The sequence below is a fragment of the Manacus candei genome, unplaced genomic scaffold (assembly GCF_025592945.1).
Source record: "Manacus candei isolate 608988 ecotype Guabito, Panama unplaced genomic scaffold, ASM2559294v1 h1tg000113l, whole genome shotgun sequence".
In the NCBI taxonomy this organism is placed as follows: Eukaryota; Metazoa; Chordata; class Aves; order Passeriformes; family Pipridae; genus Manacus; species Manacus candei.
In genome coordinates this window covers 1-206,925 of record NW_026138161.1, presented here as the reverse complement: position 1 = coordinate 206,925, position 206,925 = coordinate 1, and the positions used below count along the sequence as shown (strand labels likewise).

Here is a 206,925-nt window from a genome sequence, read left to right as displayed (position 1 = left end):
TGCAAGGCCTTAGATAGTCTTATCACAAGTACATGGTGCATGTCATTCTTTATGGCATGTATATTACTATTGCTAATGAATGGATAGGCAGGGATTCATTTTACCAAACATGGAACCATAGAATGGTTTGGGTCAGAAGGGACCTTCAAAATCATCCAGTTCCACCCCCCCACACCCCCCCTGCCATGGACAGGGACATCTTTTTTCTATCCCAGGTTGCTCCAAGCCCCATCCAACCTGGCCTTGAGCACTTCCAGGGATGGGGCAGCCACAGCTTCTCTGGGCAGCCTTACCACCCTCACAGGCAAGAATTTCTTCCTAAAATCTAATTTAAACCTATTCTCTGTCAGCTTAAGGCCATTCCCCCTTGTACTATCTCTACATGCACTACATGCTTCCAGACTTTAAACCTGAGTTAATTCTGCAGTGAGGGTCCCTTAAATGGCAGATTTCTTAGGTTATTTTTTTAACATCTCTTTTCATTACCAAGCTGCATTGATTATTTTTTTAAACTCTTTTAGTGATTACATACAGTAAATACAGCCTTAACCGCTGTTCCTCCATATTCTTTCTTTGTAGACTGTAGTTATTGTCATTTTTATAATTTTAACTGTGAAATCTCAGAGAGGCTAGAAAATGATAGTCTCATGCAGATGTTATGAAATCTTAAAAAATACCAAAACACCAGTGGCAGTAAAGGGATTCATTATCTGCTGTTTTGGAAATTTCATTTGTTTTGACATAGCCTGTTTCATTTTTATAGGCTAAATAAATTGTACCTTGGTGGTACTTCTGCTATGGCACAGAGATTCTTCTCTCTGTTGTCTGAGATAAAAGGCATTAAAAATTACGTGAACAAACAAAATAATCCAGATATCCTGTGGGCTTGTCTATGTTACACTCATGGTATTCTGTGTGGAGGTCCTCAATTTAGCATTATCCAGGCTGGCTCCATAGTTGCTTGTGTCCTGATCTGCCATAGGCCTTCTGGAGGATTCTATGACCAAAGTGAAGGGGGAAAAATGTGAGACTCCTCCCAGTGACTCAAACTTCGTGTTTCAACCCATTCCCCTGTACAATCTGATCCCCACTAAGAAGAAAACACAAGTTCCTGGAAACTTGGGTGAAATCATTGCTCCGAACTCCGCTATTTTTCTTGATGGCAGAACTAATTCATTAATGTCCTCATGACATTAATTAACAATGTAATTACTGTAAAAAATGAGCTGCAGCCAGCATCCGGCCATGGCCCTTGATCTTGTAGGCAGTTATAAATGTCTTATCTTTACTCTTCTGAGCCTTAACTTCAGTAGAAACATTTTTCCTGGGGAAGCTGACCATACACATGTTTCAAGGGTCCAGTTATGATCTGGTGATGACCAGAGAGCTGTAGGCCATGCATTTCATAGCCTGAGTGTAACAGAAGCATTGTCTTTCTGTTCTTTTTTTTTTTTTTCTCCATTTTTATAGCTGCTCAGTTGAGTTGAGTTAAAGAAAGTATCTGGTCAATTTTTTTCCTTCATGGTGCTTGCCACATGCTCCCAAAGCCTGGTCAGTATGGATTTCTGGTTCTGTATTTTCTTGCTATAAGACTACTACCTGGGGCTTTTTACTCCTCTTTTTCTCTTTGATATCTTCTCCTCCTCTGTATCAGATTTTGTTCTTCAAACACTTCTTCAGGTAGGCTCATGCTTCTTGCCTGACTCCTGTTTTGTGTGGGAGATAAAAGAAGAAAGCAAGTGTGGCTTATCTGAGTGCATCCTGTAAAACACACAAATGCACCAGGTTCATCCAAGAAAGAAGTATAAATCTGTGCTTAAACTTCCCCATTTTGTCCTGTAGAGCTGCTGCTGGGAGGACTTACCTACCTAAAAGCCTGTCTGCTTTCTCCTCATGTATTTTAATATCAATTTGTCTATAGAAAATATTACCTCTCCTCACAAGCCTTCCTTGGTTTGTAATTTAAGATCTTGTAGTAGAAATCATACTAATTCTGTGTGTCCTTGCCTTCTTTGCAAGCTTTATTCTCATCAGATATATTAGAGGGAATTAATAAATGGAACAGAACTCAAATGCATGTAAACATAGCTTACATTCACATGAGGGACCTGAGAATAGGAATGCATAACTTTTTATTTTTTTTTTTGTTAATACCCTCTTAAATATGTCTGCGTTGGCTTAAATTAATTTAAATTCAGCTTAATTCTGAGTTACTGCTTTTACAATCAAAAATTACCCAAGAAAAGGAGAATTTCTGTAAGGAACTTGGAAAAGTAAGAGAGATATTTTTATTCTGTCTCAGAGTTTTTACTACCACAGGCCACAGGTTGATGTTGAAAGACTTAAAGGGGCACTGGGAGGTGGGATGAGCTTGAGGGTGTTGTTTTGTGTGCTGGGATGTGAGGGAATAGAAGGAATGAGATTAGGATATTGATTGAGAGGGAGTATACGTGCAGTAAGAGAATGGGGCAGACAGATGGATGTGGGAGGACTGTGGGGAGATTTGTCAACAAGGATGAGGTTGGATTCCTGGTCTGGAAAACCGAGTGTGCAGTTTTCACAGTCGTTCTTGCTGACTTGCTCTGAGCTTTTTGGACATTAACTTTCATTGCATGTGGGGAAAATCTAACTAGTGGTGGCTCTACTCACATCTGCCCAAGGGTGGTTTCCTGGTTGTGTCCGTAACTTCTCCTCCAGAGGTGTAAATATGAAACAAGAGGTTGGTCCATTAAAAACTCTGATGAACTGGTGTTGGGCAGCTCTAGGTGGAAGCCACATTCTCCCCATCCCATGGCCGCTCCACCTGCTCTTATACAGCATTCCTACCATCAAAAGTCCTGACTCCAGTCATCATCTTCCTATTTCCTTTTTAATCTTCCTGCACTTGCCTCCCTCAGCCTGGACCAATGACTCCTGCTTCCCTCCACTGATACTGCATTCCCACCATCCCAGGGACTCCTTCATCATCAAGCCTTCCACATTTTAGGCACTGGTCGAAGTTTCCTCTGAGTTACTGTTGCTGTAAATCTATTGGAGGGAGTGATGGTGGTCAAGACATGACCCAAGGCTACTTAGTGTCAATGTTCCCTAAAATAACAGTGAGCTTTCTTTCCCAAAGAAAGTAGGGCACTGAAATGCTGAATATGAACTGTGCAGCTTTCAAAGATTCCGAGTGCTCCTTTAGCCTATAGCACATACTCTATCCCCAGGGAAACTGTCTGACTCCAGGTCAATAGTTTGATTTGAGAGAGGATAAATAAATCAGGTGCCAGGAGTGCAGGAAATATCCTCTTTGTATGTCTGACCTTAGAAAGCTGGATTTACAGCGGGCCCTGAGGATAGTTCTCATTTTGCTGGTGGAGAGGTTGTGCTCCCACATCACACAGGACAGCTGTGGTCATGTAACTCCTCAAGCTTCCCTAAAAACCAAGGATGAGATTGTCATTGCTAAATAAACTACCCTGCTGGACTCATTCTGCTGTTCTTTGTGGCACCTGAGCTTTGCAGAACACACAAAAGAGATGCTAAATATACCTTGGTATTCTCTCTGTTTTTTCCTTAAAATGATCCATTTTACTCTCATCTAATGCAGTGCTGATGAGCCTGTTATCAGAGGATTGGCCTTTCCTTTGTAGCATGGACAGAACCAGTTTGAAAAAGCAACTGTATATTGTTTAGTTTTATTTGGTGACACATTCTAATATTTTCTCCTTTATTAACTGTTTTCCTCCTTTGCTTTCATTTTCTCCCATGTTTGACAAAAAAATTTAAGCTGCTTTTTCTTCCTCCTTTTTTTTAAGAGGGGGAGGGCAACTTTCAGTATTTTCTTGCACTTGCCCTCTACTATTTTCATCTACAAAATGATTCTGGCTGAATGCTATCTCATGAAGGTGATCAGTGTGAGGGGAATAAATTCCTTTGCAGGAGTCTGATCAAGCTCATTCTGCTCTGGAGCATTACAATGATGCACAATATCAAAGTAGTTCATACAAATGAGACTCACCTTTCTCTGCCTGCTTCACATACCTGTTTCTGCCAAGGGAGCCATTTCATCTGTTCTCCATATTTTACATTTTTAAAATTCTTTTTACTCACTCTTCTGCAACAGTCCTTAAAAAAAAATTTTAAAAAGCAAGCTCATGAGAATATCCAAACATCTATACTTTATACTTTGAGGTTTTCTGATGTTTCTAGTCTTTGATCACAGGAGTGGATCTGACAGGTTTACCCGACTTCAGAGTCTCAGAGGGAACAAAAACATGTAGTGCAGCATATTTGACATTAAAGTCCTGTACAGAAGTGAGCTCAGAGTCCTGGTGTTACTTCACATCCTGAGCCCAGTTTTGTTCCTTTGTATGACTTTATTTCCTTGGTATCATCTTGTCTCTCTGTTGTTCAAGTCTCCCAGTCTATACAGATTGTTCCTGTTCTCCCTTTCTGTGTTTTTACCCACTGCAGCAAAACAGAACAGATGTATTTTTCCAGTGAAAAGTCATTAAATTTGTGACTTGTGTTTCCTTGGCCCTAACCAAGGTGAGATTCCACTATGCTGAGAGATGCACATACATCAAATTAGACTTTTTTTTGGCCACTCAGAGCTATTCATCATTATATTTAAGTGTACATCAGGAATAGGTGAGCGAAGCTCAAATCAGCTTCAGTTCCCAAAATAGCCATACTGGGTAAGATTCAATGCTGGTCCTACCAGTGGTCAATAATCCTGCTTGGAGAAGTAATGTAAGAACAGTCAAATATAGAATGACCCTTCTACTGTATAATCTCCATGAGAAATGGAGTGTCAGGAGCTTCTCTGGATGGAGATGATATCTGCATTTAAATAGCTTTTGATGGAATTTTATGCTATGCTGGATCTTCAGTGCAATAATTCTCCTATCACTGATTGATTCTTTTGGCTCACATATACATTCATCCTCCCTAACAATTTATATATAACATATAACTTATTTAATAAGGACAAGAATTCTCTTTTGTTTCAAACCTCCTGTCCTGAAAGTTTATTGGCATCCTGCAGTTTTTATATTATGAGAAACAGTGTTATCTTCTCATCTTCTCCTGCAAAGGTGTGTGTGATTTTTAGACACCTTTACTGTATGTTCCTTCAGTTGTCTCTTTTTCAGGCTGAACAAAATCAGTTGGAAAAATCATCCTAGATAATTGTTACCCATGCTTTACTGACTAAATAAAATAATGGCCCCTGTTAGGTTGTGAGAGGTCTGTTCTCATACTGGAATTAATCTGTATTTTCCTTAAGGAATCAGATGATGGGATAGAGCAAATGCTTATCATATCTGCAGATGACAAACATGATAAGAGTGGGAGCACCCTCTGCAGGGCAGAAGTAGAATTCAGAATTATTTTAGCAAGTGTGAGATTTAATTTGAGGGAAGATAAGCTAATAATAATAATAATAATAATAATTTTTAAAAATCCATATCTTTTCATGTAGGTTATTTGTACAAATCCACCATGAGGGAGATATTTAGGGTGATAAATAGAATTAAAGCTGAAAATTTGAAAACACAACTGTCAGACTGCTCTATATGAAAAGGCAGGTAGCCTGGCAAGGCTTAAGGTGTATGTTCTCACCTCTATCTGGCTTTGATATAAGACACAGCTGGAATGTCTGGTATTGATCATCTCTTTTAAAGGACGATGTAGATTATTTTGAGATCCAGGAGGAGTTCAGTAAAAGTTATCAAAAAAAGGAAGGATTGAAAAAATGGGCAGCTTTTCCATTTAAAATACCTAAAGGTAAGAGAAAACATGGTAGTAACTACCAAAGAAATAAATATTCATAGCAAGACAATCAGCTTTTCTCCTTGAACACTTGTGGAGACAAATAACAGGGAACAGGACAGATTTAACGTAAGAAAAAGGCCTTAAGAAAGCACTGACAGCTCACACAGTAAATCCCTGGCATCAGTTGCCTGAGCATTGTAGAGGCAGAGTATTTCTACCACTAGGGTTTTTAAGGACAAATCAAACATCTGTCAGGGGTACTTAGGTCTAATTGATTCTGCTGTGGAGCAGAGATGGACTAAGATGACCTCTTGAGATTACTTTCAGTATTCTTTTCTCTGTGTTTGTTTTTTTTTTCTTTCCTCTGGATCTGTTAAATTATAAATGCATTAAATGCTGCTTGGATAGATTATTGATTAATATTTAGTTTCATTAAAGAAAGACGTAGAAACTGCAACTGAAAATCTAGTTAAAAAAGAAGAAAAATTGAACATAAGCAGGCTAACCTTGGAAGAAAGCCAGAGAGAAATAAAAGAGAAGTATACAAGATTAAAAAAAATAAATAAATAAAAAAAAGCCAGACCAGTTAAACAAGTCACTTACTGATAGACCTTGGTTTAATATATAACAACCCAACTCTACTGTTCAGTCACTGCACTGTCTAAAAACTCTTCCTCTGCTTTGTAGAAAAGAAAGATGACCAGGTCAAAAGAGCCCATTCAGCAGCCAATCAAAACTACTGGGAAGCTCAAGGAGGATGTGGTAATAACTTATAACTTGACTGTGCAGCTTCTGCAAAGTTTCCACCCCTGCCTTTAGACAGAAAAGGGATGCTCCTGTCATTGGGTGGCCCTGCAGCAGGAAGGTCACTTCGTGTCAGAGCTGGTTCCTTTCTTGGGGACCATAAGGAATTGCTTCCCCACTCTGTATTTCTCCCTCCTCGTTGGTAAGAGGGCAAAGATACCTGTCTCAGATGGATGTTTGAAGTTTTCAAATGAAAGCTGCCAGGTAACAGAAACTCTTCACACTTTATTTTAAAAAATCCTGTATAAAGCTCTGTTAGCAGCAAAGAGTTTATTACTAACAGGAATGAAACGTGGACCAAACATGATGCTGCAATTGGCCAGTTGAAAAATCATCCAGAGACTATAAAGCTGCTGGAATGAGACAAATAGGAGATCAACAGGAAACCTGGCATTGTGAATGCCAAGAGCTGCAGATGCAAATTAGTGACTGCATTGAAGCTTGACAGTGTTCCTGCTCAGTGTGAAATTCTGTGCTCATTTTTTGTTACACAAAGTGCTAGTCATGGAAGATGATGAAACGTAAACATCACAGAGCAAACCTGGCCTTTTAAATGAGTGTGTGGGGCTGTGTTTAATTTGGAAGGAAACAAAGAGGAATATCCAAGGGCCAGGCACCTGCCTGAGGCATAATCAATATGATGTGTCTGCTGCATTCAGTCGGGGATTGTAGGAAAAGGCTTCCCTGCCACATGAAGGGGGGCTGAAATGCAGGTGAGATGTGGGATAGGCTTGTGAATGTGGAAGAGATGCTTTTGAAAATATTCTGTGCACCTCTCAGGCCCTCGGCTATCAGCTCTATCTGATCATATCTGTCTGGAATCAAAGGCTTCCCTCAGGAAAAGAATTTATCTGAGTACTGGTAGAGCTGATCCATCATGAATGAGTCCACCCAATTTTGTGGGAGTGAGGGAGAAAGAGTTTCTCTGCTTGTGCATGACCTGTGCTGCCCTGGCTGTTCTCAGCACCCTCATCCATTTTATTTGATAGCATAGACACAGGTGGCTTGTGTTGATTTTGGCATCTGTTAAAATTTGTTCAACAAAGTGAAATGGATGATGTTGTTGAAAGAAAAGGTGTCTTTTTAATGTCAGAGGAAATGTCCAGAGGAATACATTAACCTTTATATTTCAATAAGCTGAAACTCATTTTATTCTTCCTGATCTCTCTAGAAACACTGAAACTCTTTGGAAAATATTTAGAAAACTGTGATAATATTCAGTTGTAATTATTTTATTTTTTTTCACAGAACAATGTGCAGATAAAAGAAGATATTTTTGCAGTGAACTCTGAAGCAGAAAACCACAAGTCAGCATAGGCTGATGGTGTTTCACAGCAACATGTTAATAACTACTTCAAAAGAAAAAAGGTGACATTTTTAAAGAATATCTTTCAGTTCTAATGTCTTTTTTTTTTTTGGCACAGCAATTTATCCCATTTTAACGCTTAACTCTTTGTAGATCTTCTGAAGAAGGGATGGTCAGAGGAGAGCCTTATTCAAAAGATGAATTTCAATTTTCTGTTGTACTTGATTGCATAAATATAGTTCCGTTACCATGTAAAAAATAAAACTGCATTTTGCAAAAAAGACATCTTTGAAGTCACGAGGGGCAAAGAATTAAACCTATGTTTTCCAGCTATAAAAAAAATTGGCTATAAACCCAAATTCTTCCGATATTGTTCCTTTTGCTGGTCTGATAGTTAAACTTCTCTTAAGTTTAACTTCTGTACCTTATAATGTTCTTGATGTTCTACATTCAGCTCATCAGCCTTGTAATATTTTTCTAGTTGGGGGTTGCCTTCATTTTGAACAGGAATTAAGCCAAACTATAATGTAAAAAAGTTTTTCACCAATTATTCTGTTAGAAAGGCAAACTTTGGGGTTTTTTTTATGCAAGGATTAGGTACTTGAAAAAGTTGGGTACTTGAAAAAGTACCTGCAGAGCTACAGGTCTAGTGGCCAGTCAAGTTGTGAGAAAACTAGATAAGCAAATCAAGTTTCTTAACAGATTGTGAGGGTTTGGTTTTTTTTATTATAAGAAAAAATAAATTGTACTCTGTGTCATTACAGGAGTTTCTGGAAAATGAGCAGGAAATACTGAACATGGTGACAGCTCTAAAAAAAAAAATCCACAATGAGAGGAAAAGATCAGTGATGGTAATAGCAGGGTACAAAACAAGTTGGAGGGGCTGGATTCTCTGGTTGTCAAAAAAGATAAGCTAAATATTTTATTTTTCACTCATTTTTCTCCTCATCTAAATCTGTTCATTCACAGCAGGAATTGTAGTGAAGGGACAAAGGGGAATGGCTTCAAACTGAAAGAGAATAGAATTAGATGTTAGATTAGATTAGATTAGATACCTGAGGGTGGTGAGGCCCTGGCACAGCCTGCCCAGAGAAGCTGTGGATGCCCCTTCCCTGGAAGTGTCCAAGGCCAGGTTGGATGGGGCTTGGAGCAACATGGGATAGTGGAAGGTGTCCCTGCCCATGGCAGAGGGCTGGAATTAGAGGTACATTTATTAGAAGAACCAGGAATACTTTATAACACAGCCTGGATATGATCATCTTTAATTTCCACTTTCTGAAGAGCTGTGATAATAACAGTGAGGGGGCTGTAAAATAGTCTGAGCATCACTGATCTTTCCAGAACTGTGTGTTTGCTTTTCCACAAAGGATAAATAAAACTAACAGACCTCAGCTCCTGCAGCTTGTGGTTTCGCAGTTATCACTCCAGGACTATATGGTTAATTAATGCTTATGTGCTTTAGAATTTTAGTATAAGCAATTTTTACTTCTATTTCCATTTAAATGAACAATATTGTATGTTATCGTCTTGGGAAGGGGTGATATCACACAGGGTACATACAAATTGCTTGCTTCAGAGCCTATTTGACTCAAATCCTGTAGATATCACTGAATCACAGAATGGTTTGGGTTGGAAAGGACCTCAAAGATCATCCAGTTCCAAACCCCTGCCTTGGGCAGGGATACCTTCCATTAGACCAGGGTGCTCAAAGCCATCCAACCTGGCCTGGAACACTTCCAGGGATGTGAACAGTTGCCAGATATCTGCTTTACTTTTTGAGTCAGAGGTCTCATCTGTAATGAGTCACAGGTTTGGTCACTGTATGACCATCATCTGATTACAGAATGTGTTTTTTTATAAGCTGAAAGGCAATGGCTTACAGGTTACTTTGGAATCATTGAGTCTGGATAATGTGATCAGGAACCAGGGAGAGAAATGATGGATTTATAGAAGAAGAGAATGTCAGAGGAGTCAGGCAGAGAAGAGAAAGATGGTGAACATACAGCAGAAGAGAATCCTACTCCATCTGAAAGCCAGAGCCAGTGTTTTCTGTGTGAAATGTTCAGGGCAGGTTTCTTCACAAGGAACCACCATAAAAACATTGCTTGGTCATTCCAAACTGTGTGTATTTCTCTCTTTGGTTGCCATTATATATATAAATTTTTTTTAATGCTACTGAGAAAAGGTGATAAAAAGACTTTATTAATTTGTATTTCACATTCCAAGTTTGGCTAAAGCACTGGAGCCAAGCTGTAAGGTCAGTGGTTGGGGATTTCAGGCAAGGTCCACGAGGTGCACTGTCTTCCTGTAAGCTCTGCTTTTAATAGAATCCCTCATTCTGCTTTCAAAAGGAACAGATGACTCTCTAGAACTAGCAAAAAATGTACTCTTTACTACACCTGATGTTACCTGGGAGCTGTTGTTATCTTTTCAAAAACAAGACACAGCCCAACATTTAAAACCAATGCATATAGTCCATACACAGAAATGCCCATGAAAGAGGAACAGTCCTTAGGTGTGGTGTTCTAACATGAGTTTTAATCCCTTACCTTTAGAACTGTCCTCTAGATCAGAGTGTCTGCAAATTATATATTGTACATGGCAGAAAAGACAGCATTTGATTTCCTTATGATGCTCAGTTACTTCCTTAATCCCTAAATGCAACACAGAGAGAAAACTAAGTCTGTCAGTGGAGATTTGACTCAGCAAGGCCAAACACTCACCTCTGAGCAGCCTCAGGAGTTTTAACAATATTTACCAAGGTGTTCACTTTAGGATTTCAAGGAATGTAAAGCAGAGATAATGGCATTTCATTAAGGAGACAAAGAATCTCCAATTATTTTTATTAACCAAACTACCAAGAAAAGAAAACCTTTAATCTGATCTATTTAATGCTCTCCCTACATGAACAGGTCTCCCTACACGAAGCTCACAGAGCATAAACTATACTTTATAGTGAACTTTACAATGCATTTCTTCTCCTTTTACCCAGCAGTCAGACCCAAACATCATGAGGAATCATGCACAACATGTTTCATCTTTTGATGGAAGGAAGAAGACAGTCTGTTTCCACTGGTGGGGGATAGAAACTAGAGTATGTGATGAGAAACAACAAGCTCTCTGGCATATTCAAGCTCTATTTTTTTTTAATTTAAAGTCTATTGAAAACCAAGTTCTGTTGTTTTATTCAAATATTGTATTAGGAAATGAACATACACAAGCAAACCGCTGTACTAGAACGTGTCACAAGCTTTTTATACAGATTCACAGTGATAAATAGAGACAAAGACATTCCCTTTGATCTATACCAGATACTTATGAGGAATACAAAGTGCAGCTTTCTGATATTATACAGTCTCAACCAGAGGTGTTTCACCAGAAGTCTGGCACATGAACAACTTCCTTTAAAACAGGAGTTTCCAAAGCATGACTAAATTGCTTGATCCAGATCACTGGGATGGCGTTGTTGGCACAGGCTCCTTTTAATGTCCATTTCCCCCTTCCGAGAGGATGCGTGATGGCTCCGTGTACTTTGCTGTCATCAGGTAAAAGAGGGCAGGGGCAGGAACCAGGGCAAGCAATGGCAGGTCCTGCTCAAGCTTATCCAGTTTGGAAATGGAGATGATTCCATAGGCATGAAGCAACCAGTGGCTGAAGAGGACAACGAGCCTTTTCTTCCTCACCAGAAGATCCTTGAAAGACTTGTAAAATAAACACAGTATCCTGTTAGCATTCAGCCTGTTCCCCAGTTCCTGACATTTAAGAGATGTTACAGGCAGAACACAGGGACTGTATGAAGGCTCCTGTGTTTGAGCCCTTCCAGCAGCAGTGCACCATGAGAGGGAAGTCTCACAGGAGCTTCCTCCAGCCAAGAGGAGAATGCATAAAGGAAGAGGCTTAAATGCAAAATACACTGCTGAGAAAAGGCAAGAGACAAAGTAGTCTCTGCTCACTCAGGTCTTTTATAATCTGAGTTTTAACATAGGAAACATGTTTACCCACCTCCACTTCAGAAGCAGACATGTAAACAGCCAGAGTAACCAAAGACAACACCAGTATGATGTATGGGAAGGCATAATCTAAAGGCAAACATGGAAGACATTAGCAGGAAAAAGGCATGATTTACAGTTCAGAGAAAGTTTTTCCACATATAACCACAGGTATGAAGTAAACTCCAGCCCATCTTTCATCAGCACATCACACGTGCACAGCAATAGGGGTCAGCCAAGCACAACTCCACAACAGCTCTCACTGAGCTTTTCAAACTTCTACTGTTTCTTGGTGGAGTTATTGTACACTTAAACCACAAACTGAAAGGGCAGATAATAAGAAAAGTAGTCAGGCTGAGAGATGATTTTGTGGCACCTCTCCACATGTGACAAGGATGCTGGAAGCTAAACCAAAAATACCCTATCTTCACAAACCTATACTGTAATCCATCTCCAAAATCAAACTCTGCCTTAGCAGAAAGTGGAATTAACTCCCTCTGAAGTAATTTCCTCTCATAACGCACTCTATTCCTTTTTTTGGGAAAGGGACAGTCTCTAGCAGCATTGGCTGAGGCAAAGCAGTGGGTCAGGAGCCTAGTGAGGTCAGGGCTACTAATGAGCAACCTTTTCAGGTCAGAGTCCTCACAATAAACAATGTCCTTATTCCCAAAGCAAAAAGTGTCCCTTCCCTCCCTCCCATAAATCACTTCTTAGTGTGCATTTACAGGTATGTTTATGACTGTTATTAAGAGAGAACTCACAGAGCAGGCCTCCTCCCACAGCCTGCAGCACAGTGAGGATGGGGAAGAAGTACAGTGCTGCATAAATGCTTTTGAATCGATCAGACTTTCCCAAGCCACAGGCAATTTTCTTAACCAGGAGAGGCCGAAGGAGCATCATTAACACAAGACAGAATGCATAATATATAAACACAATGGTGTACCTGAGGAGAAAAAAAAACAGAAATTCCTTCAAATGTGCAGTTTTCTCATGGAGACTCAAGTCACAACCAGGGAATTTGGGGTTAGTCAGTGAAGTCTAAGGAATTTATAACCAAAGGATGTAAACGCGGAATGATGGGCTCACTTTTCCAAGGGGGAAATGGTCAAGATGTAGCAAAGGAAAAGAAAAAGAAAAAAAAAGCAGCTTTGAGCTTCATAGCTAAATAGTGAGAGGATGAGAGGACATAGTCCCAGGCTGTGTCAGGGGAGGTTCAGGTTGGACATCAGGAGGAATTTCTTCATAGAAAGGGTGATTAAACATTGGAAGGGGCTGCCCAAGGAGGTGGTGGAGTCTCAGTCCCTGGAGGTGTTTAAGGAAAGACTGGACATGGCATTCAGTGCCCTGGTCTAGCTGACAGGGTGGTTACAGGTTGGACTCAATGATCTCAGAGGTCTTTTCCAGCCCAGTTGATTCTGTGATTCTGTTTGACAGCCTGGACTGTGCCACCTTCTCTGGTTACTCAGAAAGTCATTAAGTGGTGGGAAATGTTTCTCATATAAAACAGCTCAGTGCATCAAAGACTTCAGGGTATTGATACTCATTGATCTGAGCTGCATCTGAACACTTTCTGCAGTGTTGAGAAGAGGCACAGACACAAACACAGCTGTATAAAAGAGAGGGACACACAGGAGCACAAAAGCCTTCACACTCACAGGGGGTAGACAGCCTCGTGGGTGCAGTGCACTGTGGTGATGTAGTCGGGGCTGGGGTTGTAGAGCATCGTGTACCAGTCCGAGAGCTTCTTCACCCTGCAGGAGCGGATGTGCAGGGACCCCACGGGGTCACTGACCAGCAGGGTGACCACTGCTGCAATGCTGCACTCCAGCAGGGCTGTGATGTGCTGCAGCAACGCGCTGGAGCTGAGGGGCAACACAGAGAGTTACTGGTTTTCTAACTCTACAGGAAATCTAAACGCCGACTGAAAAGCAGAGGCCTGTGCAGGACAGAACCTCCTGCAGAGTTAATATTCGCTGTGACCAAGGTTGGGGCAGCTCTGCCTCGATAAATTCAGTATTTGAAGCTGAGTGTGAAAACTCATTTACAATCTCAGATGGTTTGGTGTGTAAAATGGGCAAAGAAAGCAGCAGTGAGGATAACACACCACATGTCTCAGAAGGGGTAATGCTGTTACATATGATATAAGAAACATTTTCAAAGATGCAAGTCCTTTTTAAAGACTGTCCCTGGAGGTGTTTAAGGAAAGACTGGATGTGGCACTTAGTGCCATGGTCTAGGTGACAAGGTGGTGTTGGGTCATGGGTTGGACTTGATGATCTCAGAAGTCTTTTCCAACCTAACTGATTCCATGATTCTGTATATACTCATATATTAAACTCTCCCAGTCCCCTATGTTTTCAGTGTTTATAGAATCACAGAATGGTTTGGGTTGGAAGGGACCTTAAAGATCATCTTGTTCCAACCCCCTGCCATGGGCAGGGACAGTTTAGTACACTCCAGTCACTACTTCTTAGAAGTTCTAGTCTAGCACCCAACATCTCCAAGTTCTAGTCTAGCACCCAATGGCCACATGGTAGCTGTGGGTTTAAACCCCTTTTTAACAGAAATTCCTTGATGTACCATGCCCAGAATACATAATCCTAAAGAGAGAACTCAGATCCATTCTCTGGCACTGACCAGGGCCTCTGTGGGTGAGAGGTCTGACCCAGGATTGAGAGGATGACACAACCCACTACTCCTGCCTGCTGGGAAACCCAATCCAGCCCAAACTGGCAGATGGAGTGGGCATCATTAAACAGATACAGACCATGCCCCGAGGACACTGACTGGCAAAAAGGATCTGCAGGACCCTTACATTAGCAAATAAATCCCCCTCCAGCTGCTCAAAGCTTATGTGCTACCATATCAGCTTGACCAACAGCCAGCCTGGAGAGGGCTTGGAGCAACCTTGTCTAGTGGAAGATGTCCCTGCCCATGACTGGAGGTGTGGAAACAGATGGCCTTTAAGGTCCCTCCCAACCCAAACCATGCTGGAACTCTAAGAACTGCTGGACAGTTAAATTCATCATCTCTGACTGATCACTCGTGGATACAAGATTTCCATTTTTAAACAACATATCTACAGAAGGGCCACACAAACCTCTTCTTTCCAGAATACCACTCAATAAAGAACCAGTGTAAGACCAGGGGCAGCATGGCCATGAAGCCGAGGTAGAGCCAGTCATAGCGGTCTGGAGATCCTGTACATTCCCTGCAGATCTTGTTGTCATCAGTCCTCTGACCTCTGGGACACACCTGCAGAGAGCAGAGATGGGATTTACAACCCGAGGAACAACAGCACATCATTGCAGTTCCTGGACAAACAGCGTGAGGCAGCACTGGGGCAAGAAACTGATCAAATGTTTAAAGAGATGAAACAAAAACATCAGTAATGTCTCAGCTTACACTGGCCTTGCTCTGTCTGGCTCCTGCTTCTTAATAGAAACAAGGGTGAAGCATGATTCAATTTACCCACCAAGCTGCTCACAACCACTGTCCCCCAGTTTCTTACTCCCCTCCCTGGATCTTGCTCTCCCTCAAAAATAAAATCCAATTAAATCCGAGTGATTTCAGCACAGCTCTCCACCTCATCCCGTCCTGTTCCAGTTTTTCCAGCCCCTCCGCTCAGCTCTGGTTTGGGATCGAGTTTCCAGCACCTCCTTCCAGGGGACGTTCACGGAGCAGTTCCTGTTTAGCTCAGGGACCTCTCCCCGCCCTCGGCGACCCCAGCGCCCCGATCTCGAGGGGATCGATCCCATCTCACGGCGGGACCCGCCCCAGCCCGAGCTCGGGGCCACCCCGTGCCCAGGCCGAGCCCCGCACTTACCCCGCAGTCCCCGTAGGTCTCCACGGAGCCGTTCACCGACAGGACGGTCCTGCCGCAGTACAGCCCGAGGCAGGCGGGCTGGATGTCCACGGCTGCGGAGAGATCGCGGCAGACAGGGGCTGTTATCGAGAGGCGCACCGAGCCCACTCCAACCTCATCCCCATCGTTACCCCCACTCTCTTTCCCATCCCCATCCCCAACCCCATCACCATCCCCAACCCCATCACCTTCCCCATCCCCATTCCCAATCCCGGCCCGTCCTACCGGCGCGGAACATCGCTGTTACCCGGCAACCGCCCCGCCACCACACTTCCGCCTCGGCGCTTCCGCTTCCGCCACGGGACGGGCCCTGCGTGAGAATGTGGGCGGGGCACCCACAAGGGGCAGGGCCAGACATGGGGGCGTGGTAGAGAGGGGGGCGTGGCTTTGGGTTTGGCAGCCGCCGCTGTCGTGGGCGTGGCTCCGGGCGGGGGTGGGCGCGGCCTCAAACGGGGCGCGGCTTCTGACAGTGGCTCTGTCACTGTCGTGGGCGTGGCCTCTGGTGTGTGGGCGTGGCCTCGGTGCGGGCGCGGCCTCGGTGCGGGCGCGTCCCCGCGGTGCGATGGCGGCGCGGGGCGGCGGTGACAGTGTCGGTGTCGGTGTCGGAGCCGGAGCGGGGCGGGCGCTGCCGCCGCACTCGCCCTCGGGCCCGGTGCTGCAGACGGTGGAGATGCACACGGGTGGCGAGCCGCTGCGCATCATCCCGCGGCTGGAGGTGGCGGAGCGGGCGGCGGCGGCGGGCGGGCTGTCGCTGCTGTCGCTGCGGCGGGAGGTGGCGGCCGCGCAGGACCACCTGCGGCGGGCGCTGGTGCACGAGCCGCGCGGGCACGCCGGCATGTACGGGGCCGTGGTGGTGCGCGGCGGCGCGGCCGCGGAGGGCGCGCACCTGGCGGCGCTGTTCCTGCACGGCGCCGGCTACAGCGCCATGTGCGGACACGCCGTGATGGCCCTCGGGCGGTTCGCGCTCGACTACGGGCTGGTGCCGGAGACCGCCCGCCCGGAGACCGCCGTCCGCCTGCGCTGCCCCTGCGGGCCCGTCACCGCCTTCGTGCCCTGGGACGGCCGGCGCAGCGGCAACCCCGTGCGCTTCCACAGCGTGCCCGCCTTCGCCGCCGCTACCGGTGGGAGCCCGGCCCGCTGCAGTGGGCTTTGGGGGGGCTGGGGGCTGGTGGCCTGGCTGAGGGGCATGTGGCAGATCCGTCCCTGATTCTGATGCTCTTCAGAGGTTGTCGGGGTGGCATAAGGCATCACATGTATGGGAGCACCTACACATCGTCCCAACCACTGCCCTTGCGTGAAGTGAGGTTCCTTCACTCCGTATGCAAGCAAGCCCATGGCTCAGCACGGTTGGCCCTGCTCACCTCCCTCCCTTTCTCTGCTCAGACTTGGCCATTGACGTCCCTGGCCATGGGAAGGTGGTGGTTGACATCGGCTACGGCGGCACTTTCTACGCCTTCCTCAGCGCCGAGCAGCTGGGCCTCGATGTGTGCTCCTCAAAGACCAGAGACCTTGTCAGTGCAGCGAGCGCAGTGACAGAAGCGGTGAAGAAACAGGTATGGGGGAGCACTGTGGCACCCCAGCACATTCCCTTCGAGGTGACTGCACCAGACTGAGACACTCAGGAGGGGGGGAGTCCCATCCTTCCAGCCTCATGGTGAATCTCAGAGTCCTTACAAGGACGTAAGAAGGAGCTGCTGCTGCGTCCATCTCTGTTACTGCAGAAGCAGAGGTGGAAACGCAGCAGTGTGGCCTTGTCCCCTTCCTCTGGTCTCTCATGGAAGCTGTACTGCACATGCTGCTGCTGTGTGTGACCCTCTCTGTGCTGTTCCCAGTTCAAACTTCATCACCCTGAAAGTGAAGACCTGGCTTTCCTCTACGGCACCATCCTGACAGATGGGAAAGATGCCTTTAGTGAGGAGCCCACCACCAACATCTGTGTGTTTGCAGATGAGCAGGTACAGAAATGGGCTCTCCTCAGGCACATGAGGCACCACCTTTGTCCCCTCTTACGTCCTCTGCAGAGAAGAGGGACAGTTCTGCTGCTCAGTTTGGGCAGTGATTACTTTTTGCTAGTCATGTCTCTGAAGAGCCAACTGTCATTTCACATGTCCTGTTTTAATTCATAATGGCAGAAATACTTCTGTGCATCTTAGGTGGTGACCTTTTAGAAAGGTTTATACCTACAAACCCTTTGATAGGAATGTCCCAGGGGCAGGGTGGCCTTAGCCCCTCTGAGTCCTTTTGTTGTGATGCTGGTAAGCTTTCGAGTGCTCCCTAAATAGCCTCAATATTTATTAGATCATCCATCCCTATAAGTGTGCCAAAGCTAATCGCAATCCAGAAGTACCCCAAACCTCCCGCTGTGATATATCCAGGTTCTGCACAAAACCCTGGGCTAGAGGGATTTCCCCCAAGCACAGTATCAAGGTGCCAGAGAGATCTGAGGGGAGCCATACTGTTTTCTATGAAACTCCAGAATAGTAGAGCTGGTTCATCATCTCCTCTGCATGTAGGTTGACCGAAGTCCGACAGGTTCGGGTGTGACAGCTCGCATTGCCCTGCAGTACCATAAGGGACTCATCCAGCTGAATCAGACCAGAACCTTCCGGAGCAGCACCACAGGCTCCTTGTTCACTGGGAAGGCAGTGAAGGCAAGTGGTTTGTGCTGGTCTTTCCCCCTGTCTCAAGGACTGCTGGAAAATTGCTGTTGCCTTGGCTCAGTGGGGAAGCAGAAAAGCCCTTCTGTTGCCTGGGGAAGAGCATGTGGAAAGGGGGAGGTGCCTGAGGGTCTTGCCCTCCCATAAACCTCATGCTTCAAGGATTTTAATTAGAAAAGCAAGTGACAGTAAGTCCTTGTTGTGTTGCGTGGCTGCTGCACACTTTGGGATGCACTTGGGCAGAGCACAGTGCTCCAAGAGGGGTGTCTGCATAAGTACCAGGTAGCACTGGCATTTTCTGGGGTTGGGAGTGTGGAAACCTGCTGTCGCCTCTGTCCTGATCCTGATCCCTCTGCAGGAAGCCAAGTTTGGCGACTACAACGCTGTCGTTGTGGAAGTCTCAGGAGAAGCCTTTTACACTGGCACAGCCACCTTCACTGTCGAGGAGGAGGACCCACTCAAATACGGCTTCTTGTTCAAGTGACCCGAGCCACGGGTGATGGCAAAGTCTCGCTGGTGGTGCTGTGCTTCTCCTGCCTGTGAATTTCTGTTCTTGCTGCGATATGCCAGAGCAACGGGAACAGCTTTGGGTGGTGTGACAGCATCTGCCGTGTTTCAAGATAACAAGCTGTGTTGCCCTGTTGTGATGAGCATATTGGGTGCACTGTGATTAGCATAAACGGGCTGCTCTGAGAAGCCATAATATTTTTCTTCTTTTTTTTTCTTTTTTCCCCAGTAATTACTCACAGAAAACAGAACTGATCTTGGAGAGCTGTCTTCAAAGTTATGTGCCTTCTCTATATCTGAAAATTATGAATTTTAAAACCAGATTCGTATTAAATGCCAGCTGAAAACACTTCCTTTCTCCTCTTATTTTCCCTCCCAGAGCACATTTCCAGGATTCTACTGTGTGTGTCATGGCTGTTGGTTTGAATCCTTGTTGTGTCCTGCGCAGCCAGCCATGCTGCTCTGTCTCATGCCCTGTCTTCCCTTCTTAGGCCTGTCCAGATACCTCCTTCCTCCATTACACCTGCTTCACTCCACCAGATCTCTCCTGCATCCCAGAGCTGGGGATGAATTTCCCACTGTCCCCACTGCGTGAGCGTGCCATGCTGCTTCCCTAAACCTTCCTCTCTGGCTTATCTCAGACCACTGGCTGCAAATACCCCATGGTTAACTTTCAACAGGAGCAGCTGTATTCAAAGGTCTGAGCTATTATGACCTTAGGTAATTATTTACTGATGATTTTGTCTCAGTCCAGGGGCAGCTTGTGCAGTGGAGTGCAATCAGTGTTTGCTTTGCCAGAGTCCTTCCAAGGGAGGATTGCCAATGGAAAAACCAAACCAAGCATTTGCAGTGGCAGGAGCAGAGCTTCAGACCACTCATGGCCTGTCATTTCCACTGTGTCTCTGGACAAAGTGGTGCTTGTTTACTGAAGACACTTGTGGGAGTGTCTGGGTGCACTTGTTAAAATGAGACATGAAAATGAAAATGATCATCTCCCAGGAGCTCTTGCAGCAGAAGGGAGAAAGTCATACTGGTGAGCTTGGAAAACAGTGGCATCAAAACGCCTGGGAGGAATTTCTTCTGCCAAGTTGAAAATTATAACTTTGGAATGGGAATGAACAAAAATCCCCTCATTCAGAGAATGCCTGTGCTGCCAAGAGAGTTTTTATAGGACAGTGTTTGGAGCTCTTGCTCACAGCTTTCCTGTAACCCCTCAGTAAATCCTGTACAGCTTCTGGTCCTGAGGAGCAACAAGTGACATGCACACCCTCCATGCTTGCAGGACCAAACTCCTCCATGTGTTTTCAGCTTCTGGGCTTCTCCCTTGTGATCAGCCCCCCAGCCTTGCTCGCAGGAAAGAGCTGGGACAGCAAGTCACAAAGCCCAGCACAGAATGTTTTTAAGCTCTTCAGCCATTAATTGGGATGCAGCATTCATTAGCTATTCACTAGCCCCATCCCTAGGAAACTTTTCAGGTAGAGGCAGGCAGCTCCAGCATGGCTGAAAGAAGGGGGACAGGGTCCTGTGCCCATGTGGGGGTCCCTGACTGGATTCCTCAACCCTACAGCTGGTGACATCTCAACCCCCAGCGTGGAGAGTGGGAAGGGGAGCCCTCATCTCTCTCTACAACTACCTGAAAGGAGGGTGTAGCCAGGTGGGGGTTGGTCTCTTTTCCCAGGCAACTGTCAACAAGACAAGAGGGCATGGTCTTAAGCTGTGCCAGGGGAGGTTTAGGTTAGATATTAGAAAGAATTTCTTTACAGAGAGGGTAATCAGCCATTGGAATGGGCTGCCCAGGGAAGTAGTGGATTCTCCGTCCCTGGAGGTTTTTAAGATGAGATTGGATGTGGCACTTAGTGCCATGGTCTAGCAACTGCAGCGGTAGTGGATCAAGGGTTGGACTTGATCTCAGAGGTCCCTTCCAACCCAGCTGGTTCTATGATTCTATGAAGGGGGGTGGTCCCAGCCTCTGCCAGTGTCTGGGGGTAGCTGGTCCTTCATGATGGAGAGGGGGACAGGAGGGGAGAGGGATGTGAGGGGAGAGGGATGTGAGGGGAGAGGGATATGAGCAGAGGGGGGGTGACAGGATCTGCGAGTAGAAAAAGGTCTATGGGGACCCATCCCCGACTCTGGGATGGGAATGACGCCAGTGTGGGGTGAGGTGGTCCTGGCCTCTGCCAAAGCGTCTGGGGGTTGCTGGTCCTTCGTGATGGGCTGCAGGGCTGTACGGGGAGAGCAGCCAGGAGGGGAGAGGAGTTGACAGCGTCTGGGGGGGTCCCATCCCGGACTCTGGGATGGCGATGACGCTGGTTTGGGGTGAGGGGGGATCCCCGTCCGCAGCCCAGCCGCGATGCCCGGCATCCCTCGGCCCCCGTGCCCGGCTGTGGGGGCCCGGCCGGGCCGGGCGGGTTCCCCGGGCAACGGCGGCCGAGCGACGTCAGCGGCCGGCGGGGCCGGGAGCGGCGGGCGGGCGGCAGCGCCTCTGCAGCCGCGGCGGGGCCGGGGCACGAGGTGCGCATGGAGCCGGGAAACCTCTCCCGGGGCAGCGGCGGCGGCAACGAGAGCGGCGGGGCGGCGGCGGCGGCGGGGCCGGCCGGGTGGTCGGCGGCGGCGCTGGCCTCGCAGGCGGCCGCGCTGCTGCTCATCTTCGCCCTGTCGGCGCTGGGCAACGGGGCGGTGCTGCTGGTGATCGCCCGGCACCGGCAGCTCCGCACGGTCACCAACGCCTTCGTGCTGTCGCTGTCGCTGTCGGAGCTGCTGGGCGCCCTGCTCTGCCTGCCCCTGGCCTTCCTCAGCCTGCTCAGCCGCCCGCCCGGCGCTTGGCTCTTCGGGCAGCGCCTGTGCCTGGCCAGCGCCGCCCTGCACGCCGGGCTGGGCATCGCCGCCACGCTCACCATGGCCCTGCTCTCCTTCGACCGCTACTGTGCCATCGTGCGCCAGCCCCGGCACAAGATGGGCCGCCGCCGCGCTGCCCAGCTGCTGGCGGCCGTCTGGCTGTGCGCCCTGGCGCTGGCCGGGCCCTGGTACGGGCTGGCGGGCGAGGGGCATCGCGAAGCCCGTCCCGGCGCCTACCGCTGCGTCTACGTGCTGCCCTGGGGCTCCTCGCGGCTGGGGCCGCCCTACGGCGCGGCCCTCATCGTGCTCTGCTACCTCCTGCCCTTCGCCGTCATGTGCTTCTGCCACTTCAACATCTGCCGGGCGGTGCGCCTGGCCGAGAGCCGCGTGCGGCCCCTCACCACCTACGGGCACCTGCTGCGCGCCTACGGGGAGATGCGCACGGCCACCACCGTCCTCATCATGATCGTCTCCATCATCTGCTGCTGGGGACCCTACTGCATCCTGGGGCTCGCCGCCGCCGCCGGCCACCTGCCCTTCTCGCCCACCATGGACGCCGTGGCCAGCGGGATGGCCTGGGCCAACGGCGCCATCAACCCCCTCATCTACGCCGCCCGCAACCCCAACATCTCTGTGCTGCTGCGGCGCAGCCGGGAGGGGGGCTACAGGACTCGCAACAACATGGTCGCCTACCTGTCGGTCCCAGGCCCCCAGCTGGAGCCCCGCAGCCGGGCTGACCGTGTCCGGGAACGCTACATCAATCAGCACAGAGGCCCCCCTGGCAGCGCCCTGTCCTCCTCTAGCCCGGCGAGCGGGGGAGAGGTGGCCATGTGGGCCTGCAAGACTCCTGCTGTGCTCTTCTGTAGGGATGGGCAGCCGGACACCATTTCTGAGACCACCTTGAAGACCAAAGCAGGCGCCATCGACACCAGCCTCTGAAAGGACAGGGGTCCGGGATGGAGGCATTGGGTCCCGGGGCTGTCTCCTTGAGGAAAGGCGGGGAGAGTCCCAGTGCTTGGAGCCCTTTGCAGCCAGACTACCAGGAAACTGGAGAGATGGGACTGCGCACGAGCCATAGTGTGGTTTCTTCTCCATTGTGTGAGCGAGCTCTGGTTTGGTGGCCCAGACTGCGAGCAGCGAGAGCTCCACAGGGAAAGGAAGCCCTTTCCTTTCAGCAGGCCTGATGCACTGGTGACAGCCTCCGAGCCCAGCCTACACAAGAGCTCGACTGCAAGAACAAAACAGTGTTTGCTCCAGTCCTGCAGAAAGTGCCACAGTGAAGCTCAGAGGCCAACACACCACTGCAGCCCAAACTGACTGACTGACTGTGTGAACTGTTTGTTAAGTGCCAAAAAAGCTGTTGAAAGCTGAGCACTGGCAGCTGGAAGGCACTCTGAAAATATCACACTGTGAAAAATGCATCATGGCAGGATAATGTTGCTTTAACCCATTATATGTGGAAGTGCCAATAGTTATAAAGTCATATAAGACTGTAAGACAGGCTAAAAAAGGGATCTATTAAGGTTATTTTTTTTTTTAATTTAAACTCTGAAGCGTAAAAAACCAGTAATTTTGAAAGGGAAGATGTATGATACTGGGAGGGAGGGAAAGGAAGATGAAACCTCAGTTGTCAAATTTCAGTGGCCTTTTCTGGTTTTTTTGCAGATATTTTTTTTAAATACTGTGAATATGAGAAACATGAGTTCCTCAGACAGACTGAGGAAAAGTGTGTGACCACAGACTGTGGTGTCACTGAGGTGTGTGTTTTCTTTTTGAACTCACCTGAAGTGTCTCTTGTCTCTAAGTGTTTAACTGTGTTTAGAGAAGCTGTGTGGGAGAGGTATCTGAAAGGAGAGGTAAAGCAATACCATGTGCTCCCTGTGTGCTCTTCAGCATGTGAAAAATCTGTATATGCAGAGAACAGGTATTATTGTATTGATGGCAGCAATCCATTGGAGTATAATGTATAAAAACCACCTCTGTTTGGTGTTGAAAAGGAAGGAAAATAACACAATAGAAGTGTGATTGTATGGCATAAATTTGTATTAATTTATCAGTGTAATCTTTTTGTTCGAAGGCCTAAAGCCTTAAACTAGTATTTTGAATCAGAAACTAAGATTGGGCCTTCCTTTGTTTTTGCCACAGTTAAGTGTAAGAAGTGGGCAGTGTTTTTCCGTGTACAGGCTTTAAAAATACAATGTTTCAGTTTTACCGGATTTTTCAACTGTTTGTGACGCAAGTAAACACACTGTCATTATTCTGTGAGACAAGAAATAAATTGTCTTTTATGCAGGACATGAAAGTGTCTCAGCCTGTCATGATTCTCAGGCCAACCTTGAGAAGGGAACTCCTCTGAAAAATTGCCAGATGAATGATAGTAGAGAGACATAATTGTTTGTGAAATTTTAGTGCAGCTGGTTTCCATGGTCTAAGCATTACTGTAACTTTCTTCTGTGATGCTCCTGAAGTCCACTAGGAAAAGATTTGACCTTTGACTACTCAGCACTGCTGCTTTGCCCTGCAGCTACTGGATTTTGCAAGTTGAGCAGTGTTTTCTTGCTGTTTCAGAGAGGAGCTGTGCAGAAGAGCCACAGCTTTTCACAGGAGCTGTTTGACAGCAAGTGAACACTGGTGGCTTGTTGGAAGGGTGGGACAGGAATTTCTGGCATACCTGCCCTTCCTTCCACATGGCTAGTGTAAATGGAAAAAGGTGGTTGTGAATGGCAAGGTTAGATTTAACTCCTACCTAGGTAGTTGCAGGGGGTAACAAGGAGATAGGTGTGGGATAATTTGCCATAGAGACCATGTGGCTAAAAGCCCCTGGAAAGGGGATTCCCTCAGTGCTTGGCTCTGGCCACCTTTCTTGTCCCTTCTGTCCCCACCACGCCAGCTGACTCTTGCTAACTAGCCCAGACACTAAACAACCATTGACTCCCTCTTTTTCATGCTGGTTTAGTTTTCTACTGATTTGATGCCCTGACCAGTGCACCACAGGCCAGGTAAACATCTCTGTGGCCTTTCCTTCTGGCAAGGGCAGGATTGGGGATGTCAGGACTGAGGTCGACCACAAGGTTTCAGAGGAGCTGCTCCAGGAGTGGAACTATCACAGCTAAAAGGTGGTAGTGAAGCTGGAAGTAATATTTTAAAACGTTTTTAACAAGCATTGGTCAGTGCCCATATGTTAGTCTTGTATGTGAGGAGTTGAATGAGGACAGCAGGCTGTGGTCTTTGAGCCATCACAGATTAGCACATTTCTGTGAAACACTAAATCAGGCTGCATTCTTGACTAGATCCTTTTTGACATGGACCTGCTGCAGCTCCAGTAGAGAGCCAGCTTGTGTTTTAAAGCTGTGCCTGGCCCGTACTTCTCATAATCTTAGAATCATAGAATCATTTTAGTTGAAAAAGACCTCTTAGGTCATTGAGTCCAACTATTACCCCAGCACTGCCAAGTCCACCACTAACCCAGGTCCCCAGGTGCCACTGCTACACATCTTTTAAATCCCTCCAGGGATGGTGACTCCACCACTTCCCCCGGCAGCCTGTGCCAGTGCTTGATAACCCTTTCCATGAAGAAATTTTCCATAGTAAACAGTTTAAACCTCTTCTGGTGCAATTTGAGGCATTTTCCTCTTGTCCTGTCACTTATTACCTGGAAGAAGAGACCAATGCCCACCTGGCTCCACCCTCCTGTCAGGGAGTTGTAGGGAGTGAGAAGGTCCCCACTGAGCCTCCTTCTTCCCAGGCTGAATCCCACCAGCTCCCTCAGCTGCTGTTGAACTAGTGAGGTACACCGGTCTCTACAGCCACATTTTTAAAAGTTTTAAATGTTTTAAAAAACCCCAACCAAAGGGTGAGGGGTCTTAAATAAACCACAACCAGCAGAGAGAGACACAAACCATGCTAAAGGCTGCAGGTTGCCTGCCAAAATGGTACTTTAAATGCTGCTGTGTCCCAGCTGTGCTGAAGGTTTCTGCCTCTCAGGCAGCACTACAGAGTGGGTGAGGAGGCCTTTACCATGCTAGCACACAAACTAGTGTGTCAGTCTGTCCCTGTACCTAAAAATAGCTCCACGTATTCATCTGTGAGAAAGAAAGCAGAGGATTAATTCACTGTTTAGCTCTGAAAACTCTGCCCGTGGTCACAGCTGCTTGTTCCCAGGTGAGAAAACATTGCAGGGTGTGGCTCCTGGCCCAACCACTGTGGGACATCACCCCCACATCTCTCACATGCCCATGTTGGTGTCACCCTGCTTAGAGAGCCCCTTTCTTTGGGCTGAAGAATTCAGAAGACAGCAAGACACTGAGGTTTTAGACACTGTAAAGCTAGCTCTGAGGCTCCAACCCTCCAGCCATGGCTCTTTCCTTTTCTCTCCCTTGAGATGAGCCTGGACAAGGTGCATTGCAATCTCATTTCCACAAGGATACTGGGACACTTTTTTAGTTCAAAATTCATGTTAGTTTGTCAGTGCAGGATGTTTGGCATAAGAGACATAGCAGTTAACATGATTTGAAGACCAGTTCAACCCTGAATAACAGTGACAACATTAGTCAAAGACAAATTAAAAATGAGTCCTTGGGCTCTTAGTCCCTTGTTGACTTTCCAGCATACTGACCATCAGTTTAAGAGTGCCCTATTATTTGGCAGTGTTACACATGCCACTGATTTAACTAATGCATTATATTTTAGAAGAAAAATATGGTCTTGATGAATGACAAGCATTTTAGAAGGTACTGCTCCAACTGCAGGCAAGTGGTAGTTTTCCTTCTGATTTAATCATTAGATTCTTCTAAGTAGTTATTTTCCACTCCTTTCCTAGTCTCTGGATGAAGTCTCTGTTCAAAACAAATGCTGTGTGCATAATTTGTGAACTGTGAACAATTAGCAGCCCGATTAGCAGTATTTATAAGTGACAATCTGATGAGCTGTAATACCTGTCATCAATCAGCAGAACCGGGATAGCTTGGGTGTAAGATCCCCAATTGCTGCTTCCCTTTCAGCACTTGGTGTTGGTTTGTGTATCCAGTAGATGCCAGCAGAGACCTAAGCACAGCTTTTCCACTAATGATTCTAAGAAAAACCTCTTTCTGTTAAATGAGATCAGCCACTCTGCCTTCAGGACTGCTGCATCCCAAATACAAGCATTCAGAGCAAAGGTTGCAGCTGATGCGGTGAAAGCCCTAAGGGCACTCTCCAAAACCCGGTTTGAAGGACAGATTCCACACGTGCTGCTCTTTGCAAGGTTTGTTGTAGAGTCTGAAATGAATAATTTGGAATGCACATCAGAAAAGTTTGATTTTGTGCAACGCTAGCTAATTAACGGCCGTGCTGCACGTGCCCCAGAGCTGCAAAACCTGCAGCTGGAGGCCTGGTGAGATCAGTCCTGATGCTGACAGGGTGCTTAGTTCAGCAGAAGAACTGCCTCTTCACTCCAGCTGCTTTTGTGTTTTTATATAGTGACTCTGGCTGTTCACGATAAATAGTGGGTGCACATCTAGACCTGCTAAATAACTGTAACTCTGCAAAGAGTTACAGAGCCACAAGGTAGTAACTAAGCACCAGAAGAATAAAATGGTCCCAAATCCTGCAGGAGGAGTAACCCGCAGTGGGATCTAGGATTAGGTGACCCCATGCTCAGCTGTGCTATGCTGGCTGGATGTGGGAGGACAAGGCTCTATCCATACCATGGCCAGCCCTCTTGTTGTTCCCAATTTGCAAAGGAGCAGTGGTTTCTCACACCGTGCTGCTGGCAGCACACTGCCTGGGTCTCGAAGCATCTACAATCAGCCCAGCTGAACTGCTTAGGGAACAGCTCTGCATCTCTGGATATTTTTTCCTAGGATATCACCACTGCAAGAAGCAGGAGGAAAAATGACGTGGAGAGGCAGACTGTAAATCCCCCTCAGTGGCATGAAATGGATGAGTCACTGAGGAAATCAAAGTGAAAGTAGCGGGAACCCCAGGGTGCAACACCAAGGCCTGCATTAGTCTAGCTGGGGAGTGATGGATGATCTCAGCCAAGAAGACCCCAGGAGGCTGTGACCAGAGCCAGAGGAGATTTGACAAGGGGGACTCAACAGCAAAAGGAATTCCCACACAGCATGATGTGTGCTGAGAGTCAGATCTAGCACGGGATTCACTCGCAAAGACCTCCTCCTCTCCAGGCAGCTGTGCCAGAAGGAGGGCAGGTGGTGACACCCTCCAGCACTTCTCTGTCAGGGAATCAAGCCCTGAAGCCTTGCTGGGGCTGTTTGTGCTGGGTGACACAGCACATCGGTGTGCCCACAGGCTTCTGGGGTGATCATGGAAGATGAGCAGGATACAGCCATGATTGACTAGAGGAAGCACATGCACTCTGAGAGGAACCACTTGTTATTTGTGTTATTTCTTGTCTTGCTGGCACTGAGATCCTCCAGGTTCCTCTGCAAAGCCAAGCACTTCCAGAAGCCCACAAAACTGATTGGAGAATATATATATGATACTTGGGATCCTTAATTTTATGCACCTGTTAGTCCTCCCTTTATAAACTATTTTTAGTCTTATCTCTTGCATAGTCAGATCAGAAGCTAATAAACAAGGGGAACATCTAAAGGGATTCACAAACAGAACGAAGATTTCATTTTTTTTTTTAAAGCTTTGCTCAGAACAGAGGATTGCACCTTTCCTTGGTGGGGGGGGGGGTATTTTTGTGTGCACTGAAGAGTTAAAGGTGTTTGCAAAACTCAGTTTGCTCCAGATGTCTGCTTTCCCTTCAGACATGGGGATGCCCTCTTCTTCTTGAGGAGAAGCAGAAAGTTGCAGCAGGGGTGACTTTGGGGAGGTCACTTGGGAAAATTATATTCCGCAGTTCCTGGTAGTTCAGGAATGGAAATACTCAGTGCTGATCAGGCTTCCACATCCGGAGGAACATCTCTCTTTCTCCCAGGGGGCAGAGCAAGTCTGGCTGAAGGTGGTAGGACTATCTCCACCAACTTCTGCCAGCAGTTCTGATGCACAGGGTGAAACACTTTGCTTACACCTGGGGCTTGACCAGAGGGATTCACTGAGATGTGCACTCTCAGAGCTGCAGGTGAAAATTTTCCCCAGGTTGGAGCTGCACATGGATGCTAGGCTGGCTCCCAGGGGAAGCTGGTGGCCAGCACCAGGCTAGCCCATCCCACCACAGTGCAGGGCAGCTGGGAGGATGCTGGTGCTGCATCTGGTGAGGAACCAAACCCCCTGGATGGGTCCTACAAATTAAAATCCCTCAGGGTCATAGATGTGGACAAAAGCACCAAGATAAATCTCTCTTTAAACTCATCTTGCTCTCCCAGCAATTCCCTGCGACCACGTAAATGTAATTTGCTTACCTGATTTAACAACACACTCTGAATTAATCTCAGCATCAGGGATAAAAAATGCTCTGAGTAACCAGGTCACTTATTTTTTTCCTGTGAAATCTAATGTGCTGTGCAGCACTTGTGCTTCTCCCTGACCTGCGCCTGTGGCTTCTGTGCTCAGTCTGGTGCATTTTACAGAACATTTGGTAATATACCATCCCTGAGGTCATGTCAAGTTCTGAATACAGCGTCTGAATTGTGGATTCTTTCCAGAAAATATAACTCAAATGGTGATCGCCTCCTGCTATTAAATTGGAAAGATTTGCCATAGAAACTAGGTCTTGCCTGAGTGCTTCTCACTGATTTCACAGTAAAAATGGGTTTTAGGTAGAGATCGGGAGCTGGGAGAAGCACAAAACTGGGACTTCCTCACCTTTCCTTGAACCCAGGGGATGCTCTGCACAGAGCTTGGCAAAGTAAAGCTGTGTGAAGGTACACAGGCAAAAATTCAAGTAGATGGAAAAGCTCCCAGTAGTCCTCAGCACCCAAAGCCCGGGTAAAGTCATGGGCACAGTCCCAGCCCTTCTTAGAGCAGTGTCCTGGAAGGCCAAAGGGGTGGGTTAGGCAGCAGGAACAAAGCTATGTCCTCCAGACTTGCTGTGCCCGGGATAGCCCTGGTTTAGGGCAGCTGTACTTGCTGTTGCCCAAATACACAGTGTGTGTGTCCTACCCCTGCACAGCCATGTCTGAACTGAGAGCTCAAATGCCAGAATATGGGCAAGAAAGTAATGGAAAAATGGCAATTCAATGACTTACCTTTAGAGATTTTGTCCTGGGAACTGGGAAACTCCATCTTAATTTCAAGTTCATGCAAGGTGACAACAGAGTGCAAAGCTGGGTTTTAGCAAGGGGAGCCTGCACAAAACAGGCTCCCAACACAGACCCTGGCATTGGCACAAGCCCTGGGGAGGCACTCTAGTGGAGTGGGGCACTCTGTGATAATTTCAAAAGCCATGGAAGTAAGTTCAAATTACCCATGAAACTGTTTTGAGTTAGTTTGTCTTATACAAACGTGTATTTGTGTTGCCTGCACGTGCACACATAGTGCACCAGCCTGAAGGTCAGGCATTGTCAGAAGTCACAGAGAAGCCACGTGCTGTGACCTTTGGCTATTTGACTTGAACTATGAGGGACAGAATTAAAATTAGCCCTCTTCAACCATGCTGGGGGAAACTTATAAAGAAAATTTAGCATTTATCTGGAGAACTTTTCAGACCACAGTAGAGATCACAGAGGAATACAAGAAGCATAATTGATTTTGCACTTGACAGCTCTAAAATGGTGAAATTGGAACGTGCCAGCAGATGGTGGTGCTGCCTTTGCTGAGGCTCTGCTGGGGCCCAGCAGCACAGGATTTCTCCCTGGCTCACCTGCACACTCTCATCAAGCCTGGTTTAAAGGCTAAAAATAATATGAAATGCTCAGGGGTTTCAGATCGGAGCACTTCTGATTCAAACAGAGAACTCTCCTTTCTACATGCATCTATTGGAGAACCACAAGCAATGCCAGGGAGAAAGATCACAGGAGAGATATCTGGCAGGATTTGCTGCACAAGACAGGATGGAGATGGGGCTCATCACCTCCTTCCTGCATCCATTGCCTTTGTGTCAGCTTGACCTCTCCTGTCCCCCCACAGAAGCAAAGTTTGAAGGGCATGTTCACCCACAGCACAGGTTGGTACAGAAATAATCAGCTTTTATGGGGTTTGAGAATCAGAATCACAGAATTGTTTAGAATCACGGAATCATTTCGGTTGGAAAAGATATCTAAGATCATTGAGTCCAACTGTTAGCCCAGCACTGCCAAGCCCAAGTGCCACATTCACATGTCTTTTAAATACCTCCAGGGTTGATGACTCCACCACTTCCCTGGGCAGCCTGTGCCAGGGCTTGACCACTCTTACCATGAAGAAATATTTCCTAATATCCTAAAACCTCCTCTGGTGCAACTTGAAGTCACTTCCTCCTGTCCTGTCTCTTGTTCCCTGGAAGCAGAGCCCGACCCCCACTTGGCTACAATCTCCTTTCAGGGAGTTGCAGAGAGTCAGAAGGTCCCCCCTTGAGCCCCCTTTGCTCCAGGCTGAGCCCCTCCAGCTCCCTCAGATGCTCCTCATCAAACTTGTGCTCCAGAAGGGATATTGAAGTCTGACAGGAGTAAATAAGTATTTTTGGACATGAAATCCAGCCAGCTCCTGCTGTCCCGGCACCCTGCAACTCCTTGCTGGTGGCACAAAGTGGCAGTGCTGCCAGTGGGATTGGGAGCCATGCCTGTCCAACTTGCTCAGCTGAGCTTTGCATGCAGTGCTGTGTCTGCATCAGGCCATTGCCTCAACCTCTTGACTCATCTTTTCCAAGCTGGGGTGTGATGCCACGGATAACAGGTTGAGTGCGGGAGATGACACCTGCCACTCCTCACTCCTGCAGGACTCCCAGTCACCCCAGCCTTGGGCAACAGGGAAAGCCACTGGGCTGGAGAGGAGCACAGCCGAGGCTGGCTCAGCAGGTTTGGTGCCACCAACTCGGGTGGCCCCATGGGGCAATTCCTCCAGGAGTGCCATGCCCGGCAGCTCCCCTGGCACCGGCGGGTCTGGGCAGGTTTGGCTCATCCAGCACACAAGGGTGTGCTGGCTCATGGCTGTAACTGGAGGGAACAGCCAGGATTTGGGACACAGAAGCCTTTTTTCAGGTGAAACCGCCCCCAGCCAGGACATCAGTGGACATAGGCTCACACAGCACAGCTGTGCCAGTCTAGCACAGCACCCACCCTGGTCCCCTTTCCTCATGGATGACAAGCATTGTATCTCACATTTATATTCTTAAGCCATAGATGCTTCTAATCCAGCCCTGAGGAAGGGTTTGAAGGCTATGAAGCTTGCAAGTTACTATGATTTTTTTCTTCCCTCAAATATCTTGGTTGAATAAAAAGCTATGCCCTGACATTGCTTACATCTCCCACTGCCACCCCCCACCCTGGGGACCATCCCTTGTCACAGAGTGGTGTGACCCAGGAAACCTGCCATTAACCAGAATTTCAGGTCCTCATCAGGTTGTGGCTGGCTTGTTCACATCCATTTATGGATGAACCCCCATCAGCCCTATGCTGGGGACACGGGGATTTATAACGGAAAGAGCAGCTGAAGCCATTCTCCCCTTCTCCTTGGGCCCTTTCACCACAGCCCAGGGCTGCTTTCCCATGGCATCACCAGCCCACATGACTGCTGGGTGCTGTGATGGAAGCCATGCTCTTCACTGTATCCCTGTGCTCCCCACCAGCCTAAATCTGGCCAAAACTGGGGCATAAATACGCTTTGTGGTAGGAAAACACCAGCAATGGGATATAAATAGAAAAAAGCTGCAGTGTCTGCCAGTCCCAGTGCTGGGTGGGATCGCACCAGAGGAATCCCCAAGAAGCCCAGGGATGTGTTAGATGCCCCATCTGTGCTGGCTCAGTGCCAGCTTACTGGTTATTCTGGAAAAGCCCTGATCAAACGGGAAAGCATATGGGTCTGAGCATGGTGCAGATGCTCCCACTGCTACAGACAGCAGAGTCATGAGTGCTGCAAAGATCACCCATGCAAAGAGCATTGGGAAAAGAAGAAAACAGCACAGAGCATGGATGGGAAGGTGTGTGGGAAAGGCAGCAGTGAGCGGGAATAGGCCAGGAGGCGTCTGGGCTACTGCCAAGAAAACATCTCTGCTGTGTCTAGATAGGCTTGCTAGAGGCACACCAGCCAGCCCAGCCAGCACTGTCTCCTGCAGAAAGGGAGATGATTCAATCCCATGATGCAAAACTGGCAGCTGCCTCGATGCAGGATCCTTGAAAAGCCCAGGTGGGCTTTTGGAAAAGTTCCCACCAAGGTGGGAACAGCCATTAGAAACAATGCAGTAGGGAGAAATGAATGAGGCTGTTAACTGGGAGGCGTTTCAGAGCCCACAGCTGGGTGAGGACAAGGATGCTGCAAGCCTGGAGGGTGGAAAAAACCCTCATTGCCTAAAATCCAGCAGGGTGGAAAACACCTCAACCACCTAAAACCCAGCATGCAGGGAAGGGGTGAAGTGGGGTTATCAGCCAACCCCAGAAAAGCCCGCAAACACACCCGAAAAAGAGCAACCCTCAAAGAGCCTTTTCTTCAACACCTCTCTCAATCCCCAATTATCCCATTATTTTCCCCTAGAAAATAAGTCATGCCTCTGCCATGTACACTCACCGAAATCGTTTTTCTTTATTGCATATTGCCATCTTAGAAAATGTACAGTCTCATAACATTACACAGCATTTCCCACTAGCTAAGACTACTAACATCCTTGCACCTAACAGACTACCTTGGTCACTATGAAGCTAATAAGGTCCAAGACATATACTTTAGTTTACAAATTATTATGGATTTTTTTTTGTTTGTTTGTTTTTGGCATTATTAAAAAAAAAAAATCATCTTTAAAATACACACCCAAGAGAAAAGAGTGGCTACTTACACCAGCACCAATCTAAAAGTAGTTTTCGACAATGGCACATGGAATTACCTGCACACAGCCTTTGTATTTATTTTTACAGATATAATATTTTTTTCTTTTTTCCTTTTTTTTTTTCTGGAAAGAAAACAAAGAAATGGTAAAGTCAGCCTAATAACCAGGCTGTTGTAAAACAATTAAAAAAAACCAACAACCCAACAGGTTTGGAAGGGCAAGAGGAAATCTGTCAGGAAAGGTCCTGATGTGGCACTGGGGTTGTGGAAGCAGGAGCTGGGGTGGGTGCTGGCACCCAGGGACCCCAGGAGGGGATCACCCTTTCCAACTCCCACTGCCTTTCGAATTAAACACGTGTGACCAACCATTCCTTAAACCATCAGAGGCCAGACTTTTCTTTTTTTAACCTTTTTTTTTTTTCCTTCTTATTTTTACATATTTTCAATTCCCCCCATAGTCCATTCCCTCAATTGTATCAGCCCCATTTTTTTTCAGCCATAAATAAAAAATATAAATAGAGGCACTTTAGTTAAGGAATAGTATTATCATTACCTTTTGTCCTTATTTCCCCCTCCTTCTTAAAGCAAAGTGCTTAACTCCACCTTTGAACACAATCTGCAGGTTTTGCAGCTGCTTGGATACGAGGTGCTGGACTTTTATTTTTGCGCTTACCTGCTTTATTTATTACTGCTTTAAATGCTACTCAGAAAGTCTTTTTTTTTTTTCTTTTTTTTTTTTTTAATCTACAGTGCGTTAAAAGTTGCAATGAAGAAAAGAACAAAATGGTAAAACCACAGCTCTTGACAACTCTGCTTCGAGAGAGATTTCACAGCTTTCACTCAGCACACAGACCCCGCGGCCTTCAGGTGCTTAGAACCATATTTTTTTATACAAATTAGTTTAAACAGCACTTTTGCTATACAGTACATATAGTTAACTGACATCCCATACCCCACCAGTAATACCGATTATCTGACAAAAAAAAAGAACAACCAACCTTATTTCAAATAGTGTTAATATCTAGTGCAACAGGGACAAACTCATCTCTCCACAGGAAAAAGAACAAACAAACAAAAAAAAGAAAAGGATTACAAAAGTATTGGTGGTATAAAAAGATTTTGTTTTGCTTTCTTAAAAAACATACCACAAATAAATAAAAGTAAAAAGTAACAGTCCTCTATATACTCAGCATAATTTAAGAATAGAAATGTTAATATGTTAATGGTGGTTACTTTTTATTCTCCAATTCTTAATTTTCTAAACCTTTAAATTATTACTCCCTGAGAGCTCTGAATTATTTTTATTATTGTTTTTTCTTTTTTTTGTCTTTTTTTTTTTTGGACTGACATTTGACAGGTAGTTCTGCTTACAAATTTGCAATGACAATGAACAGCAAACCAGTCGAAAAAGGACCTGGCTAAGAGACAAGTGTTTCTTGGCATCGCTGCTTCTGTGTGTCCGAGAAAAAAAAAGAAAAGAAGGTGGGTGAAAGCTGGCGGGTTTTACCCCAACCCCTTTGTATTTCAGAGACCTTCGGTCCCGCCCCACCTTGACAGAGGATACAGTTTGTCCCATTGAACAGAAAGCAAGAATAAAAATTACAAAGCAAAAGTTTATGCTCTTCGTCTCCTCCGAGAACCGACCTTTCCCACCGTCTTGGGCCAGAAAACGTTGCAACAGTATAAATACATCTGTGTGGCGTTACAGCGATAAGCACTTTGGGGTAAAGTTTGTCCTTTAGCAAGGTGGTGGCAAGAGGAAAAAGAGCGTTCCCCGAGGCTGACGGGAAGAGCATCGCTGGGAACGCCCAGGGCGCTGAGCTCGGGAACCAGCGCGAACGCACGGATCTGCGACTTTTTGGGAATAACTGCGACAATGAGGAAAAAAACCCAAACAAACCATGGATTAAAGTTCAGTCAACTTTGCTCTTTTTTTTCTTTTCTTCTTTAAACTGCTCGGCTTGTGTGCAAGGCGTCCCCTGCAAGTGGCCCCGGGGGGAAACCGAGCAGGAGAGCAGCAGGGAAGCGGCTTCCCGTTGGTTTTGGGGCCACGGGGACCGCCGGCGGCTCTGGGTTGGGTCCTCTCTTGCTCCGCGGACGCGGCATTGTGCTTGTGCATGGGGAGAACTACTTTTTTGGAGCGGGGAGGAGGCGGTGCTGGCGCTCGCCAGCGCAAGAGCCGCCCCACGTACCTCCACCCGCGCCCCCCGACCCGACTATATACACAGTATATACACACACACACACTCGCCCGCAGGGAGAAAGAGCGTGCCACTGTTTCGCTTTAAATCGCAAGGCAGTGTAATGGAAATAAAAAGGAAACCTCAGCCACTTCAGAAAGACCAACCCGCGGGGTTTTTTTTTGTTTTTGTTTTTTTTTTTTTTTTTGCTGTCTGTTTTTCAGAAGTTGAGCTTGGTGACGGGCCTCTCCCGGCCGCTGTCAGCCAGCTGGTTGGTGATGCGCTTGCGGTTGCGCTTCAGTTTGGTGAGGTCCTTGTCGAAGACTTCGCCCGAGCGCAGGGCCGAGACGAGGTCGTCGAACTCGCCGCTCTCCTCCCCGGTCTCCTTCGCCTTCCTCGCCTTGCGCTCCCGCTCCCGCTGCTCCTTCAGCTACAGGTCGTGGAGGGGCAGGGAAAGAAGACACCTCACTCCCATGCAGGTGGTTGTGGAGTGCCCAACACATGCACGGGGACCCCCAAACTCATGGAACAAGAGCCGTTTCCCACCCCAGTGCACAGTGCATGAGAGCTGGTCAGGGTTATTGATATACCCCCTCCTCAGAAGTGTTCAAGGCCACATTGGGTAGCGTTTGGAGCAACCTGGTCTAGTGGAAAGTGTCCCTGCCCATGGCACAGGGGTTGGAACTAGAACTAGGCCCCTTCCCACCCAAACCATTCTGTGATCCTGAGATTCTATGATTCTGTGATACAACCCATGGGCTGAGGGTCACAGTCCCATGGCTGCTGCTTGTGGGTCACAGCAGCCCACAGGCAGCAGCAGCTCTGCTGCATGTTTCAGCTCTAAGACCTCGCCAGCATAGCTGGTCACGAGTTAATCAGGCAATCAACAGTGAAAAGTGAGTGGATCTAAGAGCAGAGAAGCTCCCTGCCCAGTCTTCAGTGCTCCCTGCGCCACCATGGCCAGCATGGGGACAGCATGACATGGCTGCCATCCTCAGGTGCCCCAAGGATGCTGCCGGACTCGCCGGTGTCCGCTCACCTGCGCCTCCATGCGTGCCCGGCGCTCCTCCTCCTCCTTCCTCCTCCTCATGTTCTCGTTCTCCTGTTTGGCCTCGGTCACGGCTTGAAGGAACTGGTCAAAGATGCCGAAGAATTCGTCAGGCTGAATTTTGTCCGTGTCTTCTCCAAAGTGCTTCACAGCCTTGGAAAACTGGAAGAGAGAAGACAGGGGTGCGTCAGTGTTGGATATACCCACTGCACTGGTGAAACCCCCATGGGAAACCTTCGACCTGATGGAGCAGAGAGAAACACTTCCAGCAGCCACGGCAGATAGCAGGGCCTTGCTTCATCAAGTCTTGCTTTAAACATGTAATAAATCATCTGATGTTTTACCTGCTGCCCTGTAAGTGCCAACCTGGTTTACTCTCAAGCCCCCTCTCCCCATCTTGCCTCTGGCTCTGCTAAGCCTCTCCTGCCCCAGCTCCACTTTGTTAACTAAGCAGCAGTAAAAACAAGGAAGCAAAATACTGTGGGACCAAAGACATAAAACTAATAGTAAACACGGCAGGGGAAGGGAAACTCGCACTTTTAAGTTTTTCTTTGAAGTATTTTTGGGGTATTATTTATCATTGCCACATGCTCTGCTATTGAAACCAAATGTGTTGGTGAAACTTCTAAAAGAGATTTCTGCCCAGGCTCAGGCACAGCCCTGGGCAGGGAAAGAGGGAGTTTTCCGGCCTTTTGTGCTGTTTGCACACCATTAATACAAGGGAGTCAAATGAGGCCTTAGCAAAGGTCAGGACAGGACATCCATGATCTGGTGATGCACCCCAGTCCCCAAGCAGCCCGTGACTTGTCCTTGGGACTGACACTCTTTGTTCTCACTTCCAGTTTGAAGGAGACTCTTTGTGCATAGAAAGTTTGTTAAAATTGTGATGGCACGTCCTGGAGATAAGCAATCTTAAAAGAAAGGAAAAACAAAATCAAAGCACAAACAGATTTATTAGTTGCTTTGATTTTTCAGGGTAGACCAAGAGGAACATTTTTAAAGCCTGCTTGTATGATTTAATTTTATTTGCAGGGGTGCCCCACGCTCTTCAAAAGACACTTAGGGCATTTTTATTTCTTTGTTTACTTAAGAGACTTAACACTTCAAGATGCAGGGGGGAATCGGAGAGGTGTCACTATATAAGTCAATATAATTGAGGTTATTCTTGTTGATTTTAATCAAGATACTAAATTCTCTGCCACGTTACAAGAGATTCTGGTGGGGGAGGGAAGCCTGAAAATGTTATCCTCGTAGGATATAAAGTTTACAAAACAGGGATGTTTCTGTTTCTGATTTCCTAAGAGAAAGCAGTAACACACTTTGAATCTCCACATGTGTTTAAAAAGCGAAGAGCTGGTGAGCTCCCCACAGCCCAGCCCATCCAGTAACCATGACAACAGCTGCAAATGTCTTCAGAGTGGACTTCCATGGACACTGGGGACCATGACCAGATCCACCCAAGTGAGCAGAAGATGATATAGTTTGGAAAGCATTTGTCACCATTTCCACAGTCCTAACTCACTGCAGGGAAGATCTGCCAGGTTACTGTCAACAGTCCAAAAGGGTGGCCTGGTTTAGGCATAGCCTCAGGAAGGCAATGGTCCATCATAATATGCCCAAGCATGGGTGGATGGTCAGAAGGACAGTGCCAACTGGACACTGGTACAGCCAGGGAGAAGGAGATGACAAATGGACACATACTATCTTTGGAGATGTAGCTGATGCAGTGGGACAAGGATAGGACATCTAAAATGGCCTTTGCTGGATTATCTCCCTGCCACTCCCATCAAGGTGAAGGCCAGGCCAGGGAGGAGATACTGGAGGATTTAGGCGAATGGAAATCAGCTGTGTGTCCCTTTGCTGAAAGAGGGGAAGCAAAAGGTGCTTGGGAATCATGGGTGTCAGCCAGTGGCCACCCCTTTGCTGTGAGTTAAACCAGGCTTTGCTGTGAGTTAAATCAGGCTGGTGGGGAGAAAAGGACAATGTTGGCAGGAGGTCACTGCATGTGGCTGCAAAGCTCTCACCAAGGCACTACTCTGGGAACAGAAAAACTTTTGAGTAGCTTCTCTAACCAGGTCTGAGTTTGGTCTCAATTCATGTCACTGAGCTCCTCTCTTCTCTGGAGAGAAGAGCTGGGCAGGTCCTAGATCAGTTACCCCTATGGAAGTGGGGTTGGTCAGGCAGCCTCAGTTGTCTCCAGTATCAAACTCTGGGTGACCTCATGTCCAGCTGAAGACCTGATTGCATTTTTCCTCCTCTTCCAGATGAGGATTTTCCTCCTCTTCATCCCCAGATGGAACAGCCTGCTTTCTTGCCACCTTCAGTCTTCACTGGCCAAGATGCCCCAGCAGCCACGCTTTTAACTCCAATGCCCCCAAAATTGGGATATTTCCATTTTAAGACACAGAAAGCAAAGCAAGCCCTTTAGGCTTGCGTGAAAGCTCTTCACCAAAAGCAAGACCCTCATAAATGACCTAATATCTCCTTCCCTGATGGACATCACTCTCCCATGCCTAGCCCTTGCCTTGCACTTCCAAAAGATAGACAGGTATCTCACGGCTTTCTACAGCACATCCTGTGTCCCAGAAGCTGTCTGTTAGCTGGACCTGCAATCCCCTGCCATGATGGGTTGTGAAGCAGGAAGAAGGCCCTGGGGACAGACAGGGATGTACCCACCCACCCACTCCAAACAAAACATGAAGAGCAGCCCAGCACCCTTCTCACATGAGAGTCTCAGCAGGACACTCACATGACTTCATGGGGGAAGCACTAGAGATGTTCACACACAGTTGAATGTGCTCTGGGAAGGCTGAAACACTACCCAGATCTCAAGGATGTTGGTGGCCTTACCAGCTCTTTTGCTTCCATCAGAAGATCTTCGACATCTGAGAAGCTGAAGCTGGCTAATGTGATGAACTGGCTGACGACAGACACAAACTTGTCACCTGTTTGCTGAACCTGAGACTTCTGGAAGTCCAGCTCCTTTGGGAAAAAAAAAAAAAAAGAAATCTGGTCAGGTCCTGGCTGATGAAGGACACAAATACCATCAGCCTCTGGTAATGGGGAGTGTGCCTGCATCAGTGCCCAGGGTACTGCCTGCACCACCACTGCTGCTCCCCCCTGCCATACATGACACCCTGGATTAACCCGTTTTACAATGCCTGCAGTAAGCTTTTAAGCCAAATCCTGCAGGAAAGCTTGTGGGAAGCAGGATAATTTAACAAGACGGTGAGTCCTTTGGGATACTCCACCATTTCATCACCATTCCAGCTGGGTTGCAGAAGTGCTCTCCAGCCCTCTGCGGTTTTACAGCCGAGGGGAGCCCCCTCTGCACATCACAGGTCCTCCATGGGCATCATCACGAGCCTTACTCACCCTCCCTTGATGTATTAAGATATAAACCATGCACGTGCCTAAACACACATGGTAACTTCAGTGCCAAAACAGCCCTGAGAGGACAGGAGCACGTGCAGGGCAGGAAGGAAAGGCAAACAGATCTCCAGGATGTGAGATAAAAGCAGCTTTGCTGGGAGCTCCCTTGCCTGCCTCCCCAAGGAGGGATGCCGTCCTGCTTGGAGCCAGGCTGGACTGTATTTTATTTAAGTAATACTCACAGTCTCCACCGCTCTCAGGCCGCTCCTCAGAGTGTTTATTTCTTTCTCCAGCTCAGTCATGCTGTTGGAAATAGCAGGATGTTAATTTTCAGCCTTCCCCAGAAAATTTTACAGCTCTCTGACCAACTCGACTGTGTTTTTCCACTGAAAAGACCCCAACACTGCACACTTTGCCTCTTTTTTGCAGATCAGCATGTCTCGAGCTGCAAGTCAAGCTGACAGCCTCTAAGCTGGGGCTATCTCAAAGAGGCTGCAGTTGCTTATTGTAAAGCAAAGCACTTTTCTGTATTTTTAATCAAGGGGACTGTGCAGGTTTAGCAAGCTCAGCAGCCTCCAGCCTTCTCCAAGCAAAAGAACAGCTCAGGAAAGGGCTTTGCTGGGCACAGATTCCTCTCCAGTGCCAGCAGCAGATGGGCTCATTGTCCCAGTGCACAGAGGACAGTTTTACAGGGTGCCAGAGCTGGGTGAACACCAGGCAAAGCATCTTTCCTAGCGGCGAGGCTTTCACAAAAGGAGACAGCCCAAATATAGAGAAATAAAAATAAATCATCACGTCTGGCGCTGACTTTGTTTACACAAGGCTCAAGCCCCCGATGAGCTTCGAATTCAAGTGCTTACGGGTTCCTACCACTACATCTGAGGGGGAGCTTTCTCACAAAGGCTCGATGACCACAGGCTTGATGCCTTTCCAGGGGTGCCTGTGCGAGGGCTGGGGTCCCTGGAATTGCTGACGCCGGGTCATGGGGCAAGCATTCCTGGCAGGTTTAGTCTGGGAAAATGCAGTTTTGGGAGCCCTGTGCTCCAGCAGTTCATTACTAGCGGTGGGGATTGACAGAGGCGGCAGTTTTTTGCTTCACAGCTGCAGGGCTGGGGGGAATTCAGGGTTTTCCAGAACTTTTTGGTTTCGCTCTGGATTGGACCAAACCCAAATGTTACATATGGTGTCCAGTTTAGAGCAAAATGATAAAGTTTAGGGGGGTAAAAAAAAAAACCCTCTATGCAGACGTTTTCTTTCCCACACGTGTGTCTGTACAACAGCTGCAGATACATGGGCATGAGAAAGCAGGAGTCTCCATGGGAGAGGAGCATCTCCTGCTCAGCTGTGTTCTCAGATGATGATGCCTACAAACTGAGCACCACACACTCATGGAATATCCTGAGTTAGAAGGGACCCACAAGGATCCTTGACTCCAGCTCCTGTCCCTGCACAGAACCACCCCAAGAATCCCACCATGTGCCTGAGAGTGTTGTCCAAAAGCTCCTTGAGCTCTGGCACGCTTGGTGCTGTGACCACTTCCCTATGGGGCCTGTTCCAGTGCACAACCACCCTCTGGGTGAAGAATACTCTTCCTCTCACACCAGGATTTGTCCTGTCATGGGTTTAATCCTGATGGCTGATGATTATTTTACATTTTAAACGTGAGGATGCTTGTTTTGTGCATTACACATCTTCCTTGGGAACCCACCACCACTACAAGAGATCTTTGAAACTAGAAATACCCTCAAGCCACTGTAAACTCCATTTGTATTTCATGGAATCACAGAATGTTTTGGGTTGGAAGGGACTTCAAAGCCCATCTAGTTCCAACCCCCTGCCATGGAGAGGGACACCTTCCACTAGACCAGGTTGCTCCAAGCCGTGTCCAACCTATCCTGGGACACTTCCAGGGATGGGGCATCCACGGCTTCTCAGGGTAACCTGTTCCAACTGCATCTTCTCTAAAAAGGGGCAGTTTCAGGCCCTTTTCCTGTCCATGGCTAACAAGAATATGGGTTGGCTGCAGAAACGTGTGATCTGTGCTGCTCACATCCCTGGAGCAGCAAAGCCCATAAGCTCCTGCTGAACTTTAAAACCAAAACAGAGCCTCATTGATTTCAGAGGTACTTCAGCACATACTTGAGGGCTTTGCAGGGCAACAGCAGATTCCTCTTGCACTTAAAGGTTCATCATGTGCTTAAGGGCTTTGCTGAGCAGGGGCAGCCTGCTCCCAGCAGGTCACCAGGAAGGATTTAAAAGCTGGTTGCACACACCAGAAGCTCCACGTTGGTGGTAAAACAAGGAGCAGGCAGGACCTGGAGGCAGGTGAACCCCTTGGAGGGCTGCCTGGTCCTGCCCATGCTGCAGGCAGAGCCTCCCTGCCACAGGAAGATAAATAGCTGCCCTTTATCTGCAGCCACACCGCAACCGCTTCCTCCCGGATTACTTAACGTACCATTAGAAATTAATTAAATGCCTCTGCGGTGAGATAACAACAGGAAACGGTTGCTCCAAGCAGCTCTCCTCCCTCAGACTCAGAGGTTTAGAGCCTTTGCTGCAAGGGCTGTGATTTAAAGCCACCAGGTGATGTTTGCTTCTGTGTCCTTGGGCATGCTCTGGTATGGCCACAGCAGGGGGTACAGCCCAGCAGCCAGGATCTGGCCAGGAGCATGAACTAGGGTGGGGTGACATGGAAAGGCAGTCTGAAATGAGGGGAGAGGTGCTCCCAGAGCTCCCTAAGTGCCACCTAAATCTCTGCTTACTTGACTTTGGCTGCCTGTGGAATGTCTCGCAGCTCCTCGTGCAGGCGGAGGACTTTGGGATATTTCTTTTCAACGACAGTGATGAGATAGTGCAGAAGGGTGATGTTCCTAGGAGAGAGGAGCAGTGAGGTCAGTGTGGCAGCACCAGGGGAGCCGAGTGCTCAGCCAAAAACCCTGGTTAAATCCCAACCCTGGCAGTGAACTATTTGAGAACTTCTGCAAGGATGCTGCTTGCTGCCTGTCTGGGGACATGGGATGAGTCTGTCCCATGCACAAGCGCAGTGCAGAGCAGCCTGGTCCCTGCAAGCAAGGATCCTCCACAGGAGGAACTCAGGGCAGGTGACTTGAGCATCACTGTTCCTGTTCTCCACTGTCTTTACTGATGGATGAGACCAGGCAGGTTTGAGCTCCTCTCCCTCTGAAGGTTTGAGACCCTCCCAGCTCTTCTCTTGCATGGAGCTTGGAAGGAGACAGCAAACCAGGCAATGGCTCTGTGGCAGCTTGCAGGGGTGGCAGAGGCAGTTCCCATGGAGAAAAGCCCCTGGGAACCCTTTCTCTGGCTCTTGGCTTCTCAAAGGGGTTAAAAAGCATTTGGAAGATGATCCTCCTAATCAGCCTTGGCTGAAGTTTAGCCAGACCAGGAAGGAAAGTCCCCATCAATCCCTGTAATGATCTGCAGCTCAGCTTCCCTCGAAAGCTGTTGTGCTCAAAAAATGGACACTCACCTCACTGGATATGCCAAATTGGGCAGGAGAAGGAGGGACTGCTCCCACCCACCCACTTCCCAGAGGCAATGCTAATGACCCCTCCATTCCCCCAGCATCCCTGGGGCCTGCAGATCCCACCAAGCATAAGGGCAGGGGCTGCTCACTTGTCAATGCTGGACTTGGTGTCCGCGATCTTGTTGAGGCTGGAGATCTTGAAGCCGAAGGCGTTGCCCCTCTGGCCCTTGTTCATGTAGTTCCCAAAGGCCAGGACCACCTCCAGCAGCTGCTGGAGGCTGCTGCTCTGCAGCACTGCCTTGGAGCCGGCACGGATGGCTGAAAGCAGAGAGGGGTGGGACATTACCCCCTGCCACAACAGCACACCAGTCCCTTTTTCTTGCAGCAACCCCTTCAGTACCCCCAAAGAGAGACCACCAACTCCCTTCCCCTGTGTCACTGTGTCACTTCCCCTGTGTCCCCTCCATGCAGACCAGGCTTGTCCTGGCACGGAGGGATGCTCTTCCTACAAGTGCTCCCTTGTGCTGGCACAGAGTCCCTGAGCAGGTCTGGTCACTTGCCTTCCACCTTGGGTTTGACTTCTGCAACTCTCTCTGCAAATTTCTTCTTGAAGTAGAGGGATTGCAGCCTTTGCTGATAATGGTTTATCCTGGAAATAAAAAAAAAGAGATGCAAGTTGAGCTTTGCTTGCTCCAGGGCAGAGCTCTGCTGCTCTGCTGCTCACAGCTGTGCTTACAAAGCACGCTTGAGCCACAGTGATTAAAAAATAATGACCCCTTTTCTCCCTGAAACTGTGCTGGATGGGAAAAAATGACAACTGAAGCTACAGCTGTCCTGGATCCAGGTGGGTTCTTAACCACATGCTTAAGCCTATCCTTAACTCAGCAGGTTTAACAAGTGGATTTTTACACCCTATTGATATGAACAAACCGTTCTTTTACAGCCACTCCTTAGTAAACATGCTGATGAGGTCTGGGCTCCCCATGGCTTTGTGATGAGCTGCAGCTGGACAGAGGTTTGCCAACGACCACCACTAATGAAACCAGACCTTCAGATCCTCAAAATGATGGCCTGGGCTGGAAAGCCCCTTTCCTGGGCAAGTCAGGGATGGCTCTGCTCATGTCATCTGTGTTTAAGCTAAACAAGATCTCACTTGTATGCACATGGCAATCTGATTTGAGTCATTTGGACCAAGGACCCATGGGAGACGTGCTCAAACACAAGGCCATGGGCTACACTGTCATTGCACTAATCAGAGGTGACAAAGACATCACACTCAGTTACAGACCACAAGGCAAATTAAAAAGCCGTGCTGGAAATCAAGGAAAATATTTGCATCAGCACGTTGTGCCTTCCAAAGGATGAAGGCATGGGAGCAACACTTGGGCGAGAGACTGTGAAGAAGAAAGGTGACTTGCGACAGGAAAGCTAATTCTGAGCATCATTCAGCCCCGAGGGCTCAGGTCTGAACTTCACAGCTCCATCCTGCCTGCCTTTGACACTCAGCAACCACACGGCACATCACCCCGGTGTTCATCGGCGCGTTGCTCAGGGAGGACGGGAGCATTTCTATTTTTGATCTCCCAGTGCGAACTCAAATTGTAAAACTCGCTGACCTTGCCAACAAGTGACTTGCTTGAAGTTCAGTTAAGAGATTCAAAGAGCTCAGTGCTCACTTTGATTTAAATAAGGAGCTTCAAGATTTTAAACCGGCACCTCTAGAGGATGTGCATGCAATAGATAAGGTTATTCATCCCTGAAGACTTCTAAGTCTTAAATGATTGCTACCAGGAGCAGGAAGAAATGACATTTCCTTTCCATCTCTCACATTCTCAGGAGCCCCAGGGATGAGTCAATTCTGAGGTGAGGACTGGGATTCATCTACACAGCAGGGCAAAATGTACATACATCAGGCTCAAGTACTCATTAGGATGTCATCATGTGAAGGGGAAAAGGAGCATCATGTTATCACTCAAACAGCACTGCTCACCTGGGCCATGATGCAGATCACAGAGTCATAGAATCACAGAATGATTTGAGTTGGAGAGACCTTAAAGATCATCTAGTTCCAACCCCTCTGCACTGTGAGGACACCCTCCACTAGACCAGGTGGAAAGGAATCACAGAATCATCAAGGTCAGAAGAGACCTTCAAGATCATCTAGTCCAACCATCAACCCAGCACCACCACAGAGGCCCCTAAACCATCTTCCCCAAATGAGAGGGGAAATGTGTCGAGACATGACCTGGGAAGCCAACACCTCACTCCAGAGGATCCATCTCTCTATCCCTTTACCCTCCTCTGTCCAGCTGCTGCTTGTCTGGGATGCACACCCTGATTCCAGGAGCACAGCATCACAAGTGATCCTTATGAGTGGGAGAGAGCACCTTGCTTGCCCTCCCATCCATCTGGCTCATGCATTTCTTGATGGGAAAAGAAGAAGGGCTTATTTCCCAAGCAGGTTTTCCATGAAATAGCCACCTCCCAACCAGCCTGTGCAGCCACTGGCCAAAACACGTGTCCCCTGAGGCACCAACCTGCTCATTTCGAAGAGGAACCGGTCAGCCTTGGCCATGCGGTCCAGCTCGTGCTTGTGCTCTTCCAGCAGGTCAATGTCACCCTTTTCAGGAACAAACTTCAGGAGCTAAACAAGAGAAAGCACAGTGGTGGGTGTGAGGTCCATGCACAGTTTTTCAGGAGCCAAATGGTGATTTATTTCCTTGAATTTTCTACCTTTACAGCATGTACAGACAGTGACCCCAAGGCACCTGTGAAATAAGTGTGATCGCCGTCCCTGTGACCTTCCTCCCTTTACTCTCACATTAGTGTCTCTTGCCTCTGCCCTGCCATCACTCTGGTTTTACAACAGATGTACTACGTCTGCTCCAAGGTTTCAACATCAGCTCTGCCAGAGGAGATGTCAGTCAGGGACTCTCACTTGCTGCAACTCTACTTATTTGCAGATGGAAATTCTGTGCAATGAATCCTCCCACGTGCAATTGCCAGCTCAGCTTTAAGGACAGGTGAATAATGTGTTCCAAAGGGATTCAGAGGGGGTGAAAAATGGGATTCCCTTTTTGACCACTGCACAAACACTGAACAAGCTTTCAAAAATAAAACTCCACGGAGCACAAACTTCAAGCTGCAGTCACAAAACACAGAACTTGTGCAGCCTAGAGGTTCTCAGGGCAGACCTGAGTACAGGAATGGCACGTGGAGGCCATGCTGCTCCCAACACTGATGCTGCCACTGAGCTGCTTTCCTGCTGCCCTGACCCACCTGGGTGGTTTTTCAACATGTGGTTGTTAAATAATTTGGGGCCTGACACTCTCGAAGTCACACTTTGGTCCTGAGCACCTTGCACAGCATCATCTCAGCATGAGGCAACCCCAAAGAAGCATGAGACATGCTGCCCACCTGCTCCAGCATGTCTTTTGGGAGGTCCTCCTGCTCGTCCATCGTCAAAATTGCTCGTTTGATCTCCTCGTTTGAGAGTTTCAGCCTGGGAAGTGGAGGGGTAGGAGAGTTATTCCCAGCCCAGCAATCAGGGAAGGTTTCCTTACACACCCATGCAACATGAACAGCTTAACTCCCAGCCAGCAGCAGCATCACCACAAATAACTCCATACAGTGTGTTATGAAGAAGGATAAGAAGGATGTGTGAGAAATGTGGTAGGACTGTGCTCTGCCAAGGTCCTCCTTGGAGGACAGCATAGCACAGAGCAGCAGCCCTGGCCCTGCTGCAAATGGGGCCCAACCCCCTGCAGCCAATTCCCTCACCCCATTTTATGTAAGTGTTGTAAGTACTATACTGTACACATATTGAAAACATCCAACTTTCATATGTAGCTCTTGCCTGCAGCAATGCTGCTCCTGCAGTGCCAGCACCCCTAAATGCCATGGGGCCAGTGAGGGTCATGGTCCCACTGGCAGCACAGCCCAGACCAGGCTCAGCAGTGCAGCTCAGCACTGCTCCTGAACCCGCTGCCACAACCCTTCAGGAAAATTTGGCCAATTTCTACTGCTGTTCTTGGATTTAAGCATTGCCCCTCCCACCACCTTTGGTTGGAGTCTTCCTCTAGGAAAAAATGAGAAAGAAATCCAGAATTCAGAGAAGCAGATGCTTAGCATCCCAGGAAACCCATCAGTTTGGGCTTTTTTGGAGGGGTGGGGATTTGGTGTGCTTCGAAGTGTAAGAAGCTGGAAACCAGCCTGCCCTCCACCTTTTTCTTCCTTTGCTTCACACAACAGGAATTGAACACGTAGTCTCAAACTGGAGATTTCTAAAACCACAGACCACTGTATCACAGTGAGCACCACCAGGCTGGGCTTCCCTGGCAGTAGTTCATCCACCAGCAGTCTGCACTGAGCTGAGGGAACAAATAGATTGAAAGACACCCTCAGCTCCTCCTGGGCTACAGAGCCATTAATTACAGTTTAATTCGTCTGCAGCACTCCCCGTAACCGCTCCCTGCAAGGACTTTGATTGCAAAACCACACATATTCTTCTTCTTTGCATTGTGGTCGATAAAATAATTTAAATTCAAAAGAGGGAAAGCCCAGAAACTCCTGCAACTCCGTTTGCCAACATCCTCTCCCTCGCCCAGAGCACGGTGGTGCTTAAAACCATTGCAATATTTAGTTTTAAAAGAAATTAATCCCCTGTACTTCCACAAAGGGAAAAGTCAAAGAGTTGAAAAGACCTGTTCATGGGCTTTAGGGAAACCCATGGGCCCAGTCTTGGCGATCAGTGCTGTTGAGGGATGCTGAAACACTGGATGTGGTTCAAAGGAATGAGCTGAAACCAGAAACACACTCTATGGCGGGATGTGAGACCCTGGAAATCAACCTGATCAGCAGATCAAAAAGAAGATCAGGAGCTGACTTGATCACTCTGAGTAATTAAATGAGGAGGATGTTTTTCATCCTATATCTCTTCAGGGAACAGACAGACTGTGGAGCTGGCTTTTGGAAGCTGAAGCTAAAGCAGGAAGGGTCCTGGTCTCTAAGACCAGTGTAGCAAGGGCTTGGTTTAGCTTGAAATCTTTTGCTCAAGACTGAAAGCGAAGGATTAGCTTTATCGAGGCAGGTGGATCTTACAGACCTGGTAAGTAAATACTCATTCCTTATGAGCCCAAGTTTCTCATCCTGCACTCAGTCCTCTCTCACCTCCTGCTCAAGGGAGCACCCTAGAGAGGGTTTGCTAATTAAGGAGTGAGTTAAAAATCTACCCCAGCCAGAGGAGGAAGCTCAAAGATTGTGCTGAGCAGCAACCAGGACAATTGTTGGGGTTGTCATACAAGGAGCAAACCCAGGAAACATGGAAAATGTCTCCTCTGCTTCTTGCAGTGACGAGCAGACCCATCCTAGGGTCACCCAACCTGTCCCATATGAGGGCAGTGGCTGGGATGGAACATGACCCAGGGTAGGATATGAACTGCAGGACTCCCTTTTCACCCAAGCAGCAACAGGAATGTGCAGACCACCAACATCGCTCTCCATTCCAGTGAAAAGCAGACACTGGCTAAGTTTGGACATTTAGAGGGATCCCTGGGAAGCAAAAATGCTCCTGGGAGAAGGGTGTGGGCAGGCAGCTGCCCCCATCCATAGCTAACACCTACATCACACACTTTTACCATGATCGTCTCCAGGACGGTGGTGAAATCGAGGGTGACTTTTTTAAGCCCTGCTCATTGAAAGCAAAGCCAACAATCAAATACATTTAAAAAGAAAAGAGGTTGAAAAAAACCCCCCACTTTTCTCAGGAATCATCACAACCCAGTGCCAAGAACAAGAGCCTGCCCCAGCATCGGCAGAGAGCAAGCGCGGGGCGCCAGAAGAAAACAGCTTCTCAGACAATTCGATGGGAAAGGGGCCAGTGAAAGCTAGAAGCTTATCTATAACCACAATAATTATCATTGTTGGCAGCAGCTGTCGAACGCGAGCCGTCTGAGAGGAACGGGGTCACAGGACTTGCTGTCACAGGGATTTAGAGCCGGCAGCCCGACGATGCGAAGTGACAGCTCGCCAGCCCGGCGAGAGCGGGGCTGTTCTGCGTGGCTTTTGTCGAGCCCCGCAGAGGACGTAATAAGTGTGAAGGGGGGGGAAAAAACCCGAATTCCACCGGGAAAGGGGACGCGCCCTCCTGAAAAGCCACATTCATTTGAGAAAAATGCTTCGTGTCGCCTCGCAGGGAGAGGGGAATCAAACGAGCCATTCACCGCCAGCGCGAGGCGGAAAGCGATGGAGCAAGGGGTGGATTTGCATCTGGCACAACGCAGGGCTAAAAATACACACCCATGCACGGGGAGCAAAAAGCAAGGACGTGGTGAGTTCACAGAGGAAGACACGACAAGGCACTGACATCGGCAAAGCATTCTCCGAAAAACAGAAGAAAAAAAAGCAAGCGTTAAAAATATTCTTGTGCTGCATTACAAGCCGGAGGAAAATCCAGTGATCTCACTGCGCAGTAATTTCTCCCAAAGCAAGGGAAACAGGCAAAAAAATAAATCTACAGAGAGAGATAAAGTATCTCACTGGCCGTAATCTTTCCACGCTGTGAGCCAGACAATGCCTGGTGAGCTCACAAATGTCTGGGCTAAATCAGGGGCCAAGCCTGCAGGTCCTTTCGCATGTGAAAGTCTGCTTGGCCCTGTGGTGGCCATGAGAGCAAGGCGGGAGGGCAACAGCCCAGCTGCCAGACCAGTCCCTTTGGAACACTGGGACCAGGGAACCGCTGGTCTGCCCAGCTTTGGGATGGGCAGCTGGGGTGGGCAGAGATGAAAGGATTTGCCCAAGGATGCACAGAATCTGCTGGAGATGCAGGGGCTGGACCTGAGTAAACTAGAAGGATATTTGAGCTTTATCCCTACACCGCCGTTCCTTTTAGCCACTTGGCATCAAGAGAAAATCACCCAAAAGGATTTGGGGAGAGAAACTCGATTGTGGTCCTGGGAGCACCATGGGAAGAACCCCAAAGCACTTCCAAAGCAGTGCCTGGTACAAGTCAGTGCAACCTCAGAGCCACCTGTCCCTGCAGGGCCCTCATGCTGCGGGACAGGCCTGGGAACAGCCATGTAAGAGGCCTGGGGACCACCCTGCAGAGCAAGTCTGATCCTGCTTCTCCCCTAGGAAACGACCCACAGGGGAGGGCAGGCAGGCAGCAGCCTCTGCCATGCCCTTTTTGTGGAATTAATTACTGGCGATTCGTTTCCAGCCATTGCTTTCTTGGAAGAGAAGGGTTTGCTGGTGAGATGAAATTGAGACCTTTACTCAGTAAGACGTGCAAGATGCCTTTGAAGTTAAGTGCTCGGGTCTTTCCCCTTCCCACCAAAGGAGCTATTTGTGTGCTTAACTTTCAATTACACACTTAAAACCTCTGGCTGAATCACACCTAAACCCACTCAGACTACGCTCAGCCTACGTATGCCGGGAGCACCCCAGCCAGTGCCCCGAATCCCATCGTTTTACTTGCTAATAGCTGGCTGCCACAGACATACTCATTTGCCTGCTGTTTTTAAACTCTGCTTTCATCGTCATCCCTTTTTATTTGGACTGCTAGGAAGCACGAAAATCCCCAGAAGCAGCCCGGAGCAGAGCCAGCCATAAACATGGCAATTTTACCCCCGAAACGCTGCGGCACACGGCTCACTGCACTCATCGCTCCCGCTGCCCACGGGGCTGCCAACCACCCCTGGGAGAGCTGGAAGGAGCACCAGGGACTGTGAGTTATCCACCCAGAGGTTTTTTGGTTTTTTTGCAGACATCAGCCTCTCCGTGCTTTCTAGGGAAGGAAACCAGCTGGGCTGCCCAGACAAGGCACCATCTCCACCAACCCGTGGTCTGGGAAAACACAGAATTTGGGCGCCGCGGCTGCAAGCCCAACCTGCCAGCAAGGCTGCTCCATCCTGGCCAGCCCTGGGTGGCACAAAAGCTTTCGTGCTTCCAGGCAGCACCATGAATATTTCTGAATGAAGCTAAATTTTGCTCCTGTTGGGATCTTTTTTCTTATTGTGTGAGTTAGAAACAAGTTGCATTTTCTGCTGCTATTTGGGTGGTTTTTTTCGAGTAGCTACACTGATAGTTCATCCTTTCAGACCACTGCAGCCTGGCTTCCCTTTTCTCAGGAGTCAGTCTTATTGGTGTAGTTTATCTTGCTAAAAAAAGGTCCTTTTTATCCTCTTGGCAGCAATCTGGGGATTGGATTAAATTGCTGGTAGCAGTGCTGAGCCCGCCTGGCAAGGAGTGTGAGGGAATCTGTCATCCCAGTGGGGCTGGGCAGATTAGGAGGGGCACATCCCCTTCCTAAAATCTGGATGTGAAACAGGGCACTGTGTGGGCAGCAAAAGGTCATGGCTGAACTACTGCTGCTCCCTACACCTTGCTGATACCCAGTGCCTTACCCATCTCAACAGAGACCCTCTTCAACTGCCAGCAAAGAGTAAACAAAACCCAGGCTGAGGAAGATAAGAGATGAAATCAACTCTCTTCGGCCCCCTGTGAAGGCTCATGGGGTACCCCAGCCCCTCGGGGGCTTTTCATGGACACTAAATTGCCATGTACTCCGTTAATGGCATTGCCCCTCTATGTCACCATGCCATGAACGATGTAAGGCTATAGCAGGGTTCAGGTGTCACTGGCTCTCCTCCTGTCCTGGTTCCTGTCATTAACCTCTTGCCAGGTATCAGGAGCACCCCCAGCCCAGGGCAGGGTATCGAGCACCCCTCCACCCCCCCAGAGGGCAAGAAGGCATTAACCATACCTGGAGAGGAGGATATTGCAATTCTGAGCTCTCCGGCCGTCTATGACCGAAAGCTCCTTGACTTTATGCCGGGAACTCAAAGTGTCATCGATAGCATCTTCCTTCTACAAAAAAAAAAGAGAGGAAAAAAAAGAAAAGCCTGGAGAAGAGCCACGGAGCAGCAAAGACATTTAGTACTCTCAGCACATAGCAGTGTGATACACAACGGGCCCCCATTAATCAGGAGTGTCACCACGGGTTACGGGTAAGACCCACTGCCTGTAAACGAAACACAGTAAGTCATTTCATAAACCAGAGCTGGCTTTGAAGCCACTGGTTAGAAATGTAAATATTTTCTCAGACAGGGAAGATTTAAAAATCTGCAAACACACAGGCGCTGCTGAATAAATAAAGCCGGGCTTTCTTAGCATACATACTTGTGATACTTCATTAAACCCTCGCATGAAATATCTCATTACGGGCTGCTGCACACACTCAGCATCACTCTTGTTCCTCACCCCTGCTCCAAACATCTGTAATCGCCCTTCACACATCAGTCCTCCAGAGCCAGCTAACCAATACATGCTACCAGACTTGCAAAAGCAATCTGCAGCTTTTTCAGTGAAATCCTCCCCAAATAAGGGATTTGAAAGCAGGAATCGGCAGAGCATAAGCACCTACATCTCCTAAGCAGCTTAAACACGTTACCTCCAAATGAATAACAATATTGTGGTTGTGGGCAAATGGGCAGATCTACACAACAGCAGTTTTGCAGGGTTGCCCAGGGGGTTCATGTTGCCCCAGGTTTTAATTTACCATATTGCATATTTTAGTAAGGTTAATCAATTAAAAGCTGGCTATTCAATCCCTCTGGAAGGAACACAACCTGGAGCTGCAAGGTCCTGTGTGTTACAGATCTGCACTAAACATCCATGAGTGTAGGAGACCTGGCACGTGGCCACTGCACGGGTTGAGAGTGGGCACAGAAATTCCCATTTTTTTATGGTTTTTTCTTGTTTGAATGAAAAATAACCCACAGCTATGGGAATTGCAAAGCTGCTGGGACAGGCAGCACAGAGGCAGGTGATGGAAGGTGAGCCCCAAGTCACCCAGCACCAGCTGCCCCTCTCCCATGCCTTGCCTGCCCTGATCACAACCAAGCAGAGAGCTTCAACCCGTGAATTTATTTCCATCTTTTGTAAAGCAAAAATGCCCATGGGTAGGAGCTTCTCTGTGTTCAGCTGCAACTAAAAATTCAACCTGTGGACTCAGTCACTGACTTTTGACCTCAGGCCAGACAGCAAAGAGGGTGTCTTCTGACTTACCAGCCTCCCCAGCATCAACTTTCAAGCTGCTCCTCCTGTTGCTCTTTGTACCTCTCTGATTCAACCCCGTCTGCCACACATTAACCCCCCTCAGGAGTGCCCACGTGCCCCGGTGTCCCCAGCCCCGCTCTTGCCCTGCCCTCGCCACTCGCACGCGTCGGGGTCCTGGAGGTGCTCTCTTACCTGTCTGGGGTTACCATTCAGAAAGAAGTCCTACAGCCATAGCAGAAGCATGGAAAAAGGCAGTAAAAACACATGCAGTTCAGTGATCTCGGTGAAACCAAAAGGAATCAAAGCACAGAGAAGTGGAGAGTGCAACGTGGGGGAGGCTTGGGAGCACAAGGGAGGCACTTGGGGGTGCCAGTCCCAAAACAGGGGGGATGCAGGTGAAAATGTGGATTAGAGGATGCACAGAAGGGGAGAGCTGATGGGAGAGGCGGTTCCATGAATGGCTCAGGCCAAGGTGCTGGTGTGCACAGAGGTGAGGAGGGGACACGGGATGAGGTGGGAGGACACTGGCCAAGCCCTGCCACTGGCCCAGAGGCACAGAACTGCTCAGCCTGCCGTGCAGAGGAGGAAAATTGCTGGTTCTTGCACATCTGAGGGACTGAAATGCCAATGCGACTGCCAGGAAAAACAGGGCTTTCAAGTGGAAATAACAAGAGGCTCATCCCGGAGCGAATCTGGCCACAGCAAAACTTTACTGTTTGCCATGGCAACACGTTTCGCCTTGACTTCTCCTCCGACAGGGACATCCCCCCTTCTCCAGCCTGGACAAGTGCCATCCTGATGCCACATTGGCACTGTGTTCCTCAAAGACCTGGCTGTCCTGCTGGGCTGCCCCCGCCAGACTGGAAGCACGTGCAGTAGAGTTGGCATCACACACGTGCACACACACACATGAAGGTCTTCCCTCCTCATTCCCTCAGCTGAGCTGTGCCTATCAGGAGCCTTGTGGTTAAAAGTCTCTGGTTCAGCTAAGGTTAAGGATTGGTATTTCATAAATTAACCTCTTCCCAGCAGTCTCCTTTGTGGGACAGGCACAAAGCACACCCACGAGCTGCAGTGGGTATCTTCTTCTTTGTTTAACTGGTCCCTAATTAGGAAGCCTTCCTTCCATTCTGATGCTCAGACTTGTCCCTGGCTGCTGGAGAGAAGGACATGGTGGCCTCCTATATTCCCCTGTTCTAGGAGAGGGAGGGCTCCTCATGTATTAAGGCAGAGAAAAAGCTCACTACAAAACCCCTCCGTCTCTTCCTCAAACCAGCCTCATCCCTGCCCCTTTTTTTTGCAGGGATCGTTATCCAGCCTCTGCTGCAGGATGGTATAAGACAGAGCAGCTTTAAACATGCAGTCACCATCCCCACAAACATTTCCCAGCCCTGCTGTCCCTGGCCCCTGTGCAGGTCACTCTCCCTTGCACAGAGGAGCTGGAGGCTTTCCTTCCTTCATCCTTTTTTGGGAGATGAATTCTTTCCCAGCTCACTGCTAAGCCCCCGGTTCAACAACACGTATTTTTTCCACTTGGCCCTGACTCTTTTACATCACTCACCGCTGCAGGACCTGCCAGGACTGCCCTGGCTGTGTCACTGTTACTTATCAGCATCACTCCCAGCCTCTACCCCCTTGCAGGCTCTCAAGACATCCCTGACAGAGGCACAAGCCCCTGTGTAGTACATATAAGCCCCAATGGCCCTGGACTTGCTTTTCTCCATCAATGCATTTACATCCTTACAGAGCTCCCCCCAGTCCCACGCCACGGCCTGAAACTCATAGCTCCTGTTGGTTTTTCTATTATATCTATCAAAACTGGTAAATGCTGGTATGGTGCACAGCTGCAGGGCTGAGCCCTTCTCTGGGGACAGGGACATCAGCAGAGCCTCAGCAGGGAGAAGAGGGAGGATACAAGGCTCTCCTGAGAGAGGAGATGAGACAGGGATGCTCCCAGGCTGAGCCCCAGGAAGCCCAGAGGGTTCCTGTCCTCCCCACATGGAAAGGGCCTTTCCAGAAAACTGCAGAGCTCACTTTATAGCCTGCATTTACATCCCAGCCTGTGATGTGGGAAAAGCATTTAAAGAGATGCTTAAAATTAAGTACATCATTAAGTCCCGGGTCTGTGCAGTACTTAGGGATTCCCAGGTGCTACGTGGCAATAAAACCAGCCAAATCCCAGCACCAGCAGCCCCATAACAGCCATCTGGGGGTGGTCAGAGAGCTCTCTGCACTGCACACACCTCTGCCCACTGTCCCCAAAGCCTGCTGGGGCACTGGACATAGGGATGCACCACTTCTGCAGCCCTGGTTTGCTTGGGGCATGGACAGACAGGCAGCCCCATGTCCCGAGGATATCATGTCTCAGGACAAGTGAGAGGCATGATCACTGAGCAAGTGGCTCAACACAGAGAATAGGCAGGAGAAACCCCTGCTCCTCCCCTGCTTGTTCAGGACAGAAACCAACTTCTGCTAGAGCTTGGTAATGCTGTGAGTTATTAAGGAATTAGTTCATTGTCCTTCATGGACAGCCTGTTCACTCCCCGAGCCCCCCACCATGTATAAAGTGCCCCGTGGTTTGCCTTGTTACAGAATTACAGAATGATTTGGATTGAAAGAACCTTAAAGACCATCTAGTTCCAACTCCCCTGCCATGGGCAGGGAATGTTCCACTAGACCAGGTTGCTCAGAGCCCCATCCAACCCAACCTGGAACACTTCCACTTTATCTCATGGAGCACATCTAACCCTGCGTGCTGGTGTGTGCACTGCGGCTGCCTGCAGAGCTGTGCTGCCAGCAATGTTGGGGCACGCAGCCAGGCACCCCCTGCCCACGCTGGGACTGCCAGTGGGAGCACTCTGGGGACTTCAGGTAGGCAACCACGTCCCTCAGTCCCAGGGACATGTGTCCCATGGCTCCACTCACACAAAACAGTGCTACCACGAAGCCAGGGTGAGCCTCAAAGAACTTGTGCATCACATTCCCAAGGGTGGCTCCAGCCCCAGCAGCATCTCACAGGTGGGACTTCACCTTGTCTTTCCCATATGCCTTCCAGATACTCTCATAGCATCTTTTGCCAGTCCTAACCCAGATCCTGGTTCCTGTGTTCAGCTTCCTTTTGGTCCTTATCCCACCCAGGGCATAAGCCCATGTCACAGCTCTCCTTTGCAGCATCTCCCTGTTCCTGCTGGTCCCAAACCTAACCAGACGCTTCACCCAGCAGGACCTCAGCCAAGCCAAATTATTTTTAAATTCCTGCCTGGCAATAATCCACATCACACCAGGTGACTCATGGACTCGGGCAGGCAAGCCGGAGGGCAAACCGTCCCGCTGACACACAGGTTTCTATTCTTGCTCCTCTTCCATTTCCATTTCTTGTCCTCAGACGTGCCCTCCAGTAGACATGAGTCAAGCTCCAAAAATGCCGAGGGAAAGACAATGCTGTGGTCACCTATTCCCAAAACACTGGGGCAGCACGTACTCCTGGTGGGCTACTCTTGGTATTTGCCCTGCTCTGATCCACCCTGATCTTTCCCTCAGTTAGCCTCTGGAAGAGATTAAACTCTTGCACTGCTTAATGAGCTTATGGGTCAGGTCCACTCCTTCCCAGCCCCGTCCTTCCGCCTGAGCCTGGCACGAATGAGACAAGCTGGTCTCTTCTCCCAGTAATACAGCCAGGTGTTCAGCAACTGAACATCCTTTTTCAGCGTCTCTCCTTGTTTTTCCTCCTGCCTTCTTGAAAAAGTCATTGCTTTTGCCCATTTTCATCCTGCCTGAGGTGAAATAAGTGTCTAATTTTCTCTGTGTGCTTTGATGCCTTCCAAACTGGGGCTATACTGCTTGAACAGGAGATTAAAAAGCAGAGACTTTTGCCTGCAATGACACTATTTTGGTTTGGGATTTTTGTTCAAAGCTCACATTTTGCTCTTGGCTCACTACAAAAATAAAAGAAGAGATCCACCCATGGTAGATGTGGGCAAAACTTAGTCCTTCTTGGCCAGAGAGGGATAGAAATTTTCCACCCAATACAGAGACATGGAGCAATTGCTGTTAAGAGCAATCCAAAAATATTACCCAACTGTGGCCACATCTGGGGGTTATTTTCATACATTCCCTGTCTGGGTTTTTTGTGTTTTTTTGGTGATCCATCTTCACGACACAGATGGTCAGGTGTGTGGGCAGGGGTGAAATCAGGCACACCGAGCTGTGAACAGCCACCTCGCCACAAAAGGCTCTGGCATGTGGATGAGAGGATAAAGTAGATCGAGCTCATCTGGCAAACACGGTGTCGGTATGAAATAATGGTGGGAGATGTGTTTTGAGACTACAGGTGAAAGCACATGATCCCATAATGGTGGCACCTTGCCCAGGTCCTCACGTTGCCCACCCCGGGCCAGCCATTACCTGCTGTCTTTGGTAAGCGGAGAACGTCCTTTCCAGGTCTTCGAGGTCCAGGATTTTGAACACTTTTGTGTCATCTATGTTGGTCCAGACGGTGCCTGCCAGCTTGTTCTGCAAGACAGTGGGAGCACTGCAGGCTGGGAGTCCCCTGCCCACCTGCCCTTACATCACCAGGTGGCCATCCGGCACTCCCAGTTTCACTGACGGAATTATTGCCCAGCTTACCTCTGGCAGCTTGGACCAGTTGAAGGATTTGAGGGCATTTGTCGGCTGAGGGATGCTCTTCTTCTTGAAGGCCATAGGTGCTCCGAGGGAAGGCATCATCCCACCCAGGGGTGGGGGTCCAGGGGGAGGTGGGGGACCACCTGGAGGGGGCGGTGGGGGAGGCGGTGGGGGACATCCCCCTGGGAGTGGTGGGGGGGGTGGAGGGGGAAGAAGAGATCCAGGAGTTGGAGAAGGTGCAGGGCCACCAGGAGCTCCTGGTGGCATGGGAGGTCCTCCAGGGCTGGCAGCACAGATCGCCCTCTAAGAGAGAAAGAGGAGGGGGAACAGGTCAGATGGGGCTAGGGGACACCACCTAAGAAACACCCCCACGCTGATTTTTAATCCTTTTGGCTAGAATTTAACCAATAGAGGAAGCACTCAAAGGCTTCAGCACTCCTGACTGAGGTTCAACACATCTGGAGAGGCAAAATCACCCCAAGAGCAGAGACAGACATCTTGGTGGCTCTCCTAGCAAGCATTTTTCTCAGTTCCCCCATGTAGCTCAGCCTTCTGGAATGACCCCATAGCATTTGCAGGGGGTTTGGGACTGAGCCCACAACAGGGAGTAGGTCTGAGGTCTCACCCTGCTCATCTCGTGGAGCTGTGCTGTGAGATCTGCCACTTGCTGCTTGACCTGCTTGTGCTCGCTGGACTCCTTCTCCAGCTTCTCCTTCATCTTGTTCAGTGTCTGCATCATCTCTTCCTTCTCCTGGGCCTTGGCATCACACTCCCGCTCCTTCTTCTCCAGCTTCTGCTGAAGCTCAGTGTGCTCTGAAACAGCCCCATGAGACCACTTTATGGTGACTAACACTCCTTTTTGCTAACAGCAGCCTGCAGGGGACTAAACCCCACACTGCCCTGCAGAGAAGCTGCACAACTGAGAAAAGGGAGCCTTAATAAACCATTTAAGGTCTCTTCATGAAAAAATTGTTATTTGCTTTGCCCATTTCCCCAGTCAGCCCCATGGCATGGTATTATCTCAGCCCCTCAATAAAGCCTGCAGACACATGCTAAGGTTAAAGTTGACACCATATATGTCTCCATCACTCACCTTTTCTCATTTTCTCTGCTTGCTCTTTCCACTGTTTCACTTCATTTTCATTGACTAACCTAAAAGGAAAAGACATGTAGCACATGAGACGATCCTACTGCAGCAAACAAGTGACCATCATCAGCAAGAAACACGACTGAGCTTCCAAACTGATATATCTTAACACCTCTGCTCTGCCTCCTCCCCAGTAGGGTTTTGCAGTCTGGAATGCAAAATTTAGCAGTGAACATGTCAAAACTCCTAAATCTCAAGTATTGCTTGCAAGTGCTACCTATCAAAATGGATGTGCTTCTTCTATAAGGTGGGGTTGTAGTGAAGTCAACTGGGAAGTCAACAGCTCCAAGGATGTTGGCTTGTCCAGCCGAGGAGCAGGAACATCACTGTGTGACAGTCAGTGGTGAGTAAGGAACAGTGGCACTTGAGCACTTACATTCGGACAACATTTTTAATGTTGAAGTTCTCCAGGGGAGTGGCGTCGGGGTCCTGCCCTTTGTCACTCTGGATGACGATCTGCTGCACGATCCTGTCGAGCAGCAGCCAGTACTGGACAGTGTTGCCGCTTCTTTTATCTGCAGGGGGGAAGATGGGGAGAGACTGAGGTGAGCAGCAGGGAGGCCGTGGTGCCCCTGGGTAGAACGTGTGGGTAGGACATGTGGGCTGCCAGGTGGGTTTCCTCGCCTCTCCCGGGACTCACAAGGCATCTGGAGACAGTGGTGCAGGATGGACATAAAGTGCGGGTACGCCTCGCTGTGCGTCAGCCTCTTCCTCGTCAGCTCGAACATCTGAGTCGCACTTTTGGTGTCAATGTGGACCTGTGGAGAGGAGCAAAGAGAGGTCAGGCCATCAGACCGACAACAGCATCGCCTGTTTCCCAAGTCTCAGCTCCAAACCCCATGAGCCACCCCCACTCCACGCTGGATGGACAGACAAGCCCCACTGCCCAGCGAGGGGCAAAAACACTGGTTGGCAGCCAGAGGAGAAGAGGGATGAAGCAGGCTCTAGGACAGAGGTTGGAAAAGGAGACAGATTTCTAATTTCCAAATTTTATCCAGAAGTTTGCCCTTCATCCCAGGCCGTGTGGGCGACTTTAAAAGGCAGAGTGATGCCGTGTGCCAGCGTCTGCAACAACTGGTACTCACCAGCTCAAATCTTTTGGCAAACTCCAGTTCGTCTTCATTTCTAAGCATTTCAAAAAAATCTAAGTGTCTGAGGAAAGAAAGGGAAAAAAAATAGACTGTTAAAAGCAGATACAAGTGTGACAAATAATAAATTTCAGGCAGTCTGTCAGCAGCCCAGAGACAAACACTGCTTGAACCATCAACATGGATCTTCAGTCTCGAGTGCCCAGTCACTACAGCCTGTCCAAGAAGCCTTTTGGGATGAGAAGGAGAAGGGCATCCTCCAGGTCCCTGATGGCACATCCTTCCCAGCTCAACCCCATGTCAGAGCAAAGCAAAACCATGCTGGGATTTTCCCCTCCCTCTCTGGTGACAGCAAAGAATTTTCATAAGAGAGGTGAGTTAGAGCCATGTGCTTTCCCCAGAGACCAAGTCCAAGAACCAGAGAGCAAGGCCACAAGGCAAAAATCACAAGTGGGCTGGGGGTCACTACTCACCGGTCAAGGGTTGAATTTTCATGCTGTCTTAGTTTATCAATGACTGGCTGGATCCCAAGCATCAGGAATTCATATCTCAGATGGAGTCTGAAATCCAGGCTTTCCTGCAAGGGACAGTTGTGGGGTTAACACAGCAAGGTGTACTCAGAAAGACTATTGAAATAAAAGCACCCCAAACCCACCTAAAACCCATCCTCCTCTCCAAGAGTCCCAGCACTCACCACGCCTGCCCCCTGGCTCAGGACTGCGTTGATGAAGGACATGATGGCTGTCTTGAGGCTCACTTCATCTCGATACCGTCCTGTGCTCTTGTCCAAGTCATTGATCAGCGTCTGCCAAACACACAATACCAATTAAATGCCCCTGACAGCCCCAACGCTGCACAACCAGGGGACACACACAGGAACAACTCCTTGTGATGCTCCTACAGCCCCTGTAGCTAGTGATGAACCATCAGCTGTAGCCCACCCCAGCACCCATTTGGGCTAACATCAGCCCATCCAGATGTGCTCCAGCCTTGCAGAGCCCTGATCTCAGTGACCCTGCACAAGCAAGCATTTTTTTTTTTGGTGGGGGGGGTGTTGCCTTAAATAACTGCTTCCTCCCTCTCTGCCCAGCTGCAGATCTCATCAGACACGGTTCTGTGGTAATTCCCAGATTTTTTTTAAGTTGCAAATGGCCATAACAAAACATCTGCAAGCGGCATTTAGATATCCAGGAGGAGGAAAGGACAAGAATGCTGAATTTCAGGAGCCATGGGAGAGGTAAGCCAAGACCCACCTACCTGAAAACGAGTCCGTTCGCTGGCATATTTCTGGTAGTGCAGCATCGCCTCCAGTACCTTTTTGTGGCCCCCGGGAACCAGGCACACAGCGCCCATGATTTCCAGCACTGCCACCTTTGTCTTAATATTCTCCGTGCTCAGACTCTGAGCGATTACGTTAATACTCTCCAGGTGGGCCAGGACGTGGGCCCGGCCCAGGGAGTTGTTCATTAGTGCTTTTATACATCCAATGAGCGAGGTATGTATTCGAGACTCTGCTGTCTCATAGTCCATGCTTTTGAGAAAGTTCAGAATACACGTTAAGCCATCCAGGTCGATGAACCGGGTTACGAACCTGTCAGAAAGAGGAGTTGTAACGTTAAAACAAAACAGTAAAGGACCATTTTATCCTCAAACAGGGCCAACTTGTTGGTTGATGTAAACCCAGAACCTTCCTATGTACTTTTTCTTGGATACCAGAAATCCTGAAGGAGTCCTGTGGCCCAGATACAGGGATGGGGTTGCAAAAATCAATTTAATTGGTGTTCATAGTGTAGGCAACTAAGCATCATCTGCAGAAGGTGGTCCAGAGTGTGGATATTTGGAAGAGGACCAGCTAACCCAGCCATCAGCACAAGTCTCAGGGTGGAGAATGAGAGTTTGCAGCTACACTGCTGCAAAATCTTCCCAGTCTTCAACCTGTGTCTTAAAACCCACTCACTCAGGACCAGTTTTGCACAGGACAGGAAGAAGCTCCCAAGTCCTAAAGTCACCTCCTCATCAGCTGCAGACATCCCAGTGTCAGCCCTTCTGCCTTCTGCTACCTCTCCTGCTTCACCATCCACATCCTTCTCTTCCCTTAGGCACATTTCACCAGTTTTAAGGGATTTCTGATTTTTATGATGACTTATAACACCAATGAACACAAAACAGACAGCAAATGTATGGCAGTGCCCCAGGCAGTTTCACTAGAGCAGGCAGACACAACATTTCATGCTGCTCAGGCATTTTAGGACCTCCCTGCCCAGTGCCATCCAGGCTGGGTGTCTTCTGGTTTGGCAAAAGGCACAGGCTCAGAAAGCAAATGAGCCAAGAACATCCCAGCACTGGGATGATTTTAATTCGAAACAAGCCATGCTGATGCGCAGCAACAAAAGGGGTAATTGCAGGCTTGGGAAAAACTGATTCCTCTGCTTCAAAGCCTGCTCTTCTTCCAGCCAAAGTCAATAGGAAAGCTGATGTTCACTTCCCTGGGTGCAAAAGCAGGTCCAACATGTAAGATTTTCTATAGAGCCTGCTGCATCACTCAAGAAAACACTCAAAACCCACTTTCAAGAGCTTGAAAAGTTTCATGCCCGGGTACCAGCCCTGCTCACTGCAGGGGCCAGCACCCACGAGGTCCAGGTGCCACAGAAATCAGGTGCTCACCCTCCACCTTGGGAATTTCTTACCAAGTACCATCACCAGAACCATCAAAAGAGAAATGGAAGAGGGGAATGTATTTTCAAGCATAAGAAAATTTGTCAGGCATTTCCTAATGAAACATATTCCTATCAGAATGTGTCAACCTGGGGCATCTTAAAGATTTTGCAAATGTGCATGCAGACTCCAGAGAAAACAAAATTAGGGAAAACTACAGACATTCAGAAAGAGTCCCACCCTTCCTTTATCCTCCCCATCAAAACCTCCAAGCAACAGTTTTATTTTTGCATTTCACAAGAGCCTGAAGACTCATGTGATTTTACTCCTTTAAAAAGTACAAGAGAAACTGAAGTTGAAACAGAAGGCCTGGTTGACCAACAAAAATTGCTGTGTTTTTTTTTTAATTCAATCTGGAAGGAATTCTTGCATTCTCTTGCAGTAAGAAAAAAGGAAAATTTGGGGGGAGAAAAAAAAAAAAAGAAGTTGCTTGATTTGCCTGAACAGACAAGAAGGTCCTGGTGTCTCTTGGTCATGAAAAGGACCTCGAAAAAGGAACAAAATGACAAAAGGTGAATCAAAAAGAGCAATTAGTGCCTCAGGGTCCTCGACTCCCTCATCCTGTGCAGCTTCCATTTATATTTCTATTTAACCCCCTGCTCTGCCAGACAACTCAAATCCAAAGCCACAACCGCAGCGACAAAGCCAGGAAAGGGAAGGGAATTGCCTCATTGGTTTCGTCCGCAGTGCAGTCTTCAAACTTTCGATTGTTTTATTTCTCTCCTCTTCATCTTCTTTTTCCAAGGCGATCAGTGATTTCCTCTGTGGAAGGAGGAAGACAGACATTAGAAAAACCCGTTCCCGAGGCCTGGGGGGCAGTTTTGGGCACCACCATATAAAAGAGACATTAAGCTATTAGAGAGTGTCCAAAGGAGGCCAGAAGGATGGTGAAGGGTCTGGAGGGGGAGTGTATGAGAACTGGCTGAGGGCACTTGGCCTGTTCAGCCTGGAGAAGAGGAGACTGAGGGGAGACCTCAGGGCAGTTACAACTTCCTCGTGAGGGGAAGCAGAGGGGCAAGTAGAGATCTCTTCACTCTCATGACCAATGACAGGATTTAAGGAATGGCATGATCACTAAGATCATTAAGAGTTAACACCCTGCAGGTAGGAGTGTTGTTACTCCAAGTCACTGGCCTACAACTCATCCAGACAAGCCCATGTTGGAGGATGCTGGCGACTGTCCCGCTGGAGCCCTCAGACTCAGATAAGAGAGAGAGAGAAAGGCTGCAATTCAGGCAGGGGTCATCCCAACTCATGGGCTCTGGATGCAAATCCTGTCATGTCCCCTACAGCCCAAAACCCTCCAGGAAACACGCTTTGTAAAGGAAAGAAGTAAATACATGCATCACAGTGTCCTGAGGTGTCTGGCTGAACCCTGCTCAGAGGTGTTGTGGGTGACATCTGGGTGACGTGAATCTTGATGTGTTTCCAGGGGGCTGTGAGGGTGCAAGGGGCTAAGCCCATGCTGATTATGGGCCCACACAGGGAAGGTGCTAAATTTGGGCAAGTGAGAAGGAGGGGCCCTTTAGCCTCTCTCATGCAGCCCAATAGGTACCCATGTGCCTCTGCAGAGGAGGCAGGGGCCTTAGGGGACACTCCACAGCCTGGAGGGGATGGAATGCTGCATCCACACTTGGGGTCAGCCAGGTGGGTGCTGCCAACCCTGTCACTCCCACGTCTCCCAGTGCAACCCACCAGTGTGTATCTGGGTTGGGGACAGTGGTTGTATGCACAGGAGGCATCTCCCACACTGGATTCTGCTCTCCAGATGGTGCTGGAGGCTGGGATTTTGACTCCTGCACCTGGGTAGCATGGCTGCCTGCAGCGCTGGGCATGCATGGGCTCACTCCAACTCATGCAACCAAGGCCACAGCTAAAGTAACATCCTGGGTGCTTCCTGCACCACCGGACAGCACTGGGCCCTCAGAGGTGTCAGGGTGAGCCCTGCCAGAACCAGCTGAGGCTAATCCAAAGCAGAGAGAAAGGGTCCCAGCAGATATAAGGAGCTGTGCTGACCCCTGCCTTTAACCCAGCTCTTCTTCAGCAGCGCACTGGGGAGATCAAAGCCACCCTCCAGGCATCTGGCAGGCTTTGATCACAAGCCCAGCCCGGCTCAGGGCTTTGCCTGGCTGGCAGCCCATGGCCAGCACTGCATGTTCCTGCCTTCCTGGAGGGGAGCAGTACATTCCCTCCTGCCTCACAGCCCCCTGCTCACCCCTCTGCCCCATCCCTGGAAGTGTTCTAGGCCAGGCTTGATGGGGCTTGGAGCAACTCGATCTAGTAGAAGGTGTCCCTGCTCACGGCAGGGGAGTTGGAACTGGATGATCTCCTAGGTTCCTTCCAACCCAAACCATCCTATGATTCTGTGATTATATGAAAAGCCCTGTGTGCTGTAGGAGCATCTCCACTTTGCAGCTGCACCTGTTGGTCTATCAGGTGATGTTGCCTCTACAAACACTGGTCACCCTCTCAGACACAGCACTGACAGATTGTCACCACTGTGTTGCTGCCCTGTGTGGGGTTCACAAGCACCAGAGCATTGGGGAAATACTTACAGCAGCCATTGAATTCAGCTGATCAATATAGAACTCTGGCCAGCTGGTGGCTCCTTTGTTTTCTTCCTGGTCCTGGTGGGGGATAAAAAAGTGAAACAAAACCAGAATATTAGTAGAATAGTGTTAACGTTCCTTGCCCTTCATGATCAACCACCTCTAAAGAGCCCCTTGGCTCTTGCAATACTTTATATGTGTGACTTTCTACATTCTGAGCTCGCCCCTGACAGCTCCAGCTATGGGAACATTATCTGATTTATTGAACTAGCAAACTTTATATATGATTACACCATCTGCCTGTGACCAAACATTGCCCCAATGATACTGCATCGGTCTTGTGACCATCAGCTTCAGAGAAACCACACTGAAATTTTATATCCAAACGTCTCATTTCAACTCTACAGTGCCCCTGAAGCTTCGGCTGCCAAGCCTTGATGAATATGCTTTGAGGGGGGAAAAAAAGTCTTTTACAAGCAATGGAGAGTGTTTAAACAAGACATGAACTAGGCTCCACTCTTATCAACATCCTAAGAGAGAGACTCCAGGCACAACAGACAATTCCTCTGGGGGCTTCATAAGTCACTAGGAGGGAACACACACCTGGTAATATTCCCTGTTAAAGGATGTCATCTCTGGGCCTGTAATCTTTGTCACTGAATGATGCAGCTCTGCATTTGATCATCCTGGTCTACAATGCCCTGAATCTGTCGTTACTCATGAGGGGTTTACAGGTTCTACCTTGTTCTTGTAGGATATGGCTGAAGGACCTCTGAGCCCAGCTCAGATAACTAATGCAGCATGTCCCCGGGAACTGCATGAAGCAGGCAGAATTTGAGGGACTATTTCAAAATCAACTCTTTTCCCCCCTTTATTTTCCTAAAAAATGTATATCAAAAGAAGAGGGTTTCACAGCAGAAATGCCACACAGGTCTAGGCTGGAGTCAACAAATACTACACAAATCCCAGACATCTTCCATCGGTAACCCTCTTCAGTTCTGAGCCTGACTCTTCCCTAACTTAGGAGATGTTTGCAAAGCTCATCCTACACCATGATTGCCTACGATGGTGGGAGCTGGATGACCTTCTCATCTGCCCCCACGTGTGTGCATGCAGACAGCTCCCGATTCCCTGGCTGATCTCAGTGAGCCCGAGGAGCAGAGTCCCAAATATTTACCACAGCTCAAGAGGTATATGCTGGAAATGTTTGTGCATCCAAACTTCCCAAGGTGCAGTTTGCCAGGAAAAGGACACACGGAGTCAAGGATAGGTAATTCAGATGAGACTCAACTCACCCCCGGGCAGCACAGCCTGTGCCCACAGATCTGACCTTTGGCTTTCACTGTGCCTGGCTCCAGGGTAGGGACAAAAGGAGTTTGAGAGCAACAAGGGGCCTGCAAACCTCTGCCCTTTGCTTTCATACTTCTCCTGACCCCCACAGTGCCTCAGAGGTGCCAAAGGGTTGGGGTGAGGCTCAGGCCACCTGTCAGCTCAGCATCGATCCTGTCTGACACGGGCAGCCAGGTCTTTCCAGTTCTTCGGCTGAGCCCTGTGCACATGTGCCAGCCCACCCCTCCGAGCTGTCCTATGCTCCAGATCCATGAGATCCCATGCCATGGGAAGGCTCTGCACAGAGCTTGTGAGTGTTTTGATTTTCCCAGCTTTTCTGCCATGCTTTAGAGACTGGCATGCAAATGGTACTCCAGGGGACAGCGGAGGTGGGACACCCACATGGGCCTTGAACATGGTCCTGTCACCTCCCGGAGATGTCAGTGGAGGTCCTCCCCATCACCCCAGGATACCATCAGCATCTCTTGTAAGGAGCAGTGGTCCCAACAGAGGCACCAACTGGGAAAGGTCCTCACCACACCACAGTATCAAGAGGTGTCCAGATGCACCCAGCCAGGAGATTGGCGCAGGGAGAGAGATCCATGCTGAGGAATGGCGAGGGAAGGCAGGAGGGATGGGTCATCCCACATCCCCGGACCTTCCCACGTGCTGTGAACACCTGTGAGGCAGGCAGGGATCCGGACCTGCTGCTCCTTTAGGGTTGAAAAGAAGCAGTGGAGCAAATAAAGGTCTCCGGGGGGCGGGGGGGAGGCTGAACAACAAAATTGGCTAAACTGCTCATTTATAATTAACGTGCTGCATTATAAATATTTCCCTTTGCTCGGCTCCCTCGGGCTCTTGCATTTCCTCCCTGAAACCCCCAATTTAGAAAGTGCTCTCAATTAAGTGCAGCAGAACCTCATTAATTCCGATGAGCAGCTGGGCAGGCTCGTCGGAAAGCAGCTTCCCAGCAAAGGGGGACTGAACAATAAAGCAGGCAAAGATCAGGGCACGGGCTTCCCTCCCCTCCGCTCGCTGCAGGACGTTGCTCAGTGGTAATTACTGGGGCTAATGGTCTACAGCACACTGATAAGTGTCCTTTGGTGTATTCCTGGTGGCAAAGAAATCTCCTGACAAAACGACAGCCTGGAGGGAAGTGAGTCACAAGGCTCTGGTCAGCGCCAGGAGGAGGGAGGAACCTCTCCAGGCATCAGGGTTTGAAAGGGTGAATTTTTAAGATGGTTTCCCAGCACCCACGGTGGGTTTTGGGGATGTGAGTTTTGCAGCCTGCTTTTGGTGAGGGATGCCCAGGCACACACAGCTGAGCACCTCCAAGGTCAGCTTTCCAGGATGCTCCACCACATCCTGCCCAGCTAGCACTGGGGAAATGAACATCTCCCAGTTCCTTATTCGCTGGGCTGGGTTAAGGTCTTTGCTGCGTTTGCTCTCAAGCAGCACAGAAGTGAGGGCTGATCCAAGACCCCCTGGCAGCCAAGTGTGAGCTGCTCTTTTAGAGGCAGGCTGATGGCTGTAATTGCACAGTGCAGGGACAGGTATCCCCTCTCTTTTGTAACATTTGCATCAACATCCCTCACTGTCCACTGGGAAGTAGCTCTAACTGCCACCACACACGTGCTCTGCTGCAAAAATTAGGAAATGCCAAAGTTGTGCCACCAAGGGCAATCCTTGCTCTGTCCCCTACTTTGTTCCCACCTGGTACCCCCACCTACTTCTTCTTTCCAGGGCCTGAATAAAAAAATACAAATCCCATCAGCTGCAGCCCCGGTGTCACCATGCCCTCTCCTCACCTCTGCTGTCCCTTCCTCCATGTGTGGGGCTGACAATGCTGTCACTTGACTGTTTTGTGCCAGGGTGGCAGTGGCAGGGGGCCGTTGTGATGTGAGCCCAATAAACAAGCTCCATCCCCTCTGTCAGGGCCGGGGTGCCACCGGAAAGCAGCGCCCAGTGAAGATGCCTCATTAGCAGGAGATTTTCCAAGCAAAGGTCATGGATCTGCCAGCTCCAGACATCCCTTTGCTATTCCTGGGGAGGAGATTCCATGCTCCCCAGCCCTGTCATGTCTTGGTTACATGCCTGACACTTTCACAGCCTACGTGCCTTCCCCTCAGTGTGTCGGCAGCTTCCACAGCCAGACTGTCCTTCTCTTCCCAGTGACCAGCCATGGGACAGAGGAGGTGGTGGCTCAGCCAGTAGTAGCTCAAAGCAATTTTCAGGCTGGTCTCAGGCATGTTTGGGCACTGTTATTGACACCTGGAAGGTGCATTTCCACAACCTCCTGCCACTCTGACCTGTAGGAATGCAGCTGCGGGGAGCAATGCACCCTCCTCCTCTCAGTGTGTCCCCACGATTGTGGGGAGAAAAACACTTGTGACGCTCCTCAGTGCTTTGTCACACCTGCTTTGCTTCCAAATCAAGCTTCTGGTGATATCTTTCAGATGCCCAGTCTGCAGGTGACACCTCCATCTGATCCAGCAGCCTCCTTCCCACACTCACAGCTCGTGTGGTGGTGATGGATCTGGAGCTGCTTTGGGATCACTGAAACTCAGACGGTGGCTGGCTGATTTCCCCACCCACATGATGTCCAACACACTCAGATCCCACAAGGTGAAACCACTCAGAAGGAAAGGGCTGGCTCAGAGCAGCCAGCTCCAAGCAAACCCCGAGAGCCCTTCAGTGGCTTTTCTCCCAGGTGGCTTTTCTCCCAGGTATCAACTGATATCAAGGACAAGAGGAAATGGCCTCAAGTTGTGCCAGGAGAGGCCTATACTAGGAAAATTTTCTTCACTGACAATGTGGTCAGGCACTGGAACAGGCTGTTCAGGGAAAGTGGTGGAATCACCATCCCTGAAGTGTTCAAAGAATGTGTGGATGTGGCACTCGTAGCCATGGTTTAGTGGTGGACCTGGCAGTCCAACCTGGGATAAGGCTGGACTCGATGATCTTAGAGGTCTTTCCAACCTTAATGATTCTGTGATTCTATGACTTTGATGGTTCACCTCCCTCTTGGCACAACCTGCACGGCTGATCTGCCCCAGGAGAACTTCATTCCAGGAAAGTCACAGCAAGGGGTTAAAAAAAATCCTCTTCAGTTGACACCTGCTGCAAAACCAGAAACAACACCCTTCATTTTTCCACATTGTCCTGACATAATTTTTATTTTGCAGTGTTCCCCACCCCTCCTTGCTGCTACGTAAGGGCAGAGCAAGGCAAAGCTGGCAGCAGCTGGCAGCCCACCACATTTTGTCAACCCCTCCCTGCCTGCCAGTGGTGGATGATCCACCTGGACACTGTCTGCAATGCCAAAAAGGAAGTAAGCAGTGGCAAGGATGGGTTTTAATGACAACTGGTTTGCAGCGTGCACAAGACATTTAAATCCAACCCAGCTCCATCAACACAACCAAACCTTGGCCAGGCATGTGCTGGTGGAGGTTTGGGCCCACAACAGCCCTTCAGGGCTCCCTCATCCCTCCAACTGCTCGGGTCACCCACCTAAATGGTTCAACTGAAGCTGCTTCCCTGTGGAGCCAAGCTGCAAAGGGCTGGAATTTCATCAGACTCTCCCCAAGTTGGGATCTCAGGGTCTGAACCAGCCCAGCCCAGCCCACTCCAGTTTTCCATATGCTAACACTTCCTATACCCTCTCCTCTAAAAATACACACATGCCCTCATACGCTTTTCCCAGGGTTTAAAAATTATGCTCCCCATAAGCAAATACAGCATGACCAGATGCCTTTCGTAGTCAGCTGGTTCATTGTTTGAAAAGCTTTGCTTTAAAATCCAAAAAGATTGCTAACAGATGCATTTTTTGGCTGGAGAGGGAGAAAAACCTTGCTTAAACAAAAGTGTGTTGTGATTGGAACTAAAAAGGGAATTACCTTGAAAGACAAAAACTATAAACATTTCCTAGTGAATACCCCCAGCCATGCAAACAGCCAGTTTCTCTCGGTCAGCCCGAGAAAGTGACACCAGAGATGGTATTTCAACCTGCTGCTGCAATAACAGCAGGTATATCTGGATGCTTGGAGGCCATGAAATCCTTCTCATCCATCCCAGGTGACCCAGGAGCACGGCAAAATGCCAAGCTATTTTATTCTCCTCCCTCTGCATGCCACCTTAGCCAGCTTTTGCTCTTAGTTCTGCTACTGCAGCAAAAATATATAGAACTGATGATTTTTAGATGATGGAAATAGGAACACAAGCCCCACGAACGAGCTGCAGGACTGAGCAGGACAAGTGGAAGAGTGAACTGGAAAGAGAAGCTCTCTGGGGGGAGTGGGTGGAAGGCGCAGTTGGAGGGGAAAGAGACTGCCTGGCTGGGAAATAGAGGATTACTGGAGAGCCATCATTCATTTCCCTATTTATCACATTTTTCCCCATCCTCCCCTAAAAAAGCACCACTGCTGCCTTTTCCTGCTGCAAAGGGATCTTGGTTTTATAACTGATGTCTGAGGAAATTTTAGAAGCAAGTTCTGCTTGCAGGGGACAGTTTAACACTGCTGAGAGCAACGCACCCAGTGTTAGTGATGCCAACGGGTTTTCAACACAAGCTTAAAGAGCACAGCATCACTTGGCATCCCTGCAGGTCATTTTTCCTCTACCCTGGCCTTAGAGATGCTCAGCTGGATCCGAAGGGAGAGAGGCAGAGCCAGATTTTGTATTTGCATGAGCTGGTTTTCACTACTGATACCTTCCACCTGGTTATTTATGCTGAGCTTCTGCCTGAACACCCTGTATCTGCCCAAATTTCCAGGTCCATAAAAACCATTCATCAGGCTGCTATAACAGCTTGACATGACATACACGGGCTGGCAGGAGCCAAGCCTCCTGCAGACAAGAGGTGCTGCAGACTAAGCACAAAGGGTTAATCATTAACTCCCTTTGGAGCGTGGCCTCTGGAAAAAGGCCATCCAGAGTAACCCTCTTCCACCGAGGCAAACCCACAGCCAAAGAAACAGTAAATCTGGAAGCCCTCCTGCTTCCTCCCTGCGCTTCCGAGCAATATCCTCTCCCGGAGAGCGGGGCCAGCAGGGAGCGAAGTATTTTGGGATGAGGTATGAAACGAGTCATCGTCCAGAAATACCACTTCTAAAAGCAGATTTCATCCCGCTGTTAATGCATCTCCGCCTTTGCATTTCCCTGCTTTATTCCAGGCGTAGAGGGGGCTGACGACTTCAAAGAAGGTCTCTCCAATAATCTTTAAATCTCTCTCCTGACCCGAGCACTGCACGGCTGCTGGATTTAGTGCAGGCTTCAGTTCCTGCCTGGGTTGCTGCCGACAGACTCACCAGCCCTCATCACGAGATGCTTTTCATCTCTAAGCCCCCCTGAGCATCACAGGGGGATGCAGGTGGCATGGGACCATGAGGAGTTCATCAGAGCAACCTCCGGCTCTGAGCACGGTCAGGGCTGGGATCAGCCCCAGTGTCTCCATGGATGGAGAATCAGGGAGGACAAAGCCTCCACCCTGCCAAGCCAGTACTGTGGGCTGGGATAAAAACAGCTGCTAGCAGGGCAGAGAAACCAGGATAGAGGGCTGCAGGCCAGGGGGGAATATTCCAGGGAAAGAAATACGCCTGGGGAATAGCTGGTTTTCCCCTATTTCCTCTCAACAGACACTGCCAAGGCCAGGTGCTGTCAGGTCCCTTTCCAGGACAACCCAGCAAAACAAAATGTCTCATTTTCTCAATGATCCTGCCTATCATGGGAATATATAAAAACATGCAACATCTGGGATGCACTCTGGAGTGCTGAGTGTGGTGGATGACACTGACAGCAAAGCAGAAGCATCAGCCAAAATTGGCAGCAGAGGAAAGAGCAAAAACTGCTCAGGGGACAATTCTGGAGTGTTGGTAAGTCAGGCAGCTGCCTGTGACTGATGTCCGCCTTTGCCAGCCTGCTGGGTCTTACCAGGTGAAACTGGGTGTTACCAGCATCTCAAGCAACAACTTCCTGCTAAACACAGGCGGGCCAAAGGGCTTGGGAGCATCCTGGCCATCCCAAATTGCCATCACTCAGACTGCAGCCAAGCCAGGGATATAGGACCACTGTCTTGCCCCCAGCTCCACTCCCCTGGCCAAAATGCAGACACTGCTCTCTGCTAGAGAAGTCCAGCCCTCTCCTCAATGCCAGGCTACTACGTAGGTGATTTGTCCCCACAGAAACACAAGAACAAGAGTAAGATTTACCACAAGATGCCAGGATAGCAACTGGTGTTCCTACTGCTCATCAGTTCTCATCACAGAGGGGCAGGACTGCTTAGAGCCTGCCGTGCACAGACACATGTTCTTCAGCCCATGTAATTCCTGGTTTCCTCCACTGCTGGAGCCTTCATTGATATGGTCTTGCTCATTTTTAATTAAAAAGTAGGACAAATGAATTTGCCTCCACCAGCACATCTCCATCAAAGCAAGCAATGGCATGTATGCTCTGGAGATCATGGAGAAGGAATCACTAGTAGGGAAGGAGCAGCTGAGAGCAGTCAGAGGAATGAGGACCAGAGCAGAACTGCAGCCAGAATCCAGCCTCAGATGGGTGCCCAATCTGAGGACCTCTGAGAATGCCACAGGGTGCTCCTTCCTTCGACTCCTCCCCATGAGCAGGGAGTTTCACAGCTCAGTTTTCAAAAAAAACACGAGCGCAAGGAGGTTCTGAAACAGGAAAGAGCCACCATCAGCTCCATCTAAACCCTCGCTCAGGAGATTAGATAGAAGGTAATCTCCACTCACAATAATAATTACAGGGCTTTGCTTGATTTAAGTCTGTGTTGTCTCCCATTATCCAGACACACCAGAGCACGGCTCTGCTCATCCGCCAGGCAGTGACGAGCGAGCATCCCCTGCCCATTTTCTTGTTGATCCAGAGCAGTGCCTGTAATTTGTTAACATCCCTTCTCCCCTCCGATTTAAATTGCGGGCATGGCAGGCCTGTGTCTAACAATAATACAGGGATTTCAGGGGTATTTATGAGAGGCTTAAAACTTAATCCTACATGAGCAAGGTAAGCCTGCTCTTGGCCTGAAACACGGCTGGAAAATCTGGTGCCATCGCTACAGCGGGAGAAAAGAGACATTAATGGCAGCGAGAGCCCTTCGAGTGAACCAGCACTGCCCAGACACCTCCTGCAGCCAAGTTAGGGGCACAGCATCAAATCTGGGAACTGAACCACAGAATCCCAGAATGATTTGGGTTGGCAGGGACCTTGAAGATCAATTAGTTCCAACCCCCCTGCCACTGGGGCACCTTCCACCAGACCAGGTTGCTTCAATCCCCATCCAACTTGGCCTGGAACACTCCCAGGTATGGGGCAGCCACAGCTTCTCTGGGCAACCTGTGCCAGAGCCTCACCACCCTCACAGTCAATAATTTCTTCCCTTTATCTACTCTAAATAAAGTTCCAGGTTAAAACTTCTATCCCTTGTTCTATCCTACTGCCCTACTATAAAGTCTTTTTACAATCCCCCTTTAGGCACTGGAAGGAGCTCTAAGGTCTCCCCAGAGCCTTTTCTTCTCCAAGCTGGACAACCTAAACTCTCTCAGCCTGTCCTCATAGGACAGGTACTCCAGTCCTTGGATCATCCTCGTGGCCCCCTCTGGACCTGCTCCAATTGGTCCACGCCTACAACTGGGGGCATTTCCCTCGCAGGCCTCAGCATCCTTCCTTGAGGATTTTTGACATATTTCTCCCCACAGTGTCATGTCCTGCAAGATCTCTGCTTTGGCCAAGGCTGGGAGGTAATGCAGTTCCCAACAGAGATATCTGGAGGTAATTCCTGCGCCAGCATACAGGAGCAAAAATGTTCAGGTTACCAAAGAAAAACAGAGTGATTTTGGCCACCTTGCAAGTGGGCAGCCTGTGGTACCAAGAGCTAAGTAGACAGATCCGTGACTCTTGAATCAGCACAGTCTCAGTTACACTGAGGAGCCCTGCATTGCCCCAGGGCTGACACAGCTGTACCCTAAAAGCAATCCTCGTGCCCCTAGGCCGAATCCCTCGCAGGCTGTGCTGCACAACTTCCCCAACAGCATTTTCCACTTGTGCAATCCTCTGAGAAGAGCCAGTGAGAGGACAAAAAGTCATACCCAAGCCTGTTTCATGGCAGCAAACAGGAAGCCCAGGGGAGGGGTAGGCTTTTGGGCAGGCTGTGACTGGGCTCCCAGACATCAGCAGAGAAGAGCAGGGCCATGACAAATGGTGACTGGAGCAGCACCTTGCCCCTGCAGTGCCAACCTGAGAGCCCACAGAGCTCCATGTGGCTCTGCTTGTGCTGGCAGGGATGAGCATGGGGTGGAGGACACTGGTGCAGTGTGTGGTGACACCTCCTCCAGCCTGAATGGGCTGGGGAGGAAGGGCTCTGCATTCTGGAGACCAAAGACATTCCTTTCCCAGAGTCACCCCGTGGAACAGATAGACTTCTGTGACACCCCAAATACCACTTGGCATCCCAAGAGAGGTGTGTCCCTCCCCACACATCCTCCCCACCCTGCACGAGAGGGAAGAGGCTCAGGACCCAGTGAGTCTCTTACTTTTTTCTTGCTGCAGTAGATCTGCCACTTCTTCTCCGCTGGCAGCGCAAACATGGCCTCTCTGTGCTTGTCCGTGAGGTCAAGTTCATCCTGGAAAGGGGGGGAAAAAAACCACAAAACATGCAACATGAGCACACAAAGGGGTCATGGCACAGACACAATCCCCCAGATAAGCAGTGTAAATCAATTTGGGTCCACACCATAGTCCAACAGTGATCCCACAGGATCGCTCCATGACTCCCGATTTGTCAGGGAAATGATGCTAATTCCCATCCTGCTGTTGCTGACCTTCCCCTGACTATGGGCTGTTGGGAGGACGGGGCTGCAAATTCTCTTCCCTTGTTCCTCCCAGGCAGTACCTTCATTGCTTTTAAAGGCTGCAAGTGTTTGGGAAAGGACATCCACGAAGCCATCACAGCTGCCCACAAGACTGCCTCACACAGAGGACTGAGACTCCAGGTGACTGACCCCATCTAAGACACGTACAGCAAAGAAAAATTCAAACCAGACCTTTCTATTTTAACATCACTGCTTCACTGAGCACCTCACCCTGAGTGGTCCAGCCCATTTCCATCACTCATATCATCAAAAACTGCAGGTGTTTTGGCTTTTGCTTTGTTTTCCCATAACTAAAAATAGAAAGCTTTTTTCCTAATACCTACAGTTCATAAAGAGGTACATCCTCTCCATCAAAAGTGGATCACGTACTGCCTGGCAGAGATAAAGCTGTTTACTGACTGAAGCCTTTATTGGTTTATCTGATGTTGTTTTAAAGGACACATCCATTTGCAACTTGGAGGCTTGGTTAGCAGCGTGCCCTCCACTGGGATGCCCGAGTATTATCAAAGCCTCATCGCTTCCTGGTGCTAGATGTAGGTCAAAGCTTTTATCAGGGAACTAAATAAAACATTCAGGCAGGGCTGAGAGGCTCGTTGCTAAAGCCAACATTGATCTTTCAGCCATGGATGTCTCTTAAAATCACCACCATTGATGACAAACCTCATGCTGGAGTGGTTTTGGGGTCGCAGTGAGATGCTGGAGATGCTGCAGATGCTGCAGAAGGACTGAGGAGAGCCCTGACATGCCCTCCAGCCAACTCATCCCACCCAGACAGTAGATTTAAGTAAGGGGATCCCCATTAAAAATTACACCCTTCATGCCAGCAACTAAAAAGAGACCTGTTAAAGTTTCCATGCCTGAACACTAACACTTATCAACTAAAGCTGGTAGCTCCTGTACCCCCATCAGAGTCCCATTTGGGGAAGGCTGAGCAAGACACCTCTGGGAGAAGATGGGTCCCTGCATCAGCAAGTCTGCAGGCCACCAAGAAATTCAGCTGATCTAATAGAAGCTCATATTGCACCCAGTAGCCAGAGCAGGGAACCTTCAGCTACCTTGTAACCCAAACCCAGGGCCCTCCAGCACAACACCCAGTGACGGAGAGCTGCAACACCTCGGAAAGGCTTATATATCCACTGCAGGTATTGATTGCACTTCTTGATGAAATTACTCCTCAAAAGGAAGGGTATTGTGGAGCTTTTTCCATTGTATATGCATGGAGAAGCTCTGCTTTTTCCTTGACATTTTCCCCCTCATACTGACTGATTCTTCAAAACCACTGTGCTGCACAGAGCTGATGCTGGTGGAGCTCTGGAGGCAGACTTGGAAGACAACCTTAGAACAGAACTAAACATGCTGCTGTGACAGCGACTGGGAAAAAAAGCAAGGACTGGGAAAGCCTGAGTCCAATGCGAGATACACCTCATTCTCCTGGACCCAGGGAGGAGAACCTGTGCTAGGGACTCCTCCAAAGAGTGCCATTGCCAAATCTCTCCGTGTTGTTACAATCTGGGAGGTCAGAGATTCATATCAAGCAACCAACCTCCGCCCCAGCCTAGGGCAAGTTTGAGCGAGTGCAGAAAACTGCTTCCATTGTGACCCCACTTTCTGGCCACGTGAATCTGATAATCAGGCATGAAAGCACCAGGCACACACATCTGTATGTGGCTCCTTAGGAAAATATTTTTTTTAAACTTTCAAAATACCCATACCCTAAAAAGACATCTTGAGCAAACGCAAAGATTTATCAACCAAGGGAAAAAAAACCACCAAACTGAGCTGAAGCCTAAGCGGGAGCAAGAAGGGACAAAGCAGAAGAACATATTAGGTATCGGTACATGACAACGTGCAAACACATCCAAAAAAGGTGCAGAAATGCTTCTGAGTCTCACACAGTACATTTCATTGTGCCCCAGCTCTAACATGTTCAGTCACCACAGCCCCTCATCACTCAACGACACCTACCTAAATGATATCTTGCAGGATGCTTGGGAGAGCTGTTTAAATAAATACTGTGTGGCACCCAGCGAACACAAAAATCCTCATAATCAAACAGTGACTAACGACTGCTATCCTGAGTCCTAACAGTGACTCAGCCGTGAAGAGTCAGGTCTTTGCTGGTTTTACGGGCATGGGGATTCCTGCAAACACCTCCAGCCCTCTGCTTATGCTCACTGATACGATCTCAGTGCTCCTTCGCCCCAGGAAGGCTGCTCAGAAACTGCCCTTCAAACTCCAAGGAAGGAGAGGACAGGAACATCAGCAGTTTTCCAGGGGCTCACAACCCAACATACAAATGCAGCTCCGATAAAGGCTTTAAAAACTGCACAGTGGAATTGTTGCATAGCATAGAAGCTGTGCAGAACCTCAAAGCCATACCTGCCTTCAATTAATAATCACAAGCTCGATAGTTAAGGTGATTTTAACTGGCAATTCATTTTATGGGCCATTTGCAGTCCAAGGACTCCTGCTACAGTGTGCGATGTTGGCTGCTGAAGGGTGAGAAGATAAACAGTGGGTCAGTGTCCATCACCCTCACAGCCTTTACTTCAGCCTCCCCTTTCACAGCTCTGCCCCTTCCACCTGGCTGCCTCCCATGTCAGAATCTGCCAACTTCACTATTTTTAGTATTTTTTTGGAATCGGGTCAAAGGCACGTAAAATAACAGCCTCATTTTGCTACCAAAAGGAAGTCTCTGCCCAGAGTGTTTTTACTGGAAGGAGATACACTACTCTTAAATATTCATCCCATACAGTTAAACTATTCACCTTTACATCAGGAAACATGTTTCCACATTAAATCTTCATTTGAATATGGTTTTCAAAAAATCCCATAGGGGAGCTTTGAGTCTCTGTGTGTAGCTTCTATTTCTAGGAGGTACAACAGTTCTTTACAGTTTGCTTTGCTGATGGCCCTCTGTTCTAGCCAAGAAAACCTCCCCCTCTCTCTGAGTACAGAACGAGCTCCACTGAAGGTGATCCCACACTGTCCTCCTAAAGCTACCTCAGAAATGTGCACACTGTGAGCACAATCCCATGGGCCAAACAAGTTCTTATCAAGTGGTCTATACCTTTCCCTTGGAGGACACACAGTGCCACTCAGGGGCAGATATTGCAATGGTCTGTACCTCCCTGAGCTGGCAACTGGGAGCCTGGGGTCATCAGGAGTCCCCTGGTCCAAGTACCTGATCAAGCAAGGTCACCAGAGCTGTTGCCCAGGACAATGTACAGATGGCTTTTGAGTATCTCCAAGGAGGGAGACGCCACAACCTCTCTGGTTTGCAGCCACTGCAGTCTCCCACCACCTCCTGGCAATGCCAGATCAAGCCAAAAAGTGAGGCACAGCCACCAGAAGTGTTTGGCCCTCCAAGCAGGAAAAGCATCAAGTCCAGCCTCAGACTCACAGCATGGTCCTCAGTGCAAGCTTCTGTCCCTGTCACTTCACTCACACCATGGTGGATGTTTTAATGTGCATCTCCCATGGGCTGACTTTAATGAGGGCAACAGCAGGAAGGCAGCAGGATGCTGCAAATCTCTTGACTTCAGAAACGACTCCCTAAGACTTCAGAAACAACCTCTAGGATGGGCTCTTGGAGTTGGGTGAGTCCAAGTGCTGTCCAGCCATGTCCACAACACCCTAGAAAGACCCATCGTGGGGTTTTCCCCTACATCCCACAGGTCCTTCAGGTCACCAAACATTCTGAAAGAAGCAGCTGGAGAGCAGAGATTAAATACAGGACAATTCCCTATACGTGCATCTGCAATCCCAAAATATCCTTAGAGGTTGTAGGAAAAAAGATGAAAAACCTTTAAATCTAATGGATTTTTCTGGCTGACAAATTGTGTAACTGTAGAACATGGAGGAGATGGGGGGGGTCATCCACTGCCATAATTGGAATCATGATTAATTAAAATTTGCTGGTTTGTTCTGGGTTTATATATACATACATATATATGTATATAGAATCACAGAAAGGCTTGTGTTGAAAGGGACCTTAAAGATCAGGCAGTTTCAACCCACCCACTAGACCAGGTTGCTCCAAGCCCATCCAACATGGCTTTGAACACTCCCAGGAATGGGTCATCCACAACTTCTCTCTCTCTCTGGGTTTACATATACATACATATGTGCATATGTATGGAAAGACATCACTGGATCAACAAATGATCAACATAACAAAGAGCAAGTGAATTTACTCCTGATGGATGGATGCAGAGAGTTTAGAAACTTCTGTAAGACTACAGCACGTAAAGGCCAAATCTTCTGCATCCTCAATTAAATAAAGCCTGAGAGCTCCGAGACTGTTTTAAAAAAGAAAAAAATGGCAAGAAAAAAAAACAAGCGGGAACTTTTTGGCAACATTTGGCATTAGCTGGTCTAGCATGGGAATTAAAAAGTCAACAAATAATGGCCTTCTGAAGCCTGCATCGGCTTCCTTTCTCAGGGGTCATATCACTTTTTCACTCTCTTCCAGGCATTCTTCTCCAAGTTCATCAGTTTGATTTATCCCAGAACGCTGTGGTGTCAAGGGAAATGGCAATCAGCATTTTCTCCCCCGTTCCACATCTAATCTTCTTCCTCCGCGGGACGGCACTGCCCGCACGGCCGGTGGAGCAGCTGCCTTCCTGCCCCTGCCAGCCCTGCAACTGGCACACAGCAAACCTCAGAAGCTTGTTCTGTTATTTTTAAGCTGTTTTCTTGAAAAGTAAGACATATTAATCAGTGGTTGTTACAATGCGAACAAGCAGCCGCCTTCACACGCATCCTGTGCCGCAGGAGGAGCTCCTCTAGCTGCAGCTTTATTTAGGCAATTAGAATTCTCAGTGTATGCAGATTTAGATCAGGGTTTTTTTAAAAAAGTCTTTTACTTTTAGTATAAGTAATAAAAACGCCTCCTCCCTAGTACTGGAGCTTAGAAACAACCCCTCAGACAAACCAACCTCTGCTAATATTATCACTGTGTATTTTTAATTCACCCACGAGAACCTGCAGCTGCAATTACAGAACATGAACAAAAATCAACTATTCATATTTCTTAATGAATAAGCATAACAGATAGAAGATTATTATTCATTTTGCCTTTATCATGTAATGAATTTCCTGAATAAAGGAAATTGCTTACAGCAAGGGAATGAGTAGAAGCAACAAGGAATAATGTGGAAGCACTTCAAAGTGCTTATGCCTACTCAACCTCTTCCCACATTCAATTTTTAGTCTCAGATTGGAGAAGACCATAATCCACCCTGCTCAGTTATTGACCTGAAAGCATTGGACAGACATAAATAAAAAATGTATTCCCTTCTTCTTCTGCAGAAAGATTATGGCCATCAATAGCTGATTTAGCTCTTCAATAAACTCCAGCTGCAGCTGGTTCATGCTCCCATCAGTTCAAACACCTAACTGAGGCAGACAGCATGTAATTCTTTAATATTATTTAATTCAATTAATTATTTTAATAGGCTAAAGGTTTTAAAGGTGTTTATATTTTAATACTAGTGTATTCTAAGAGAAGTATCTACTTAGGTTTCTCATTCTTTTTTGTTTTGATATATATCTATAACGTCATATATACTTTTTTTTTCACTTTATTTATTGAGCTTGGCCTCCTGTGACCTTTACACTGACCTCATCTGGAAAACCTTTCTCCCATTTTAATTAACCCAGGATACTTCTCCAGCCTGAGTTATTGATCCACACCGTTTTACCCTGCAGAGCACTCTCAGATCTAGAAGCCCTGCAGGTGCATCACCAGTGCACTTTTTCCAAACAGTCGTACATAAACCCTGAAAACAACAACAACAAAAAGTGTATCAGCCCATTATTTACTACTGTGATAGCTAAAATGGATTAAATCAAATCAACCAGACCCGGGGACAACTGTCCTTTGGTGGATGCATCTCCTATCAATAAAGCACAGAGCTGGCAAACAAATAATATTTCAGATGTGAGTTTCTCACCTATTTAGAGAACCAAGGCAGCAGCTCCCTTTTCAGTCAGATTTTAGATACTGCCTCTGCTGTTGGCACTTCGGAGAGCTACTGAAGCTGGCAGTGAAGTCAACAGGTCAAGTGTGGCTTCGGATGTGCCTGACAGGGATATCTCATGTAAGGAAACTGTGTATGGTTGGTCTGGGGCTAAACCATGCCAAGGTTTCCCCAGATAATGCCCTGGGAAGGGCTTCAGAAGGGTGCTGGATGGGAATTAGAGGCTGCAAAGCCCCAACCAACTTGACCCTGAAAGTTTCCCACGATGTACCACTGTGTGTGTGGATGCAGCCACGGGAAGCAGAAGGCAGCTACAGCCTGATGCTGATGAGCAGTGGAAGATGGAAATGGACTCCTTGCACACACATGGCCTGGGTGGGACACAAGTGATCCTTATTCCCCCACAGCCCTGGCTTTAGTCACACCTGGCGTCCTAAAGACATTTTAAAGACACTACTCAGGTGCAAAACAGAGTCCCCCTGAGAGGAGCTGACTTCTGACAGAGGAGGGATGAGACTTGGAGCAACCTGGTCTAGCGGAAGGTGTCCCTGCATGGCAGGGGTGTTGGAATGAGATCATCTTTTAAGGTCCCTTCCAACCCAAGTCGTCATTCTGTGATTTCTATGATTTCAAGGTCTGACATCCAGCAGGATGCCTAGTGCAAAGCAGGCGTCAGACTGGCTTAGAGATGTTGAGTGTTGCAGGGAAAGGGAAGCTGATCGCTGTAAACAACAGTGTGGACTTGAACACTGGAGCTGATGGGAATTAGGTCCACTGGGGGGCTCAGCAAGATCCTGCCTGCAGGGCTGTGGAAAGCCTCGGCTGCCAAAGCTGACCTCGGTGATGTTCCCACGCTGAGGAACACCCAGACTCTGCCAGCAACAGATACTACAGTGGTAGGAACAGCTTCCATTTGTACCTGCAAATGGATACAAGGCAGGCACAGACTATTCCCAGCAGGAACACTTCCAGCTGAGGTTGATGATAAATCACAACTTACGTGCTGCTCAATCCTGCTCATAATCCTCCAACAACACCACCCAACCATTGAGCAGTCAGGAAGAAGACTGCTGCTGGAGCAAATTCCCCATCCAAAGGGCCTGAGACTCCATGGTGACCTGTGCCAGAAACACTGAGCAAGTGCCAGCCAAAAAATCTTAATGCCCCAATTAAGGTCACCAGTGAGTTACCAAACGAGCTGCCCAGGCACCTCCCAGGGATGTGGCCTCCTCTTTTACGAAGTGCAAAGTGGAAAGCATTTAGCAGGTAGACCATATAATTTTTCCACTTCAGTTGTACTTCTCCTGGAAACAAAGGGGTTCCTTATGTTCTCTCTGCCTTCAGCTGGGGTTGACATTGTGCTGTAACACGGCTCCTTTGTAAAGTTACGAGTTGGGAACAACATGGTTTTTGGGCAAACCCCCACACTAGTTTGCAGCTGTAACAGATACTGCAATTACAGGAGTGTTTCAGCTGAAATATAGCGTTCTCGGTGGATTGCTTCATTCAGGGCCGGGGAATCCGTGTAGGCAGAAAACCCTTATTTTCTCACCAAGTAGGTGTGCAACTTCTCTATCAAACGCTTACCCATCAAAACACACATTTAAGAGATTATCTCTGAGGGTGTTAACTCCACGGGGTGATGAAAACCAGCGCCGCGAGCAGCGGGCTGGGACAGGAGCGTGGCAGGTCCAGGCTGTTCACATCCAAAGAGCAGAACCTGGGCAGCCCAGTGAAGAGTGAATTTAAAAGCAGGCATTACTCAATCATTTAGTTTTCCTCCTTAAAAGTGATTCATAAGCCAAGGGAGCTTGGTCTTGGGTGACAGCAGTGGGATGGGATCAGGAACCTCACACTGAGTGTCTGGCCCTGGACAGACTCTGCAGAAAGGGGTAGTTTGCCCAGGACTCAAGGGCAAGTTGTAATTTTTTTTTCTGGGTACCAACCACATGCTTTTATTTGCAGATATAGGGGAAATGGTTTTGGTCACCATTAAATGGCTCTCAAAATCCTCAAGTCCTTAATGCTGCAAGGACCAGGCAGCAAAATAGACAGCTGACCTGCAAGCATGAAATGCAAAGCTTGGCTTTGCAGCTGATCCCTCAGCTGCTACTTAAAAGCCGTGTTGTTTTGCAAGGCCCAAAACCTCATACTTTCTCCTTATTGGATTAGATACCGGGGAAAAAGCACATTACTGAAGTTCCTAAGTACAACTGGATATCACTAGCAACGAGCTCCCAACCTGGTGCTGTTACTGACACACAGCACTCACACTGACTGCACCACCAATTTCTCCTGGGACTGTTCTCTGCTCCCTGTTCAAGCAGCATATAAAATAGCACTCATCCTGGCACGGTGAGAGGAAGGGATGGCATGGCTCCACGGGACAGTTACACATGGAGCATTCTACCCCAAGCACTGGTGAGCCACAGACCCGCTGCCCATCATGAAGCTTTCCAAAGGCAATAGAATTAATGTCTCTGACAGGGGATGCTGTCTCCTATCTCCCAACTCACGGCATCCAGAGAGCGGCGAGGATGAAATGCATCAGTTGCCCCAAGTATAGCAAAAACAAATGCTGTAATAAATCTTATAAGCTGCCAGAGACCTTTTTATTGTTCCTCAGGCTCCCAAGTTTCCACTACTTCATAAAGCAGCAGGGAAGGATACAGCAGCCTTCCACATCGCGGGAGGGGAAGGCATAAAGCCCAGCACTTTGGAGACCATGTGTGAGTAAGGGGCAATGGTCTGCTCCCATCCTGAGCCTGGGGGGCTGAAGACACTGCACAGCCAATTAACTCCTGAAGCCACCTCCCCAGGTCTCTGAAAACTTGTCAGCTGCTGGAGTCTGCGTGGAGGGACACAGGGAAGGTTACCTGCTCTGGTTGCATAGGTTAAAAATGGGCTGCTGCATATCACAGGGAGGATACAGGGCTAGGGCTGAATGGAGACTGCTCTAATTTCTTCTGTGTCACTAAGTCAGAGCTGAAAAGTCTAAGAAGCCCCATCGGGAGCAGTAAATGTAACTTCCTCAAAGGCTGGAGAGGACAAGCATTGAGGAGCGTCTGGGGCAGCATCTCCTCTGAGCCCATTCCCCTGCCCGCAGGGATTCAGGCTGGGAGCAAGGTGTGGGACCAGGGAGAGGCAGCACCTTGTGCTCCAAGGGCAAGCAAAGCCACAGCAGGCTCAGCAGCTCTTCTGAGCATTCAAGCTATCTGAGGAGTCACCAGAGCATCTCTCCCATACCGCTGGGATGGAGATGCTGCTGTGACCCAACCTTACTGTGAAGACAGTGAGGGGCTCCTGTACCCTCTCCAAATCAAGCCATTCCACCCCCCCTGCCCAGTGCACGTCCCACGGGGCCGATGCACAGCACCACACACAGAGCGTTTCATTACAAACCTCAGGGTGACAAGGAGTGTTAAGCAGATATAAAGGACATCAGTCATTTACCCATCTGGTGGAAAGTCTAGTTGCTGGCGGAAAATAGAGAGGATTGTTACAGCAAGATCTACCATATGGCACCATTATGTGGAGCTTTGCAAGTGCTTTCTCTGAGCGTGCAAGCAAGATTTCAGCCTTTGAAGAAATGCTGTATTGTTAGCCTGGATACGCAGGAGCCTCTTGAAAGAAGCTGTGGCAGATGGCACAGCTTTGTTCCCTTGGTTCGCAGGCAGGTCGTGTAACCCCAGATTTCCTCATCACCAGGGCTGAGCAGCCTCACAGCACAGCGATCCTCCTGATGTGTCCTATGGGAGGACTGATGGCTCCTGAAACTCCTTAAATCCAATGGATGTGCCTGGCAGGTACCTCACCCCTGCACAAGGAAGCAAACACCGCCGACCCGAGCCGGCAGGACACGCCGGTGTCGATGCAAGGAAAGCTGCACAAAATCATAAAGCCCTGTCCCAGCCAAAGGAGCTGCAAATCAGTAAATCTCGTTGAAATACCCCGCTTTTGTTTGTGCCTCTCTGCCAGCACCTGCTCCTCCCTGGGTGGCTGAGCCTGGCCGGAGCCCCGGCAGGACAGCGGACAAAGAAAAGCCTTTCAGGCAGGGCCGGTGCCCGCTTGAGCGACATCCCAACAATACTCCAACAAAAACCATTCAGCCCAGGCGAGGGGAAAGGAAGGGAAAGGGAAAAGGGTCCTCCGGGAGGAAGCGGTGATCAGTCATTGACCACAGCAACAACATCTGCATCTGACCTGAGCCAGGGAAAAGCCCCAAACTGCTGCATATGGACGGCTGGGACAGGGAGCATCATCCCTGCAGCCTGGGATGAATAGCAGGCATTTCTTACAGGCTAATTGCTACACTTTGTACCTAGGCAAAAAAAAAAAAAAAAATCCCAGTTTGTTTCCCTGTTGTTCCTCCTGAAAAACCCTTCCACAGCCACAGAATAACCCCCTCAACTATTTAACGATTCTATTTACCTATTCTAATTAAAATCCAAAGTGTCCATCTAACATAAAGCAGGCCAAAAAACAGACATCAGGAGAGCAGCCCAAGCCTTTAGCTGACCTTGGGAGTCACAGCTGCTCCATGTCCCTCTCCAGCTCAGGCCCTCATCCTCTGCCGCTGGCACGGGACAATCAATGATTTCTCATGCTACGGATGTTTCCTGCCTCAGACAAACAGGCACATTTAAAAACACACGAAGCCCAGAGAATATTCTGCAGGATGGCTCTAAAAAGAAAGAGATTTTGCCCTCTGATTTAAGCAGCAGGCTGGGATTTGCAAAGCAAGGATCCTGCTTGGTTGTTGATGTCTGCGGAAGGACTGTCCATCCAGGTGACCAAACCCTCTGCTGCAATGTCCCAAAAGATACTCTCCATCTCAGGCCTGATAGCCTCCATCCCTGCCACTCTGAGTCCCTAAAGGGAACAAATGGGGCAGAAAAGTCACTATTAAGCTGCAAGAGAAGAGCTGGCCAAGGACCAACTCCAACTGGGAAAGCCTCCGGATTCCCTCCGACCCTTTTGACTTCCCTCAACCCGATTGACTGAGACAACCAAGGACTTTGGAGGGAGCCTTAGTCCCACAGAGCAGGCACAAGCCATCCCACCCTGGATGGCCAAGCATGACAGGCCGGGTGGCACCGAGTTCCCGCAGGCGTAAAGATCAGCCCAGCACCTCTGAGTGTTTTCTCTGTCTCTCTTCCAAATGTTACACAGTGGGTTTATACAGGAACAGTGGGATGCCTTCCAAACCATTTAACTAATGCTGAAATTTAATACCCGACACCAACAGGTTACTGAGAGCAAGAAGGAGCTGTTGTAAGGAGGGGGGATTTGCAGCTTCCCTCCCCTGAATGGGAATCTGCCCTTCTGTGCCCATGGGGCAGTTTGGCTTCACCCTCCCTCCCACCTGGTGCTGGCTTGGGTCAAAATCTGCCTGTTCTGGGGGAGCCAGGGGTTGCAGCTGCTTGCACAGGAGCATGGTGGGCACCCGTTGTCCCCCTCCCTAAATGACCTCAGTCCCCAGGGAGCCAGCATGGATCCTGCTGCCAGCATGCCCTGGAGCAGCAGCTGCCTCCGAGCCTTTTTCTCACCCTTGGCTGGGGGGAAAAAAGTAAAAATCTCGGCAGCATAGAGCAAGGGCTGGAGAGCAGAGGGGCCATACCAGGGCATGCCCCGGGCTGGATTGGTTTCTGCTGGGACTGCTGGGCTCCTGCCTCGCTGCACTCACACTGGTTCCCTGTGGCACTGCCACTGAACGAAGCATCTGGATGAATTTAGGGGAGACACTTTGACAATCCTGGGCTGAGATGAGGGTGCCACAGGCTTGGTGGAGCTCCAGCACATGACCCTCCTGCACAGATGCCTGCTTCAGCCTGGCTGGTGACACCGAGCCGCAGCGCAACAGGCCTTTGGCTGGGGCATGAGGAGAGTGATCCATGGGAAAGAATTTCCCCAGGAAAACCTGATTTGGCCAAGTTACCAGTGGACAATAACATGCGACAGAGGCAGTCACTCCACCTGAACAAACCCAACCTGACCAGTGGCATTTTGCAGGACTGCTGCAAGAAGAGTCCTCCTTCATCCCCACTGTGCTGTGCTGGTGTTCCAGTCTGCCAGACATCTCATCCTGCCCATGGAGAAGGATGTCTGGGCAAAACGAGCCTTTATAATACAACCTGGAGCTCTCCTATACCAAGAGGCATGGCTCACCAGAGCCATGCTGCCTGGCATCTAATGGGATATGCTATACCACCAGGTGTGACCAACCAGCATCAAGACTCCCAGCTCCCTCTATGCATCCAAGCACTGTAGGGAAACCCCATTTCCCAGCTGAATCAACTCAAAGTAGAACACTATCCATCATATCACACCAAAATGTTTTAAATTAGAGAAAACTAAAGTTTTTTTGGCTTTCAATTTTTTTCTTAATCCGTGTTTTTCCAAGTTTTGGAACTGAGGGATAAAGAAACAATATCCTGACTTTACAAATCTCAATTTAGCCCACACCTGAGGATTTCTGTGAGGCTGAGTGCTCAGCAAGTAAAGTCTCTTTGCACCTAGGGGGGATAACCTGCTTTACCAGCTTGGGACTCCCCTCATTAGAGCCTCAACCCCTGCTCTAAGAAATTAAGGCTTTCTAATGAGAAAGAGAAACCACCCCAAACTGGCAGGACTTCAGGGAGGAGCAGAGCTCAGCGCTCAGCACAACACCACTTGCAACAGCATCGCCTGACGCTCCCTTCACGCCCAAGTTTGCCCAAAAACTCCAAACCAAGGCTGGGGAGGCTGCAAAGAGTGAGCAAAAACTAAAACTAAAAAGCATCCTACTTACCACCAGCTCGGTGAACATGGCATCCAGCTCCTCCACCGGCGGCATGGGCAGCGAGGGCTCCATGGTCTGCAGGGCGAAGCTGCTGTCATTGCGCAGCCGGTACGTGATCTCGGGGTGGTCGCTGCTGCGGAAGCAGCAGAAGATGAAGGAGATCCCCCGACCGCTCCTCTTCCTCGGGGCCATGGCCAAGATCCTCTGCGTCCCTCCCTCCCGGGCACTAGATCCTGCAGGGAAGAGAAGAGAAGAGAGGAGGCTCGAGCGGCCGCCCCGCAGCGCTGCGCTCCCGTCCCGCGGAGGGGAGGAGGAATCGAGCCACCCACGCGCTCAGCACGGAGGGGAAGAGCGGAGACAGTTTTCGTGCCAAATATTTCTGCTCAGATTTGACGTTTACAGTCCTGGCAACCTTGACGACCACGCGAATTAAAAAGATGCATTTGCTTCGCCTTGTGCCAGAGCTGGCAGCGGCAGGGGGGTCACGCCACCGCTCCCGTGGGATGAGGAGTCCTGGGCTGAACCACTGCTGCCAATCCCAGCAAGTCTGCGCCAACCTCCCCGTGCCACGGCAGCCAGGCCAGTCCCTGTCCCATACCCCCACCTCATACTCCCTCATTCCACGGGTATGGCACATTTCGGAGGCTGCTGCCAGGAACAGCTGGATGTGCTTGGGGCCACCAGGTTCCCACCACGGGTGACTCAGTCCTTGAAGACCTCATGTGGCACATGATGCCCCGAGCCAGAGACAGCAGCAGAGCTGAGAAAATATCCTGCACGCAGCTCTTAAACGTGCCCCTAAACATCCACCAGCAACCGCCGGTAGGGCGGCTCTTCTTCATGGAAAGTTTTACTTGGCCTTAATTAGATAAACCCTACTTGAAATTCCAGTAAATATTTACAAGACGCGACTTCAGCTGATAAAAATCACACGGTGCCGGTAGCTCAGATTTTCCTATGCAGTGCTGACGTCGGGCACCGCTCGCGCCGGTGCTCAGCTTGGGTTTTGCTGATTTCTGAAACCCAGGTTGGGAGCAAAGCTCAGGGCAGGAGTCACGTGTCTTGACTGATTGATAACAGCAAGGACCAGGCAAATACTGCCTCAAAACTGAGACTCAAGAGGAGGGCCACCTACGAGGAATGAGGACGGAGGAGAAACACTCTAACGCGACAAATCAACCAGCAAAGTAGGGAATTTTTGAAAAGCCTAAACATTTGTCTTACAAAGCTACACACCCACATATTTTATCCCTGCGAAACAAGACGCTGAGATGCTAAGAGACGGGACAAACAGCCAAGGTTAACGCAGAAGGCTGAAATATGGATGACTCAGATTTATTAACAAAGCTATGAAGAGACTCAGGGAAAAAGAGGTCAGCATTTGGAGAAGAGTGTCTGATCTCCCTGGAGCTAACCATTCCCTCTAACTACGGATTTATACACTCAAGTAAACAGTTGCTGTGCCCTGTGGATAGCCAGGGCTGGGGACAGACTAGGGGTCAGACATTGCACCACCACAGCATGGCAAACACGGCCCTCTCAAAATAGGGACCTTGCAGAAAATTCAGGCTCTACCCACAGTACTTTAACAGAGAGGATACAACCCTTGAAATTATCTCCATGGCATGTTTTTAGCACATGGTGTAATCATCTGCTGAGCCACGAATGATGGGAAACAGCTACTGGGTTTTCACGCAGGATAATCCCAGGCTGTGCAACTGCTCTGTGCCCAGTCCAGTGGGTCCCCCTTCCTGAAGGGCCCCAAATCTCATGTCACATTTTTGCATCTCGGATGTAGAAATACGCAGCCACTGGAGGAATTTCAGCTGCCATGAAAGCTCTCTCATCACGGCCCCCCGGCTGCCAACACCGCAGCAAATCCATTAGCAGCCTGCTGGCATCCCTTCGGTGTCAGGAGGGTTCTGGGACCTGCTGGGGAGTTTCTTTCCTAAAGAGGGGAGGGAAACAAAAAGCCAAAGGCACACAGACCTTTTTCGCTCCAACGTGGAGGAAAACACTGAAGGTTTGGGTTTTAAAAGCCACAGGGGGCAGGGCACAAAGGAGGATGCTGGCGGCTGCCCAGCGTTTTGTGCCTGGCACAGGTGCTCTGTCCCAACCCACGTGTCCTCAGCTGTGCAAAGTTTGGTTACCTGGTGATTGCAAGTCCATGGGTACAGCCACACTCTTCCCAAAGCAGGGCCTGATCCTGCTCCTGCAGCTGGTCTGGAGCAAACAGACCCATTTCTCCTCTTCCAGTGAGCATTTTCCATCTCCTTTTCAACACCACGTCAGCCTCGTCCTTGAAACCTGCTGCTACAATACAAGCTCTGACTTGGGCTTACAGAAATATATGGAAAGCTTTTATGAGAACAACACCTGCTCTTCAGAGATACACGCTCCTGACAATGTTCTACGAGGAGTTTGAATGACAGACCAAAAGGCAAGGTTTTATTTTGGGTTTTAAAGCAGACAGTCATGTAGCAATGAAGACAAGGTATTTTTGAGCTGCTTCCAGTTCTGGAGCTATTGAGGTTCCTCATTTTCATCTATAAACAATTTAAAAAACCAAATCACCCTATAATATAGGCTGAGTGGGCTGTAAATTATTAGCAACCAAGGCTAAAAAAAGGTTAGAGAGGGAATATGTTAGCTACCAGGCAAATAGCATTAAACCTTCAAAAGTCTGATGAATATTCATTGACATGATGGATCAAAATCAAAACACAGCACACTGGCAGGTCGTTGGGAGCTGCAGACAGCACAGATTGCATCGTCAGAACAAAGTCCAGCTACACAGCCTCCTCCTTCCCTGCAAATCCTACAGAAATTGGTTATTCAAGGAGAAAAAGCAGCAGCCCCTGGCAATCTGGAGGCTTGCGTTAAGGAGAACAGAAGGGACAAGTTCTACACAGCATCATATGTTAAGTGTCCTGCCCCCACCTCCTGCTTGTACCTTTGACCGCTAATTAGATCAATAAATTTAAGTCAGATTGTGATCTAATGGTGCCTTCTGGCCTCTTCTATTGAACGGGCCAGAATAAATTAAGTTTAATTGCCCCTGTATGTACAGAGCCAGGGAAGATAGGATGGGAAGAGTCATTGAGGGAACTTGTAGCCAAGTCCCAAATCCCAAGGCAGGAGTGGTGGGGCTGAATCACTCCCAAACAACTTTGCTTTCACAGAAGCAAGGGTGGAAATGTGTGTGCGATGGGCTCAGCCTGGAAACTCAGGGAGAAGAGGATGAGGAGCCCACGTATACAACCAGAATGGACTGAGGTCTCCATGCAAGACAGAGGCTATGGGCTCAGTGATGCACAGAGATACAAGTTTAGCTTTCCCTAGCCCTAAAAAAAAAAAAAAAAAAGGCATCAAGCCTACATTGCCCTGAGCAGTGTTTAAATGAAATCAGTCATTAAAAGAAAATTGGACCCCGGTGTCGCTTCCGCCTTTGCTTCAAGGAAAGGAGAGCAGCAATTACCACTTGCATATTCAACAGCCTCCTCAGCAAGCTAAATTAAACTGCGTGGAGCAACGTGCTGCCAAAGCCTGTCTGTGACCGATGCCCCAACAAGCTGGTTTGAAGCCAGCACTGGTATTGCAGCATTGCGGTCTGCAGCCTAAAAATACCCAACAAGGGTACAAACACATGCAAAGGAGAGCGCACGCTCCCCTTCACACCCGCCTCCTCCAAACCCACCCAGGAGCCAGGAGCTAAATCCTCAAATATGAATATTAGCGTGTTGTTTTTCTGGCTCCCCTCCCATCCCCTCCCAAAATGAGGATGCAAGGTCCTGAGCGAGCTCTCTCTCGACAGGGAGCTTTATTCCAGTGCACTGCACTTGTTTTTGTGCAAGTACAACAGCAGTCACTGACCATCTCTGCAGAGCCCCAACTGATTTTGGCATCTTGGGCCATGCCAAGCTTTGTCTCCCTCCACCCCATAGAGGTTTGGCACAGCCTGGGATGCTCCTGACTGATGGAAATATCCCAACTTTCTTCCATCTTTGCAAAGTGGTCCCCTTGGCTGGTGATGGTTGGGAGGTGATTTGCCTCAGCAAGCACTTCTGGAAGACACTGTCACCCCCAACAAGTGCCCGTGCCAGGTCTCCTGGACCCCTTTTTACAGCATGCAGAAGGCAGCATTTTGGCATCCCATACATTGTAGCCTGTGCTTGTCACATCCCACCACTGAGCAACGCTGCATCCTTCATCGGTGGTTCTCCCCATGAATATAACACCTGGCCCAGGGCATGTCAAACCCACTAAATAAGTTTTTTAAATAAAACAATTCTAGGTGATTTTCCTCCCACTGTTAGTCGTGTCCAGACCTCCACTGCAATAACAACTGGATGCTCCCACAGCATTTTTCAGAACGGCTGTGCGTTTGTGGCATCCCCTGAGAACCATCAAAGCCTTTCCCAGGCACATTTTGGTTTTTCACCTTATAGACCATAGACAGCCAGCACCCTCCTTGGCTTTGCTCAGTAACCTGACCTCTTCTTGGATTTGGTCCTGACTGTGAGCCCTCAAAAGTGTGTGCATGGTGCTCTGCCCATCTGATGAGGCAGCAGCATTTGGGCTCATCCCTCTCAAGAGTGAGAAGTGCTGCCCCATTTCATGTTTGCACCAAATCTGGTGTAAAGGAACACTTTTTAATGAAGAGGGTCTAAGCATTATTCAATTTTAAAAATAACAGGTTTGACATTGAGCCCTTGCATGGATGAAATGCTCAGAAACAGGATTGCCTTCCCCTAAGCAGGAACCACCTTCCCTCCAACACAGAAGCTCATAGGACCTGAGCCCATCACCAGCACCTCCAGCAGGACCTCGTGCTGAGCATGGTGCTGACATCCCAACACAGCTGTTCCCGTTTAAAGAAACCAGGATAAATTTTTGGCCAGAAACTCCCATGCTGATTTCCAAAACCCCCTTTCTCCAGTGTTTTCAGGCACAGACTGTACAGGAGGGGAGTGCTTATGTTTGGTGGAAATCTGTGCATATCGACAGAGGGGGGCAAAAACCCCAAAACACTTGGTTAAAAGGCTTTAAACTATTTGATGATTGTCTTTTCTCCATTCACCTACTCTCAACACAGCAACTATAAAAGGGGATGGGGACAGGACCCCTCCTGTGATGCAGCTGCCAGGAGGATCCTGAGTCATCACTACTACATCACAAGAGCCGTAATTCTCAGCGTAAGCAAATCTCAAAGATTTGGGTTCCATGGATTTATAAATACATCCACCAAATCCTGAATTACCCCAGGTCCTCCTTCCTTTTCCCAGAAGCTATACTCTCCAAACCCAACAAAGAGAGTTCTGCATCTCCAAACTTTGCTCAGGTTCCCTGGAACCCAAAAGCCACCAGCACACTACCCCTGATGCCGACCGGAGCTGGCTGCAGCCACAGGCTCTCAGCTTGCTTCCAGAAAGCCCCATCTGCCAAAAACCCAATGCTCACCTAAAATGTGTCACCTCTTTCTATTCTTTCCCTTTATTGTGGCATTTGTCACATCCTGAAGCAGACATCTGGGCCTGCTGTCTGGCAAGAAAACATTTTGCTCTGCTCAAGGGCAGACGAGCTTCGGGGGCTCGATGGTGACATTTAGAGCGCAGGAAGAAAAATCAGACCAGTTTATTCACAGAGCCAGCAAACACTGATGTGCTCACCAGGGCAGGAAAAAACATAGTTTAATGAATTTGTAACACGCAAGGAAAGCCCTCCTTTTTCCACTTAAAACTTACACCTATCAAAAGCAGAAAAAGTGTTGGTAGAGACTTTTTTTTTTGTATGTCTGCACGGGGCTCCCACCTTGGAGGTGTTGATGATGCTATTCAGGGAAAAGAGCAACAACCTCCATGGCGCTGCAAGAGTATCCCCGCCCAGCTTGCCAGTCACCTCTCCAGCACACGAGCGAGCTCCCTGCCAAGGGAAGCACACAGGCTGTTGCCTCTGTAATCCAGTTTTAAGGGGTAAGAGTGTGGCGCACAGCAGGGTGAGACGGGATCTGTCTTAACGCTCTCCAAGTGAAATCAATCCTCGGAGCAGCGCCGCTCGCTTTGGCAAGCCAGCAAAAAAAATCTGGAGCAGGGGATGGTTGATGGTGTGCTGCAGGACCACGTCTGTCCCACGGCATGGAGATAAGCTTGGATGCAAGGAAAAGGTGCTAAGGGCTTGCAGCATCTATCCTCCCACATCAGGAGCTGGCCCAGGGATCCCCACACAGCCCAGTACCCCCTGTGGTGCACAGCTCAGTGCACATATCCAGGGAACATGCTGCTGGAGAAAAATGTTTGGCTTTTGAGGATTAAAAACCAAACCTTGCTGGAAGTTTCCCAGTCATACAGACCGTGAGTAACACCAAAGGAGGTCATGAGTTCTCCACTAAAAGGGTAAATTTGATCAGGGACGAGCTGAGCACTGGCACTGGATCCTTCAAACCACTCCAGATTGCTTCTTACAGGAGCTCCAGCAGATCAGCTCAGGCTAATGCCATTTATTTCAGGAACAAGGGCAACAAGCATGGAACCACAGACAAGACCCAGTTTGGGAACCTATATAAAAATATACATATTTCTTAATACTCACCAGGGTCCTAAATGACCCAGTTCTACAGACACACATATGCCTGTTTTTCCAGCAGCCGGGAGGATTTGTGGTCCTTTCTTTTTCAGAAGCAAAACAAAAAAACAGGGTGGGTGGGCATTGGCAGGAAGAAAGAGTTTTCAAGTCACATATTGCTCCCTTTAAGATACTGAATGATTTGCATCCTGTAACCCAGGCCCAACACTTGTTCAAAGTCCAAGAGACTTCCCAGGAAGGCAGGGGGCTCTCCAGGAAGGATGCTGGGGCAGTTCCCTGCCCTCCCCTTGCCCCTGCTCGGCTTCAAAAGGCAGAAGAGAAAAACCTAACAGAAAGGAAACGCAGTGGGAGGGGCTGTTCCTCCCAGTGCTGCCCCCACCCCCTCTTGTTTTGGGGCGGCAGCTGTCAGGGCTGCATTGTGGAGGGGCTCAAAGGGGCAGAGAAGGCCCTTTCAGAGCCGAGGTTACACGCAGGAATGGATTAGCACCGACCCGGGACTCTCCTGAAAGCCTGATGCCTTGCAGAGAAGAGCCTCACAGATTTTCTCCTTTGCCATTTGAACCTGCTCTCTCAGGGATCCTTTGAGGGTGTCTGGGCTGAGTGATGACAAGCCTTGTCGAGGCAGCCCTCAAGGACAACACCAGACAAGAGGGAGGGATGCAAGACCCCCTGGGCAGCTCAGAGGGCTCCTACAGCCCTGCTGAGCATTCAGGGAGGAGCATCCTCTTCCACCCAAGCTCCATTCCTATCACCCAATGCAAACACAAGCACCATCCAGCCCCACTCCATTTCCATCGCTGGTTTTGGCCCCAGCTGAGGGAAAACGCTCATTCAAAGCACAACACACCTCCAGAAGGTGATAATACCAACTGAGAAGCCCAGCCCTGATATCACAAGTTTTTTTAACGATGCAAATGCTATTAATATAAACTCACCAGCCTGGCAAGCGAGGAGAGAGGAACTGTATTTCCCACTGGAGGAGGATATTTGTTTGCCAATTAGCCTTTTCCTGGAGAACAATAGTTCAATCAACCTTCCTTTATTTTAATTCCTCCTTTTTTTCATTCCCCCAGCCTCAAGCCCTGCTCCTCCAATGAATATTTGGGCTGTGACTATGATTTATCGTATGCAAAGCCTCACTGCTGAGCTTTCCATTTCACTGCTCCCCATTTCAGCAGTAGTTCCCAGGGTGAGAAGGGCTCTCCGAGTATAAAAATGAGGGGGGAAGGCAGACAGGTTTTTCCTCTCTTGAAGCCTCTTAATTTGGCTTCGCAAACTGGAGTTTCCAAGTTGCTCAGCAGCAAATGCTTCCAGTCCATCAGCACAGCAACATCTGCCATGGGGCCACCACCACAACAAGGCTACAAGGAGCTACTGGCTGAGTCCTGTAAGGCTCGTTTTGGGTTGTGTTTGGAGATTTTTAGCACTACCCATGCTGAAGGTGAGGCTACTGAAACCACAGGTGTTCGTGTATTTTGTGGTGAGTGGCAAGCTGGTTTCTTTCTCTTTCAAGATGGAAACTGGGTGGAGGCTGCTGTAAACAGGAGTCCTTCCCAGCAGGGACCCCTGATGGGTAAATATCATTAAACTTCAAGATATCATTAAACTTCAAGACATCATTAAACTTGTAGTCTGGAAGGTGCCCAAAGCAAACAAAACACACTTGTCAGATCCCTCAGATTGCCTACCCATCTGCAATGCTGATTTCCTTTTAAAGGTTTTAAATCCTGATGTTAATCCAGAGTGATTTTTTCCCCCTGAAGTACAAACCTGGGGTTGAGAATTCTTTGATAAATATGTCTAATGGCAGAAAAGGCCCACTGGCTGCTTTCCTTCCAGTATGACACTGATACCTCCCCGTGCTTCAGCAGATGAACACAGAAAAACAATGTGAGTTCACATCAAGCACAACACGATCCCAACAGCTCCAACGTGATGCTCCCACCCCGCCTGGGAAAAAAACAGCAACTTTTATCACATTTCACTGAAGGACTGTTTGCATTTAAACATAATAAAGAAAAGCAGGCGTGCACAGCAAGTGAGATTAATTGGAAGGCTTGATTATGTTTTTTTTAATGTGGATACAACACAATGTAGCTGATGGCACAAGCCCTGCTCTGACCACAAGCTCTGCTGCACCACCCTGTGCCACGAGTTTCCAAGACAGCTGCTCAAATCCACCACCTGCAATTCAGAGACCTGTCTTAATAGAGGCACATGGTTTTAACTGCCTAATTATCCGGCCTCCTACAGAGGGCAGGGAGCAAGGAAGGGCTCACATTGAAGTCACCTGACACATCACTGCCAGGGGTGGACCAAAAGAAGGTCCCTCTTTCCCAGCTGGAGCATCCAGAGGGGAATGTCAATCCAGTGGAGATCCCAAGGGGATGCATTTAAAAATCAATAGAGGCTATTTTAATGCTTAATCCGGGAAAGTATCAGCATCAGCAACATCAATACAAACCAAATTTAAACACACTGAGTACATGCACAGGATTGTCACTTTTTCCTTTGTGCATTGATTTAACCAAATCTGGTTTTCCCCAGACAGTGTGAACTCTAAATAGGGCATACATAGCACCCCTAGTGCTTCAGACAACTTGCCAACCTCCATCTCTATATACTGTTTATAAAATAAGCCTCTGCACCCCACTGGAGCTAATGTTTCAGTGAGGAAACCCCCTCAAAATGGCAATATCACAGCAACAGTGGCCACCTCCCTGCCAGGGCTATATACAGAGTGGATTTCTCATCTTGCAGGTTTTCACACTGCACCCATTTTGCAATACAAGCTTCCCATTCCTGCAGATATTTATACAGTCATCTCCCTTTTCATTAAAAAAAAAGAAGCCTTGCAATTGCAAAGAACTGCTTTGAAAAAGTGACCCAAGGGGATCCTGAGAGGCTCAGACACCCTGAGAGAAGATAACTGTGTTTGATTTTTTAAAATTGAATCTCATCTGCAGCAGGAGGGCAGACTGGATGTTTACATATCTGGCACTAACCACACTTCAGATGCATCCACGAGCACAGATGTACCTTCCCAGAGGCCAACACGGGCATGACATGGGCTCAGACAGCCACAATGTCACCCCCTCCTGCTGGTGTGCAGCACCACACTCTCTAACCCACCAGCACTCTCTGTGTACCCACTGCTCTCTGCAGTGGTGCTTCATGGCTCAACACCACCACTTTGCCCACCTTCCAGAGCCCTCAAACCAGTTCTGCCCCTTCCCAAGCTCTGCTGGTTTTGGCTGGAGTAAATTTTCTTCACTGTATCTGGTATGGGGCTGTGTTTTAGATTTGTGTCGCTAATTCAGAGATGTTTTAGTCCTTGCTGAGCAGCACTGACACAGCCAAGGCCTTTTCTGCTCCTCAGCCCACTCCACCAGCCAGGAGGCTGGGGATGCACAAGGAGTTGGGAGGGAACAGAGCCAGAACAGCTGACCCCACCTGACCAAAGGGATATTCCAGACCATCTGGTGTCATGCTCAGCATTTAAAGCTGGAGGGCACGTTTGCAGTGATGGAATTTGTCTTCCCAATTCACCATTACACGTGATGGAGCCCTACTTTCCTGGGGATGGCTGAACACCTGCCTGCCCATGGGAAGTGGTGAATGAATTCCTCATTTTTCTTTGCTTGTACGTGCAGCTTTTGCTTTCCCTGTTAAAATGTCTTTATCTCAACTCATGGGTTTTCTCACTTTGAGTCTTCTGATTCTCTCCCCCATCCCACCAGGGGAGAGTGACAAAGATCCTGTGTAGGGCTGAGTTGCCAGCTGGACCAAAACCACGACACAAGCTCACAACTCCTTGCAGGTGGCCTCTTGCTCGGGGTTGGCGTTTACCACTCCAGACAGCAAAGTGAAAATACTTCTCCCCATCGACACCAGTCCAGTCTACTCACAGTCCAAAGTGATGAAGAACCTCTTTGAGTTTCCTGAGTCCTGGGGCTGGTGGCATCTCACAGAGCTCTTCATATCTGCCACCTCGGAAAGACCGCTGGTGATCAGTGCTTTGTGACATTCCTTCAAAGCTCACCTCCTTTCCTGGCTCCAGGGTGATGTATCTGACTGACACAGCTCTGCCAGCTCTCCAGTGAGAAAGTGCATCCCCAACACTCAGAAACACACTCCCATTCCTTCAGCAGCTTTGAAGCTGAAACACCTCTATGAGCAAAGGTGGCAACTGAGTCGGCTGATAGAGGCGGCTCAGGGCTGCAGCTTTCCGTTCATCAGATGGTGAGATCGTACAACACAGCCCAGACAACACCACTGATAACAAAGTGGGGCCCAGCAGGTCTAACCAAGCTTGAAACCCAGTGCCATGATCCCTGTTCCTCAATTCTTGCTTCCTCATGCTCATGCTAACAAGAGACACAAGCAAAGGCTTCAAGCGGGGCGAGCCACGTTCACTGGGCTCCCGAGGTAGCTAAAGCAGAGCCCTGACAACAAAAAAGCAAAGCCAAGCCACTGGCTCAGGGACTGCAACAACATCAGAGCAGCTCTGCTGAGACATCCAAAGGTACCATTGCTCTACACTTTGTCACAAGTCAGAGGTCACCTCTAGACAGGCCAGGTGAGGCTGTTTTCTGCTTAGCTCTTCCCACAAACACATCCATCTCATATCCTGAGATGGATGATACAAGAACATCCAGAACCTTCAGCATCCAGAATCTCCAGCATTCAGAACCTCCATCTCAACACAGAGCCTGCAGGGTTGCTGCCTAGCCACTGCCCTAAACCTTGAAAAACATTTTCCCCTGAGTCTGACCTCTGTATCCCATTGCCCCAGATTAACACTGCAGTTTGGGTGCCCTAAACACATGGTAATGAAATAACTCAGAGAGAGACTGACCCTGAGATCACCCACAGTCTTATGCTGTCCACAGGGGAAGGAAATTAAATGGCTTTTGGATAACAGATCTTTGCAGCATTTTCCAGCATAAGACCTTGTAACATTGCAGAGAAAGCTTGAAAAAGCTGCAAATTGGATTTAGGTACCTGAAAATTCCAGGTTCACTCCACCACTGCCAGAGTTGTAACAGGAAGAGAAAACACCCTGAAATAATTGCCTCTCCAGGCAAAAACTTTCAAACCCCCATTAATGCAGATTTTTAGAGCTGGCACGAGCTACCCATCCTTATCGACTGCAACATGAGCCGTGAGAGCAGGCAGAGAGGAGAAAAAGCATCTTCCAGGCAATCACAGGCATTTTTTTCCCAGTTGAGTGCCCAGTGAGGAGAGCAAGCCATGCATCAACAGGAGCACTTGACGCCTGCCAGCGCTTTCTAAATTCACTTTCAGTAGATTTACCAACACAAGGAATGTGTGCTATGCAAATCCAGCCTCAGACTGCTCCCTGCCTAATCTAGCTTTGGATTCAAATGCTTATTACCATGGCGCCTAATCGGGTCATGTGTAATGGACAGGTTTAGTTTGGGCTCCCAGTGCTTCAACGTGTTCTTACTAAGGAACCAAAGAAAAAAAGAAACAAAGAGGGAAAACCCCCCAACACTGCAAAGAATTCAAGCTCTGGTGGAAACCCAGCGTGGAAAGAAGTATTGACACCTACCAGTGAAAGCCAGGCTGATATGCAAACATTTGGCAGCTCACCAAGAACACACTGAATGTCAAGTCCTGTTTGCACCCCATCATACCCCTGCAGGGAAGTCAGTGGCTTGTCTTTCAGTGTCTCTCCCTTCCCCCCAAGACATAAGGTGATGAAATGATCTCACACCCATGCAGGACCCATCTACCAGCAGCACCAAGCCCAGCTGGTCACACCATAACCTCCAGACAACCTTACAGATGCTCTGAGCACCCATGCCAGCACTTCCAGAGCCTCGGTAACACATGCCAGCCAGGAGCTGTTGCTGGTGTGGGGATTAAGGGGGTCCATTACTGCATCAGGGTCTGCAGCAGGACACAGGGACCATGGGAATGTCATTCCTGGAGGCCACCACATCTCTGTTTGCTGGCACCAGCCACACAGCAAGGCTCACGCCACAGCCAAGGTAATCTCTGTTCTAACCTGCACCAGACAAGGTGATTCATTTCACCTTGAGTTTGTCAAATACAGTTGGTCTGTCCAAGCCATACATCACCCCTGGTACCTCCAATATACCTCCACTATGCAGCTACAACTCAGCCCACCGTGCACCAGAAATAACCCAGGTGCAGGGACCCACCACTCAGGCTTGACAGGTTCTCCTCTCCCTCAGCTGCTCATCTGCTACACTATGCTTTCCTGCAATGAAGCATGGGGAGGTTTCCAACAGCATTAACCAGCTCCCACCTTCAGGATGCTGAATCCCAGCAGCTTGGCCTCCCCTGCCTCAACAATGCCAAATGCCACATAGACTGGCAACCAGCTCCAGCAAAGGTTTAAGACACCCAAATGTTGACAACAGCCTCTGATGACCCTACAAGACTTCACTGAGCCTGCTACAGAAACCACTCTTGGTGGGGTAAGCAGCAGTAGGAATACCAAAAGGAACAAAAAAAAGATTTCCCCCTGTGAATATAAGCAACATAAGGCACTTTTATATTAAGGCTGTAGGATGAACTGACTTTTATTAGACATCAGAGAATTCACACATAGGCGAACATCCCCACAGCAACACCTACGTGTCTGTGCAGAGACCCACAGCGTGGGCTCTCTGGTGTCTCATAACATGGTAAATCCAACTAAAGCACTCTTTATTGGCTTGGATGTTCATAACATTTATGTGTATTCTCTGGTCTCTGGTATGGACTGAGGTTTCATTGCATCCCTTAATAAAAAGCCTCCGCAACACCCTTCTAACGTGATGCCTGTTTTGACAAAACTTGAAGCAGCTCCATGTATTTGAGATGAAAACCAATCTGAAAGAAAGGACAAAACCAGCCAATGGGCCTGATGGATTGTCTGTAGTAGGGGAGGAGGACCAGATGGACAGACTCACTTTAAAGATTCCTTTCATTAGGAAACTAAACTAAAATAATGGGTTAACTTTCAATGATACATGCTATTCCTGAGGAAAGTGAGGCGGCTGATATTCTGCCACTCAGGCACATGTGCTCTTTGGTTCATCATTTACTGAATGAATATTCAAATTCTTTGAAAGGAGAAGGGAAAAAACCTCAAAGAAACCAGAGGTTGCAGTATTCTCATAAGCCTGTTCAAAGACTAAGCCAGATTTACCAGGGACTGTATCACTGCCTGGCTGTGTGGGCAGCTGGCCAGGCTCTCCCTTCCCAGCTTACAGCTGCACCTGGAGCTGGTCTGGGGGACTTTTTTTCCTCACTCCTGTAGGAAAAATGACAGCAGGGATGGTTAAATGAGGTGTAAGGATCCCCATTCCCAATGCAGCCCAGCCTGCATCACAGAAAGAAGAAACTTTGCACAATGCCCTGCTCAAGGACATGGATGGAGACTATTATGGAGGAGCCCTTCCCAGCACTGAAGAAGCCATACAAATAGCATTTACCAGGCTGCCCAGCAAAGTCATACTCACTTGTGAGCCAAAAAAGAAAAACTCACATTGTCATATTTACAGCTACTACCACTTCAACTGTTTCTGCCAGAGCTGGGTGATTCTCAGTGATGCCTGTGAGGAGGTCCCAGGGAGGAGGTCCTTCATCCCACCACAGCACAGAGAACTCATGGACAGCTCACACACATGTATTTCCAAGTGAAAAAATATTTCAAGGCGTCAGAAGCCGCATTTCTGGAGCTGTGAATAATACACAGGCAAAGAACACGTTTTGCTTATGATAAGCCAGGATGACAACCCACTGGAAATGTAAAAATAATTTAATGAATAAGTATATTTAGATTTATAACCCCACAGCAGCTTTATTTATAGGGATGCCAATCACTTTTACACAGATATAAAATTGGCTGGCAGAATGCCTTAAACTAAATCCAGAAACCCATCTGTAACAAATCTAAGCCGTGATATCTCCACGTACGTTTGGCCAAACAATAACGCTAATGCCAGTCATCTTCACTTTAAACATACAGATGGGCTGATGGGGGATGTTGCCAAGACTTCCACGCGGCCAAAGATGGATGAATTCCACTATCACCTACTATAAACTGGTTGGGAGAACGACCAGATGAAGGAAAAACAGTCACCATCTGGGCTGTGTGTATTCTAATACCAACGTGACACTGGCTGGAGGGCAAGCCCGCATCCAGCTGGCTACAGGTGAACCTCTATCAACACCTTTCATCCCTGAAATGGAGAGCTATAAGCAAGGAAAAAAAACCATGGATCTCTGCAGCACCTTTAAAAGATGGTGAGATTACACTAGGACTCTCGCATAGTTTTTTTTGATCCATCGCTCAAGACACAAAGCTGGGATAGAGGAAGATGCAGAAGAAATTAACTGAAAGTCATCACTTGGCACTCAGTCTCAAAGCAGATGAGGATTTCTAGTGATCCTTGCCCAGGATCTCACAACTTTATCTAAACCTGCAGATGTCAAGGGGAGCAATTGCTGTGGATTTCCACAGGGCTGGCGACCACCTGGAAAACTGAAGTCACAACTAATTCACAAGTAACGAAGAAAAAACTGCTCTTTGTCCCAGTGGGGCTTCTGGGGTCTGGTTGTTTCAGAAATGGGGCAAAACAGACAAAACCACAACTTGCCCATGAAATTCGCAGTATTTTGGCAAATGCCAAAACAGAAAAGGTTACTCTGGAATATTACTTTGAATAGCTCTGGGAACAAACCCAGCATTAATTCTCAACACTTATTCAGCAAATGATTTGAATAAACTGGGGAAGGCTCACACACACATACTGACAGCATTATTTTGTAGATTTTTGCCTCTGCTCCCGAGATAATTTATGACAAAACAACTCCCAGCACAGACAATCGCCTTCCAGGCCAATGCATGGATTCAACTGACCCTGCCCTGGGGACAAGGTAACCTCTCCAGATCCCTTCCAGCACAATTTTAGTACTGTTTTACACCACAGACTATTTTCACACTGGCATTTGCTCTGATTTATCCTTGGAAATAACTATGTCTAAAAGAATAATTGATGGAAAGAAAAACACAAACCCAACAGCAGTTTTCTCGCTCAAGGACAAAGCAAAGGGAAACAACCAAGCTCAGAGCTACAGCATCCTCGATCCAAATGTTTTCCAAAACATTTCCAAATGTTTCCCAAAGCTTCCAGATGAAGCTTTCATAACTAGGCTGCAACCCCACCAAAGCCTCAGGCACTGAGCGCGGCGTCAATGGTGCGTGGCAGTGCCCGCCAAAGAGATGGCTGGTGATGACTTTGACAAAGACACACGTGCCAGAACACAACCAAGACCCTTGTGCAGAAGAAACAACAGCGTCCCAAAATAAAACTGCCTCTGCTTTCTCAATGGGTCACCTTCTACAGCTCCATTGCTGCGTGGGTTTTCAGGAAGAGTCAGTCCCCCTGTGCTTGTCACTGGTGAGGCCACGCCTCGACTACTGTGTCCAGTTCTAGGCCTCTCACAATAAGAAAGACACTGAGGTGCTGGAGCGTGTCCAGAGAAGGGCAGTGGAGCAGGGGAAGGGTCTAGAGAGTGTCCTGTGAGGGGTGGCTGAGGAAGCTGGGGGTGCTCAGCCTGGAGAAGTGGAGGTTCAGGGGGGACCTTACTCCTCTTTACTACTACCTGAAAGGAGGTTGTAGCCAGGACAAGAGGAAATGGCCTCAAGCCACAACAGGGAAGGTTCAGGTTGGACACCAGGAAGAGTTCCTTCACTGGAAGGGTTGCCAAGCATTGGAACGATTTGCCCAGGGAAGCTGTGGAGTCACCATCCCTGGAAGTGTTCAGGAAACCACAGGGTGTGGCACTTAGGGCTATGGTTTAATTGACAAGGTGGTGATTGATTGGTCAAAGGTTGGACTCAATGATCTTGGAGGCCTTTTCCAACCTTACTGATTCTACGATTCTATGAATACATGTAGTCAGATGTCCTCACCCTCATGACAGGCTTTTGAGTTTATTCCAAGCACCTAAGGAAATTCCTCCTCTGCCTCTAATACACTGGAATGATGACAAATAACAAATAATACAATAAAATAATACAGTAAAATAATTTAAAAATATTTTTTAAACCCACATTAATGTGGAAAGGTAAAGAGAGAAAACCATACATTTTCTATACTTCAGCAAAAAATGCTGAAGTTTTGTCCAGACATCAACAAATGTGGACATTTATGGTTATTACACAGCCAAAACTGAGACAGTTGTGGGAGATGCTGGTCTGAGCAGTTGGTCATAACCACAGCAGCCAAAGGATGAGCAGTGAGGTCTCAGCAGCGCTCAGCTGCAAGAACTGATCTGGGGACTGGGGAGCTGGCACACAGCAGGTCTCCATCCTCAGCCTCCTCACCCCTCTGCTGACACAACTATCCATGCCAACGGCTTGTCAGAAACAGCAGTGTCTGCAGAGCAGTCTCAGAGTCCTTCAAAGCCCAGAGCTGATCTCCACCTCTTTCAACATGCTTCTGGACACAATCAAAGTCTAGAGCAGGCTCCTCTCCAAAGAAGGTCTCCTATCAACTGTACATGGGCTTTGGATTAGACCTTTTGTAGAGCAGAAAAAAAAAGGCCTTGCTCAAGGATGATAAAGTCTAGACGCTACAATATATTTTCCAGCTGATGCAGCAAACCTAAAAAGCCCTCCCTTGATCTTTGGACTGCCACGATCAAAGCCATTATCCCATTCGGAGCCCTTCTGAAACTTCAGCTTCCAAATGTGCAAGTTATTTTTAAAATCTAAACCAGGCCAAGCCTCTTGTTTGGAGTTTTATGAGGAAAATGGGGTGTGCTCTTCCCAAACCTTCCCCCACCATGTCTGGAAGAGGCTGGTGGGCACATGGTGGAGGACAAGAGCAAGGAAGCAGCCCTGTGTCTGGAGGTACCTCAGTGGCATCTGGTGGCCACAATCTGCTTGCATGGAGGGACACAGCAGGTCTCCCCAGGGGGGCTACCCTGTGGGGAATATTCCCCATCCTTGACAGAGATGGAGTTTTTTGGAAAGCAAACATCCTTTGTATTCCCATCTTTAGGATGTACGTCTGCCTTTGGCATCCTCCATCACAAAGGTGCATTGTCTAGAGAAGAGCAACGAGGTTGGTGAAGGGACTCAAGCACAAGTCCTATGAGGAGAGGTTGAGGGAGCTGGGGTTGTTTAGTCTGAAGAAGAGGAGGTTCAGGGGAGACCTCATCACTCTCTACAACTACCTGAAAGGAGGTTGTAGCCATGTGGGCATCGGTCTCTTCTCCCAGACAACCAGCAGTAGGACAAGAGGGCACAGTCTTAAACTGTGCCAGGGGAGGTTTAGGTTGGATATTAAGAAGAAATTTTTTCCAGAGGGAGTAATCAGACATTGAAAGGGGCTGCCCAGGTGGTGGATTCACTGTCCGTGGAGGTTTTTAAGATAAGACTGGATGTGGCACTAGGTGCCAAAGTCTGGTAACCACAGTGGTGTTGGATCAAGGGTTAGACTTGATGATCTTGGAGGTCTTTTCCAACCTGGTTGATTCCATGATTCTATGATTATTCTGGAGCCCAAGAAAAGGAAACAGCTTGAAATACTTTCATTTTCTACAGAAATTAAATCAAACTGAGCACAATGAACTTTCTTTACCAGGTAGCAGGATGCCCAAGTGCACAAATAACATCCAGTTCTGCACCAAAGGACAACCAGGGAAATAAGGTATTTCAGGGGGAAAAAAAAAATCATTCTCCGGTCTCTTGGAGAAGTGTTTCAGGTGGCTGACAGAAAAGAAGAAATACACAGCCCTGCCAAAGGGGCTTCAGCTCTACCTTAAGTGAGATGCTCATATAGAGGTGGATGGAAGACCAGCCAGCTCATGCCAAACCAGCTGGTGCTGTGTGATGAGCACCAAAGCTCCTGGAATGCCATGGTTTCTGTGGGAGAGGGGACTCATGGTCACTCCCAACTGCCAAAGCTCGCAGCAGCCAGACTGGCAAAAGTCAAGAGATGGATGGTCTGGAGTGATGAGGAGCATGGGGAGAACTGGAAGGGCTTTTTGAAAGCATATGGCCACCAAGCTGCCCCTCCCATGACCCAAAGTCGACTTTTAACAGGGGGATATTCTTCAAAGAGAGATGGGGACAGGAGGTGGCTCCCGCCACAGAAAGCAGCACAGAGCATTCACACGCTCCAAAGTTATTTAAAAGCCAAATGAGGCTCCCTAGTGAACACTTAATTTAACTGAGCAACTTCTAAGGCACCAGGCAAATGAGCCACGTCATCTCCTTTTCCTCCCAGCATCCGTCTCCACAACTCTGCCCACCTCCCTTCCCCTTTGTGCTTCCCCCCTCCTCAACTCCCAGAAGCTCTGCTCCTCCTCCCCACCTCTCACTCTGCCCAAAATAAACAGACCTGCAAAAGGCTGAGTGAAGCAGGCAGGCACACACCAGTAGGATGGGGATTAGAGACCTGCCACCCCCTCCAGCATCCCTCACTGTGGCTGGAGGGACCATGCCGGGCAGGAGCAGTGGCTGTGCTGCACATCACACATTCCCAGTGCTTCAAGAGGTGTTGTCTGAACCTCCACCAGCTTTCCAGCTGGGTAAACATCAAGATAAAAATCAGGTTGACAGGCTTTCTTAAGAATATTTCCATCAAATTGGACTTTTCCCACCTCCACACACACCGGAGCAGAAAGTGCGAGGGCCACCAGCAACCCAGTGCTGGCTGTGACAGCTGCCACGTCAGTCCCAGAGGGGACAGAGGATTTGTCAGCATCTCTCCAAAATGTTGCTCTGGAGCTGGGTGAGGCAGACAGGACGTGGGAAACATGCCCAGCAGAGTCCAACACATGACCCATGACTGTGGCTCATCTTTACTCTCCCAAAAAAACGCTGAGAAAAGACAGATTTCAACCTCAGCCTTCACGCAACAGCATTTCCCTGGGTCTAGTGAAGCCACCAAAGCCCTGCAGATCCCACTGGTCCCACCTTGTCCTCATCATGGCCCCCTCCCTCTCATGAGCTTCTCCCAGGGAAGGAGAGCAGAGCCCAGTGAGGCTTCCCAGCCATCCCATCCTCCTCTGCAGTGATTTTCTGTGTCTTTCTCCTCTCCCGTCTATGTTAGAAGAGTGTGCATCACCAGTCCCCCTTCCCAAACCAAACATGCAAATACAGGCTGAAAAAACACCCAGTTTCCAATCATGGTCAACTTACAGTGGTAACTAATTTCCAGACAGAGCTGTGATTTTTATAATGGATACCACTGGGTATCCAGTGGAGTCAAAGCCATAACCATATGAATGAAAGCAAAAGCCCTTTATTTCTGTAAGGCCATTTTTTCCCCCCTCCTCCTGGAATGACAGGGAGTAATACAGCTCTTGCCAGTTTACTGGGGTATACACCAAAGCTTGGCTGAAAGCAACCTCATTAAACTGGCTGGGTTGTCCAGCACCAGTCCAAACACACAGTCCTCTGATCACCACATGACGGGCTGGGAACCAAAGGCAACTCACAATTAAACCCGTGACAATCAGGAAAAATCCTTACAACTCCCCCCCCCAAGCAGAATCCACCAACACCAGCCCCACCCTCCCTGCCTTTTTTTTATTTATTTATTTACTTACATAAGCAGCATGACAGATAACTTGGAGGAAATCAGATGCTTTAATGATTAAGCGACACTTAGGCAGCACACTGGAAGGTAAATACGCCCCTTGGAAATCCTGCAACAAAAACAGAAGGTATAAACAGACAGTAACTAATTATTCTGATTAAATCTTGGAAGACCTGAAATACCCGACTGCAGCAGAACAAAGCCAACTGTGCGCCGGGGCTGCTCGCGAAAATAAAGTCACGCCCTTTTTTAAAAGAATTCACCCAAATAAACCCAAGTGCTTCTGTGTTGTTTTTGTTTGCGTGCATGATTCTTAAAAGTCTGAGGCGGCCGATAGGAAACCTCTGCTGTACCCTGGAGGGATCCCGTCGCCTTCAGCCAAAATTAGACTTCAAGGGAAGCAGGTGAAGGCGGGTGTCTCCGACCTGCTCCGGCACGGCGAGGCTCCCACCACACGCTCGAGGAGCGGCGCGTTGGGGTTTTTTCCTCCCTTCCCATCGAAACCAAAAAAGAAAGGTGTTTTGGGACTGAAAGAAATTAAGGAAAATAAATAAATAAGGGGTGCTCCTAAGGAGAGGGGAAAGGGTAGCAGGTCTACCTCGCTGCCAGGCTCGGAGGGATCCGAGCCAGGAATGGGATGTGGGCAGGTGAGGATGCAGCTGAGCCACAGGGACCGGACAGGATGTAATAGGATCGCTCAACATAGCAGTGAGAGGAACTGGCAAAGCCCACCAGCAGCTCATCCACCATTGTGGATGCAGAGTAAGGCACTTGCTTTATTGTGGCTCATGATACCAGCACCAGGAGCCTCTGTTACAGCAGACGGCATGCAGGACAAGACAAGGGGATGTGCTCAGGAGACATTCCTGTACTCTCTTTGCCTTCGAGGAAAACCATCATTTTCCTCCGCCCCTTCTCTCTGCCCTCCCCCCACCACACTAAATGCCAGTGGAGCTCAGGGGAATATTTAATCTCAAACCTCAGTAATCAATCAGTTCACCCTCACGCATGAGAAAGAGTCACAGCGGTAAGCACCAAATCCCATTTCCATCCAGCAATACGACGGTTTAATTACGTACATAACAATTTCCCTTTTAACATAAATCCCGAGCAGATCCAGGCAGCCTCCAGGTTGTGGGTGGGGAAGGACACGGTGATGGGGAAGAACACGGGGATGGGGAGGAAGAAAGGGAGGAGAAACCATTATGGCAATTATTTAAAATGACAACTTTATACAGCTGCTCCAGTTTGCCGTTGGCACAGCGATGCTCTGATCTTGCGTTTGCTGTCCCAGAGGATGGGCAGCAAGCCCACATCCAGCCCTGCCACCAGAAGCTGCATCTGTTTCATCCCAACACAGCAGCAACCATGCGGGGAAAAAGGGTATGGAAAATGCAAGATGGGCACACATGGAAAGGCCTGCCCAGGCTGTGATACAAATAACAGCAAAGGAGTCTCACCGCCAGTACAGCAAGACTTACTCCAGAGCCTGTTCACATCAAAGGGAGGCTTTCTAGCTGAGTCTGAGCAGGTTTGGGATCACTCCCTGCCAACACCTGTTATTTCCAAGCGCAAGAATGGCCGGACCAGCAGGACCATCACACAGCTGCCAGTGCAACAAGTAGGCAGCTGTGAGCAACATCCCTCCTTCACCCAACCAGACCAGTCCCGAGGGGCATAGCTCACAAACAGCCATGCTGAGATATATACATATAGTTTTTAAATATAAACACATGCACAGACTTTTCTAATATACAGGAACAAAAGAGGGGACACCCCACTGAAACCCCATGTGCAGCTCCGCTGCGCTCGCAGCAACGAAGGAAATGAGAAGCAGAGACCAGGCACACACCCACTTTGCCGTGGTGTGTTTTGGCTCTGGGAATGTTTCTGGATTCTCCAGCATGAGCTTTGACCTCCAAGAGATGCAAAATCGCCTCACAGCCTCTCTGGAGGAGGAGTGGAGGGGTCTCCAGGAGCTCAGCCAGGCAGGTGGAATGGGATGGAGAGCTGGGCTCCAGGTGCTCACAGCAACAGCTGGCCCTAGTCCACGCCCCACCAGCTCAGAGATCCCCAAACCACCCACTGTGCCACAAGAATGTGTCAGGAACAACCCCAAACCCACAGTGCACAGAAGAAAGCAAGGTCCCCTCACAGGTCTTGGCAGCAGGATGAGCCCATCCATGACCACAGTTCCAGCCTCACCAGCCCACAGTGCTCAGACAAAACAAGGAAAACAAGCTCGGGAGTGGAGCTTTGACTCCTCTGACTTTTCTATGGGTAGCAGAAATGTGTTTCTGAATCCTCTTTTTTCAGGCAGATCCAGTAAACAAACGTGCAGTGCTTTCAAGGGGCTTACAAAAGCAGCTTTTGGAAGGGGAGGTGGCATAGAGCAACCGGAACTCTTCAATTCCTCTTCAGAGGAAGCATCACATGGAGATGTGAAAGGGAAACCTACCTGTAACCCAGATTCCTGCCCTGTGGTCTCCTTCAAAGGCTGATGCTCACTCCTCTCCTTTTTTTTTGGCTTCAGTTTTCCCAAGATCTGTGACATCAGGAAGCCCTTGGCACAACAGACCAAATCCTCAAACTGCACACATAGGGAAGCTCTTGCCCTTACACCCTCCCTGATCTCTTTAGCCCACACCAGGAGGTGCACAATTAAGATGGATCAGGCACCATCAGACACCGGCAGCATGTTTCCAGAGGATCCGGCCGTATCCCCATCCTCTCCTAAAGAGCAGAACTTCACAGTGCAATTCAGGACAGAGACACTCCGTGAAGTATCTAGAGCAAATTAAACCTCCCAGGCACAGCAGCAAGCATGGATTTATTGATTCATGGAAAATGTCCTTATAAATTACTTCATTCAGATCAACGGGACAAGACAAAACGAGGACTATCCTCAGCAGCGAGAGGTTGCAGTGCTATCATTTCAGTCCCACACTCCAGAAGAAAACACTTTTTCAGAGCAGACAGATCTTACAGAACTTCAGGGGGCTGGCACAGGACAATACAGAGGCCAGTGAGGATCTGTCACATCTCACCTGGTCCCCACCTCTCTGCCCCACAGCAGGCAGAGACAATGGATGATTTTTGCAAGTAGGCAAAAATGCTGCTTGACATCAATTTCACATCTGCAGACGCTCCATCCACACCTGCTTGTTGGCTTACACAGGGCTGCAGCCACTGGGTGGGATGGAACACACAGGGGATGCCTCCAACAGCATCCTGATCACTGCCCCAGCCACCCCTCCAGCATTGGCTCACCATGGGACAGGGAGGTGGGACTGCCTGCCCGGTGAGATGGGGCACAGATCCATGCACATCTCTCCTGCATGTCCTCCTCCAGCCCTGTGAAGCTACACTAGAAGTGACTGCTCTGAAAGTGATTTCTCATGGAGAATGGGGCTCCCAAATGTTGCAGCTTCTTAATCTCATCTGCTTCTCTTGCTAATGATGGCTTAATACGCTTTCATCAAGCTCAAACTCCCTTCAGGGCTACCTGTGGTCTGGATCTAGGATGCTGAGCCAAGGCTAAGGCCATTTTCTGCAAGTGTTTATTCCAGTGGTTAAATGCAGCTAATAAATAAATAAATATCCAGATGTACCTGTGCCCTGTTCAGGACTGCACACATCCGTCTTTTGCTTCCAGGCATGGGCTGTTTGCTGAAGAGCTGCTGATTGCCCACAACCATCCCCCCTGACAAAGCAATATACACTTCCATTTGATAGTTTCTTGATGAAGAGGAGAGAGGAGCGTTCCCATTCCCCAGCACGAAGCACTTCCCCAGCTTTTATGCACTTGCAGCATTCCCCCACACCCTCATCAGTCAGACCATGGTCAGGCACTGCCCTTCCACCACGGGGTCAGCAGCAGCCCTGCTCCCAAACTGCCTTTTACAAGAGTGGGCGCAGCTACTCACAGCTCAAAATGCTTTCCACAGCTCCAGATCACCTCCTGGGATCAGTTCCCAGGTTCCCTATCTTCAGATCATCTCCTAGTTTTTAAAATCAGTGCAAATTTGAGACACACTTCAAAACACCATCAGCGAAGATGCTGAGTCACACGGTTGGATGCCTCCAGGATGGTACCCACAGACGTCTTCTAGGAATGCCTCTGCCTCCCGTGAACTCCCCCGCTGGAAACATTAAAACTACAATTATTGCAGCAGATTAATAAAGAGTACAGCATCTCTGGCAGCAATCTGAGGCAGGGACTCTCAGCAGCAATGAGTTCAAGCTATCAGGGCACCTGGGCACACACAGCTGTGTTTGTGGTCCCCCAGTGATCCCAGTCACCTACGCCCTGCCACGCTGCCTCACCTGTTCACCAAAACACACCCCATTTCCCCAAGCACTGATTAGTATTTTGATAAATAAACGTGTCTCATCACATCTATTCACTTAACTCGCCATCGAGGGGTTGCCATTCCCACGTGCATTGGCTTTGCGGGATAAAATGCTAATGGGTTTCACAGCTCCGGTGTGATGTGGTCCCTCACCTCCTCACAGCCCCAAGGGCATGGCTCCTGGCACCCCAACATCCTCCTGGTGCTCCAGCATCCTCCTGGCTCATGGAGCAGGAACTGCTGCTGTGGATGAGCCATCTGCCTCCACCCTGCTATTCTGCATCTGGTGGGGAGAAAATGGTCCCTTCACTTGTTGAGAATTTAAAAAATTAACAGGCTTGCACCACTGCAGTGTTTGCAAACGTCCCCTTGCAGCAGATGAGCTGTGCATGGCACTGGGGGGCACAGGTGATGGACACAGAGGGTGCCAGCTGCCACTCACAGCTCTTGGGGTTACAATAAATAACACTGCAGTGCCCAGAACTGAGAGTTGGGAAGGCTGCAAGCTCTGTCAGCCCTTCCCAGCACAGATGAGAGGGAGAGTGAACTGGCATGTGTGCTTTGTGGAGGTCCCTACACCCCTGGCTGATGGGTCCAAGCACTTTCTGGTTGCTCTGTCTCAGAAATCACCCTCATTGTGAATATCTTTGAGGCCAGGCACAGCAGCATTGGGGACCATTGCTCTCCACTGCAGTCCTAAAATGCTGCAGTCTTGCTGTGGCACAGCCCAAGAGCATCCCTGAGCACTGCACGCTTCCTTCAGCTGCTGGTATTGAAAAGTGAGGAAAGGGGAGGAAGCAGGAGAAGGAAGGGGAAGACTCGGTCCTGTGGGCTTTTAATAGGCTTGGGGTTAGACCAGCACTGGCAAGCTGTGAACATCCAGCTGAGTTGGGCACACCATGACCTGGAGCTGGTGCTGGGAAAACATCAAACATCCCACAAGCTCAGGTGAGAGACCACCCTGCTGCTTTGCCCAGATGTGAGGCACCCTCCCTGCTCCTCTGCCCGTGCCAGGGGCTCAACCAACACCACAACCCAACTAGGAGCATCACATGCTTCCCCTCAGCTGCTGCCTGTGCACACCTGAAGTAATACAGAACAGTCAGTGTCAAATAGGAATACACCCATTCCTTCACTCACAGGAAATCACTTAAAGTGGCAAAGAGGAAAGGCAGAGCGTGGGGCTGGAGCCAAGCCCAACAAACACTGCAGGGATGGAGGGGCAGAGGACATGCCACCACCTGCTGTGGCTTTCACCCTCACTGGGGGACCTCCTTCCAGCAGTACCTGTGGAAACACCTGTGCTTTCAGAGCAGCCCATTGAGGGCAGGGAAGTGAGATCTCACATTTCTGAGCTGAAAACTCGACCTGTGGTGGAGTGCTGCTCTGCTCCTGAGACACCAGGAAAGCACAAACTGCCCTGCCCCTGGAGACCAGAGAGTTCTCTGCTTCTCTGAACTAACAAATTTGCCACAGAAGCCAAGGAGCTGATCTTTCAAGGGTGAAGCTGATTTCCCCTACTTTCATCTAAAATTTGGGGCAGGCACTGATCTCTTCTCTCTGGTGGCTAGTGATAGGACTCAAGGGAATGGCATTAAACGGTGTCAGGGGAGGTTTAGGTTGGGTATTAGGAAAAGGTTCTTCACCCCGAGGGTGGTTGGGCACTGGAAAAGGCTCCACGGGGAAGTGGTCATGGCCTGACAGAGTTCAAGGAGCATTTGGACAACATTCTCAGGCACATAGTGGGATTCTTGGGGATGGTCCTGTGCAGGGCCAGGAGTTGGACTTGATTATCCTTGTGCATCCCTTCCAACTCAGGACATTCTATGCTTGTATGATAATTTTCCTTCCCTCTCCACCTGTAAGCCAAATCAGGGATAAAGCAAGTCAGTGGCTCATTATTTTGGACCACAACGAGATATATATTTTTTTCTTTTTAATTAAAGGGAAACTCATTAACTCAAACACTTCAATCAGCTTAATTATCCCAATCCAGGAGTTTGCTGTTGTTTTTGGTTTTTTGTTTGTTTTTTTTTTTTTTTTTTAATAACAGAAGCAACCATCCCAAGGAGGTAAAACACCCATTTTCCCCAGAAGCCCCCACCACCAGCTGTGGCTGCAGCTATCCAGGCTCTTCCCAGCATGCAGTGACAGAGGAGTGTGAGAGTGCAGTGGGCCAGCACTCCACACCACACCAACACCGCCAGCACAGAGGTGGATAAGAGGGTTAAATCCAGCTGCTCAGAGATAAGCAGGCAAGCAAACAGGGAATAGAGGTTTTCCAGCCTCCAGTAAATACCTGCACAAGGCACTTGCACAGCTGATCCTGGGTATTTAACTCAGGATTTGCCAATATTGGAGACCCTGATGCCACATTTCACTAATGCTCTCCTGAAGAACTGCTTTCTTGGCTCCTCTGAAGCCTGTAAAAGAGAAGGCTGAAAAGATAAAGCAACTCTTGGCCTTGAGGCTGGCACCCTGGGGAAGATGCAGCAGCCCTTTTTAGCTGTTGTTGGGATTTTTTGGCCTTTTGAGGATTCTTGTAGGGCCAAACACAGAAGAATCTGAGATGCTGTCTCACACAAGACAAACCTCAGGAGATAAAACAACCAAAGACTCCTGCAGCAGCTCTGGCAGAGCAACCACACAGCCAGACCAGGGTGCAAACAGGCATCCCACAACACACACATGGCCACAACTTCCTGATCTTAACCCCAGGCATATAAATTCCCAGGTGGCACCTTTGGATTAATACATTACATTTCACCACTGGCATTTAATTTCTCCTTTTGCCTTCCAAGACTAAAACTACTTCCAATTTCTGTTCCAGCTGACCAACAGCTTTTTATTCCTCTTGCATCCAGAAATGCTGAACTGCTGCATCTGGGAATTCTGCAAAGATGGAGAGGGCCCTCTTCTCTGTGCTGAAGCCACTAGCCATGCCCAAGTAGCTGCAGCACCGCCACTAAACTTTAAAACCTGTCAGGCAGTGGAAAGCTTATGGCTATGCTGGAAGACCTAGTGCTTCCAAAATCTGCATCACACAGGTCCCCAGAGCTAGAGACCTCCATGGAGCTGCCCATGGAGCATCCCACACCTTGGCTGTGGTCCAGATACAGGTAAGCAGGAGAGAGCAACACCAGTTTTGGCCGTGGGATGCCCCATCCCGCTCCCCTCCCGGCTCCATTTGGAGGCAGCCAGCTGCATCCCGTGTCACTGTGTTTTGCATAATCAAAAAGGGAGTTTAGCCTCCATAACCACAACCCAAAGGGTATATTTAGCTCAGCTGGAAAACAAAGGAGATTGGGTCCACCGCAGATTAAATTAGCCGGGCCTGCTTACGCCAGGAGCGCCTGTCTGCCATCCACCACACCTCCCACGGGTTTATTCCTGGCTCCACGATTCAGTGGTCCCCCTGCAGAGGAAAGGACCTGCTCCGTGAAAGCACTGAAAAGGAAAATACACAGCAAAGAGGCGGAAGAGTGGGTCCAACAGGTTCCCAAAGCCTTGGGCAGGAGGACACAGACTCGCAAGGGTTTGCATCACCCGTCTCGACCGCGGAGCCACGGCACGGGATGAGGTGCAGGAGCCCATGTGGTACTGCACCTCCTGCAGTCCACAGGGAGGAAGAGGATGACAGGGGACAACAGGGGACCCCCTAAAACCGCCCCCAGAGCCCAGCTCCAGCTCCTCCCCTGCACAATATGGGAGCAGGGCGAGGACATTTCCCTCATGGTCTTCAGAACCTTTTCTTTGCTTAAGATCTGCCTCCCAGGGAGAGGCTCATTTTTCCTGCCTAATTTCCATTGATATAATTTCATCCCCCATCTCCTTTGCTGCCGTCTCACGCAACTCAAAGACGCAGCCAAAGACGTGGTTATTTTTACATTTTCCTCCCAGGAGATGGTATCTCCACGGGGCACGGCTGCCATGCCACATCAGATCACTGCACCCAACCGGCTCAGCCCCACGACAGCAGGATGAAGTCTGGGGGACACCCTGCCACCAGGTATTTTTCTGTCTCACTGGCATTAAAACTCCCCAGCTTTTCAGTCAAGGGCATTCCAAAAAAAAAAACCAAACCCACAAAACAGCCCCAATCCTGAAGGCAGCAAGGTGCTGTCCCAGCCCCTCTCACCACAGCCCCCACCCAAGCACCAAAACCATCTTTCAGTCATCCCAGTTTTAGATTTTTCTATGGTTTTTTGCATTTATCATGGGACCCTGCAAGGCAACTTGCCTCCCCTGGATCCAGGTCTTTGTGGATTCATGATTTCCAAATTGACCCAAATTTACCCAGCATAGGAAGGGACTGGGTTTGGTAATCAATGCCAAGACACTGAGGTCCACAAGATGACCATCCTCCTTGACCTGGCACATGGGCTTCAGCATGACATGGATTGTCTTTAGACCCACATCTCTTACTGGGCACTGGGAGAAGAAAAAAAGCAGCATTCTCACAAATAACCTAAGAGCTTTTGGAATTTATAGAGTGGGGAGATGGAAAGCAAAGTCTGGGGCATGCAGGGAGAAGCTGGTTTGTACACCCCTGGGAGAGGACAAAGAAGGGCAGCAGGATGGTCTCCTGCATGCTACAGCAGCTACACCCTGCAAGTTCACCCAGTGTTTTCCTTTCCTCCTTCCCTTGAGATCACTCTCACCATCATTTGTCCATAACAGCAAAGCCAGGAACGCAGGGAAGAAGGTATCAGGCTGTGCACAGCTTGTCTGTACTTACTTTACAAATAAAAGTGATCACAAAAAATGTTTGCACCCTGAAAGGAATCCTAGTACCCTTCCCCCTCCTACACCTCCCAAAGCAGAGCACAAATCCAGCTGCTCTGCAACCTTATCTTGACGCAGAAACAGTCTGGGACAGAGATAGAAGGGTTCCCCGAAGGCATGGCTTATTAAAGGCATCTTTACTTAGTAGGTTCTCTTCAAAAAGGCCGCACTGAAGCGCCGTTCCCGGACTGGTTTTCATCACGGCAGCAGCAAACACCACTCAGGCAGGGTCCCCAGACTGGTCATGCAATGTGTGCCCTTGCAAAGCCACAGGCTTTTTTCCAGGCTAAAAAGCAACCCAAGACCAGACAGATACACCCAGGCCAAGGCACTTCGGGGGACCCACAACTGAGAGCCACGAGGAGCTCCCAAACACGCCCTGCTCTCGCCCCAGGGATATTACAGGAATGGGGACCAGCACAGTAATGAAGTCCACAGGATGTTCCCTGTTTATCCAGCAGCTTTTCCTCCGACCCCACGCCCCGCTACCGCAGGAGATTGCACACTTGCAGTCAAATGCTCCTAATCCCAGGTTTCAAGAACCGGAGCTACAAAACAACCACACAAAGAGGCAGCAGTTCGCACGCATCCCGGGAACCTCCCCGCAGCCAACGCCTCGCTTGTTTATCCAACACGCGATCTTTCCACGTTCAGCTATTTTCATCCCACCCTGCTATTAATGGATGCAGAAGGCGGTTGGGTAAGGCTGTTCGACAAAAATCTCATTTAGGGATCAAGACAAGCTTAATTGGTTTCTAGCCAGACCCGCACAAAGATGGGTTACTCCACAAATACAGTTGCTAATCTGCCCATTATACTCCCTAAGCTCCCACCCACAAAGAAAAAGAAAATAAAGCAAAGATGCACAAAGGAATGTAGGATTTTGAGCGTGTTACTTCCAGTGAGGAACACATCACAAGTGATGAATTCTGCGAGAACAAGGGCATTGCTTTTCATTGAAGGAAAAGGATAACGAAGCGGTAAACAAAATAACAACAAAAAGACCTAACATAGATTAAATCTGCATTTTCCACAGGCAGTCCACAGCCATTTCGGGTTCTTGAAGAGCATTTCCAGCAGCTATTGTTTCTGTGGGCAGAGAGAAGCAGGGGAAAAGCTTACACGGCCAAGGAGACATCACGTCACAAGTGACAGAGTAGAAAGGATGGGGAACCTCGTGATTAAAAAGCACAGGACTGAATCCCTGGAGAGCTGAATTCACTTCTGAACTTGGTTGAAAAAAAAAATAAAATAAAAAAAAAAATATTGCGAGTTTCCTGTATGATCACATCCCAGATGATTTATTCAAAACCTGGTGTTGAAAAGCAAGGGAGGGGGAGGAAGCAGGAGGAGGAAGGGGAAGACTCGGTCCTGTGGGCTTATAATAGGCTTGGGGTTAGACCAGCACCGGCAAGCTGTGAACATCCAGCCGAGCTGGGGACTGCATGACCTGGAGCTGGGAGAGCACCAAGCATCTCTCGAGCTCAGGTGAGAGACCACACGTCTGCCCAGATGTGTGTCACGGGCTCAACGAACTCCACAGCCCCACCAGCAGCATCCCACAAGCTTCCGTAATGTGGTGCTCCGAACAGAAACACAGCCATGTGGAAAATGGAAAGGTTAGGGATTATTTCCCCGCTTGGAGCTACACAAGAATTTAGAAACAAGAACATAAAGCTGTCCTCCAAACACAGCGTATTATAAATTAGACAACAGCCCGGTTCCAGCACAGCAGAGCAGCTGCAGCGGTGGCACAGGTAGAGGAAGGCGATGAAAGGGTTGTTTGGTTACAACCTTCTCCCCTTGTGCAGCAGCCCAGGACTCCCAGCTCCAGCTCACAAGGCCTGTTTATTTTCCCGAAAGCGAGCCAATTCTGCTGGGCGGGAAGCGCTGCACCCAAGGGAGAGCTGAGCTGCGGATCCTTCGGCAGGACAGAGCCAAAAACAAGGCCAGCACCGGAAAGGATGGCTGTCATGTGTTTTGGACCTTTACAGTAACGTCCCTTGAGCCCCAGAGCATCTTTGCAAGGGCCTTTTGCAGCAGGCGGGTTCACTACAGCGCAGAGAGCCACAGAGGAGTTTTTCCAAGACCTTCCTCAGCCACATCGGGTGCTCATAGATCCAAGGCTTGGTGAAAGCAAAGGACAGCCCGGTCCCTGGTCTTGGACAAGGGCTTCCAGCCACAGAGATACAGAGCCGGTCCTGTCCCAAAAAGCTGCCGTGGGAACCCCAGGGTGAACAGATTCAAACTTTTCCTTTCAGCAGCGAGACAAGCTGTAATTAGCATCACCAAGTCCAGTCCAGGGGCTGGATAAGGACAGCCCCGTGACATTATCTGACAAGGCGACTGTTGGATGTGTTTTCCTTGGCTTTTTTCCCCCCTGGTAAAATGAGCAGCCATTTTGCACGGGTGTTTTTGCCCCCACTCCATGTTGCCCGGAGTCAATTTTCCAGAGTAAGGACATGCATTTCAAAACACACTGTAACAGCCCATTGCCACAGCTGGAGCTCGGCTCTTGGAATCCTCAGGGATGGGTCCCTCCTCAACTGTCCAACACCCCCATGGCATATCGGGGTTGCCAGACCTCAAAGACTTCCATACTGCCTTCCATCAAAATGAAAAACATAGTCCAAAACACAAGGCAAAAGGAAAAAAATATGAACATGAAGCAACAGAGCTACAGCTGCGAGACACATCATCACCACTGCCTCACACGTCTCTCACCTAGTTCAGCCTTATCCCCTGAGCAAAACCAACAGAGCTTCCTCTGATGCAACCACAAGCGATCCCTTGGAAATAAATTCAGAGTATTTTGAGGTTAAAGTCCCTCTTTAATCTCTTTTTCTCATGCTGAAAACTGTCATGTGATAGGATAGCTTGAAAAGCCTGGATATAAGGTAAGTCCTGGTGTGCCAACTAAGGGAACGGCACAATTTCACCACTAGGGAACCCAAATCACAGCCCCGTCACACATCACTGCAGTTTGAACACAGCTATCACCACTGCATCAACTAAGAAATGACAAATTTTCTTGAACCCAGTGAATGGAAGAGCAGCATTTAATGCAAATGTAAATGGGAGAAACATTGAGCATAAAGGCTCACTTCCAGCCCCAGTCCCAAAAGCAGACTCACTTTAGGGATTTCAATATTTGGCATGCTCCAAAAATTTTCCCCAACATCTTTTTGCTCTGTGTGATGGCTAGAGATTTCCCATGGCTCCACAGCCACCTGATATTTCACATGCAATTTGCCAGGCAGCACTCTCCATGGAAAAGGAGATGGAGGCCATAAACGGATCTGAGTCATCCCCGGAAAGCTTCCAGTCTCTTTGCAGGATGTCTCCAAAGTGCTGGAACGAGGAGATGGCACATGGGCTGAGGTCTGAAAACCAATCTTTCAGACCTAGAGAGCTTTGGTAAGCAAATGGCTTACATAAAATATCTGTCAGAACACCCATTTGAAGCACTGGCTGTTGTAAACAAGGTTGCTCCAGAGGCACCAGGGATTAGCACAGTTCAAACAGTCCTTGGCGTGACTTACCGGAGCGCCCAGGAACAGATTTGCAAGTTCAGCTTTTCTCCTGCCTGACGCTCACCCAGCACCACTGAACAACACCGAAGCTCCAACACCCTTAACCCTGCCATCTCCTACAGGGAGGCTGAGACACAGGGATAGGGGTGGCAGAAGCCCTGTGCTCGATCACAGGACCTGATTGGAAGGAGAAAACCCAAAGAGACATCACCGTGGGGCTGCTTTTTTCCCATGTAGCTGGAGGAGATCCAATACCGGGCTGTTCGTGAGCAAGCTGGGCAAGTATCCCTCAGCAGAGGCACGGCAGCCCAAAGTTATGCATGGGATATGCAAGGAGAACAATGCCAAGCAAAACAGGGCAGCTGAAAAACACCAGGCACCCAAAAGGCTTACCCTGATATTAAGGCAGAGAGCAGCCTCTCTTCCCTGCACTGGGCACACAGCCACAGCCAAGACACTCCTAGTGCCTTGGGGGCAGAGGGAAGGAAACCTCAGTAAATGAAGTGTCCTTTGCATTCGATTCCTGTGAAAGCCAGGCATGGCAAGGGGACCCACCTTCCCATCTGCATCTCACCCATCCTCAACTCTAGCAAGAAGGTGCTGTGGTTTCCAGGAGCAGCAGAAGCTCCCATGAAACAATGGGAGCACGAAGGGTGACTGGAGTCACGGGAGAAAAAGCTTTACACAAACAGATTTACAGTCACTCACATCCACACAAGCATCCTTGAAGGAAGCAGCTGCACCGGACCGCAGCTGACGCAGACTCTCCAGGATGGCACACACAAGTTCACAGCTCCTCCGAGCGCTGTTTATTTAGAAGATACTGAAGCCAAGCGTGGAACAGGCACCTCCAAAAAACCCTACCTCATGACTGGGTGAAAAGTCAGATGGATGTGCAGCTCCAGAGAGCTGCCTCAGAAAGGTCTGGACAAAAGAAACACTGAGGAGCAGCAGCAGGGCAGACCCACCACAGCCTAAGCTCTATGTCACGCAACCCATCGGAGCCAGAAAACGTCCCTCTGCGCTGCCTCCGCCTGCCATAGCAAGCAATCCATCTTGCTTCTTCAGGGTGAGGAAAATGGTCTCTGGACTGTTCCTCCATCCTCCTCCTCCCTGCTGGAAGACCTGTTAACACAGTTTGCCTGTAAAAGGCACCAAGCTGCTAGAAAATCACCTGAACAGCACAAAACATTGTGGGTCTTTCGGCTCCCTTAACACACTCTCCCTCTTACACCCCAGACGTGAGTGACTGCAGATCCCATGCCAGAACAATGCCCTGTTGCATCCCCCATTTTCACACTCCATTTTTCTTTGATTTTTAGGACAAGTACCATCCCCTCCTCCCAGCCCACGCAGTGCCTCATGGGCACAGAGCACAGTCCCGGCTCCCCTGCCCTGCAGCCTCAGCGTAGCCACAGTTGCGTTCCTGTCCAAAAAGTGTGTGCACTTTCCTGCTTGGTGACAGTATACACTCAAATGCTACAACCTCAGAGATGCCCTGCTCTCTAGAAGGGAAGGCAAGCTGATCCTCACTCCTGCAAAGCGTGTAAGGAACCAACACCCTGCAGAACCTTCCCCAAAAGCTTCCAATCTCCATAGCTCAGTTTTGCATATTGGTACAAAGCCCAGCTGCTGGTGTTTCACACACCACCCCCCCCAGTCAGCCTCTGAATGGCACAGTTTTGAATTGCTTCCTCCTGCCACAGTGCCCCGGGGCAGGATCTGCCAGCAGCCCAGCCCATCGCCACGGGAGACAAGATGAAAGCCCCATGAGAAAGGCGAGCAGCAGGGAACACCAGGAGATCCCACTGCATTCTGCTCTGCTCCTCTGAGGATGGGCACAGGTCAGGTGGATTAATTGGGTCCTTCCCCTCTCTTTATCTCACCCATCTCTAGCTGCTGCCAAGTTGTTTTGAGCTCTGGCGTGGCTGCTTTCCACCCAGGGCCCAGCACAAAAAAAGGGATGAGGAGCCTCAGTACAAAACCCTTGGCAACAGTCCAAAATCCAGAGGTCAGTAATTGGGTCACTGGGTTCAGCTTCTGAAAACCATCCCTTCAGGAGGTGTGGTAAAAGCAGGAACAGCCGCCCTCACCACTGCAGCCAGAGCCGGACGCTCCTGCGGCTCCTCCACCGCACCCTCCACACCTTATTCCATTTACCCTCCCGTAAAAGCACTGGCACACTGACAGAGCAGCCAGGAGAGGGAGAGCCCTGACTTCCACACAGCTTCACTGTGTTGCACAGGGCAGACATGACTCAGGTAAGCAGCACGTAGGTGAGAGCGCATCGCTATGCAATGCTCACCCCGAGGAATGCAGGAGGGAAAACATGAAGCCACTTGTCTGGCACGGCAAACAACCCTTCAATCATCCGCCAGGCCCTGCAAGTGCCGGGAAGCTCAGCACTCCGGGTTGGGAAAGATGAGGATGTCTCCAACCAGCAACGCACCACCTGTCACCAACCGCGCTGCAACGCGCTGCTGTGCTTCCTCCATGCCCACTCCATGAGAGCTCCAAAAACACGTAAAAGAAGAATCCAAACACCAGCAAAGCAACTGGCGCGTCCTCCAGGAAGGCAAGGCTCAAGGAGCAGCCCCGCTCTGGTGGCTTGACATTTCCCCACTGCCATGATGACCAGCTGGCGTGTGCCACGGTGGGTGAGAACGTGCCTGTCCACCAACACTGCCCTTCCAGTGGGTCAAGGCAATGTTTTGAACACAGACTCTCAAGGCAACTCAGCCCATGAGGCGTAACACTTCGAGTAACTTACTGAGTCACGGTAACACTGACTCATCAGCGAGTGTCTCTGCGTTGGGCAAACCCATCCATTTGGCTGATTTTAGGAAGAGGCCATGAGCAACCTCCTCGGCCAGGTGCTCCAAGCAGCACAAGCCTCTTCCATTCAGCAAATTTACAACAAACACCTGCAAAGGGCTGGGGCTGAATGCAGGAGGGAGCACAAACAGGAGGGGATTATCAGAGATTCAGGTGGAGCGCACAGAGGTTGCTCCAGACCTGGGCACAGTGTGGGATGGGTGCCCTTGGGAATGACCCCACCCAACCTCACCACGAGGAAAACATAGGCCAGATGTTCAGACAACTTCAGGCGTTAATTTGGTTAATTTGCTGTAATTCAGGTGGCTGGTGTTCAGACCACACCAATCATGAAAAAAAGCGCTGTCAGCTCAGATCATGAAACTCTCCAGTCAACTAACCACGTCTTCATGGTGTGCCAGGCCACTTCTCTCATTTTCATCCCCTTTGGTTTTCTTCTCAGTGGCCACAAAGATCTGAAAGCTTTATGACTCACTGAGCTGAGATTTTCTATGCTACCCCAGTACTCCTGGTTCCTTAGCGTATTCCGAAACCTTATGACACGCCACGAGGGCAGGAGATACCAAGTGCAAATGATCTCCTGAGAGGGCAGGAGGGTAAGCAGGCACCAGCACAGCTTTTCTCCCAGCCCAGTCTGAGGAAGCAGCAGGAGCAAAGAATAATCAAAAGCAAACAACAAATCACAACCAGCAACTGTCAAGGGGCTGAGGAACCTCTAATTTTTGCAATAAATACAAAGTTGGAAATCATAGAATCACAGAAGGAACGGGTTGGAAGGGACCTTAAAGATCATCTAGTTCTAACCCCCATGCCATGTGCAGGGACACCTTCCACTAGACCAGGTTGTTCAAAGAATATGTCATTAAGGATGAGGGAACTAAGGCAATAAGCAGAAGAGCTTCTGCTGGAATATTTAACTACTTTCCAAGCCTTTACTAGTTGTTTCTCTCATCCCCTAGTATGGTAAGCACAGAGGGTAAATCTGTATGACTGAGCATCTAGATTAACCAAGACAAAAGTCAGAGTCAGACATTTAGTATTTCTTCCTCAATTTACAGCCCTTTGTTCAGATCAGCTCTTTTTTTTTTCAGCATGGTGCTGACGTCTGTTGTGGTGCAGGAGTGAAAAGTACACATATGATTATCTTAAAAGGGAGGGGGGAAAAAAATCAATACGGACATGATATGAATTTTATGGCATTCAGCTGCCACGACTTGCAAATAAACAGCTGTCCCAGCAGGTCCATGCAAGCTTAACAGCACAGCAGTAAAACACAAGGCTTTTCTTCCCCTTTTAAAAGGGTTCTACCCATATAAAAAAGTATATTTTTATAATAAAATAAATTGCAGGTTGAAGGATCGTAGTTAGGTCACACTCAATTCCAGCAGAACAAGCGCATCCTGCTTCACACGGCCTCACCAGTCACTCCACAGCAGTGGCAGCTTTCTGAAGCCAAGTTAAGATATTTAATTACCAGCATCAAGTCAGAAACCAAAGCGTACAACAAAATCCTCATTTGTGAGCGAAGCCTGCAGAAATGTCGTTGAGCAGGCTTTGGCAATCTCCAAAGCTGACAGCTGGATGCCCTGGCTTATCGACTGCTAGAGCACACACGGAAAAAAAACCCTCTGAATAGTTGCAGTGCCGAGCAAGCCTTCAAGGCACCCCCGCCAGCCTCTTAAAAAGGCTCACAGAAATAGGCAAGCTCCATTTATTAATACTTCAGAGATAAAACTGGCCGTGTAGGAGCAGCTCAGTGCGTGCCTGTGCCGGAGGAGGATGGGCAGAAGACCACCCGCTCCGGGTGGTGCATCCACCAGCATCCCCACTCAACCAGTTCAGGTAATGAATGCAGCAGGTACATTTGCTACCTGTGCACGTGGTGGGCTGCTGCCAAGTGCATCGGCCAAAAACCTTCAGGCATCAGCCCAGCATGGGTGGTCAACGCATGGAAAAGTCAGAGCAGGAAGATGGAGTGAGAGGAGCCACTGGCTGGCTGGCTGACAAACAGTACTTGTGGGAAGCCCATCCGCCCAACAGCTCCATGTCTCCCCTGTGCTGGGTTCCTCAGCTGTGTGACATGACAGCGCGGGAAAAAGAGGAGGAAGAAACCAAAACAAAGCACAGAAGCAAAAGGAGATAAACATGACCCAGTTAGACCGGCTGTCCTCAGCTCCTGCCCATCCTCACGGGAGGAGCCGGCCCACCGTGGCTGTCCCTTTCCTGCTCCCTCCCGCGCCCCTGCCGAAAACAAAGGGTCAGATAAGGAGCCAGCTCAGGTCAAGACCGGTTTGACTCCGTTTCAAGCCCAGGGGAGCGGATTCAGCACTGATTTTACACCTCACCCATCCTGTTTGCCTCCCCGGGGCGGAGGCCAGGACACAGAGCAGGGGGCACGCCTGGCTGGCTGGACCCAAAGCCCCCAGGCTGTGGCAGGGCACCACCGGCAGAGCCACACGCCAGCTGAGCACTGGCCAGAGCCAGGAAGCGTCAGTGCTTCCTCCTGTCCCGGTGTCACACAACATTGGGCGGTCGGAGATCCTGGACTTTGGCTTTTGCTTCCTGCTCCCGACAGAGCAGGGGCAGGTCCCGGTGTATGGCCACGGGGAGAGCAAGGTGAGTCAGTCACTCATTAATCGAGGAACAGCAAGGTGGTTGTCTGACCTGCGGGGTTTGGGGGCAGTGCCCGCCAAAACAAACCCCAGCGCCCATGGAAAAGGGTCCAGATGCTGCAGGACCCATTTGCTCCTAATGAGACTCAAAGAAGGGCAGGCCAGGAATGCCAATACCTTTGGAATATGTTGTTTTTGGCGAGGGAGGATAACGATGTTCCATCATGGTTCACCACGGAGGCATTAATACACACCAGCACCCAGTTTTGCATGCAGTATCAGAATCAACCTCTAGAGAGGGAAAAAAATGAAAAAGCCAGTTTCTCCCTCTGGGTGCTGCCGGGAGAAGCCGGCTGGCTGTACAATGCCGGGTGTCTGCAGTGCTCAGGCCTGGCTGAAACCACCAGAGCAGCCTGTGCCATGGTTTCCCCTCTCCCCAGCACCTGGCAGAGGGGGCTTGGCCACACCCCATGGTCTTCCACCCACCTTTGATTTCCTCAGGGAACCCCTCGCCCCTGGTTTGGCAGCACAGCCCCCCCCCAGTTCAAGTGGCTTCTGTCAGAAGGCAAATTATCATCTGTCTTTGCCTTAAATTAACCTTGATCACTTAAAGATGCAGAAAGCCTGTTTCACACCAACACCAATGCACCAGGCAGTGCAGCCATCCACCAGCAATGTAGATCCCAGGGATAAAACCCCACTGTGCCAAGCAAGTCAAGATCAGCCATCGCACAGCAACGGCAGTGGGTGCCAACCCCCGAGGCTCCATGCAGCAAGGGAGCAGCAAGGGTCCCTCCTACATGGAGACCCCTGACCTGAATCTCCTACAATTTTTAGGTGGGCGCAGCCAACGACAGACCAGACCCGACCTCCCCACCTGGTTCCTGAGCCACAAACCTGCCTGTACCGAAGCCACAGCCCAACACCGGGACATGCCAAAATCCCACTCCCTCCCATCCCGGCTCCCACACTAGAGCATCGGCTGGACCACAGCACACCCACAGCAAAATGTGTGACACCAGCACCAGCGGCTCGGCACAGAGAGACGATGGAGCAGCCCCAGACTGCTGTGCTTGTGGGGAGGCACTGCAGGGACTGAGACCCCCCAAAACCTGGGCGAAGCCCAGGAGGGGCCCTGCGGATGTGGGAGCCGCCGCAGGGGTGGGAGCCGCCGTGCCAGCCGGCGCCGGGGCCGCAGCAGCCCCCTGAGGCGTTGCCATGGAGAAGGCAGCGCAGCAGCAGCATCCCACATCCCACATCCCGCATCCCACGCCCGCGCGTGGGCGCCCCCTGCCCGGCGCCCACAGGGCCGGGCACCGCCCGGGACACACCGGGACAGCGGGGCCGGGGGACACGCCGTGCCCCGGGGCGCTGGGAGCGGGACGGGGGTAGCGGGGGCCCCAGCACTCCCCCCGGGGCGAACAGCCCCACGCAGCGCCCCGGGCAGAGTGGGACGCGGGCTCCGCTCCCTTCCCTTCCCAACGGCGGGGAAAAGCAGCGAAGCTCCGGCCCCCGCCCCGCTGCCGGCGCTCCCGACCGCCACCCCGGCACAGCCCCGGGGTACGCGAGAAGGGCAACACCCCCCGCCAAAAGCCCCCCAGGGCGAAAGGGGAGGAGCGCCGAGGGCGCTCGGAGGACTCACCGCAGCGCGGCCGCCGCTCCTGCCGGGGCGGAGAGCTCGGTCCCCGCGGTCCGGCCGCCGTTTCTGCCGGGGCGGAGGGCTCGGTCCCCGCGGTCCGGCCGCCGTTCCTGCCGGGGCGGAGGGCTCGCTGCCCGCGGTCCGCCCGCCGTACCTGCCGGCGCGGCGCTGCGCTGCGCGGCGCGGAGCCCGCCCGGCCCCTGCCCACAATGGGCCGCGCCCGCCCCGCCCGGCGCGGTGGCGTCACCGCCCGCCCGCCGACGGGAGTTGTAGTGACGCGTGGGGCGGGGGCACCGCGCCGGGGGTGCGGCACAGGGGGACCGCACTGGGGGTACGGCACAGGGGGACCGCATAGGGACACCCTTCTGGGGGTACGGCACAGGGGGACCGCACTGGGGGTACGGCACAGGGGCACCGCATAGGGACATCGTTCTAGGGGTACCGCACTGGGGGTACGGCACAGGGGCACCACATAGGGACACCGTACTAGGGGTACCGCGCCAGGGGTACGGCACAGGGGCACCGCACCGGGGGTACGGCACAGGGGCACCGCACTGGGGGTACGGCACAGGGGCACCACATAGGGACACCGTACTAGGGGTACCGCGCCAGGGGTACGGCACAGGGGCACCGCACTGGGGGTACGGCACAGGGGCACCACATAGGGACATCGTTCTAGGGGTACCGCACCGGGGGTACGGCACAGGGGCACCGCACTGAGGGTACGGCACAGGGGGACCGCACTGGGGGTACGGTGCAGGGGGACCGCACAGGGACACCGCTCTAGGGGCACCGCACTGGGGGTACGGCACAGGGGCACCACATAGGGACACCGTACTAGGGGTACCGCGCCGAGGGTACGGCACAGGGGGGCCGCACTAGGGGTACTGAACTAGGGACACCGCACCGGGGGTACGGCACAGGGGTACTGCATGGGGACACTGTACTAAGGGTACCGCAGCGGGGGTACCACACTAGGGACACCGTACTAAGGGTACCGGGCCGGCGGTATCGCACGGGGGGCACCGGCACTAGGGGTACCGCATCGGAGGTACCGCACTCGGGGTACCGCACTTAGGGACACCGTACTAAGGGTACTGCGCCGGAGGTACCGCACTTGGAGGTGCTGCACGAGGGGTACGACACCGGCAGCATCGCACGGGGGTTACCGCGCTAGGGGTACGGCACCGGGGGTACCACACTAGAGGTACCGCACTGGCAGTACCGCACCGCGGGTACTGCACCGGGGGTATCATACTGGGGGTACCGCACCGCGGGTACTGCACCGGGGGTATCATACTGGGGGTACCGCACTGGGGGTACCGCACTAGGGGTACGGCACCGGGGGTGTGGCACTAGGGACGCGGCACTAGGGACACCGCAGCAGGGGTACCGCACTGGGACGGCCCCGCACGCAGCGCTGCGGGCCCCGGCAGTGCCCGTGCTGCAGAGGAGCCGCCTGGCTGGGGCAGCAGGCGGGAGGGAGGGTCCAGCTCCCGCCGAGCTGCGAGGATAAAGTTTCACCCGGCTGGCGACAAGGGTGACACGGACACGCGGGATCTGCTTCCCAGCTGCCTGGCAGAGGCCTCCCAAGCTGCAGCGTTCCCCGCTTGGGTTTAAGAAATCAATTTTCCAGGGGTTCCCATTTCGTGTGATTCAGAGCAGCAATTGGATACACGGTTGGATTCCCACATGCATGGGAATAACCTCGCTGCATGAGATGGCAGAAGGAGAAGTTACTGCTCTCAGTGCAAATCAAAACTCCGATCAAATTAATAGTGTGTAACATTTTACCTCAAGTAAACATTTTTTTTCCTCTGGATAAGAGGTCAAGCTATTTAAATCTCGTATGATTTTTTTTCCTTTTTCCTCAGCAACAACCGTATGGGAAGGCCTGAAAGGTTGGAAGGGATTTACAGGGATTGTATTTCCTCTGGAATCTGCACAAATTGATACAGAGACAAAGGAAAAGCCAGTGGTGGGAAAGTAAAGAAAGAATATCTTTAGAAGAGTTGATACCAAAGAATGGAGTAAAATCGTAGAATCACAGAAGGGTTTGGATTGGAAGGGATCTTCAACATCATTAATTCCAAACCCCTGCTATCAGCAGGGACACCTTTGGCTAGACCAGGTTGCTCAAAGCCCCATCCAACCTGGCCTGGAACATTTCCAAGGATGGGGCAGCCACAGCCCGTGTTGAACAAACTGTTCCAGCACCTCACCATCCTCACAGTAAAGATTTTCTTTCTAAGATCTTATCTAACCCTGCCCTCTGTCAGTTTGAGGCCATTCCTCCTGTCCTGTCCCTCCATGCCCTTGTCAGAAGTCACTCTCCAGTTCTCTAGGAGCCACTCTAGGCACTAGAAGGGGCTCAAGGTCCCCCCAGAGCCTTCTCTTCTCCAGGCTGCACAACCCCAGATCTCTCAGCCTGTCTCCATAGCAGAGGTTCCCCAGCCCTCAGAGCATCTCTGTGGCCTCTTCTGTACTTGCTTCAGCAGGTCCATGTCTTTCCTGTGCTGAGGACCCCAGAGCTGGACACAGAGCTCCAGATGGGGTCTCACCAGAGCAGAGCAGAGGGGGAGAATCCCCTCCCTTAGCCTGCTGCCCACTCTGCAGGGGATGCAGCCCAGGATGTGATTTGCTTTCTGGGCTGCCAGTGCACAGTGCTGGCTCATGTCCAGCTTTTCATCCACGAGAACCCCCAAGTCCTTTTCCACAGAGTTGCCCTCAATGGCTTCTTCTCTCAGTCTGTTCTCAGATCTGGGGTTGCTCTGACCCAGGTGCAGAACCTTGCACTTGAACTTCTTGAAATTCATAAGGTTCTCATGGGCCTGTTCCATCTGTGCCTTAGTTTTCCTGATCCCACCCCTACACATCTGAATCCCTGTACTCTTCCCAGCTCACCTGTCACTGCTTCCACTGGCTGTGCATTTCCTTCTTACTTCTCAGTTTGAGGAGCAGATCCTTGCTCAGCCATGCTGTTTTCCAACCTGCCTTGCTTGATTTCTTACACATTGGGTGTTGAAGCAATGAGAGGCAGCAATAACAGGGATAAAAGGTGTCAAGGGCAGGTTCTTTGGAGCAGCAAACCCAACGATGTTGCTGTGAAGCTGGTGGGATATGAGGATAAGCATATCTGTACTAGGGCAGAGCCAGCACAGGTTTTGGCAAGAGAAATTATAACTCACAAAATCTACCACAATCCTTGATGGAGCCAAAGATGTGGTGGAGAAGAGAGATCTAATGGATGTAACAGATATTGATTTCCTAAAGGCTCTGACAAATCCTTCGTCAAAGTAGTCTGAAAGGAGTAAGGAGCCATGAAAAAATAATTCAGTGGTTTATAGACAGAAACCAGAAAGGCCAGACTGGGGTGGTCAGTCTCCACAGCGGAGAGATGACCAGGGGAGTTTCATGGAGATCTGAGCAGGAGTCTGTGCTGCTCAGCACCTTCATCAATGTTGCAGAAGTGAGAGTGGGTAGGGAGGTGGAGATGGTTATTGATGATGCTGAGCTGCTTGGAAGGGCTAATGGAACCAAAAGGCAGCAGGATCTCGGGACACTCAATGACAAAATGACAGATGAAATTCAGTGGAGACAAATTTAAGTGATGAGCGTCACAGGGAGCCCTCCTAACGTTGTGCACACAGTGATGGGCTCTGAACTGACTACCACACCACAGGAAAAGGATCCCAGGTTATAACAAGGAATCTGATGAAAGCATCAACTCACTACTGAGCAGCAGTCAAGAAAGCAAATAGAAGGGTAGGAGTTTGTGAGGAAAGAGGAAAAGCTACAGTCCAAATTCCTGGTTTGCTCACCTCTTGAATACTGTGAGTAGTTCTGGTCTCTGTTCTCACCAAAGAACTAGTGATCAAAGATATGGACCATTTTCACTGAGGTAACTGGCTAGGTCTGGACTATTCAATACAGCATTTCTATACAAGCCTTGAGCACAGGAAGTCCTGGAGCTTGCAGCTTGCTGCAGGCTTGGAGAGTTATGGGAAAATATCTCTGAACACTTCTCATACCCTTGGCTTATCATACACCATTGGCTATGAGAGAGAGGAGGCCGGGCAGCACCACTTTTCTTATGCTCTTGCATTCATCTTTTTTCCTCCACAAAATGCCTTCCCAGGACTTTCCTTCCCACTCCCCTCCTCAAGGACTGAAGTTAACCACGTAGTGGTGGTTTGATATGGAAGCTCCCAGCCTGGGCAAGCAGCTGCATAATGGTTGGCATCTGGAATTGCATCTTCCTCGTGGAAAGGGCTCAGCCATTTTCTTGTAATTGCCTCCTCGGAGCTTGTTTGGAGGCTGCTTATCAAGTCCCATTGTGTTGCTTTCCTGCTTGTTTTTCCAACAGCCGCCTATTAAATTAAGCTCCTGTATTCAGGCAGGAAAACCCAATAACCAGCTGCCCAGAGCCTCTCTGGATAAGTAGGACACATGCAATAGTCATCGCATAAGACTGATGAGCATCCGTCCCTGAGAAGGGGAGAGTGTGGGTACCAAGCCTGCCTGGAGAATAATCCCTGTAATGCCTTGTAAAGGAGGGGTTTGATAGGGTTTTTTCATTGGATGAAAAACTAAACCAGGACTTTCTCTGAGCTGAGGGAAAGAAAATGGGTTTCTTGTTCTAAATCTGTAAGAATATACTCGGTATTGTTCATCGTTAGCTGCTCACTAGACCCGGTAAATGTTCTCTGAGATCAATCCGTGTCAGATCAATATTGTCTTATCCCAGGGGGGGAGTTTTTATGTGTCTGCTCCGGGGAAACTTAAAAGGACACTCTTGGTTCAGCTGAGAGTAATGGAATATGGAACCCACCCCCTTACAAAAATTAAATAAAATTTACTTTGGAGGAAAAAAAGCCCTCTCTTCTTTAGGTCATAGCCTTTGATGTTGTACAGATGACCTGCTCAGCAGAAAAATGGGCTGTAGCTTTTATTTAATTGTTTTGGTCTAAGCTGAAGACTTGCACCAAATGAACAAAACCACCCTGTGAGCTGCCACCACCATCCCAGTCCATTGGAGTTCATGGGAAGATTTCCATCGGCTGCAATCAGGGCTGGTTTTGGCTCTAAGGTAGGAGACAGAGTTATGCTTTTTGCTCTTTGAAACAAGGTTTTCAGAGCATGTAGGTGGCCTTTTGGGGCTCTGTATCTGAGCTGGGAGGTTCTGCATGAAAAACAAACCGCACCCTAAGCCAGCATTATCTCCAACAGCGCTGAGCCCAATCTCACCCCAGGATTCACATCAGCTCCCTGATGCTGGCAGGGGGAGGTGAAGCTTTGGCGTAATGTTCCATAGCCTCAAAAGGGAAAATAAAGGCATTCCCAAGGCGGGACTCAGCCGTGCCTGTGGTGGCTGGGAGTGTTAGCAAAGACTCAGTGGATTTAGGCCCTGATTCTGCAAAGTCCTTAAGCTTGTAAGGAATTTGTAATTTGCTTGTAAGCAAATTCCCATCCGCTTCAGTGGCATTTAATCACATGCACATAAGTGCTTTATGGTGTACCGGGGAGTTGTACCTTGGTGGAGGTGGGGATACTGAGCCCAAGCACCTAAATTATTTTCCAGAGTGTTCAGAGAAGGGCAGAATTGTGGAATCATGTCACAGAATCTGAGAATGATTTGAGTTGGAAGGGATCTTAAAGGTCATCTAGTTTCAACCTCACTGTCATGGGCAGGGACACCTTCCACTAGACCAGGTTGCTCAGGGCCCCATCCAGCCTGGCCTTCTGAGAAATAAAATATATAAGAAATAATTAAGAGAGCATAATTGTGAGACTTCTTGCAAACAGCTACTGCTTCTAGTGAGGTTTTGCTCCAGACCTGCCTGTCCAAGCCCACTCTCTGCTGGGAGATGCTGGGAGAGCACGCCCTCTGCCAGCTGCTTCCCCTGAAAAAACACCATGTCCTGTGGGGACAGGATGACTCAGATGAGTGGCAGAGAGATATAAATCACTTGGAGGCCTGCTGGGAGCGTAGGAAGTCATTAATAATCTCAGTGCCTTGGCCAGGGCCTTCCACCCCATGCCTCACTGCGCTCCTGTGGTTGCCTTCCTCCCCTTTCCACTGCTTCCTGCAGCTGCCAGAAGCACTTTGTGCTTCCCTTGCCATCCATCCTCCTGGCTGTCTCCCATGAGATGCTGCATGTGTGGCCATGCCCTGGTTTGGATCACGTTGCTTGTACCTGGCCTGTCTTTGGCAGGCCCCTGACACATAAATCCTGATTGCTCACGAAGCCAAGGGTGAATCTTCCTCCCTGGATCCTCCTGCCAGTGCTGGGCTTCACCCACAGTCTTGTGCCAGCCTCAGATGCTGGGTCTGGGGGAAAATGTGTTGTTCAGGGTGGGTTGAGGGTTCTATCTCTTCCCCCCTAGACTCCACGACCCTGTTAGGAAACAAACCATTCCTGATTAGGGATCTGTAACTTTGCCCGGGTCCTTTTTCTCCTCCCTGTTCCTAGAGATGACTTTTCTTGCACTGAATTGCTATAGGAGGTACCAACAAACAAATCAATAAAAATCCATAAAAAAACCCCAAACCCCCAAACAAACAAAAAAAATCCACAAAGAAACCCCAAACAAAACACACGAACAAACAAAAACAACAACAAAACCCTAAAACAAAACAAACAAAAAATATTTCAAGGTAGACAGAGCGAATTCTCAATGGATGAACAATCAGTACCCCGATATCTTCCATACACCCATGGATATTTATCTCCTGAGAGCAGGGAAAGAGGTAGGATGAAGGGTAGAAGTCAGGGAAGAGATGAAGCAGGAGGAAGAGGAGCAAAGGGGTGGTAGGGGGGTGTAAATCAGTGCCTCTCTCACAAGGCCAGAGATTGCTGCAGATTTACACCAGCTGTTGCTGGGGCTGTCAGAGGAGGGTTTAACAGGGATGCGTGCACAAACAGCCTACAGAGAGAGCTGCTTTTATTTGTTCACATCTAGCAGGGGTTGAATTTATAGCCTTTGCAGAGAGGCCAGCAAAAAGCCAGAGCATCACTTAAATCCCACTTAAAGCCTCAGATTAAGGCTTTGTGGGAAGGGAGAACGAGGAGGTAGAAATGACCTGGCCAGATTCTGGCTCCATTGCTTGGGAGACTGGGCTACAAACCCACCTGGCAACAGTGACCAGGGAGTCAAGTGAGGCTGTTGCCTTATCAGTAGAGCATCCTTTGCTCCAGAGCTGGAGCAGAGGCAGAATGAGGAAGTGCCAAGTCACCTTACGCTCATGAGGAGTCTCCATCCTCTTACTGGAGCATAAAACAGTTGAGCTCCAGGTTACCAGGAGCGTCCCAGCCCAATTCTGCCATCCATTAGGGACGGGAGCTTATCCACGGGTAATTAGGAGCCCTCATCAAGGGCCTAGCAGCATTTGGAATATCTTAATCCTCCTGATCTTTGATATTATCCAGTTTTCTAAGCACCTATCTTACTTTTGCATGACACCTAAGCCAATTCTTGGCAGAATTTGTCCAAAGTGACTCAGTCAAGGTCACACATGGAGTCTGTGGTCAACCTGGGAATGGCTCCCAGATACCCCAAGTCCTGGCCGAGCACATTAAATCACAAGACCATTTCTGTCTTGCTCACTATTTTGGTCACCCTGATTTGTCCTGCATCATTAAATTTTTACAGCCACTGACTCCAGATGACTTAAAGTTTGTGCCTCCTGTCTCCAGTAACTGCAGAGCTAAGGGGTTTTGTTCCTCCCAGCACAAGGGCTGGAATGTGAAGACTCAGCGACCAGCACAGGCAGGAACATTTCCCCCATCCCTGACAGCTGTGTAACTGGACATACGTGCTCCCAGTGTCTTTCGGAGCATCAGCGTGGCTTTTACAGGTCCTGGTGGAGCATTTCTTTCTAATAAGAACAATTCAGGACAGATCTGTTACAAGACTTAAATAATGATGTTACACTCAGCAAAGTAGCAGAGCTCTGTTGCATCCCTGTCCAGAGATCATATCCTGCATGGATGGAGCAAGCACAGCACTGCTCCAGCCTCCCTGCTCCATCATTGGGCACTCCTGGGGTGACATCAGTGCCCTGAGATAATCTCTCTTGACTGGCTGTATTTTGCTTACAGGTTTTCCCTCGAGGGCTTCGGGTTGCTCTCTGGTTGCAGTTTCTCTGCTGTGAGGACTTTTCGTAGGGTCTTGTTCCTTTTTCCGTGGCACCACCCCATGCTCCACCCCAGGGTCTCTGTGCAGCTGTGGCTCCATCAGCTGCTACAGCCACTGTGCTGGGAGTGTTTGCAATGGGGAAGATATTGCAGCCACCTCTGGGCTGTACCTGCAGGAATAGCCCTACTGGAAAGGTTTCCTGGCTGGGCATGGGGTTGGACACTGCAGGGAAGGTGTTTTCTTTCCTCTGCTCAGCCTTTTCTCTGATTGCCCAAGCAGACAAACCTCTCCTCCTCCTTCATCTACCTTGCAATAATTTAGGCCCATGCACTCGTGGCTGGGGGATATCTTGGTGATATCTTTAGATACTGATGTCCTCAATATCTAAAAGCTGTCCATGGCTGGTGCTGCTCAGAGGTCTCAGACTCAGGTTGCAGCCTTGGGAGTGCACCACCTCCCTGGCACAGGAGAAGCCACTGGCAGTGCAGGGATGAGGAGCTGGGGGCTGTAGGAGACACATGGAAGTAGTAGCAGCCTCTCTGCATCACTGCCCCAGCAGCAGGTTGGTCCCAGCCATGCTCTCACTGCCCCGGATTGCTGGTGGCAAAAGGGTGTTACCAAACTGACAGAGAGGGAAATCATGGTCACAGCAACAGCAAGAGGGACCTCCCCAGTTGCAACCTCCTTAGTCACAGCTGGATTACTAACCCCATTTTTATATTTTCCATGGGGGTGGCATGAGTAAGAGCTGACTCCTAGCGATGGCTATTGCCTCAAGAAACCCTCAAGGAGAGAAATGCTGACAGGACTATCAGGCTTGTTTAGGTTTCAGGCCACATCAGGAGAGCTGTGCTAGGAGCAGGATGGTGACTCAGGTACAGGACAGAGCCAGCCCAGAGGGGCCAGGATGGAGAGGGCTGCCCCAAGCATCCCCCAAGGCAGTATCACTAGGAGGGGATGGGCATGCATTGCTCAGCCTTTTCCATCATCTCTGCAACACCTCAGTCCTTCCAGAGATTATATTCAAGACATGGACTTGCCTTGGAGAAGAGCCCCCAACCCCTGCAGCAAACCTGGTCTGTTCATGGGTCTCCCCGTTTTGACTGATGGTGAGATGGGGGTGAGATCAGGCCTTGGGAGCATTTTAACATCTCCCAGATGCTGTCTTATGTGTAAGGGACAGTGCAAATGATGAGCATAGGTTACAGGTTTCAGGGCTCAAACACAGGCCAAGTCTCACATGTTTCCTGCAGCTCCCAGCCATGGGTATCCCAGCAGCCCCAAGATCCTGGCTCCAGCCTCCCCGCAGCTGGCTGGGTGGTTGCAGTGCAGGAGCAGGAGATGGCAGCCCCCCAGCAGCCTCCAGGGTTGAAGTCAGGGTTTGCACCCAGACCCTGGGGCGACTCCCCTCCCTGTGGAGAGCCGGGAAGGGGAGGGATGGGGAAGAAGAACTTTCCCACTTGGGCTGAGCTGATGGGAACGAAACCTTGCTCCCTCGGCCCTGACTGCCGAGGCGGTGGGAATCTGAGCTCAGCCCCTAGGCGACTTAATGGGCTTTTAAAAAACCCCTTTGTATTGGATCCATTCTTCTACCCAAAGCTTGCTGGCCCCGCTCCAAGGGGAAACCTTTGATTCTGCAAATACACCACAATTATCATCCCGAGGAGTCTCAGCTATCAGGCTCCCCCGCCTCCAAAAGATCAGCAGGATGCCGGAGAGGTGCTTAAATCATTCCATCCCAAGAAAGCCTTGGGCTGTAACAGCTTCCCCGTTGCTCGGAAAAAGCCACCCCTCTCCCAACAGCCTGGCTCCATTTTTCTTCCAGTGATACCGTCGCTAGTGGAGGCAGGGCGGGCAGCGCTGGGGAAACCAGGCCACCGGGCTTCCCGGCGATTTCATCAGTCCTGGGACCCGGCTGGCGGAGATTTATGGGCTCGCAAGAATCTCGCCTTGGAGTTATCTCCCCCTCCCTGCTTTTTATGGCCGTGCAGATAGAGATTCAGCGATAGAGCCCTGCTGGGCACCATAACAAGCTCGCTCTGTTTGACAGTTGCAAATATTTTTCTCCAACACTGCACAGGTCCATGTGCACGGGCTGCTCTCCCAGAGTCGCCAACACCCAGCACCGGGAAACTCGGCGTGGGGGAGCCCAAAACCAAAAGCTTGCCAAGCACGGCATCCACTCCCATCCTATTCTTTGCTCACGTCTCCCCTAAGCTCTCCCATCTCCTCAAGGTAGGTTTCTATTCCTTTTAAATTGCTGGGTTGTTGTTTGGTTGGTTTTTTTTTCAGAAGTATTTTTATTCTCTTCAGTTTATAAAAGTCCTGCCCTTCTGCAGTTCTCTCCAGTCTAATGCTGGGATTTTTGAAGGGAATTTAGGGGAGTTAGGTGCTCCACTTCCAGCAGGAACCCAGCTCTTCTTTCCTTGCAGAAATCTCCCTTTAAAACAGGTCGTCAGTACTTTTCTGCAGCTGTTTTTCTTAGTAGTCTAAATAAAGCTTTCAAGTTATGACTCCTTGATGTGAGGCCAGATTCAGAGGCTGTCAGTTCCTTTGTGTATCCTCAACTTGTCCGGGGGTGTTTTATTTTGAGATGGCTGCTTGCTTTCGGGGCTTGCTGCAGAGCTGTGCATTTAGCAGCCCCCTCCTGCCTCGTTCTCCTGCTCGCCAGTGACAATGTAAGCTCCAAGCACCAACCTGAGTCTGGCCCCTGCAAATCCCTTGCACTGTGCCTGCCTTTCTGCAAGGCCGAAGGATTTTGCAAGCAGGAATTTGCTCTGGCCATGGGTTCCCCCTGAGCCGTTGCAGGAGCCCCAGGGAAAGGTGTTTCACTCTGGCTGAGCAGCCAGAGCCAGTGTCCTTCCCCAGCTGCAGTCACAGCCCTCACGGCCCTGGGACACAGATGAAGTTTCTTCCTCGTGGAAATTAATTTTATGGCAAAGTCTGGTCCCCTTTGGTAACACACAGGTATTGTCGTGTGGATCCAGCAGAGGCTGAAATGACGTGGCATCGTTTTTGGGGATTGCATTCCAATCCTGCTCAATATGCTCCATGACCATGTCCCACTTGCTTAGTCTCATTGGTGTGGCCAATCCATCCAGTTCCCCAGGCCAGCCCAAGATGAAGGCGATGGGAGCACAGGAGGCTGAGCCAGCTCTGCCCCCAGGAGAAATGTGGACCCACAGCTTAGGGACCAACACAGCTCACCCCAGAAATCCGTCAACAAGTAACAGGCTGAAGCCAAAAATCCACTCCTATCCTTTATCAAAACCACTGCTGCTCACTTAGGATGCTCCAGGCATGATTCAACGCTCATTATCTTCATTGGGCTGGAGATTAGGCTGCAATCTTTCCAGATAATAGTTTTATTAGCTATCTTTTTGCATTATTTATTTGCACTGAGTTCAGAACACTCAAAGCTTTCACTGGAACAGTAACACCAGTCCAGCAGACAACATCTTATGCTGTGCTTTCTTGCAGTAGCAAAGATCCTGCATAGAAGGAGTGATCCCAGGCCAAACGTGCTCTTGCCAACAAAGTCTTTTTGGCTCAAGCAAGCTGTAGGTGTTATGGGTGCCCCACCAGCTGCTAATAGTGGGGAAAGGTCATTTCCTAGGGCTTCGGCACAGGCAATGGACTGTTGTGTCCCATTACCTGCTATGCTGGGCTCTGCCAGGGCTACTCCCAGCCAAGGGACAACCAATATCCATGGCAATCCAATATCCAATATCATCTGGGGCTTTTTCTTGAGCTCCCATGACCCATCTGCCCACAGTCATCCATCCTGCCCCAACACAAGCTGGCACCAACCCTCTTTTGGCTGGGACAAAATTGCATTCTCCCTCCCTCCCTCTCCCCTGAAGCAAGGCCTGGAAAAGAAATTAGACTGCACTAATTACTGATTTAATGATAATTGCATGGGCTACTGGCTTTGGCCTTGGTTGTCAGCCAAGACAGCACATGGGCCACTGCAAACCTGTGGCAGCCCAGAGTACTAACCCTGGGTTCGAGGGCTGGCTGGAGTTGGCCCTGGAAAGAGCTGCCTGGGAGGTCCTGAAGTGCGTGCTGGCGATGTTACTCAGCCCAGATTTTCCTCTGACTTCATGTCACTGCAGAGGACGACTGGGGGGGATGATGTGTCCATTCACCTTTGCCCTGTCCTTAATGACCTTGTCATGAAAACCAGGAACTGACAACATGACCCTCTGGACAACCAGATCCTCTCTGGGATGCAAGGGACTTTTTTGGCGCAGGGCACTCAGCTTTCTCCATTTCTTTCTGAATGACTCTCTTCACAACCACAGCTGCCTACCATCCTCTTAGCACACCTACCAGTCTGGGTTAAAGGGATTCACATGGGTGTGGTTGGTTTTTTGGCTCACATTCTCCCTATTAGCTCTTGGACTGCTGGTTGCTAGTTGCTTCTGGAGCTGAGCACTGCCCTGCATGACACCCGACGTGCTCCTTAGGGAGGGTGCTCCAGGAATGTCCTACCACCCACCTGAGTTCAGTGAGTGCAGAAGCAGTGCTGGGGACAGGCTCAACAACATGCATGGTTTTGATAGCCCCAAATGTCCCCATTCTCTCCAGTTCATTCCTGGAAGAGAGATTCCCACTCGGGGAGGGACCACTTGTGACATACCCACCACACAGGTGCTGCCACTCCCCAGTAAACCTGGCAGATCCTGTGGGCCAGCTTTGATATGTATTTCTTTGCTATTTGAAACAATCTCTCATGTAAGAGCTTGGACTGGAGGCTGTATATAAAAGCTGCTGTTGTTTTTATTGGGCTACCATCCGTCTGTTTATAACACAGATGCCCTGAGTGATTCTGCTGGCGGGAAGTGGAGGTGAAGAGGCTCCTTTGGATGTGCTCAGAAATCATCTCCACATCCAGGACTGCTTTTAAAGATGTTTAACATCATTCATCTTCCAAGCCTTTCAAAGCACTGCCACATCTCTGGGGTTTGGTATAAACACTCAGCTGCAGAGGACGTGAGAGAGAGAGTGGGGCAGGCGGTGCAGTTACAAGATGTCCTGCGTCAGAAGTGGTGCAATTTGTAGCTGCTTGGAAACGCCCTGGCAGAGAAATAGGGAATCTGGGAGACGCACCTCTCCACTCCTGGCCCAGTCCAGAGGCAGTCTGTCAGCCCCAGAGCACAGGGACGAAGCACTAATGGAGCTACAATAGAGGATGTGCTCTTTTGCTTGCTCTTTGTCTGGAAGAAGCTCTGGATAATATTTCCTTGTCTGTTCCTCTTCAAAATCCCAGCTCCAGCTTTCTGAAGCTGCCAGCAATGTACTACCCTTGGCTCTGCCTCTAACTGAAGCTCTAGTCTGTCAGGAAAGGATAAGTTTGTCCTTTCTTTTGAACTACAGAAGGGGAGTCTCCATCCCTCTCCCTACGTGTGGTACACCTGCCTACATCCCACCTTGGACTCTTCTACCCAACAGCCACTGCCAACACCCAGCACAGCTCCATCTGCTCCACCTCTCTCCCATACCCATCCCTTCGCTATGGGGACACACCTTCCCTGGCAGATGTCCAGGGAGGCTGCACAGCAGCACAGAGAGAGTCCTGGTTCCCTTTATGCCTCCTGCAGCCGTGGCTCCTGGGACTCAGACTGCAACTAGATGACTTGCCCAAGACCAAGGAGTGGGTCAGTGTCAGAGGAGGGATGTGGACACCCCTCCCTGTGCTGTGCCTCCAACCTGGCCTCATTCTGTGTGAAAAGCACACAAACCGGACATTCAACTTACCACGTCTTTGCACAAGGCCGGCCACGGCCAGGGCTGCCAGGGAATTATCAGATGCTCTTGTAGCTCTGCAGGGAAGCCAGGATTCTAAGGGAAGGGTTACTGATTGCGTTTGGCCCTGGGGAGGTGTGTTGGACAAACTGCTGTATAATCACTGCACAATCCAGCTTGCAGAACAGCAGAGTAATATTTTTCTCTTATCATCGCGGAGCTTTGGAGGCTCTTATTTGATCTCCTTTATCCATGTGAATGTGTTCAAGAATGCAGCAGCCTCTGCCTGCAGAATAGCTGCTATTGTTCCCTTTGTTCATGTGTCTGGGCTGTTCCTCAGCCTCCTCTCTCCCTTCCTGCAAAGAGAAACACTCTGCATGGTCAAAAAGTATCTTTACAACTTGATCTTAGATATGAACTCAGCCATGGGAAAGGCAGAGGGCATATTTTCCTGAATATTACAGCTTTTTATGATCCAGAGGGGAGCATGGTGAAAGGTACCTTGAGCTCACATAGTGAATTAGCTGCTTTAAACTTCAACCAGGATCTACTCACCCATGCCCACTGCAAGCTGCTCAGAACCAATGCTGAAAATAGATGGCATTGGACTGGACATTTTTGGCTGATCTATCTGTTCCTCCTGAAGTGCTGACCCTTTTAGTTCAAATAAATCCACAGTAACAAAGCAAATCAGCTTGGAAGAGAAACAAAGAATCTGAAGGCCATGAGAAACACAGATCTGCATTTCAAATTTTTATCCTGTTTTTTTTCTGATACAAAAGCTTTTACATGTCTTCATGCTGAAAACAGGCTGGAATTGACTTAGATATTAAATGTATTTAACTAAGAGACTTTCTTTTGTGAGTGTGGAACTGAATTCAGTGCTTTTCAAAACCAGGCCTCCAGCTTTGCAATAATGTCTCTCTGATTTCTAGATCAGCCCTTTCCACTTCTCCTTTCAGACAGGTCTGTGGTAGATTATCCTAACACAATCTTTACACCCTGTCAAGTGCACAGTTTCAAAACAAACCTCAGCTCCCTCTGAAAACCCATCTCATCTTCATCCCCCTCATGGAGAACCTGTAGGAAGATGTCAAATTACACAAATGAGAACTTGGGCACAGCCGGGTTAGATCAGGCCGAGTTAGTCATCAAAGCTACAGGCTGGAGGTTGCTAATCTATTGGTGACTTCCAAGCAAATCATTTTTATTTTCTGTTTACAAAATAAGAGAATTGAGATTATTGGTTAGGCCTTGAGGTGCAATGCATCACCAGCTGTGGTAAAACAAAGATGATGCAGAGCTTGCTTGTCCACCGAGGAAGGTGTGCTCCTTCATTAAGCCTGAGTCATCACTTCCATTAGGAGCAGGATGGAAGGATGGCACCAGAGCCACTGGCTGCTGCCACAGGGCTGCTGGCAGTGGCCAGAACCTGCTGAGAGCCTGATCCTGCACTGCCTGTGGCACACACACACACAACTGGTGAGACAGGTTGGAAATCACTGGCTCAAGGCTGGATGTGTGCTTTGGCTTTCCCACCTGCCTCACTGGGAACTCCTTTAGAAATCCTTGCTGGGAATTGCTCTTCCGACTGAACTTATGTGGGCTGGAGGCCAAATATTTATTCATTTTTTTTAGGTCTTGTTACTTTTTTTTGCACTGAATTAAGCAGAGGAAATCACTTACTGCTGTTCAAGTCTCATGGATGTGCTGTGCTGTTAATCTCAGACTTCATAAATTGTAACTTAAGCTTCCTCAAATCACGACATTTGTATTTGTTTATTTTTTAAATAGGAGAAGTTGGCTCTTTTCATTGGGGTTTTGTGCTTTCAGAATATGACATAGCTTTTTCTTCCCTCCACATGTAGCAGCAGGAACAACCCCTTCTGCAAAAATTACAACCTATGACACAATTGCCTGACTCCAGAAACAGGAATTTAGAAAAACACCTCCTTCCTAAAGACACAAATGAAACCTTTTAACATGGGCAGTGAAGGTGGGAGCAGCCCAAGGACCAAGTTCTTTCCACCCTGATCTCATTGTTTTTAGCAGAGGACTCTGAGACTGCCTTTGCTGAGCACCCATTATTTGATCTGCAGACTGAGGAGAAAAAAACCATCCAAAGAGCAGCTTATTTTCAGTGTGGCATCTCCTCTGCCTTGTGGAGTGCAGAAAGCAGTAAAACCCTCCCACCCAGCACTTCTATTTTCATGCAACGTCAGTGTGAACAATCCCCCAAGAGAGCTCCGAGTGTCTCTTTCCTCTGCTCAGCTCACAAAGCAAGAGCAAAGAACAAACCTCCTTTCCTGTCCCTCCTACCTCCCTGAATCCCTCCTCATTAAGGAAAGAAAAGGTCAATATTGGCAGTGTTGAAATGAAGCACAAGGACCCAACCACCTCCTGCGCCTGGTGCGGGGCGTGGAAAGAGCCAAGCGTGAACCAACATTTTCCAGAGCCTCCATCAGCTCAGGGGGCTGTTTTGGCTTGCCAGTGTGCAAGGAAGGAGCCTGACTTCAGGAAGCAATTTGCAATCAGGCCCTTAGGAGACTAGGGGAGGGGAAAAAAAAGCATCTGTGAGTGGGTCATAGGTTGGCCTCAGACAGAGGTTTGAAAAGTGTCTGGCAACTTGGGAAATTCAAAAGGTGGTGGGCAACCCCCACCAGGAGGATGCTGAGGAAATCTGAGGTTTGCCACACCGAAGGGCCCTTAGTGAGACTTCCCATCTTGGCCTAAGGCACCTACTCCCCTCTTTGCAGCATCTATTCACCAACATATCCATGCAGCAAAGCTGCCACGTGGGCCTGTGTTGTTCTCAGCAGGAGCTCATCTTCTCAAATGCGATGTGAAGAGCTGATGTTTCCCACTCCACCACGTTACCACCCACCTTTTCTCTCTACATCTGTCTGCTGCCTCTCCATAGGTTCATCTCCACGGCCTGGTAGGTGCTCTCCTGGCCAAGCATGGATTTGGTCAATGGTGTCCGTCTTGTTCCACTTTCACCCCACTACCTTCATGTTTCCTCCTCTGCTGCCTTTTACTCTTCTCATTACCACATCATCACACTCTTTGAGTCGTGCCTGCAGTGATGGTTGCAGAGATCAAAGCTGGTACTGCCACCCAAGGCATCGAGGCTGTGCTCTCATGGTGAGTAAACTCTCCTGTATCCTTGTGTTTTTCTCTCTGTCCATCTCCATCCACTATCTACCTCTGCTTTCAAATCCCCAGGCCCTCTGGGTAGAGGGAGATGCCCTTTGGTCTGTGTGTATCCATCATCACTTACAGTGCTGTCCTGGGTACATTGTGACAGGTATTGCCTAAGCCTGGGTGAAAAAGAGGGGCCAAAGCCCCCCGGGACCAGCATCGCAATGAACAGCCTGTATGCTGCAAAATGAGCAGGGCTGGAAGGTTTAAATGTACCCAGAACTTTGCAAAAAATACTGTTGTGTGAAAAATAAGAATATATTCCCTTTTCTTGCCCTTATTTGGTATCAAACCAAGTGTTTAGACACCCTGACTTTTCCCTAGGAATAGAAAATTTGATTTTTGACCAACATCTCACTTACAATCTTAAATTTGTTTTAGAAGGAACCTCTTTTTTTAACTTTTTTTTTCCTTATACAGCTAAAACAGACATAATTGCTATACCCCCCAAATGCTCCTTTCTTGTGTACCAATGCAAGATATTTACCTTGGCCAGCCAGGTACAACAGTGCCCAAGGGAAGCTGAATTAAGCCCTGGTGATGAGTTACAGTGCCTAACACTTCCCAAGAACAATCACAGTGATTTATGACCGCTGACATGACAAAGATTTTGTCTGGTAGTGAGAAGTGATGGCTGATGTCCCTCTAAATACTTATCATTTCTGGCAACTTAATTGAACCCCGTTAACAGATGCAACAAAACTGAGAAACATTTCTCCTCCTAGGAGTCCTCACTGGACCAGCAAAGCTGGTGTTGGCCTTACTTCCCTGTTTTCCTTTGAAGTCAGAGGGTGCAGAAATGATCTTCCTAAAAAGAAATATGCTACCAAAGGAGTAAATTATTCCCATATTTGATTTTAGGACACCCTGGCAGGAGAGCAACCTCCCTTGATGGATGGTAGAGAAGGGACCCTTGGAGAGTTGTTGCAGTTTTCTACTGTGGATTGATGTATCCCTCATTCACCATGCAAAGGACTTGGGCTTGAGTCCAACTTGGAGCTTTGCCCTCCTCTTGGGGATTTTGGAGCTCTTCAGACCAGTTGAGCAAAACCCCTGATAACTGTGACAGCAAAGGCATCCAGCCCTGGCCTGCGAGGTGTTTTGGGAGCAGCTCTGCAACACAAGAGCTCTGGCGGATGGAAGGGAGGAATCCAGGCATTTCTGGCAGGCTTGCAGGCAGCTGGGAGCTGGGCAGGAGATCCCATTTTCCCTGGAGGGTGGCTGGAGCACTGCAGGAGGGCAGTGTTTGCTCAGCACCCAAGAGAGCAGCAAACCCAAGGCCACTGGAGGCAGGTGGAGGGAGAAAGCTCCCACTTCAAAGCTTCTGTGTGCAGGAGGAGGCTAAAATGTGGGAGATAGTTTTTATAAGGGTTCATCCACAGCAGCAACAGACACCTGTGGCCTGGAGCGACTTTTAGGAAAGATAAAGCTGTGCAAAGAGCATGTACTCTTGCAGCAGCTGAGCTGTGCTAGCCTCTCATCTGACTTCATGCACCAGGGTGTCATCTTTTTCTCGGGAAAGCCAGGGAACTGGGTAGAATTTAAATTATACCCCAGAGAAGCAGGCTTGCTTCTCTGACAGAGGTCATAATGAGGGAGTCGGGATTCCAGTTATAGCTCGGCACAGCAGATGTAGCTAGTTTTGCAGATGATAAAAATACAGCCTTGTCTCAGGAATGCTGCAGAAGTGAGGCATGCGTGTGGTTGGCTGCTTTTTTTTTTTTCCAGAGCTGTTGTTTAACTCTGGCTGTACTGTACAATAGTTGTTCCCATTGGGAAATCAATATTTACAGAGCAAACAGCAATGAGATGTGGGCTGGGTGCCATCCAAGCATGCAGCAGGACCTGCTCCGTCGAATCCCTGCACCTCAAACTGTGGAAAATGCTACTCATCTCTTTTTTGGGGTAGGATTAGTTTTTCACTACCAGTGATGAATACTATTTTATTTTTACTCCCCTCTGCATGCTTTCCACGGCCTGCTTGCAAGGAAGGAGACAGCCACTGAAATATGGGAAACTACACTTTATACTCTCCTGTATCAGGCACAACTCACCTCTTCTGATAAGAATTCAGGGCTTGATGCACAGAATTAGCCACCCACTCCAAATGAAAGCAATTCCAATCTTGTTCCATAATTTCCATGAGACCAAGTTGCTCAGGGCCCCATCCAACCTGGCCTTGAACACTTCCAGGGATGGAAGTATTCCAGGGATCTCCTTAGGGCTCCTGCAACTCCACAGCCTACAGAGACTTTCACCAGGAGGACAAACGCTGCCCTTGCAAGGAGCAGGTCATTTCTGGGGTGAGGCTTGGCTGGGACCAGCACAAACCCGGCGATGTGGACTTGGTGCTTCGCTGCTCCACAAGGCATTGCCAGTGGAGGAATGCACTACAGGCAGAGTGGCAATGCCAGTCTCACCTTACCTGGATGCTACAGTGAGTCATGTCCTCTTGGTTTTGCAGCAACACACTAGAAGCTGGCTCTGTAATACTGCCTGGCCCTGTACTCCCTGCTGTTTGCAGAAGCGCAGCCGTAAGGAAAATGTTATGTCTCTAATCTCTATTTACACAGGATGGTGATAAAGAAATTCCTCCACAATCACTTAATCTCTCTTTGGGCTGACACCACCATCTTTGCTCAGCCCAGCTCTAGAGCAGCAACACACCACAGTGTTTTGTGGGCTCGGGGAGGACCATCATGTGAAAACAAGCTCTGCACCAAAGTACATCTTGAATTTTGGGGTTAGTTTTGAGCCCCTAGCGACAAGAAAGACATGGAGTTGCTGGAGCATGTTCAGAGAAGGGCACTGGAGCTGGGGAAGGGTCTGGAGCCCAAGTCTGATGAGAAGTGGCTGAGGGAGCTGGGGGTGTTTAGCCTTGAGCAACGGAGACTCAGGTGTGACCTTATCACTCTCTACAGCTCTCTGAAAGGAGGCTGTAGCCAGGTGTGGATTGGTCTCTTCTCCCAATAACAGGTGACATGACCAGAGGAGATGGCCTCAAGTTGTACCAAGGAAGTTTAGATTAGGGAAAATTTATTCCCTGAAAGGATGGTCAGGCATTGAAACAGGCTGACCAGGGGCAGTGGTCCTTGGAAGTGTTCAAAAGGCACTTTGGCACATGGTTTTGTCGTGGGCTTGATGGTGCTGGGGCAACAGCTGGACTCGATGATCTTAGAGGTCTTTTACAACCTAAAAGGTTCTAAGTCTTTTTCTGACCATGATGAGTGAACAGCCCTCTGCCCTGCAAGTGTCCCCTTAAACAGACAGGATGATGGTACAAGGAAGGACAGCTCCACCCTCTGGAAGCTGAGGTGCTTGGCACTCTTGCCCAATTTTGGCAGAGGATTTGAAGCAAGAAGCCTGCTTTTGGGTGGGTTTCTGCTGTAAATTCAGCTGCCTCTCTGCAGCAGCGAGGTGCCTCTAGCATACGTGCCGTCCCCACCACAAGCTGCCCTACTCGTGTAAGTCAGCTCTGAGCAAGCTCTGCATGAACTCACTGCCTGGCCCTAAAGGATTGGAAAAACAGGAAACTCTTTCAAAGGTGTCTAAGGATTTGATGTTGACATTTGAATTTCCCTTTCATATCACTGCAGCATTTTTGCCCAGGCACTTTATCCCTGCAGTGCGAAGCTGTCATTTATTTTTTAGTCAGAGATTTTGTGCTTTTGAAATTAAAGCCAAGACGGGCAGAAAATAAAAGTATTCCAAGACACTTTAGTGCATTAGACAAGAGTTAATTATGGGAAGCTGAGCCGTTCCAGCTTCCAGGGGAAAAGCATATCTTGTGTACAAATAATTCAGAAAAAGGCAAAGCTGTTCTGCCTGCTGAGATTTTTGGTACTATACAGTTTGAGGAAAACCCAGGATGAAACAGAGTTATAACACCGTGACAGTAACGTAGAAGGAGCTGAAAGGGACTGAGGCCAATGCAGACTGCATGGCCACACAGGTAGGAAAGTGGCATCCTTGCTCAACCAGGCCCTGAAGCAATCAGATGGGCTGAGAAAACATGGCAGGGTTACTGTGGTGACAGTCCTACCTGTGAAATGGGCTCTGTATGCTGGCAGCTTGTGATCACGGAGGCTGCAGGCACATGAACAGGCAGAGGGCGTCTCATCTGCTTCCCAGGAACTGCTGGGAACCAGCTCCCAGAGCCGCAACTGGCAGTGGTGGTTATTTAAAAATACACCCTTGACGCTGCACCTGGAGCTGGCCGCATTTTCCTGCTGCCAAACTGTGTACTGGGAGGAACCGTGGGGAAAAAAAATCCACCAAGAATCTGTGAATGTCACCTCTTGGGTGAAACTCCATCCCACTTGTTACTCAACTCAACAAATGTCAATGCCCTGTCCTGCATTTAAATTCCCATTGGAGCCATTTTCCCCAGACAATGGCCTGCTTTGCCCCGGCAAACACAGAAAGGAGGCATTTCCTCAGAGGAAGTTAATTTGGCTTTTTAGACCAAAAAAAATAGGAAGAGTGGGAAACAAAACCTTTTCAATAATCTGGGAAAGTATTATCGGACAAGACCTTTTCTGCTAAAGGGAAACACTTTCCCCAGGCCATTGATATGTTAAGGACCAACATGTTACTTCAATGTTTTCTTTAAATGAAAAAAAATTACATGGCCCTGCATTTAATTTTACCAGTACACATACCCTCCATTGAAGTTCTGACTTTATTTTAAAAGAGTGATTCATGCATTTAGCTTTTGGTTCATTTCTATCTTAGTTTTGGAGTCATAATAAATCCCACTTTAGAGGTGCAGAATGATTAATTTCTCAACCACATTTTTGCTTTGAAGTGTCTGTTGGCTGTTAATAAAATAAGTCCTTTTACATTCTCTTCAAAGTCACAAAACACAAACACACACAGATGCTCTGGGCCAAAGGAGGGAGCTGAAAATCTGTCTGGTAGTGGGAATGTAGCTGAAATGAAGAGGGGGGCTCCTGTCTCACCACTCTGGGGAAGAGTGCTGCATTTGTTCAACCAAAACTGCTGCATGTAGAGGCAATGGGGAAGTTGGGACTGGGTCTCCAGAGATCCTGATTTAGAGGGTGGAGTCTGGTGCAATGAACATTACATTTTTTTAGTGTTTTCACAGCCAAGATTTAATAAACTTAATTTACATCTGACTGAAAGTTAAATACCTTACAGCCCTGCACTCAGCAGTTGCTTAGTGTCAAATTCTGTAGGGTCTGTGTCCACCTCACAGCTAGTTTTACAGTGTGTCTAGAAAGACTCCTGCCTCTGAGACATGGGGAAACATGTAGAAGCAAAGGAGCATTCCCAGCTGGCATAGCTGGGCAGCCACCCTTGAAAGCCACTGTTTCAGGCTGGTTGAGAACAAGCCTCAGTGCTCAGGAGTTAGATTTTTCACAAAGGGCAGAGTCAGAGCAGAATGCTGAACTGAAGTGCTGATGCTCTGGACCACTGCAGTTGTGCTAAGGTCCTTTCATCCTTGGGGAAGGATTTCATCAGGAGCACTGCTGGTGCAAAGCAGTTTCCATCCCAAGTCAGCAGCTGCACTGCCAGCATGGCAAAGAACGGGAGTGGGAGACAGGGAAAAAAACAAAGCAAGCTGGACTTAAGCAAGGGATATCTCATCGAAAGAGTTCTCTTTGGAAGATGTAGCTCTCAAAAGAAAAAAAAATCTTCCTTTTGCTAAAATATTTCTCATTTACATAAGGCAGAGTCACATTTAGCTGTTTCATTTTGGTCACAGTTCCAAGCCAGAACATGCCACTGAACATCACATATTTCAGTTTTAAAAGACCTTAAGATCATCTGACAGTATTTCCTCATCTGACCTTCCAGAGAAACCCGCAGAGTTCAACCCCTTTCTTAGGGGCAAGGCACTTTGGAAGACTACATATCCTAACATCATCCCATGACTAAAATGGGAACACAATTTGGCCATATGGGAACTGCCTGACCTTTGGAGTATGGTGGGAAAGGAGGTTTGGGCTGGGAAGCCGGCTCATTAAAGAGGAGGGCAAGATGATGCTTTTGGACTACAGTTCCCATGATCCAGTGCAAAATGGGTTGGCGGTGAGCGGAAGATATTCAGCCTGCCAGAAAGTGCTTCCATGTGAGAACCTTTGTGCCGAATACATGAAACCAGGGGATGCACCACCTTAAAAGCTGGAGGGAAAATGTGAATTTTCCTTGTACGAAATTTCATGGTTTGGAGTGAAATTAAGTGCTGGAATGTCCCAGGATGTCAGTATGAATTTTGCTAACCTGCAATGCCAGACTTTGAAGATGGGGTCTCTGCACCCAAGAAATCCCCACTTGCTCTGTCGCTTTCCATGGGACTGCCAGCACAAGTGGGAGCCCTTCTTTGGTCTTTGCATTCAGCAAGGCCACAGTTTGGGCATACCCCGAATTCCCTGTGAGAGCAGGTCAGATTTACCCTGGCATGAGGGATGGCAGGGGACAGACAAGCTCAAAAGGTGCTAATGCAATACAGCTCAGGCTACAGCTCTCTGCCTTCACACCTCTGGAGCCTTGGAGGGGAAGGCTGGCTCCTGGGTGGGGTGGGATGACTTTCACCAGCTCTCCTGCTGACAGCACTGGGCACCCTGAGGGTGTTTTGTCTCACCTGGTGTCTCAGCACAGAGAAAAGCAGAAATAAACCCTCACCGGCCTTCGTAGACCCCTGAGACAAGCAAGGAAGAGGAGTGTGCAGAGAAGAAGTCATCAGCAGTGTGCAGCAGCTTCTCTCAGCTATAAATTGCAGACATTTTAAACATTTATTAATGTTTTGGTTTGGTTTTTTTGCTGCTGTGTTTTGTTTGGGTTTTTTTGGTGGCTTTTTTTTCCCCCCACAACAAGACCTGTGGCATTTTCTGTTGGAGACCTAGATTTGACTTGTCATTTAAGGGTTTTATGGGTAACACCCTTTCTCTTTTCTCAGCTTGTGCTCAGGAGCTGGGAGAGCAGCCGACCCCCCCACAGCTTTAACCTGAAAGCAGGCAGGGTTGTGCAATAGGGTAACAGCTGTGGCATGTTACCACTGGTCCCAAAATCATGTCCTAGCCTGTCTGCAAAATTCATCTGTATGGCTTGAGTAAGCTCACAGCTGCCAGCATCTGGGCTCTATCCTGCCCCACAGTCATCCTGCCATCAAGTCAGGGGGCTGCAGCAGGATGGCAGGATGGAAATCAAAAGGGACTTCAGCAAATCAAATCTCCTTCTCGTGTGGGCTGTTTCTGTCATTGCTTGTCATGACCCATGGCCAGCTTGTCAAAGCCTTGTCTTAATGTAAGAAACATTGAAATAATATTGTAATAAATTTTAAAATACATAAAATAGGCAATAATAATATTGTAATGACTCTATTGTGTGATCAATGATATTGGAACAATAGAGGGTCATAACACTGGTGCACCAGCTTCCATTAATTGTTACATGAGACATGCATGACTCCAGGAATCATGTTGTTTGGAAAATAGCTACTTTTCCACCATTTCCTACATGTTTTGTGTTTGTGTCATTTTAATCTGCTTGGCAAACACAGGCTGTGATTGATGTGGCTAAGAGACTCCACCCATTTATTTATTAGTTCACCCTGGTTTCAGATCCGTGCTTTCTGTGATCTGCCTTTGGCCTGACAAACATTTCTTGCAGCCTGTAACTCATCTCAGAGCAGTCAAAGCATGTGAATAGGGACTAGAGGGATCACAGCCTTTTCTGGAGGCAGTTCTAACCCTGGTAGAAATAACTCAACCCACCACCTGCTGGCATGAGGCTTTCCCACTGTGTCTGACCACACCAAAGCAAATTCTCCTGTCCCATGGGCAAGGGTAGAAATCAAGATGCACGTGGAAAAGAAGCTGCCTAAGCTCTAGCACCCAAGGGAAATTGCTACTAATGGCTTTATAAAATGACTCTATGAAATACTATTTTGCTCAAAACCTGCTCCCTATCATAGTATGATGGAGTGAGGAGAGGAGTGGACAAGACAAGGGCTACACGTGTCATTTATCTGGAGGCTTGTGTAAAACCTTTGACATGGTCCCCCACAACATCCTCTCTAAATTGGAGAGAGATGGATTTGATGGGTGGACTGTTGGATGGATAAGACATTGGTTGGATGGTTGCATCCAGAGGTCAAAGGCTCAGAGTCACTGATGGACATCAGTGACAAGTGTGTCCCTCTGAGGTGCATACTGGGAGCACTGTTATTTGATATCTCCATTAATGACCTAGATGAAGGGATCGAGGGCACCCTCATCAGATTTGCTGATGACACCAAGCTGAGTGGTGCTGTTGACACACCTGAAGGATGGGATGCCATCCAGAGGGACCTGGATGGGCTTGAGAAGTGTGCCCATGGGAATCCCATGCAGTTTAACAAGACCAAGTCCAAGGTGCTGCACCTGGGTCAGAACAACTCCTGGTAGGAATACAAGCTGGGGGATGAAGAAATGGAGACTAGCCTGGCCAAGAAGGACTTGGGGGTGCTGGCAAATGAGAGACTGGACATGAGCTGGCAATGTGCACTTGCAGCTCAGAAAGCTAATCACATCCTGGGCTGCATCCCCTGCAGAGTGGACAGCAGGGCAAGAGAGGTGATTCTGCCCCTTTCCTCCGCTCTGGGGAGAAACTACATGGAGTACTGCATCCAGCTCTGGGATCCCCAGGTGTTACAACCCTCTCTGCCAGGCAGGAATAACTTCTTTTTTGCTGATAAATTCCTTGGACTGATTTAAAGTAAATCGATACTAATGATCACTGTTTACAGATATATATATATATAAATGGTTTATTTTAGAACAATTGGGTTGCAAAGGAATACAGGTAAATAGCTGGTTTGATTGTATCTGTAGTAACATGGCAATATAAAAGCATAAAGGTGTTGCAAAGAAAAAGAGGTATTTAGCTGTTTTGGTTGCAATATAGCTATGTAAAACCATAAAGATATCACTGAAGAAAATGTTTAAGGGGAAAGAGAAAGAGAGAGAGAAGAAGAGCTAAAGGAAAAGGAGAGAAGGGAAGAGAGAGAAAAAGCGTTTACAGTCACCACTGAAAGCTTTCTGGTGAAATTGGTGGTTGTTGTCACTGGTGTCAGTGACATAGAACTGTTGGAGTGAGCCCAGAGGAGGGCCACTAGGATGATGAGTGGAATGGAGTACCTCCCCAATGAGAAAAGGATGAGAGAATTAGGGCTGTTCAGCCTGAAAAAGAGAAGGCTTTGGGTTGACCTAATTGCAGCCTTCCAGAACCTGAAAGGAGCCTACAAGAGAGATGAGGGCAGACTATTTGCAAGGGCATATTGTGAGAGACAAGAGGGAATGATTTTAAAATTAAAAGGGCAGACTCAGTTTGGATATTAGGAAGAAAGTCTTGAGTGTCAGGGTGGTGAGGCAGTGGTACAGGTTGCCCCCAGAAGCTGTGAAGGCCCCAGCCCTGGGACTGTTAAAGGCCTGGTGGGTTGGGGCCTGGAGAAACCTGGTCGACTGGAAGGTATCCCTTCTCTTGGCAGGGGGGTTGGAACCAGATGAATTTTAAGGTCCCTTCCAGCCCAAAGCATTCTGTGATTCGATGAGCAGAGGGGCCAGGTGGCAGGAGGCCTAATTTGGGATGAGAAGCCATTCAGCACTCTCAGCTTGGTCGAACTCAGTGTGACTGTTCATGAGCACAGACTCACAACTAGTGTGATTTCCCAAGCCTCTGGGCCTGGTTGTGTTCCACACAAACTTGAACAATCCAGATTCTAGAATAGCACTCTTTATTGAAGCAAAGGGGAAAGGAGTTTCTGGATTTCCAGTCTTTAAGGCAGTGCCTACAGGGCATTACTATATGTTGGGACAGATCTATTGGTGCTATATTTGTAAAAAAATAATACTTTATCAAATAAATTAACTCTAGTTTATATTATATATATCTAAAAATATAAAAACTTCTATATTTATATATAAAAACATTAAGGTCAGCTCCAACAGAGGCTGGGGATGACAGTCTTGGTGCAAGGCTGACCTAAAGATGTCCCTTAAGGGAATGGGGGAAACACGGTGAGAGTTTATAAATGCTATACTAATATATAAAAATATTATTATATCAGATTTAATATCTATATGCTATATTAAATATCAATAGATATATGAAATATTAATTAAAATATATGTAATATAGAAAATATTCTAAAGTATATATTAAAAAAATTTCAGGTCAGGTCCCACACAGTGTGTGCAATGCTGACCTAAAGATATCCCTTCAGGGAACAAGGAGAGATACAGTTTAGGAACATTAGCGATGCCTCTCGCTTGATCCCTGAGCATCCAGAGCTGTCAGAAAGAATTCCTGGGCCCATCTGAAATGGCCACAATGGCCATGAGAGTGTGAGGGGAAAGGAGGATGAAAGTCATCTTTGTAGCCCCCCTGGTCATCACTGGAGGCTGAGCTGGGCAGACTGCTGACAGGGGAATGCTGATGGCAGAGTGCTGCTGCAAAGGGTTTTCCGTTCCCTCTCTTTGTCCACATCCTCCTCTCTTTTTCCCTGTGGTTTGCAGCAGTTGTCTTGGACCAGCTGTGAGACCACCAAGCACAGCTGTGTGAAGGAAGACTTCTTTCAGTGGCCTTCTAGCAACATTATTTTGAGCCGGTATCGCAGATTACGGTACTCGCTTATTGCCTGGGTATGGGCGGTCGGATTCTGTGCCAGGTGATAGAAGAGGTTGAGTGGCTCGGCAGTTTGGACTTCCAGGGGCAAGCTGATCACCTCAGGAACCCTCTGGTTGCCCACAATAAAGTGGTCAAGGCGTTTCTCCAACAAGGAGCAACGTAGGTACTCTACGCTATCCTCCAACTGAAGCAGGATATACCTGCTGCCCCACCGTGACATGGGTATGGTGTTCAGGAGGTGCATCACAATGGTCTTCATCATATAAGTAGAGAAACCAATGCCCACCACAGAACGGGCCAAGAGCTGCAGGCATTTGAGGTGCCAGCTGTCACGTGGAGCCTGCTTGGAAATGTATCTGAAGAACTTCATCTCTGCTACGGCGTAGGTCTCAGGCCACATTGTGCTTGGGGTGAAGAGGGACTCTGTAGGCTGGCTGCTCACATAGATATCTGAGACTCCTTGCTGCACCCCAAAAAGGATCTCAACCATGAAGCTTTGTGTGCCTCTGGTCAGCTTGAATTTGCAGGAGCGTCTGGAGGGCAGCAGCACTAATTGCCAACTTTGGGAGTGAGGCAAAATCACCCAGACTGCTCTCACCAACTGGTAGAACCAACGGGCAGTTTTCTCCACATCCAGGTAGGAGCCGGTGCAGAGGGTGTTTAGGAAGTTGGGCTCCTCATTCCTCCTCACCTGCTCCTGGGAGTGATGGATGAAGCACAGCACGTTGTCATCCTGCTGCTCCCTTGGGCAGGTGCACACCTGCTCCACGCGGATGCAGAAGTTCCTGCCGGGTATGTGCCCTAAAGTGTCCATCTCCAGGTGGAAGATGTGCCCCGGAGGAGAAGTGAGAGGTACAAGGACAGTGTACACCACATCCTCCTCCCGGGGACTCCAGCCTTCAAAGGCACTGCCCACCCCGATGGCTCGTTGCGGCACTGGGTATGAACTGTCTGACAAGAGGTGTCCAAAGACAGATATGAAAATGTCCATTATGTCAGATGTCATCTCGCAACCTCTCTCCAGGTCCTGAGTAGGCCACTGTATTTGCCCCTCTAAAATCCTTCCAATGTCGTTTTCAGGATCGTCTTCTTCTTCCACTGCATTTCCATCATCATTGCCATTTTCTGCAACAGCAGCATCATTGCCGGCTTCTTCTTCTTCATTTTCACCAACATTTCTGACTTCATTCCTATCCTCGTTGTCTTCTTGCTGCACAATCACAACATTATCTCCTTCCTCCTCCTCCTCCTCATCCCACCCATTATTGTCTGGCTGGTGGCTCCTTCTGCTGCGGATAAACCACAGCCACAAGAGAAGGCCCAGGACTCCAGCCAGAGCCCAGAAGTCCCCCTGTTGCAAGGCAGCCCAGAGCAGGGCTCCCCAGGGCCTGACACTGTGCTCCAGGCTGCTCTGCTCCAGCTCCTGCAGCAGCCGAGTCATCTCTCTGTCCAGGAGCTTTTCACGCAGCTCCATGCGCAGACGGGTGACCTCATCCAGCCCATCACCCACCATCTGTGGGTACTGGATGAGGGTTTGCAAAAGCACGAGAAGAAACAGTTTAACAGCCATGGTCTGCAGGAGGAGAGAGAGAAGGGGTTGAGTGGGGTTGAAAGAGAGGGAAGGAGCGAGAGGTGACGGGAGTACAAATGGGAGCAGCGGGGATGTGGAGCAGGAAGGAGAGGGCCCCAGGGCAGCTGGCAGGCAGCAAGGCCTGTCCCACTGTCCCAGCAGCAGCAGCACCATTCGGTGCCCCAGGTGTTCTGGTGAGGGATTGGCCCTGGGTGCAGAGGGAGAACCCAGCCCCAGGGGCAGCGTTTCGGCCCCGGCCCTCGCCCAGCGCAGTCTCACCCCTGCGCGTGTGCACTCACCACTTGTCCAGGCTCGACTGGGGCAGCGTTACCTGCTGGGGCCATCTCTAGCTGCCCCCACTGTGACACAATGCCTGTGATGTCACAAGAGCCACATCACATCACAGCCAGGACAGCCCCGCCCTTCGTCCCCACCCCGGCTCAGCAACTTCCAGTGGCCCTGGTGTAAGGCAACCTTGGAGTTAATCTTCTTCCAAGAACTTCCATTCTCCTTTCTTTTGCATTTATTCTCATCTGTTCCTCAGTGGCAGTCACATGGAAGAGCCATGTTTGAAGGGACTCTTGAGGGTGTTGGAGTGCAAGGCCTGACTCCACACTACTTGAGCTGAAGTTAAATCTCTGAGTCACGGAGGTTGGAGAAGACCTTGGAGATCTTTTGTCCAACTGCCAACCTTACACTGCCTATTCCACCAATAAACCATCTCCCCAAATGACACATCAACAGACCCTTTAAATGCCTCCAAGGGTGGGGAGTTAGCCTTTTCCCTGGGCATTCTGTTCCCAAACTTGATAAGCTTTTTGGTGAAGGAATTTTTCCTAGGATCCAATGGAAATCTCCCCGGGCACAACTTGACGCCCTTTCCTCTTGTCGCAGTGCTTGTTCCCTGGGAGAACAAACCATCCCCCGCCTGCCTACCACTTCCTTTCTGGTTGTTGTAGAGAACGATTAGGTCCCCCCTGAACTTCTTTTTCCTCCTGCTAAACACACCCAGTTCTCTCAAACGCTTCTCATCAGACTTGTACACCTGTCACCAAAAATCCTCCCAAACCCATGGGACAATAAAACCCTCTAACACTGCATTTTACTGTTAGAAAGCAAGGCATTACTTTATTCACAATCCTGGCTGGGTCCGTGTCCTACAGAATCCCGACCTCTACCCAGACACCAATGCAACTGTTTTTCACCTCTTTATTAATTTTTAGGAAAGAAAGAAATGAATGTTCATTGGTCCTAAATGACATAATTCGCTTTCACTGCTGAGTGATCTCTCTCTACTGGTTATTATTTCCTCCATGTTGATACGAATTAAGTCCATATTTTTAATCTTTTTATTCTGTTTTTGCCCCGGTACGGACTTTCCTTTACATATACCGAGTCTCCTAGAGTCTCTTCTTTATCTTCTGGTTTCTGTAAAATATCCTTGTGGTCCATAAATTCTGCCTGCTCGATTTCCAACTTCAGCAACACACCTTTCTCTCCCTATCAGAGTTGCTTTATCAAAACTGAAAGTTTCAGTATTTTCCCAAGCTGTGCTCCCACAATAGCAGCTCATGTCAAACGCTGCAGAAGGCAAGCAACAAGTGATTCAACAGACTGTGTATCATTAGTTAAAACAATTAATTAATGACTTAATGAAACCCTTAAAACATTAGAAAAGAGAGATCATTTCCAGCAGGACCACAGTGCTTGCAGAATTCAGCTTTGCCACCCTGACAGAGTTTGGACACCTCATTGTGCTTTTGTTTTGTCCTTGGGAATTGCCCATCCCTCCAGAGGGACTGGCTCAGTAGTGCCCCCAAAATGCCCCTGGCAGCACATGGGTGTGCTCGGCTTCCTCTTTGTGCTGAGGGGTCTGGCCTTTGCTGCCACTGCTGTCGTGGCCTGTTCCAGCCTTCTGCTCTCGACACAGGCATGTTTTGGGCCTTCAGCTCTGCCCTGCGCTCTGCGTGGGCAGCAGGCCTTGCCTTCAGCTCTGCCCTGTGCCCTCAGCACAGACCTGATGTGCAGGCCTTAGCAGGGAACTGCAGGTCCAGGCCCAGCCCTTCCCCACATGCACACACACACTCCCAGGGACTTGGTTCCCACCCATGGCAATAATTCCGTGAGACTGGGATCCAGGATCTCTCAACCCACACAAGAGAAAGGATCCCCCTACAAAAGGAAGAGCTGCCAGAGGGGAGGATAGAAACTCCTCCAGTCCTTTGAGGACAACTGCCATCCTTTATTCCACAGTGGGGGTGATTTGGGCAAGCCAAGCGTCTGGAAAGGTTTTTTTTTCACTCCCCCTGCTGAGGTTGCTTTAAGAAGACGCGGAAGCAACTAGAGACAAGGGAAGATGGACGTTCTGCAGAGGGCAAGCAGCTCTCCAGCCCTTCACTTGTTGTGCCTCTGCAGGAGCAGAGGGGGATCCCTAAATCTCTGGCTCCAGCCAGAGGCCATTGGTGGCTGCGTTTCTAGCCTGCACAGAGCTCCCCTTCGAAAGGATCGCTCTGCTCTCTTGAGGTGCCTGGTGCAAAATGCCCAGTCTATGAGAGGGAAGGACAAGAGCAGAGAACAGGTCTGGGAGTGTTAAAGGCCTGGTGGACTGGGACCTGGAGAAAGCTGGTCTACTGGAAGGTGTGCCTGCCCATGGCAGGGGGGTTGGAACCAGATGAATTTTAAGGTCCCTTCCAGCCCAAGGCATTCTGTGATTCGATGAGCAGAGGGGCCGGGTGGCAGGAGGCCTAATTTGGGATGAGAAGCCATTCAACACTCTCAGTTTGGTCGAGCTCAGTGCTACTGTTCACGAGCACAGACTCACAACTAGTGTGATTTCCCAAGGCTCTGGGCCTGGTTGTGTTCCCTAGAAACTTGCACGATCCAGATTCTGGAGTACACTCTTTATTGAAGCAAGGGGAAAGGAGTTTCTGGATTGGCAGTCCTAAATGCAGTGACTACAGGGCATTGCTATGTGTCGGGACAGATCTATTGGTGCTGTATTTGCAAAAAACTAATATTTTATCAAATAAATTAACTATAGTCTATATTATCTATATCTATCTAAAAATTGAAAAACTTCTATATTTATATGTAAAAACATTAAGGTCAGCTCCAACAGAGGCTGGGAAAGATAGTCTTGGTGCAAGGCTGACCTGAAGGTGTCCCTTAAGGGGACAGGGGGAAATACTGTGGGAGTCTATAAATGCTATAGTAATATGTTAAAATATTATGATATTAGGTTTAATATCTATATGCTATATTAAATATCAATCGATATATGAAATATTAAATAAAATATTTGTAATAAAGAAAATATTCTAAAGTATAAATTAAAAATTTTCAGGTCAGGTCCCACACAGTGTGTGCAATGCTGACCTAAAGATATCCCTTCAGGGAACAAGGAGAGATACAGTTTAGGAACATTAGCGATGCCTCTCGCTTGATCCCTGAGCAGCCGCAGATGCCAGAAAGAATTCCTGGGCCCATCTGAAATGGCCACAATGGCCGTGAGAGTGTGAGGGGAAAGGAGGATGAAAGTCATCTTTGTAGCCCCCCTGGTCATCACTGGAGGCTGAGCTGGGCAGACTGCTGTTAGGGGAATGCTGATGGCAGAGTGCTGCTGCAAAGGGTTTTCCTTTCCCTCTCTCTGTCCCACATGCTCCTCTTTTTTTTCCTTGCGGTAGGAGGTGCTTGTCTTTGACCAGTTGTGAGCCCCCCAAGCACAGTTGTGTGCAGGAAGACTTCTTTCAGTGGCCGTCGTGCAGCATTCTTGAGAGCCGATGTCCCAGTTCACGGCACTCGTCCATCGCCTGCGTGTGGGCGACCGGATCCTGTGCCAGGCGATGGAAGAGGTTGGGTGGCTCGGCGGTTTTGACATCCGGGGGCAAGAGAATCTCTTGAGGAAATGTCCGGTTGCCCACAACAAAGTGGTCAAGGCGTTTCTCCTCCAGGGAGCCGCGCAGGTACTCCATGGTATCCTCCAGCCGCCGGCGGAAATGCCTCATGCGCCAGCCTGACATAGGTACGGTGTTCAGGAGGTGCATCACAATGGTCTTCAGGGTATAGGTGGAGAAGCCTATCCCCAGAAGAGCTCGGGTCAAGACATGCAGGCACTTGAGGTGCCAGTTGTTAAGTGGATCCTGCCGGGCAATGAGCTTAAAGAACTTCATCTCTGCCACGGCGTAGGTCTCAGGCCACACTGTGCTTGGGGTGAAGAGGGACTCTGTAGGCTGGCTGCTCACGTAGATGTCTGAATTGCCTTCTTGCACTCCAAAGAGCAACTCAACCGTCAGGCTCTGTCTGCCTCTGGTCAGCTTGAACTTGCAGGAGCGTCTGGAGGGCAGCAGCACTATTTGCCAACTGTGTGACTGAGGCAAAGCCGGCCAGGCCGCTCTCACCAACTGGTAGAACCAGCGGGCAGTTTTCTCCACATCCAGGTAGGAGCCAGTGCAGAGGGTGTTTAGGAAGTTGGACTCCTCGTTCCTCCTCTGCTCTTCTTCTGGGTGGTGGAGGGAACACAGCACGTTGTCATCCTGCTGCTCCCTTGGGCAGGTGCACACCGGCTCCACGCGGATGAAGAAGTTCCTGCCAGGTATGTGGCCTGAGGTGTCCATCTCCAGATGGAAGGTGTGCCCCCGGGGAGGATTGAGAGGAACAAGGATACGGTACACCGCATCCTCCTCCCGGGGACTCCAGCCTTCAAAGGCACTGCCCACCCCGATGGCTCGTTGCGGCACTGGGTATGAACTGTCTGACAAGAGGTGTCCAATGAACATCGTGAAGTTCTCCATCAGGAGAGTAGTTATCACTCTCCCTACCATCAGGTGGTCTAGGTGCTCCTCTAAACGCTGTCTCAGGTTGTGGGTAATAACATCCTCTTCTACTTCATTTGCAACATTGTGGTCTTCTCCTTCAATTGCATCACCGTTGTTGACTTCCCACACAATCGCATCACGGTTTTCTTCCCCTTCATTTCCACCACCACCGCCATCTCCTGCCCCCTCGTCCCAGCCATTGTTGTCTGGTTCGTGGCTCCTTCTCCGGCAGACAAACCACAACCACAAGAGGCCGATAACCAGAGCCCAGAAGTCCCCCTGCTGCAAGGCAGCCCAGAGCAGGGCTCCCCAGGCCCTGACACTGTGCTCCAGGCTGCTCTGCTCCAGCTCCTGCAGCAGCCGAGTCATCTCTCTGTCCAGGAGCTTTTCACGCAGCTCCATGCGCAGACGGGTGACCTCATCCAGTCCATCACCCACCATCTGTGGGTACTGGATGAGGGTTTGCAAAAGCACGAGAAGAATCAGTTTCGCAGCCATGGCCTGCAGGAGGAGAGAGAGAAGGGGTTGAGTGGGTCTGAAAGGGAGGGAAGGAGCGAGAGGTGACGGGAGTACGAATGGGAGCAGCGGGGATGTGGAGCAGGAAGGAGAGGGCCCCAGGGCAGCTGGCAGGCAGCAAGGCCTGTCCCACTGCCCCAGCAGCAGCAGCACCATTCGGTGCCCCAGGTGTTCTGGTGAGGGATTGACCCTGGGTGCAGAGGGAGAACCCAGCCCCAGGGGCAGCGTTTCGGCCCGGCCCTCGCCCAGCGCAGCCTCACCCCTGCGCGTGTGCACTCACCACTTGTCCAGGCTCGACTGGGGCAGCGTTACCTGCTGGGGCCATCTCTAGCTGCCCCCACTGTGACACAATGCCTGTGATGTCACAAGAGCCACATCACATCACAGCCAGGCCAACCCCGCCCTTCGTCCCCACCCCGGCTCAGCAACTTCCAGTGGCCCTGGTGTAAGGCTAAAGGCTGCCTTGGAGTTAATCTTCTTCCAAGAACTTCCATTCTCCTTTCTTTTGCATTTATTCTCATCTGTTCCTCAGTGGCAGTCACATGGAAGAGTCATGTTTGAAGGGACCCTTGAGGGTGTTGGAGTGCAAGGCCTGACTCCACACTGCTTGAGCTGAAGTTAAATCTCTGAGTCACGGAGGTTGGAGAAGACCTTGGAGATCTTCTGTCCAACTGCCAACCTTACACTGCCTATTCCACCAATAAACCATGTCCCCAAATGACACATCAACAGACCCTTTAAATGCCTCCAAGGGTGGGGAGTTAGCCTTTTCCCTGGGCATTCTGTTCCCAAACTTGATAAGCTTTTTGGTGAAGGAATTTTTCCTAGGATCCAATGGAAATCTCCCCGGGCACAACTTGACGCCCTTTCCTCTTGTCGCAGTGCTTGTTCCCTGGGAGAGCAAACCATCCCCTGCCTGTCTACCACTTCCTTTCTGGTTGTAAGAGAACGATTAGGTCCCCCCTGAACTTCTTTTTCCTCCTGCTAAACACACCCAGTTCTCTCAAACACTTCTCATCAGACTTGTACACCTGTCACCAAAAATCCTCCCAAACCCATGGGACAGTAAAACCCTCTAACACTGCATTTTACTGTTAGAAAGCAAGGCATTACTTTATTCACAATCCTGGCTGGGTCCGTGTCCTACAGAATCCCGACCTCTACCCAGACACCAATGCAACTGTTTTTCACCTCTTTATTAATTTTTAGGAAAGAAAGAAATGAATGTTCATTGGTCCTAAATGACATAATTCGCTTTCACTGCTGAGTGATCTCTCCTCTACTGGTTATTAATTCCTCCATGTTGATACGAATTAAGTCCATATTTTTAATCTTTTTATTCTGTTTTTGCCCCGGTACGGACTTTCCTTTACATATACCGAGTCTCCTAGAGTCTCTTCTTTATCTTCTGGTTTCTGTAAAATATCCTTGTGGTCCATAAATTCTGCATGCTCGATTTCCAACTTCAGCAACACACCTTTCTCTCCCTATCAGAGTTGCTTTATCAAAACTGAAAGTTTCAGTATTTTCCCAAGCTGTGCTCCCACAATAGCAGCTCATGTCAAATGCTGCTGAATGCAAGCGGCAAGTGATTCAACAGACTGTGTATCATTAGATAAAACAATTAATTAATGAGTTAATGAAACCGTTACAACATTAGAAAAGAGAGATCATTTCCAGCAGGACCACAGTGGTTTCACGACTCTGCTTTGCCACCCTGACAGAGTTAGGACACCTCAGTGTGGTTCTGTTTTGTCCTTGGGAATTGCCCATCCCTCCAGAGGGACTGGCTCAGTAGTGCCCCCAAAATGCCCCTGGCAGCACATGGGTGTGCTCGGCTGCCTCTTTGTGCTGGAGGGGTCTGGCCTTTGCTGCCACTGCTGTCGTGGCCTGTTCCAGCCTTCTGCTCTCGACACGGGCATGTTTTGGGCCTTCAGCTCTGCCCTGCGCTCTGCGTGGGCAGCAGGCCTTGCCTTCAACTCTGCCCTGTGCCCTCAGCACAGGCCTGATGTGCAGGCCTTAGCAGGCAGCTGCAGGTCCAGGCCCAGCCCTTCCCCACATGCACACACACACTCCCAGGGACTTGGTTCCCACCCATGGCAATAATTCAGTGAGACTGGGATCCAGGATCTCTCAACCCACACAAGAGAAAGGATCCCCCTACAAAAGGAAGAGCTGCCAGAGGGGAGGATAGAAACTCCTCCAGTCCTTTGAGGACAACTGCCATCCTTTATTCCACAGTGGGGGTGATTTGGGCAAGCCAAGCGTCTGGAAAGGGTTTTTTTTCACTCCCCCTGCTGAGGTTGCTTTAAGAAGACGCAGAAGCAACTAGAGACAAGGGAAGATGGACGTTCTGCAGAGGGCAAGCAGCTCTCCAGCCCTTCACTTGTTGTGCCTCTGCAGGAGCAGAGGGGGATCCCTAAATCTCTGGCTCCAGCCAGAGGCCATTGGTGGCTGCGTTTCTAGCCTGCACAGAGCTCCCCTTCGAAAGGATCGCTCTGCTCTCTTGAGGTGCCTGGTGCAAAATGCCCAGTCTATGAGAGGGAAGGAGAAGAGCAGAGAACAGGTCTGGGAGTGTTAAAGGCCTGGTGGACTGGGTCCTGGAGAAAGCTGGTCTACTGGAAGGTGTGCCTGCCCATGGCAGGGGGGTTGGAACCAGATGAATTTTAAGGTCCCTTCCAGCCCAAGGCATTCTGTGATTCGATGAGCAGAGGGGCCGGGTGGCAGGAGGCCTAATTTGGGATGAGAAGCCATTCAACACTCTCAGTTTGGTCGAGCTCAGTGCTACTGTTCACGAGCACAGACTCACAACTAGTGTGATTTCCCAAGGCTCTGGGCCTGATTGTGTTCCCTAGAAACTTGCACGATCCAGATTCTGGAGTAGCACTCTTTATTGAAGCAAGGGGAAAGGAGTTTCTGGATTGGCAGTCCTAAATGCAGTGACTACAGGGCATTGCTATGTGTCGGGACAGATCTATTGGTGCTGTATTTGCAAAAAACTAATATTTTATCAAATAAATTAACTATAGTCTATATTATCTATATCTATCTAAAAATTGAAAAACTTCTATATTTATATGTAAAAACATTAAGGTCAGCTCCAACAGAGGCTGGGAAAGATAGTCTTGGTGCAAGGCTGACCTGAAGGTGTCCCTTAAGGGGACAGGGGGAAATACTGTGGGAGTCTATAAATGCTATAGTAATATGTTAAAATATTATGATATTAGGTTTAATATCTATATGCTATATTAAATATCAATCGATATATGAAATATTAAATAAAATATTTGTAATAAAGAAAATATTCTAAAGTATAAATTAAAAATTTTCAGGTCAGGTCCCACACAGTGTGTGCAATGCTGACCTAAAGATATCCCTTCAGGGAACAAGGAGAGATACAGTTTAGGAACATTAGCGATGCCTCTCGCTTGATCCCTGAGCAGCCGCAGATGCCAGAAAGAATTCCTGGGCCCATCTGAAATGGCCACAATGGCCGTGAGAGTGTGAGGGGAAAGGAGGATGAAAGTCATCTTTGTAGCCCCCCTGGTCATCACTGGAGGCTGAGCTGGGCAGACTGCTGTTAGGGGAATGCTGATGGCAGAGTGCTGCTGCAAAGGGTTTTCCTTTCCCTCTCTCTGTCCCACATGCTCCTCTTTTTTTTCCTTGCGGTAGGAGGTGCTTGTCTTTGACCAGTTGTGAGCCCCCCAAGCACAGTTGTGTGCAGGAAGACTTCTTTCAGTGGCCGTCGTGCAGCATTCTTGAGAGCCGATGTCCCAGTTCACGGCACTCGTCCATCGCCTGCGTGTGGGCGACCGGATCCTGTGCCAGGCGATGGAAGAGGTTGGGTGGCTCGGCGGTTTTGACATCCGGGGGCAAGAGAATCTCTTGAGGAAATGTCCGGTTGCCCACAACAAAGTGGTCAAGGCGTTTCTCCTCCAGGGAGCCGCGCAGGTACTCCATGGTATCCTCCAGCCGCCGGCGGAAATGCCTCATGCGCCAGCCTGACATAGGTACGGTGTTCAGGAGGTGCATCACAATGGTCTTCAGGGTATAGGTGGAGAAGCCTATCCCCAGAAGAGCTCGGGTCAAGACATGCAGGCACTTGAGGTGCCAGTTGTTAAGTGGATCCTGCCGGGCAATGAGCTTAAAGAACTTCATCTCTGCCACGGCGTAGGTCTCAGGCCACACTGTGCTTGGGGTGAAGAGGGACTCTGTAGGCTGGCTGCTCACGTAGATGTCTGAATTGCCTTCTTGCACTCCAAAGAGCAACTCAACCGTCAGGCTCTGTCTGCCTCTGGTCAGCTTGAACTTGCAGGAGCGTCTGGAGGGCAGCAGCACTATTTGCCAACTGTGTGACTGAGGCAAAGCCGGCCAGGCCGCTCTCACCAACTGGTAGAACCAGCGGGCAGTTTTCTCCACATCCAGGTAGGAGCCAGTGCAGAGGGTGTTTAGGAAGTTGGGCTCCTCGTTCCTCCTCTGCTCTTCTTCTGGGTGGTGGAGGGAACACAGCACGTTGTCATCCTGCTGCTCCCTTGGGCAGGTGCACACCGGCTCCACGCGGATGAAGAAGTTCCTGCCAGGTATGTGGCCTGAGGTGTCCATCTCCAGATGGAAGGTGTGCCCCCGGGGAGGATTGAGAGGAACAAGGATACGGTACACCGCATCCTCCTCCCGGGGACTCCAGCCTTCAAAGGCACTGCCCACCCCGATGGCTCGTTGCGGCACTGGGTATGAACTGTCTGACAAGAGGTGTCCAATGAACATCGTGAAGTTCTCCATCAGGAGAGTAGTTATCACTCTCCCTACCATCAGGTGGTCTAGGTGCTCCTCTAAACGCTGTCTCAGGTTGTGGGTAATAACATCCTCTTCTACTTCATTTGCAACATTGTGGTCTTCTCCTTCAATTGCATCACCGTTGTTGACTTCCCACACAATCGCATCACGGTTTTCTTCCCCTTCATTTCCACCACCACCGCCATCTCCTGCCCCCTCGTCCCAGCCATTGTTGTCTGGCTCGTGGCTCCTTCTCCGGAAGACAAACCACAACCACAAGAGGCCGATAACCAGAGCCCAGAAGTCCCCCTGCTGCAAGGCAGCCCAGAGCAGGGCTCCCCAGGCCCTGACACTGTGCTCCAGGCTGCTCTGCTCCAGCTCCTGCAGCAGCCGAGTCATCTCTCTGTCCAGGAGCTTTTCACGCAGCTCCATGCGCAGACGGGTGACCTCATCCAGCCCATCACCCACCATCTGTGGGTACTGGATGAGGGTTTGCAAAAGCACGAGAAGAATCAGTTTCGCAGCCATGGCCTGCAGGAGGAGAGAGAGAAGGGGTTGAGTGGGTCTGAAAGGGAGGGAAGGAGCGAGAGGTGACGGGAGTACGAATGGGAGCAGCGGGGATGTGGAGCAGGAAGGAGAGGGCCCCAGGGCAGCTGGCAGGCAGCAAGGCCTGTCCCACTGCCCCAGCAGCAGCAGCACCATTCGGTGCCCCAGGTGTTCTGGTGAGGGATTGGCCCTGGGTGCAGAGGGAGAACCCAGCCCCAGGGGCAGCGTTTCGGCCCCGGCCCTCGCCCAGCGCAGCCTCGCCCCTGCACGTGTGCACTCACCACTTGTCCAGGCTCGACTGGGGCAGCGTTACCTGCTGGGGCCATCTCTAGCTGCCCCCACTGTGACACAATGCCTGTGATGTCACAAGAGCCACATCACATCACAGCCAGGCCAGCCCCGCCCTTCGTCCCCACCCCGGCTCAGCAACTTCCAGTGGCCCTGGTGTAAGGCTAAAGGCTGCCTTGGAGTTAATCTTCTTCCAAGAACTTCCATTCTCCTTTCTTTTGCATTTATTCTCATCTGTTCCTCAGTGGCAGTCACATGGAAGAGCCATGTTTGAAGGGACCCTTGAGGGTGTTGGAGTGCAAGGCCTGACTCCACACTGCTTGAGCTGAAGTTAAATCTCTGAGTCACGGAGGTTGGAGAAGACCTTGGAGATCTTCTGTCCAACTGCCAACCTTACACTGCCTATTCCACCAATAAACCATGTCCCCAAATGACACATCAACAGACCCTTTAAATGCCTCCAAGGGTGGGGAGTTAGCCTTTTCCCTGGGCATTCTGTTCCCAAACTTGATAAGCTTTTTGGTGAAGGAATTTTTCCTAGGATCCAATGGAAATCTCCCCGGGCACAACTTGACGCCCTTTCCTCTTGTCGCAGTGCTTGTTCCCTGGGAGAGCAAACCATCCCCCGCCTGCCTACCACTTCCTTTCTGGTTGTAAGAGAACGATTAGGTCTCCCCTGAACTTCTTTTTCCTCCTGCTAAACACACCCAGTTCTCTCAAACACTTCTCATCAGACTTGTACACCTGTCACCAAAAATCCTCCCAAACCCATGGGACAGTAAAACCCTCTAACACTGCATTTTACTGTTAGAAAGCAAGGCATTACTTTATTCACAATCCTGGCTGGGTCCGTGTCCTACAGAATCCCGACCTCTACCCAGACTCTACCAATGCAACTGTTTTTCACCTCTTTATTAATTTTTAGGAAAGAAAGAAATGAATGTTCATTGGTCCTAAATGACATAATTCGCTTTCACTGCTGAGTGATCTCTCCTCTACTGGTTATTAATTCCTCCATGTTGATACGAATTAAGTCCATATTTTTAATCTTTTTATTCTGTTTTTGCCCCGGTACGGACTTTCCTTTACATATACCGAGTCTCCTAGAGTCTCTTCTTTATCTTCTGGTTTCTGTAAAATATCCTTGTGGTCCATAAATTCTGCATGCTCGATTTCCAACTTCAGCAACACACCTTTCTCTCCCTATCAGAGTTGCTTTATCAAAACTGAAAGTTTCAGTATTTTCCCAAGCTGTGCTCCCACAATAGCAGCTCATGTCAAATGCTGCTGAATGCAAGCGGCAAGTGATTCAACAGACTGTGTATCATTAGATAAAACAATTAATTAATGAGTTAATGAAACCGTTACAACATTAGAAAAGAGAGATCATTTCCAGCAGGACCACAGTGGTTTCACGACTCTGCTTTGCCACCCTGACAGAGTTAGGACACCTCAGTGTGGTTCTGTTTTGTCCTTGGGAATTGCCCATCCCTCCAGAGGGACTGGCTCAGTAGTGCCCCCAAAATGCCCCTGGCAGCACATGGGTGTGCTCGGCTGCCTCTTTGTGCTGGAGGGGTCTGGCCTTTGCTGCCACTGCTGTCGTGGCCTGTTCCAGCCTTCTGCTCTCGACACGGGCATGTTTTGGGCCTTCAGCTCTGCCCTGCGCTCTGCGTGGGCAGCAGGCCTTGCCTTCAGCTCTGCCCTGTGCCCTCAGCACAGACCTGATGTGCAGGCCTTAGCAGGCAGCTGCAGGTCCAGGCCCAGCCCTTCCCCACATGCACACACACACTCCCAGGGACTTGGTTCCCACCCATGGCAATAATTCCGTGAGACTGGGATCCAGGATCTCTCAACCCACACAAGAGAAAGGATCCCCCTACAAAAGGAAGAGCTGCCAGAGGGGAGGATAGAAACTCCTCCAGTCCTTTGAGGACAACTGCCATCCTTTATTCCACAGTGGGGGTGATTTGGGCAAGCCAAGCGTCTGGAAAGGTTTTTTTTTCACTCCCCCTGCTGAGGTTGCTTTAAGAAGACGCGGAAGCAACTAGAGACAAGGGAAGATGGACGTTCTGCAGAGGGCAAGCAGCTCTCCAGCCCTTCACTTGTTGTGCCTCTGCAGGAGCAGAGGGGGATCCCTAAATCTCTGGCTCCAGCCAGAGGCCATTGGTGGCTGCGTTTCTACCCTGCACAGAGCTCCCCTTCGAAAGGATCGCTCTGCTCTCTTGAGGTGCCTGGTGCAAAATGCCCAGTCTATGAGAGGGAAGGAGAAGAGCAGAGAACAGGTCTGGGAGTGTTAAAGGCCTGGTGGACTGGGTCCTGGAGAAAGCTGGTCTACTGGAAGGTGTGCCTGCCCATGGCAGGGGGGTTGGAACCAGATGAATTTTAAGGTCCCTTCCAGCCCAAGGCATTCTGTGATTCGATGAGCAGAGGGGCCGGGTGGCAGGAGGCCTAATTTGGGATGAGAAGCCATTCAACACTCTCAGTTTGGTCGAGTTCAGTGCTACTGTTCACGAGCACAGACTCACAACTAGTGTGATTTCCCAAGCCTCTGGGCCTGGTTGTGTTCCCTAGAAACTTGCACGATCCAGATTCTGGAGTAAAACTCTTTATTGAAGCAAGGGGAAAGGAGTTTCTGGATTGCCAGTCCTAAATGCAGTGACTACAGGGCATTGCTATGTGTCAGGACAGATCTATTGGTGCTGTATTTGCAAAAAACTAATATTTTATCAAATAAATTAACTATAGTCTATATTATCTATATCTATCTAAAAATTGAAAAACTTCTATATTTATATGTAAAAACATTAAGGTCAGCTCCAACAGAGGCTGGGAAAGATAGTCTTGGTGCAAGGCTGACCTGAAGGTGTCCCTTAAGGGGACAGGGGGAAATACTGTGGGAGTCTATAAATGCTATAGTAATATGTTAAAATATTATGATATTAGGTTTAATATCTATATGCTATATTAAATATCAATCGATATATGAAATATTAAATAAAATATTTGTAATAAAGAAAATATTCTAAAGTATAAATTAAAAATTTTCAGGTCAGGTCCCACACAGTGTGTGCAATGCTGACCTAAAGATATCCCTTCAGGGAACAAGGAGAGATACAGTTTAGGAACATTAGCGATGCCTCTCGCTTGATCCCTGAGCAGCCGCAGATGCCAGAAAGAATTCCTGGGCCCATCTGAAATGGCCACAATGGCCGTGAGAGTGTGAGGGGAAAGGAGGATGAAAGTCATCTTTGTAGCCCCCCTGGTCATCACTGGAGGCTGAGCTGGGCAGACTGCTGTTAGGGGAATGCTGATGGCAGAGCGCTGCTGCAAAGGGTTTTCCTTTCCCTCTCTCTGTCCCACATGCTCCTCTTTTTTTTCCTTGCGGTAGGAGGTGCTTGTCTTTGACCAGTTGTGAGCCCCCCAAGCACAGTTGTGTGCAGGAAGACTTCTTTCAGTGGCCGTCGTGCAGCATTCTTGAGAGCCGATGTCCCAGTTCACGGCACTCGTCCATCGCCTGCGTGTGGGCGACCGGATCCTGTGCCAGGCGATGGAAGAGGTTGGGTGGCTCGGCGGTTTTGACATCCGGGGGCAAGAGAATCTCTTGAGGAAATGTCCGGTTGCCCACAACAAAGTGGTCAAGGCGTTTCTCCTCCAGGGAGCCGCGCAGGTACTCCATGGTATCCTCCAGCCGCCGGCGGAAATGCCTCATGCGCCAGCCTGACATAGGTACGGTGTTCAGGAGGTGCATCACAATGGTCTTCAGGGTATAGGTGGAGAAGCCTATCCCCAGAAGAGCTCGGGTCAAGACATGCAGGCACTTGAGGTGCCAGTTGTTAAGTGGATCCTGCCGGGCAATGAGCTTAAAGAACTTCATCTCTGCCACGGCGTAGGTCTCAGGCCACACTGTGCTTGGGGTGAAGAGGGACTCTGTAGGCTGGCTGCTCACGTAGATGTCTGAATTGCCTTCTTGCACTCCAAAGAGCAACTCAACCGTCAGGCTCTGTCTGCCTCTGGTCAGCTTGAACTTGCAGGAGCGTCTGGAGGGCAGCAGCACTATTTGCCAACTGTGTGACTGAGGCAAAGCCGGCCAGGCCGCTCTCACCAACTGGTAGAACCAGCGGGCAGTTTTCTCCACATCCAGGTAGGAGCCAGTGCAGAGGGTGTTTAGGAAGTTGGGCTCCTCGTTCCTCCTCTGCTCTTCTTCTGGGTGGTGGAGGGAACACAGCACGTTGTCATCCTGCTGCTCCCTTGGGCAGGTGCACACCGGCTCCACGCGGATGAAGAAGTTCCTGCCAGGTATGTGGCCTGAGGTGTCCATCTCCAGATGGAAGGTGTGCCCCCGGGGAGGATTGAGAGGAACAAGGATACGGTACACCGCATCCTCCTCCCGGGGACTCCAGCCTTCAAAGGCACTGCCCACCCCGATGGCTCGTTGCGGCACTGGGTATGAACTGTCTGACAAGAGGTGTCCAATGAACATCGTGAAGTTCTCCATCAGGAGAGTAGTTATCACTCTCCCTACCATCAGGTGGTCTAGGTGCTCCTCTAAACGCTGTCTCAGGTTGTGGGTAATAACATCCTCTTCTACTTCATTTGCAACATTGTGGTCTTCTCCTTCAATTGCATCACCGTTGTTGACTTCCCACACAATCGCATCACGGTTTTCTTCCCCTTCATTTCCACCACCACCGCCATCTCCTGCCCCCTCGTCCCAGCCATTGTTGTCTGGCTCGTGGCTCCTTCTCCGGAAGACAAACCACAACCACAAGAGGCCGATAACCAGAGCCCAGAAGTCCCCCTGCTGCAAGGCAGCCCAGAGCAGGGCTCCCCAGGCCCTGACACTGTGCTCCAGGCTGCTCTGCTCCAGCTCCTGCAGCAGCCGAGTCATCTCTCTGTCCAGGAGCTTTTCACGCAGCTCCATGCGCAGACGGGTGACCTCATCCAGTCCATCACCCACCATCTGTGGGTACTGGATGAGGGTTTGCAAAAGCACGAGAAGAATCAGTTTCGCAGCCATGGCCTGCAGGAGGAGAGAGAGAAGGGGTTGAGTGGGTCTGAAAGGGAGGGAAGGAGCGAGAGGTGACGGGAGTACGAATGGGAGCAGCGGGGATGTGGAGCAGGAAGGAGAGGGCCCCAGGGCAGCTGGCAGGCAGCAAGGCCTGTCCCACTGCCCCAGCAGCAGCAGCACCATTCGGTGCCCCAGGTGTTCTGGTGAGGGATTGGCCCTGGGTGCAGAGGGAGAACCCAGCCCCAGGGGCAGCGTTTCGGCCCCAGCCCTCGCCCAGCGCAGCCTCGCCCCTGCACGTGTGCACTCACCACTTGTCCAGGCTCGACTGGGGCAGCGTTACCTGCTGGGGCCATCTCTAGCTGCCCCCACTGTGACACAATGCCTGTGATGTCACAAGAGCCACATCACATCACAGCCAGGACAGCCCCGCCCTTCGTCCCCACCCCGGCTCAGCAACTTCCAGTGGCCCTGGTGTAAGGCTAAAGGCTGCCTTGGAGTTAATCTTCTTCCAAGAACTTCCATTCTCCTTTCTTTTGCATTTATTCTCATCTGTTCCTCAGTGGCAGTCACATGGAAGAGCCATGTTTGAAGGGACCCTTGAGGGTGTTGGAGTGCAAGGCCTGACTCCACACTGCTTGAGCTGAAGTTAAATCTCTGAGTCACGGAGGTTGGAGAAGACCTTGGAGATCTTTTGTCCAACTGCCAACCTTACACTGCCTATTCCACCAATAAACCATGTCCCCAAATGACACATCAACAGACCCTTTAAATGCCTCCAAGGGTGGGGAGTTAGCCTTTTCCCTGGGCATTCTGTTCCCAAACTTGATAAGCTTTTTGGTGAAGGAATTTTTCCTAGGATCCAATGGAAATCTCCCCGGGCACAACTTGACGCCCTTTCCTCTTGTCGCAGTGCTTGTTCCCTGGGAGAGCAAACCATCCCCCGCCTGCCTACCACTTCCTTTCTGGTTGTAAGAGAACGATTAGGTCTCCCCTGAACTTCTTTTTCCTCCTGCTAAACACACCCAGTTCTCTCAAACACTTCTCATCAGACTTGTACACCTGTCACCAAAAATCCTCCCAAACCCATGGGACAGTAAAACCCTCTAACACTGCATTTTACTGTTAGAAAGCAAGGCATTACTTTATTCACAATCCTGGCTGGGTCCGTGTCCTACAGAATCCCGACCTCTACCCAGACTCTACCAATGCAACTGTTTTTCACCTCTTTATTAATTTTTAGGAAAGAAAGAAATGAATGTTCATTGGTCCTAAATGACATAATTCGCTTTCACTGCTGAGTGATCTCTCCTCTACTGGTTATTAATTCCTCCATGTTGATACGAATTAAGTCCATATTTTTAATCTTTTTATTCTGTTTTTGCCCCGGTACGGACTTTCCTTTACATATACCGAGTCTCCTAGAGTCTCTTCTTTATCTTCTGGTTTCTGTAAAATATCCTTGTGGTCCATAAATTCTGCATGCTCGATTTCCAACTTCAGCAACACACCTTTCTCTCCCTATCAGAGTTGCTTTATCAAAACTGAAAGTTTCAGTATTTTCCCAAGCTGTGCTCCCACAATAGCAGCTCATGTCAAACGCTGCAGAAGGCAAGCGGCAAGTGATTCAATAGACTGTGTATCATTAGTTAAAGCAATTAATTAATGAGTTAATGAACCCTTAAAACATTAGAAAAGAGAGATCATTTCCAGCAGGACCACAGTGCTTGCAGGATTCCGCTTTGCCACCCTGACAGAGTTAGGACACCTCAGTGTGGTTCTGTTTTGTCCTTGGGAATTGCCCATCCCTCCAGAGGGACTGGCTCAGTAGTGCCCCCAAAATGCCCCTGGCAGCACATGGGTGTGCTCGGCTGCCTCTTTGTGCTGGAGGGGTCTGGCCTTTGCTGCCACTGCTGTCGTGGCCTGTTCCAGCCTTCTGCTCTCGACACGGGCATGTTTTGGGCCTTCAGCTCTGCCCTGCGCTCTGCGTGGGCAGCAGGCCTTGCCTTCAGCTCTGCCCTGTGCCCTCAGCACAGACCTGATGTGCAGGCCTTAGCAGGCAGCTGCAGGTCCAGGCCCAGCCCTTCCCCACATGCACACACACACTCCCAGGGACTTGGTTCCCACCCATGGCAATAAATCAGTGAGATTGGGATCCAGGATCTCTCAACCCACACAAGAGAAAGGATCCCCCTACAAAAGGAAGAGCTGCCAGAGGGGAGGATAGAAACTCCTCCAGTCCTTTGAGGACAACTGCCATCCTTTATTCCACAGTGGGGGTGATTTGGGCAAGCCAAGCGTCTGGAAAGGTTTTTTTTTCACTCCCCCTGCTGAGGTTGCTTTAAGAAGACGCGGAAGCAACTAGAGACAAGGGAAGATGGACGTTCTGCAGAGGGCAAGCAGCTCTCCAGCCCTTCACTTGTTGTGCCTCTGCAGGAGCAGAGGGGGATCCCTAAATCTCTGGCTCCAGCCAGAGGCCATTGGTGGCTGCGTTTCTACCCTGCACAGAGCTCCCCTTCGAAAGGATCGCTCTGCTCTCTTGAGGTGCCTGGTGCAAAATGCCCAGTCTATGAGAGGGAAGGAGAAGAGCAGAGAACAGGTCTGGGAGTGTTAAAGGCCTGGTGGACTGGGTCCTGGAGAAAGCTGGTCTACTGGAAGGTGTGCCTGCCCATGGCAGGGGGGTTGGAACCAGATGAATTTTAAGGTCCCTTCCAGCCCAAGGCATTCTGTGATTCGATGAGCAGAGGGGCCGGGTGGCAGGAGGCCTAATTTGGGATGAGAAGCCATTCAACACTCTCAGTTTGGTCGAGTTCAGTGCTACTGTTCACGAGCACAGACTCACAACTAGTGTGATTTCCCAAGCCTCTGGGCCTGGTTGTGTTCCCTAGAAACTTGCACGATCCAGATTCTGGAGTAAAACTCTTTATTGAAGCAAGGGGAAAGGAGTTTCTGGATTGGCAGTCCTAAATGCAGTGACTACAGGGCATTGCTATGTGTCGGGACAGATCTATTGGTGCTGTATTTGCAAAAAACTAATATTTTATCAAATAAATTAACTATAGTCTATATTATCTATATCTATCTAAAAATTGAAAAACTTCTATATTTATATGTAAAAACATTAAGGTCAGCTCCAACAGAGGCTGGGAAAGATAGTCTTGGTGCAAGGCTGACCTGAAGGTGTCCCTTAAGGGGACAGGGGGAAATACTGTGGGAGTCTATAAATGCTATAGTAATATGTTAAAATATTATGATATTAGGTTTAATATCTATATGCTATATTAAATATCAATCGATATATGAAATATTAAATAAAATATTTGTAATAAAGAAAATATTCTAAAGTATAAATTAAAAATTTTCAGGTCAGGTCCCACACAGTGTGTGCAATGCTGACCTAAAGATATCCCTTCAGGGAACAAGGAGAGATACAGTTTAGGAACATTAGCGATGCCTCTCGCTTGATCCCTGAGCAGCCGCAGATGCCAGAAAGAATTCCTGGGCCCATCTGAAATGGCCACAATGGCCGTGAGAGTGTGAGGGGAAAGGAGGATGAAAGTCATCTTTGTAGCCCCCCTGGTCATCACTGGAGGCTGAGCTGGGCAGACTGCTGTTAGGGGAATGCTGATGGCAGAGTGCTGCTGCAAAGGGTTTTCCTTTCCCTCTCTCTGTCCCACATGCTCCTCTTTTTTTTCCTTGCGGTAGGAGGTGCTTGTCTTTGACCAGTTGTGAGCCCCCCAAGCACAGTTGTGTGCAGGAAGACTTCTTTCAGTGGCCGTCGTGCAGCATTCTTGAGAGCCGATGTCCCAGTTCACGGCACTCGTCCATCGCCTGCGTGTGGGCGACCGGATCCTGTGCCAGGCGATGGAAGAGGTTGGGTGGCTCGGCGGTTTTGACATCCGGGGGCAAGAGAATCTCTTGAGGAAATGTCCGGTTGCCCACAACAAAGTGGTCAAGGCGTTTCTCCTCCAGGGAGCCGCGCAGGTACTCCATGGTATCCTCCAGCCGCCGGCGGAAATGCCTCATGCGCCAGCCTGACATAGGTACGGTGTTCAGGAGGTGCATCACAATGGTCTTCAGGGTATAGGTGGAGAAGCCTATCCCCAGAAGAGCTCGGGTCAAGACATGCAGGCACTTGAGGTGCCAGTTGTTAAGTGGATCCTGCCGGGCAATGAGCTTAAAGAACTTCATCTCTGCCACGGCGTAGGTCTCAGGCCACACTGTGCTTGGGGTGAAGAGGGACTCTGTAGGCTGGCTGCTCACGTAGATGTCTGAATTGCCTTCTTGCACTCCAAAGAGCAACTCAACCGTCAGGCTCTGTCTGCCTCTGGTCAGCTTGAACTTGCAGGAGCGTCTGGAGGGCAGCAGCACTATTTGCCAACTGTGTGACTGAGGCAAAGCCGGCCAGGCCGCTCTCACCAACTGGTAGAACCAGCGGGCAGTTTTCTCCACATCCAGGTAGGAGCCAGTGCAGAGGGTGTTTAGGAAGTTGGGCTCCTCGTTCCTCCTCTGCTCTTCTTCTGGGTGGTGGAGGGAACACAGCACGTTGTCATCCTGCTGCTCCCTTGGGCAGGTGCACACCGGCTCCACGCGGATGAAGAAGTTCCTGCCAGGTATGTGGCCTGAGGTGTCCATCTCCAGATGGAAGGTGTGCCCCCGGGGAGGATTGAGAGGAACAAGGATACGGTACACCGCATCCTCCTCCCGGGGACTCCAGCCTTCAAAGGCACTGCCCACCCCGATGGCTCGTTGCGGCACTGGGTATGAACTGTCTGACAGGAGGTGTCCAATGAACATCGTGAAGTTCTCCATCAGGAGAGTAGTTATCACTCTCCCTACCATCAGGTGGTCTAGGTGCTCCTCTAAACGCTGTCTCAGGTTGTGGGTAATAACATCCTCTTCTACTTCATTTGCAACATTGTGGTCTTCTCCTTCAATTGCATCACCGTTGTTGACTTCCCACACAATCGCATCACGGTTTTCTTCCCCTTCATTTCCACCACCACCGCCATCTCCTGCCCCCTCGTCCCAGCCATTGTTGTCTGGCTCGTGGCTCCTTCTCCGGAAGACAAACCACAACCACAAGAGGCCGATAACCAGAGCCCAGAAGTCCCCCTGCTGCAAGGCAGCCCAGAGCAGGGCTCCCCAGGCCCTGACACTGTGCTCCAGGCTGCTCTGCTCCAGCTCCTGCAGCAGCCGAGTCATCTCTCTGTCCAGGAGCTTTTCACGCAGCTCCATGCGCAGACGGGTGACCTCATCCAGCCCATCACCCACCATCTGTGGGTACTGGATGAGGGTTTGCAAAAGCACGAGAAGAATCAGTTTCGCAGCCATGGCCTGCAGGAGGAGAGAGAGAAGGGGTTGAGTGGGTCTGAAAGGGAGGGAAGGAGCGAGAGGTGACGGGAGTACGAATGGGAGCAGCAGGGATGTGGAGCAGGAAGGAGAGGGCCCCAGGGCAACTGGCAGGCAGCAAGGCCTGTCCCACTGCCCCAGCAGCAGCAGCACCATTTGGTGCCCCAGGTGTTCTGGTGAGGGATTGGCCCTGGGTGCAGAGGGAGAACCCAGCCCCAGGGGCAGCGTTTCGGCCCCGGCCCTCGCCCAGTGCAGCCTCGCCCCTGCGCGTGTGCACTCACCACTTGTCCAGGCTCGACTGGGGCAGCGTTACCTGCTGGGGCCATCTCTAGCTGCCCCCACTGTGACACAATGCCTGTGATGTCACAAGAGCCACATCACATCACAGCCAGGACAGCCCCGCCCTTCGTCCCCACCCCGGCTCAGCAACTTCCAGTGGCCCTGGTGTAAGGCTAAAGGCTGCCTTGGAGTTAATCTTCTTCCAAGAACTTCCATTCTCCTTTCTTTTGCATTTATTCTCATCTGTTCCTCAGTGGCAGTCACATGGAAGAGTCATGTTTGAAGGGACCCTTGAGGGTGTTGGAGTGCAAGGCCTGACTCCACACTGCTTGAGCTGAAGTTAAATCTCTGAGTCATGGAGGTTGGAGAAGACCTTGGAGATCTTCTGTCCAACTGCCAACCTTACACTGCCTATTCCACCAATAAACCATGTCCCCAAATGACACATCAACAGACCCTTTAAATGCCTCCAAGGGTGGGGAGTTAGCCTTTTCCCTGGGCATTCTGTTCCCAAACTTGATAAGCTTTTTGGTGAAGGAATTTTTCCTAGGATCCAATGGAAATCTCCCCGGGCACAACTTGACGCCCTTTCCTCTTGTCGCAGTGCTTGTTCCCTGGGAGAGCAAACCATCCCCCGCCTGCCTACCACTTCCTTTCTGGCTGTTGTAGAGAACGATTAGGTCCCCCCTGAACTTCTTTTTCCTCCTACTAAACACACTCAGTTCTCTCAAACACTTCTCATCAGACTTGTACACCTGTCACCAAAAATCCTCCAAAACCCATGGGACAATAAAACCCTCTAACACTGCATTTTACTGTTAGAAAGCAAGGCATTACTTTATTCACAATCCTGGCTGGGTCCGTGTCCTACAGAATCCCGACCTCTACCCAGACTCTACCAATGCAACTGTTTTTCACCTCTTTATTAATTTTTAGGAAAGAAAGAAATGAATGTTCATTGGTCCTAAATGACATAATTCGCTTTCACTGCTGAGTGATCTCTCCTCTACTGGTTATTAATTCCTCCATGTTGATGCGAATTAAGTCCATACTTTTGATCCTTTTATTCTGTTTTTGCCCCGGTACGGACTTTCCTTTACATATACCGAGTCTCCTAGAGTCTCTTCTTTATCTTCTGGTTTCTGTAAAATATCCTTGTGGTCCATAAATTCTGCATGCTCGATTTCCAACTTCAGCAACACACCTTTCTCTCCCTATCAGAGTTACTTTATCAAAACTGAAAGTTTCAGTGTTTTCTCAAGCTGTGCTCCCACAATAGCAGCTCATGTCAAATGCTGCTGAATGCAAGCGGCAAGTGATTCAACAGACTGTGTATCATTAGTTAAAACAATTAATTAATGAGTTAATGAAACCGTTACAACATTAGAAAAGAGAGATCATTTCCAGCAGGACCACAGTGGTTTCACGACTCTGCTTTGCCACCCTGACAGAGTTAGGACACCTCAGTGTGGTTCTGTTTTGTCCTTGGGAATTGCCCATCCCTCCAGAGGGACTGGCTCAGTAGTGCCCCCAAAATGCCCCTGGCAGCACATGGGTGTGCTCGGCTTCCTCCTTGTGCTGGAGGGGTCTGGCCTTTTGTTGCCACTGCTGTCGTGACCTGTTCCAGCCTTCTGCTCTCGACACGGGCATGTTTTGGGCCTTCAGCTCTGCCCTGTGCTCTGCGTGGGCAGCAGGCCTTGCCTTCAGCTCTGCCCTGTGCCCTCAGCACAGGCCTGATGTGCAGGCCTTAGCAGGGAACTGCAGGTCCAGGCCCGGCTCTTCCCCACATGCACACACACACTCCCAGGGACTTGTTTCCTTCCCATGGCAATAAATCAGTGAGATTGGGATCCAGGATCTCACAACCCACACAAGAGAAAGGATCCCCCTACAAAAGGAAGACGTGCCAGAGGGGAGGAAAGAAACTCCTCCAGTCCTTTGAGGACAACTACCATCCTTTATTCCACAGTGGGGGTGATTTGGGCAAGTCAAGCACCTGGAGAGGGTTCTTTCTCTCTCCCCCTGCTGAGGTTGCTTTAAGAAGACGCGGAAGCAACTAGAGACAAGGGAAGATGGACATTCTGCAGAGGGCTAGCAGCTCTCCAGCCCTTCACTTGTTGTGCCTCTGCAGGAGCAGAGGGGGATCCCTAAATCTCTGGCTCCAGCCAGAGGCCATTGGTGGCTGCGTTTCTACCCTGCACAGAGCTCCCCTTCGAAAGGATCGCTCTGCTCTCTTGAGGTGCCTGGTGCAAAATGCCCAATCTATGAGAGGGAAGGACAAGAGCAGAGAACAGGTCTGGGAGTGTTAAAGGCCTGGTGGACTGGGACCTGGAGAAACCTGGTCTACTGGAAGGTGTGCCTGCCCATGGCAGGGGGGTTGGAACCAGATGAATTTTAAGATCCCTTCCAACCCAAAGCATTCTGTGATTCGATGAGCAGAGGGACCGCTGGTAGGAGGCCTAATTTAGGATGAGAAGCCATTCAGCACTCTCAGTTTGGTCGAGCTCAGTGCTACTGTTCACGAGCACAGACTCACAACTAGTGTGATTTACCAAGCCTCTGGGCCTGGTTGTGTTCCCTAGAAACTTGCACGATCCAGATTCTGGAGTAGCAGTCTTTATTGAAGCAAGGGGAAAGCGATTTCTGGATTGCCAGTCCTAAATGCAGTGACTACCGAGCGTTAATACGTGTTGAAACAAAGAGTGGGAGATCTATTGGTACTATATTTATGTAATACTAATATTATATCAAGTGAACTACCTATAAAATATAAGTATGCATTAAATTAAAAATTATGTAGTTATATATTGAAAAATTAAGGTCAACTCCTACGGTGTCTGGGAATGACAGACTTCGTGCAAAGCTGACCTAAGGTGTCCCTTAAGGGGACAAGCAGAAAGGCTGTGAGAGATTTATTAATGCTATATTAATACATAAAAATATTATTCTATCAAGTTAATTATCTATGTGCTATAAAAAATATCAAGAGATATATGTAATATTACCTAAAATATATATATTAAAAACAACTGAGGCCAGATTTATTTGTGCTATGCTTCCATATAAAAATAATGTTATATTCCATAAATTACATATCTATGTACTATAGTAAATATCTCTATTTCCTATTAGATTTAAATATATATATACTAAAGAAAAACATTTAAATTTATATCTAAAAAGTTTCAGGTCAGGTCCAACAGGGTGAGCACAATGCTGGCCTAAAGATGGCGCTTCAGGGATCAATGAGAGATATGCTTTGGGATGAGCAGATTCTCCAGCCAGGTCACCACGAACACAAGGAGCAATAGTGGCGATGCATATCACTTGATCCCTGAGCAGCTGGAAGTACCAAAAAGAATTCCTGGGCCCATCTAAAATGGCCACAATGGCCGTGAGAGTGTGAGGGGAAAGGAGGATGAAAGTCATCTTTGTAGCCCCCCTGGTCATCACTGCAGGCTGTGCTGGGCAGAGGGGAATGCTAATGGCAGAGTGTGACTGCAAAGGGTTTTCCTTTCCCTCTCTCTGTTCCACATGCTCCTCTCTTTTTTCCTTGCAGTAGGAGGTGCTTGTCTTTGACCAGCTGTGAGCCCCCCAAGCACAGTTGTGTGCAGGAAGACTTCTTTCAGTGGCCGTCGTGCAGCATTCTTGAGAGCCGATGTCGCAGTTCACGGCACTCGTCCATTGCCTGCGTGTGGGCGGCCGGATCCTGTGCCAGGCGATGGAAGAGGTTGGGTGGCTCGGCGGTTTTGACATCCGGGGGCAAGAGAATCTCTTGAGGAAATTTCCGGTTGCCCACAACAAAGTGGTCAAGGCGTTTCTCCTCCAGGGAGCCGCGCAGGTACTCCATGGTATCCTCCAGCCGCCGGCGGAAATGCCTCATGCGCCAGCCTGACAGAGGTACGGTGTTCAGGAGGTGCATCACAATGGTCTTCAGGGTATAGGTGGAGAAGCCTATCCCCAGAAGAGCTTGGGTCAAGAGCTGCAGGCACTTGAGGTGCCAGCTGTCAGGTGGAGCCTGCCGGGCTACCAGCCTGAAGAACTTCATCTCTGCCACGGCGTAGGTCTCAGGCCACACTGTGCTTGGGGTGAAGAGGGCCTCTGTAGGCTGGCTGCTCACGTAGATGTCTGAATTGCTGACTTGCACTCCAAAGAGCATCTCAACTGTCAGGTTCTCTCTGCCTCTGGTCAGCTTGAACTTGCAGGAGCGTCTGGAGGGCAGCAGCACTATTTGCCAACTGTGTGACTGAGGCAAAACCGGCCAGGCCGCTCTCACCAACTGGTAGAACCAGCGGGCAGTTTTCTCCACATCCAGGTAGGAGCCAGTGCAGAGGGTGTTTAGGAAGTTGGGCTCCTCGTTCCTCCTCTGCTCATCCTCTGGGTGGTGGAGGGAGCACAGCACGTTGTCATCCTGCTGCTCCCTTGGGCAGGTGCACACCGGCTCCACGCGGATGAAGAAGTTCCTGCCAGGTATGTGGCCTGAGGTGTCCATCTCCAGATGGAAGGTGTGCCCCCGGGGAGGATTGAGAGGTACAAGGACACTGTACACCACATCCTCTTCCCGGGGACTCCAGCCTTCAAAGGCACTGCCCACCCCGATGGCTCGTTGCGGCACTGGGTATGAACTGTCAGACAAGAGGTGTCCAAAGAACATCATGAAGCTGTCCATTAGGAAATTTGTCATCGCACTCCCTTCCATCAGGTGCTCTATGTGCTCCTCTAAACGCTGTCTCAGGTTGTGGGTAATAACATCCTCTTCAACTTCATTTGCAACATCGTGGTCTTCTCCTTCAATTGCATCACCGTTGTTGACTTCCCACACAATCGCATCACGGTTTTCTTCCCCTTCATTTCCACCACCATCGCCATCTCCTGCCCCCTCCTCCTGACCATTGTTGTCTGGCTGGCGGTTTCTTCTGCTGCGGATAAACCACAACCACAAGAGAAGGCCCGGGACTCCAACCAGGGCCCAGAAGTCCCCCTGCTGCAAGGCAGCCCAGAGCAGGGCTCCCCAGGGCCTGACACTGTGCTCCAGGCTGCTCTGCTCCAGCTCCTGCAGCAGCCGAGTCATCTCTCTGTCCAGGAGCTTTTCACGCAGCTCCATGTGCAGACGGGTGACCTCATCCAGCCCATCAGTCACCATCTGTGGGTACTGGATGAGGGTTTGCAAAAGCACAAAAAGAAACATTTTCGCAGCCATGGCCTGCAGGAGGAGAGAGAGAAGGGGTTGAGTGGGGCTGAAAGGGAGGGAAGGAGCGAGAGGTGACGGGAGTACGAATGGGAGAAGTGGGGATGTGGAGCAGGAAGGAGAGGGCCCCAGGGCAGCTGGCAGGCAGCAAGGCCTGTCCCACTGTCCCAGCAGCAGCAGCACCATTTGGTGCCCCAGGTGTTCTGGTGAGGGATTGGCCCTGGGTGCAGAGGGAGAACCCAGCCCCAGGGGCAGCGTTTCGGCCCTGGCCCTCGCCCAGTGCAGCCTCGCCCCTGCGCGTGTGCACTCACCACTTGTCCAGGCTTGACTGGGGCAGCGTTACCTGCTGGGGCCATCTCTAGCTGCCCCCACTGTGACACAATGCCTGTGATGTCACAAGAGCCACATCACATCACAGCCAGGACAGCCCCGCCCTTCGTCCCCAGCCCGGCTCAGCAACTTCCAGTGGTCCTGGTGTAAGGTTTAAGTTTGCCTTGGAGTTAATCTTCTTCCAAGAACTTCCATTCTCCTTTCTTTTGCATTTATTCTCATCTGTTCCTCAGTGGCAGTCACATGGAAGAGCCATGTTTGAAGGGACCCTTGAGGGTGTTGGAGTGCAAGGCCTGACTCCACACTACTTGAGCTGAAGTTAAATCTCTGAGTCACGGAGGTTGGAGAAGACCTTGGAGATCTTTTGTCCAACTGCCAACCTTACACTGCCTATTCCACCAATAAACCATGTCCCCAAATGACACATCAACAGACCCTTTAAATGCCTCCAAGGGTGGGGAGTTAGCCTTTTCCCTGGGCATTCTGTTCCCAAACTCGATAAGCTTTTTGGTGAAGGAATTTTTCCTAGGATCCAATGGAAATCCCCCCTGGCACAACTTGACGCCCTTTCCTCTTGTCGCAGTGCTTGTTCCCTGGGAGAACAAGCCATTCCCTGCCTGGCTACCACTTCCTTTCTGGTTGTAAGAGAACGATTAGGTCCCCCCTGAACTTCTTTCTCCTCCTGCTATACACACCCAGTTCTCTCAAACGCTTCTCATCAGACTTGTACACCTGTCACTAAAAATCCTCCAAAACCCATGGGACAGTAAAACCCTCTAACACTGCATTTTACTGTTAGAAAGCAAGGCATTACTTTATTCACAATCCTGGCTGGGTCCGTGTCCTACAGAATCCCGACCTCTACCCAGACACCAATGCAACTGTTTTTCACCTCTTTATTAATTTTTAGGAAAGAAAGAAATGAATGTTCATTGGTCCTAAATGACATAATTCGCTTTCACTGCTGAGTGATCTCTCCTCTACTGGTTATTAATTCCTCCATGTTGATACGAATTAAGTCCATATTTTTAATCTTTTTATTCTGTTTTTGCCCCGGTACGGACTTTCCTTTACATATACCGAGTCTCCTAGAGTCTCTTCTTTATCTTCTGGTTTCTGTAAAATATCCTTGTGGTCCATAAATTCTGCATGCTCGATTTCCAACTTCAGCAACACACCTTTCTCTCCCTATCAGAGTTGCTTTATCAAAACTGAAAGTTTCAGTATTTTCCCAAACTGTGCTCCCACAATAGCAGCTCATGTCAAACGCTGCAGAAGGCAAGCGGCAAGTGATTCAATAGACTGTGTATCATTAGTTAAAGCAATTAATTAATGAGTTAATGAACCCTTAAAACATTAGAAAAGAGAGATCATTTCCAGCAGGACCACAGTGCTTGCAGGATTCCGCTTTGCCACCCTGACAGAGTTAGGACACCTCAGTGTGGTTCTGTTTTGTCCTTGGGAATTGCCCATCCCTCCAGAGGGACTGGCTCAGTAGTGCCCCCAAAATGCCCCTGGCAGCACATGGGTGTGCTCGGCTGCCTCTTTGTGCTGGAGGGGTCTGGCCTTTGCTGCCACTGCTGTCGTGGCCTGTTCCAGCCTTCTGCTCTCGACACGGGCATGTTTTGGGCCTTCAGCTCTGCCCTGCGCTCTGCGTGGGCAGCAGGCCTTGCCTTCAGCTCTGCCCTGTGCCCTCAGCACAGACCTGATGTGCAGGCCTTAGCAGGCAGCTGCAGGTCCAGGCCCAGCCCTTCCCCACATGCACACACACACTCCCAGGGACTTGGTTCCCACCCATGGCAATAAATCAGTGAGATTGGGATCCAGGATCTCACAACCCACACAAGAGAAAGGATCCCCCTGCAAAAGGAAGAGCTGCCAGAGGGGAGGAAAGAAACTCCTCCAGTCCTTTGAGGACAACTGCCATCCTTTATTCCACAGTGGGGGTGATTTGGGCAAGCCAAGTGTCTGGAAAGGGTTCTTTCTCTCTCCCCCTGCTGAGGTTGCTTTAAGAAGACGCAGAAGCAACTAGAGACAAGGGAAGATGGACGTTCTGCAGAGGGCAAGCAGCTCTCCAGCCCTTCACTTGTTGTGCCTCTGCAGGAGCAGAGGGGGATCCCTAAATCTCTGGCTCCAGTCAGAGGCCATTGGTGGCTGCGTTTCTACCCTGCACAGAGCTCCCCTTCGAAAGGATCGCTCTGCTCTCTTGAGGTGCCTGGTGCAAAATGCCCAGTCTATGAGAGGGAAGGAGAAGAGCAGAGAACAGGTCTGGGAGTGTTAAAGGCCTGGTGGGCTGGGGCTTGGAGAAACCTGGTCTACTGGAAGGTGTGCCTGCCCATGGCAGGGGGGTTGGAACCAGATGAATTTTAAGGTCCCTTCCAGCCCAAGGCATTCTGTGATTCGATGAGCAGAGGGGCCGGGTGGCAGGAGGCCTAATTTGGGATGAGAAGCCATTCAGCACTCTCAGTTTGCTTGAGGTCAATGTGACTGTTCATGAGCACAGACTCACAACTGGTGTGATTTACCAAGCCTCTGGGCCTGGTTGTGTTCCATAGAAACTTGCACGATCCAGATTCTAGAATAGCACTCTTTATTGAAGCAAGGGGAAAGGAGTTTCTGGATTGCCAGTCCTAAATGCAGTGACTACAGGGCATTAAAATGTGCTGGGACTGATGAATTGGTGCTATACTTATGTACTAATAATATTATATGAAATAAATTTCCTACAGTATATATTATCTCTATATCTAAAAATTTATAAACTTATGGATTTATATATTAAAAAAATTAAGGTCAGCTCCAACAGAGTCAAGGGATGGCAGTCTTGGCACAAGGCTGACCTAAAGGTGTCCCTTAAGGGGACAAGACTGTGAGAGATTTATTAATGCTATATTAATATCTAAAAGTGCTATTCTATCATGTTAATTATCTATGTGCTATAATAAATATCAAGAGATATATGTAATATTAGCTAAAATATATATATGAAATAAAACTTTCTAAAGTTATATTTAAAAAATTTCAGGTCAGGTCCAACACAGTTTGTGCAATGCTGACCTAGAGATGTCTGTTCAGGGGACAAGGAGAGATACAGTCTACTGACTGATCCCGAGTAAGCAGAGCTGCTCTTCCCCCTCTACCTTTTCTGCTCTTTTTTTTGGTCTTTCTTTTTCTGTCCCACATCCTTACTGCATTTATACTGTAATTTTTGGCCTCTCCAAAGTGATGGAACAATCACATGTTATAGGCACCAGAAAGAGTTCCTGGGCTCATCTACAATGGCCACAATGACCATGAGAGTGTGAGGATAAAGGAGGATGAAAGTCATCTTTTTAACCCCCCAGGTCATCACTGGAGACTGTGCTGGGCAGAGAGGGGAATGCTGATGGCAGAGTGCTGCTGCACAGGGTTTTCTCTTTGTTCGCTCTGTCCCATGCCCTCCTCTCTTTTTCCTTGTGGTATGAGGTGGTTGTCTTTGACCAGCTGTGAGCCCCCCAAGCACAACTCTCTATGTGAAGATGTCTTTCACTGGCCGTAGACGACAATTCTTTCGATCCGACCCCAAAGTTCTTGGTACTCCCTCATGGCCTGGGTGTGGGCGGTCGGATCCTGTGCCAGGCGATGGAAGAGGTTGGGTGGCTCGGCGGTTTTGACATCAGGGGGCAAGAGAATCTCTTGAGGAAATGTCTGGTTGCCCACAACAAAGTGGTCAAGGCGTTTCTCCTCCAGGGAGCCGCGCAGGTACTCCATGGAATCCCCCAGCCGCCGCAGGACTTGCCTTTTGCCCCACCGTGACACGGGTATGGTGTTCAGGAGGTGCATCACAATGGTCTTCATCATGTAAGTGGAGAAGCCTATGCCCACCAGAGCACGGGCCAAGAGCTGCAGGCACTTGAGGTGCCAGCTGTCACGTGGAGCCTGATTGGCAATGTGCCTGAAGAACTTCATCTCTGCCACGGCGTAGGTCTCAGGCCACACTGTGCTTGGGGTGAAGAGGGACTCTGTATACTGGCTGCTCACGTAGATGTCTGAATTGCCGACTTGCACCCCAAAGAGCACGTCAACTGTTAGGCTCTCTCTGCCTCTGGTCAGCTTGAATTTGCAGGAGCGACTGGAGGGCAGCAGCACTATTTGCCAACTGTGTGACTGAGGCAAAGCCGGCCAGGCCGCTCTCACCAACTGGTAGAACCAGCGGGCAGTTTTCTCCACATCCAGGTAGGAGCCAGTGCAGAGGGTGTTTAGGAAGTTGGGCTCCTCGTTCCTTCTCTGCTCTTCTTCTGGGTGATGGAGGGAGCACAGCACGTTGTCATCCTGCTGCTCCCTTGGGCAGGTGCACACCGGCTCCACGCGGATGAAGAAGTTCCTGCCGGGTATGTGGCCTGAGGTGTCCATCTCCAGATGGAAGGTGTGCCCCGGGGGAGGATTGAGAGGTACAAGGACACTGTACACCACATCCTCTTCCCGGGGACTCCAGCCTTCAAAGGCACTTCCCACTCCAATGGCTCGTTGAGGCACTGGGTATGAACTGTCTGACAAGAGGTGACCAAAGACAAATGTGAAGTTTTCCATCAGGACAGTTGTGTCTTCGCAACCTCTCTTCAGATCCTGAACAGACCACTTTATCATGTGCACTAAAACCCATCTCAAAGCATTCTCAAAAGTGAGTTCTTCTTCTTCATAGGCATCTTCATTGTCTTCTCTGCCTTCCTCTTCCTCTCGGCCATTGTTGTCTGGCTCGTGGCTCCTTCTCCGGCAGACAAACCACAGCCACAAGAGGAGGCTCAGGACTACAACCAGAGCCCAGAAGTCCCCCTGTTGCAAGGCAGTCCAGAGCAGGGCTCCCCAGGCCCTGACACTGCGCTCCAGGCTGCTCTGCTCCAGCTCCTGCAGCAGCCGAGTCATCTCTCTGTCCAGGAGCTCTGCACGCAGCTCCATGTGCAGACGGGTGTCCTCATCCAGCCCATCACCCACCATCTGTGGGTACTGGATGAGGGTTTGCAAAAGCACGAGAAAAAACATTGTAACAGCCATGGTCTGCAGGAGGAGAGAGAGAAGGGGTTGAGTGGGGCTGAAAGGGAGGGAAGGAGCGAGAGGTGAGGGGAGTACAAATGGGAGCAGCGGGGATGTGGAGCAGGAAGGAGAGGGCCCCAGGGCAGCTGGCAGGCAGCAAGGCCTGTCCCACTGCCCCAGCAGCAGCAGCACCATTTGGTGCCCCAGGTGTTCTGGTGAGGGATTGGCCCTGGGTGCAGAGGGAGAACCCAGCCCCAGGGGCAGCGTTTCGGCCCCGGCCCTCGCCCAGCGCAGCCTCACCCCTGCGCGTGTGCACTCACCACTTGTCCAGGCTCGACTGGGGCAGCGTTACCTGCTGGGGCCATCTCTAGCTGCCCCCACTGTGACACAATGCCTGTGATGTCACAAGAGCCACATCACATCACAGCCAGGCCAGCCCCGCCCTTCGTCCCCAGCCCAACTCAGCAACTTCCAGTGGCCCTGGTGTAAGGCTTAAGGCTGCCTTGGAGTTAATCTTCTTCCAAGAACTTTCATTCTCCTTTCTTTTGCATTTATTCTCATCTGTTCCTCAGTGGCAGTCACATGGAAGAGCCATGTTTGAAGGGACCCTTGAGGGTGTTGGAGTGCAAGGCCTGACTCCACACTACTTGAGCTGAAGTTAAATCTCTGAGTCACGGAGGTTGGAGAAGACCTTGGAGATCTTTTGTCCAACTGCCAACCTTACACTGCCTATTCCACCAATAAACCATGTCCCCAAATGACACATCAACAGACCCTTTAAATGCCTCCAAGGGTGGGGAGTTAGCCTTTTCCCTGGGCATTCTGTTCCCAAACTCGATAAGCTTTTTGGTGAAGGAATTTTTCCTAGGATCCAATGGAAATCCCCCCTGGCACAACTTGACGCCCTTTCCTCTTGTCGCAGTGCTTGTTCCCTGGGAGAACAAGCCATTCCCTGCCTGGCTACCACTTCCTTTCTGGTTGTAAGAGAACGATTAGGTCCCCCCTGAACTTCTTTCTCCTCCTGCTATACACACCCAGTTCTCTCAAACGCTTCTCATCAGACTTGTACACCTGTCACTAAAAATCCTCCAAAACCCATGGGACAGTAAAACCCTCTAACACTGCATTTTACTGTTAGAAAGCAAGGCATTACTTTATTCACAATCCTGGCTGGGTCCGTGTCCTACAGAATCCCGACCTCTACCCAGACACCAATGCAACTGTTTTTCACCTCTTTATTAATTTTTAGGAAAGAAAGAAATGAATGTTCATTGGTCCTAAATGACATAATTCGCTTTCACTGCTGAGTGATCTCTCCTCTACTGGTTATTAATTCCTCCATGTTGATACGAATTAAGTCCATATTTTTAATCTTTTTATTCTGTTTTTGCCCCGGTACGGACTTTCCTTTACATATACCGAGTCTCCTAGAGTCTCTTCTTTATCTTCTGGTTTCTGTAAAATATCCTTGTGGTCCATAAATTCTGCATGCTCGATTTCCAACTTCAGCAACACACCTTTCTCTCCCTATCAGAGTTGCTTTATCAAAACTGAAAGTTTCAGTATTTTCCCAAACTGTGCTCCCACAATAGCAGCTCATGTCAAACGCTGCAGAAGGCAAGCGGCAAGTGATTCAATAGACTGTGTATCATTAGTTAAAGCAATTAATTAATGAGTTAATGAACCCTTAAAACATTAGAAAAGAGAGATCATTTCCAGCAGGACCACAGTGCTTGCAGGATTCCGCTTTGCCACCCTGACAGAGTTAGGACACCTCAGTGTGGTTCTGTTTTGTCCTTGGGAATTGCCCATCCCTCCAGAGGGACTGGCTCAGTAGTGCCCCCAAAATGCCCCTGGCAGCACATGGGTGTGCTCGGCTGCCTCTTTGTGCTGGAGGGGTCTGGCCTTTGCTGCCACTGCTGTCGTGGCCTGTTCCAGCCTTCTGCTCTCGACACGGGCATGTTTTGGGCCTTCAGCTCTGCCCTGCGCTCTGCGTGGGCAGCAGGCCTTGCCTTCAGCTCTGCCCTGTGCCCTCAGCACAGACCTGATGTGCAGGCCTTAGCAGGCAGCTGCAGGTCCAGGCCCAGCCCTTCCCCACATGCACACACACACTCCCAGGGACTTGGTTCCCACCCATGGCAATAAATCAGTGAGATTGGGATCCAGGATCTCACAACCCACACAAGAGAAAGGATCCCCCTGCAAAAGGAAGAGCTGCCAGAGGGGAGGAAAGAAACTCCTCCAGTCCTTTGAGGACAACTGCCATCCTTTATTCCACAGTGGGGGTGATTTGGGCAAGCCAAGTGTCTGGAAAGGGTTCTTTCTCTCTCCCCCTGCTGAGGTTGCTTTAAGAAGACGCAGAAGCAACTAGAGACAAGGGAAGATGGACGTTCTGCAGAGGGCAAGCAGCTCTCCAGCCCTTCACTTGTTGTGCCTCTGCAGGAGCAGAGGGGGATCCCTAAATCTCTGGCTCCAGTCAGAGGCCATTGGTGGCTGCGTTTCTACCCTGCACAGAGCTCCCCTTCGAAAGGATCGCTCTGCTCTCTTGAGGTGCCTGGTGCAAAATGCCCAGTCTATGAGAGGGAAGGAGAAGAGCAGAGAACAGGTCTGGGAGTGTTAAAGGCCTGGTGGGCTGGGGCTTGGAGAAACCTGGTCTACTGGAAGGTGTGCCTGCCCATGGCAGGGGGGTTGGAACCAGATGAATTTTAAGGTCCCTTCCAGCCCAAGGCATTCTGTGATTCGATGAGCAGAGGGGCCGGGTGGCAGGAGGCCTAATTTGGGATGAGAAGCCATTCAGCACTCTCAGTTTGCTTGAGGTCAATGTGACTGTTCATGAGCACAGACTCACAACTGGTGTGATTTACCAAGCCTCTGGGCCTGGTTGTGTTCCATAGAAACTTGCACGATCCAGATTCTAGAATAGCACTCTTTATTGAAGCAAGGGGAAAGGAGTTTCTGGATTGCCAGTCCTAAATGCAGTGACTACAGGGCATTAAAATGTGCTGGGACTGATGAATTGGTGCTATACTTATGTACTAATAATATTATATGAAATAAATTTCCTACAGTATATATTATCTCTATATCTAAAAATTTATAAACTTATGGATTTATATATTAAAAAAATTAAGGTCAGCTCCAACAGAGTCAAGGGATGGCAGTCTTGGCACAAGGCTGACCTAAAGGTGTCCCTTAAGGGGACAAGACTGTGAGAGATTTATTAATGCTATATTAATATCTAAAAGTGCTATTCTATCATGTTAATTATCTATGTGCTATAATAAATATCAAGAGATATATGTAATATTAGCTAAAATATATATATGAAATAAAACTTTCTAAAGTTATATTTAAAAAATTTCAGGTCAGGTCCAACACAGTTTGTGCAATGCTGACCTAGAGATGTCTGTTCAGGGGACAAGGAGAGATACAGTCTACTGACTGATCCCGAGTAAGCAGAGCTGCTCTTCCCCCTCTACCTTTTCTGCTCTTTTTTTTGGTCTTTCTTTTTCTGTCCCACATCCTTACTGCATTTATACTGTAATTTTTGGCCTCTCCAAAGTGATGGAACAATCACATGTTATAGGCACCAGAAAGAGTTCCTGGGCTCATCTACAATGGCCACAATGACCATGAGAGTGTGAGGATAAAGGAGGATGAAAGTCATCTTTTTAACCCCCCAGGTCATCACTGGAGACTGTGCTGGGCAGAGAGGGGAATGCTGATGGCAGAGTGCTGCTGCACAGGGTTTTCTCTTTGTTCGCTCTGTCCCATGCCCTCCTCTCTTTTTCCTTGTGGTATGAGGTGGTTGTCTTTGACCAGCTGTGAGCCCCCCAAGCACAACTCTCTATGTGAAGATGTCTTTCACTGGCCGTAGACGACAATTCTTTCGATCCGACCCCAAAGTTCTTGGTACTCCCTCATGGCCTGGGTGTGGGCGGTCGGATCCTGTGCCAGGCGATGGAAGAGGTTGGGTGGCTCGGCGGTTTTGACATCAGGGGGCAAGAGAATCTCTTGAGGAAATGTCTGGTTGCCCACAACAAAGTGGTCAAGGCGTTTCTCCTCCAGGGAGCCGCGCAGGTACTCCATGGAATCCCCCAGCCGCCGCAGGACTTGCCTTTTGCCCCACCGTGACACGGGTATGGTGTTCAGGAGGTGCATCACAATGGTCTTCATCATGTAAGTGGAGAAGCCTATGCCCACCAGAGCACGGGCCAAGAGCTGCAGGCACTTGAGGTGCCAGCTGTCACGTGGAGCCTGATTGGCAATGTGCCTGAAGAACTTCATCTCTGCCACGGCGTAGGTCTCAGGCCACACTGTGCTTGGGGTGAAGAGGGACTCTGTATACTGGCTGCTCACGTAGATGTCTGAATTGCCGACTTGCACCCCAAAGAGCACGTCAACTGTTAGGCTCTCTCTGCCTCTGGTCAGCTTGAATTTGCAGGAGCGACTGGAGGGCAGCAGCACTATTTGCCAACTGTGTGACTGAGGCAAAGCCGGCCAGGCCGCTCTCACCAACTGGTAGAACCAGCGGGCAGTTTTCTCCACATCCAGGTAGGAGCCAGTGCAGAGGGTGTTTAGGAAGTTGGGCTCCTCGTTCCTTCTCTGCTCTTCTTCTGGGTGATGGAGGGAGCACAGCACGTTGTCATCCTGCTGCTCCCTTGGGCAGGTGCACACCGGCTCCACGCGGATGAAGAAGTTCCTGCCGGGTATGTGGCCTGAGGTGTCCATCTCCAGATGGAAGGTGTGCCCCGGGGGAGGATTGAGAGGTACAAGGACACTGTACACCACATCCTCTTCCCGGGGACTCCAGCCTTCAAAGGCACTTCCCACTCCAATGGCTCGTTGAGGCACTGGGTATGAACTGTCTGACAAGAGGTGACCAAAGACAAATGTGAAGTTTTCCATCAGGACAGTTGTGTCTTCGCAACCTCTCTTCAGATCCTGAACAGACCACTTTATCATGTGCACTAAAACCCATCTCAAAGCATTCTCAAAAGTGAGTTCTTCTTCTTCATAGGCATCTTCATTGTCTTCTCTGCCTTCCTCTTCCTCTCGGCCATTGTTGTCTGGCTCGTGGCTCCTTCTCCGGCAGACAAACCACAGCCACAAGAGGAGGCTCAGGACTACAACCAGAGCCCAGAAGTCCCCCTGTTGCAAGGCAGTCCAGAGCAGGGCTCCCCAGGCCCTGACACTGCGCTCCAGGCTGCTCTGCTCCAGCTCCTGCAGCAGCCGAGTCATCTCTCTGTCCAGGAGCTCTGCACGCAGCTCCATGTGCAGACGGGTGTCCTCATCCAGCCCATCACCCACCATCTGTGGGTACTGGATGAGGGTTTGCAAAAGCACGAGAAAAAACATTGTAACAGCCATGGTCTGCAGGAGGAGAGAGAGAAGGGGTTGAGTGGGGCTGAAAGGGAGGGAAGGAGCGAGAGGTGAGGGGAGTACAAATGGGAGCAGCGGGGATGTGGAGCAGGAAGGAGAGGGCCCCAGGGCAGCTGGCAGGCAGCAAGGCCTGTCCCACTGCCCCAGCAGCAGCAGCACCATTTGGTGCCCCAGGTGTTCTGGTGAGGGATTGGCCCTGGGTGCAGAGGGAGAACCCAGCCCCAGGGGCAGCGTTTCGGCCCCGGCCCTCGCCCAGCGCAGCCTCACCCCTGCGCGTGTGCACTCACCACTTGTCCAGGCTCGACTGGGGCAGCGTTACCTGCTGGGGCCATCTCTAGCTGCCCCCACTGTGACACAATGCCTGTGATGTCACAAGAGCCACATCACATCACAGCCAGGCCAGCCCCGCCCTTCGTCCCCAGCCCAACTCAGCAACTTCCAGTGGCCCTGGTGTAAGGCTTAAGGCTGCCTTGGAGTTAATCTTCTTCCAAGAACTTTCATTCTCCTTTCTTTTGCATTTATTCTCATCTGTTCCTCAGTGGCAGTCACATGGAAGAGCCATGTTTGAAGGGACCCTTGAGGGTGTTGGAGTGCAAGGCCTGACTCCACACTACTTGAGCTGAAGTTAAATCTCTGAGTCACGGAGGTTGGAGAAGACCTTGGAGATCTTTTGTCCAACTGCCAACCTTACACTGCCTATTCCACCAATAAACCATGTCCCCAAATGACACATCAACAGACCCTTTAAATGCCTCCAAGGGTGGGGAGTTAGCCTTTTCCCTGGGCATTCTGTTCCCAAACTCGATAAGCTTTTTGGTGAAGGAATTTTTCCTAGGATCCAATGGAAATCCCCCCTGGCACAACTTGACGCCCTTTCCTCTTGTCGCAGTGCTTGTTCCCTGGGAGAACAAGCCATTCCCTGCCTGGCTACCACTTCCTTTCTGGTTGTAAGAGAACGATTAGGTCCCCCCTGAACTTCTTTCTCCTCCTGCTATACACACCCAGTTCTCTCAAACGCTTCTCATCAGACTTGTACACCTGTCACTAAAAATCCTCCAAAACCCATGGGACAGTAAAACCCTCTAACACTGCATTTTACTGTTAGAAAGCAAGGCATTACTTTATTCACAATCCTGGCTGGGTCCGTGTCCTACAGAATCCCGACCTCTACCCAGACACCAATGCAACTGTTTTTCACCTCTTTATTAATTTTTAGGAAAGAAAGAAATGAATGTTCATTGGTCCTAAATGACATAATTCGCTTTCACTGCTGAGTGATCTCTCCTCTACTGGTTATTAATTCCTCCATGTTGATACGAATTAAGTCCATATTTTTAATCTTTTTATTCTGTTTTTGCCCCGGTACGGACTTTCCTTTACATATACCGAGTCTCCTAGAGTCTCTTCTTTATCTTCTGGTTTCTGTAAAATATCCTTGTGGTCCATAAATTCTGCATGCTCGATTTCCAACTTCAGCAACACACCTTTCTCTCCCTATCAGAGTTGCTTTATCAAAACTGAAAGTTTCAGTATTTTCCCAAACTGTGCTCCCACAATAGCAGCTCATGTCAAACGCTGCAGAAGGCAAGCGGCAAGTGATTCAATAGACTGTGTATCATTAGTTAAAGCAATTAATTAATGAGTTAATGAACCCTTAAAACATTAGAAAAGAGAGATCATTTCCAGCAGGACCACAGTGCTTGCAGGATTCCGCTTTGCCACCCTGACAGAGTTAGGACACCTCAGTGTGGTTCTGTTTTGTCCTTGGGAATTGCCCATCCCTCCAGAGGGACTGGCTCAGTAGTGCCCCCAAAATGCCCCTGGCAGCACATGGGTGTGCTCGGCTGCCTCTTTGTGCTGGAGGGGTCTGGCCTTTGCTGCCACTGCTGTCGTGGCCTGTTCCAGCCTTCTGCTCTCGACACGGGCATGTTTTGGGCCTTCAGCTCTGCCCTGCGCTCTGCGTGGGCAGCAGGCCTTGCCTTCAGCTCTGCCCTGTGCCCTCAGCACAGACCTGATGTGCAGGCCTTAGCAGGCAGCTGCAGGTCCAGGCCCAGCCCTTCCCCACATGCACACACACACTCCCAGGGACTTGGTTCCCACCCATGGCAATAAATCAGTGAGATTGGGATCCAGGATCTCACAACCCACACAAGAGAAAGGATCCCCCTGCAAAAGGAAGAGCTGCCAGAGGGGAGGAAAGAAACTCCTCCAGTCCTTTGAGGACAACTGCCATCCTTTATTCCACAGTGGGGGTGATTTGGGCAAGCCAAGTGTCTGGAAAGGGTTCTTTCTCTCTCCCCCTGCTGAGGTTGCTTTAAGAAGACGCAGAAGCAACTAGAGACAAGGGAAGATGGACGTTCTGCAGAGGGCAAGCAGCTCTCCAGCCCTTCACTTGTTGTGCCTCTGCAGGAGCAGAGGGGGATCCCTAAATCTCTGGCTCCAGTCAGAGGCCATTGGTGGCTGCGTTTCTACCCTGCACAGAGCTCCCCTTCGAAAGGATCGCTCTGCTCTCTTGAGGTGCCTGGTGCAAAATGCCCAGTCTATGAGAGGGAAGGAGAAGAGCAGAGAACAGGTCTGGGAGTGTTAAAGGCCTGGTGGGCTGGGGCTTGGAGAAACCTGGTCTACTGGAAGGTGTGCCTGCCCATGGCAGGGGGGTTGGAACCAGATGAATTTTAAGGTCCCTTCCAGCCCAAGGCATTCTGTGATTCGATGAGCAGAGGGGCCGGGTGGCAGGAGGCCTAATTTGGGATGAGAAGCCATTCAGCACTCTCAGTTTGCTTGAGGTCAATGTGACTGTTCATGAGCACAGACTCACAACTGGTGTGATTTACCAAGCCTCTGGGCCTGGTTGTGTTCCATAGAAACTTGCACGATCCAGATTCTAGAATAGCACTCTTTATTGAAGCAAGGGGAAAGGAGTTTCTGGATTGCCAGTCCTAAATGCAGTGACTACAGGGCATTAAAATGTGCTGGGACTGATGAATTGGTGCTATACTTATGTACTAATAATATTATATGAAATAAATTTCCTACAGTATATATTATCTCTATATCTAAAAATTTATAAACTTATGGATTTATATATTAAAAAAATTAAGGTCAGCTCCAACAGAGTCAAGGGATGGCAGTCTTGGCACAAGGCTGACCTAAAGGTGTCCCTTAAGGGGACAAGACTGTGAGAGATTTATTAATGCTATATTAATATCTAAAAGTGCTATTCTATCATGTTAATTATCTATGTGCTATAATAAATATCAAGAGATATATGTAATATTAGCTAAAATATATATATGAAATAAAACTTTCTAAAGTTATATTTAAAAAATTTCAGGTCAGGTCCAACACAGTTTGTGCAATGCTGACCTAGAGATGTCTGTTCAGGGGACAAGGAGAGATACAGTCTACTGACTGATCCCGAGTAAGCAGAGCTGCTCTTCCCCCTCTACCTTTTCTGCTCTTTTTTTTGGTCTTTCTTTTTCTGTCCCACATCCTTACTGCATTTATACTGTAATTTTTGGCCTCTCCAAAGTGATGGAACAATCACATGTTATAGGCACCAGAAAGAGTTCCTGGGCTCATCTACAATGGCCACAATGACCATGAGAGTGTGAGGATAAAGGAGGATGAAAGTCATCTTTTTAACCCCCCAGGTCATCACTGGAGACTGTGCTGGGCAGAGAGGGGAATGCTGATGGCAGAGTGCTGCTGCACAGGGTTTTCTCTTTGTTCGCTCTGTCCCATGCCCTCCTCTCTTTTTCCTTGTGGTATGAGGTGGTTGTCTTTGACCAGCTGTGAGCCCCCCAAGCACAACTCTCTATGTGAAGATGTCTTTCACTGGCCGTAGACGACAATTCTTTCGATCCGACCCCAAAGTTCTTGGTACTCCCTCATGGCCTGGGTGTGGGTGGTCGGATCCTGTGCCAGGCGATGGAAGAGGTTGGGTGGCTCGGCGGTTTTGACATCAGGGGGCAAGAGAATCTCTTGAGGAAATGTCTGGTTGCCCACAACAAAGTGGTCAAGGCGTTTCTCCTCCAGGGAGCCGCGCAGGTACTCCATGGAATCCCCCAGCCGCCGCAGGACTTGCCTTTTGCCCCACCGTGACACGGGTATGGTGTTCAGGAGGTGCATCACAATGGTCTTCATCATGTAAGTGGAGAAGCCTATGCCCACCAGAGCACGGGCCAAGAGCTGCAGGCACTTGAGGTGCCAGCTGTCACGTGGAGCCTGATTGGCAATGTGCCTGAAGAACTTCATCTCTGCCACGGCGTAGGTCTCAGGCCACACTGTGCTTGGGGTGAAGAGGGACTCTGTATACTGGCTGCTCACGTAGATGTCTGAATTGCCGACTTGCACCCCAAAGAGCACGTCAACTGTTAGGCTCTCTCTGCCTCTGGTCAGCTTGAATTTGCAGGAGCGACTGGAGGGCAGCAGCACTATTTGCCAACTGTGTGACTGAGGCAAAGCCGGCCAGGCCGCTCTCACCAACTGGTAGAACCAGCGGGCAGTTTTCTCCACATCCAGGTAGGAGCCAGTGCAGAGGGTGTTTAGGAAGTTGGGCTCCTCGTTCCTTCTCTGCTCTTCTTCTGGGTGATGGAGGGAGCACAGCACGTTGTCATCCTGCTGCTCCCTTGGGCAGGTGCACACCGGCTCCACGCGGATGAAGAAGTTCCTGCCGGGTATGTGGCCTGAGGTGTCCATCTCCAGATGGAAGGTGTGCCCCGGGGGAGGATTGAGAGGTACAAGGACACTGTACACCACATCCTCTTCCCGGGGACTCCAGCCTTCAAAGGCACTTCCCACTCCAATGGCTCGTTGAGGCACTGGGTATGAACTGTCTGACAAGAGGTGACCAAAGACAAATGTGAAGTTTTCCATCAGGACAGTTGTGTCTTCGCAACCTCTCTTCAGATCCTGAACAGACCACTTTATCATGTGCACTAAAACCCATCTCAAAGCATTCTCAAAAGTGAGTTCTTCTTCTTCATAGGCATCTTCATTGTCTTCTCTGCCTTCCTCTTCCTCTCGGCCATTGTTGTCTGGCTCGTGGCTCCTTCTCCGGCAGACAAACCACAGCCACAAGAGGAGGCTCAGGACTACAACCAGAGCCCAGAAGTCCCCCTGTTGCAAGGCAGTCCAGAGCAGGGCTCCCCAGGCCCTGACACTGCGCTCCAGGCTGCTCTGCTCCAGCTCCTGCAGCAGCCGAGTCATCTCTCTGTCCAGGAGCTCTGCACGCAGCTCCATGTGCAGACGGGTGTCCTCATCCAGCCCATCACCCACCATCTGTGGGTACTGGATGAGGGTTTGCAAAAGCACGAGAAAAAACATTGTAACAGCCATGGTCTGCAGGAGGAGAGAGAGAAGGGGTTGAGTGGGGCTGAAAGGGAGGGAAGGAGCGAGAGGTGAGGGGAGTACAAATGGGAGCAGCGGGGATGTGGAGCAGGAAGGAGAGGGCCCCAGGGCAGCTGGCAGGCAGCAAGGCCTGTCCCACTGCCCCAGCAGCAGCAGCACCATTTGGTGCCCCAGGTGTTCTGGTGAGGGATTGGCCCTGGGTGCAGAGGGAGAACCCAGCCCCAGGGGCAGCGTTTCGGCCCCGGCCCTCGCCCAGCGCAGCCTCACCCCTGCGCGTGTGCACTCACCACTTGTCCAGGCTCGACTGGGGCAGCGTTACCTGCTGGGGCCATCTCTAGCTGCCCCCACTGTGACACAATGCCTGTGATGTCACAAGAGCCACATCACATCACAGCCAGGCCAGCCCCGCCCTTCGTCCCCAGCCCAACTCAGCAACTTCCAGTGGCCCTGGTGTAAGGCTTAAGGCTGCCTTGGAGTTAATCTTCTTCCAAGAACTTTCATTCTCCTTTCTTTTGCATTTATTCTCATCTGTTCCTCAGTGGCAGTCACATGGAAGAGCCATGTTTGAAGGGACCCTTGAGGGTGTTGGAGTGCAAGGCCTGACTCCACACTGCTTGAGCTGAAGTTAAATCTCTGAGTCACGGAGGTTGGAGAAGACCTTGGAGATCTTTTGTCCAACTGCCAACCTTACACTGCCTATTCCACCAATAAACCATGTTCCCAAATGACACATCAACAGACCCTTTAAATGCCTCCATGGATGGTTACTTAGCCTTTTCCCTGGGCACTCTGTTCCCAAACTTGATAAGCTTTTTGGTGAAGGAATTTTTCCTAGGATCCAATGGAAATCCCCCCTGGCTCAACTTGACGCCCTTTCCTCTTGTCGCAGTGCTTGTTCCCTGGGAGAACAAGCCATCCCCCGCCTGGTTACCACTTCCTTTCTGGTTGTAAGAGAACGATTAGGTCCCCCCTGAACTTCTTTTTCCTCCTGCTAAACACACCCAGTTCTCTCAAACACTTCCCATCAGACTTGTACACCTGTCACTAAAAATCCTCCAAAACCCATGGGACAGTAAAACCCTCTAACACTGCATTTTACTGTTAGAAAGCAAGGCATTACTTTATTCACAATCCTGGCTGTGTCCGTGTCCTACAGAATCCCGACCGCTACCCAGACACCAATGCAACTGTTTTTCACCTCTTTATTAATTTTTAGGAAAGAAAGAAATGAATGTTCATCGGTCCTAAATGACATAATTCACTTTCATTGAGGATTGATCTCTCCTCTACTGGTTATTAATTCCTCCCTGTTCATGCGAATTAAGTCCATACTTTTGATCCTTTTATTCTGTTTTTGCCCCGGTACGGACTTTCCTTTACATATACCGAGTCTCCTAGAGTCTCTTCTTTATCTTCTGGTTTCTGTAAAATATCCTTGTGGTCCATAAATTCTGCATGCTCGATTTCCAACTTCAGCAACACACCTTTCTCTCCCTATCAGAGTTGCTTTATCAAAACTGAAAGTTTCAGTATTTTCCCAAGCTGTGCTCCCACAATAGCAGCTCATGTCAAACGCTGCAGAAGGCAAGCGGCAAGTGATTCAATAGACTGTGTATCATTAGTTAAAGCAATTAATTAATGAGTTAATGAACCCTTAAAACATTAGAAAAGAGAGATCATTTCCAGCAGGACCACAGTGCTTGCAGGATTCCGCTTTGCCACCCTGACAGAGTTAGGACACCTCAGTGTGGTTCTGTTTTGTCCTTGGGAATTGCCCATCCCTCCAGAGGGACTGGCTCAGTAGTGCCCCCAAAATGCCCCTGGCAGCACATGGGTGTGCTCGGCTGCCTCTTTGTGCTGGAGGGGTCTGGCCTTTGCTGCCACTGCTGTCGTGGCCTGTTCCAGCCTTCTGCTCTCGACACGGGCATGTTTTGGGCCTTCAGCTCTGCCCTGCGCTCTGCGTGGGCAGCAGGCCTTGCCTTCAGCTCTGCCCTGTGCCCTCAGCACAGACCTGATGTGCAGGCCTTAGCAGGCAGCTGCAGGTCCAGGCCCAGCCCTTCCCCACATGCACACACACACTCCCAGGGACTTGGTTCCCACCCATGGCAATAAATCAGTGAGATTGGGATCCAGGATCTCACAACCCACACAAGAGAAAGGATCCCCCTGCAAAAGGAAGAGCTGCCAGAGGGGAGGAAAGAAACTCCTCCAGTCCTTTGAGGACAACTGCCATCCTTTATTCCACAGTGGGGGTGATTTGGGCAAGCCAAGTGTCTGGAAAGGGTTCTTTCTCTCTCCCCCTGCTGAGGTTGCTTTAAGAAGACGCAGAAGCAACTAGAGACAAGGGAAGATGGACGTTCTGCAGAGGGCAAGCAGCTCTCCAGCCCTTCACTTGTTGTGCCTCTGCAGGAGCAGAGGGGGATCCCTAAATCTCTGGCTCCAGTCAGAGGCCATTGGTGGCTGCGTTTCTACCCTGCACAGAGCTCCCCTTCGAAAGGATCACTCTGCTCTCTTGAGGTGCCTGGTGCAAAATGCCCAGTCTATGAGAGGGAAGGAGAAGAGCAGAGAACAGGTCTGGGAGTGTTAAAGGCCTGGTGGGCTGGGGCTTGGAGAAACCTGGTCTACTGGAAGGTGTGCCTGCCCATGGCAGGGGGGTTGGAACCAGATGAATTTTAAGGTCCCTTCCAGCCCAAGGCATTCTGTGATTCGATGAGCAGAGGGGCCGGGTGGCAGGAGGCCTAATTTGGGATGAGAAGCCATTCAGCACTCTCAGTTTGCTTGAGGTCAATGTGACTGTTCATGAGCACAGACTCACAACTGGTGTGATTTACCAAGCCTCTGGGCCTGGTTGTGTTCCATAGAAACTTGCACGATCCAGATTCTAGAATAGCACTCTTTATTGAAGCAAGGGGAAAGGAGTTTCTGGATTGCCAGTCCTAAATGCAGTGACTACAGGGCATTAAAATGTGCTGGGACTGATGAATTGGTGCTATACTTATGTACTAATAATATTATATGAAATAAATTTCCTACAGTATATATTATCTCTATATCTAAAAATTTATAAACTTATGGATTTATATATTAAAAAAATTAAGGTCAGCTCCAACAGAGTCAAGGGATGGCAGTCTTGGCACAAGGCTGACCTAAAGGTGTCCCTTAAGGGGACAAGACTGTGAGAGATTTATTAATGCTATATTAATATCTAAAAGTGCTATTCTATCATGTTAATTATCTATGTGCTATAATAAATATCAAGAGATATATGTAATATTAGCTAAAATATATATATGAAATAAAACTTTCTAAAGTTATATTTAAAAAATTTCAGGTCAGGTCCAACACAGTTTGTGCAATGCTGACCTAGAGATGTCTGTTCAGGGGACAAGGAGAGATACAGTCTACTGACTGATCCCGAGTAAGCAGAGCTGCTCTTCCCCCTCTACCTTTTCTGCTCTTTTTTTTGGTCTTTCTTTTTCTGTCCCACATCCTTACTGCATTTATACTGTAATTTTTGGCCTCTCCAAAGTGATGGAACAATCACATGTTATAGGCACCAGAAAGAGTTCCTGGGCTCATCTACAATGGCCACAATGACCATGAGAGTGTGAGGATAAAGGAGGATGAAAGTCATCTTTTTAACCCCCCAGGTCATCACTGGAGACTGTGCTGGGCAGAGAGGGGAATGCTGATGGCAGAGTGCTGCTGCACAGGGTTTTCTCTTTGTTCGCTCTGTCCCATGCCCTCCTCTCTTTTTCCTTGTGGTATGAGGTGGTTGTCTTTGACCAGCTGTGAGCCCCCCAAGCACAACTCTCTATGTGAAGATGTCTTTCACTGGCCGTAGACGACAATTCTTTCGATCCGACCCCAAAGTTCTTGGTACTCCCTCATGGCCTGGGTGTGGGCGGTCGGATCCTGTGCCAGGCGATGGAAGAGGTTGGGTGGCTCGGCGGTTTTGACATCAGGGGGCAAGAGAATCTCTTGAGGAAATGTCTGGTTGCCCACAACAAAGTGGTCAAGGCGTTTCTCCTCCAGGGAGCCGCGCAGGTACTCCATGGAATCCCCCAGCCGCCGCAGGACTTGCCTTTTGCCCCACCGTGACACGGGTATGGTGTTCAGGAGGTGCATCACAATGGTCTTCATCATGTAAGTGGAGAAGCCTATGCCCACCAGAGCACGGGCCAAGAGCTGCAGGCACTTGAGGTGCCAGCTGTCACGTGGAGCCTGATTGGCAATGTGCCTGAAGAACTTCATCTCTGCCACGGCGTAGGTCTCAGGCCACACTGTGCTTGGGGTGAAGAGGGACTCTGTATACTGGCTGCTCACGTAGATGTCTGAATTGCCGACTTGCACCCCAAAGAGCACGTCAACTGTTAGGCTCTCTCTGCCTCTGGTCAGCTTGAATTTGCAGGAGCGACTGGAGGGCAGCAGCACTATTTGCCAACTGTGTGACTGAGGCAAAGCCGGCCAGGCCGCTCTCACCAACTGGTAGAACCAGCGGGCAGTTTTCTCCACATCCAGGTAGGAGCCAGTGCAGAGGGTGTTTAGGAAGTTGGGCTCCTCGTTCCTTCTCTGCTCTTCTTCTGGGTGATGGAGGGAGCACAGCACGTTGTCATCCTGCTGCTCCCTTGGGCAGGTGCACACCGGCTCCACGCGGATGAAGAAGTTCCTGCCGGGTATGTGGCCTGAGGTGTCCATCTCCAGATGGAAGGTGTGCCCCGGGGGAGGATTGAGAGGTACAAGGACACTGTACACCACATCCTCTTCCCGGGGACTCCAGCCTTCAAAGGCACTTCCCACTCCAATGGCTCGTTGAGGCACTGGGTATGAACTGTCTGACAAGAGGTGACCAAAGACAAATGTGAAGTTTTCCATCAGGACAGTTGTGTCTTCGCAACCTCTCTTCAGATCCTGAACAGACCACTTTATCATGTGCACTAAAACCCATCTCAAAGCATTCTCAAAAGTGAGTTCTTCTTCTTCATAGGCATCTTCATTGTCTTCTCTGCCTTCCTCTTCCTCTCGGCCATTGTTGTCTGGCTCGTGGCTCCTTCTCCGGCAGACAAACCACAGCCACAAGAGGAGGCTCAGGACTACAACCAGAGCCCAGAAGTCCCCCTGTTGCAAGGCAGTCCAGAGCAGGGCTCCCCAGGCCCTGACACTGCGCTCCAGGCTGCTCTGCTCCAGCTCCTGCAGCAGCCGAGTCATCTCTCTGTCCAGGAGCTCTGCACGCAGCTCCATGTGCAGACGGGTGTCCTCATCCAGCCCATCACCCACCATCTGTGGGTACTGGATGAGGGTTTGCAAAAGCACGAGAAAAAACATTGTAACAGCCATGGTCTGCAGGAGGAGAGAGAGAAGGGGTTGAGTGGGGCTGAAAGGGAGGGAAGGAGCGAGAGGTGAGGGGAGTACAAATGGGAGCAGCGGGGATGTGGAGCAGGAAGGAGAGGGCCCCAGGGCAGCTGGCAGGCAGCAAGGCCTGTCCCACTGCCCCAGCAGCAGCAGCACCATTTGGTGCCCCAGGTGTTCTGGTGAGGGATTGGCCCTGGGTGCAGAGGGAGAACCCAGCCCCAGGGGCAGCGTTTCGGCCCCGGCCCTCGCCCAGCGCAGCCTCACCCCTGCGCGTGTGCACTCACCACTTGTCCAGGCTCGACTGGGGCAGCGTTACCTGCTGGGGCCATCTCTAGCTGCCCCCACTGTGACACAATGCCTGTGATGTCACAAGAGCCACATCACATCACAGCCAGGCCAGCCCCGCCCTTCGTCCCCAGCCCAACTCAGCAACTTCCAGTGGCCCTGGTGTAAGGCTTAAGGCTGCCTTGGAGTTAATCTTCTTCCAAGAACTTTCATTCTCCTTTCTTTTGCATTTATTCTCATCTGTTCCTCAGTGGCAGTCACATGGAAGAGCCATGTTTGAAGGGACCCTTGAGGGTGTTGGAGTGCAAGGCCTGACTCCACACTGCTTGAGCTGAAGTTAAATCTCTGAGTCACGGAGGTTGGAGAAGACCTTGGAGATCTTTTGTCCAACTGCCAACCTTACACTGCCTATTCCACCAATAAACCAT

General features: G+C 49.6%; 11 protein-coding genes and 1 long non-coding RNA gene across 22 annotated transcripts; 3 read left to right on the top strand and 9 right to left on the bottom strand.

Annotated features, from left to right (window-relative positions):
- Positions 1 to 10,998: 10,998 nt before the first annotated feature.
- JKAMP (JNK1/MAPK8 associated membrane protein) lies at positions 10,999 to 16,070 on the bottom strand. The gene is made up of 7 exons (XM_051769825.1): positions 15,950 to 16,070; positions 15,686 to 15,777; positions 14,960 to 15,114; positions 13,515 to 13,721; positions 12,621 to 12,802; positions 11,873 to 11,949; positions 10,999 to 11,571 (listed from the first exon to the last, which is right to left on the bottom strand). Exons 1-7 carry the CDS (start codon positions 15,960 to 15,962, stop codon positions 11,353 to 11,355), a joined length of 945 nt encoding a protein of 314 aa, XP_051625785.1. The 5' UTR covers positions 15,963 to 16,070; the 3' UTR covers positions 10,999 to 11,352.
- A 213-nt stretch (positions 16,071 to 16,283) lies between these two features.
- L3HYPDH (trans-L-3-hydroxyproline dehydratase) lies at positions 16,284 to 19,237 on the top strand. 2 transcript variants are annotated; one of them, XM_051769823.1, is made up of 5 exons: positions 16,284 to 16,845; positions 17,108 to 17,277; positions 17,557 to 17,679; positions 18,238 to 18,375; positions 18,740 to 19,237. In XM_051769823.1, the coding sequence occupies exons 1-5, from the start codon at positions 16,287 to 16,289 to the stop codon at positions 18,863 to 18,865; spliced, it is 1,116 nt and encodes a 371-aa protein (XP_051625783.1). In that variant the 5' UTR covers positions 16,284 to 16,286; the 3' UTR covers positions 18,866 to 19,237. The 2 variants fall into 2 exon arrangements, with proteins under 2 accessions (XP_051625783.1, XP_051625784.1); XM_051769824.1 differs by having other exon boundaries at positions 18,238 to 18,379; positions 18,744 to 19,237.
- A 2,048-nt stretch (positions 19,238 to 21,285) lies between these two features.
- Positions 21,286 to 24,178, top strand: GPR135 (G protein-coupled receptor 135). Its single transcript, XM_051769822.1, has one exon. It carries the CDS (start codon positions 21,406 to 21,408, stop codon positions 22,660 to 22,662), a length of 1,257 nt encoding a protein of 418 aa, XP_051625782.1. The 5' UTR covers positions 21,286 to 21,405; the 3' UTR covers positions 22,663 to 24,178.
- Positions 24,179 to 34,278: 10,100 nt separating this feature from the next.
- Positions 34,279 to 128,912, bottom strand: DAAM1 (dishevelled associated activator of morphogenesis 1). Of its 3 annotated transcripts, XM_051769818.1 has the most exons (27): positions 128,742 to 128,912; positions 108,993 to 109,091; positions 88,812 to 89,035; positions 75,699 to 75,788; positions 65,833 to 65,904; positions 63,945 to 64,039; positions 61,820 to 62,153; positions 61,257 to 61,367; positions 61,036 to 61,139; positions 60,560 to 60,626; positions 60,115 to 60,232; positions 59,851 to 59,989; positions 59,421 to 59,479; positions 58,953 to 59,140; positions 58,331 to 58,630; positions 58,109 to 58,216; positions 53,897 to 53,926; positions 52,410 to 52,513; positions 47,066 to 47,150; positions 46,186 to 46,292; positions 44,209 to 44,297; positions 43,798 to 43,966; positions 42,927 to 43,034; positions 40,407 to 40,467; positions 39,643 to 39,774; positions 36,784 to 36,954; positions 34,279 to 36,174 (listed from the first exon to the last, which is right to left on the bottom strand). In XM_051769818.1, exons 3-27 carry the CDS (start codon positions 88,992 to 88,994, stop codon positions 35,965 to 35,967), a joined length of 3,234 nt encoding a protein of 1,077 aa, XP_051625778.1. In that variant the 5' UTR covers positions 88,995 to 89,035; positions 108,993 to 109,091; positions 128,742 to 128,912; the 3' UTR covers positions 34,279 to 35,964. The 3 variants fall into 3 exon arrangements, with proteins under 3 accessions (XP_051625778.1, XP_051625781.1, XP_051625779.1); XM_051769821.1 differs by lacking the exon at positions 53,897 to 53,926; XM_051769819.1 differs by lacking the exons at positions 108,993 to 109,091; positions 128,742 to 128,912 and adding an exon at positions 95,391 to 95,605.
- Positions 128,913 to 156,051: 27,139 nt separating this feature from the next.
- Positions 156,052 to 206,625, bottom strand: LOC127461781 (inositol 1,4,5-trisphosphate receptor-interacting protein-like 1). Of its 4 annotated transcripts, none has more exons than XM_051769826.1 (3): positions 206,497 to 206,625; positions 184,721 to 184,804; positions 156,052 to 157,947 (listed from the first exon to the last, which is right to left on the bottom strand). In XM_051769826.1, the coding sequence occupies exons 1-3, from the start codon at positions 206,539 to 206,541 to the stop codon at positions 156,406 to 156,408; spliced, it is 1,671 nt and encodes a 556-aa protein (XP_051625786.1). In that variant the 5' UTR covers positions 206,542 to 206,625; the 3' UTR covers positions 156,052 to 156,405. The 4 variants fall into 4 exon arrangements, with proteins under 4 accessions (XP_051625786.1, XP_051625787.1, XP_051625788.1 ...); XM_051769827.1 differs by lacking the exon at positions 206,497 to 206,625 and adding an exon at positions 201,148 to 201,276; XM_051769828.1 differs by lacking the exon at positions 206,497 to 206,625 and adding an exon at positions 195,799 to 195,927.
- LOC127461788 (uncharacterized) lies at positions 157,173 to 184,360 on the top strand. 3 transcript variants are annotated; one of them, XR_007900198.1, is made up of 3 exons: positions 157,173 to 157,278; positions 173,290 to 173,430; positions 184,241 to 184,360. It is a non-coding gene; the product is annotated as an uncharacterized LOC127461788 (long non-coding RNA). The 3 variants fall into 3 exon arrangements; XR_007900196.1 differs by lacking the exon at positions 173,290 to 173,430 and adding an exon at positions 167,967 to 168,107; XR_007900197.1 differs by lacking the exon at positions 173,290 to 173,430 and adding an exon at positions 162,648 to 162,788.
- LOC127461787 (inositol 1,4,5-trisphosphate receptor-interacting protein-like 1) lies at positions 166,191 to 174,286 on the bottom strand. Of its 2 annotated transcripts, none has more exons than XM_051769839.1 (2): positions 174,282 to 174,286; positions 166,191 to 168,662 (listed from the first exon to the last, which is right to left on the bottom strand). In XM_051769839.1, exon 2 carries the CDS (start codon positions 168,657 to 168,659, stop codon positions 167,094 to 167,096), a length of 1,566 nt encoding a protein of 521 aa, XP_051625799.1. In that variant the 5' UTR covers positions 168,660 to 168,662; positions 174,282 to 174,286; the 3' UTR covers positions 166,191 to 167,093. The 2 variants fall into 2 exon arrangements, with proteins under 2 accessions (XP_051625799.1, XP_051625798.1); XM_051769838.1 differs by lacking the exon at positions 174,282 to 174,286 and adding an exon at positions 168,959 to 168,963.
- LOC127461786 (inositol 1,4,5-trisphosphate receptor-interacting protein-like 1) lies at positions 177,664 to 190,578 on the bottom strand. 2 transcript variants are annotated; one of them, XM_051769835.1, is made up of 2 exons: positions 190,450 to 190,578; positions 177,664 to 179,307 (listed from the first exon to the last, which is right to left on the bottom strand). In XM_051769835.1, exons 1-2 carry the CDS (start codon positions 190,492 to 190,494, stop codon positions 177,739 to 177,741), a joined length of 1,614 nt encoding a protein of 537 aa, XP_051625795.1. In that variant the 5' UTR covers positions 190,495 to 190,578; the 3' UTR covers positions 177,664 to 177,738. The 2 variants fall into 2 exon arrangements, with proteins under 2 accessions (XP_051625795.1, XP_051625796.1); XM_051769836.1 differs by lacking the exon at positions 190,450 to 190,578 and adding an exon at positions 179,604 to 179,608.
- LOC127461784 (inositol 1,4,5-trisphosphate receptor-interacting protein-like 1) lies at positions 188,464 to 190,439 on the bottom strand. Its single transcript, XM_051769833.1, has one exon. It carries the CDS (start codon positions 190,322 to 190,324, stop codon positions 188,645 to 188,647), a length of 1,680 nt encoding a protein of 559 aa, XP_051625793.1. The 5' UTR covers positions 190,325 to 190,439; the 3' UTR covers positions 188,464 to 188,644.
- Positions 193,813 to 195,788, bottom strand: LOC127461783 (inositol 1,4,5-trisphosphate receptor-interacting protein-like 1). The gene has a single exon (XM_051769832.1). It carries the CDS (start codon positions 195,671 to 195,673, stop codon positions 193,994 to 193,996), a length of 1,680 nt encoding a protein of 559 aa, XP_051625792.1. The 5' UTR covers positions 195,674 to 195,788; the 3' UTR covers positions 193,813 to 193,993.
- LOC127461785 (inositol 1,4,5-trisphosphate receptor-interacting protein-like 1) lies at positions 199,162 to 201,137 on the bottom strand. The gene has a single exon (XM_051769834.1). The coding sequence runs from the start codon at positions 201,020 to 201,022 to the stop codon at positions 199,343 to 199,345; it is 1,680 nt and encodes a 559-aa protein (XP_051625794.1). The 5' UTR covers positions 201,023 to 201,137; the 3' UTR covers positions 199,162 to 199,342.
- On the bottom strand, positions 203,406 to 206,486 carry LOC127461782 (inositol 1,4,5-trisphosphate receptor-interacting protein-like 1). Its single transcript, XM_051769831.1, has one exon. The coding sequence runs from the start codon at positions 206,369 to 206,371 to the stop codon at positions 204,692 to 204,694; it is 1,680 nt and encodes a 559-aa protein (XP_051625791.1). The 5' UTR covers positions 206,372 to 206,486; the 3' UTR covers positions 203,406 to 204,691.
- Positions 206,626 to 206,925: the final 300 nt, after the last annotated feature.

Excerpts from the sequence above, each read along its gene's own strand:
- JKAMP (XM_051769825.1), bottom strand. Across the intron at positions 15,115-15,685 it reads AGACCTACGGGGACTGCGGG|GTGTGTCCCAGAGGTCAGAG; the intron begins GTAAGTGCGGGG and ends TGCTCTCTGCAG. Across the intron at positions 11,572-11,872 it reads TGTCTGCTTCTGAAGTGGAG|TCTTTCAAGGATCTTCTGGT; the intron begins GTGGGTAAACAT and ends TTATTTTACAAG.
- L3HYPDH (XM_051769823.1), top strand. The coding sequence starts at position 16,287 with ATGGCGGCGCGGGGCGGCGGTGACAGTGTCGGTGTCGGTGTCGGAGCC. Across the intron at positions 17,278-17,556 it reads CAGAAGCGGTGAAGAAACAG|TTCAAACTTCATCACCCTGA; the intron begins GTATGGGGGAGC and ends TGCTGTTCCCAG. Across the intron at positions 17,680-18,237 it reads GTGTGTTTGCAGATGAGCAG|GTTGACCGAAGTCCGACAGG; the intron begins GTACAGAAATGG and ends CTCTGCATGTAG.
- GPR135 (XM_051769822.1), top strand. The coding sequence starts at position 21,406 with ATGGAGCCGGGAAACCTCTCCCGGGGCAGCGGCGGCGGCAACGAGAGC.
- DAAM1 (XM_051769818.1), bottom strand. The coding sequence starts at position 88,994 with ATGGCCCCGAGGAAGAGGAGCGGTCGGGGGATCTCCTTCATCTTCTGC. Across the intron at positions 58,217-58,330 it reads ACTGGTCCAAGCTGCCAGAG|AACAAGCTGGCAGGCACCGT; the intron begins GTAAGCTGGGCA and ends ACTGTCTTGCAG. Across the intron at positions 52,514-53,896 it reads TGAATGGTAACCCCAGACAG|AAGGAAGATGCTATCGATGA; the intron begins GTAAGAGAGCAC and ends TTTTTTTTGTAG.
- LOC127461787 (XM_051769839.1), bottom strand. The coding sequence starts at position 168,659 with ATGGCTGCGAAACTGATTCTTCTCGTGCTTTTGCAAACCCTCATCCAG.
- LOC127461784 (XM_051769833.1), bottom strand. The coding sequence starts at position 190,324 with ATGGTGCTGCTGCTGCTGGGGCAGTGGGACAGGCCTTGCTGCCTGCCA.
- LOC127461786 (XM_051769835.1), bottom strand. The coding sequence starts at position 190,494 with ATGGCCCCAGCAGGTAACGCTGCCCCAGTCGAGCCTGGACAAGTG. Across the intron at positions 179,308-190,449 it reads CAGTCGAGCCTGGACAAGTG|GCCATGGCTGCGAAACTGAT; the intron begins GTGAGTGCACAC and ends CTCCTCCTGCAG.
- LOC127461783 (XM_051769832.1), bottom strand. The coding sequence starts at position 195,673 with ATGGTGCTGCTGCTGCTGGGGCAGTGGGACAGGCCTTGCTGCCTGCCA.
- LOC127461785 (XM_051769834.1), bottom strand. The coding sequence starts at position 201,022 with ATGGTGCTGCTGCTGCTGGGGCAGTGGGACAGGCCTTGCTGCCTGCCA.
- LOC127461782 (XM_051769831.1), bottom strand. The coding sequence starts at position 206,371 with ATGGTGCTGCTGCTGCTGGGGCAGTGGGACAGGCCTTGCTGCCTGCCA.
- LOC127461781 (XM_051769826.1), bottom strand. The coding sequence starts at position 206,541 with ATGGCCCCAGCAGGTAACGCTGCCCCAGTCGAGCCTGGACAAGTG. Across the intron at positions 184,805-206,496 it reads CAGTCGAGCCTGGACAAGTG|GCCATGGCTGCGAAAATGTT; the intron begins GTGAGTGCACAC and ends CTCCTCCTGCAG. Across the intron at positions 157,948-184,720 it reads TGACTGATGGGCTGGATGAG|GTCACCCGTCTGCGCATGGA; the intron begins GTCACCCGTCTG and ends GGGCTGGATGAG.